Below are 269,334 nucleotides of genomic sequence, written 5' to 3'. Positions count from 1 at the left end.
AGTTTGGTATCATCTGCAAACTTTACTACGTCACTGCTTACCCCTTTCTCCAGATCATTTATGAATAAGTTGAAAAGGATTGGTCCCAGGACTGACCTTTGGGGTACTCCACTAGTTACCCCTCTCCAATCTGAAAATTTACCATTTATTCCTACCCTTTGTTTCCTGTCTTTTAACCAGTTCTCAATCCAAGAAAGGACCTTCCCTCTTATCCCATGGCCATGTAATTTACACAAGAGCCTTTGGTGAGGGACCTTGTCAAAGGCTTTCTGAAAATCCAAGTATACTATATCTACTGGATCCCCCTTGTCCGCATGTTTGTTAACCCCTTCAAAGAACTCTAACATTAGTAAGACAGGATTTCCCTTTACAGAAACCATGTTGACTTTTGTCCAACAAATTATGTTCTTCTACATGCTTCCCAATTTTATTCTTTACTATTGTTTCGACTAATTTGCCCAGTACTGAAGTTAGACTTACTGGTCTGTAATTGCCAGGATCGCCTCTAGAGCCCTTTTTAAATATTGGTGTCACGTTGGCTACCTTCCAGTCATTAGGTACGGAAGCCGATTTAAAGGATAGGTTACAAACCACAGATAATAGCTCAGCAATTTCCCATTTAAGTTCTTTTAGAACCCTTGGATGAATGCCATCCGGTCCCGGAGATTTGTTAACATTAAGTTTTTCTATTTGTTCCAAAACCTCCTCTAATGACACTTCAATCCGGGACAGTTCCTAAGATTCATCACCCACAAAGGATGGTGCAGATTCAGGAATCTCCCAAACGTCCTCAGCCGTGAAGACTGAAGCAAAGAAATCATTTAGTTTCTCTGCAATGGCTTTATCGTCCTTGATTGCTCCTTTTATAGCTCGATCATCTAGGGGACCCACAGGTTTTTTAGCAGGCTTCCTGCTTCTAATGTACTTAAAAAACATTTTATTTCTTTTTGAGTTTTTGGCTAGCTGTTCCTCAAAATCTTTTTTTGCTTTTCTCAGTACATGTTTACACTTGATTTGACAGTGTTTATGCTCCTTTCTATTTATCTCACTAGGATTGGACTTCCACTTCTTAAAAGATACCTTTTTGTCCCTCACTGCTTCTTTTACATGGTGGTTAAGCCACGGTGCCTCTTCTTTAGGTCTCTTGCTATGTTTTTTAATTTGGGGTATACATTTAAGTTGGGCCTCTATTATGGTGTCTTTAAAAAGTTTCCATGCAGCTTTCAGGGATTTGGCTCTAGTCTCTGTGCCTTTTAATTTCTGTTTAATTAACCTCCTCATTTTTCTGTAATTCCCCTTTTTGAAATTAAATGCCAGGGTGCTGGACTGCTGAGGTGTTCTTCCCACCACAGGAATGTTGAATGTTGTTATATTATGGTTACTATTCCCAAGTGGTCCTGTAACGGTTATATCCTGGACCTGATCCTGCACTCCACTGAGGACTAAATCGAGAATTGCCTCTCCCCTTGTGGGTTCCTGCACCAGCTGCTCCAAGAAGCAGTCATTTAAGCCATTGAGAAATTTTATCTCCGCTTCTCTTCCTGAGGTGACATGTATCCAGTCAATATGGGGGTAATTAAAATCCCCCATTATTATAGAGTTCTTTATTTTGGTAGCCTCTCTAATCTCCCTCAGCATTTCCTACTTTGAAGTAGGAATAAGAGATCCTCTGGAAAAGGGCTTTATTCCGGAGGATCGCGCCAGTCTAGATGCTTTTTTCCGGCTTTTCCCCAAGCCAGAAAAAAAGTGGCGGCCATGTTTATTTAAATCTCACGGGGGATATTTAAATCTCCCGCAGATTTCCCTATTCCCAAGTTCAAAATTAGCATGCCCCTTCTGAAGAAGGGACCAGTGTAGATGTAGCCATAGAGTTTAGAACCAGAAGTTACCATTAGGTATCTAGTCTAACCTCCTGGATGTCATAGGCCATTACATTTTACTCAGTTACCTACATGTTGAGCCCACTAACTTGTTTTGTTCAAAGCATGTCTTCCAGGTCTTATTAGTAGATATCAGAAAACTAACGCACACTTTCCATCATAGTTTTTTCTAGTGGTTAGTGGGATGTTATAGCAGGAATCCACTATAGACCACCTAACCAAGAAAAAAGCCCAACAAAAGCATCCAAAACGCAGGACTCAGTGATGATGGAAGCCGTCAACCATCCAGATTATCTGTTGTATAAACAGTACAGCAAGGCAAGTTCTTTGAATGTATTGGATACAATTTATTAAAGAAGATGGACAAAGCAATTTAGAGTACAGACACTTCTGGATTTGGCTCTGACAAACAAGGAGGATCTGAAGATGGAAGGCAGTGTGGGTGAAAGTGGTCATGAAACTATAGTTTGTGATTCTAAAGAATGGAAGAAGGGAAAATAACAATAAAAGAGTGGACGTTAAGAAGTCAAACTCTAGCAAACTCGAAGAACTGGTAGGTAAGATCTTGTGGAACCAAGACCAAAAAGAGCTCAGGAGATTTGGCAGTTCTTTTAAAGAATCACATTTAAGGGTAGAAGAGCAAATTATACCTATTTTCCCTACACTTTGAAAGTATGTAAGAGGCTATGCTAGCTTAACCAAGAGATCTTCAATGACCTGATGAAACAAACAACAGGTCTTACCAAGGTAGCCATGTTAAACTGTAACTAAAAATAATGAGCAGTCATTTTGACACCTTAAAGACTAACAAATATATTAGGTCATGAGCTTTCATGGGTAAAACCACTTCATCAAATGAGTTGGAGTGGAAAGTACAGAATCCAGGGTATATATAACAACTGTGACAGGGTCAGAACAGAAGGTTATAAAGAAGTAGAGGAGAGGAGATACATAGACCTCAGACTGAAGAGATCCCTGCTCCCAGAGTAACAGGGAGGGGCTGGTTTAGAACCAGCATAGGCAATCAGGCAGTGGAACACCTGGGGCTAACTGATCAGGCCTGCAGAGTGACACCTGGAGGTAATTAAGAAAACCAGTTCAGACTGGCTATAAAAGAAGCTTGCTGGCAGTTGTAGGGGAGGAAGGCAGAAACCACCGCTGGGAGTAGGAAGAAAGAAGATCGCAACTAGGAGGACAAACTAGAGAGAAGGAAGGTGTTGGGGAAGGTGTCAGGAAGTAATCCAGGGGCCTTGGAGCTGTCTTATATCAGGTGTTTGGGATTCACATAAGCAGCTACTATCAGAGGGTCCTGGGCTGCAACATGGAATAGAGGGTGGGCCCAAGTTGCCCCCAACACCTACCTCCCCATTTCAATTTGGGGAAAAGGTCTATGGAGTTTACAACTATGGTCTATGGAGTTTATTCTCTGTCTTACCATACGCTAGCCAATGATGAAAAGTAGTCAACAAACAGTAAATTAAAGCCCTGGATGTCATGCCTAAAATTGTGGGCTGTTATGAGCCTCTCAGGCAAGCAAATCCACCAGGAAGTGCTGGACCCACAGAGTTTTCATAGGAACGTTGTCATACAGCAAAAGCAGTTATTTGTCAATTGCAGGACAAGTGTTAATGATGCTAACAATCAGTCTGGATGTGTCCCATCCATACTATTTGATGTACAAATGCTAATCTCAAAGGTGGGGGAAATTGCTTTTGTAGTTCATTAACCAGTTAATATCTTTATTCAAGGCCATGTTCGATAGTGTCGAACTTGTAAATGAACTCCAGTTCAGCTGTCTCCCTTTGTAATTAGGTGATAAAATTCCTTTGTAGAAGATTGTTTACTTTTAAATCCACTGTTGAATGCCCTGGGAGATTAAAATGTTCCCCACAGGTTTATGTGTTACTATTACTGATGTCTGATTTGTGTCCATGTGTCACTCACCTAGGAATCTACCCTGCAATAACTCCCATTGCCAACTCTGTCCAAATATCTATATAAAGTAACAACATCACAGGACCTAACCACATAAGCCACAACATCAGTGGCTTGTACAACTGCACATCCATTAATACATGTCATCAAGTGCCAGCAATGCCCCTCTGTCATGTATATTGGCAAAACTGGAGAGTCTCTGCAACAAGGGATAAATGGATGCCAGAAGAGCACTAAAGACTTTTATCAAGCATACAGAATCCACAAAGAGAGAGGGCGCTCTGTTTACTTCCTTTCACCCAAGGTATCAGGCCTTAAATTATCCAAGCTAGTATCCCTGGCCAGATGGCAGAGAAGGCATCTGGCACACTTGTACTAGAAGGAATCAAGGCATATTTCACAAAGATCCTTGGTATCTCATAGGGGGAATCAGAATGTGCTTCTGCTGCAGAGATCTTTAGATAAGCAACATAGATTCCGTGAAGAGGGAGAAACAATAACAGGAAACATGGCAATGGCAGAGGCGCTTAATGAGTTGTATGTTTCAGTTTTCAGCAAGAAGGTGGATGATGACAGGATGCCTAACATAGTGAAAATGGGGGAGATTTAGAAGTTAAATTAAAAAAACAAGTTAAAATTTCTTAGAAAAGTTAGATGCCTGCAAGTCACCAGGGCCTGATGAAATGCATCCTAGAATTCTCAAGGAGCTGATAGAGGAGGTATCTGAGCCTTTAGCAATCATCTTTGAAAAATCATGGAAGTCGAGAGAGATTTCAGAAGACTGGAAAAGGGAAAATACCGTGCCCATCTATAAAAAGGGAAATAAGAACAACCCTGGAAACTACAGACCAGTCAGTTTAACTTCTGTGCCAGGGAAGACAATGGAGCAAGTAATTAAGGAATTCCTCGGCAAACATCTGGAAGATAAGGTGATAGGTAACCGCCAGCATGGATTTGTAAAGAACAAATCATGTCAAACCAATCTGGTAGCTTCCTTTGATAGGATATCAAGCCTTGTAGATAAAGGAGAAGCAGTAGATGTGGCATACCTAGACTTTAGTAAGGCATTTGACATAGTCTCGTATGACTTTCTTATCAATAAAACTAGGAAAATACAACCTAGATGGGGCTAAGATGGGTGCATAACTGGCTGGATAATCGTTCTCTGAGAGTAGTTATTAGCGGTTCACAATGAAAGGGCATAACAAGTGGGGTTCCACTGGGGTCTGTTTTTGGATCAGTTCTGTTCAGTATCTTCATTAACGATTTGCATGATGGCATAGAGAATATGATTATTAAGTTTGCAGATGATACCAAGCTGGTAGGGGTTGCATGTGCTTTGCAGGATAGGGTCAAAATTCAAAATGATCTGGACAAACTAGAGAAATTGACTTAAGTAAATAGGATTAAGTTTAATAATAGTTTGACACACACAGAATGGGAAGTAGTTATCTAGGAAGGAGTACTGCTGAAAGGGATTTAGGGGTCAGAGTGGACCACAAGTTAAACATGAGTTAAACATTGTGACATTGTTGCAAAAACACAAACATAATTCTGGGATGCATTAACAGGAGTGTTGTGAGCAAGACATGAGAAGTCATTCTTCCGCTCTACTCTGTGCTGATTAGGCCTAAGTTGGAGTATTCTGTCCAGATCTGGGCACCACATTTCAAGAAAGATGTGGAGAAATGGGAAAAGGTCCAGAGAAGAACAACAAAAATGGTTTAAGATCTAGAAAACATGAGCTATGAGGGAAGACTGAAAGAATTGGGCTGGTTTAATTTAGAAAAAAGGAGACTGAGAGGCGACATGATAGCAGTTTTCAAATATTTAAAAGGGTGTTGCTGAGAGAGGGAGAAAAATTGTTCTTCTTGGCCTTTGATAATAGGACAAGAAGCACTGGGCTTAGCAAGGGAGGTTTAGGTTGGACATTAGAAAAAAGTTCCTAACTGTCAGGGTGGTTAAATTGCCAAGGGAGGTTGTGAAATCTCCATTATTGGAGATATTTAAGAGCAAGTTGGATACACACCTGTCAGGGATCATCTAGACAGTGCTTGGTCCTGTTGTGAGGGCAGAGGACTGGACTCGATAACCTCTCAAGGTCCCTTCCAGTGCTATGATTCTATGAGAGATTTTTTTGAGACACCATGGAATGGACTTTCTACCTTCCAGAGAGGCTGTCTTCAGCAGGACAGTGCTGCATTTGTTGGTCCAGTGGTTCATTTTCTTTTCCTTGGTTCTGTTATCCTTCCCTACTCTTGTCTGCTGCTCACTCTTTCCTATACATAGCAGAATTATGGGAGATGCCGGGTTATAGAATATTTCTGATCCAATAATTTTCTTTCTGCCAGCAGTGTGTCTCCTACATTTCTACACTGCATGGGTAGTTCTCCAGCCAAGGGTTTTTTTTTTATTTTGATAGTTACTGTAATAGCAAGGTTTACTGTGTATGGATACTTGATTGCAATTGGTTACTAATTATTTTCTACAAAATTTTACACAGCTTGGAAATGAATCATCTGTCAGTAGGTGGAAGAAGGGTGCGGTTAGTGCAGCTGTGTAACAGCTTTGAAGTGCCTCTAGAAACTACAGGCAGTGGGGAATAGCCTATATATAGCAGAAATGTGGGAGACATTGCTAGCAGACAGGCAATTATTGGGTAAGGAGTTATCCTGTCCCTGACCTTTGAGAGCTTACAATCTAAAATACAGACAACCCCCTCCTGCACCTTCCAAAAAAACCAAACACCAGATACACTGGGAGACAAAGAAGAAAGTGTTAATTCAGCATGAGTGAGTTTTTCCTTTCCTTTGATAAAGTGTCCGGGTGATGTACATACTTGGCTAATGTGGTTCTCATGACAAGATCCTTTACAAATGACTGAATGAGGAAAGGCTGGGTAATCTCCTTTAAGGATATGCAAATGACATGTGTTTTCAATTAATCGAGTCTCTGTATACTTCACCCATCTTCATTTTAAATGGATTAAAAATAAATTTTCAATAAAACTGTTTAAGTCAAAAAAGTGAAAAGCTGCCCTTACCTCTTCCTCTGGGGCTGCAAGAGGAAGTTAAGTCCCAAAGATCTTTATATAGACTCTGAAATTTGAGTTCTTGATTTGAAGCTTAGTGCAGGGGAGGAATGAGTTGAATATGTATTCTGTTTTAGTTGCTTATACTGCACTCATTCCCATAATATCTGAATGCTTTCCAGTAGTGCGTTAAGCAACTGGACACATTTCTCATATGTTTCTCCTTTCATCCTCTCCCCAGGAAACCATGTGCACTGTTTTGGAAATATGTATGTGTACACTATTGTATTAATTTAGATGGAATAAGTGGGCCAAAGTTGTTAAAGTTACCCAGTCACTGTCTGTGACATTGGCAAACCAAGTGTCCGCTCATGCCAAGGTCCAAGTCTTATTGAATACTGACAATATATAGTTGAAAATCCAGTCTGCCTTACCTGAGGGTTAGTGTGTTTAAAATAGAAATTAGTGCAATAAGAATGTCTTCAATGTTTAAGCTTTATGAAATTCTTGTAGGATGCTGCATGTATTAATCCTACTTATCTCTGTATCCCATGCCTTGAGATAATACTTAAGTGTCAGCTGTATAACTAAAATGTTTGCTCTGAAACTCTGTAACTCACCAAACAAAGGAAACAATTACACATACTGCAAAATGCTGGATTTCTATAGAAGGCAGTGGCACCTGGCTATTTGGAAGGATTATTGAATCCAAATGGGCCATTATGGAACAAAGACTTTGTTCTGTCCAGCCACCCGTGGAAAGGTGACATGCAGAAGTTCTGATCCCATCTGCTTGAATTCTAGGGGAAGTGGTGATAAAAATCCCTGACCAGAAGGAATTAGGGCATTTTATGTTGTTTGGATGCTAAAGGGCAAATATATCTTAATATAAGCAAGAAATAGCCAAGTGTGGCATGTTAACCCCAAAAGACATAAAAGCTTACTTATAGAAGCTTTTATTACATTTCAAAGTTAAGAATGATTTTTATTTGTGTGTGTATGCTTACCTGCTTTTGTAAGTAACTTTCCTAATTCTTTTCCTAGTTGTTAAGCTTTGCCTTAGATTGCTTCAGGATCAGCTGATAACATGTCTTTGGAGTGAAATCTAAGGTGAAAATTGACCTGCAGTAAGTGACTGATTTTTGGGGGGGACTGGGAGTATTCTGAATATTTTGTACTGTAATCTGTTGTCTAAAGTGACTAAATATCAGAGAGTCTGGGTGGCAAAATAGATTGGAATGCACAAGGAGCCTGTTTGGAACTCCATGTTAAGCCTGTAGTGTCTGAGCAGTTTATATTTGTTACTATCTTGGTAAAGGAAGAAGGACTGCTAAGCAGAGAAGGGATCCACAACCTATCAAAGAAGAGGAAGAGAGTATTTGGATACAGAGTGGCTAACCTAGTGAGAAGTGCTTTAAACTAGGTTTGACGGGAGCAGATGACCCAAGCCCACAGGTAAGTGAAAAACATGGAGACCTGGGAAGGGGGCAGAAATTGTGGGGGGCAGGAAGCATGATCTCTAATAGCAGAGATAAAAGGTAGACACGTCAGAATGGGGCAGGGGGAGTACAAAATCAAATCAGTATCTTCGTTGTCTGTATAAAATGAAAGAAGTGTGGAGAATACTTGAAAAGCTAGTAAATAAACTATGACAGACTTGATGGTAAAATACACATTGGAATATTGGTATAGAAGGGTATGGCTTGCTCGGGAAAGGTAGGGAAAAAAGGAGGAGGTATTGCCTTATATATTAAAAATGTATATACTTGGACTGAGTTTGAGATGGACATAGGAGACAGACTTTTTGAGAATCTCTGAGTAATGTTAAAAGGGGTAAAAACAAGGGTGATGTCATGATGTGGGGTCTATTACAGGCCACCTAAACAGGAAGAAGATATGGATGAGGCTTTTTTGAAACAACTAACAAAATCCAAAGCATGGGACTTGGTGGTGATGGGGGACTTCAACTATCCAGATATCTGTTGGAAAAATAACACAGCAGGGCACAGATTATTCAACAAGTTCTTGGAATGTATTGAAGATCATTTTTATTTCGGAAGGTTGAGAAAGCTACTAGAGGGCAACTTCTAGATTTGATTTTAACAAATAGGGAGGAACAGGTTGAGAATTTGAAAGTGGAAGGCAGCTTGGGTGAAAATGATCATGAAATGATAGATCTCTAAGGAATGGTAGAGAGAAACTAATTAAGCTATTATCACATGAGAGATCTTGGAGTCATTGTGAACAGTTCTCTGAAAATATCCACTCAGTGTGCAGCAGCAGTCAAAAAAGCAAACAATGTTAGGAATAATTTTAAAAGGAACAGAGAATAAGACAGAGAATATCTTACTGCCTGTGTATAAATCCATGGTATGCCCACATCTTGAATACTGCGTACAGATGTGGTCACCTCATCCCAAAAAAGATATATTGGCATTGGAAATGGTTCAGAAAAGAGCAAGAAAAATTATGAGGGGTTTGGAATTGGTGCCATGTGAAGAGAGATTAAAAAGACTCAAACTTTATGTCTTAGAAAAGAGGAGACAAAAGTGGGATATGATAGAGTTCTATAAAATCATGGCAGGTATGGAGAAAGTGAATAAGGAAAAGTTATTTACGTGTTCCCATAATATAAGAACTAGTGGTCAGCACAGTCAACCTGTGGAACTCCTTACCAGAGGACGTTGTAAAGACCAGAACATTAACAGAGTTAAAAAAGAACTAGATAAATTCATGGAGGTTAGGTCCATCGATACTTATTAGCCAGGATGGGTAGGAATGATGTCCTTAGCCTCGGTCTGCCAGAGGCTGGAAATGGATGACAGGAGAGGGATCACTTGATGATTACCTGTTCTGTTCACTCCCTCCCAATCTGGTACTGGCCATTGTCAGAAAACAGGATACTGAGCTTGATGGACCTTTTGGTCTGATCAAGTATGGTCATTCTTACGTTCTTATAACAGCAAAATAAAGACAACAGATTTCAAGAACACAACTATAGTAAACTCAGGGAGCTGGTAGGCAAGGTCCCATTAGAAGCAAGATTAAGAGGAAAAACAATTGGAGAGTTGGCAGTTTTTCAAAGGGACATGGTAGCCCAGTAGGCACTGCCCAGTAGGCACTGCCCACCAGGGCTCTGCTAGGGGGTCCTCCCACGCTGGCTCACTACCCACTTGCTCAGTTCTTTGGGGAATTAGCTGTGCTTGGCTTTAACTATATGTTAGTTCACAGGCACAGATAGCAGTCAGTAACCAACAGTTCTCAGCCCCAGTCCTGGTTCAGGGCAGGGCAACAATAAACAGTTCTTAGGCCTGGCCCTGGTTGAGGGTGGGGCAGCAAATATGCAAACAGTTCACAGTAGCAGTCCTAATTGCTGCACCCACAATCAGGTTCCCCTGCTCAGGCGGGGGTCCAGCAGATGCGGTATCCGGGAGCAGCCTAGGGGAGAGACTGCCACCCAGAAGTGGGGTTCATAGTCATGCTGGAAGGATATAAAAAGTGGGGTTCTGCAGAGATCAGTTTTAGGACCAGTTCTGTTCCATATTTTCCAATGTTTTAGATGGTGGTATAGAGAGTATGCTTATAAAGTCTGCAGATGATACCAAACTGGGAGGGATTGCAAGTGCTTTGGAGGATAGTGTCATAATTCAGAATGATCTGGAGAAATGGTCTCAAGTAAATAGGATGAAGTTCACTAAGGACAAATGCAAAGTACTCCACTTAGGAAGGAACAATCAGTTTTGCACATACAGAACAGGAAGTGATTGTCTAGGAAGGAGTACTGCTGAAAGAGATTTAGGGGTCATTGTGGACTACAAGTTAAACATAAGTCAATAGTGTTTGGCACTATTGCAAAAAAAAAAAACAAAAACAATCATTCTAGGATGCATTAACAGGAGTGTTGTGAGCAAGACATGAGAAGTATTTCTTACCCTCTACTTTGCACTGATTAGGCATCAACTGGAGTACTGTGTCCAGTTCTGGGTATCACTTTTCGGGAAACATATGGAGAAATTGGAGAGGGTCCAGAGAAGAGCAATAAAAATGATTAAATATCAAGAAGACATGAGCTATGAGGGAAGACCGAAAAAACTGGGTTTGTTTAGTTTGGAAAAGAGAAAACTGAGAGGGAACATGATAGCAGCTTTTAAGGACCTAAAAGTGTGTTACGAGAAGGAAGGTCTGACAGGTTTTGTCCAGGCACGAGCCCGGGACCTCTCCACCGAGCAGGACCCTGGCCCAGCAAGCCCCCTGTATCGACTGTACGGACTCTAAGACTGGGTGCGAGCAACCGTCCGGACCCAACCTTAGGGTGGAAGGTGCTCAGCGAGCCCCCAATTCCTGGCTGCTAGTCCCGGGAGCCTCAGTTTACCTTCGCCCCTCTGTCAGCTTGTTGTTCGTGTTTCCTTTACTTCCCCTGCCTATTACTTGCCAGAGGCCTTTCCAGGGCGGCCTGAGGGCTAGGGGGACCTGGGTCTGCCCTCTCCACCGGGTCCCAGCCCGGGGCCCTAAGGGTTCAGGTGAACACCCTTACCCGGATGACGGGGTCCCACCCCGTAATGCGTCAGCCCACAGCCTCCAAAATGGCCCCGCCCCGGGCTGCTTCCTAGCCACCCTCTCGTTTGCCCCCTCCTCATCCGGGGTGCTGCCCCTTACCTTCTCCTGGAGGTTCTGCCGGTGTTCTCCCAGTCTCTCCCCTGGTGGGGGGGGTCGTCCGTTGCCACTGCGGAGGGAGGAACCGCCTCGGCTGCTTCCCCACTTCCTGGATCCCTTGGAGGCTGCTTTTGAGCCTCCTCAGGGAGGCTGCGTCCTTGGCCCCGCCCCCCCGCTCGGCATCCTGCCAGTGGGGCGCTCGGGTGGAGGCCCCGCCCCCGCGGTCCCGACAAGCGGCGTGCTCACCCGGGCCGTCTCCGTCGGCCCTGGCAGCCTGGCTCCTGTTCTCCCGGGACGGGCGGGACTGCCCTTCCGAGCTGGCTGCCCCTGACGCTGCCCTCCCCGGGCCGTTTGCCGGGGCAGGCGCTGCCCACCTGTCTGTGTTAGTGCAGGCCGCTGCCGGCCCGTCACAGGAGGAGAAAAATTGTTCACTTTAACCTCCGTTATGAAAAGAAGCAATAGGCTTAAACTACAGCAAGGGACGTTTAGATTGGAGATTGGGAAAAGCTTCCTACCTGTCAGGGTGGTTAAGCACTGGAATAAATTACCTAGGGAGTTTGTGGAATCTCCATTACTGGAGATAGTTAAGAGCAAGTTATACAGACATTTGAGAGTGATGATCCAAATGGCGTTTGGTCCTGCTGTGGTGGCAGGGGATTGGACTTGATGACCTCTTGAGATCCCTTCCAGTTGTAGTATTCTATGATTGTTTAAAAACCTAATTACAATAGAATCTCACAATTGCTATCACCAAGGAAAGGGAGGCTGTTCATAACTCTCCAGATCTGGTGTGGTTGGAGAAATACTTGAACCTGGAGGTCATCTGACCCAGGCTCTGCTCCATTATAGACTACTGCGATATGCCTGAAGGCTGAGTCACTGCAGGATCTGTGGGAAGAGTATGTCAGCGTAGCTGAGGTGTCTCCACATGCCTGAGGATTGCCTCATTGCAACTGTATTGGAGGGGCAGCCGAGGAACCAAACCTGGTTTGGCTGTAGGTTTGCCTCGTGCTGTACCATATTAATAAAGCTAACTGACATTGGTTATTTGGTCCCTGGTTCATTATTTCTTTATGAAATTTACTCAGAAGCAATTGATTATGCAAGTTATCAACAGTCTACCAGGAGTAAAAATGTGTTATCTTCCAAGCTGTGTAACTTTGAATAAACTTTCCTACTCTTCAGCTCTACATGAATATATGTATGATGTCCTGGAGAGTGTCCATGCCAGTGCAGAGCATGCATAAAAAAGAATGCCCCCAAGAGAATACTTGCCACTTCTTTAATGACTAGTTTTACAGAAAGGTAACCAGACTGTCATCTGCAAGCAGCTGAAAATATAGTCTCACTTCCCTCAGGGAGGCTTCTGCAGGACCATTGACCAGGAGGGCAGGGGACTGGACTTGATGACCTCTCGAGGTCCCTTCCAGTATTCTATGATTCCTAGTATTCTATGATTGGCAGGAGCCTCCCTGGTAGGTTTGGCCCTCCCCCAGCCTGTCCCTGCTGAGCTGGGTTTCTTCCTTTTTAACCCTTTCTTCAGCTGGAGCATGTTCTGCAGGGTTGGATGGGCAGTGCCTTTTAGCCCAGTGTGGGATTTCTATACCCCATCACTGGCACTAATTAGATTTATTTCAGATAGGACATTAATGGGGGAAATTTTATTCGTTCTGAACCATAGTCATATTATGTGAATTACTAGCTGTCAGAAACAAAATTTTAACTGTTGCAAAAGGTACTGATCTCTAAAGCTGAGAGATGCCCAGATCATTTTCACCTTCCAAGGCTTTTTACTGATAGAAACTACTATGAGAGCTGAAAATGGATAGTATTGTGTTACACAGAGTAAAGCTGAAGGTGAATTTCACCCATCAGTGTTTGTTTTCTGGAACCCAGAGGAAATGAAGGTGTTTGTTTAACAAAGAAAACTGGGGGCCAGCTGCTTTTTCTGAATCATTGCCTGAGGATGGATAACTGGAAATTGGTTGACTCACAATGATTTTCTTTCTTTCAATGTACATTTGCAATCAATTCTCTAAGTATTTGCAACTCAAAGATGCTGCTCTCTGATGAACCACTTGGTTTCGCAGGTTGTACTAGAGTTGTTGCTTATTTGTTGCATTAAGACAGTATTTCTGGTTCTGACCCTCGAGCCTGCTTTTGGTGCTCTCTAGTGATAGAGATGCAGCCATGTTAGTCTGGTGTAGCTGAAACAAAAGACAGAACTATGTATCACTTTAAAGACTAACTAGATGGTTTATTAGGTGATGAGCTTTCGTGGGCCAGACCCACTTCCTCAGATCAATATGTGGAAGAAAATTGGCACAACCATATATACCAAAGATGATACAATAAAAAAAAAAAGTGATCCACAAAAAGTTAGTCTTTAAAGTGATACATAGTTCTGTCTTTTGATGCTCTCTGTTACACAAAATAGCCATAACTCTGTCTTAAGCAGCCCTCTTAGGATCCATAACCATAAAGAAATCCTTGGTTAGTATTGAGTTAGTGCAGAAACTTCAATGCCGCCATTCCTCTTAGGCTATGGCTACATTATAGAGTTTACAGTAGCAGAGGTGCAGCTACGCCACTGTCAGATCTCTAATGTAATCATGCTAAGCCAGTGGGAGCATGAAAGATGTCGGTCCAATTTAAATAAATCTGTAAGCAACTGAAATCCGGGTTTTCTAACAGGAAATTTTGGGCAATCTTAATTATGGTTGGTGCTCTATGTCCTGCCTACACACAAATGAGAAGCGAAACACAAGGAAGTGAAACAATAACTAATTTAGAATCTGCATAACTTTTTATGTTTCTGTGCAGATGGAAGACATACACGGAAATAAGTTTCAGAGGGGTAGCCCAGTTAGTCTGTAGCAGGAAAAACTTAAAAAACAACAAATGGTCTGGTAGCACTTTAAAGACTAACAAAATATGTAGATGGCATCATGAGGTTTCATGGACACAGCCCATTTCTTCAGATGACTGGTCAAAGCTAAGGCTATATCTACACTACGAGCCTCTTCCGCAGGAGGAAATGCAAACTGAGCGCTCATTTGCATATGTCGCGCGCTAATTTACATTTCCTCCTCTGATTCCTTTTGCGCAAGAGGATTTTGTGCAAAAAAAGTGCTGTGTAGATGGCTGCTTTTTGTGCAAACCCCCCCCCCCCGTTTGCACAAGAGCCATTCCTCTTCATTTTTTGAGGAATAACGGCTCTTGCACAAAAGGGTTTTTTGCGCAAAAAGGAGCCGTCTACACAGCACTTTTTTGCGCAAAAACCTCTTGTGGAAAAGGGATCAGAGGAGGAAATGCAAATGAGAGCACAACATATGCAAATGAGCACTCCATTTGCATTTTCTCTTGTGGAAGAGGCTTATAGTGTAGACGTAGCGTAAGATTATGTAGTGTTTTTGGGCATCACGCCTGAATTTTTATCAGTCAGAATATTTATCTGAGTGATAAATATTAAGAAATGTGATCCACAAGTGCTTGACTGGTGTAAAGAAGGAAAGCATGGATGTTAGCTGGTGCATTCTGTGCAGCAGGAATCCTATCAGTGCAAGGCAATCTTTTGGAAAGTGAACTGTGCAACACACTATGAATTGGAGCCACTGTTCGCATCTTCCATCTATTGGTACTTGCTAGCAAACGTAAGAACCAAATGGATGGCCTCCTAACTTACACACCACATTTGCTGAGGAATATATATGCAGGATGGCAAGTTACTTGACCATAATTCCCAGTTCATCCTTATGAGCTACAGAGGTATCTTGCCTTATGTGATCACTAAGGAGAAAAGATTTGGTGAGCCATCACTTCTGCACCTCCCTCCCCCCATATAAATGTAGTAGAAATCAAGACTAGCTCATAAATGTAGATCTTAGAAGTTAGCTAATATTGTTAACCACAGATTATATAGACCAGCTCCAAATAAGAATAATTGCTTCTAAACAGTCACATGCATAGCCTTGTGTTGCTTTGATGAGCTCTCAGGAAGTCTGTTGGTGAACTGTACTAATATTCTGACCTCTCTTTCTAGAAGTTTGGTTTCCACTAAGCATATTAAAATAAGTGAAAGCTATTAAAATCCAGAAACATTTTTTTTCATGGTCAGTGATATGATTGTACTGTAATAGAACTGTAACTGAAGATCATCTTTTTTTATAAAGGCCAAACACTTATTTTTAAACAACCAATATATTAAGGGTATGTGTAAGATTCTACAAGAAGAGCGCAACTCCTCTGGAAATGAAAAATCCAGAAAAATACCTATCAAGTTCTGGCTGCACAGACGCATAGTTGTTAACAAGGAAGCAATAACCCTTCTTGTTTTTCCTTATAATAATCTACATACTTACATCTGATAGCATCTTCAATATCAAGGAGATAACTAGATATAAATATCTGCTAGTCTTATGTAACAAAGTTTCAAAGAAGTACTCAGCCCCTTCTTTCTGCCTACATATTGAAGTAGATTGACTCCTCTATACATGAAGCATTAGAAAACAATGATCATCTTGGAGAATACCGAATAGTTCATATACTTCGAGTGCCTATTAATAACTCTTCCCATATGGGAAAAATTATACTGTACCATGATGAAAATCACTAGAGGTAAGAGATACTAAATTTATCATTTAGAACTTCCTTTCACTGTAACACTTGTCAGCATGATGGACCAGTAGTTGTATTTACAATGCAATGCAGGAAATCGGGGTCTGAATGCCAAAAACAGTGTCTAGTTCTTCTTCGGGTAGTCCCCGTGGGTGCTCCACGTCTGGTGTCGGGCTGGTCCCAGCGCCGCGAATCGGAGCTTGCCATAGCTGTAGCCGACCGGGTCGCGCATGCGCGAGTAGCGTTCGCGCCTTTGAACAGCCGCGCGCGACCCGGTCTCCGCCAGTTCCTCTCATCCGCCCCTGGTCGCGGACGGGGCTCCAACTTGTCTTCTCCCTACCTCAGGGAAAATTAAAGAAATACTGTAAAATAACATTTAACAATAGAAGAGAACTAATTAACAACGGCGTAATTAACTTTAAAACCGGCGGCTCAAGCCGCGGCTCCGGTCACTTTCTCCGCGGCTCTAGCCCTACCGGCTTATTTGAAAAAAAAAAAAAAAAAAAGAAAAAGAAAAAGAAAGAGATATAGATAAACAAATAGTAATGGATACGTAGGGGTACACAAAATATACAAATAAGGAAACGGGAACAGAAATTCTGTCAGGGAGAGGAGCGCCAGGCAAGCCCTCTCAGCCGTTCAAAATGCCGGGCTCCCCCGGTTTCAAGAAATGCTCGGTGTGCAGGGACTCTATGCCACTCTCGGACGGCCACTCTGCCTGTGTTCGCTGTCTCGGGGAGGCACATATTCCCCAAAAGTGTGGGCACTGTGCCAAGCTCACTTCCAGAGCTCGTAAGGAGTGCGAAAGGCGCCTGAAGGAAATTTTATTTGATAAGGCATTGTTGCCTTCTGCTACGGCAGGATCCTCTGCCTCAGACCCCACTCTGGAGAAGCGGAGGGCTCCTTCCCCGAATTCACCTTCCCCGAGTAGGAAGAGAGCCTCTCCCGCAAAGTCCCTGCCAATAGCCCCACAACCGCGGGGCAGCGCAGGAGGAAAGCCGGGTGCCTCTGGTTCCAGGGCAGCCCGTGCACCGGCAGGAAAAAAGCCGCCCGGCACATCAAAGCTGCGGCCGCAGCCGGCACCGCAGGAGTCCCTTAAAGGGCCAGCTCCGTCGGCACCCACGCTCCCGGTGCCGACCACTCCAGCCTCCTCACGCAGCTCTCCTCGCAGGGAGCTGTCCTCAGCACCGTGCGCACCGGCGGTGCAGCCTATGGAAATGCCTGCCTCACGTTCTACTGAGCCTGTGACCCTGCAGCCCTCCTCTCAGGAGCAGCTCCCACCTCAGATCTCTATGGCACCATCCAAGCCAGGTGCTCAGGTGGTCTCGCTCTCACCCTCTCCGGAAGCATCTCCTCACCTTCCTTCTCAGGTTGATCATGCTCTGGGTAATAGGAAGCATTACAGTCGTAGTGTGTCTTCTCACCATCACCATAGGGACCGTAGTTGTTCGCATCACAGGCGCTCTAGGTCTCGGTCCCCTTCCAGACACTCCACGTACTCATCACAGCATTCGTACTATGACAGGCATGGCAGCGCTAGATCTTCTAAACACTCGTCACCTGCGCACTCTGCTCGGCATGGCTCACATTATCATAGCCGCTACTGTGACGAATTTTCACGCTGTAGTCAGTCACGATCTCGATGTAGGTCACCATGCTCCTGTCGCTCAATAAGTCCAGGTTCCACACATTCTAGACGCCAGGGACAGCCTTCCCGGAGATCTGTGAGGCCCCCACGATCTCCGACCCCTAGGTCGCAACTATCAGACCTGGAGGAGGGGCAACTTTCTGAGTCAGAACCAGACAAGTCTCCTAATGCTAATTCTTCAATATCTTCGGCTGTTAAAGCCATAACTCCGAACGAATCGTCACTCCCTGATGATCTAAAAGTGTTCCAGGATCTGTTTCGCCGGGTAGCACAATCGCAAGAGGTACAGATTACTGAGACCGAAGGGAAACAGCATAAGTTGTTCAAGAATTTGCATCCGAAACAACAGAGAAGGATCGCCCTACCAATAGATGAAGCCATTATGGAGGTGGCCGAGGATATCTGGCAAACGCCAACCTCAGTGCCACCTACTAATAAAAGAGTGGACAAAAAGTATTTCGTACCATCAAAAGGATTGGACTTTCTTTTCAACCACCCACAGCCTAATTTGTTGATCGTAGATGCTGTCCGCCATAAGGCAAAGACTTCGCATTTTAAAAATTCACTTCCGGATAATGACTCTAAGAAACTGGATTCTTCCTCAACCCTACTTCTTCGCATCGCTAACTATGCTGCGCTCCTCTCAAATCATAATTTTGATAACTATTCCAAGCTTCCTGAACTTATGCAACATCTTCCGGACAGTAAGAAACATCTTCTGAAAGCTGTAGTTCAAGAGGGATTCGCGGCGTGCAGAACATCCCTACAAATCGCTGTTGATGTAGCGGACACCGCGGCCCGGGCCATGGCTTCAGGCATTGCTATGCGTAGGGCCTCATGGCTACTGTCAGCGGGAGCTCCTAGGGAGTTGCAGACCAAGGTTGAGGACATGCCCTTCGATAAGCAAAAGCTATTTGCCTCCTCAACCGACGAAATTTTACACTCGGGGAAGGACTCACGTACTACCCTCAGAACTCTGGGGATGTACACGCCACCTTTCAGACAGAGGAGATATTATTCATTCCAAAGAAGGTATCCCTCGTATAGGCAACAGCAGCGTGTACCTGAGCAACCCAAATTTCGACAGCGCCCGCAGCGCAAACGACAACAACAACAAAATCGTCCATCAACCAGACCTGCTCCTGGCAGCAGGTTTGACTCGCATGCAGAGGACGCGAACATGCCTCCAGTGGTCAGTATACAGAAGCGTGTTTCCATCACATTCAACCACCGGCTGAAGCCCTACATACATCAATGGGCCAGCATTACATCGGACCGATGGGTCATAGAAGTAATAACAAAGGGCCTCTCCATCCCATTCAGTTCACTTCCCCCCCCACCCCCCCCACCTTAGCTCTGATTCGGAACCCGTCCCACGAGACCATTCTTCGGGAAGAAATCCTCCACCTTTTAAACATAGGTGCCATAGAGCGGGTCCCAAAGGAGTTTTGCGGGAAAGGGTTTTACTCCAGGTACTTCCTGGTCACCAAGAAATCAGGGGGGTGGAGGCCAATCCTCGACCTAAGAGGTCTAAATCGCTTCATCCGCAAACAGCGCTTCAAAATGACCACGCTGGTCAAGATCATGCCAGCACTAAACAAAGGAGACTGGTTCGCAGTCCTAGATCTACAGGACGCTTATTTCCACATTTCGATCCATGTGGCACACAGGCGATTTCTCCGCTTTGTGGTAGGAAACGATCACTTCCAGTTCAAAGTACTCCCGTTTGGCCTTATATCAGCACCGAGGGTGTTCTCCAAGACACTAGCGGTGGTAGCGGCCCATCTACGCAGAATAGGAGTCGCAATTTTTCCTTACCTGGACGATTGTCTGATCAAGGGGCGCACCCACGCAGAGACCTCCCACATGGTGAGGGTCACGCTAGCTCTGTTCAAATCCCTCGGCCTTGTGGTAAACATAGAAAAATCCCGACTGCAGCCGGCGCAGACCCTTACTTTCATAGGAGCGCGGCTAAACTCTCTCGAGGAAAGAGTACATTTGCCGGTAGAGCGCTTCCAGGTCATAAAGGACCTAGTGACAACGGTTTTGCAGTCTCCTATGCTACCAGTCCGTGTATACCTGCAGCTCCTCGGTCATATGGCGGCTACCACAATCATCGTGCGGCACGCAAGACTAAATTTGAGGTGCCTGCAACACTGGCTGGCCACTGTGTACAATCCTGCCAGGCACAGCGTTCACAAAACGGTGGTGATACCCGTGCAGGTCAAGCAGTCACTCCACTGGTGGACCGACCCCAGCAACATGCTAGTAGGGGTTCCGTTTCACGCTACACAACCAGCAAGAGAGATAACCACGGACGCGTCTCTCCTGGGTTGGGGCGCCCACATGGGTACCCAAAAGGCGCAAGGCCTCTGGTCCCCAGCCGAGATGTTGTTGCACATCAACCTCCTCGAGCTGCGGGCAATATTTCATGCATGCAGGCGGTTCAAACGGCACATAAAAGGCACAACCACAAGGATTCTCACAGACAACATCGTAGCGATGTACTATGTGAACAGACAAGGCGGTGCTCGCTCCAGATCCCTTTGTGCAGAGGCAGTTCGACTGTGGAAATGGTGCATTCGGAACAACATTTCTCTCGTCGCTGCATACTTACCTGGTGCACAAAACACTATCGCAGATGCACTAAGCAGACATTTTTATCAGGACCACAAGTGGGAAATTCGTATGGATGTCCTCAGGCCCCTTTTCCACAGCTGGGGTCAACCGGACATAGACCTCTTTGCCACAAGGACCAACGCGAAATGCAGAGCTTACTGCTCCAGAGCGGGAGTGGGCATACACTCTCTGGGAGATGCGTTTCTCCTTCACTGGGGAATGTCACGGTTATATGCATTCCCTCCTGTTGTGCTCATTCCCAGGGTGCTAGAGAAGGCCATAATGGACAGCGCACGAGTGCTGCTCATAGCCCCGGCTTGGCCCAGACAACCATGGTATTCGACCCTCCTGCAGCTCTCGACTCGGATACCTTACCGATTCCCTCATCTACCGGACCTGCTGTCGCAACAGAACGGCTCCCTTCTCCATCCGAGGCTGGACACCCTTCACCTAACAGCAAGGATGATAGATGGTTCAGCTCATCGGAGATGCGTTGTTCAGACCAAGTAAAGCGCATCTTGCTGTATAGCAGGAAAGAATCGACTAGAAAGACCTATCTTTCAAAATGGTCGAGATTCACTCATTGGTGCGCTCCTAAAGATCTCGACCCCTTTCTTTCACCACTGAATATCATATTGGACTATATTCTCCAGCTGCAGATGGATGGTTTATCTATATCATCACTTCGAGTTCATGCAGCGGCGATTGCGGCCTTCCACATGCCCATCGAGGGGAAGTCAGTTTTTTCCCATCCTATGGTGGCGAGATTCTTTAAAGGCCTAGTTAACCTCAATCCACCGGTTAGGCCCCCGCCTCCGGAGTGGAGTCTGGACTTGGTCCTCGATGTTCTAACAAAAACCCCGTTTGAGCCTCTAGCAACCGCTCTGCTGCACCACCTTACAATGAAAGTACTTTTTCTCCTTGCTATAACGTCGGCACGAAGGGTGAGTGAGCTCGCAGCACTGATGGCATCGCCCCCATATACGGTTTTTTCTAAGGAGGCGGTAACATTGAGATCACACCCAGCCTTCCTACCGAAGGTCTGTACTGAGTTCCACATCAATGAACCGATCGTTCTGACATGCTTCTATCCAAAACCTCACACGTCGAGACGGGACGCCCTCTTGCATACTCTGGACGTCCGCAGGGCTCTAGCCTACTATATAGATAGAACTCGTGCTTTTAGAAAAACGGACCGTCTGATGGTCTCCACCATGGGGCACTCTAAAGGTCAAGCCCTATCTGCCCAACGTATCTCGAAGATTATCGTGTCGTGTATCACTACCTGCTACAGCATGGTTAAGAAACCGCTTCTATCACACCCTAGAGCCCATTCGACACGGGCGATGGCTACATCAACAGCCTTCGTCAGAGGGGTACCTTTACGCGACATATGTCGTGCTGCTACATGGTCTTCCAACATGACGTTCGCAAGACATTATGCAATAGTACAGCGCTTGGCTTCCGATTCGGCCCTAGCCTCAGCAGTGTTGCCAAGCCACGATGCTAGTGATTCCGTAGCCCACGTTTAGTGGATTACTGCTCCGGAGTCACCAGACGTGGAGCACCCACGGGGACTACCCGAAGAAGAAGAAGAGGTTACTCACCTTCGGTGCAGTAACGATGGTTCTTCGAGGTGTGTCCCTGTGGGTGCTCCACGACCCGCCCTCCTCCCCGCTACGGAATCTTCTTTATTATCTTTTTCAGATGGCGGTGAGAGGAACTGGCGGAGACCGGGTCGCGCGCGGCTGTTCAAAGGCGCGAACGCTACTCGCGCATGCGCGACCCGGTCGGCTACAGCTATGGCAAGCTCCGATTCGCGGCGCCGGGACCAGCCCGACACCAGACGTGGAGCACCCACGGGGACACACCTCGAAGAACCATCGTTACTGCACCGAAGGTGAGTAACCTCTTCTTCCACAGCATGGCACAAGTAACTAGTGTTGATAGTGGTGGTAGAGATCTGTGCCTTTCTTAAAGAGAAAATCACTCCCATTTTCTAGACAAAAGGCATAGCAATGTTGCAGGATCCTGCCAGACAGAGAGAGAGAAAGAGGGACTCCTTCAAAAGGCCAGATGTGCCTGGTGAGTCATTTGGGTGGAGATTATAAGAAAAAGAGAGACCTATTCTCTAGTTAGCTTGAATTGATCCACTGAATGAGGCAAGTCACAGTAAGGAATACAGGTCAGTCCTTGAAGTGAGAGTGAATTTGTTCACCTCGTTTATAATGGTTTAAAATGAGCTAAAGCTTAACAACCTACATTATACAGTACAATACAGTCTTCCAACAGCCCAGCGCACAGAAGAAAACATGCATGCATCCCAGGTCAAAGCAGGGGCACCTGCTGGACTATGTAACTGCAGAGTCTGGAGACATTAGCCACAAACATGATTCCAGAACAGGAGTGGCACCTTTCAAAGAATGGATGATGTGCATACTTGTAATGCTTTATTGCCTGGCAGAGGCCAGCTTAGCATTCAGCAGGCACACTCACAGGCTCTGAAAGATGTGTGGTCTGCCTCAGAACCAAGATAAAAATCTATCACACTGCTATATTCACCTTGCTCCTATATGAAGAACTTGCATCTTTACTGCCTAAGATCTATCTGCAACATCAAGTAGCAGGACAGGCTCCCCAACACTGATGTTCTGGAGAGATGCCAAATTCTTGGCACTGAGAGCATGCTCATAGGGTTGAACATGTGGTCCTGTATATTGAAAATGGTGGTCAACTGCCAAGTGAACATGGAAATCCCCTTTTGAGGTTGACCATCTTTCACGTATAAAGATACCTGGAGGGCCAACTTCAAGACATGCCAGATAAACATTAAAAACCTGGGAACTTGAGCACTGGAGAGACCCAGACATAACTGCTTTTGAGGAATGGCACATGAGATCTTTGCAGGAGAAAATCCTTTCTCCTTTGAGTGGTCCCCGTGGGTGCACCATTCTGGGTGCTGGTGTGTCCTTGTGTTGGTGACCAGAGACTTTTCTAGCAGTTTCTTCTGTGCCGCGCACACTCCGCAGCACCCCCTTGTGTCATTGGAATCCGTTAGGTGCGTGCATGGCACGGCTCCTCAGTTCCTTCTCTACCGTCCTCGGCAGCAGATGGAGCCTCTCTTTTCTCTTTGACTTCTGTGAAAATAATAGATAAAAAGCCATGTTAATCCCTACAGTTAACTCATCATCCAAGTTCTTTCAATCCCATTCTTCATCCTAGTCAGAAGTTTGAAGAAAAAAAAAGTTTTTTGTTACAGCATGCCTCATGGCCTGTTCCCCTGGCTTTAAGAGGTGCAAGATGTGCCGTGATGCTATGCCTGTTTCTGACGGGCACTCCAAGTGCATAAAGTGTCTGGGGGAGTCACATTAGACACACAAGTGCCCCCACTATTCTAAACTCACGGCAAGAACACACCGTGATTGCGCTAATAGGCTTAAGACACTCCTCTACGAGAAGTCCCTTCGACCATCGTCAGAGGACTTGGCCGCGGCTCCAAAACTGGCCTTCCAAAGTAAGGGTATGGATAAGGCTTATCCCTCTACCCACTCTGACCTCACGACATCGAAAACTGGTCTTTCCCCAGCCAGTTCGCTACCCTCGGCACTGACTGCCGCATGGGTCAGCACTGAGGATAGGCCTAGCACATCTGGTACGGCACCATCCAAAATGTCAGCACCGCACAAGAAAGCCCACTCGGAGCTGAAACAGAGACCATCGGCACCGCCCACAACTACGGCACCAGATACACCTACGGCACCAGCCGCACCGGACGGACTGGCAGGCCAACATAAGGACCGCTTGACACCGAAGCACCATACCAAAACGGCACTGGTATCCGTGCCAAAAAAGCCCCACACTGACATGCCTCCATCAGATCGCTTGGCACCAGTGCCGCCTCCGGCACTGACTAAGCCACACGCCTCGGCACCAATGGAAAGACAAGAGCGTTACCGATCCCCAGTGCGAAGCCACACGTCAACGGCACCGATTTCACCAGGTTCTTCCATACAGTCGGTGCGGTCCTGTAGGTCATCAAATGTTTCTCGGTCTCCCAGCAAGGGGGCACGGAATCAAGGAGTAGGTTTTCTTCCCAACACTGCCCACAGACTTCCCTCTTGGCAACCTGGTACAATATGCAGACCCTCCTCCTCCATCACTGTGGTATGCACAACAGTATGCTTACCCACCACCACCATACACCACTCAGTAGCAGCCATGGGAACCACATCCCAAGAAGAGCCACCATCTTGCCCCTTCTACCATCTATAGACCACCACTGGCCTCGCCTCCTATCACTACTTCGGTGACTGAGCCAAATTCTCCAGCTCATTCCAAAATATAGGACTCTCTTCCAGAAGTGGAGGATAGATCCCCCTTACACAATTCCTTATCATCTCCTGATGAGGCAGTCACAACCTAAGCTCCTCCATTCAGCGACCACACGAGAAAATTCCAAGACCTTTTCAAAAGAGTAGCCTTGGCGCAGGAGCGAGACCTTCAAGAGGTGCAAGTAAAGCAATATCAACTTTTACGCACACTACAACCTCTCACTACTTCCGAATAGCAGTCCCCATGGACCCCATGGCTATTATGGACCCTGCGGATAACATCTGGCAAACTCCTGCATCCATTACCCCAACAAACAAAAGGGCTGACCACAAATACTTTATAGCCCCTAAGGACATGGTCTTTCTTTTCACTCATCCCCCTCCAAACTCATGAGTTGTGGACTCTGTTCGACATAAGGGAAGACAGCCTAACCTCAGGACCACTCCACAGGACAGAGACCATGAAAAAGTCGACATCATGGGCCACAAGGTCTACTCTTCCACCACCTTGCTCCTTAGAGCGGCAAATTACATGGTGATGTTAGCGGACTATAACCATGCCAACTACTCCAAACTGCAAGATCTGGTTCAACACCTTCCAGAACACAAGAGACCAACTTTATTCAATATCATGTAGGAGGGTCACACCATCTCCTGTACTGCCCTTCAGTCCACGATGGATATAGCAGACACTGCGGCTCGTATTACAGCATCCGCAGTTGTACTCCGAAGGATCTCGTGGCTTCAGGCATCAGGAGTCCCGAGAGACTTCCAGCAGGAAGTCAAAGACTTACCCTTCGACAAGACCAACCTCTTCACAGCCAAGACGGACAAGTGTTACATGTTATGAAGACTCCCGTACCACCCCCAGGACCCTGGGAATGTACACTCCCCCCTTTAAAAGAACAAGGTACTCAACTTACCAGAGGCCCAGAGAGCCCTTCGGACAACAGACCAGATATGACTTCCATCAGAAACAAAGACTCCAATGTCGCAGACCCCGACGACAACACCAACAACAGTCCTCCGCAACCCACCCACCTGCAACCAAACAACAGATTTGAAAAATGTCGAGATCCAGAAAGCCACTCCTCCAACACTTGCACCCAGTCTTTCTCAATTCAACCACCCTCTCCGGGCCTTTTTCCATCAATGGACCCAAATCACATCAGACAAATGGGTCCTGGAACTGATCCAATATGGTTATGCCATCCCTTTCACTTCCTTGCCTCCTACCCACCCTCCCACCCCATCCCTCTTCAAGGTCCCATCTCACGAAACCCTTCTCCAACAAGAGTTTCGCACCTTCTACAACTGGGTGTCATAGAACAAGTGCCACCAGAATTCCAAGGTGGAGGCTTCTATTCAACTTACTTCCTAATCCAGAAAAAAAGTGGAAGATGGTGACCTATATTGGATTTGAGGAGACTCAACAAGTACATTGCCTACCACTGTTTCAAGATGGTGACCTTAGCAACAATCATCCCCGCATTGGATCAAGGGGACTGGATTTCGGCTCTCAACCTCCAGGATGCCTACTTCCACATCACGATTAATCCTGCTCACAGATGTTTTTTACAGTTTACGGTGGGCACCCAACATTACCAGTACTGAGTGCTCCCCCTTTGGCCTCTCAACTACCCCCAGGGTGTTTTCCAAAACTCTGGCAGTCGTAATGGCCTCACTTCAGCGTCAAGGGGTCATGATATTCCCATATTTGGACGACTGTCTCATAAAAGATTTGTCCCTTCAGGAAACTAAAGCCATGACCGACACCACTATGTACCTTCTGGTCAACCTGGGCTTTTCTATAAACCTCGCAAAATCTATGTTACTTCCAACCCAATTGGAGTTTATAGGGGCCCTCATTGACACGGTAGCAGCAAAAGCTACTCTGCCCGAACACAGATTCAACAGTATTCGTGACCTTATCATGAGTGCGCAATCAGCTCCTACCCTGACGGTACGCGAATGCCTCAAAATCCTTGGACACATGGCCTCTACAACATATGTCATCAAGTTGGCCAGACTCCTCATGAGGGGCTGCAGTCATGGTTGGTCACAACCTACAAGCCTTCCAGGGACCAACTCTCCAAAATAGTGTCTATTCCACCATGCATCCTCAATTCCCTTCATTGGTGGACAATTCTTCAAAACATGCTAGACAGTGTACCATTCCAGCGTCCTCCCCCCATGCTCACAGTGATGACAGATGCCTCACTTATGGGTTGGAGAGCCCATTTAGGGAACATCACAGCCCAAGGCAAATGGTTCTTCATGGAACAAACCTTTCATATCAACCTCCTCGAATTACGAGCCATCAGATATGCATGCCAACACTTTGAACCGTATATAGCTCACAAGTCCATTACCATCATGACAGACAACACCACCTGCATGTACTACATCAACCAGCATGGGGGGGGGGGGGGCACGGTCCCCATCCCTTTGCATGGAAGACATCAAATTATGGAATTGGTGTCTGGCACATCAAGTCACCCCAATAGCTTCTTACCTTCCTGGGGTACTCAACGTCACAGCGGATGCCATTAGCTGTACATTCTACGATCAACACAAATGGGAGATAGACAGGCATGCTCTTGCTCCACTGTTCTCTCAGTGGAGCCAACCAGACATAGACCTTTTAGCCACAAAAAACAACAGGAAGTGCCACCTCTACTGCTCCAGAGCAGCCTTAGGGAAACACTCCCTCAGAGATGCCTTTTCCATCAGGTGGGACGCTCCTCTCCTCTATGCCTTCCCTTCCTTTCCCCTCCTACACAGAGTCCTCAACAAGATCAGGACAGACCAAGCTCGGGTCATATTAGTGGCTCCGGCGTGGCCCAGACAGACATGGTATCCTTACCTTCACAAGATGGCAATGATAGACCTGTATCCCTTGCCACTCCATCATGACCTCCTGTCACAGAATTATGGGAGGACTCTCCATCCAGAACTCTACAAGCTTCATCTCCATGCCTGACTCCAGGATGCTGAAAATACCTGTTCAGAGCCGGCGAAAGAGATACTGATCAACAGTAGAAGACAATCCACCAGGAAAACATACCTATATAAATGGAATAGATTTTCTCACTGGTTTAATCATTTGCACATAACACGTCCAGAGTCCACTCCCCTCCCTATTTTGTTGGATTACTTATTATCCCTGAAACAGTCAGGCCTCACTCTTAGCACCATCAAGGTCCATGCTGCTGCCATAGCAGCTTTTCATCATCCCTCTGATCTGGTTTCCTTTCTTGCTAATCCGATAACAAAACGGTTCCTGAAGGGCCTGCAAAACACTTTCCCACCCATCCGCCCTCCGGTCCCTGTCTGGGATCTGAACCACATTCTAAAAAGACTGACAAAGCCACCATTTGAGCCTCTAGCCACCTGTTGTTGGTCTCATCTTTCCATGAAGGTGTCCTTCCTGGTCGTGATAACCTCCAGTAGGAGGGTGAGCAAACTCGCTGCCTTGATGGCTAAACCCCCATACACAGTGTTCATGAAGGACACAGTGATACTCCGACCCCACCTGAAGTTCCTCCCCAAAGTCCCTTCTCCCTTCCACGTCAACGAACTCATACACTTACCTGCCTTTTTTCCTAAACCACATGCCGATCCAGTTCAGGACGCATGGCACACTCTCGATGTCCGTAGAGCACTGGCGTTTTATGTGGACCGAACCATACCCTGGCGAGTCTCCCCTAGGCTGTTCTTGTCCTACACTGAATGATCCAAAGGACAAGCAGTTTCATCTCGGAGGATTTTGAAATGGATCATCTCCTGTATTCGAACATGTTATACATTATATGACAAAGACTTACCTGAAACTATCACAGCTCATTCCACCAGAGCGATGTCTTCCACAACTGCCTTCCTTAGCAACGTTCCTCTTCAAGACATCTGCAACGCTGCCACCTGGTCATCTGACCACACATTCATGCAACATTACGCTCTCTTCTCTTCAACTGCATCTCGAATGGGGTGGTGGGACAAGCAGTACTATCCAGAGTGACTACCACACAGCTCCAAACCCACCTCTACGAGCCAACAACTGCTCTGTAGTCACCCAGAGTGGAGCACCCACGGGGACCACTCGAAGGAGAAGAAAGAGTTACTCACCTTGTGCAGTAACAGTGGTTCTTCAAGATGTGTCCCCGTGGGTGCTCCACTACCCTCCCTCCTTCCCCTGATTTGGAGCCTTATGCTCCAATGGGTAGAGAAGGAACGGAGGAGCTGCGCCGTGCACACGCCTAACAGATTCCAACAACACAAGGAGGCGCTATGGGGCGTGTGCGGTGTGGTGGAAACTGCTAGAAAAGTATCTGGTCGCCGGCGCAAGGACGCACAAGCACCCAGAGTGGAGCGCCCATGGGGACACATCTCGAAGAACCACCATTACTGCATAAGGTGAGTAACTCTTTCTTCCCCAACAATAACTAGACTTGCAAGATATGTGACTGGATCAGACTTCTTTCCATGTGAAAAACCATAGAAATAAACCCAAAATTCAAGTTGATGCTACCAGAACACTTATCCCATCACAGTGGTGGAAGATTTCATCCATCTACTCACCATGATTTAAAGAACAGCTTCCACCAGCTCTCTAGATATAACATAGGGAACTGATGAGCCCTGAAAGTATAAAATCTCTGTGCTAATAACTGGAAAATGAATTTGAAGTGGATAGGCCAGTGGGGTTAGCATGGGAGAGGACACGTGAGGAGGTTAGACAGCTGTCCTCTCGAGCTGGGGGGGGCGGGATGCATAGGACTTTTGTCAGCTTATCCAACAAGTACATCATCAGCACCAACATCTGATAAACAAATAAATAATATAAAATTGTTGTTCCTTAGGGAAAGGGCTTTAAGTATGGAACTGTAATGTTTTCTACGTGCAGTCATGTAAGACCGGCCTCCAGGGGTGCTTGAAACCTCCCCAGTTTTATATATGACTCCCTTGTACATCAGAGAGTATCTCAGGCTTTTTTCACAGGCTATCATACTGAAAAAGGTTTAAACAACATTTTTTCCTCAGATTTGTTGCTTTGACATTTCTACCCCCAGTTCATATTTGTAGTGTCTGTTTTGTCACCAGATGTACAATTGTACATATCCTGGATTTATATTAATCTAATTTCACCATATGTCACTCACTGTGCACATATTTCCATATACAAATTCCAATTCTTGAAAGCTTTTAAGTAGGAACCAAAATTCAATTCTTTTTATCATTAAATTTGCTGTTTTAAGACAGCATAAGTCTTTCACACATTTTTGAAAAACAACTTGTAGGCCTGAATAGACCAACCCAGTCCAATAGTCCATTTGGTATTATACTGTATTTTGTCAGTAAAAGTGCCTGATGACAACAAGCCTAAAAATGCTGTAATATATTTAATTTTGCAGTATTATTGGAAGAGATCACAACCTAATTCCGAGCCGGTGATCAGTTTGTGCATGGACCATGAGGCATGATGGCTCTCACTATTTTATCCTGCCAAGTGTAACCACAAAGCCTCCTCTTATTTTTAGGAATATTTAATTCTTTCTAGAATCTCTGCCAACCTACATTTTGCCTTAGTTATAGCCTCTAATTGTGTTATTTTCTACTCCTGTGTACATAATTTAACTTGCTGTGATGGCTCTAGCCAAATTCATTATTTGCCCTCAGTGATCTGCCAGGTCCTCATCTTGCATTCCCTAAAATCCTCTCTGTGATTGCCAGCAGTTTGGTTCCCTTTCGGTAAAGATTCCCTAAAGCCTCATCAGTTTAAACTTGACTTCTGTATGACAGCTTTGCATCCACAGCTTGAGACACTTAGATTAGCTAGGGGTAAATTAATCTATGGAATTGAAAAACTTTTTTCAGAAAAAGTTGCTGGACGGGCTCTAGTTCAGGGGTTCTCAAACTTCATTGAACTGCAACACCCTTCAAACCACAAAAATTACTACGTGTGTAAGCAGAGGCCAAACTACTGCTTGCTATCAGCCAGCTAAAAGGAGAGAGCTGCCCTGGAGGTGGGAATGCTCACTCAAATGGGTTAGCTCCGTAAGATATGTAAATACAGCTCGTGCCAAGATCGGGAAGGAATCCGAGGTGTGGTTATGTAAATCCAATTCAGCCAGGGCTGATGGAGGATCAGTTGTTAGAATGGAATGTGATGTATTATAACTAATTTGGGCTGTTGTGGAGGTCACAAATCATGCTGCCCTTAAATGCGGGAACTGTAAAATATGACACTAGTGCTTGCAGGAGAGACACCATCAGTGTAAGAGGTCTCAGATGAACAAGCCTCCCCATTCTAGAGTTGAGTGAAAGGGGTTGGAGGGAAAGGGCTTGACCCAGCTGGCATCATGCCTTCCAGGTGTGAGCTGTAAGACTGGTTCAACCTGCTTTTTCCCCCCTTGGTCTGAGGATAGACCTAAAGCAGACTGCATCAGGAGTCTTTTTGCTAGTCCAGTGGAAGCTGGAATCTCTTGCCAGCCTAGATGGTGGCTAAAGAGTTGAAATCACTAAGAGCTGAAGTCACTGGTTTGGCCTGGAGCCAGACCCATTGCAGCCAGCGGAGCGGCTGGTGGGAACAACCGGCGGGCGGCCGGTAGGAGCAGCGGCAGGCAGCCAGCAGAGCAACTGGCGGGAATGACCGGCGAGCGGCTGGTAGGCACAGTGGCTGGCGGAGCAAGTGGAGCACAGGAGCAGCTCAAAGTTGGCATGGCCTCAGGCTCAATGAGTGGAGTCATCAGGGTGATATGTCAGGGTCCACACTGACTGGACAAGAGCTGTAAGTGGGACATTTGAAGTGGGGTACAGAGGAAGTTTAAGTGAATGGAACCCTTACTTTGTTGGACTGGTGAGCCTGAGGGGCAAAGGACATTGCTCAATCCCTTTGAGCTCAGATGGTTACTCATGGGGGGTTATGAACTCTGCGGTATTTTCCCAAGATAATGCCATGTGACTTCTCTCTTTCTTTCATTAGAAGTTTATTTTCCACACTCAGACTCTGTGCTTGCGAGTGGGGAAGCATTGCCTCTCAGAGGTGCCCAGGGATGTGTGAATTTCCCAGGCTACTGGGTGGGGGCTCGAGCCTGTTCTGTGTGTGAGATGGACCCCTAGACATTGAACCTGGCCCTGGCTGCTGCTGGACCTACCCAGTAGAAGGGTTACACGTGGCCCTAGGAAGGGGGATTGAAGCCTGAGCTCCACTGCTTGGGTGGTGGGATGGGACAAAGCCCAAGTCCTAGGCAGGTAGCCTACAACCTGAGCCCTATCACCAAGGGTGGAAGCCCCAAAGCTTTGGCTTTGGCTCTGAGGTGGGGCTCAGGCTTTGACTCCTGGCCCCAGCAATTCTAAACCAGCCTCAGTTACTCTGTTAAAACAGGGTTGTGAGCTGTTTCGAGGTCCCAACCCACAGTTGAGAACAGCTGCTCTAGGTTCCATATACCCAACGCTGCTCTAAATGTGCGGTTCAGGATCTATCCTGTATTCGGCAATTCCTTATGTTGTTTGTATCCGTATGTGCCATGACTAAATTCTACTTGTCTCAGAATAAGATCCAACACTGATCTGTGTTAGTATTTGAAACCAACTGTGTTAGTGTTTGAAACTCTCTGCTACAGCTTGGCAAACGCAGTAAAGATGGACTGGACCTAACTGTCTTCCTCACAAGTACAGGCTTCTGTCTATGTGCATATTTCCTAATACCACCTGGTTACTAAAGATCTGTTCCGGCTACCAGTAAAGCCAGGAGAAAGATTTCCATTGCCTTCAGAAATAATTGTGGGGTTTTTTTTTGTCCTATTGATTGGCTGTTTACTTTCCCAACCCTTCACTGAGAACTAATCTAGTGTTGTTTTGTTTTCAACTCACACTTCAAGTAGCTCCTCACTTTTCTTTTTTTCCTCTAGTTCAGTCTTTCTACCGTAGTCATTTATATCAGGCTCATCACCATGGTACCAGAGTGTCAGAAATATTTCAGATCCTATTTTACTTAGTTCCTAACTCCCACTTAGAGCAACTTTCTTTTTAATATGAATCTCTGTTTTTGCCTCACTCCTATTGGTCTCTCAGTTTGAGTTTTGTTAACTATTAAAGCAGGATTGCTGTTGATGGTAAAATGGTACAGAATGCTGTTTACTTCCTCCTAACCTGCTTCATGAGTCTCTGTTAACAATCAACTGTTCTAAGTCCTCCTTTTTCATTTTCAGAGACAGGCCTTCCCAGGTTCTCTTTCTTGGACTACATTAACCACTGACACCAAGCTAAGTAGGGTGTATTGACGGGGAAAGGGCAGAATGGTGTTTTAAAAGGACGTTTGCTAATTGACTATTCCACTGATTTCATACAGGAACATTACTAGCTGTTCGCTTTCATCAGGGAGTGAGGGAAAAATGCACAGTTTGCTTAATTCCCGAGTGTGTTGCTGAGGAGCACAGGGGGTAGATGAACCTGGACCCGCCCCGGCCAGAGGACATGCACCCCTTCCCTTGCTGTGCCCCCTGGAGCTGCAGCAGCTATGGAGAGGTGCTTCTCATCTGGTTCCAAGCTGCTGCAATAAGAGAGGACTGTGGTAGTGCCCTCTCCACAGGTAAGACTGAATACTGAACTCCTCATCCTCAGCCCCATCCCAGAGCAATGATTCAAATGAAGAAAAACAAAAATTGAGTTAAGGACCCAAGCAATGCCAGGTAAATCTTCTAATTATATATAAAATAATAGCACTAACTGGGGAAAACAGCAATGTCACTTAATGAAATCTTTCTTGTTATATATTCAGAGTCAGTGAGTATGAACAGGAAAGTATTGTCTGCTAAGGGCACCCTGGGAAGGTAATTAATTTTTCCGCAAAGTTCCTGGGTGGGAGCTTGAGTTTGTGATGTTTGTTAATTTGAATCTGATAGAGAGGTTATACTGAGATTCTATAATAGTACACAGAGATATCAGACAAATTCTCTGAATCAAATTCAAGGATTGGTGTTGTATCTGCAGCCATAACAGCTTAGGCTCTGTATCATATGCGCAGTATATAGAGGTTGGACCTCCCTGTTCCAGCACCTTTGGGATGTGACTGGTCCCAGATAAGGGATTTTGCTAGACCAGGGGAGGTCATTTTTGGCCCCCGTGCTGCTGGCTCCCCCTGCAGCCCAGATGAGCTGCACATTGGCTCCTGGCTCCCCTGCAGCCCACCAGCTCTTGCTTCTCCCCACCCCTGCACAGCTCAGTTAAGTCATGTGATAGCTCCCACTTCCCCTCCCCCCACAGCTCAGCTCCCGCTCTTGCCCTCCAGCCCTTTCAGCCCAGCAGGGCTACACATCACCCTCTCTCTGCATCACGCTGGACTTCTGTCCCTCCTCCACCAGTGCACTGGGACACTCTGATCCTGGAACATCTGTGGTCCTTTCAGACTACAGATGTTCTGGACCAGAGAATTCCAGTTTATAGATGTGCAGCTGTAGTTAGAATTGGCCAGCATTTGGATGGGAGATTTTTTTAAAAACTCAAGCAGTATTCCCTCTTAGCTAATCGCTTAGGCAACTACCCTGGAGAGATTCAAATGCTACTCAGCTGACTAACAGAACCCCAAATGGTTCTTCTGGTGGGACACACGTGTTGTGGTAAATGTAATAAAATTTATTCTGGCATGGATGAAAAAATTAGAGGGCACACTGGTTCAGAGTGCTGATGGTAATTGTATTGGCAGTATTTGAACTGGACAAAATACTGAAATACTTATTCCTTTCCTCATATAGAGGCTTCCCCAAATTGTACAGGAGCCTCCTTCCATTTTTCTATTAGAAATGCCACAAATTTCAAAAAATGAATAAATTAAACTTTGACTAGCTCTTCTGAATCAGCTTAATTATGTATTAGAAACATAATTGTTGATCAACTAAAATTAAATGTATAGTTGTGTTTGGTGACTTTATTACAGATGAGATCCTACATCAGTAGCTCAGAGTTGATTTCCCTAAACTCTTGAAAGATTCACTGCAAGAAGTTGTGATTTATATTTATTACTATTTCCATTTATTTTATTCTTTGGATACAGTGAAACAGTCCTCCCCATAATTGTTCCCTGGCCACAGTTTGGAGGATTTTGGAAGCTACCTGCATGTTAGTTTGAAAAATTAAGGACTGTGTGTTTTGTTAGGTGCTTTTTGATTAGCTAAACTATAACTGATTCTTAATTACTCTGACCTTCATTTTGCCCTCATAAAGAAGCTGGCATATAAATAAAGATTTTTAACTAATTGTGATCTTACACCTCTGCAAATCAATAGTGATTCAGCTGAAATATATGGAATAATGTTGGTTTAAAGCTTGTGAAACTGCAATTAGAATCAGGCCCTTTGTCTTTTAATAGTGGGTGCATAATAGACACCAACATTTCTTTTAAACTGATAATCTTTTCTTTTAAACTGAAAATCTTGATGATCTTTCAATCACTTCCTAACTCATGCCAAGCTATGGCATTCTCCTATTCAGGTCAATATTGTGACATTCATTTATTCTTTAACCATAGGCGAGTTACTGTAGGTTATTGACTTAAAGAACCCATTTTTCCTGGGAAATGTCTTCCGTAAACGTGCTGATTCTCCTGAAGATGGCATGTTTGTTTGGTGGTTTTTAAAGATTTTGAAAACTAAGTTCCTACTTAAGTCACTTTTGACCCTTTTCTATCTGATTCTTTATGGTCTTGCATCACCTTATCAGATCAACTTTTTCCTTAAGTTTCCAGTAGATTTTAGGTCTTCTAATCTAGAATCAAGATTTATCTAAAGAAGTGGGTTTTGCCCACAAACACTCCTGTCTGTCTGTCTGTCTGTCTGTCTGTCTGTCTGTCTCTCTCTCTCTCTCTCTCTCTCTCTCTCTCTCTCTCTCTCTCTCTCTCTATATATATATATATATATAGTTTCTAAGATGCCTCAGGACTACTCATTTTTAATTTTTTGTTTTTGTTCCCTTAGGCTTTCTTTTATACTATTGAAATAGGACATTGGCAAACTAATACTTCCAGAATACAACCGATTAAATGCAATGAAGCCCTTACAAAATGTCTCTAAGGGTAAGTCTACACAGCAACATTATTTCAAAATAACTAGCATTATTTCTAAATAACTTAGTCCGCATCAACACAGTAGGCAGTTATATCGAAATAACATTGAAATACTGTCAAGCTGGAGGGCTTCTTAGTCTGACTCCTGTAACCCTCATTGTACGAGGAGTAAGGGAAGTCAGAGGAAGAGTGCTCTATTTTGAAATACGTGCTGTGTAGACGCTCCCAATTTCAAAATAATCTATTTTGAAATAAACTATGCAATTGAATTAGCTCAATTTGTAGATGCACCCTAACATTGACTCTCCTTTCTAACCCTCCTTTTAGAAGTTCTCATGCGTCTTTCAAAATGTCTGGGGATATTTGTATTGCAAGGTGATAAATGGCATTAGGTTGTATTGTTGGATTTGTCACAACTTAAAAGGATATTTTCATTCCAGAAGACTCTTAAGCTTTGTTCCAGTGTTGTAACATGTCATGTCAACCAGACGTTGGAAAGATTTAACAATCATACATTTTTATTCAAAGTGACAAGAAGTCCTGTGGCACCTTATAGACTAACAGATTTTTTGGAGCATAAGCTTTCGTGGGCAAAGACCCATTTCATCAGATGCATTTAGAGAACATTTCCAGAGGCAGGTATAAATATGCAGGCTAGAATAAGGCTACAGATAATGAGGTTAATTCAGTCAGGGAGGGTGAGGCCCACTTCTAGCAGCTGATATGGAGGTGTGAACACCAAGAGAGGAGAAACTGCTTTTGTAGTTGGCTAGCCATTCACAGTCTTTGTTTAATCCTAAACTGATGGTGTCAAATTTGCAGATGAACTGTAGCTCAGCAGTTTCTCTTTGTTAACTTTATTGCTATCTGTTTAAACCTGTAGTTTTCAACTTTTTTACGTTTGCGGATCCCTAAACATTTTAAGCTGAGGTGATGACCCTTTTGGAAGTCTTAGCTATAGTCTACAGACCCTCGGGGCCTGTGGGCCACAGGTTGTAAACTCTGAAAGAGTGTGTGTGTGTATGTGTGTGGTACACACTATTTTTGAACAAGGCTGTCTGTGTTAAGCACCATCACGGACACTATTCATTCCTTGGTTTTACAAGCCCAAGGTCCTTGCTGCATCTTGAACAAGATTAACAATAATACTCATCGAAAGGTTGGCAGTCTATTTTGATTGTTGCCAAGGATGCTGTTTTTCCCATTCACCAGAAATCTTTACCTCACTATAAATGAAATATACTTCATGAATCTTCTATTCTGAATGGCCAGCAATCTGTTGCTATGTTCACAAAGAAAGCTTTTATAAGGGCACTTTAATGTAACCTTCACAGAATTATAAAACCAATGCATCTTGATCTGAGGGTGTTGTTTATATACTCTGCAGCTTTATAAAAGTTAACAGCTGGCAGAATCCTTCACCTTACACATCTATAATAGCCAGGTAACAATCTCTGCCAATCATTTGATAGTTTTTGGATGGCAGTGGCCCCAATTTTATGTTTGTGCAAACTTGTCAGCATAACTCTTTCAGCCACATACTATTAATGTTTGAACAAATATTACCTTCTTGTTAGAATCTAGCTGTTACTGTCAGAAATCAGGACTCTTTCCTCAGCACTTTCCTTGATATGTTGTCATCTTTGGCCTCACTGTGCCTTAGTTTCCTCATCAATAAATGGAGAATAGTGATAGAAATGTAGCCGTGTTAGTCTGGTGTAGCTGAAACAAAATACAGGACTATGTAGCACTTTAAAGACTAACAAGATGGTTTATTAGATGATGAGCTTTCGTGGGCCAGACCCACTTCCTCAGATCAAATAGTGGAAGAAAATAGTCACAACCATATATACCAAAGGATACAATTAAAAAAATGAACACATATGAAAAGGACAAATCACATTTCAGAACAGAAGAGGGATGTGGGGCGGGGGGGGGGGAAGGTAAATGTCTGAGAGTTAATGGTATTAGAGGTGATAATTGGGGAAGCTATCTTTGTAATGAGTGAGGTAATTGGTGTCTTTGTTGAGCCCCCCGCGGTGAGTGTCGAATTTTAGCATGAATGACAGTTCAGAGGATTCCCTTTCAAGTGCAGATTTGAAAGTCTTCTGGAGCAGGATGCAGGTGATTAGGTCGTTGAGACAGTGTCCTTTCTGGTTGAAATGGCAAGAAACTGTTTTTTTTCTTTGTGATCCTGTCTGATATCTGTTTTGTGAGCATTGATCCTTTGGCGAAGTGTCTGAGACGTTTGTCCAATGTACATAGCAGACGGACACTTTCGGCACATGATAGCATAAATTATATTTCTGGATGCGCAGGAATATGTATTCCTGATCTTATAACTCACTTGGTTAGGCCCAATAATGGTATTAGCAGAGTGAATATGTGGACAAAGCTGGCAACAGGGTTTGTTGCAAGGGAAAGTACCAGGTTTGGTATTAGTGTGGTATGTCCTGTGGTGGTGGGTAAGAATCATCCTGAGGTTAGGTGGTTGTCTATAGGAGACTATGGGTCTGTCTCCCAGAGCTTCTTGGAGTTTAGTATCCTGTTCCAGTATAGGCTGTAATTTATTGATAATGTGTTGGACAGGTTTAAGTTGGGGGCTGTAGGTGATGACAAGTGGTGTCCTATTGTTGGTTTTCTTGGGTCTGTCTTGTAGTAGATGGTTTCTAGGTATTCGTTTGGCTCTTTCAATTTGCTTTTTTATTTCCCCGGGTGGGTAGTTGAGGTTTATAAATGCTTGGTAGAGATCCTGAAGTTTCTGGTCTCTGTCAGTGGGATTAGAGCAGATGCGGTTGTATCGAAGGGCTTGGCTATAGATGATGGATCATATGGTGTGTGCTGGATGGGAGCTGGCAGCATGTAGGTAACTGTATGAGTCAGTGGGTTTTCTGTAGAGGGTGGTGTCTAATTTTCCATTGTTGATTTGTACTGTGGTGTCCAGGAAATGGACCTCTTGTGTGGAATGGTCCAGGCTGAGCAATAAATGGAGATGCTTCTTTCCTACCTCACAGTGGTGTTACAAGGCTTAGTATGTTAATGTTGATAAATTGCTTTTAGAACCTCAGATGAAAGGCAAAAATATTCTTATCTAAATATAGCTCCAGTGTGTATGTGTGTTGGTAGGTGTTATCAGGTAAACACTTCAGGCTGACACTTGGTTACACAGAATATCCTGTGAAGTATTCTCTTATCATTTAAGGGAAATCTTTATCCCATATCTGATCTTTTCAATGTCAGAATGGTTTGTGTATTGATTGACACTTAGGGTGTGTCTAGACTACAGAGTTTTGTCGACAAAAGTGGACTTTTGTCGACAAAACTATACCTGCGTCTACACTACCGCTGAGTTCTGTTGACATAACGTCGACAGAACTCAGCAGTTTTGTCGCCGCTGGTAAACCTCATTTTACGAGGCATAACGCCTTCTGTCGACAGAGTTCTGTCGACAGAAGGTGTTATTGCCTGTAGGGTTGTGTCTAGACTACAGGGTTTTGTCGACAAAGCAGCTTGCTTTGTCGACAGAACTGAATGTAGTCTAGACGCTCTTTGTCGACAGAAGCTTGTAGTCTAGACGTACCCTTAATGGTGGTGGGGGCCCTAACCACACAACTCTGGGTTTATTTCAGAGACCCTCACTGCATGTAGGTCAGGAGTCAGGTATAAAAATGTGGTTTAGCTTATGCTGCCTCCTTCACATTAAGATTTATTTAATTAGAACTTCTCTCTTTTTTTCTCCACCTATATGTACAATAGCTACAGTGTACCATGGCTTCAAACTAGCAGCCAAATGGACATACATTCTTCTCCAAGACTGAAAAGCCTTCTTAGAACATTGAAAAAAGTTTAGAGAGAACAATAAAATCTGCATTTCAATTAGGTCAGACTTCCTCAGTTTCAGTTCTGTCCTATTCTGTGTCTCTTAACATCTTCTAACCAAACAGTAAGGACTATAAAGGGATAAAGAGAATTGAAGTTATAGTAATTAATTATGACTCATGGATATTATGATAAAGAAATAGCAATTCCAATTGTTTCTTCAGATTAGCTCTACCAATCTAGATTCCAGTATTTTCCCCCTGCTGCTGTGTGTATATAGCAGGAGGTCCCAGTACAATTCATGGAATCTTTATGCTGAGACACTCTCATTGAAATCTCTTTCCTTAGTTTTAATCCTAGATGTGTTTTGCCCAAGCCTAAAAGTGTGAAGGAAAAGAACTCCAACACTTCCCCAGTCAAAGTAATTTGGGAAGAAAATCCAGATTGGTTGGTATGCGGAAATCAAATGACCAGATACTGTCTCAAGAATGTGCAAAGCAGCTACATGATGTCAGGGATGAAAAAACAAGATACTGCTTCTATACAAATCCATGTTACGTCCACATTGTGAAACTGCATGCAGATGTGGTCCAATATATATTGGAATTGAAAAAGATCGTGAAATGGGCAACAAAAATGATTAGGTGTATGGAACAGCTTTTGTATGAGGAGAGATTAATAAGATTGAAACTTTTCAACTTGAAAAAGGGATGACAAAGGGGGGATATGACAGAGGTCTATAAAATCATTACTCATGTGGAAAAAGTAGATAAGGAAGTATCAGAGGAGTAGCCACGTTCGTCTGAATCTGCATAAACAAGAAGTCCTGTGGCACCTTATAGACTAACAGATTTATTAGAGCATAAGCTTTCGTGGGCAAAGACCCACTTTGTATTTGACGAAGTGGGTCTTTGCCCACGAAAGCTTATGCTCCAATAAATCTGTTAGTCTATAAGGTGCCACAGGACTTCTCATTGTTTATATAGATAAGGAAGTGTTATTTACTCCTTCCTGTAACACAAGAACTAGGAGTCACCAGGTGAAATGAATAGGTAGGAGGTTTAAAACAGAAGGAAGTATTTCTTTGTGCAATGCACAATCTATGGAATTCTTTGCCAGAGAATGTTGTGAAGGCCACAGATTATAAGAGAGTTAAAAGAAGAGCTAGATAAATTCATGGAGGATAGGTCCACCGGTGGCTATCAGCCAGGATGGACAGCGATGATGTCCCTAACTGCTAATTGCCAGAATCTGGGAATGGGCAAGAGAGGCTGGATCATACTGTAATTACCAGTTTTGTTCATTTCCTCCATTCCTTCACACCTGGCATTGACCACAGTTGGAAGACTGGATACTGGGCTAGATGGAACTTTGGTCTGACTCAGTATGGCTGCTCTTATGTTTTTTAAAATATTGGAAATATTATTCAAAGGGCTCTGCACACAATAGGATTCATCATACAATAGGATTCAAATAGCTTCTGTTCAGTTGGATTGGAAAAATTAATACTTAATTGAAAACATGTCAGGTACTTTATTCCTTTGCTTTACAGATTTCTACGTTAGTAAATCTTTTTCTATGCCATAAATGAGTCCTTATTCATATGAGGACATGGTATACACAATCATCCTATTAGGTTTCAGTAATGAGTAGTTTAATCCATTTTGTTATTGGTACTAATGTGAAAGTCTTGTTGTCTTTTCTCAGTTTTTGTTTGTGTGTGAAACAAAGCAGATGGAAAGGCTCAGATCTCTGAATAAAAAAATTCAATTTTCACATCTTGAGACTAAAGTAATTTTTCTAAAAATATAAGAACATAAGAACGGCCGTACTGGGTCAGACCAAAGGTCCATCTAGACCAGTATCCTGTCTTCTAACAGTGGCCAGTACCAGGTGCCCCAGAAGGGGTGGACTGAAGACAATGATCAAGCAACATGTCCTAACTCTGTTAGGGTATGTCTACACTAGCCCCCTAGTTTGAACTAGGGTGGCTAATGTAGGCATTCGAACGTGCAAATGAAGCCTGGGATTTAAATATCCCGGGCTTCATTTGCATGTTCCCGGGCAGGCACGCAGCAGTCAGAAGTTAATCCAAACTAAGTCCTTAGTTCGGATTAACTGTTACACCTCATTGCAGGAGGAGTTAACAGTTAATCCGAACTAAGGACTTAGTTCGGATTAATTTCTGACTGCCGTGTGTAGCCGCAGGCAGTCAGTTCGAACTAAGGGGATTTAAAAATGGTGCCCGCCCAGGAACATGCAAATGAAGCCCGAGATATTTAAATCAACCCCCCTCCCAAATTTATTTAAGTACAATGCAATATGAGGACCTGCTTGCATTATTAATATTTATCATTTGTATTGTGATGGCAACTAGGACCCCATTATACTAGGCACTGTGCAATCATAGAAAAGGCAAGCCGTACCCTAAAGAGCTTACCAGGTAATTGGGCCTGATCAGGATCATGCCTAAACTAAATGCTCTTCTTCGTTTTAAGCTAACTGTTTTTGGACCCCCTGTATGACCGAGCACAGCAGAAAGGTGAGAGGCGTTGCTTCAGTGAGAGGATCACTTGCTCCCTTTTTTCTGTTTGCCAACTTCTGCTCACCATGAGCATGTGAATAGTTCTACTGGCTTCAAAAGGTAGGCAGATTATTTTTTCTCAGTAGAATGTGTCTGTAACACTAAACTACTGAACCAATTAGTCTTTTCAGGGGAAAAAAACCATAAACTTGTTATGTGCATGTTTCTCACACTTACTGTTGCACAACTAGAAGCCCAAGCATTGTTTAAGCTGATATATTCTAAATATTTAGGAGTGTTGTGATGTCTAGGGTTTTTTTTTCTTTTTAAAAGAACAAACAAAACCAAACCTAGCAACCATTATTGAGACTTACCTGTATCACAGTCTGGAAGTTTCATGCCTGGTGGTTTCAAGCACTTCAGGTGCTTTCTTTGTACACATTTTGGACCATATTTTGCTAGGCACTGTAGGAAATGTGACCTCTGGTGCTTTGTGTAGCTCTCACTGTAAATGCCTGGGTCAGGGCAGTCTGCAAAAGGGAGTGCTGAAGTTGAACTCCACAACAGATCCTCCACACAGGTTAACAAGAAGCAAAAAAGAAATCACACAGGCATTTCGGTTCTCTGGCTCCCAGCAGGCAGGAGGTACTTGGGGGAGATCGGGGAGGGGGGGGAGACATGGAGTTAGGACAGAAGGGAGGAGCTTGGCTAATGGAGGGTGCTGAGCAGCCGCTCATTTTCTCTCTGTGGGTGCTTTAGCCCTGGAGCATCTATGGAGTTCTCTGTCCATAGGCAAGTCCCTACTTGGCTTGCTGGGTCATAAAGTGTAGCTCCTGATTTTTCAATGAGTTCATTGCACAACTAATGTCTCTTGTTGAGCCATCAAACAGGCTCAGTGATGAAGCCATTCTGGCTACTGGTGGGGAGGTAGACCCAGCATAAGTTTGGATATACATATCCCTACCAAATTCACTGTACATTTTGGTCAATTTCATGGTCATTGGATTTTTAAAAATGGTAAATTTCATAATTTCAGCTATTTAAATCCCAAACTGCTTGATGTTGTAGTGTAGGGGTCCTGATCTAAAAAGGCATTGTGTGTGGGAGGGCAGGGGGTTTGCAAGATTATTGTATGGGTACTGTTGTATTGCTACCCTTACTTCTGCTCAGCTGCTGGCAGCAGTATTGCCTTCAGAGATTGGCATTAGACTATGCAGTGATTCCTAAACTCTTCGGCATCACGCCCCCTTTTTGATTTTTGAGAAACCCTCACACCTCCCTCCGCAAAAAATAGCAGCAAAACTTGTTGAGGGGGGGAAAAAAAAGCAGGGGAGGAACTGACTGGGGCTGAGAAACAGTTGAGGCATCTTTAATTCCTGAGACCAGGGTTCCGGCGGACACCAGAGTCAGTAAAAACAGAAAATACTGGACATTTCACATGGTATTTTCTGAATTTTTTTTTACCGGACAAACCAGGTTCTTCCTGGGGGAGAGGGGAAGGCTGGGTCACCTCGCACCCCCCCCCCCGAATTTCTTCACGCCCCCCAATTTGGGAAGCTATTCATTAGAGAGTGGTTGAACAAAATGTCAAATTATCTAACAACATACTAGTCTGTCTGCAGAATCACAGCTGTGTGCTTCATAGAAATGTAATGTCCCATTAATAATATGGACAAAACTGATGATGAATAAGGCACTTTATGGCTGAAGAATGTATAAAATGAAAAACATACAGGGACATGTGGGTGAGATTGTATTTGTATTGGATTGGCAATCTGAAAAAACTATTCTATAAACAAATTTGCACTGATTAAAATACAAATGTAAACATTCACAATATATTATAAATCCAGCTGCGTTGGAGAGATGCTGACATTTTCACATTCTCCGTTTTTTTCTTTCAGGGTGGCAAGTTTTGACCCTTAGTTAGTTAATGATTTTTCAATTGTGAAAGATACTGAAACCACATTCAGTTAATTCACAAATCAATTTATTTAACTGGTTCATAGAATCTGGCTACAGATGGATTTTTTTCAGCAAAAGAACACAATGAAGAGATGTCAAAAAATGCCAAAATTCATCACTGCTGTGTATCTTTCTGCTTCAAAGCATTAAATCTTCCCACCCCAGGAAATATTTTAAACAGGGCACTTAAAGGATGTGGAATTATCAATCTTCTATGAAGTGTTCATAGAGGTGAAGGGAAGACTAACAATTTTCTTTTAGCATATTAAGATTGGAAGATCTTGTATCTAAAATGGTTAACAGCTGGGATGGACTATATAAAAGTCTTATTTTAGAAACATTGTCATGAACAGCTTTTAATGCTTCCACAAATAGACTCATATTGATTTATTCAAAGAGCAAAGAACAAATTCTATCAAACTGCTGCTAATCAAACCATAGTAGATTTCACTCTAATTGTGGGCTACAGATCAAATTCATTTAATAAAATCAGTTAAAATCTGTCATGTTATGTAGTGTACAGTAGTTAATCTCAGAAACTGATTTCTGATACTTCTTCCATGTTCTAGGCAAAAAACAATAAAATACAGCACTTCATCTCTTTCATTTAACCAAATGAAAACTCCAGACTCTAGCATAGGGACAGTTTGTCCCCTCTTCTGCAAGTAAAGGGGAATTCTGTTCTAGACAATCTTCCCTTGTTTTTTGGAAGGGGTTAATTCTGCCTTCCTCTGAACCACCCCCCACTCCTGGGAATCCCATGGAAACACCTTTGCTCCTAGTTCCAAAGCAGGAGCTTCTCTCAGTGATGCTACCTACTGCACCTCCTCCCTGTTTCCATATAGAAATCTTGTCTGGAGTTAGACAAGCAGCTTGGAGTTGTACCAAATCTCTTTGCCTCCCCTCTATAGCTGCTACCACTCAGCTGCAGGAGGGGACCCATCCAATAGCAGCAGGCCTTGTTCAGAAGCTATGCTGACAACGGGATCAATATGGGTGATCCTGAGGTGATAGGAAAAGAAATGTTAATGATCAGAACAAGGTTTATGTTGCAGAATGAAAAATATTTGTATCAACAGATTATTTACTTTTACTTTCCTGACTCATCAAAAAAGGATGGAGTCCAATCTAAAGTTAGTATGGAACAGATCCTCCTCCTCCTCCAAGAAACTCGAAGGGGAGAGAATGATAGGCAACAAATCCTATACAGTGCTCTCCCCCCACCCATCCTCTATTTACTCTCCTGGGTAGCACCCCTCGCAGAGTGAGTGTTTGGGAGGAGACTAGGAAGGTAGCATCGACAAGACCACAAAACTTTTTAGCTTCTAGGGATCAAAGCAAAAGAGGCCTTTAAGGCCATAGATACAGGAGCCATTCTCATGACTCTGCGCTGCTCCACTGGGTTTCTCTATTGATCCTGTTGTTAGCATAGCCTCTGACGAAGACCTGCTGCTACTGGATGGTTCGCTCCTGCAGTTGAGTGGTAGCAGCTGTAGAGGGGACCCAAAGGGATTCAGTACAACTCCAAGCTGCTTGTCTAACTCCAGACAAGATGTCTATATGGAAATAGGGAGGAGGTGCAGTAGATAGCATCACTCAGAGAAACTCCTGCTTTGCAGCTAAGAGCAAAGGAGTCTCCATGGTAAATCTTTTCTTAATAAAATAAGTATAATAGAAAGCAAAGCAAAGCAAAGCAAAGCAAATGGCGTAACCACAAATAAATAACCAGATTTACTAGTTAACATTAATTTAGGGGTGGACTCAAGCAGAAGCCATGCTCCACTATGGACACAGGATTTTGGTGGACCAAGGATGGATGGAGGGGCAACAAAGTGTTGGAGTCTATCACAGGCAATTGGGAACTGAAAGGAGAATTGGTACAGCCTGGGGGCATGGGTATCACCCCACAGCCCTTCCCTAGCCCAGTTCCTACCTGTTATCAACCAGTTGGCATTAGCTGCATCATCAGACATACTGCAATCTACCAGAACACAAAGGAGGAAGGATCTCCCAAGACCAGCTCAGTGGCACATCCAACTCATTTTGGTCATGCTGGAAAGACACAGATTGGGCTAATATTTGGTGTCCCCCATTAAGACTCAATCAGGAGCCAATTATTTGTCATAAGTTAGGTAGCCTTAGTAAACAGCCTACCCAGTCCGCATGTGATTGATGTGGTGTTAGCACCTGCTACACAAATAGGATATTTGCTGTTTTATCGTTTCCCTTATAACTTTGCATACAGCTTAAAATCTTGTTCATAGACTGAAATGATAGACCATGCATAGTTTCAGAACAGTAGGGTGGGGCATTTCAGAGCACCATAAAGTGTTCAAAATATTTTTAAAAATCAAACCAGTAAAACGAGGTAATCCCTCTAGCCAGATGACAGAACCCCTAAATCCACATTTTTTTCGCACACACGCTGTTCTATAGTGCTTAATGGGTGAGAAGAGTGTGCTGCTCTCTCACACATCCCCTCTGGCAGCACTTACTGTGCCTCCAGGTAGGAGGGGGTCTCCTCATTAGATAGATTATTATTATTATATTGGGGGAAAAGTTAATTCACATTAAACATGCAGTTTCTCTGATCAACTTACTTTCTTCAAACTTCACTACCTCTTTGTTCAGTTTTGAGTAGGTGTTAGTCAATTAGGAGATGCTGCACTGTAAGTCCTTGGTATTTATTTCTGTGTTAGATCTATTCTCTATATCCTATCACTCAATGTGAACGTATTTTAGAGCCCCATTAAGTTTCCTCTCACTGCACGGATGTACAGAAGCGCCTATGCAGTTTTTGTGAGCCTTTCAACTCCTGTGTTGAATTATCACTTTTTTTCAGGTACATTTTCTACTTTGATCAGTTGACAAAAAGCTGGAACAGATATCCAGAGGAAATGCACCTCACCAACCCTTTCACTCATTTCTACTGAGGAGCGGGGTTTGGTTGTGGTCAAGTTGCTGTGAGGATCATTGGTAGGTTGCTGATCAAACTTTAACACATCTTAATAAATCACATTGTCTTCTACAATATTTTTAGCAGGGCCAGTCTTACTATTTATGAAATCCCAAGCAGTAAACAAGCTCTGAAATACCTTCCCTATCATTTCCACTTGAGGAGGGGGTAGTGAGGTTCCTCCCTCATGGCCCTATGGGAACTAAAGGAGAAGTTTATACAATCTGTGAGTTGCTGATTTACTGCAAGTCTTCCAACAGCAGATCCCAATCACTTGCTGGGCAGAGCTGTAGCTAACTGACCCAAAGTTACAGATAGCTTATTGTCACAGTTTAAACTTAAATAATCTCACCAACCATATTGACTTTTTACTTAGCTGTGTAGCATAGATATTGGAGTATGAATTATTTGTCCTGCAATTCTGAAGTAGACCTTAAGGTATTTTTTCTTCCATAATTGTAATCACATATGTCTAACTTGTACTGCTATGATGGCTCTTTGGAACTAAGCTTGAAACTTCCAATATCCTGCTCAGAATTCTTGGTAATTTCAGCTCATAAAAAGTATCTTAGACTTCATATCTAGAAGATAACTTTTATGTTAAAAAACCAGTTTCCCTTCCATGTCCAAACAGGGTTTTTTCCCCAGATTATGAAAGGAGAATGAATTTTTGTATTTCACCTGCTCTTACTTGACTGAAGTTAGATGTCACTTCAAACACCCAATAGGAATCTGCATGCTGATTATATTGTTTTATAAATAGCTATGTATACCACTGTTTGTTTTTTCCCATTGAATAGAGTGCACTTGAGTTTCATAATCACATTTTAATGACCTGTGTCAACCAAACAAAGCCAGAAAAGTTTCAATATAGAACAAAAGAAGAAAACAAGATTTTTTTCTACTTCTTTTTATTTAGTTGGCTCTTTGTATTTTCTTCAGAAGCACCCAAAGAAAAAATGAAGAGAATAACTATGTCTCCAGAGAAGTGGGGGTGGGGTGGGAGGGAAGATACCCAGCCAAGAAGACATTGGCAAGTAAGAAAACTGGTTTCCAGGATGTTTCCACCGTTTTTGACTGTGTTACGGATGAGATTGATGTAGGTTTATTAAGCATACAAAAGAACTTGAAAAATAGAAATCTGACAAAGGCAACTGATGTCCTAGTGGTGGTTCCAATTGTCAAAGTCAGACAGGACTCACAGATTTGTCAGACCGCTCTGTTTATTAGCAAAGCCGCTCTACTAAATGCACCCAGAAAATGTGAGTGCCATACAAGGTTCAAACCCCTTGATTTATACAGTCAAAAGAAAGCCAAAATTAACAGGATTAAAAGAGGGGCAAAACTTCACATGATTAGTGTGAGGCTAGTCAAGTATCTTCATTTCCACATCAAGCACACAGCAATCTCCTGTCCATATCTCCTTGGTTATCGCAATTGCTTTCTCCCTAACACCTAATGTTCCTTTTCCTATTAACTCAGGCCCACCTGGCTAGCACTCTGATCTGCATATCTACAAACAACATTAACATACTTTTCTTCTTCCTGTTCAGAGACAAACAGTATTCCTTCAACTTATTCAATTATTACAGCATAATTCATCTTTCTCTTACAGTATAATTCTTTCTACTTTCACACCGTCACATTTCAAATGTGGAAAATCTTTCTACTCAGCAACTCAGAATGAACATACTAAATTTATATATTTAGCCAGAGTGGGGAAATCAACTAAGTCAGATGTTTGTTACAAGTGTCCATGACAGTACTCGTGTATAAAGTAACATGCACATTATATATTAGGCATAGGGCGACCAGATGGTCCATTATTAGGGGTGTTATTTTATAAAGGACCCTATTTCCTTCCTCCTCTGGAGGGCCCACACACAGGTAAATGATAACAGCCAGAGCCATCACCATCTATCTGAAATTCATTCTTTTGATCAAATTAGTAAATCTGTTCCACATAAGGACTCTGACTAAGCCAGTGTATAACACAGACTGGGCTAATCCAAGTGAAAGGCAGGCCCCATGCTAGCTAGGACATGTCATGTTTCTGGTAGCGTCTGCAAGTGGAGGCACTACTTTACAAAGCGTGGATGGGTTGGTGGTACTCCACCTGCTCTCTGATGGGAGTGAATGTCAGCTTGGTCAGCATAGTTGGCTCTATGGACACTGCGTCCAAAAGATTGCCTTCAGTCCAACTTCTCCACACTGACGTACACATATACCAAAATAAGAGGTAGTTTGTTCTCCAGGCCAGCTCAGTCCTTGATCTCTTTTAAAAGTGAATATTATAACTGCCTGGGAGGAAGGAGGAAGTTATATGTATTTTCTTTACTTCTGAGACATTTTATTGTATGATGGAATTTTTGTCCTAAACTCACTCTCTGATGACTATTCACTTCAATTTTCCTTTTTGAATTAGTTTTTTTTTTAGGAAATAAGTGTCTTTTCCATAACTCCACATTTTAGCATAAACTTGCAACATAAATTATTATAAAAATATGTATCATGGAGTAAACTAAAATTTAACATTAGTTTTCCTATTCACTCTTGTCAGGAAGATCAACAATGAGCATAGCCAGAAATCTGTGTGGTGATTCCTTTTTTTGTTTGCAATGATTAATGAAAAGATTACAGGGTGTTTTAGGAGAAGAATATAAACAGGACATTTAGACGATTCTTGATATTTCCTAAATAGTTCCCCTAGGAAGTGTTTTATTGTAGGTTTGCATTAGCATGACTTGCAGGAAAATTGGAATAGCTGCCATGACTACAACAAAGAACACAAAAGTCACTTCATTATGCTTTTATTTCTTCTTCTATCCACCTTCATGTTTTCCATCTTGTTTTTTTAAGTACCTTTGTGCTGCTTGCTTTAAGAGCAATTTTGATACTCAGCAATGAATATTATTAGTTATAAACTGAATTCCAATAAGGCCCACAATGTACTGATCACTGTCTCACAGAGTTTACAATCTAAGATGGAGTCATCAGATAGTCATTGCTGCACCTCACCTCCAAAGCCTGCACTGCTAGGTCCAGCCCCATTCAAGAAGGTTTATTCTTTTATAACAAAGATTAAAGTAAAAGAATAGTCTTAAGTCAATACTTGACCCCGGGCTTTAGTGTCACCCTTCCTGGGGTTTCTGGCATGCTAGCTCCTGGCAGTTTTCTAGCCTCAGCCAGGTCTGTTTCCCCTTTGGAACAGATGCCACAGGCTTGCTTTCAGGCACCCCTTGCTCCAGGGACTCACCTTTGCTCACCAGGGCTCAGCCTGTCTTTCATTCCCAGCATTGTCTATTAGTAACCGTTTATGGGCATAGTATAGTCCCACCCTCTGTAATTAGCTGGATTAGGCTCACCTGCTCTAGTCAAAGGAGGCTGGACTCAGTCTATCCCCAGAGACCATCTATGCTGTGATATAAGGCAAGCAATGAAAATTGAGGCGAGTGATATGCTCTTTGTGTCATATAAATATTTTATTTAATAAATACATCTCAGCCATACCAGACTGCTCCTCCGTTATCCTGATGAGATGGCCACTTTCTTATAGGTGTTTCAGAAGAGGTAGGTTTGGAATTGAGATTTGAAAGAAGGTAAAAAAGTAGTGGTTTTAGGGATTATGAAAACAGGCTTTTTTAGATATGAATATATGGAATAATGAATATTAACAGATGTATAATGTATGTATGTATTAATGGATGTATGATGCAACTTTTATCATGCTAAAACCTACCTGCTTGATAGAGAGCAAGTAGAGAAAATACATGAAACTATAGGGAGGGTAAGAAATCACAGGCTTCATGGATTCATGCCACTTAGGACTAATTCCTGCAACTAGAGGAAATGGAATAGAAAATCAATGAGCATATTCTTAGCATATATTTGTTTTTAAGAAGTTCCAGCCTCCTATCTTTTTAAGTATTGTTTTATCAATAATTTGATATAGGTGAAGTTTGGAGTGAGAGGGTGAGAGTCACTTGCATTGGATCAGGGACATGTAAAATACATTTCCATGCAAGTCTAAATCTGTTCACTTGTGATGGATTCCCACAAGAGAGAGGTCGTGACCTGTTTTCCCTTACGGTTCTCCCCAGGAGAAAACTGCTGTAAATTAGAGGAGACACTGCTCAGTAGATGTACTGAATCTCCCTGCCCGTTCAGTTCTTGCCTTCTCTTCTTGGGCTTCTAACAAGAATAAAAAATGTGCTAGTGGCTCTGTGACTATTAAGAACTAGACTACTGACTTAGATGCTGAACAGGCATCAGATAGTAAGGCACTGAACATCTGCTCTCATCTACTGTAGTGTATATTCTGTGACTTTTGGTGCATGTACACAGCACCCTAAACTCGAAATAAGATACGCAATTTGCGCTATGCTCTTTTGAGCCATCCCTTATCCCTTGTGCAATGAGGTTTACCAGGATGCCAAAATAGCGTACCCATTATTTTGAAAAAATATTTTGAAATAACAGGTGGTTTGTGTAGACGTGGTTAACTATTTCGGGATGCCAGAGGTATCCTGAAATAGCCATGCAGTTTAGATGTACCCCTAGAGCAGAATTTGACCTGCTCTTTTTTGCTGAACTTGCACAAGTGACCTTGAGGTGAAAAGCACTATATCCCATTACTAATTCTATGAGCCAATCAGTCTCCTTCAGTATAAACATTTTTAAAAGTTATTCTGAAAAGACATTGGCAGACAATTGTTATATTAAGAGTGACAGAGTTTTATGCTCCTACTCTATATCGATCCACAAACTGAAACAGCCCCGATGTTTTTTTTTCCCCTACCATCTCAGCCCTTATCTGGGGAGCTCTGACAGTTCAAAACATTTCCAGTAAATCCTCCGTCTTCCATCAACAACCAAAATCCAGGCCCCTCATTTTCCTTTTTCTCAATTATACTTCTTGTCAACTTGCATTACAGATGAATAACACAGAAACATAAAGACATGCCCTACGGAAGAAAACTTGCTTAGTTTTATAGGCTGAGCAAGCTTAATCATACATAATAATTACAATAGCAATTTGACAGTAGTAACTTTTAAAAAGAAAAAACAATGAGGAAAAATTATAACATTAAAAATAAAATTAAAATTTATTTTGAGAGGCAAATGTATGTATATTATGTCATTGAGTGTCAGAATCCTCTCAAGCTATTTCTTTCACTTTTTGGATACAGCCTGCCTACTTCCTAAACAGATTCCTAAATAATACAGTACCCAGGGATGAAGATAAGTCATATATCTGGCCTCCACAGTCAACCTTCAGTCTGACAGAATGAAGCAATATGTAATTCAAAGAGCTCACTTTTAAACATTTCAGTGCTGTAAGAGAACTAGAGAGTAATTTGGATAAAATAAGGTTATTGAACCCCATAAAACTATTTTATAATGTACTATGTATCGATTCCAAAACAATGATTCTCTTGGCAAAATAAAGCCCACAACATCATCTGATTGTCTTTCCCAGGTATATAAACAGTATCACTGTATCATATCTATATCAATTATCTAATATATAAAATATATCAAAATTACCATGTCATATGTCAAAGAATGATTCTACCTTCTTCATAATGGATTGTAATAAATGAAAATGGAATACATAAAGGATGATCTTCTGTTTTTCCTCTTACTATGAATTTGGAAGTACCAGCCAGTTAAATGTAAAATAATCCAGTTCAGAAACACTAAACATTTTTTTTTAACAAACATAATGGAGCAAATGATTTTGCCATTGACTTTCCTATTGTAGAGTCAGAAGGACCTTTTTTTAAACAATGAACCATGACTGCGTCTACACTAGCAAAATACCAGGGCAGTTTTTAGGATGGGTTCATGCCTTCAATTACCCAGAATTGCATCAATGTCTTACTGAGGCACACCATGATGTAGTTTATTATCAGTAGAATATCAATAATTAATTTAATGTTTCATTTTACAAGAAATTATACAGTTTTGCATGTATACTTTTCTACTCTGAAAACTAACAAAGAATAGATTATAAATATATCTTTGCTACTAGCTAGAATATACTCATTTGTTAGCTTTTTCTATTTTTTCTCTTTCGTTTAAGGGTCTCTGAACTATTTTATCTCTTTATCCTTCATCTACCTGTCCGCTGAAGTTGTGTCTTCTTTCTAGCTGTGGCCACCAGACATTTGCAAAATGATGGTAATAGAGCATCACATCAAATATAGAGCATACAGGATGTATGAGGAGGTTATACTGGGGGAAAGAGCAATCTCTGTATCCTCTCCCTACCCTTTAAAAAAAAGAGAGAGAGAGAAAACATTTACCTCTCTTAACTATCATTTTAGCCCAGACTGCCATGCATAACATTACACTCACTTTGTTGCCTGTTCTGTAGCTACACATTTTGCTTTTGTTTGGGCATTCTTTACTATACCCTTAAGCCCCAACTGCATCTGAATACATTCACAAAATGAATTTCAATACTTACCATCTACATAACATATGAATACAGCATAGACTTAAAAATAAAAAAGTCAAACTCCAAATGACCTTGATAAGTATGTATTCTCCAATTTTTGATTTTTGTTAAGAGAAATCTAGTGGATTCTATTTCCCATCAGATCGATTTTTTTTTCCAGTATATAGCTCTAGATATAAAGTTAAATGAAAAGTCTGCTGTTCTACTTCTGAAAACTACTTAGTTATGTAATATATTAAATGAGTTTTTCAAGGTGACCGTGGAAGATGTTACTTCATTCATCAAACCTCTTTCCTTTAAATCATACAACCCTTACAAAGAATCTGTCAGTTCTCTGTAACACTCGTAAGGCATATAAATATCACTTATTTTTCCCAGAGTTGTTTGTTTATTCCACTTTTCCCACAGGGTATCCACTGGAATCTGCCTAAATATTTCTTCAGATCTGGGAGGAGGAGAGGGTAATTTTCAGATTTGCCTTGAAATTCTTTCAGCTATAAGGAGTATCTTTCAGCTAGTTCATTAATTTTGTTCTTCGTTGCACAGATCTTGTTAAAACAGATGAAATAATCTGCAATTTGGCTTGTCTCAGATTGAACAAAAATTACTACTAATGAAATTTTATCCTGATACAGTGTGTTGTTTTCAGTTTAAATTTGTTGCCCTAGTTACCAAGTTCCTTCTGGTATATTCAGCATTAAAAGCCTACATTGTGATGTACACTTCATTTATGAGTTCAGTCTCTATTGACTCACATTGGAAAATTACTTGGTATTTAAATTTATGAAATTTGTATTATGATGTGCTGAAGTCTTTTGAGCAATTAAAGAATCAATTTGAGCTCTCTTCAAGGAATGTTTTTGGATATACACATTACACTTTTTGCTTAGCTGCAAACTGTAGGAATGAGTTATTTTTCTTGTTAGAAAGAGTATTGAATTCTTCAGAGTGATCTCTGAAATGTATTGCATGAAAACCCATGGCATAAGGAAAAATTCTCATTGACTTCAACCTTAGGGTCTATTTCACACTTACATGGAGCAGTATCTCACTATATGATTTAAAATAACAGTTTTATGAAGAACATTTAAAAATATTTTGTTTACACTGTGATTTCATCCTGATTATAAAGTCCAGTTCATATTAGGGATGTTAAGGACTAGTCGACTCTGAGTCCCGCGCTGATCTCAGGCTCCATGCGGGCACTTCCGCTTTGAAATGCAATATATTCTGTTTTAGCTCAGTGGGGCCTCTTGTGCATTTCAAAGCGGAAGCGCCTGCATAGAGCCCAGAGTCCTAAGTGACTGAGGATAGTTAAGTCTTCAGCAGACAAGATGAATGCTGGCACTTCAGGTTTAAACTTAGCCAGTGAATCTCTGCTGTTTTTTGGCATTGTCACAGAAACACACTGAAACCAGACCTGAAAAACTCTATCTCGTGCTCCCATTTGGAGCTTAGTACTGAACTTAAAAAGGGGTGGGAATACAAACATTTCCATGATACAAATTATAGTTTCCCTTTTCAGTACTAAGGTTAGCCTGGCCCCTCTCACTTTCTAATCATTAATAAAAACACAGTAGTAAAGTTGTAGCAGAAAGCTGTCATAGCAGCTTAACTGTTCCATTGATTTAATTGAGAATAAGCACAGGAATATGCATTAAGAGTAAAAGTTAAGGACCTATAGGGTCATGTTGTTATATTGTAACCTCCAAAGGCAAGGAACCTGTCCCCTCCCCCCCCCCCCAGCACTTACGCATTCTGTGGAGCTGTAGAAAGCCTACTGATAGGGATTTCAAATATTCTAAACTAAAGCACAATGCATGGATTGCAGAAACAGCATGATAACATCTAAGTTTGTTTGCAGTGATGGTGTAGCCATGTTGGTTCCAGGATACAAGAGAGACAGGATGAGTGAGGTAATATAGTTTACTATGCTAGCTTTGGTTGGTGTGAGAGAGAAGCTTTTTAGAGGTTCTTTTCCATGGAACTCAAAAACTTCTTTCTCTATCCAGTAGATATTGGTCCAGTAAAAGATTAATTCACCTGCCTGATATCTCTTATGTTTTTGGTTATTTGTTGTTTGATCTTTTACCTTGGTTTAAAAGTCCTAATAATGGAGATAAATGTGGTACACTCTGTAATGGCAATTGCTACTGTTACACATAGTCTTCATGTTCCTTTTTCTAGGGTGACTGCAAATATTTACTCTTTGGAAGATGTGCTGCATGGTTGTGGTAGTTGTTACGCAAATTTTTGTGCAGAAAGAATTGTGTGAGGAGCAGGAGAATTTGGTCTGTCTTAGTCCTGAATTACAGTCAATTCTTGAGGCAGAGTTGTTTCATGGGAACTGGCCATTGGTGTTGGACTGAAGTTGCTGAAGATGGGATTACCTGCATGGTATTTGGTTACCTCTGTTCTAGTACTCGTGTATATATGTGTGTTAGTCACACTCTGACTCTGCATTGCTGATTTTCCTCCACTGGGAAGCCAAACTATATTGCTCAGGACATCTGCTGACAGTTGACAAAGGAACAGCATTGTACCATGAAGAATGGACAATTAATTTACATGGCATATTTTTGCGCGTTGCCTTAAAGCTGTTTATTCATGAATTATTAGGCAATCACAAAAATGTAAATTAAATAATTAGTGGAAAAGAAGACTGGAACTTCTCAATTGACATTAGTAGTCAGATATGGTGAAGCTAAAAATTGGTTTATATATACAAAGGGGTATTAATTACAGAACAAAGGGTCTGAACATTTGAGTTTATCGGGTTATTTTTAAGGAGATGCAGTATATAATACATGCAGTGCATGGATTTGGAATCATGCTAAACTATCTGGTACCACAAAATATTAGCTGAATGTTATGACTCCATTACATGTAGGCTCAAAGCTGCTCACCTTCCTCACCTGAGAAGATCCACTGATGTCAGTGGAATGACTTGTGTAAGTAAAATCACCAGGCTTTGGTTCAATATTTTACTTCTGAGATAAAAATTAATAATGTTCTTATAATTTTTACCAAATAAAGAATTGTATCTGTTAACCAACAGTTGGAGATCATTTATCTATATTATTTTTTGCAACCATGGAATATGAGAAAAGGACAGAAACCACTCTAAATGTGCAATTTGATGTGATAAAAACTATATAAAGCCATGCATAAAATGACAGTATGTTCCACTCTCTTCTGTCATTTTAACAATAATTGATGTGATGATCATTTCATTAATCACAACTTTCTCCTCTTTCACTGTAGCATATCAATGAAGATATCATTGACCTGGGACCAAAATACTGTGCTCCCTCAGAATGAAACTCATAGTATATTTATATATTCATAGTATATATAATATACTCGTAGTATACTTCATTTTATTGCCTTTTATCCAGAAGAATCACAACTCATGTTATATGCTATGTATGAGCATCATTTCCTCATTCCTGGAATGCAACAACTTCTGGTTTGGAGTACAGCAGCTGTTTCACAGTGCCATCTATACTCTTAAAGCAGTTTAAGACAAAAAATAAAGACTTACTTCCCCAGTTGAAATTACAATGTAAATTTAGGCATGTTGAGTGTAATTATCTTAGCTGGAATTTAATCAAGCCACCATGGCAAATAACTCTGGGTATTGCAAAAAGTGACATGGATCTTTTAATGACTGCAAGGGTCAGGGACCCTGTCAGCATAATGGCTTTATGGCTAATCACAAGAACACACTACAACTTTATCCTTTGGAATGAAGTTATTGGAAGAGACATCCTTAAACCTAAGCAAGCAGACTGAAAAGTCTGTAAACAACTTGAAGGATCCAAATAGGAGTAGAAACTCCAAGAAGCAAGAATACTTAACTCAGCAGGCTAAAAACATTCCATCAAACACACATGAGAGTAAAAAATATTCAGATGCTCTATGGTTCAGTTCTGTCATTTAAAAAAACTGGTCTCTTCAAGAGTATTACACTTGTCCCTCCCTTCTCCTTCTCTCTCTCTCTCTCTCTTTTTTTTAAAGGCCCAATAAGTCAGGGTCCAATTCAGTCTACTTAAAATGGACTAATTTGTTCAGTAATGTAAGTGTAGGTGCTGGTGAAGTTGATTTATTTTGTGTCACACTTTCTGAAACCACATTTAGGAAACATTGGGAATTAAATTAGAGATGTGCAAAGTGACGTAAACTATGTTGGCAAGTCAATCCAAAATTATAAATTGGTGGAAATTATACCCAGCAAAGAGTGGTGTAGCAGAACAAGCTATCTTTTTAAAACTTTTTTACCAATTATTAGTAGTTCTTTGCCAACAAACCATGGGCCACATTCAGAAGTGTGTAAGAGTAAGTTACAGATCCAAAAGAAAATGGGTTTAAGGGTGGCAGTCAGTATAGCTTACATGCTGAAGAGACAAAATAAAGAGCACAATAAATTAGATGATAATGGCCCTACTTTAGCTTTCAAGAAGTTTTTAAAAGATACCAAAAAATGGGTATGTTTTCATAAGACTGATGACACCACAAAAATGAAGTGCATTTATTGTGAACAGTTATTCATATTTAATATAATACAACAGAAGTTTGGAACAGTGTAGCTTTCACTTAATATACACTGTCAATTTGATGAATTGCATCATATATTTCTTATTGTAATTCACTCTGATTGCTATGTAGACAATAAAGTGTCCAACTTTTCTAGTTTAGGAAAAAGGTATGAATACCTAGATCACAATTTTGTAGTAATTTAAACTATCAATTGGTCTAAAGATTTTGTGGTTAAAATAACTGCTGAATGGGTATAATTTTGGTACTATGGTTACTATGTACCTACAGTTCCTGGGTCTGAGAAACTATTATGATGTTCACATTCATACAAACGGGTTTGTGTATACAATGCATGAACCAGGCCTAATAATTATATCTTATATTAGGAATGATGGGGTATAACTGTAACATTTGGTCATGAAATGTGATAATGAACTGCGTTAGTTTTGGAAATCGTGAGTAAGTCTCAATCAGATATTTGAAAACATCACATTACATCCTACATACTTAACTTGTTGATGGCACCTATTAAACCCTACATTTTACTGTTTTGGCTATTACTTACACCAATAAAAATTATATTTTATCAACTTTCATGCAGTAGTTGAATATTGTGCTGAATTACAAAGATCTGAAATGGTGGGCCTAAATTAAAGGACACTATCAACTAAGGTCTCAATCCTGCAGAAAAGTGCACGTGAGTTTTTCCATGCATAGGTGTAGTTCCATTGAACTATGATCCTGGCACAACCATGACTGATTTCAGTGGAAGTTTGGGGAGGTGCAGGATTTGAAGCCCTTATTATATATCTAAAATGCCACAGTTTAAAAGGACACTGTCAACTTCAGTGGGATTACTTGCAAGTACAGGCAGTCCCCGGGTTACGTACAAGATAGGGACTGTAGGTTTGTTCTTAAGTTGAATCTGTATGCAAGTCAGAACTGGCGTCCAGATTCAGCCGCTGCTGAAACTGATCAGTTTCAACAGTGGCTGAATCTGGATGCCAGTTCTGACTTACATACAGATTCAACTTAAGAACCCCAGGCATCCCCAAGTCAGCTGCTGCTGAAACTGATCAGCGGCTGATTCCAGGAAGCCCGGGGCAGAGGCTTCCTGGAGTCAGCCACTGGTCATTTTCAGCAGCTGCTGACTTGGGGACATCTGGGGCAGAGCAGCTGGGGTGCTGCTGGGTTGGTCCCGTGGTGCCCAGAGCGGTGCTACGGGACCAACCGGCAGCGCCCCAGCTGCTGTACCACAGGCGTCCGGAGCAAAGCCGCGGAGCATGGGGGCAGCGGGACAGCCGAGACGCGCCGTGGCTATCCTGCTGCCCTCGGGCTCCGTGGCTTTGCTCTGCTTTGCTCCCCGTCCCCCTGGTCTGCAGACCAGGGGGACGGGGAGCAAAGCGGCGGAACACGTGGGCAGCGGGACAGCCCAGACATGCCGTGGCTATCCTGCTGCCCTCGGGCTCCGCGGCTTTGCTCTGCTCTGCTCCCCGTTCCCTTGGTCTGCAGACCAGGGGGAGGGGGAGCAGAGCAGAGCAAAGCGGCGGAATACGCTGCCAGCTGACAGCCTATAGGACTTCAATCTGACAGTTCCAGAACACCCCAAAGCTTCCTCTTAGGTCAGGTTTGATTGAATAAGGAATGTAGTATCAGGCCCAGTGAATGGAAATGGTTAAAGCGACTTGTGAACACTCAATTCTTTTAGTTGGTGGAAGTAGTCATATTATTAATACAGTTTCGATTGCTGTTATGTAAAAAAAAGTATCAGGAAAAACTAGTTCCTTTATATATGCTTTTTTAATAATTACATGCATCCACTTGCCCTGCTTACTAAAAAACCTATGCAGATAGTTTGAGCAATCTAGCTAAATATAAAATAAAATGTGCTTTTTTTCAAGATTGGGACCAGGCATCTTATTTCTGCAACAGTCTGTGTGGCATTGGGCCTGTGCATTTGTTCACTGAAAATAATCCTAAATCTAAACAGTAATTTGAGCTAAAGCTTTGAAGTGAAGTGGTTGTATAGGAGACTGGATTCTGATATAAAGCACACTATACACTGAGTCATTTATATTTGTTCAAAATGGGCAGCTGCAAAAGTATATTTGTAATTTCTAAAAGCCACATAAAAAAATGAAACTTGCTTGCAATAAAGATATTTGTAATGTTTTTAATTTCAGGTAATACTGTTTTTAAATGTCACTGATGTTTTTGTAAACCCTATTTAGTCTACATGTTTGTGTAATTCATGCTTTAATAATGATTTGTTTTGTTTCTTATGCTATTAAAATTTCTTCTAAAATACTAACAATTTGAAAAATTACAGCAGCTTCTGTATGCAGTTATTACAGTCATAACATAGCTATTATCCTATGGTGAAAAATCCTTTCAAAAGGAATTGTAGTTTAAAAATAAAAGCTTAAGGGACTGAATATTTTCCATGCACTTGCTAAAGTATTTCATTCTGTGGTGGTGCTGATACAGCCCTTTTAATCCCATGTAAAGGAAATGAGAGCGCAGCCATGGGCAAGTGCAAGCAGCACTAAGTATGAGGCAGTTTGCTTGATGGAGTTCAGATACAAATACAAGGAGGAAAATGTCACACTGCAGCACCCTGCCCCTTATTGTCACTCCCCACAGCGCTGTGGAAATCTCCCCCGTCCCCTCCCCCGGCTTTCCTATAATTCCCCCCCCCCGCCGCCAGATCGGCTGGATGGAGATAAACCCTCGGAGGCAGAGAGGGAGGAGGCAGATCCTCGTACACGCAGGGAGGGCTAGGGAGCTGCGGCGGCGACTTTGCTCTTTAAATTGGGCTCAAAGCCGATTACAGCTGATCTCCCACGTGACGTTTCCCTTTCTGGCTCCCGGCGGAGTTTGTTGGGGGATCCTCGCGGGCTCAGCGCGTCTCTGCCCGCAGCGGCTGCAGCTCGGGCTCCGCGCACAACTTTTTTGGCCGGGGGTAGGGAGGGGAAGGAGAGACTGTGCGTCTGCCGAGCCGCTCGGGATGCTTCAGCCGGCGCCTGTGGGTTAGCGCGGGGCGCCCCTCGCAGAGCCAGAGCAGCAGCACCAAGCCCGGGAGGACAGCACCAGCCTCGACCTTCTCCTCCCGCCCCAGGCTAGGAGGCAGCAGTCGCGGCAGGCGGGAGAGCAACCCCGGGACGCCGCCAGCGCGTCTGGCCCGAGGGGCCCCGCGCCGCACGTCCCGCGTCCTCGCAGAGCAGCCCCCAGCGAGCGGGCAGCGCGCCAAGGCCGGTAGCTGCCGTCGGCGCGGGCAGAGCCCATGAGGCACCCCCGCGGCTCGGCGGGGCTGTGAGCGCCCGGGCGGCGCGGAGGAAGAGGAGGAGGCCGGCCGGCTGCCCAGGCACCATGCAGAAGAGCGTGCGCTACAACGAGGGGCACGCCCTGTACCTGGCCCTGCTGGCCCGCAAGGAGGGCACCAAGCGCGGCTACCTGAGCAAGAAGACGGCGGAGACCAGCCGCTGGCACGAGAAGTGGTTCGCGCTCTACCAGAACGTGCTCTTCTACTTCGAGAGCGAGCAGAGCGCCCGGCCCGCCGGCATGTACATGCTGGAGGGCTGCAGCTGCGAGCGAGCGCCGGCCCCCAAGGGCGCCTCCGCCGGCAGCGCCAGGGACCCCGCGCTGGACAAGCAGGTACCGCCAGCCCGCTCTTCCCGGATACACCCCGCCCTCGCCAGCGGCTCATTCTCCCCGGGCTCACTACACGCACACCCCATTGGAAAGCCCCCTCCCCCAACAGCCTCCTCCTCGGCTTCACCGGGAACACCCGCCCGCCGGCATAATTAATCCCCCCCCCCCCCCGCCCATGGGTAGCTGAAACCCGTCTGAAGTAGCAGTGCAATTAGGAGTGAAAACGCGTCCGCCTTCTACTACACTGACGGGGGCTGCAAAAGGATAGTGTAAAAAACCCATAGAAACTGCCACAGCAGCTCCAACCCTCCGATACCCCACCCTGACTAGGGGATTTCAAGAAGCTCTTGCCTTGTGCCTTGAAACATGGGGTCTGTCTCTTCCAAACTTCTTGTTAATGGCCCTAAGGTCGTTCTGGATGTTCTCTTTGGCCATTTAAACTAGGACCCAGAGGGTTCCCCCGTCTTTGAGCTGGCCCCGCTTCCTAGTAGTTGCACTTACAGACTTTAAACAAGATGTCTGAGCCTTAACATCTCATGAGCTAATGACATGCCATTGTTGAGCATTTACAGCCCGGGCACCTCCGGGAGATAAGTTATGTACCAAATGGAGGCAGCCTGTACAGATAAACATTTCTGGGGCAAATGAGCCCAGAACATGTCTATGAGCCTTATAACGAAACAGATTCCATTTATTGAGCAATGGCAAAATCTGCAGTTCTTTGACCCACCCTGCTGTAAAACCTATTTTTAGAAGCTACTGAAAGAACCAAGAAAAATTAGTTGCTGGGTACATATAAATCCCAGGATAAAGGGGGTTGTAATGGGGTGTAAATCAGACCAAAATGAAGGCTGAACAAAATTTATAATGGAAACTAAATCAGGAAACTTTAGACCAGGCATGTCCAAAGTCCGGCCTGCGGGCCAATTGCTGCCCGTGTTCCGGTTTAATACAGCCCCTCAGGTAATTTGGCAATATCTATCTTTTATGGCCCCCAACGAATCCATATGTATTGAGATGAATACATTGTAAAATCTCAGTTAAAGTCAGTTGGTCTAAATCAGTTATAAATATATTTGGACACAACATGTATATTTGGTGTTATGTTCCTGTTCATATTTTTTGAACTTAAAAGTTGACAGACAATCTTTATTACCAATAATATGTAATGTACTTTACAATGTTCCTGACATATATTTCAGCTTCCTGGATTTTTTTTTTCCATCTGGCCTTCAGATATGAAAGGCAGAGTGATATAACACCTGTTTAGATTGGTCATCCATGTGACGAAATGAAAAGTATGCCGTTTGCAATAAACTTTGCATAAAATAGTTAATTTGCATTTAATTTTAATGGTTCAAAGAGTGTAAGGCAAAATGGTCGGCCCTCACGCATGTTCACTTCATCAAATATGGCCTTCTTTGAAAAAAGTTTGGACACCCCTGCTTTAGACTCAAGTACTGCATTTTCTTACTCATGCAATAAAACCAAGAGGCTTCCATGGGATTACTCATGGGTGTAGGACAGCTCACCTATGTATGGTAAGAGTTACAAAATCTGGTCCCTAAAGTGGATGCTTCTTGAGCAGTGGGGTGTTGGATTTTTGTTTTGTTTTTGTGTTTTTGGGATGTTGTTAAACATTACATACATTTTTCAAAACAATGAATAAAAGACACTGTACTTATGCTACATAATGATTGATCAGATATTCTACTTTAGGCCTCTATTTTAGCATAATGCATCTAATGTGAAACTTTGGTGTCCTTTTTTCACTGCTTTGCTGAAGTTTGTGCATTAAACTTTCATGTGGCTTGTGCTTATTCATCAAAGAAATCAAACAGGTGTCAAACTGGTTTGGAGAAGTTTGATTACTTCCAAAGAGGAGGGTCCCAGATGAACTGCAGGCATTTGTTATGAGCGAGAAATAAATGTTTTCAGTTTATAAAATCTTCTAGTCCATTACTTTAACTTTAGACTGATATATTAGGAGAGTTAATTCAGAAAGTTTCTTAGTCTCTTGCTGCCTTGTCTTAACTTTTCATTTATTTATAGTCCTTTTGGCATAGATATATTCATGCCTATCTAACTCTACCAACATTTACAGGTAAAAATATACCTAGTTATGCAGATTGGGATGACAACAGAACATTTGCTTGATTCTTTGACATGTAAGCTTGTCTGGGTGGATAATTGAAGTGTATGGGAATCCTCTGTTCAAATGAACATGTATATTTTTATTCCTTTATGCAATTCTTCTAGGATTCCCCACCCATATCTTTTCATGGGTTTATGGCCTTATGTCTCTATAACTAGTATATTTAAAGTGTAGTTAGTAAGAAAAAATGTGAAATACACTCTTGGGATGACTTATTTTACTGATAGAAACAAGGTGTTTTTTAAAAATGCATTTAGCTCTGCACAGTTATAGAAGAACAAGTTGGAGTTTATCCTGCTTTAAACATCAACTACATTTTGTCAGCAAAACTGTATATTGATGATTTGAGAGGGATAAAAAACACTGCGAGAATTTTCAGATCCCGGTTCGAGCTTACAGGGTTGGCAGTTGGAAAAATTCTCATTAACCTGCAAAAGAACAAACCCTATTATGGTGGTGTTCAAAATAATAATTATGAAGTCCGACAATATCCCTCTATTCACAGTGCTTCTTTAAAATAATTTTAACTCTTTCAAATGTGATAAGTATTTATACAGACACAAATGTGTATGTTCTAAGAGCTACAGTAAAGTTTTTCAGTGTGAAACAAAACAAAAATGTATTTTAAAAATATTAAACCAGTTTTCTTTTTCTTTCTTGAAACACCTACTTTGATGCACACGTCTCATTAGACGAAAACAATAATACAACTGAAAAATCTGAGCCCTCTGTTTTCATATAAAACAGGACTATAACTTTTTTGAAATAGATAATGAATGTTTAGCATTTAAACTTTCACTTCCGCCTGTATAATGCTAGCTTTTAAACCTGAGTTCATTTGAACCATGAGCAGATAAAATGTTGTATGGTGATTTCAAAAGAACTATTTCCAGTGAGAGCCGTTTTCTCCAGAAGAGGGAGAAGGAAGGTTTTAAAAAAAGTATCATCTCCTTCAAGACAAGGGAGCTTACCTTATGCACATAATTGACTTAGGAAACTTAGATGCTACAGTGATAGCTGCTATGTAGTATCCTAAACTAGACACTCAGAGGGGACTTTTTTTTTTAATCCACAATTCAATTATCACAGCTTGCACTTGTGCTTTGGTTTGTCTATTTAGATTTTCTCTTTCATGGTGATTTAGGAGTAAAACATATGGGTAACTGTAGTAGACCATGAGAGAGAGAAGTTGGAGTATGAGATGTTATCACAAAAACAGTGAGATAAATCAAAAGAATAAAAATTCTGGGTTGTTTGAAGAGGGGTTTAGTATGATATATATTTGGGTGCCTTTTTAAAAATTAACTATTTTGCTGCTGAAGAAAATATTTTTATTTAAATTATTTTACTGGGTATTCCATTAAAATAGGTGGAAAGTCTGTTCAGTCGCATGGGAAATAAGCATTTGCTGTGCATGCAGCACCTTATGTGGTGTGTAACAGCTGGCTGAATAATACATTTATTATAAATGTTTTATTCGGTCAATGAAATTTGAAGTCAATCAGTTTTGTCAATCAGTTCTACCTTTGTGGATTATAGAAGATGCATTTAAAAAGAAGAAATGTCTGTTTCATTTTTCTTTTAGTTATTTTGCATATCCTTTTGATTTAGAAATTGAATTGATAGTCTTGTTGATAGTATCATGTGTCAGAGAAGATCTTTGGAGTTAAGTTTTTACATTTCAGAAGGGAAAATACCCGTGTTGGTGAATTGCAGCCAGAAAATGTTTATGTGCAGATGTGTAAACACACACTCTCTGATCCCCATAAAACACAAGCAGCTTAAAGATTCCACATTTTAACCACTACTAGTGCTGTTAGGCACTTCCACCAATCTGTCACAGAGGATTATTACAGAAGGACAATATCTACTGAACAATTTATAGAGAATGCCAAATGCCTGCAGTTGAATGCTCCAATTTTTTATTACAAAGACCTGTATTAAAGACATGTGGCATTGTTTTAATAATTCTGATATGGTGTATATAATATTTATAGCTCTGCCTAAAAGTAGCAGTGGGGAGACTTAAAATAATTTATTTTGAAACAGGAGGAAAATATATTTTTTAAGTGTAGATCCTGATTCAATATTAAAGAAAATACATAATCCACAAATAAATGGCCATTCCCTTGTTTATAGATAGTTATTGACCTTTTATGGAGCTTTCAACTTTCCCCACCGTATTTTGAACTAAAAACTTTGAATAGCTTTTTGTTAAATAACTTCTGCACATGACTCATTGCCATCTTTTAAATCCCATTTTAAATTAATTTAAAATGTAATTTAAAACCTAATGATATAGAAATAGCTTAGTTTGAAAGCCACCATCTGAAAATATTACACATTCAAAAGTTTAAAGTCTGGTTCAAGCTGAAGTATTACTTCCCCATCCCTAATAGCTTATGGCTTGTGGTTCTAAGAAACAGGTGCAGTTGCTGGCATGCCAATTCTTCTCTGACCGCAGTTTTAAGAGAGAACATCTTCTTGTATTTCAGAGGGTCATTAAAGAAAAATGACTTTATATCTGTGGGTGATTAATTCCTTTACAGTTAAATGAAACACACAGTTCTTAAATGCCTCATTATAGAATAGAACTTGTGGTCCAGGGAACAAATTCAGTTTGAATAAAGAGGATTTATGGAAGTATGTATATACAAGTTGTTCTAAAAAGTCTATATGGGGCCAACACCTATATAATTTCAATTTGTTTTATAGCTGTGTAAGGATTAAGCTAAGCATTTTAAATGTTAAAACAAAATCTTAAATATTTTAAGTTTTTAGCTTTTCTAAATGGTTTAAGGAGAGAGAGGTGACTTTTTCCTTATACCTTGTCTGAGATAATCCTCTGCTCCTTAAAAAAATTAAATGTGGTACTAAATCTGTGTCCCCACAGATTAAGAAAATCCAATTATTTGAATTTTTACTGTTGTCTGTAGCTCAGTATTTACTTAGTTTTGCTGTGCTTGTTTTTACAAAGGGCAAAGAAATTATATGATGTATGAAACCTCTATATTTTAAATAGAGTTGTGGAAATAACGAAAAAGACACATGCCATCAGGCCATCCTTTTCCATGCTCATTTAATTTTTTTAAGTAATACAATATAAAATCATAGAACAATGCCCATAAAACAGTCATTCCTTATTCAGAAGAGATTATCATAATCAATTGAAAGTTCATATTTTCAGGTATAAATATTGTCCATGATTCTTAAGGTTTTTTTGCCTGCGTATGTCGAGGGTAGTTTCTTGGGACGGTCCAAAGCATAGTTTGGGTTGTGTTGCCCACATTCTAGAAATGTCCTGCTTTATTAAAAAAAAAGAATTAATTTGGCCTCTCTAACAATTTGTCATTGAAATTATAGTGATTAATTTGTGTAACGAATGTAGAGATTTTGTGGTGATGATATTGGAATAAAAATATTCTTGGATGGAAAATGAAATTTACAATTGTTAATGTATTTGCTTTGCCAAAGGAAGAGCTCTTATTTTTACCCCACCCAAAATCTCTCACTGATATTACTTTTATTGGGGTGAGTAGGGATTTTTACATGAAGAGTTTGCAGGATGGAGGTCCTTGATGTATTCCAGATGTCATGGTAGTGAGTGTCATCTAACAGTCTAGACTGTGCGCATTAGTTCACAAAATACATATATATTGCAAGTAGCAGCCTAAAATTAGTTGCTGACGCTGCCATCCATTTAATGCAAGTTACATTACAAGAAGTTGCCTATGGCTTGTCATGTAGAAGTGCAAAGTGAACGTACAGTATGCCACCTGGTCTTCATGTAACAGGCAGTATTAAAATAGAAAAATGTAACCCATGTGATCTCACTATTAACTGAACCAAGCAGGGAAGTGTAGACTGCATTTATTTTTAACTGAGACTATGTCTGTTTCATTCGAATTTTGAATATTTTTATAATATGAGAGAATGATTAGGAAAAGTCACAGCGGTAGCCACAAGTGTTAAATATAACTCATATGTTAAATTCTATCTTTAAAGGTTCATTTTCCACACTTTAAAATCAGTGCATCTGCTTTATATCATTAGAGATCAGACTACTTGCTAATATACAGTAGTAGTGGAGTTGTGTGTCCCCAAAATGAGTCTGTCTAATTTAGTTAGTGGGACTCATTAATTTTTAAATTGTTTATACCTTTTCAAAATTAATAGAATTCATATGTATAACAAGAAGTGCAAAATCAGAGGATACTGACCTCTGTCATGTGATGGGGATATTAACCTTTTATAACTTCAATTTGTTTTGAGTAAATAGGGCCAAGAATGTAAGACCAATCTGTTAGTGGCAACCCTGACCATAGAATCACAGAACTGGAAGGGACTTCAAGAGGTCAGCTTGTCCAGTCCCCTGCCCTCATAGCAGGACTAAATAATATTGAGAACATCCCTGACAGGTGTTTGTCAAACCTGCTCATGTCACACTCAGGAAAAAAGCTATAACAGAGCAAATGATACCACCACAATGTCTTGGTCTGGAAAGGAACACAGTAGAGTACTGGAGCAGAAGCCTGTAAGCATTTGCATGTTTTCCTCGAGGTAAAGTATGTTTCAGCAGAATTGGAAAGGCTGACATTTTCTATACTGCTGCATGAGGTAGGCCCAGGGCCTTTGGAGAGCTACACTATGTCTGAGGGGAACATGAAGAGAAAAGCAAACTACTGGACAATGTCATTCAAAAGTACTTTGAGCCCATACAGGACTGGAGTGCCAGTGTCAATTTGACACATTTGTATGTGCAGAGCCAATGACAAATGAGAAATACTAGTTAAAGAATGAAAATGCATAAAATTAAACCTCCATACTAAGGTATAAGGATAAACTACATGTGTCAAGAAATATCAGAAATCAGGTTATCTGCACTATATATAGAGCCAATAACAACATAAAGATGTTTACCACACAAAAATGGTGGTTGTGACAGTGTCCTTGAGCTTAAAAAGACCCACAAAGATTGTATAAAATGAACACAACAAAACATGTACTATGAGATTTTAGTCCCTAATTGCATCTATTTCTCAAACATAAGGTACATGTTGTAAGCTTTTTGTTTTGAACAGTTCTTCTACTGTACCATAAAAATACCATAAGCAAGTTCTTAGTTACTAACTCGTTAGACCCTACTAATTTTTTATCTGCCTTGACTGATCAATTTTTTACCAACTTCTTTGCCTTTTTGGCAGTTAGCCAAATATAAAACTTTGATCAGATCAATCCACTGATTGGTTTGGAATTTTCAGGGCAGTGGTGCAAATCTTTTTAAAACTGACAGTTCTGAATTCAAGAGTTGAGAGCGTGTTAGCATGGATGCACATGTGCGTGAGCTTGGAATCTTTTAGTAGCAGTGCTTGTCAGGACCATGCATGCACCCTGTGCCTCCTTATGCTCCTGTGGAAGGGCTAATTTGCCTGTTACTGTCAACGGCAACAAACTAGAACCAGAATTGTCTCTGACCCAATTGAGCTTTGTCTGAGCTTCAAAGCCTATTTTATGGGAAAAAAAAATGTACTTGTAAGTTTAATTCTCAATTTTAAATGCCAGTTGGATGTCCAAAAAATGCATGGTGAAGTTACACAACTATTAAAAATAGCAGACTCTAAGGTGGGGTAGCAGACTCTAAGGGAGCCCTGGATTTGGTCCCTGGCTTGCCTGGATCTGGCCCCCAAGGCTTGGGGCTCCTCCCCAGTATTGGGGAGCCCACACTGGCAGTCCAGTCCTGCAGCTCCTTTGTGTGTCCCCCTCCTCCCATGGGGTTGGAACACCAGAGCCAGCTCTGTGCTGTATGGTGGGGGGATCCCAAGCCTCGCAAGCTGGAGTCAAGTAAGCTGAGGCTGGATCCAACCTACAGGCTCTGTCTGGCAGAGGGAGGAAGCGGCTCTGCTTGCTGCCGCTCCCCCTGGCTGGGAAAATGGCAGTGCAACAAAGTACTGCCTGGAGGCTTTTTCCCCGTGTCTCTAATTGGCTGTAATCATGGCCAATAGAAGCAGCACAGGGCAATGCCTGGGAGTGGTGGGGGACAGGGAGCCATGTGCATCCCTGCTCCTTCTTCGTCCCTGCCCAGACTCTCTGTGTCAAGCCTGCTGTTGTATCCTGCCACTTGAGGGGCCTCGCACTCTAGCCTAGGCCCCCATATGTGCTAGAGTGCGATGAGAACGTGGGGAGTGTCTTTCTGCTGCTCAGTTGGGGGCTATGTCAGTGAGGAAGGGGTTGATTTTTTTTATTTTCACTTTCCTGTGTGGCCCCTGACTGACTTTTCTGTGGGATAGCAGCCCCTGACCCTCCCCTCCCCCCCAAAATTCCCACACTCATGCTCTAAGGGTATGTCTACACCGGGATAAAAGACCTCAAGCATGGCTTTGGTTGGCTTGCATCTGCTAATGGGGCTCGCAAGGCGCAGGCTGCAGGGCTAAAAATCACTGGAGAAGTTTGGGCTCAGGCTGGAGTCACCCTCATGGCATCCTGGAGCCTGAATGTCCACACACTTTTTTTCAGCCCCTGGGCTTGAGTCTTAGTTGATGTTGGCTAACTGTGGGATTTTTATCTTTGAGTACACATGCCCTAAACGAGAGGTCCCAAATTATGGGATGTGCCCTCCTAGGGGAGAGCAGAGGAACATTTTGTGTGGGTGTGCAGCAGGGCCTGAGCCAGTCTCAGTGGAGGTGAGGGGGGAGGGAAGGAAGGAAGAGAGCAATGCCTAGCTCTGCTCTGCCCCCAGACCAGTCCTAATCCCAGCCAAAGCTCTGCTCCAAGATGCAACTCCAGCAGCAGCTCCCATTCCAGTTGCAGCTTTATTCTACTCCATTCCCAGCAAAGCCCCAGCTGCAGCTCCACTCTGCCGCCTGCTGTGCCTGCAGCCCAGCTCTGCCTTCATTTCCTCTCTGTGCCCATTCCAGCTCCACATCTACCCCAGCTTCTCTCTCATCCATAGTGCTGCCACCAGCTCTGCCTTCAGTCCAAACTCCTTTGCTGAACAAGCTGTTCAGTAATGGGGGGAAGGAGGCCTGTGATATAGATTCAATCGCTGGTCCGAAGAAGGTGACAGGAAATGTTTGGATACCACTGCTCTAAGCTCAAAGGCTATGTCTAGACTGGCATGATTTTTCACAAATGCTTTTAACGGAAAACTTTTTCCCGTTAAAAGCATTTGCGGAAAAGAGCGTCTTACATGAGATCGTCAGTGTTCTTGCGGAAATTCAAGCGGCCAGTATAGACAGCTGGCAAGTTTTTCTGCAAAAGCAGCTGCTTTTGAGGAAAAACTTGCCAGTCTAGATGCAGCCCTTGAGTTTAAATCCTGTCCTGAATGTCTGACACACCTCAGAGATGCACATGGCAGAAAAATCATGGTTTTTTTTTATTGGTGCATCCCCAATAAATCATTGCCATTGTATGTTATGGTATTAGGGTTATTAGCTTCGAAGCATTTGAACCTTCAGGGATACAGTCAGGTAGTAAGAAGGGGGAATAATAAAGACTAACATGGCTACCCCTCTCATACTTGCCTTGAAACAGTAACTGAGGGAGGACAGATGGTACTGGAGTAAAGACATAGACACGTTGGAGGGATAAGGAACCTATAACTATTAGCATATATATACTTCAGAACCTGGAATAGAACCCAGGGTTTATGAGTCTCCATAAGAACGTAAGAATGGCCATACTGGGTCAGACCAAAGGTCCATCTAGCCCAGTATCCTGTCTGCTGCCAGTAGCCAGTGCCAGGTGCCTCAGAGGGGGTGGACTGAAGACAAAGATCAAGCGATTTGTCTCCTGCCATCCTTCTTCAGCCTTTGACAAACAGAGGCCAGGGGCACCATTCCTTATCCCCTGGCTAATAGCCTTTTATGGATCTAACCTCCATGAATTTATCTAGCTGTTTTTTAAACTCTGTTATAGTCCTAGCCTTCACAGCCTCCTCTGGCAAGGAGTTCCACAGGTTGACTGTGCACTGTATGAAGAAGAACTTTTTTTTATTAGTTTTAAAACTGCTCCCATTAATTTCATTTAGTGTCCTCTAGCTCTTATATTATGGGTACAAATAAAAACTTTTCTTTATTCCCCCTCTCCACAGCACTCATGATTTTATATGCCTGTATCATATCCCCCGTCAGTCTCCTCTTTTCTAAACTGAAAAGTCCCAGTCTTTTTAGCCTCTCCTCATCTGGGACCTGTTCCAAACCCCTAGTCATTTTAGTTGCCCTTTTCTGAACCCTTTCCAAAGCCAAAATATCTTTTTTGAGGTGAGGAGACTACATCTGTACGCAGTATTCAACATGTGGGTGGACGATAGTTTTATATAGGGGCAGTAAGATATTCTTTGTCTTATTTTCTATCCCCCTTTTAATAATGCCTAGCATCCTATTTGCTTTTTTGACTGCTGCTGCACACTGCATGGATGTTTTCAGAGAACTATCCACAATAATTCCAAGATCGCTTTTCTGATTAGTTGTAGCTAAATTAGCCCCCATCATGTTGTGTGTGTATATATAGTTGGGGTCATTTTTTTCAATGTGTATTACTTTACACTTATTCACATTAAATTTCATTTGCCATTTTGTTGCCCAATCACTCAGTTTGGTGAAATCTTTTTGAAGTTCTTCACAGTCTGTTTTCGTCTTGACTATCTTGAACAGTTTAGTATCGTCCGCAAACTTTGCCTCCTCACTGCTTACCCCTTTCTCTAGATCATTTATGAATAAGTTGAATAGGATTGGCTCTAGGACTGACCCTTGAGGAGCACCACTAGTTACCCCTCTCCATTCTGAAAATGTATCATTTATTCCTACCCTTCGTTTCCTGTCTTTTAACCAGTTCTCAATCCATGAAAGGATCTTCCCTCTCATCCCATGACAACCTAATTTACAGAAGAGCCTTTGGTGAGGGACCTTGTCAAAGGCTTTCTGGAAATCTAAGTATACTATATCTTCAATTTCACAATTTCACATTTGAGTTCTTTCAGAACCTTTGGGTGAATGCCATCTGGTCCTGGTGATTTGTTACTGTTAAGTTTTTCTATTTGTTCCAAAACCTCCTCTAATGACACTTCAATCTAGGACAGTTCCTCAGATTCATTACCCACAAAGACGGTGCAGGTTTGGGAATCTCCTCAACATCCTCAGCCGTGAAGACTGAAGCAAAGAAATCATTTAGTCTTTCTGCAACGGCTTTATTGTCCTTGATTGCTCCTTTTGTATCTTGATTGTTCAGGGGCTGTACTGGTTTTTTAGCAGGTTTCCTGCTTCTAATGTACTTAAAAACATTTTGCTATTATTTTTTGAGTTTTTGGCTAGCTGTTCCTCAAAATCTTTTTTGGCTTTTCTTATTACATTTTTACAATTAATTTGGCAGTGTTTACGTTCCTTTCTATTTACCTCATTAGGATTGGACTTCCACTTTTTATAAGATGCCTTTTTATTTCTCACTGCTTCTTTTACATGGTTGTTAAGCGACGGTGGCTCTTTTTTAGGTCTTTTACTATGTTTTTTAATTTGGGGTATACTTTTAAGTTGGGCATCCATATTTCTCTACTGTCAGCAAACTGGTATTCTTTATCTGCACTAATGGCTGTTCTGCATACACTGTGACAGCCTAATACTGCTATCTGTTAATTTGTTAGCTCAAATTTCTACAACTGTGCTAAAGTTCCAACTCTGTCAGTGACGTACCTGTTGTTATTATGGCTGCCATGTAATAAATTTCTGGGCTTTTTTTCTGTTTGCTTTGTGACACAGGCTGGGAGAGGCTGCACACAAATAAATACACTAAGGCCATATTTACATTATGAGATAAGGTCAAATTTATTAAGGTTGATTTCTTACTGGCTAATTTTGTAGAGTTGAAGGTGTATCTCCCCATTTTGCACAATAATTCAATGTAGTTCAAAGTAACGTATCCCCAGTAGGAAGACTGCCATCGACTTTGCAGTGTACTGTGTGTAGCTATCCCATGGTGCCTATGCCACCTTGCATCCCATGGTGCCTACGCCGCCTTGCATTCTGGGTTTATGCTACTTGTGCACACTGGGACCAAAATTGTGTTGTGGGTGGTTCTGGGTTCATGTCATCATTTTCCCATAATGTGCTCGTCTACTCCTCTCTTCTCCCCCCCGTCCTCCTTGCTTGAGGTCAACAGGAAACAGTCTTTCACACCCTTTTTGGCAATGGTTACCCATGCAAATGCCATAGCAGTGTGTCCTTCAGGAATCCCATTGTGCATCAAAGCACTTTGATGTTGATTTCTATCTTGGTGTGCCTAATGGTGGAATATGTCAAGAGTATATGCACAGCACTCCAGGAAGAGAATAGGGATGACACGTGGGATGCCATGGGCACGCAGTTTAGGCAAGCCTTTGTGCTGAGTGAATTGGAAACACAGTTGGCATTTGCTTCTCTGGAAACAATGGAATGCTGGTTCTGATGCCATCAGACAAACACAGACTGGGACTGCATAGTGCTGCAGGTATGGGACAATCAGCAGTGTCTGCAAAACTTCTGAATGTTCTAGTCCACTTTTGCGGAACTTTGCAAGTGACTTTCCTCTGTCCTGATGTGCAGGAGCCCCCGAATGAGACCCAGTCTGATAGTGTAGAAGTGAGTGGCAATTGCCGTCTGGAAACTTGCAACACCAGACAGCTACTGGTCAGATGGGCATCAATTTGGAGTGGGAAAATATACAGTGGGGGCTGCTGTTACACAAGGAGCCAATGCAATCAATACCTTTCTGCTATGGCGTGTAGTGACTAGAAAATGTTGATGGCATAGTGATTGGACTTGCTTTGATGGGGTTCACTAGCTGTGGTGGGACGATAGAGTGCAGATCCCCATCCTGGCCCCCAACCACCTTTCCGGGAGGGGGAGGGGGGGGGGAGGAGAGAGAGAGAGAGAGAGAGAGAGAGAGAACGCACACACACACACACACACACACACACGGCTCAACAAAGCATTGAATCTACTTGCCTGTGGCGAGTAGATTTCAGCCGGGCATCCCGTTTCTTTGTGGCATGTGCAGTGCGGGTCTTGCGCATGCGCAGTGTGGGGCTGGCAAGTGGCTTTTGCCACCGTCCGTCAAGCCCTGTGTATCTATCTATCACTAGGGGTACTTCTCGATGGTACTTCAGGCTCTGGTGGATCACAAGAACAGTTTCATCAACATCAACGTGGGATGGATGAAATGTGCATCTTTAGGAACTCCTGCTTCTTCAGAAAGCTACAAGCTGGAATTTTCTTTCCAGACACGAAAATCAGAGTCAGAGAGATAGAAATGCCAATAGTGATCCATGGCGACTCAGCTGACCCCTTGTTCCTGTGGCTCATGAAGCAGTACATGGGTAGCCTGCCAGTAAAGAGTAGTTCAACTACAGGCTGAGCAAGTTCAGAATGGTAGTTGAAAGTGCTTTTGGGCTTTTAAAGGGAAGGTTTAGGCATCTACTGACTAGGTTAGACGTCAGCGAATGCAACATTCTGTTTGTGGTGGCAGCCTGCTGTGTGCTCCATAATATTTGTAAGAGCAAGGGGGGAAGTTATCAGGCAGAATGGGGGCCTGAGGCAGAGTGCCTAGCCAGAGATTTTGAGCAGCCAGACACCAGGGCTATATGGAGAGCACAGCGCAGGGCAGTGCAAATCAGAGAAGCTTTGAAAGAAAGTTTTATGAATGGCCAGTTTTGAAAATCATGCATGTTGCTCTGAATGAGATGCCCCTCTATTCAGGGTGTTTGCCTGTAATCCCTACACCTTATCCCTGCTCCATCACGGCTATCAGGATGATATATATTGCCTTTTCCTGCCACTCCGCTGTCCTTTTCTGATGTTCTTCTCTCATCTCCTCGAACAGAGTATTCCTCCATCCCATTTGCTCCTTAAACATGTCTTCCCTCATCTATTTTCACCTTTGGATTTGTGTGAGGCAGCTGGTGGAGTCGGAGGAGCACACAGCAATCTCCCTGCTGTTCCTGCTGTAATGAAAAGTTACAAGGGCACATGTTACAGGAGATACATTGTGGAGCCTAAAACCTAATCTGTTAACATACAGCGAGGGTCTCTCTGAAGCCAACGGAGATGTATTCTGTGCAAGGCCAAAGTCGTGCTTTAAAGTGGCCGCTGTATGGCAGATACACAACAGAGTTCTCAAGGGAACATCTGGACTCTTGTGGTTTGGAGGCAGGCATGGTAAGGGACCTGCCAGGATATGACCCTGCAGGCGGGAGGGGGAACAGGGTACAGTTGTGCCAGCAGGATAGGGCGGCAGCTCACATGGCTTCCCTCCTCATGTCTGCCACACCTTGCTTGCCAGGAGAGTGCTGCAGGGGGAGGGGGAGAGAGAGAGAGTGTCAGAGCCTGAAGCCATGCTAGTAGCAGGAGTAACAGCTAATAGCTTCCCCTCCTTCGTGCAGACTGCCATGTGAGATATCAGTCTTCTTTAAATATCACAGAGTGTTAGGGAGCAGATGCTGACTGAATGTGGCCAGAAACCTAGATCTTATACTGCAGTGCTTTGTGCTTCAATGACACCAAACCATTTATTGGTGGCTTGGCATGGGAAGGTGTCCTACTGTGGAAGGTGAAATAAGGCTGGCCTTCCCAGAAATCTTATGAGAAGGATCAAAGAGTTCTTCTATGAGAGCTTCATGGAGATGCTCAGGGAGGATTTCTACTAGGGCTGTCAATTACTTTGTGTCAATGCCTGTGATTAACGCAGAGCACAATTAATGTGTTAATTTTTGTAACACATTAATTGCAGGAATTTCCGCCACGCTTCCCCTTTGGAACTCCCTGGTGGTGTTTCAAAGGGGCAGCACAGTAGGAGCCTGGGATCAGCTGGAGTCCCCAGCTGACCCTGGGCTCCGGGCAGCGCTGCCCCTTTGAAATGCTGCCTTTGCATTTCAAAGGGGCAGAACCTGGGGTCAATTGTGTGGCACTGCCCCTTTGAAGCACTGCCCTGGCATTTCTTACAGCGCAAAGTAGCCCGGGATCAGCTGGGGACTCCAGCTGATCCCGGGATCCCCCGGTGCTGCCCTTTTGAAACTCCACGGCAGCGTTTCCCAAGGGGAGCACTGCATGGAGCCGGGGTCAGCTGGGGACTCCAGCTGATCCTGGGCTTGTGCAGTACTGCCCCTTTGAAACGCCACCACTGTTTTTCAAAGGGGTAGCACGAATAGAGCCTGGAATCAGCTGGGGACTCCAGCTGATCCTGTGCTCCTGCAGTGCTGCCCCTGCGGCAGTGTTTCAGAGGGGCAGCTGTACTGAGCCTTGGGTCATCTGAGAACTCCAGCTGATTCCTGGCTTCCACAGTGCTGCCCCTTTGAAATGGCACCGCAGTGTTTCAAAGGGGGCTGCACATGCGATTAATCGTGATTAAATTTTTTATTTGTGATTAATTTTTTTAATCGCTTGACAGCCCTAATTCCTACTTCAACTCCATTCACATTAACAAGCTGTCTTGCGCCCCTTGTGCTGTGTAGCCACAGAGTGCACTTACACATTACATCCTATTGCCTTAACCCTCTTGTAGCAAGAAAAAAAAATTGTGAACTCACCAGAAGTGCCTTCTCCAGGATCAGTGCCTGGCTGTGAAACTTCCAAGGAGAAGGGAATTGTCTCCAAGGTTATAAAAAGTTCTTGACTCTCAGCTGGCTGACTGTTCTCTTTGTCTTCTCTCTTCATGTTCCTCCTCCTCCACCATGCTGTCCTCCACACTGCTGCCCTGATGAATGTCTTGGGAATTTTATTTGCATGATCACATGCTATTTTTTTCCTGCGGAAATTCTACCTTAGTCTGCACACAACATACAGTTCTCATTTAACAAGCAGATAGTCCAATTTTTGTTTTACCTTTATTGTTCAGTATGTGGACTCAGCTATTACTTAGTGCACATAATTCAAACCATTCTCTGAATAATTTCCTCATTTGTGTGTGTGTGTGGTACTCATCACTGTAGTATGAGTGAGTTACAAATATTAATAATTTTCACAATACTCCGATAAATAATACTTTAAATTCCATTTTACAGACGGGGTCTGAGGCATAGCAATACAAATGTCAGAAGTATCATCCCATTTTGGGTGCCCAATTTGAGAAGCATAGGGCCTGATTCTTCAGAGAATTTAGCATTTTGTAGGCTAAGGTACTAGCCTTGAATGTTGGAGATGGGACGGGGTTGGTCCTGCTTGGGGTAGGGGGTTGGAGTCAATGATCTCCTGAGGTCTCTTCCAACCCTATGATTTTATGATTTCAGTTCTCTACTCCATTATACACTTCTCGTGTGACCTGGGGCAGGTCACTCAGCCTGTTCGTGGCTAGTTCCCCAACTGTAAAATGGACCAAATTGTATTCCCCTACCTCACAGGGTGTTGTGAGGATGAATACATTAAAGAAGTGATTTGAGATCTTGTAGCGAAAAAAGTTCTATAAAAGAGTTCAGTATTATTATTAGGGATGTAACCATTTAAGGGTGATGCTTAATGGTGGCATAGTTGGGCCAAAGCAATCCCCTGCCTATAGCACATTAGGCCTGGCCCAGCCTTTGCAGCTCCCCCCCTGCCTGTGGCAGGCTCAACCCAGCCTGGCTAGAGCAAGCTGCAGTGCTCTGGCCATGCCTGCTACACCATGCTGAGGGTGGGGGCCACTCCAGCCTAGCTGGGCTGAAGCAGCCACCAGCCCACGGGATACCAGGTAAGTGTTTAATATTATTTATATTATTTTTAGCATTTTATTTGTTTACATCACAATTCATTTACCATTATGCATGTTCAGTAAATCGGTATCTCAGTTTAAATACCCAAAAAATGAGAAACACACAATTAGTAGCCCCATGTGAAAAACATAAGAGGCTAGCTTAGCTTGCCTAGTATTGCACAGGGACTCTGTAGCAGAGGCAGGGATAGACTCCTTTTCTCTAGGGTAGTGTCAGGGGAGCCAATAGCTGTGCAGGCCTTTGGGCAAGGTTTTGGGGGTGGCTCCATGCTCCTGGAATGGGCGGGGCCTCAAGCATACGGGGCTGGGCTGAGGGCAGGCAGCCCTCAGTGCCTCCCACCCAGTCCTCAGAACCACACAGAGTGCACTGTGCAGCACTGGTGGCTATTGAAAGGGACCAGGACTCTGGCCGCCGCTGCTGATGCAGCATAGTAGCTGTGGCGGCTGGGAACCCCAAGCCCCTTTGAATCACTGGGCCCCAGGGCAGTTTCCCTCTCTTATTTCTGCCCCTCCCCCCCATCAACAGGCCTGGGTAGTGTTCAACTGCTTTACCTGTGAGACTTCATTCACTACCCATCTTACAAGTTCAGCCAAGAAATGAGGCAGACGTCCTGCAGACAACAGCCGTATTTACTACACACAAACATCCCACTCTCCCTACCTCTAATATCATCAATTCACAGACACTTACCTTCCTTCCTCCCCCCCCCCCCGCATCCCCCTCCTGTTCTGCAATGTGATTTGTCCTTTTCATATTTGTTCATTTTTTTTAATTGTATCCTTTGGTATATATGGTTGTGACTACTTTCTTCCACTATTTGATCTGAGGAAGTGGGTCTGGCCCACGAAAGCTCATCATCTAATAAACCATCTTGTTAGTCTTTAAAGTGCTACATTGTCCTGCATTTTGCTTCAGCTACCCCAGACTAACACGGCTACATCTCTATCACTGATTCATGCTTAGTGCATTGTATGTGACAGGTGTCCTCTGGGAAAATAATATAATATAAAGGTGAATGAAATGAATATTAATAAAAGGGGCTGGATTAAATCTGTAGTTTATATATTTGTATAAAGAAGTTAACTTCTGAGTGCTTGACTGTGCAATTTTAGCATTCTTTTAATATAATGTTGTGTATGTAATTAAATGATATAACACAGTATGGTATTATAGTACAGTTAAAAGCTTCTTTTTGTTTACAATTCAAATTAGAAAACTCCTTAATATAAAAAGGAAAACAAATACTCAGATTTAAAACAAATATTTGTAAAAAATTAAGCCCTTAGGTACGACAGGTTACAGGTACTATAGGAATATATTAGCTTTTTGATGACTAATACTGTATATAGGAATATATAGGAATATATTAGTCATTTTGATGCCTGTTCCTTGTTGTAACTAGTGTGAGCTTACAGCTCCTAGTCCTAATTGTTTTTATATTTGTGCTGCCTTTTGCAGATGGAAGTTTCATAAGTGCATTACTTGATGGCCTTAGGGAAGAACTAGCAAGCTGGTGTCTAGTATTATGGTCCTAGAATGTGAAGCAAGCTGAAAAAGCTCTCTGATAGAGCAATCACAGATTTGCTACCGAGCTATGAAAACATGGATGAATAACATTTACTAATATTAAAGTGCTTTAAAAAGAAATGTGTTTTTTTCTGAATACTGTGCTATATTCTGCAGCTTAGTGGCAGATACCTTGGCTGTGTACCAGGAAGCTGAACATCATAAAGACATGTGTTTGAAAGAACATTTTCTTGATAACTAAAAAGAACCGTTAATGATTTTAAATGAAAATAATAGAAAATGCAATTTTCATATTGTGAAAATAATTTTGTCTTATTAAAGGCATGCAGTCAAATTCAACTTTAAAAAAAACCTTTACCTATCTTATAAATACCACCGTATATATTATATTATTTTTCTGCAGTCTGAAGGGGTTTGCTTTCATATTTGTGTGTATGTGTGACTCTCAGTATTTTAACAGATGATAGAACTATATGGCTATAATAGTTATAACTATAATGGCCATGCATCATTATTAGAGGAAGAATGGACAAGTGGATAAGGCTCTAGCTTGCATTGAGGAGACCTGGGTTTAGTTCCCTGCTGCACCATGGATTTTCTGTGGGACTTTGGCAAGTTACTGAGCCTTTCTGTGCTTCAGTTCCTCAGCTGTAAAAGAGGGATAATAGCACTCTCCAACCTCAGAAGCAGTGATGTGAGGATATTACACTAAAGAATGTGAAATGCTCCGAAACTATGGTGGTAGGGGAGCCATATAAGTACTTAAATTAGAACAGCACATATGTGTGGTTTTTTACACAACGGCTACATCTAGACTGGCCACATAAGACGGAAGAGGCATGCAAAACAGGCAAGTCAGAATAGGGAAATCCGCGGGGATTTAAAAATCCCCCGCGGGATCTAAATAAACATGTCCGCCGCTTTTTTTCCGGCTTGGGGAAAAGCCGGAAAAAAGCGTCTAGACTGGCGCAATCCTGCGGAATAAAGCCCTTTTCCGGTAGGAATAAGAGATCCTCCGGAAAAGGGCTTTATTCCGCAGGATCGCGCCAGTCTAGACGCTTTTTTCTGGCTTTTCCCCAAGCCGGAAAAAAAGCGGCGGACATGTTTATTTAGATCCCGCGGGGGATATTTAAATCCCCCGCGGATTTCCCTATTCTGATTGCCTGCTTTGCATGCCTCTTCCGTCTTATGTGGCCAGTCTAGATGTAGCCAACTAGTTCATGACATATCCCTATCCAAAGAAGGACCTGAGCCAAACAGATTGGATTGCTCTGCTGAAGTAAATTACTTCAGTGGGCTTTGAGTCAGGTCATATAGGGCTTATCCTGCAAATTCTTGCTGTTGGGTCTACTTGCTACTCAGAATAGTTCTTCTATCTTCAGCTGGACCACTCAAGTTGTAAGCAGTATTCCTGGTACTAAGTATTTGTAGGATTGGGCCCTCAATTAGATATGGCAAAGAAAGAGAGCATATTGGTGAAAGGAAAGATGAGATTTATACATAACATTCTGAGAGCTGTGATGCATGCAGTGTGTTAGGCCCTCCTCCCCCATTCCCTTTTTTAAATGGAAGTATTTCTGTTAAAGCAAGTTGGCACAGAAGTGAAGTTCAGCCTTGAGAGCTAGCAGGATTTTAAAGAATGATTTGAAAGGAGAGAGGGAGATTTCTTTATAGCACATAGATCTAGGGAGGTCATCCCAGGACACACAATGTGGCTCTGTGAGATATTAATGGGAGAAAGATACAATGGACACACACATGAAGGCAATTGGAGCTGATTGAGAACATTATGAGAGATTATGTTAAAGGAGTAGCAGTGACTTCTACTGTAGAAATCTGACTTTCTTGACAGAGAACAAGGAATGTAGTATTGGGCACCCAAGAGTGAAATGTTGCTATTCCTTCTAGAGAGAGACATAGTAGATAAAGTAGAATTAATGTCCTAATGTGTTTCTGATTCTTGCTGCTATTTTCTCCATTTATTTTTGCAGTTATACGAAAGTCTTCTTACTGCTGCCTATCCTAATTGATGTTTCTTCTCTTTTCTGAACAGTATTTTATAATCACATAAGGCAATCAAGTTTGATTTTGGTTTCTTTACAGGTTATATTACATTGTTTATGTTATAAGCTTTATTTTAGAAACCTTTGTGGTTGTACATAATCTGAGTTATATATCCAGTATATGTATCCAGTATAGTGAAGAAATAATTTTGTTGTGTATTATTGTACACTGTCTAGCATAACAGGGCCCTTATTCATGTCTGGGAGCTGTAGGTGTATCTTCAGCTCACATAGTAAAATAATAACATGTCAATTATGTTAATTCTGCCCCTCACCCCATGCTTCCTCGGCTCCACTATGGCCAACCCCTGCTACTTTTTCATTTATACTTTGTCTAAAATTTGATCCTCCTTCTCTATCCTGATGGCTGAATCAATCCAAACTCTTGTGGTCTCCAGCCATGACAGCTTCATTCTCTTTCTCTTCTCAGGTCTTTTTTATATTAACCTTGTCTTCCTTCAGTCTATCCAAAAACTGATGCTAAAATAATCTTTGTCTGTTGCATAATCTTTGTTACACTCATATACTTTTCCGTCATTTCACTGGATCTCCTTAGTGGTATGCTTTAAGTTCAAGTTCTCTTCCTTCCTCTGACACATCTGACCTTATCTCAGCTTTCTACTCAGCCCATGGTCATCAGTAGCTCCAACAATGATCCTTTGTCTACTAATAATGTAGTGGTGCCTTAGCATCTTCTTCCATTCTTCCATGCTACCTCTATGATTGAAATGTTTTGTAACAGCCAGTTTATTAAGCCTTCACCCAGGGCTGGCCCGAGCCCTTTCGGCGCCCTGGGACTGAGCGCGCGGCACTGCCCCCGGGCGCACGGCACATGCGTGCCCCCCTCCCCCCCCCGGGATCGCGGGCCTGCCTCAGGGCCGCATGGTGCATGCGCATGCCGGCCACAGCCGCTGGCACGCAGCCCAGGGCCTGCCCTCAGGGTGCACGATGCATGTGCGGCCCAGCCCGGCCTGGCCAGGGCTGCTGGTGCACGCACCAGTCCATGCAGGGCCCCACGGCCATGTGGGGAAGGGCGCTGCTGGTTGGTGCTGCAGGAGCCGGGCACGCGGCGCCTGATGGCAGCTGTATGGGATTCCGCACGCCCCTTACAGCTACCATCAGGCGCCCCCCATTGGTTGGCGCCCTGGGCAGCTGCCCGGCTTGCCCATGCCTCAGTCCGGCCCTCCCTTAACCCTCATCTCATTCAGATTGCTCCTGAAAATAGAGATGTTAAAATTAGATTAATTGGCTAATCAAATAGTCTATGTAATTTGCATCGACTAATCAATTAGTCATAAGGGCGTCTCCTCTTTTGACGAGTAGTAACAGTCCCAAGGCTGTTACTACACTTCAAAGGCGAAAGCACTGCGGGGAGCATGGGGCCAGTGGGGGACTCAAGCAGTCCCTCACTGGCCCCGTGCTCCCCGCAGTGTTTCAAAGCAGCAATCTCCAGCTGACCCCAGGCTGCATGCGGCTTTTCAAAGTAGCAGATCCTGGGCTCCCTGTGGCACTGCTGCTTTGAAACATCGCGTGCAGCTGGGCTACTTGGGATCTCCCCAGCTGGCCCCAGGCTGCACGTGCATTTCAAAGCAGCAGCACCATGTGGAGCCCAGGGTTTGGCGCAGGCTCCACGCGGTACTGCTACTTTGAAGCACCTCCACCTCTTAAACCCCCCCTCCCCACTGGGAAAGTGACTAGTCTACTGGTGTGTCGACTATCCGCATTTGCTTATCGGATAGTTGACTGGTCATTCACATCCCTATCTGAAAACATAATTCTGTAGCATTGCCCACAAGAAATGTTAAAACAAATGACATGTCTTCATTGTGTTTGAACCACATACATGCATGCATGCCCAACGTGTTATTGTATAAACACATTTGAATCCCTTGTGTCCTTTCTTACCCTTTCTACATTCCTTTATGCATTCTATCCAGCCAGTCTGCTTGTCAAATCCATCGTTTAGATTGTACACTTTTTTGAAATCAGGGAATTTCTTCTCTGTGTTCTCTATGAAAAGCCTACTTCTCTGAGTGCTAAATATAGTTAATTGACCCCACTTTGAGGTTGCTGTAAGCCTAGCAATACATCAAAATGTTTTAGATATTCTGTACACTGGTACAGCATCAATAACCTTGAATGCAAGTACATGACGTATACCAACCACTTCTTCTATATTAATCTGTAATACCTGGTGGATTCATTTTCAATAATGACTGAGAATTAAGTATTCTTGTGTGGGTTCTGCTGCCCAGAATTCAGTTATACTGTTTATTGACTCCTAATTTCTTCCTCACTGTTTCCTCTCACACTTCATATTTGCAGGCTTCTTTTCTTGCATCCTCCCACCCACCACCTGTTTCTTGATTCAGCTCCTCTTTATCCTTTGCCTTGGTTCCCTGGTCTTGCTGCTACTTGCTGGGTCCCCTATATGAGTTCTCCTGTGGAAGCTCTTTGATGTGCCAGGTCACTCCAGGGGGAGGGGAAGGAAGTAGGTACTCAGATATTATGGTGATATTGACATGTAAAAATATGATACACAGTGAATCTGCTGCTTGACAGATTAATTACAAGAATCATACTCAGCTGCTGAGTCCATTATTTTACTTCTCAGATGATTACAGATGAAGTAAAATGTCTAAATTGAACTATTAACACCTTAACTCAGGTCAGACAGGTTCTCAAAAATTTCCAAACTGTTTGAATTATTAGTGTTCTTACTGGAACATTTTTTTCATTGTCCTCATGGCATGTGAGGTCTTTATTAAGTAAGCATTGTTGCACAGGGAACTCTGCAACTGATTAATTTAATAATAATTTAGGCTCTGGTTTAATAAGATGTTAAGCATCCCTGAAACCAGAAGCGAGGTTTGCCTGATAATCTGCTGTATCTCTATCACCAGCGATTTTTCCCTCACCCTCGCTCGCATAAATAACACTCGAATTCCAATTTAGGGCCAAACCATATATTGTCAAAATTTGAAATAACACATGAAACCTTAACAGCAACAATAATTAATCCAACCCTAACCCCAGAAGAGAAAAGAAGATCGGAAAGTCCCTGATACAAATAGGGCTATATGTTACATAAGAAGATGGTAAACAGTGTTGCTGCTCGTGACCTTCTATTCCGTGGCTAATTGGAAGCCTTGGAGGAGGAACCACAAGGCGATCCCTCAAAGCAAACCCAGGCCTTCGGCACAGGACCATGAGGAAATAAGGACACGAGCTGCTCTTCTGTTGGCACAGAGGCAAATAACCCTTCAGTATATCTACTTGAACCACGGAATAATCCGGATGCTTTGACCGAAATCCAGGCTGCTACTATTCCCGTACCAAAACTGTAACTTGAGACTTCTCTACAAGCAGGTGGTAACATTGAAGACAGCAGCACTCTTGGTACAATCCAAGCAGCAACAGGCAATAAACAAGCAGCCCAAGCTCTCCTCCCAGGAGGACTTTTATTGACTATGAGGCGGGAAAATCAATTATATGCTGGGTGCATCAGTTTAGTGATGTGTGCAAAGATTCTAATGTGATGTGTTCATAAACTAGCAGGTCATGTGCATAACTTTTGGGCAGAGTGCACAAATTAGAGACAAGTGCAATCCTTTCATGCCGTGTGCACCCTTAGGTGTGCTAAGTGCAAAGCCTTTTGAGAGGGAAAGACCTGATTCTATCCCTTCCCTCAGATTCAAAATGGTACCCAACAGACTCCATTTTGAAGCACATGGATTATATACATCACTGACTACCCATATTATTTAATTAGATGTAACAGCATACAGGCAGTCCCCGGGTTACGTACATGATAGGGACTGTAGGTTTGTTCTTAAGTTGAATCTGTATGTAAGTCGGAACTGGCGTCCGGATTCAGCCGCTGCTGAAACTGATCAGTTTCAACAGCGGCTGAATCTGGATGCCAGTTCTGACTTACATACAGATTCAACTTAAGATCCCCAAGTCAGCTGCTGCTGAAATTGATCAGCGGCTGATTCCAGGAAGCCTGGGGCAGGGGCTTCCTGTAGTCAGCCACTGGTCAGTTTCAGCAGTGGCTGACTTGGGGACGCCTGGGGCAGAGCAGCTGGGGTGCTGCTGGGTTGGTCCAGTAGCGCCCAGAGCGGTGCTACGGGACCAACTGGCAGCGCCCCAGCTGCTGTACCACAGGTGTCCGGAGCAAATCCATGGAGCACAGGGGCAGCGGGACAGCCCAGACGCTACGTGGCTGTCCTGCTGCCCTCGGGCTCCATGGCTTTGCTCTGCTTTGCTCCCCGTCCCCCTGGTCTGCAGACCAAGGGGACGGGGAGCAAAGCGGCGGAACATGCGGGCAGCGGACAGCCCAGACGCGTCTGTGCTGTCCGCTGCCCGCGTGCTCCGCGGCTTGGCTCTGCTTTGCCCTGCTTTGCCCCCCCCCCCCGTCACCCTGGTCTGCAGACCAGGGGGAGGGGGGGGCGGCAAAGCAGAGCCAAGCCGTGGAGCGCGCTGCCAGCTGACAGCCCAGACGCCTCTGGGCTGTCAGCTGGCCGGGCGCTCCGCGGCTTGGCTCTGCTTTGCCCCCCCCGTCCCCCTGGTCTGCAGACCAGGGGGACGGGGGGGGGGGCAAAGCAGAGCAAAGCAGAGCCAAGCCGCGGAGCGCGTGGGCACCGGACAGCCCTGTCCGCTGCCCACGTGTTCCGCCACTTTGCTTCCTCTCCCTGGTCTGTTGGAGACCAGGGAGAGGAACGGCCCCGTTCGTAACTGCGGATCCGACATAAGTTGGATCCGCGTAACTCGGGGACTGCCTGTATTACTTAATATTGCATATTATTGATATGTCGAATAAATTTGTTATTTCTATTATCTAAGTTATGCTCTGGGACTGTCTAATTGTATAAACTCTGATTTCGGAGAGAAGTATGCATCCCATTTGACTTTGAACCTATCTTTAACTTTTAAAAATAACTTTGAATTTTAATTATGTTCTAATGTAAGCAATAATAGACTGATAGACTCAGCTGTGGATGTATACCCACATATAGTGTCCTGGGAACTGCTGTGTATATTGGTTCATTCTTTAAGGTCAGACCTGCAGACACACTCCCTGACTTCTGTGTAATGCGAGAAATTTCACCTTTACTTATGTATGATGTTTAAAATAGGAGACTCATCTAAAAACCAAAAAAGTAGAATTGTTGATACTGTAAACACCCAGCCTCTTATAAATTTCTCCTCATATCCTTTTATATTTCATGCCTTTGTGACAAGTCATGCATCTTTTGAAACTTGCTCTATGAAATTCATGTTTTTAATCTGAAGAAAATTCTCACTGGAGAATTTCAATGGGAGATTGGTGGGGGCGGGGAGGTGGAATTAATGGAAATGAACTCAGATTCGATAATGATGAGCTTGGTTTAAGAATTTAGATATATAAAGAGTGTAGAATCATGGTCCCATTAATGTCAATGGCAAAACTCATATTTACCCAGGGTATGTCTACACTACAGTGTTAATTCGAAATAAGTTATTTCGAAATAATGCGTCTACACACAAAATGCATTTCGAAATAGCATTTTGCTATTTCAAAATGGCGCGTCCACATTGAGTGGACTGTGAATCACATTTAAGGCTGGCCAGAACCAGTTCCGGCAGGGCACCAGGTCAGGACTTACCGTGTGCAGTTGCTGCCTGAGGCTATCTGAGGTCTGTGCTTAAAGGGACCCCCCCGGACAGCCAGTTCTCAGGTTTCCCTGTTTGCTTGTCTACTTTGATGAAGGACAGCAAAGCATTTTTGTCTCGGCATGCTTTGGTTGCCCTCACTTGGGACACCACAGCACTCTGCAACAGGGAGCCAGAGCTGCCCCTCGGCACACAGGTGCTTCTCTTGGATGCGTTGCTGCGAGCCTGGCTGCACTTTCTGCAGGCTGCCATCTGGGAGGTCCATCGGGCTGTCAGTATCCAGGAGGCCCTGCGGGAGAGCTTCCACCCTGAGGAGCACTAACAGTCTCCCTGGTGTGCCCCACTGGGGGCTTGTGCCTCATTCCTCCTTCACGTCCTTCCACTTACCCCCTCCAGCACCTCTTCCTGATGTAAAATAAAATACGCATTTTTTTCATAAACACGAACTATCTTTATTTAAAAAAAATGGGGGTGGGGGAGAATGAAACTCTGGTGAGACTGGGGAAAGGAGATGGGAGAACGGAGGAGAGAGGGTGGGATAGGAGAGGGTAAACCTGGGAGCAGGGAGCTGGAAGGGGAAAGCAAGGGGAAGAAGAGGGAGGGGAAGGTCAGGGCTCAGGGGTGGGGGTCTTGCCAGGCCAACTGTCTCCCAGCACTGCGGATGCAGGTGCCTCGGCGTCCCTGGGAGCATGGGGAGGGGGTTGAGGGTGTAGAGTAGGTGGAGGGAGAAGGAGTTGGAGGAGGAGCGGTATCTGGGGAGGCAGCTAGCACTGGAGTGGCAGGAGGCAGCATGATCTGCACCAGGGTCTGCAGGTGTTGGCAGACAGCATGGCCCTGGGCAAGCTGCTCGCGCCGGAGCTCCAGGTCTTCTTGCACCCAGTTCTGGAGGGTGCGGTGCAGGGCTCGCAGTGCCCCCAGGTGCTGCTGTCGGTACCCGTCCACTGCACGGGTGATCCTGTGGAGCTCTTGGGTGCGGGAGCATGTCCTGGGCTGGGTGGTGCACCCTGCATGCACAGCTGGTGCAGCTGTGGAGAAACAAGAGAAGTGGTCAGTTATCCCTGGGGACAGTGGGTGAAACCCACCCCCCCGTGCAAGGTGAGTCTGACTATTCCTTGCACCATCAGAGCCGATGTGCTTGCACACAGGCCATGTTCAGAATGTCCTGCTATCCCCAAGAGTGGGAGCTGCCCTGAGGCCGCACCCAGGCCCCTGTTCTGTGTATAGTGTGGGTGAGGTGGGGGGAGATGTCCCCTGCCTCTGTGTAGAATGGCCTTGTGGAGGGAGGGCGTCCTGCTGTGTCCCACCCCGGTGTCAGGAGCATGTCATGTCTCTTCACACATGTGTGTGGCTATCAGGCCTAGGCCCCTGTGTGGCAGCCAGCTGGGGCCACATGCCCAGGGGTGGCATGGCACATGCTCGCACGTGCACAGATTGCTGCGTGATCCGTGTTAAGCAAGGCCCACGTGCATAGTCCTTGGTCACCCTTCCCACCCCCCAATAAGGGGATTGTGATGGCACTCATGTTGTTGCCTCCCCGGATGACACTGGTGATGAGTCTGCTGGGACTGCTTGGGTGTCCTGGCTGCATGACACACTCCCTTTGGGCTCCTGCAGCTCCTGGTGCTCCTGCTCCATGCCCTGGTCAGGGCCCTCTGCTCCAGGATCGATGATCCCCAGAGTGACACAGACTGTCCCGCCCCCAGGATGCGATCCAGGGCGTCAAAATAGTGGCAGGTGTCTGCCCCTGTTTGGGAGCTGCCCCCTGTGTCCCTGGCATAGGCCTGCTGCAGCTCCTTTATTTTCATGCGCACCTGCTCCTGGGTGCGCATGTGGCCTGGCGGCCTTGCTGGCAGCCATCCGCCTAGACAGCTGTGTTCCTCCGTCTAGTGCGGAGATTGTGGACAGCGGAGGCCTCTCCCTAAACCTCAATCAGGTCCACAATCTCCGCACTAGACCAGGAAGGCGCCTGCCTTCTCTGACCCCTGGCAGGCTCCTGAGAGCTGGGGGACTGGGCCTGGGGAGCGGTGGAGGGCTGGCTGGCACTGACTGCCTGGCTCATGGTGGTGCCACTGGGTTAGGAGCAGCAACTGCTGGCTCTGTGCTGGCAGGCCTGGAGCTGGCCCGAGCACTGTGGCCAGAGTCTACCCCTTTAAGGGCTCCAGGGCAGGGAGAGAGGAGAGGAAGTTTTCCTGGTTATGCCGAGAGTGGCCACCAGTGCACCCTGGAAAGGGCTGGAGGCCTCCTATTTCAAATTAAGCATCTACCCAGCGCTTATTTCGAATTTGGCATTATTCCTCATAGAATGAGGTTTACCAAATTCGAAATAAGCACTCCGCTGTTTCGATTTAATTTCGAAATAGCGGTTTGGCTGTGTAGACACTAGTGAAGTTATTTCGAAATAACAGCTGTTATTTTGAAATAACTTTGCTGTGTAGACATACCCACAGGCTGTGTCTAGACTGGCCAGTTTTTCCGGAAAATCAGCCGCTTTTCCGGAAAAACTTGACAGCTGTCTACACTGGCCGCTTGAATTTCCTCAAAAGCACTGACTTCCTACTGTCTGAAATCAGTGCTCCTTGCGGAAATACTATTCTGCTCCTGTTCAGGCAAAAGTCCCTTTTATGCAAAGCTTCCGCGCAAAAGGGCCAGTGTAGACAGCTCAGATTTGTTTTCTGCAAAAAAGCCCCAATCGCGAAAATGGCGATCAGGGCTTTTTTGCAGAAAAGCGTGTCTAGATTGGCATGGACGCTTTTCCGCAAAAAGTGCTTTTGCGGAAAAGGGTCTGTGCCAATCTAGACGCTCTGTTCCAAAAATGCTTTTAATGGAAAACTTTTCCGTTAAAAGCATTTCTGGAAAATCATGCCAATCTAGATGCAGCCACAGAGTGTGTAATTTTGAGAGAGAGTGAGAAAAAGTGCTTTTGGTCCAAATGATGGCATTGATTGGCTGAAAAACTGCTGAGTGTTTTGGAAGTTTATTTTACTATGAGGCTTTGAGGCAAATTTAGGCTGAAGAAAAACTAAGTTATTTTAAGTAGCCTTATGTGGGTGATTTCTGCTGCCCTCTGAAATAAATTTGCCATTGGCTCTCAGTGTTGGCTACTGTATAACTTTTACTAGAAGAATACAGAGAATCAAAATAAAATTCAAATTCAAAATAATTAAGAGCTTTATGATGGTTAAATAGAAGGAAAACTCTCCTTTCAGAGATTTAAAGTATTTTTTAAAGCAGTTGCCAATATGATTTGAATTTGAAGTAGATGTAGTGAAAGCAGCTGATGACTTAGAGAATATAATAAGACTGCTGAAGAGAGAGCTGCTCTTAGACAATGAAAGTTAATGTGTACAGTTAATGTTTTTATGCTAGTGAGCTATATCATGCTACTATAAAAGGCTACAGCTTATTTTTACAGCATTTCTTCTCCTTAGCATGAATCCATAATTCAACAATTTATGTGTTGCCTTTTGCTGAGCAATGATGATCTGTGTATAAAATCAGAATTCTGTTAAATCTTGACATCACAATTCTTTGTGGAGCAAGGAGTGTAAAATAAATGTTGAATCTAATTTTGATTGTATATGTTATATAACTTTGGAGAGAGTGGGCAAAAGCATGAATATTCCTCTTTAACCTATTCAGTTTACAGGCAGTCCCCGAGTTACGACTTACGAATGGGGCTTTCTCGCCTCGGAGCTCGCAGGCAGCGGGACCGCCCAGAGCGCCCAGCGGGACCGACACCCCGCCACTAGCTGCGCCTTCCCCCCAGCAGACCAGGGACACGGGGAGCAAAGCCGCAGCGGCGGGGGGGTGCCGCGCCTCTGAGGCTTTTGCTCTGGCGCCGCTGCCACTTTGCTCCCGGTGCCTCTGGTCTGCTGGGGATCGTCTCCAGCAGACCAGGGACACCTGGAGCAAAGCCGGGAGGCAGAGGGGTACCGCGCCTCTGAGGCTTTGCCAGAGCAAAGCCTCAGAGGCGCGGCACCACCCCGCCGCTGCGGCTTTGCTCCCCATGTCCCTGGTCTGCTGGGGGGAGGGCGCAGCTAGTGGCCCCCCCCAGCATACCAGGGAGACGTGGAGCAAAGGCCCGGGCCTGTGGTAGAGCAGGTGGGGTGCTGCCGGTTGGTCCCGCAGCACCGCTCCTTGGCGCTACTGGACCAACCCGGCAGCACCCCAGCTGCTCTGCCCCAGGAGTCCTGATTCAGCCGCTGCTGATCAGTTTCAGCAGCGGCTGAATCAGGACACCTGGGACAGAGCAGCTGGGGTGCTGCTGGGTTGGTCCAGTAGCGCCGAGGAGCGGCGGCGCTACTGGACCAACCCAACAGCACCCCAGCTGCTTTGCCCCAGGCATCCCTAAGTCAGCCGCTGCTGAAACTGACCAGTGGCTGACTACAGGAAGCCCCTGCCCCGGGCTTCCTGGAATCAGCTGCTTATCAGTTTCAGCAGCAGCTGACTTGGGGATGCCTGGGGTTCTTAAGTTGAATCTGTATGTAAGTCGGAACTGGCGTCCAGATTCAGCCGCTGCTGAAACTGATCAGTTTCAGCAGAGGCTGAATCTGGACGCCAGTTCCGACTTACATACAGATTCAACTTAAGAACAAACCTACAGTCCCTATCTTGTACGTAACCTGGGGGCTGCCTGTATTTATTTTAAAATAGTAGAGCGGTGATAGTAGAGTGGTTTTATTTACTACACATACACAGTCTTCCTTGAGTTCCACCCACACCGTTAGTCTTTAAGAATGATTTATATGGGAGATTTGCTCTGGTTTCAGCAAGTGGTGAAGTTTTTACAGGATTCAAAACTAAAGCATAGACAGGAGAAGTTAAGAATGTCTAAGTTCCACTATCCCATTCCTTTTTAACAGTACATTGATTAACATAAAAACTGGGAAGTTCTGTGAAAAGTAGTGGAAAGAAAGGGCAGTCTTCCACAATAGAAATACTTACTGTCATTTCATTAGAGTAGATGTTTTAGGAGGAATGTATTGTGAATCAGTTGGCTTACACATGTTTTCTTAATATTTAATATTTGGAGTGGGACTGGAGAGTTGACCTGCTTTTCAGTCCATATGCTTTACACTCTGGGATAGTCAGCTAGCCGTCTCCAGTTAGTTTCTGTAAGTTTTTTTTTTTTTTTCTTCTAATCAATTCAAGGCTATTTTTACATGACCCAGAACAGGAAGGATATGGATTGGGTGGAGTGCTATGGGAAATTTTGTCACTTGATGGAAGAAATATTTGAGTGAGTATGGGAGCTTCCAAAGCAATCTTAATGACATGCAGTCAAAGGTAATTAAATATATATATATTTAATTTTCACTGTATCTTAAGACAATTAAGGAGTAAATAAATGCATCTGGGGCAAAGTTCTGCAGTCATTATTCAGCAACAACTGAAAGACACTGCTGGCCCCTAAAGTTCAAATCCTGCATTTAGTTTAAAGTATTTATCATATGATACTGATGGCTTAAAATGTTGAAGACTATTTTAGTTTTCTAGTTATATATTTTTTGGGAAAAAACAAGCACCTGATTACTTCAGTTCCATTAAAAACACAGAAAATAATTTTTACCACATCTACTATATATTTAAGAGAGTTTATCTGTCTGTGTGTTCAAGAACTCCTTTTAAACTATAAGAGCTAGGACCCCCAAATTTGGTATATAGTTTCCTCTTAACATAACTTAAAGCAAGGTCAGGGATTGGTTGTGCCAGGAAAATGGGTTATGTCTCATAAAACCATACAGAAAAGAGACAGAATCACTAACACCTTGCGCAAGCCCTTGCATCTCCACCCTGTCTGGGATTGCTCTGGCTCTGAGCCTCCCGCCCTTCCATCCTCAGGTGCCCTTTAGGTTCCCCTCCTCCCCAATTTGTATGGGGACATTGCTGGCTGAACCTGGACCTACCTCAGCTGGGGGACATTCACCCCACCCATGTCCGCTGGAGCTGCAGTGGTCATGGAGAGGCGCTTCCCACTAGGCCCCAAGCTGCTGAGAGAGAGCTGGGATTGTCCTCTCTTCCTGGGGCAGCCTGCATACTGACCCTCTCATCCCTAGCCCCACCTCAGATATAAATGAAGAAAAACAAAAATTACTTAAGTTAAGGACCCAAGCAATGCCAGGTATATCTTTTAGTGGGGAAATAAGAATTGACAAGAAAGGAGTAAACCACTGCCAACCTAATAGTATGGAAAATAACAAATTAAGTTTAAAACTATTTGGCAGTTGTCAGCATCCTTTCTAATTCCTGTCGTTGGTTTCATAAAACCTCACACAGGAGTACTTTACAAGAATAACATGATTTCTTGAAACTGTCAAATAAAGGGGGGAATTTAGAGGGAAATTCTTTAATTTAGACATACCCAGAAAAACTATTGTCACCATGCATGGACATATCTGTTTTCATCAGTTTGTTTTATAAACTTTATTTAATGGCCAGGGTCTTGTATTCCAAAGTCACAAATTGAGTCAGGCAGTATCTTTTATTGGACCAACTTTCGGTCATATCCTCAGGTCATAACCACAGATCATTCATGTAAGCTCAAAATCTTGTGTCTCTCACAAACAGAAGTTGGTCCAATAAAAGATATTAAATCAACCACCTTGTTTCTCTAAAGTCACAATTGCGAGTTATAGTTGTAAGATAACTTCTTCATTAGTCTTTTTTACAGAGGCAGTTGAGGACCATAGCAGCCACTCTCTCTGCTTCTCCTTTATTTTTTTCTTGTTAGTTTAGATCTGTGTGACATCTGTGACAAAGATCCTAACAGAAGAATTGAGAAAATCCGCAGTAAGCAACTTAATTAGGAGTAAGTCAGTTCTGATATTGATCTATTAAAACACATCTTCTTTATACTGTATTATCAAAGAGAATATTGTATCAGAGAACCTAGTATTGTGTGTTCCTCAGAACTGAAAGAGATCAAGATTATAAATCTCAAATTCTCCCACACCTGTCAGTACAAATTAGAAGGATGGAGTGAAATGTATTGCTGTTCATCAGGATTAGTACATTTAACATGGTATTAGATGCCTAGGTAAACTTAGGATTTAATTACTTTCCGTGAGTATCTCTAATAAATAATTGAAAGAACCCGATTAGAAACTGCAGGCATTATTTTTCTGGGGGGAGAACCAAAACCTGGAAAGATTCTTGTGATTTAGGTGGAGATAGGAATCCTCATATGAAGTTTCATAGCTCTATAGTTCATAGAAGGCAGAGTAAGATTCTGAGGAAACTCCAGATTGAATGAAAGTAGAACAATATTATATCACCCTTATCATAATGGACACAAATAGCAAAAGTCTTTTTGCTCTTGTAAAAGCAAAACACAAAGTATTTGGTCAAACTTGCATTATGGAAATGTTGATTTTTAAAAAAATTCTGAATGTTGTAGATTTAATTACAAATACTTTCCTTTAAAATCTAAAACAATTTTGAAAATTAATTCAGTTACTGCCTGCTGTGTTCAGAACTCTTAAAATGATAAGGACAACATCATCATAACCTAAAGCAGCTCCTTCTTGCCACCTCAACAGTGCAGGACCAGTTTCATTCTCTAGCTCCCTCACTGCACTACCAGGTGTTTTTCTGCACAGTAATAGTATTCCCTCTTTATTGTATTAGGTGTCCATTAGATGAGGAGAGCCATTATTTGATGTCCAGTTACACCATTTAAAAAAAGTAAGTTTCATAACAGTTACAGTCTTTTAAATGTATAGTTAGTTAGTTGGTAGCATTATAATAGAACTACTTCTAGCAAAGCCATTCAGCTGTCCCAGTCTGTTATGCTACTGAATCTGAAATAAAAGGAGCAAATAACAGTAAGTTGTTATTTTTAAGATTATGATATCAAAAGTATTGTAAAAAAAACCAAACCAAAATTGCTTTGAAAATTGGTGTTCTAGTCACACACCTACACTCAGATGTGGAAATTAATGCCTGGCACTTTGCCTGAGATGACACTCTGACAGTTGTGATACGTTATACAATTGATAATTAAGATACTCTTAGATGAAGAACACTGAACAATATATAACAGATTTTCATTATGTCCTTCTAGTTTTGGTACTGATATGGATGTCACTTGCTTTAAAATAAATATGAATTTAAAGAATTAAAGTTAGCTTAAATTTGGTTAAGGAAATATATATGTGTTTGTAAATAGAGGCTCTGACCAGCAAGTAGAAAGAAGGCCTTGAAAATGAGTTCTAAGGCTAGAAGGAGTGAAGTAGGGGGGGATTTCTAGTTCAAAGAACAATTAATAAGATAAAGGAATGCATTTAAAAAGAAGCCCCTTGACCAAAAGGGTGACTGCAGATGGCTTTAAATGAGGGAAGGAAGAGTCTGTCCTAAAAAGAACCAAGATAACCTTTGTAATCAAAACTAGTGTTCAAGCCTGTATGAACCCGGGTGTAATGGAAAACCTGTTGGTCAGGAAGAAGTGGGGAAAGAGAAAAGATGTTGGGGGGGAAAAAGGAAGTTGTAAATTTTATCTGGAATACAACTGGAAATAAGGATAACCTGTGTCAGATTGGGTTTTAGTTGAATTTTGTGTGTGACAGTAACATCACCTGATTGTTAAAGGCTATAACACGTAAACTTTTAAGGGGATAATTGCTAAAACCTACCTTAATACACTGGTTCTAACTAATATGGCTTTATGCACCCCTGGAGTTAGCCCATTTGTAAGCATCTTAACCATGTGCTTATACATATTTTGTTACTGTTTGAGTGGAATGTCTGCTTATTTTTAGGCTGTTAAACATGTCCAGACCAGTTGGATAAAATGCCATTTGGTCTTTGGATTTAATAAAGAAATTTATGATTAAATTGGTGTCTGATGGTTTCCCATATTGATAATGTTAAATATTATTATTATTATTATTATTATTAGCATAATTGACAAATTACAGTTATGTAATACACCTGCCAATTATACAATATGATTGTTTTAATCTGATCTTAGTGAGCCAGGTACCCACATTTGCAAAAAAGAACCATAAGTTGTCAACTTTTGTAGCAGTGTTAACAGCAATAAATCATTTTATATTTTTGTAATTGTTACTAATGTGTGACATCATTTACTTACAGTGATGCCATATGATATATTTTTATTGCAAGATAATATCTGAGCATTAGACCAATAATATAAAAGAGATTTTCAGATGATGTGATTTTTTTTTCAGATATAGTGAATTCTGGTTAACATAAGCAAAAACAACACAGAGGCCACGTCTACACTGGCACCCTTTTCCGGAAATGCTTAAAACGGAACAGTTTTCCGTTATAAGTATTTCCGAAAAAAGCGCGTCTACATTGGCAGGATGCTTTTCCGGAAAAGCACTTTTTCCGGAAAAGTGTCCGTGCCAATGTAGACGCGCTTTTCTGCAAAAAAGCCCCGATCGTCATTTTTGCGATCAGGGCTTTTTTGCTGAAAAGAAATCTGTGCTGTCTACACTGGCCCATTTCCGGAACAGTTTTCTGGAAAAGGACTTTTGCCTGAACGGGAGCAGCATAGTTTTTTCCAGAAAAGCACTGATGATTTTACAGTAGATCGTCAGTGCTTTTCCGGAAATTCAAGGGGCCAGTGTAGTCAGCTGGCAAGTTATTCCGGAAAAGCGGCTGATTTTCGGGAATAAGTGGCCAGTGTAGACACAGCCAGAGTGTTTAGTTTGGCCCTATGGTATTGGGCACTAAGACAGAATATGGAGCCTTTAGGCAAGAAAGGTAATGTTGTGGTTTAAGCATTAGAGGGGAATTTGGGAGGCCTGGGTTTAGTTCCCTGTCTACGTGTGTGACCTTGGATTAGTCACTTCTCCCAGTTCTTCATCTTCGTCTGCCTCCATAGTGGCAGCATACCTAAGGAGGAAAGGTATCCACATATGTTCATATCAAGTGTTTTTTGAAGGAAGGAAGGCTGAAAGAATTGGGTTTGTTTAGTTTAGAAAAGAGAAGATTGAGGGGGACATGATAGCTGTTTTCAGGTATCTAAAAGGGTGTCATAAGGAGGAGGGAGAAAACTTGTTCATCTTGGCCTTTGAGGATAGAACAAGAAGCAATGGGCTTAAACTGCAGCAAGGGAGGTTTAGGTTGGACATTAGGGAAAAGTTCCTAACTGTCAGGGTGGTCAAACACTGGAATAAATTTCCCAGGGAGGTTGTGGAATCTCCATCTCTGGAGATATTTAAGAGTAGGTTAGATAAATGTTTATCGGGGATGGTCCAGACAGTATTTGGTCCTCCCATAAGGGCAGGGGACATGACTCGATGACTTCTCGAGGTCCCTTTCAGTCCTAATAGTCTATGATTCTATGATTATGCAGGGTTCTGTTTAAACCACCGTGTCTTAACCATATCCTGTCTTTTCCTTTGCTCTCAGTCCACATACTCCTTCCCTTCTGTCCACTATGCTTTACTGTTACTAACTTCTCAATGATCATAGAAGCTTTAGTCATATTTCTAAGCACAGATTAGTGCTTTGCCTCTTCATATCTCTTTTGACAGTGCTTAACAAGCCAGATAGATCAAGTCCACAGTGCCTAAGGAGTCGAGTTGTTAATTGATTTAACAATTTAAACAACTCAAAATTAGTTTGGGGCATATATTGTATATGCTGCACCCATGCTTTTCACAAAATGAATTTAAAATGGAATAAACATTCATCCTGACCTATTTGTGATTGTACGGAAGTGGTGCTTTTGTAATAAACCTAAAAAGGAAAAATAGTAGATTTATGCAGCATGATTGTTCAGACTTGGAAACTGTTGAGATGGCCAAATAATAAGTGATGCCAGCAATAATCTAGAGTTAGAATGGAATTCATAGAAAAGGATAATTTGCTTTGCAGATCAGTGATCGATTATGAGAGATGAAAAATTTATCCCTTTTGGGACAAGATGAAAATCAATGATTGAGACAGATATACGGAACAAAGGCCTAGATCGTCAAAAGTATTTAGGTTCTTAATTTCTATTGAAGTCAGGAGCTTAAACACCTTTGAAGATCTGGACCAAAGTTTATTTTTCATTTGGATTAACTACAGAACAAAGACAATATCTATTTTCATTTTTGTTTCTCGTATGATTTTATAGAAATGGCTTTATATTTTTAATTTTTTCCTGCTTATTTTATACATTTGGGATAACATCAGATCCTCACTTCCCTCTCTTTGGCAGAGGTCCTTGTGAGATCTTTAAAAGATCTGAATAGTGATATTACATAGCAAGCATGAGTGGCACGTGAACGACAGGCTGGGGGAGGCTAGCTCCTAGCCCAGTGCCTTCTACCCGAGGACCCATCCCTTCTACGCCCTTGCTCCTCTGCCAGATCCCAGAGGCCCCTCATCGCAGCTACCAGCCCCTGCCCCAGGTTAGTCCTTCTAGCCTCAAAGCACTGGGAAGCGGCATGGCCTCATCCTGAACTGGGGCATCGGTGCAGGGAGTCTGGAGGCGATCACTGCCACATGCAGAATGGGTGGGAAGGAGGGATTCTGGGAGCAAAAAGGGGAGGTGGGGCGCTCATGACCAGTGTTTCTTTTAATTTTTTCCTTCCCATGCATGGAATGTATTTTGCTATGTGCAACAATATGGAGCTGATGAGTGACACATCACCTTCATATTGGTGCACGTAACAAAATTCAGGTGGTGGGATGGGGCAAAGGCATTCTGAGTGCGGGAACGTGCTCAGCCTTGAGGCACAAAATTGTGTTGTAGGCAGGAGCGGCCCAAGGCTGGCTGCGGCAGCTGGCACCCCAGGCAAAAGGCGCGATTGGCGTCCCCACCTGCACAGTTGTCAATGGCCGTGATGTAATTATAGGGCACCACGGAGCCCCATGACGTCATCATCGGGTGCCTGGGCTGGCGGCGCCCTAGGCAACTGCCTAGTTTGCCTAGGCTTACGGGCCGCCCCTGGTTGTGTGAGGGCTCTGTCTGGCGTTGCAGGCTCTGGGGTGGAGCTGAGGATGATGGGCTCAGGGCTGGAACAGAGGGTTGGGGTACAAGGGCTCCACCTAAAGATGCAGGATCTGGGGTGGGGCTGGAGCTGAGGTGCTCAGAGCTGGGACAGATGGTTGGAGTGTAAAGGCTATGTATGCCTGGGGGTGTGGGCTCTGGCGTAGGGATGTAAAATCCCATTTAATCAGTGAAAAGGTTACCAGTTTGTTTAACTGGTTAACCACTTAAATGGGGGTGGGGTGGGCTGGGATGAAGTGGCCCCCCACGATGGGTGAGGGCTGTTCCAGCTGAGCTGGAGCTCCCCACAACCATGGTGTGGTGGGCTTGGTCAGGCTGGAGCAGCCAGTTAACCAGTGAACCACTGACCACCCTACTCTGGAGTGGGGCTGGGGCAGAGGGTGGGGTGCAGGAGTATGAGGGGGAGTCCTCAGGGATGGGCCATAGCAGGTGAGCTCAGGGCTGGGGATCTTGGGGGCTAGGCTGCTGCAGCAGGTGTGTGTGGGGGATTCTAGGCTGCCCCCGTCATGTCAGGTGAGGGTCTGGGCTGCCCCAATTGCCCCTCCCAACCATGGCAGTGGGAGGTCCAAGACTGGACCACAGCAAGGGAACTCTGGGGCTGGGCCATAGTTGCCTTTGAGCTGGGGGAAATGCCTGGTTCAGGCTGTCTGTCCAATGCTGACAGGCCGGAGGCTAGGTTGTGGGTGCGGTGGCCCTCCCCTCCTGTGGGTTCCTTGAGCACCTGTGCAGTGCTAGTTTACAGGGAACTATGTCCATGACTTGCTGTTTGAGGAGGCACAGCAGCCTATGGTACCAATTGCTCATGATAGCAAGATAACCAGAACTGCAGCTATCTCTTTCCATAACCAAGAAAATAACAGATGTTAATTCTTTTTCCAGTTCCTTTTGAGCTGCTAGAATTAGGCATGAGATTGCAGAGGTGGTATAGGAACAGCAACTCTGTGGCATGCTTCACTTAAACATGCATAAAACCTTCCAAAAATATACTTTGAGACGGGGGCGATAGGGAGTTTGAGGAGTATGTTGTAAAGCTCGAGCAGAGAGAGCAGCCACCTCACATGTCATTCACCCTTTTATGTCTGAAAAATTTCCAGTTGTGTAATAATCTGTCCTGGAATTAGTACGGCTCCAGGAAGGATTAACACCCCTCCATGCCTTTCACCTTCAGCAAGGGTCATGGTGCACAGGTTGGAGCAGTATTCCTCTGCAGCATTCCAGTCCTGTGAAGCACTAGGGGAGGGTCACTTTTTGCTCTGGACCCCTCAGATCTGTGGGATTCTGTTTTGGTTCCTTGCCTGTGACTAGTAGTCAGATTCAGACCACGCATAGAGTTAAACAGGAGAAACCACCACATGCGCTGACTTTGTAGTTGCGCTGACTTTGTAGTTGGAGCACCCATGGGGAAAAAATATTGGGTGCTCAGCACTCCCTAGCAGCTCCACAGATCAGCTCTTCTCCTTCCCCCTCACCACCTCCTGCCTACCAGTGATCTGCTGTTCAGCAGCAGGCAGGTGGTCTGGGGACAGGAGGGGAGGGAAGGGTCAGAAGCAAGGGTGGGAATAGGTGGAGGAGGAGCATGAAAAGTGGACAGAGTAGGGGCAGGGAAAGGTGGGGTAGAAAAAGTGGGGGGGCTTGAGGGCAGGGGTGGAGTGGGGGCAGGGCCTGGAGCACAATGGGGGTCAAGCACTTCCCAGGACTTCAGGAAGTAAGTGCCTTTGTGAAATGAATGCAGTTGCCTCAGATTTACTCCAGTGTTAGTGAGAACAGAATCTGGTTCTCAGGCTCCAAAAGTTTTATAGGACATATGTCCTTTGACTTTGTCCCCCCTCCCTTTTCTCCACAACCTCATCCCTCCCATGCATAAAGCTGGAAATTCCTCTCCCCCTTCCCGAGAGCTTCCTCTTCCCTTTCCACAGAGTTTATCTCATAGATTTTTTTTTTCCTGCTGGAGAGACAATTAGATGGTTAGGTTAAGATGTAAAATACAGGGCCTAAAACTGAGCTTCAGAGGTGAAATCCTATTCCAACTGAAGTCAGTGAGAGTTTTGCCTTTAATGCCCCTCCAAGATTATTGCACCCCTAGCCTTATTTTTCGTGATTCAGCACTGGCTGTTCCAACTGACTTCAGTGATAATTACTGGCTGATCAAGAGTTGAAGATCAGGCTACATTTTTAGGCATCTATTTTGAAAATCTTCTGCAATGTTCCTTGTGTTTCTACATACATTAGACTTTCTAGATCACTTATTAATTTTATTTCTAGATTTCTTTCAGTGTGTCCTATCTTTTGTTTTTGAGGAATCTTGAATTACAAACAGCGTTCTGGTTATAGTGACCTCTGCTTTGCATAAAGAGGAACTGTGTCTATGGAACACTGGATTTCAAACTCATATTGAACCATGCAAACTCAAGTTTTATTGTCACTGATACTTTGCAAATACTTTAACTTACTGACGTTAAATGGTTGCTTCACTATATATTTTAGGTCTTCACTGCTTCTATATATAGGTAGTGTTTTTCAGCAGTTGTTTTAAATTGTCACTTACAGCTTTAAAATGATAATCTAGTATAAATATGATAGGCATTGCTCTCGGTCTCAATGACAAGGGATATGGGATAGGTCTCAATTACAAGAAATATCTCAGTGACTACTGGAAATGAGTAAAAGTTATAAAGCAAATATTTTGAGTAGCTAAAGAGCTATGACATTGCTTGCTTGTATTATATACAAATTGAACCTCTCTAGTCCATTGCCTTTGGGACCTGACCAGTGCTGAACAAGAGAATGTACCAAACCACAGGAGCTCAATATTGCCTAGCAGCATTACCACCACTTTCACTGCTTACTGGGCTCTTAGAAGACATTTAGGGGTAAATAAGAGCTAAATAATTGCACAGAATCCTGAGTCAGGACTGGTGACTGTAAACAATCTTTATGGGACTTCAGGAAACATGGTTGCTTTGCCCCTTCACATACACACACACCCCACTCTCCCAGCTCTGCTGCTTCTCTATGTAATACTCCTAGCCCTGTGCAGAGAACTAGTACGTGATCAGCTCACCAACAGCCTGGCTGGCAGGTTCCTTCTGCTCTCTTTCTTCCCACCACCCTCCCCACCTCTAACTGGGCTAGTGCCCAAGGAAAGCTCAAGACCTTCAGGCGCAGGGTGCTGGCTAGAAGTCAAAGCCTCACACAGCACTGGCATGGAGAAGCCTCACCACCCTTCATCTAAGCTCTGGAGTTGCAAGGGGAATTAACTTCCAGCCTTTTCATGTCCTTCCCCTGCAGGCTCCACAGCAGCCCCCAAAGCACCCCCTTCGCCTACCTCCAGGGATTGTGGGGCTGTTTTGTCTCCAAGCACCCTCTCTTAGTCACCTGGGCTTGCTGAAGCCCCTACAATCAAGTTCTTTGGGCTCTAGTATACAACCACAATGCATCCTCAGGGATTAATCCCCTGCCTGCATGCACTATAGCCAGCATACAGGAGACCATATGTCACTGGCCAACAGCTGCCTTCAACACTGTTTCTCTTTCCCCATGATGAGGAGGAAGAGAAGAGCTCTGCCAACACATGGGCCAGGTAACCTCATCTCACCTTCCTTCTTCCCTGTGGCGGAAGCAGCTTCTGTGTCTTCCCTCTTGCACGGTGCTGAAAGGGTGCTGCTGGCCACATTCTAGTGTGAACCCTGGCAAAAATCTGGGGCATGTGGAGAGCATGTGGCACTTCTTGCTTCCTCCCCGCTCTGTTGCTCTGTGAAAACACAGCATCAGGTACCAGGAGAGGTGGGGGCATCCCAGAGGCACATCCAGTAATAGAAAGTGGAGAGCACCAGGTAAAGAGGGTTGCTCAGTCGGTCACCCTCCCAGTGTGAGAGACAGGTATGGGTGTGCGTCACCCTTCCCCATGTGCCTCCTAAAGCCTTAAAAATAAGAAGGTAAATAAGCATAATCCAACTATGCATCATTTATTTTGTAATAGGTACAGTCAGCAATGTTAATTTTAATGTTTGTACTGCATAGTTGTGATTTATTGTTGTTGAACTCACTTGAGTATGAGTAATTTTACCAGGTGTCTTGTTTTGTGCAGAGGGAAATATGGTCATCCTCTGGATGAGCATCTCCCATGGCCTGTTGGGAGTTAAGTGTACATAGATGGACCATTCAACTTGAATAGTCCCTACACAATGTTACCACATGAGCAAAGACATTTGAAATGTAGGTACATAGGTAATATTCATAATTTCAGTTTTCAAAATGATACATGCTTACAAATAGAATAATCATATTCAGAAAACCATAACTCTTCTATTGCCACCTTTCTTAACACACTTTGTACAAGATTTGTTGCAATTATATAACTGTTGTAGCAACAGTGATTTACCTGGTCTTGTTTTAATTATATAATGTCACATACACTCTCATCAGTCCTCCCTATTTCTCACTGGGGTAGAGTGGAAGGGATTGTGTAGCAGACTATGCTGGCATCTTGCCAGTGAGTGTTTGTATGGGTAAGAAAGTAGAACTAGATATAAAATCCAACAGCTGCTGGAGTCTTGGAGCATTTGTAACATGTTGTTTCTCTGTGAAGCTGCATGGTATCTTTGATTACTTCCTGTAACCATTTTGAGAGTCATTAAGTAACAAATCAGTGAATGAGAAAGGAATAAAATTTTAATATAAAACAAACTTGACAGTTTCAGCAGCACATGGTCTCATAAGGTTTTTTCCCAACCTCTGCTTCCAGGGCACATCTCCAAATTCCCCACTCACAACACTGTCCCTTGTAAAGGAATGTCTCCAAATCATAGTAATTCATAAACATATCTCTATACTTTCCCATACACTAGGGTTGCCAGGTGTCTGGATTTCAAGTGGAACCTCAGGTTGAAAAGGGACCATGGCAGCTCTGGTCTGCACTGCTGATAGAGCCATTAAAAGTCTGATTGGTGCTGGCAGGCTCCCTGTTTAGCTCTGCATGGCTCCTGGAAGTGGTGGCTCCTAGGTGGAGAGATAGTCAGGGAAGCTCTGTGTGCTGCTCCCATGAGGGATGTGAATGTTTAACCAGTTAACCGGTGAGGATTGGAGCAGCTCCCCATTCATGGCAGGGAGACATTCCAGCCCAGCTGCAGCAGGTGGGATGGGGTGCTCCAGTACTGCTGGGCTAGTGGAGCCTCCACTATTCACCCCTTTTAATTAGTTAACCAGTTAACTAATTAAACAGGATTTTATATCCCTATTTGAGACCCAGTCAAACCCCCGTTCAGACAAGCCCAAGGACAGAAATCGTTGAAAAAAGCGGGGGGGGGGGGGGGGGGGATGGATGGGGACTTTTTTTCTTTTTACTCTATTTGTGGGTCCTGAAAATATTCCTTTCCTACACTCCTCTTTTTCCCTTTCAATATGACAGCTGAACCTGCACAGATAGAGAACAAAGGGTCTGCTTCTTAAGGTAGCCAGCTTATTTTTAGAAAAACATGCTGGCAGCAAAATAAGAGAATACTGTGAGTATTTAAAACATATAGGCATAAAACCATTTCTTGGTGCATGCTTTTGGCAGAAAAGCCAGGTAGAAATTCTACTGTCATACATCACGGGATTACAAACTTTAAGGCAAATATACTGAAACCAAGCCTCTGGTCCTTTGTCACCCTCCAGACTGAAATATTATCAATAACCACCATTAAGTTTAGCAATATTTATTGTACTACCCTAAAACTTTCACACCCACTTGTCCACCCCGTATGGCTATCGTACCCCCTATTCCTGGATAGATGACCCTCCAGACCTTCTGAAAGATTGACACTGGACAGGAGAAAAATGAAATGGACAAAGGGGGACATGCTTTCTGATTTTCTCTACAGATCTGAGGCTGATGCACAAGGAGCTAGAAATTGAAGAGCATGAATGCTAGAGGAAAGGCCAAATGACTTAAATGTGCATGGTAGGGGTGACAACTTTCTAATCACACAAAACTAAACATTCTTGCCCGACCCTCTGCCCTGCCCCTTATCCAAGATCCTGTCCAACCCTTTTCCAAGGCACCACTCCCCACTCACACCATCTCCCTTCTTTCGGTCACTCATTTCCCCCACCCTCACTCACTCATTTTCACCAGGCAGGGACAGGAAGTGGGGGCTTTGGCTGGGGGCCATGCTATAGGATGAGACAGAAATGAGGATTTAGAGTGAGAGAGAAGGTTCTGAGATGGGCAGGGGGAAGGGGTGTAGGCTTAGGGGTGGGGCCAAGGATGAGGGGTTTAAGGTGCGGGATGGAGCTCCAGGCTGGAGGATAAAGCCAAGGAGTTCTGAGTATGGGAAGAAACTCAGGGCTGAGGTAGGTGTACAGGTTCTAGACTGGGGGGGTTGGGTTCTGGGGAGGGGCCAGAATTGAAGGTGGGAGGGATCTTTGAGGTGGGGCAGTGAGGGTATGTGGGCTCCAGGAGGGAATTTGTATGCCAAAGGGAGCTCAGAGCTGTGGCAGGGAGTTGAAGTTGGGGAGAGGATGCAGGGAGTGGATCTGGGAAGTGCTTATTTCAGGAATTCCCTAGAAGTAGCAACATCTCCCTCTGCTCCTAGTCAGAGTCCCAGGCAGGCGGTTCTGCATGGTGTGCACTTTTTCTGCCTGCAGGATCCACCCTTGTAGCTCCCACTGGCTGTGGTTTCCAGTCAATGGGACCTGTGGAGCCAGTACATGGAGTGGGAGGTAGGGATGTAAAATTCCATTTAATTGGTTAACTGGTTAAATGTAATGTTTAACCAGTTAACCGATGAAACAGGGGGAGGGACTGTAGCGCCCTTGTCTGTGGTGGGCCCCAAGGGGCTGCAGTAGCCTTCCACCCATGGTGGGAAAGGATCTGCTCCAGCTCCCACCGATTAACCGAAACCAGTAAGCATCACCCTGAATGGTGGGTTAATTAAGGGTGATGCTTACCTGTTAACCGGTTAACCTTTCACATCCCTAGCAGGGATGTTAGTGTATAGTTGAGTAAACAATTAACCGATAAACCTGGGTTTAACGATTAATCCTATTGACTACACGCACTCCCGCCCCCTTGCTGCCTCTGTATCAGGGGCAGTAAGCAGGGGAAGAGGGGAAGGAGGCAGGAGCTGGTGCCCTGGGGAGCTGGTTTTTAAGATGTCTTCCGACGAGCACCTGATCTCACGGAGTTGCCTTGCTCCCGCCCCTGTGAATTGGTTCTACCTGCCACCTCACATTGCTGCTTCTGATACAGAGGCAGCAGCGCAGGGTAGGAGGGGCTCCCTGTGAGTGGAGCCGAGCGCTCAATGCTGCCATCCCTGCCCCTGGGGACATAGGCTATTGAATTAATCAATATCTAACATCCCTAGTGCCTAGAAAATGAGAAATAATACTTATTCATTTTCTCCACATCTTTTATGTTTTAGAGACCTCTATTATGTCCCCATGGTTGGTTTTTTTTAGAAGCTGAACAGTCCCAATCTTTTTAATCTCTTCTCTCATGGAAGTTATTCCATACCCCCTTTTTTCTCTTATCTGTATTTTTTACAATTCAAATATATTTTCTTTGTTATAAGGGCAATCAGAACTGCATGCAGTATTCAAGGTGTGGGCGTACCATTGATTTATATAGTAGCATTCTAGTATTTTCTGTTTTATTATCCATCCCTTTTCTAATGGTTCAAATCATTGTTAGCTGTTTCAACTGCTGCTGCACACTGAATGGATGTGTTCAGATAACTATTTACAGCGACTCCCAAGATCTTTCTCAAGGCACAGCAGCTAACTTAGACCCCATCATTTTGTATGCATAGTTGGGATTATACTTTTCCAAAGTGAGGTACTTTGCATTAATCAACACTGAATTACTGAATTTCAGCTGTTTTTTTTTTTTTTGCTCAGTCACCCAGTTTTGTGACATCTTCTCGTAGTGCTTCCCATTATGATTTGGCCTTAACTATCTTAAGCAATTAAGTATCATCTGCAAATCTTGCCAGTTCAGCCTTTACCCCCTTATCCAGATCATTGACAAATTTGTTGAACTCCAGCAATACACAGCAATGAAGAGCTCATTGAGAAGGACATAGCACACATAGATAGCAGGTTTAAAACAAACATAAGGAAGTATTTGTTCATATAGTGCACAGTTCTTGGGAACTTGTTGCCAGGGAATGTTGTGAAGTCCAAAAGTGTAACTGGATTTTAAAAAGAGGTATATAAGAAGTTTATGGAGGCTAGGTCCATCAGTGGCTATTAGCCAAGAAGGTTAAGGAGGAAACTCTATAGTCTAGAGCTTGTGACAGCCAGAGGATAGGACTGGACAGCAGGAATGGATCACTCAGTAATTGTCCTCTTCAGTTCATTCCTTTTGAAGCATTTGGCACTGATTGTTGTCCAAAGACAGAATATTGGGCTAGCTGCACCATTGATCTGACCAGATATGGTCGTTCTTGTGTGCTTAATTTGACACCTTTGCCATTATTCTAAGCTTCAGTGTGTTATGGAGTACCCATAGCTCATTACACTAGCTCCCAAAGTGGAGTATGGAATCTGGGATAACATGAATTCTGTGATAGCAAGTTTTGGGGCAGAAATTTCCCTTGTCATTTTTAAAGCAAAGTGGTGGTAGCGGTACCTGTGGAAGCTATGCCCCGTTGCTTTCTCCAGTTCTTAGATGTGCTCTTTTCAATAGCCCATCAGTTACTACCGTAAAATTGCGAGTATATGTGCACCTTTTTTCCTGTTTTTTAAGGGTTAAAACCGGGGTGGGCATTATACATCGGAGGTAATTTGTACAATATTTTTACCTCCCCCTCCCAGCCAGACTCCAGGACAAGACACGGTGCGCGGGCAGCTGAACAGGCCCTTCCCCTGCAGGTGCGAGCTCAGCTGCCCTGCCCACCAGCTCCTCACCTTGTCTGGGAGCCTGGCTGACCTTGCGCCTGCTGTGGGGGCCCCCTGCTCAGCTGCCGGCGCAGCACGCTGAGCTCGCAACTGCTGCAAGGGCCCCTGGCCAGCTGAGCTCGTGCAGGCTGGCCAGGGGGCCCCCATGGCAGGCACGAGCTCTGCGTGGCTGGCCGGCATCTGGGCAGAGGGCCCCCGCAGCAGGCGCGAGGTCAGCCAACTCCCAGACAAGGTGAGGAGCCGGTGGGTGGGCCAGCTGGGCGGCGGGAGGGGAGCCCACGGCAGGCACGAGCTCAGTGCGGTGCACGAGCAGCTGGGTGGGGAACAGGTTTCAAACTCCGCCACCGGCTCCCCGGTGCTGCGCGCGCTTTTCCCTAGCGAGCCTGGAGGTGGATATACAGTAAAATCGCGAATATAATGGGGGTGCGCATTATAGATAAGAGCTCAGTTTATCCCAGAATTCTAACGTTTAAAAGGTAAGTGCACATTATACTTGAGATTTTACGGTATCTTTCATCTTCCCCATAACTCCTTCAGCATTAGTAGAGGCATGAACGAGCTGAGAGCAGGGCATAAGTGAGAGATCACTGGCAATGAGGAGTACCCAGAAAGACTCTGTGTGCCTCCCAATTCTGAGAGACAAAATGGACCATTCATTATAACATGACATATTTATGTAGTCATTCCTCATGACTGTTTATTATAGGGCAGCCCTGACTGAAACATACTTACAGTCAGTTCCTCTGACCAGAGTGGGGGCAAGGAGGCAACTGCCTTGGGGCCCAGTGACTCAAAAGGGCCTGGGGCTCCTGACTGCCACTACAAGCCCTTTAAATCACCACTGGAGCGCTGTGCAGCACACTCTGGGCAGCTGTGTGTGTTTGTGTGGGAGAGATGCCACAGTATGGGCAGTGCTGCCCCCACTCCTGTCCCTTCAACCAGAGGCCTCTGCTTACAGTATATTCCCCAGTTGGTCTTGACAGCTCCCAGGGGAAGAATTAAGACCACAGAGTAGAGCTGGTGCATGGTTTATCTCTAAGTTGCATCATTCTCAACAGTTTAAATGTGTGTTCAGAATTGTGGAAGGATATGAGACACTGCTGTTGAACCACAACTCTATTACCAAAAGTTTTGGGCAAGGAATAAATAAAATAAGATAATTTTGATTTTTAAAAATGCTTTATTAATACTCTGCATATTATAGAGAACCCTGAATATCAAGGTTTATTTAATACAGTTTAACTAATTAGAAAATAGATTATGGGTATTGACTGTTATTTCTGATTGCTTCCGTTATAGGAATTGTAAGGTTTGACGAGTAGTGGCAGAATGACAAATAGAAACAGAATGTTTAAAACTTATTTTTACGATAGGAATCTATGCTTTTTGTAAAATTGTAAAGAAGTTTCTATTCTGTTATCAGAAGATATCAGTAATTGACGAATCACGTAAAATGAAATGTTATCATGTCTTTTAGTAAATGCATGATTTTTATGATGGTGATTTGAAGTATTCTACAGTGCATAATTCTGAAGTCTTTCAGTATTGTATATATGACAGCTGACATGATCTAAAAGATCTTCATAAACAGTGGAAAAGGAAGACATCTTCAGTTAAACTTATTGCAGTCTAGTAAAATGTTGAAAACTGGATGTTAGCTAGACTTTTGCTTTTGTTAGTACTTAGTAGTATCTTGGATAATCACAATGCAATAACTTTGGAGAATTTATGTTGTTTTTGTAGTCTGAAAAGAATTCCATTTTCTCAAAAACTGGGCAGTTTGTCCATTTTTATGGTTATGGTCAACTTACCAATTTTATAATGTTTCTCAATTCTCAGTTTTCAGTTCTCCTTCCTGGTGTATTACGGGATATGGCACATTTCCCAGTGTGAATCCCTGTTTCTGAATGCAATTTTTTGCCTGTTACAATATGTATAGAAATTGACTCCATACATTTTAATACAGAAAAGCTGCAGAGAATCTTTATACCAAACCAGATGGTGGCAGTGAATGTTCTGATGTTGCAATTATACCTCGGGGGGAAATGATGGGTTCAGTGAAAGGTTTGCCTTGTGGGTTCATGCATCTTCGCTGTTGCTCATCAAAGATGAAGAGTTTTGATTATTAGTTTTTGTCACTCTTAAACAAATCAGGGGCATTTACTGGTAACGGCTATAAAACAGGTAAAACAGTCTGCAAAGACGTCACAAAAATACAAATCCTTCTAAATCCATTTTTTATTTCTGTGCAACTTATAATACAAATATTTATTTTATATACGTACTAGAAGACTTACCTGGTATTGCTCAGGGCCATGGTCATGGGGGCCATGCAGGCTTCTCACTGGCTTCTCCCTGGGCCAACCTGGGATGGGATAGGAAGCAAAAGGCCTGCCTACTAGCTTTGTGGGCAGCTGCTTAGGGCTGCTCCCCAGAGAAAGCCTGAGACACTAGGGGCCATGCTGCTGGCCTGTTGCTGTTCCCCAGGCCTGGGGCACTTGCTGCCCCCTGGGGTCATTTGCAAGTGTAACTGTCCCTTTCTGTTTGATGTGAAACAATCACATTCCGTGCACATCCCGTTGTCCTGTCTCAACCAAACCCTGATCTTGCTTCAAGTTATGATAAGAGGAAACTGCATACCAAATTTGGTGGTCAAAGATCTTAGCATTTAGAAGGATTTCTTGAACAAACATACTGATGGACGGACACATAGGTGCACAAACTCTCTAAAATTATATAGTAGAAGGCATATGCATTGTCATAACCTGGTCAGGATGGGCATCGATCTGTTATTATATTAAACTTCAGAGTCCCATGTGCCTGTACATCTCCTAGGTCTGTAGCTCTAAGGCACACTCCCAAGTACCGGCTGCAAGACTGACAACACTCTTTGGCAGCAAGATCTCACAGTCTGTCCAACAAAACCTGGATACCAGTGCCTCATACCAGGGCACCACAATGGGGGAGGGACCATGGGATCATGCCCCCACTTCTTACCACCTCTAAAGGTAAGAGATGAGGGGAAGGGACAGTGTCCTAGGGAGAAGAGGCAGTGTGGGAGCAAGATCTTGGGGAAGAGGTGCTGTGGATGAGTGGAGCTACAGGTCTACCACTGGTGCCTCTGCTCACTGTTGGGAAGCTTCTGCCACCCCTACCTCAGACCTCCTAATCCCCAATTGCTTAGACTCCTTTCTCCCAGAGTCCACCTAGCTGTGGGAGCTCTGGTTTTCTAGTTAAAGGCTTTGGTAATAATATGCCAGTAAAGCTAAAACTACTAGCTTAGCAAAGGAATTTATTTCCACGTTACTCTTAAAGAAAAACAAGAGAGTTACAGATCTATATAAAACAAATTAAAAAAAAAAACCTTGTAAATGCAACTTCCCGCAGTCTGATTTTCCTACTCCCAAGAGCCTCAGGCTTTTTCTGAGTTCTTAGCCATGTAGCCCTTCCAGCCTTGTAGTTTTGATTGTCTTGTTTCTGAATAGCTTTCCTTACTGAGAGAGCATTCATCTTTTAAAACAGCATCTTTCACCTTTAGGCCAATTAATTTCTGCTGGTGAATTTCTAGGCTCCAACTTTGGCTTCTGAGTGGACAGTCATTCAAAATGGTCCTGCACACCCACTGTTTCATTAGGAGCATGACATGCCATTTAATGTTGATGGCACCCTAATTGCTCTCTCACAGCTTCCCAGACATAGGCTTGGATACTCTATAGCTTTCAATGAAACAGCTATGTTGACATAGCCGGGTCACCATAGGCGTGCGCAGCACATTTCATTAGGGTGTGCACCCAGGGAATTTTTTTTAAGGCGAACATTTATTGAATACTCAATCATAAAGGACATTATTTTTATTCATCAAACAAACTAAAGAAACTAAAACTTAACTAAACTTAATTTTTTTTAAATTAACAACTAAACTTTACTTAAAAAAATACAAACTTAAAATGAGACACAAAATACCAAATTTTTGCTTCAGTGATAACCAGGTGTATACAAAGATACAGTCAATTTTCATGATATTTATCTTTAACCAGATATTGAGCTAACCCAAATTGACCAAAACAGATTAAGGTTTATTCATTTTCCTGTCCTAGAGACGTTGCTTACCAGGTGTTATGGACTTAAATTCCTCAATCAGAATCATTGTAATAAACTGACAAAGCCAATTCTTGTTCAGTGTACAAAATCATGAGTGAGTCGAGGCACTGTTGGGACATTGTACTTCTTCGTTTGTTTTTTACATGTGCTAGTATTGAAAAGCCTCTTTCACATGAACAGCTTGTAACAGGTAAGACTGCGAAGCATTGAATAGATTTGTAAAAGGCCTGGAGCATGGAAGACCGATCCTATTCCTTTAACCAATCAAGCCACTCTCTGGTGGTGTTCGTAGTTCTACCTTTAGGAACAGATCCATCATAACCCTGAAGCAATCCGACTTCAGCTTCCAACTCATCCAAGGACACTTTAAATTTATTGGCAATGATTTTCATATCATCCCTGCCAATGTCTAAGCTCAGCAGTTTTCCCATTGCAATCACAATTTTACAAGTCTCCTGTTCAAATCGCTGGTCAATGCCGGTAATCATTGAGTCTAGGAGTGGGTAAAATGAAGTTATTCTCTCCTGCTCCTCTTTTGTATCAAAGTGATGCTGGGACTCAAACGCATCATCAATACGGGTGGACGTTTTTCTCTTCTTAACTGGGGGGATCGATATATCATTATCTACGCACATTTTCACACTGTCATTGAAAATAGATTGAAAATATTCTGGGCCACTTCTCATCACAGCCAAAGAGTTACGCAAGCTTTTCACCCCTGTCATTGTAGTAAGTAAGTTGAGACCTGGAGTTTGAAGAGCCTTACTCACTTTTACCACCATCTGGAGAATAGGGTGCATCATGTGAAGGGCAAAGATGAACTTGAATGAATTTAGTTCATGGATAAGACCCCTGGCTTTTATTTTAGCATCAGCAAGGTGAGTTGTTTCGATAATCTCTTGTAAAGCTTGTAAAATGATGGAGTAGTTTTGTTTTACAGCAGCCACTGCTTCTGCTCTGCATGCCCATCTTGTGTTTGATAGTGACTTCAAAGTCTTAAACTGGGATCATACTTCTTGTGAAATCTTCTCCATTACTCCATTTCTCACAGGACTCCCCTCCATGAAGGCATAAAGAGTCTGAATAACACCAAAAACATCAAAGACAGTTCTGTTTTGTTTACTTGAAGTGTATGCATCTACTGGGACGAGGTTCAAACAATGCACATAGAAGTGTACATAGAGTATTGCACTGTTTCTTTCTTTACATTTCATTTGAACTCCCGCAGTTCATAGTAGATGCACCATCAAAACAGACAAACATCACTGATGACCAGTCAATTTTAAGAATGCCAAGGACGTCATTTAACTGGTCAAAAATAGACTGAGCATCAACTGTTAATAGTCTCTGAACAGACACAAAATGTTCAACTGGATTATGTTTTTCATTGTCAAAATACTGTTCATGGTGTCCTGAGTCAGTAGTGTTGTCAGCAATTATTGAGACCATTTCTCCATTTAGTGAAGACACAATCTTTTGTTGCACAACGTTGTACAAGGCCACAATTAAATCATTTTGGATGCGATTACTCAGGTAGCATTTCGAGGAGATTGTTGCACGTGCTTTGCCATTACGGGATCATATTTGTGGAGCATATTGACAGGTTTATTTCTAAATCTTTTCTCAGAACTGTCAGCTTATTCATTGTGACCGTCTTCCACCTTTCACCAAACACAGAACAATGTCAATCAATCATTCCATTACACTTCGGTTATGGCACCGTTTCTTCTTCTTGTTTAGATAGATAAGCCTGCTTGCCCTCATCCAACAATACATCAATAGGTTTCCCCTCATTAAAACATGACCATGAAGAACAGCTCAACACATGAGATTTTGACAGCTGATGGTTTTTAAAACATTTGTTAGCTCTATACCAGTTTCTGAATCCCTTATCAATAAATGCTGGATCAGTGTGACCTTTGTTTGATGCATCATTAGAGGAGAAGAAACGGCAGTAAAAGCAAAATGCTGCGTCCTTTGATGAGCTATATTCTAACCACCTATACTTTTCATATCAATCAGACTGAAAACTTCTTTGTTTATTCTCTATTTTACTTCTAGGAAACATGCTTAATCTAGGCTGATAAGGACCTTTAGGTAATTGAGACCGGTGTTCTAATCTATTTTTTGGAATATCACAGACCAGGTATTTCGGTAGAGTACACGCGACAAAGATTACAAACACTGTAGACACTGTGCTGGGCACACCTGATGCGGCCACTTATATAGGTCAAAGAATTTTCTAGAATAGTAGTCGGAGGGGGAGGGGAGGACCAATGGTAATGCGGTGCCACAGTAGTGGGGACGCATGCTGCAAGCAAACGCGGGCTTTCTATACGTTTCTACAACATCTATATTACTCAATTCGCCGCTTATTGCATAATACGACAATCCATATTTTAAAACTAAAAGAGCATATCATGCGATTAAATTAAAAGGCAAAGCCACTTTTTTTTTTTGAGACATTAGGGTGTGCCTGGGCACACCCGGTACACCCCGTATGCACGCCTACGCGTGTCACTAAAAGTCAGGCAGGGTTAACGCTGTTTGTTGGTACTTGTGCCCACCAAATACTTTCTCCTCCTGCAAGTGGGGTTTGCATTGCTGACAGGAGAGTGCTCCTGCTAACCATGAGCCATTTACACTGCTACTTGCAGAGATAAATTTTTTCTCTTTGGGAGAAGAGGGGATTTAAGTACCTGTGACCACAAAAAGTTGTTCAGTTGGCAGTGTAGACAAAGCCATAGTCTCTCCACTAGTAATCAAGTTCCTACTAGAAAATGAATGCTTAAATTCACATTCAGGGTTACATTCAAAATGAAAGTTGAAATGTACATGGCAATTACAAAACCAAAATGGGATTAATAAATTGACAGACATACCCCAGTCTGTGACAGTAATATGAGTATTACAGTATATTTATTTATATGAGGTACACACAAATTCATAGTAAACTATAGATGCACAATTTCTTTTTGTGCTTACTGAGGAACAAATTCTAGTGAAGTTTGGAAGGGCTTTAGCTAAGTAAAAATGGAGTTTAAAAACTGGACAAATATATCATTTTGGTTCAAAGACCAAAACAAAACCCCAGTGCCAGCTAATGAAAACAGGTTAGTTTTGGGGGAGGAAGGGAATAGACTTCCCAGCCTCCTGGGCAAGGTGTGGGGGCCTTGGAAAGGACATAGCCTCAGGTGGAAGGTGCGGTGCTGGGGAGTGCACCACTTCTCTCCTCCCTCCACCAAGGAGTGGCTCAGCAGCTGGTTGATCTGAGCCCATTTGAATTGCTGGGACCCAGAGCAACTGCCCCTTTTGCCCTCCCTCGTTGGCAGACATGCAGGATATACAACACAGCTATCCTCATCAGTGGACAAGAGCATTTCACAGATGGTATGCTGTTAAATCTTCCCCAATGACATCAGACCTATGAATTATTGCTGACCTATATCTAATGCACTGTGTTTTTTTTTTGTTTCTATTGGCAACTGAAATTCAAGATGACATTTTAAAAAATGGGCACTTTAGTTGCACCTGAAAAATGTTGATGCACACAGTAATTGCACATGCAAATTCTTATTTGTGTGCCGTTATCTCTGCATGTGTGTAAGCCATAGTTCCCTTGCTGGCTGCAATTTCCCATCTTAATTTGTCAGTATAATTATTAAATATAATATATAACACTTGAAGCAAGATTGTGACATGTTTATGACAGTATATAGGGAAATAAGGTGAATTAAATCCCTTTATGACTTGCCACACTGCTGCTCTACACAGTGGAAGAAGAGCAAGCAATATATGTAGCTTCTCCCACTCCCACTTGCACAGCTAGGCAGAGAGGAACTGGGAGTGGGTGGAGTCTCAGTTTTGGCAATATTATATACATAGGAACATCAGAGTTGTCTTATCAGATTGGATCAGACCCAGGATCTGTCTAGTCTAGTATCCTTTCTTTGTCAGTGGCCACCACCAGATACTTCAGAGGAAAATGCAATAAACTTCATAGTAGGCAGTTTTGGAATCTGTCTGCCACGAAACTCTAATCCCAACCACTAACAGTTGGAAACTGACTTAAGACCTGAAGCAGTGAGGTTTTCTATCCCTTCTATTAATTGCTATAGTTCCTCTGGCTATTCTTGTCATCCATACAAATATCTAGTCCCCCTTTGAATCTTGCAAAGTTCAGCTCCTTCAGAGAAAGAAACCTTGCAGTAAGCAATTATGTGATAATTTGTTCAAGGGAAATGTTCTGTCTGTCCACCGTTAGAAGTTGGTTTATGCTCTGAGTATGAGGGTTTAAGTTCCTTCAAAAGCACTTATTTTCTTTAAAAAACAAAACTTGTTATATTGTCCAATCCTCCTTTGAATCCTGCCAAATTCTGCCTGCAGAGAGGACTGATTGTCTCCTCTTGGAAATACTATATGAAGTTGTTTAAAAGACCCCTTATCTTTCCTCTTTTTCAAACCATGACAGCTTCTGATCTAGAAGTGTAAGTAATATGTCAGTCTTGTTTTGCGTGCCCTGAAAAATAAGTCAACTTGAAACGCAGTCTGTTTATTTTCCTGATTTTTTTCTGTAAATAGAAAAGAATATACAGAAGAGATATGGTTTGAATTTGGGATTGGGTGCCAGGAATGATTGAGTTCTAAATCTTTCTCTGGTACTGACTTTGTGTCACCTCATCCCAGGAACCATTCTGTTAAAGTAAAGCTGAGTTGCACCTCCTTCCACCAGTACTAAATTTAGATCCGTGCCCAATCCTTTTGGGTAAAATGGGCATCATAATCCTTATCCATAGATCTGTTTCAAGACTAGTTACTGTTTAACTGCTTTCAAAATAACAAGTGCTGAATATTCAGGTCTTTAAAGTATTACCTGCTAGATAGTCAGAAGACTAACCTCAGTTTAGAAGTATACATTTTCTAATGATTGTACAATGCCAGAGCTCTGGGGGATCCTTTTTATAAATTAATATTACATCTCTTAATCAGTGTCCCTGCTAAGATTTTCCATCCATGAGCAGTTTTGTCTTGTGCACCAATATTGAGGCAATGTGCTCTTGTTCGGATGTGTGCCAGTGTGGCACCCATCAGTCATACTGCTCCCCAATGTAAGCGGGGGAATGATCCCGCTATTGTGGGGAACTTTCCTGGCTTCTATACACCCCGGTGAAATGAACCAGCGAAAGGATCTGAGTCCCTGCTCCCACTTCCTTTACCCCATGGCTCCCTGATCCTGAGGGCTCCCCCTTCACTCTCCGGAGTAGCAGAGCCCTTGAAACCCCAACAAGGCAGGGCCCAGGTTTCCTGGGGCTTAATCCCTGACCTTGTAGTCACTAGGGGCAGGAGTTAGGGTGTCCCCACTCCGAGGTGCTCTCTTTACACTGCAGGCCTTCTTGGCCCGGTGATCACTTCATAAGGTTCAAAGCAAATACAATTTATTAAGCAACAACTTATTAAAGAGAAAAGAATAAGACAAAATGAGAATGGTTAAATGAGAACACACAGCCCTGCTCTGTAGCACAGGGACATCAAAACAGCAGTCTGCAGGGTGTAAGGACAGTCCACAGTCTCTTTCTTAGAGGCCCTGGATATGCTGCAGGGGGGGGCTACAGGCTGGACACGCTAGCTCTGGTAGTGACCACACAATCTCAAGCTCGAAGTGGCCAGACTCCTCTCCCAGTCCAGAGCCTTTCCCCACACTTTGCTGGTCCCAGGTGCTCACCACATCCAGCTGCAGGCTGTGCTGCTTGGCCAGTTCCAGCTCCTTGTGTTGCTTCTCTGTTCCTTTTGGCTCTGAGCACTGCCAGTCTGCTGCTCAACACAGGCTCTGCACTCCCTGTGCTGTGTATGCCTGGCTCTGCTGCTGCAAAAACTGCCCCTCAGCACAGCTTGCACTCCTCTTAGCAGTGTCTCAGCTCTCTGTTCCTTTTGCAGGACTCCTTCATACAGCTTGCACTGCTCTTTTCAGCTCTCTGTCTTTGCAGGACCTCTTCTGCACACAGCTTGTTTGTTCAGAGCGAGAGCCAGAACAATCCCAGCTCACAGGGAGGACGGGGCCTGGCCTCACCCCTTCCTCACTGGCCTGTCCAACTTGTCAATCAGGCTGAGCTGGAGTGTTGGCTGCTTTCCATTGTCTCTGGGGTCAATCAGTCTCATGAACTCTTCCCCTTCAGATACTGTGAGCTGGCAAACCAAAAACTCCCACAGAGTTTTAGTAAGGGGTAACAGTCCCCTTACACCAAGAAACTTTCCCACCCCACAGACCTCAGCCCACTCCTCCTTGCTGGGACCCTAAGTTGTGTTCCCAGGCAGCACCCCCCCCCCCACCTCATGGGGAGGTGAGACCTGCCACCCTGTGTGCAGGGCAGGGATTACCCCAGGCTGCTCCTCAACGGGCTGGCTGCAAGTCCCAGCCTGGGGCAGAGGGAAGATGCTGCCAGTGCTCAAGGTTGGCAGTGAGTAGGGTTGGGAAGCGACACGCGGAGAGCTGGGCGGGGGGCGGGCGGAGAATCAGCAGGGGGCTGAACGGTGTGGGGGGTTCTGAGAACAAAACGGCAGTAAGGGGGGAAGAGGAGTACGGGGAGGAGCAGAGGTGCAGGGGGCCCCAGCTCCAGGAGCAGCCACACAACAGTTTTTCCCTGGCCTCAGGAGCAGCCATACCACAGTCTTTCCCTGGCCCCAGGAGCAGCAAAGCAGCCACCACATGGGGAAGAGCTGAAGCTGGGACCAAGGCTGTTTGGTGGCTGCTCAGCTGCTCATAAGAATGTCCATATTGGGTCAGACCAATGGTCTCTGTTTGCCGACAGTGGCCAATACCAGATGTCCCAGAGGGAGGGAACACAACAGGTAATCCTCACATGATCCTTGTGGGGGAAATCTAGCTCCCCTGGGGTACAGAGCCCCCAGAAGGGTCCGAGACTGGAGGTCAAAGCAATGAGGCAGGAGAGAAACCTAGAAGGAAAACTTTATTATGCATGCATGCAGGCTGACAGCAGAGCAATAGCAGTCAGCCCCGAGAGACAGGTTCAGGGATCCTTTATACAGTATGCTCAGACAGTTTAGTTGTTGATTGTTTTCCTTTAACATATCAAAGTCTCAGCAGAAGTACTCTGAGATATTTCTGTTCACACCAGGAGTGCTAGAAGTAAGTTTTACAGAACAAAGCCACATCAGAACTTGAGTGGAAAAGTCTACAAGGCAAACTGTGACAAAGATAAGGGTTTACATGACAAATTGTGACAGACTAGGAGTATTCATGAACTTGAGATAGGCATTGTAAGGGTCTTGATTAGAGTTAATTTGATTTCACTCTGATACAGGGAGAGAGGTCTGGAAAACTTTTAACCCTTACAGCAGATTTCTTTTAGAGGGTTTTGATTTCTGCACAGTCCCCAAAGGTCCGTCTAGCCCAGTATCCTGTCTGCCTACAGTGGCCAGTGCCAGGTGTCCCAGAGGGGATGGGCCGAAGACAATGATCAAGCAATTTGTCTCCTGCCATCCATCTCCAGCCTTTGACAAACAGAGGCCAGGGACACCATTCCTTACCCGTGGCTAATACTTTGTATGGACCTAACCTCCATTAATGTATCTAACTCTTTTAAAAACTCTGTTATAGTTCTAACCTTCACAGCCTCCTCTGGCAAGGAGTTCCACAGGTTGACTGTGCTCTGTGTGAAGAAGAACTTTCTTTTATTAGTTTTAAACCTGCTACCCATTAATTTCATTTGGTGTCCTCTAGTTCTTATATTATGGAACAAGTAAAGAACTTTTCTTTATTCACCCTTTCCACACCACTCATGATTTTATAGACCTCTATCATATCCCCCCCGTCAGTCCCCTCTTTTCTAAACTGAAAAGGCCCAATCTCTTTAGCCTCTCCTCATATGGGACCCGTTCCAAACCCCTAATCATTTTAGTTGCCCTTTTCTGAACCTTTTCTAATGCCAAAATATCTTTTTTTTTTTTTTTTTTGAGGTGAGGAGACCGCATCTGTATGCACTTTTCAAGATGTGGGTGTACTATAGTTTTATCTAGGGGCAGTAAGATATTCTTTGTCTTATTTTCTATTCCTTTTTAATAATTCCTAGCATCCTATTTGCTTTTTTGACTGCTGCTGCACACTGCATGGATGTTTTCAGAGCACTATCAACGATAACGCTTAAGATCTCTTTCCTGATTAGTTGTAGCTAAATTAACCCCCATCATATTGTGTATATATAGTTGGGGTTATTTTTTCCAATGCACATTACTTTACACTCATCCACATTAAATTTCATTTGCCATTTTGTTGCCCAATCACTCAGTTTGATGAGATCTTTTGGAAGTTCTTCACAGTCTGCTTTCGTTTTGACTATCTTGAACAGTTTAGTATTGTTTGCAAACTTTTCCACCTCACTGCTTACCCATTACCCCTTAGTAAGGCATGATTTCCTTTACAGAAACTATGTTGACTTCCCCCAACAAATTATGTTCATCTTTGTGTCTGACAAGTTTATTCTTTACTGTAATTTCAACTAATTTGCCTGGTACTGACATTAGACTTACCTGCCTTTTATTGCCAGGATCACCTCTAAAGCCCTTTTTAAATATTGACATCATGTTAGCTATCTTCCAGTCATTAGGTACAGAGCTGATTTAAAGGATAGGTTACAAACCATCATTAGTAGTTTCACAATTTCACATTTCAGTTCTTTCAGAACTCTTGGGTGAATGCCATCTGGTGCCAGTGACTTGTTACTGTTAAGTTTATCAGTTTGTTCCAAAACCTCCTCTAATGACACCTCAATCTGGTACAATTCCTCAGATTTGTCACCCTATGAAGAATGGCTCGGGTTTGGGAATCTCCTCAATATCCGTAGCCGTGAACACTGAAGCAAAGAATTCATTTAGTTTTCTCCGCAATGCCTTTATCAGCTTTGGGCATGCCTAGACTTGCTTTCACTTTCAAAAGAGTATATGCAAATTTGCACAGATCACATTTTCAAAAGAGGAACTTTCGAAAATGAAAGTAGTCTGGATGTGGGTTTTTTTCTGAAAAGAACCCTTTTTCGAAAAAACCACATAAACCTCCTTTTTTTTAGGAAGAGCGTTTTTTTTTTTTTTCAAAAAATCCACATCCAGACTACTTTAATTTTCGAAAGATCCTCTTTGGAAAATGCAATTGGAAGAAGATATGCAAATTTGTGCTGAATTTGCATATCCTCTTTCAAAAGTGAAAGCAAGTCTCCACGTGTCCTTTGAGTGCTCCTTTAGCATCTTGATTCTCCAACGGCCCAACTGGTTGTTTAGCCTGCTTCTGATGTACTTAAAAAACATTTTGCTATTACTTTCTGAGTTTTTGGCTAGGTGTTCTTCAAACTCCTTTTTGGATTATTATGTTTTTATACTTACCTTGACAAAGTTTATGCTCCTTTCTCTTCTCCTCACTAGGATTTGACTTCCACTTTTTAAAAGATGTATTTTTATCTGTGTCTGCTTCCTTTTACTTGGCTGTTAAGTAAACAGCACTTTTTTTGGTTGTCTTACTGTGTTTTTTAATTTGGGGTATACATTTAAGTTGGGCCTCTATTATGATGTCTTTGAAAAGTTTCCATGCAACTTGCAGAGATTTTACTTTTGTCATGATTCCTTTTAATTTCTATTTAACTATCTTCCTCAGTTTTGTGTAGTTCCTCTTTCTGAAATTAATTGCTACAGTGGTGGGCTACTGAAGTGTTTTTCCCACCATAGAGATGTTACTACGGTCACTATTTCCAAGCGGTGCAGTTATATTTACCTCTTGAATTAGATCCTGCACTCCACTTAGGACTAAATCAAGAATAGCCTCTCCCCTTATGGGTCCCAGAGCCAACTGCTCCAAGAAGCAGTCATTTAAAGTATCAAGAAATTTTATTTCTGCATCCTGTTTGGAGTGACGTGTACCCAGTCAATATGGCTTTGAAGTAGGAATAAGATCCTCCGGAAAAGGGCGCTTTTTCCGGAGGATCGGGGCCAGTGTAGACGCTCTTTTCCGGCTTTTCTAAAAGCCGGAAAAAAGCGGCGGACATTTTTATTTAAATGCCGCGGGGGATATTTAAATCCCCCGCGCATTTCCCTATTGCGATTTCAAAAATTACCATGCCCCTTCCGGAAAAGGGGCCAATGTAGACGTAGCCTATGGGAATAGTTGAAATCTCTCACTATTTTTGAATTTTCTATTTTGGTAGCCTCTCTAATCTCCCTTAGTATTTCATAGTCACTATCACTGTCCTGATCAGATAGTAGATAATATATCCCTACAGCTATATTCTTATTATTGGAGCATGGAATTACCATCTATAGAGATTCTTTGTAACTTTTTGGCTCATTTAAGAGTTTTCCTTCATGTGATTCTATATATTTTTTTTCATGTATAGGGCCACTCCCCCACCAGCACGACCTGTTTGTCCTTCCAATTTATTTTGTACCCTGGTATGACTGTGTCCCATTGATTATCCTCATTCCACCATGTTTCCGTGATGCCTATTATATCGATATCCTCAATTAAAACTAGGCACTCTAGTTCACCCATTTTATTATTTAGACTTCTAGCATTTGTGTATAAGCACTTTAATAATTTGTCACTATTTATCTGTCTGCCATTCCTTGATGTGTTAGACTCTTTTTCATTGGATTGTGTGTCATCTGATCTGACATACTTCCATCCTTTCCTCCAAACTAGAACATAGAGCATCTCTATTAATAGCCCCTCTCCTAAGAGATGTCTCTGTCCAATCCATGTGCTCCTCCACACCTGTCGGCTTTCCCCCAGCCTTTAGTTTAAAAATTGCTCTATACCCTTTTTAAAGTTAAGTGCCAGCAGTCTAGTTCCTGTATAGGCTCCCCCTATTCCAAAAGTTTCCCGAGTTCCTAATAAAATTAAACCCCTCCTCTCTATGACAGGGGCCACATGGCAGGTGGCTGCCCCATGTGCCTTTTCCATAGCACCCACATTTGGCAAAATGTGGCTCTACTGAAGACTGTCTTAGTTTTCCCTTCACTCAGGGCTCTTTGAGTCAACACCAAAAATGCACTTATTGGCTCAAATGTATTAAACATCTTTCAAAATAGAACTCTTATTTACAGAGTCTTCATCCAGTTTCAGCAGGGTACAACCTCTCCTCCTCGAGAGTCTGTCTTCCTGCTTTTCTACTACAGTAGACTTCTGATAATCCGGCACCTTTGGGATCTAGGTGTTGCTGGATTATCGGGTATGCCGGATCTGGGAGGTACTCTGGCGGGGGGCTGTGACAGGTCTGCTGGGACCGCACTGAAGGAGGAATAACGGTAGTTCGAATTAGGAGCTTTAATTTGAAGTACCTAGTCCATGCTGCGCGTAGCCGCGAGCAGGTAGTTCGAACTAAGGGCATTTAAAAATTGTGCCCGCCCAGGAACATGCAAATGAAGCCTGGGATATTTAAATCCCAGGCTTCATTGCAAGTTCGAATGCCTACATTAGCCACCCTAGTTTGAACTAGGGTGGCAGTGCAGACATACCCTACTGCAGTCTGGAGGGTGCGGAGCTCGCTCCCTTCCTGGAAACTCTCGGCGGCGGCGTGGGGCTGAGCACAGCTGGAACGGAGCAAGTTCAGGGACTTAGCTCTTGCCCCCTCTCCTCCGCTGCCGCTTGCAGGCCAGTGACTCGGTTTCCCCAGCTGGCCTGTTGCCGGCGGCTGCACGGGGCTTCCCCCACTTTCCTGCAAAACAGCAGAGGGTTCGCCCCTCGCCGCACCGTTCCCCGCCCACCCCCACCCCCTGGCCAGACGCAGTGCAGGTCCCGGCAGACCTGTCACAGGGGTATAATCCCCTTCCCCTCTTCTCCCCTTTCCTTTCCCAGCCGCGAGTGCCATGGGGCTCACAGCAGCTCCAATTGTCTGGCTGGCCGGAGCACTTCCAGGTTCCAGTTGGTGCTGGACTATCGGGAGTTACAGACCACTGGATGCCAGACAATGGAGTTTTAAGGTACTTCTTGCCCGGAGGCTTGCCTTCTTCATAAACATTTCTTCCTGGTGCTCTCCACAACTAATGAGTCAGGACCCTGCAGGATCTTTTTTATTCCTTGCAGTGTCAGAAGGCACTTTCCAGCAACCGCCTTCAATTGTGCATTGGACTCCACTCTCTTTGGAAAAGGCCAATCATGCTGTGACAGCGAGTTTGTACAATGGGAAGCCACAGGGCTCGCCAAGTGGTGGCAAGTCCCACTTGCCAGCCGCGTGGTTTCACACCATTCTGTGTTCTGTGCATGCGCAGATCGCTCTGTGCCGGCTCTTCCAGGTTGTAATCTACTCGCCACGGGTGAGTAGATTACATTATTTGTCGAGCCCTGGGAAGCCATACCTCAGTACATTACACTTGACTACTTTTTGTCATATAGCATACATAAACTTCTTCATTCCCGCATAATCCTTAGTTTTTTCATACTGATATTGCAAATTTGAACCTGTCTTCTTTCAGTGAGTGTTAATTACTAGCCTATCAGTTCTTCAAAAAGAATATAATATTATGGAGGAAACTGCTTTTACAGGGAAACTCAGCAGAATCCTAGATTAATCAGTTACAGCTGATGGTTCATACAATGTCATTTTTAATCAATTTCCTAATCTTGTGCCAATAATTTCTAATAACCAAGCATGCCCAGCATCAATCCCACTGTTTAGCTCAGTTTCTTCATCTTCCTTTCCAGTTTAAAAAGAAACTAAAATTAGGGGAGTTTGGTACCAGTGAAAGAAATAATATAATAGTTCTGTGTAACACTTTCTGAAATAGAGAATGATGAGCTTTCTTCAACTTGATGATACTGTTCTCTCTGACTTACTTTTGAATAGTGTGCTGGTATCAAGATGAGTTCTCTTTTTTTCCTCTTTTCCTGATATACTTTTTAAAAAATAACTTTTCTACAAGAGGTGTGTATGTTAAAATCAAGGTTTATCATCCTTGTAAATCCATCAATTTGAATACTGAAAGGACAGCTTAAAAAGGAATGACTGAATCTTTTGATATATGTGTAAAATAAAGATTAAATAAAAATTGTGTAACCTTCTACAAGTCTTCATTAAATACTTTCCGGAGAAACAATAATACAAATAATCTAACTAACCCAGATGCCTAATCCTAAAAATATAAATGCCGCTGTGTTAAACTAACAGATGAAAATGGTGGTAGTTGATGTAAATTTGTCCACAAGATAATAAATATTTACTTTTAATAACTGTAATGACATGTTCTCTGAAATATAGGTTTTATTACTACAGTCTAAATCTAAATGATGAGGAATTTGAACTGCTAATTAGAGGGCTGAGCAACACTAATATTATTATTTATATATCAGCAACCACACAAACATCATAATGTTAAAAACCCAGGAAAGTGTTATGGCTACTGTCTTCTTTTCTAGATTGTTTGTAACAAATGCTTTTGGTAAATAAGTTACATTTATAAAAATGCTTGAAGTCCAAGAATTACTTCAGGATTCTTTTGTAATCTATGTTATGGTATTTTTGTTTATCTGTGTTGAGGGATGTGTACTTGTATATGCCAGTTTGTGTGCAAAGTATCCATCTACAGTAGAATATATGACTTACCAATGGTTTTGGTGAGGAATATATATGCCCACAACTTTCTAAAAAAGCAGGTGAATCTTTTATCATTTCCAAAAATCTGCCAGCCATGCCCACCAAGAGCTCAGTCTTGCTCCAGTTAAAGTCAATGGGAATTTAACGTTCACTTCAGAAGGAACTGAATCAAATCTCTAATCTGGAATTTTCTCAGTCTGAGTAGGCAATCATTACCATAGTAACAAAATGCTTTCTATAATATCCAAATCCCAAGACAAAATTTCCATTGAAATCGCTACAAGTTTTGTTTGAGTGAAGGCTAGTTTATCTGACTTTATATAAGAAAATATACAGAGGGCTGTGAAATCAACTCTCCTCTCTACCTCCTACTTCAATTACACCTAGAGAGTATATTAAAATGTATATAGAAGTATATATTTATTTTTGCTTTATTTGATTTTTCCATCTTTATGAAACATGGTAAAAACTAAAAAGACATAAAGACATACTGGTCAGAGTGATTTAAAAATACATGTATATCTCACAGCCTAGTAATTCTGTATACAATATGAAATAAATAGTTAAACCTTTATGTTGTTAGTGGAATTGTTTTCTGGCCTTTTAAAGATTATTTTTAACTACGTTGTGTCATAAAAAAGATTCTTATCTAATGGTCTTTTAAGTGGGTCCTTCCACAACTCATTCAATGTTTCTTAACCTACATGGTACTCGCATTTAAGTGGTAAGCATGGTTTTATAGGATTGTCCTTTAAATGATTTATTGACCTTTTTCAGAGAATGATGTATCTCTGAAAATTCAATAGCTATGAGCCTTGACTTTCATTGTGCAGTCCATTGAATGTGAATGTTTTACTTTAGCTTGTTTCTATGTTGGTTTACTTGCCTGTTGCTAATTTCTGTGCGCAAAGTCTTCTCTATGAAACATCATTTATATAGGATTTAGGAATTTAAAGTTTAATCTGAAAGGAGTAGCTTCCTTTATATCTATCTATCTATCTATCTATCTATCTATCTATCTATCTATCTATCTATCTATCTATGGTCAGATGGCATGTTCATTAAAATGATGTTCATTAAAATGAAATCAAATATAGCAGTATGTGCACTAGCATAAAGTCAATTGAATGTAATAAGTATATATAGTCTTCTTCATAGGGTCTACTTTGTAGTATACTCATTGCTCATAAGAAGCGGCATCTACCGACTCATAATTAATACATCTTATTTTAATAATATCAATATTTTTCTTCAAATGAATAATTTTAAGAGTGAAAGTATTTCATAGACAACCTTTCCTTCCAATTTGCAATTAGAAATTAGATTTAAACATTGGCTTGACAAATTCTTTCTAAATGTGATTTTAGATATTGTCTGTCTATATATTTTTGATTGTCTCTTCATCTTGCTTCATTTCTTGATCTTTCTGTTATAAAACAACCTTTAACTCTGAAAATGTACTTCATATTTGAAATTGCACTTTCCTCAAATGGGTTCTTGTAGTGTCACTGCAGCTAAGCTATGAACTTGGCACACAAAGTAAAAATGTATGTTGACATCACTGCAGGGTTACTATTTGTAACAATGGCTGGTGGAGCAACAGGAAGCTGAGTTAGATATCTCTGCTGATTAGAATGACCTTGGAGTTCACAGTTAAGACTCCAAAAACTAACAGATGCAGATGTAGGTATGTTTAGTTAGAAGAACATTTTCTCTTCTCATACTTTGCACCTACCTGAGAAGAATCATTTTGTAACAGCTAATTGCTCAGTGCCCTGTCCTGTAGTCCTTCATTTACAATTCCCATCGACTTCACTAAGAGTTTGGGTTGGAAAGGAATGCAAGACAGTGAATCCTTAGTGTGGTATCTTTTAAGGTATGATTTTGAATATATAGAAATTACTAGGTTTTTTTTTTTCTGGTCCTACTAAAATGCCATCTCTGCTTGTACCTATTACTCCACTAGCTATTCTAATGTTAATAAGAAAACTCCTAAGATTCTGCTTCCTATGAAACACACTCAGGGCCTACTTTGACTTGCTTTACTCATAAGAGAAGTGCTATCAAAGTAAATGGCTCTTCTTGTGTGAATAGGACTTCATTACAAAGATGGAACATCCCTCAATAGAATTTTAAATCACTTCAGTCCTATGAGTGAAAACTAGAGGGCAGGGGAGATGGGGGCACGGCGGTTACTGAAAGGGAAAACAGGATTCTTTTTTTGTTCTGTCAGAACACTGAAGGCATAAACTACACTTTGTGTCCCTTGCGTATTATACATGTAGAGAAACTTTGAAGGTTTATTTGATAGTACTTGGTTTGAAAATTGTTTTCAACTGCCATTCATACTCACAGGAGTGGTCTTTCCTGAAGTAGCATTTGAGAAAAATAAAATAAATTGACCTAAGGTAAAAAAAAAAATTGCAAAGTATGATCTACAAACATGCCATCCTTTAGCTACTTTACTGTACCCAAGTATTGCAGCTGCTAAAAAAATTGCAGCTTCTTCTATTTGGAAGCTTTTGAATAATGAATTATCCTAAGTATCATAAAAGATGCTATACCAATCAATACACAAGAAAGAAAATTAAGAATATAGACTAAACTTTCATCAGTTTAAAATGATCTCTTAGCAGTGTGTAATATTTTGGGCTTTGTTAGACTTTACAATATTATATTCTATGTTATGCCTGTGTTTTACTTAGCGGCATTTTTAAAACAACTTTTTTCCTTCTTAAAATTTGCAGTACTTCTTTACTGTTATATTTGGCCATGAAGGGCAGAAGCCATTGGAGCTCCGTTGTGAAGAAGAAAGTGATGGAGATGAATGGGTAGAAGCTATCCACCAAGCTAGGTATGGAACCTGCCCCTTAATTTATTCTAAATTCCACTTTTTGTTTTTAAGAAGATGGCAGAGATTTTAAATCTAAATACCCTCTCTCAAAAAAAGAAGGTAATTTAATTTAGGCATAAAAATGGGGAGAGTAAATTATAATTACATAATAAATATATTTTAATAAATAAAATCCCTGTCCTAAAATTTAAATCCAAAACACTTTCCAGTGTGCAAAAAATGGAAGCCTTGTAGACCTGACTATATTACAACTTTCTATCCACCTTCCCTCAGAAAGGGCCTGGGTGAGAGAGATGAGGATTGCAGCTTAATATGAAGGTCAGCTTTCACATTGACAAGAAGAAGATGGACTCTAAAGTGCAAAATAAAATTATTGAAAACTGATACCTTAATAGTTATTATTTGTAATTCTTGTATCTCTTTTTGATTCTACTAATAATATCTAGGATGTTTCCTAATTGATTTCCCCACAAATACAATATACTGATCCATATATTAAATTTAATTATTGGGGTATGGTATTATTAATCTGACAATAATTAAATGTAGAAAATAAACACTGTAGAGGGGAGTGTCCATATTTTAAATCCTTTTCATAATCCAGAAAAAATGTGTTTTTTTTATGATAGCCCTCCAATTAATTTCAGTCTGAGCTTGTTTTCCATGTCAGCAATATAATAGTCATCATCAGAATTGACCCTTCCAGTATGTGACTCATTATAATTAATTGAATTGACAATTAGTATATATACAAAAAGAATAAAGTCAGAAATATGCATATTTTTCTTTTTAAGTCAAAATAAACTAAGAAAATTATTCTTTATTAAAGATTGTTGCAAAATAAGAAGTTTAAAAATTAAAAATATATTTAGTCAGAATAGCTTGGTATTGCCCTTTCTATATAAACCCTTGATGAAAGAGCAGAAGGAAGTTAGGCTATGTCTACACCGTGGAGCTATTTTGAGATACTGAAATATAGCTATTCCGTGTCTATTCAAGCAGCCTGTTATTTCAAAATAGATTTTGAAATAACCGGTGCCTTATTCCAATGTCCCTATAACCCTCATTCCACAACAGTTAAGGGACATTTCGGAACAGTGCTTTATTTCAAAATTAACTCAAAATAAGTTACTCAATTTGCATAGCTCAAATTGCGTAGCTTATTCGAGGTCAGGGTGCTGCATAGACACACGGTGTTCAGCATTTTGAGTGAGTTTTAGACAGAAATAAATTCTTCAAATATAAAAGCACATACTAAAGATTTGGTGCTCACTTGTGCAGTCTGACGATGTGCTGGCAAAATGCTTAAGCAAGTCCTTTACTTTAAACATATGAGTGCTCTCAGACTTCAGTGGGACTATTCATGTATTGAAAGCCAACCACACATCTAAAGATATACCTGTGTTGGCATAGTCATGTACAGACAGCCTGCTACACCAACAGTAGGACATTTCTGTTGCTGGAAGAATACCATATCCCTAAGCACAGGTGGTAATGTCAAAGGTAGCACTCTTCTGTTGGCTTAGCTATATCTACACTAGGGTTTTTGTAATGATAGTTATGTTGGCCAGATGTATGGGTTTTTCTCCACATTCTGACTGATATAACTATGCCGATTTATCTTTCAAGTGTACACCAAGCCTAAGTACTTTGCTAGATCAAGGCCGTAGTGTACAACATCTTACAGAATCCAGCTTTCTGCACATCCCTATTTAAGTGAGGTTGAATCACATAAAAAAACAGTCATGTGAAGAGCTTGTGTAGGAAGAACTCATTTGAAAACATGACACCATAACCATTTTTTTTTAATCCAGAAAATGAGTGTGGTAATGCCTGTAACGGTTCTCCTCACAACATACGGTTTGGCTTAAAGATGAAATCTCTTGACAGAAAGTAATATGGAGCAGGAATAAACTACAACAAAGGAGTTAAAGAAAAAACAATCATGGCATAATTTCTGGATTAGTTTTTAAAAATACTCTGTTGATCTCTCAAACTTTTTAAAGAATAAAATATTAAAAATAATTTGGTTTTGGTTTTTAACTACCATAAATATGGGAGAAAATCCTCTGATGAGTAAGGGCATGTTGCCAGAGTGATAGGTATAGATGGATAAAAATAGTTCTGGAATGAATTTGAAATACCGATAAGCAGAATATGAAAACAAAGATTAAATGAAAAAAATGTATAAAGTTCCTGGGCTAGTCCTGAATATAAAGAGCTCATATAAATGACTCTGAGATTACCTCTCTCTGTGATTGGGCTAACAGAAACCTGCAGTCATGATGATACTGAATTTTACACTATGTAAAAATACAGAATATTAAAATATAATTACACATTCAAGGTTTGGCTGCTTTATGATTAAACAATAAATGATATATTAAGCAAAAGGAACAGAATATTATAAGGTTTTTTTTATTAATCACACAAGTTAGGTTTAATTTGTCAATATTATGCAAAAAGATACACAAGTCAGTATTTGTCTTATTTACTAATTAACATTTTTCTCCCTAGTTATTCAGACATTCTGATTGAGAGGGAGGTCTTAATGCAGAAGTACATTCATCTAGTTCAAATTGTAGAGACAGAAAAGATTGCAGCCAATCAGCTTAGACATCAGCTTGAAGATCAAGACACAGAAATTGAAAGACTTAAATCTGAGGTATTTGCAAAAGTTAACATTACTAGAGTGTCGGTGAATTGGTATATTTTGATTACTTTGTTACCTCTGTTGCATAATGTCCATATTCCTTGCAATCTATGTTGATCAGTGAGGAAATACTCTATAGGCTCAATAAAAACACTGGGGCAGAATTTTCTTTTTAAAGCTAATTACTTAGTGATTATTTAGCGTATTCAGCGTCTTTATATTCTCAAGGTGACAGAGTCTGGAAGAAGTACTCAGCCTCTGGAGGAGGAAGCACATCCTCATGCTATTTATGTACCCTGTGGCTTCATCAGGCACACCACTGTTCATTTCCAGAGAGAGCTGTTTCCTCCTCACACAGAAGAACATAATGCAACTGAAAGAGGCTCCTAGAAGTTCCTTGAGAGAGAACAAAGTCCTATATATTAGATATTGTAACTGAACATTTCTAAAATATTGAAGAAAACATTTATGTTTTTATTGTTTTTGTCAGATTGTAGCTCTCAATAAAACTAAGGAACGAATGAGGCCTTATCAAGGCAACCAGGAAGATGAGGATCCAGATATAAAAAAAATTAAAAAGGTAAGTTGTCATGTATCCTGCTTGAAAAGGAAAGATAGAGAAACATGTATCTGTGTGTATTTTATTATCTGATTAGTTTTGTTTTAATTGTTTCTTTGTGTGCTGCACCCAAATGTGGACCTGAGCATTCCACCTATCTGTATCTGGACTAGCTTAGTCTCAGCAGCTTTTTAACATTTCAGTGGTAAGAAAGCAGAATATCCAGTTGCAAATATACTTCATTTTATTTGCTATGTATATGTTTATATTTGTCACAAACTAGTTAAATAGATCTAATATTGTTATAACTATGAAGTGGTTAGGAACATTTGGACTATCCTGGGCTATTTCCTTGTTGGTGAAGAAATATGTGACTATGTTAGTCACCATGGGTATGTCTACACTACAGCACTATTGGAATTAACTTAATTCAAAATAGTTAATTGGAAATAAGCTAATTCGAAATAACGCATCTATACACAAACTATTTTGAAATAGCGTTTTGCTGTTTTGAAATAGCGCATCCACACTGAGTGGACCCTGAACTGAAGTTAAGGCTGGCCAGAACCAGGGCCGGCAGGGCATCAGGTTGGGACTTAGTGTGTGGGGCTGCTGCCTGAGGCAAACTGAGCTCCGTGCTTAAAGGGACCCTACACCCACCCTGGACAGACAGTTCTCCTGAGCTTCCCCTCTCCCTTCTTCCCCTTGCTTCCCCCTTCCAGCTCCCTCCTCCCAGGTTTCCCCTTCTCCTCTCCCACCCTCTCTCTTCCCCTCTCCCACCTCCTTCTCCCAGCTCCCCAGAGGTCCATCCTCCCCTCCCCCCCAGTTTGGTTCAATAAACCCAGTTTCTGTTTTTGAACATACGTTTCTTTTATTTGACATCAGGAAGGGGGGGCTAGGGTTGGGTAAGTGGAAGGACGTGAGGGAGGAATGGGGCACGAGCCCCCAGTGGGGAGGACCAGGGAGGCTCTGAGGGATGGACGCTCTCCCTTGGGGCCTCCTGGATCCTGACAGCCCCCCGATGGACACCCGGATTTCAGCCTGCAGCAAGTGCAGCCGGTCTGATGGCAACGACACCACGAGATACACAGGCGTGCCCAGGGGCAGCTCTGGCTCCATGTGGCTTAGTGCTGTGGTGTCCCGAGTGCGGGCACTCAGGGCACTCCAAGACAGGACTACTTTTCTGTCCCTCATTGAGGTAGACAAGCAAGCAGGAAGGCACCTGCCTTCTCCAGCCCCTGTCAGGTTCCTGGGAGCTGGCAGATTGCTCCTGGGGAGTGGTGGAGGGCTGGCTGCCAGTGGCTTGCTGGCTCATGTTTTGGGGCCACTGGGTCAGGGGCCCTGGTGCCCACTGCTGGGTCTGGGCTGGCAGGTTTGGAGCTGGCACAGGCACTGTGGCCAGGGTCTACCCCTTTAATGGCTCCGGGGCTGAGGGAGAGGAGAGTAAGCTTTCCTGGTTGTGCCCAGAGTGGCTGCTAGGGCTCTCTGGGAAGGGCTGGAGGCCCCCTATTTCGAATTAAGTGTCTACACAGCACTTAATTCGAAATAGCTATTTTGAATTTGGCATTACTCCTTGTAGAATGAGGTTTACCAAATTTGAAATAAGGGCTCCACTATTTCGAATTTATTTCGAAATAGCGGTTTGCCTGTGTAGATGCTATTAAAGTTAATTAGAAATAACTGCTGTTATTTCGAATTAACTTTGTAGTGTAGACATACCCCATTTGTGCAGTTTTTGAAGAAGGTTGCTAGATAGTAAAAATAGAGCAGTTTATATCTCGTTACTGCATGTAATACACTTTAGAAATGTAGAAAACAGTAGACTTTCAGCATGGTCTTTTTGATTTGTAATATCTTCAGAACGCTGTAGACAAGCATTCAAAAGGGCCTACACCCAGGCTTTATTTGGACCTTGCAAAGTTAGCACATGCAACAAGTGCAGGAGGAATTTTTAGTATCATTACTTATGCATGCAGGTATCTGTGCTCCAGAAATTTCCTTTGGGAGTTGCATATGCAAAATTTTACAGATAACCACACAAATGTTAAGTTATATTTTGAAAATGTGTGTTTCATGTTCTTACCGTACCCTATTTAATGATATATCTATTGTGGTGTGACTCTGTACTCGCGTTTTCACTCAGCCTGTCTGAAGGAGGAGGCCTGGAGTCATTTTTTGTGTCTATGCCATATCTGGGTTTCTCTTGCTAAATCAACAGGCCTTTGTACTTAAGACTAGCTAGGTTTCCTTATAGAGAGCCTACTGCTTTTCTATAGTAAGGTCATACAGTTGTTCAGTAAATATATGTCTTGAGAGATGTGTTACATTTGGTTTATATTTAAATGCATTTATTGAAACTAACATGTTCCCATGTGAGGTTTTAGATTTCCTTTAGAAGAAGGAGTAACTGCATATTAGGGTAAGGACAGGAACTAAATGGCCAGAATTATATTTTCTCTTGCTAACTCAAATCCACTTTTAGCTTGGGTTTTTGCTGCGTTGAGTGATGATTTCCATGTCTCACAGAAACAAAACACTGTATTTTTCTCTGGTAGTAGTGTAGGCAGGCTAGGTCTGTAGTAGCAGGCTTTAGTTATTTATATAACTTGCTAGAGTTATACCAGAGTTGCAAGATCAAAAACTGCCCCTTGTTCTCTTCCATGGGAAGCTTCAGTACCAGTTAGGCAAATAACAAGATGAAAACTGACCAAAGAGAGATTGAAACAGCAGAAAACAAGGGGGAAAATGGTGGGTGGGAATAACATATACAAGGATAATGGTACCAGGGCTTATTTTCAAAGGTACTAGTTCAGGGTGGGCAAGAGGTAATTGGCAGGCCACATCCGGCCCACCAAGCTACCAGATCTAGCCTATGGCCACTTCACCAGCACCCTTACTACACATTAGCTGCCATTTTAAAAGCTGGCTCTCCATGCATGCTGGTGAGGGATTGGGAGTCTTCACGCGTTGTCCCACCCCCAAAACGTGCTACGAAATTTTGCTGGAGGCAGGGACAGCGAGCAAAGTCTCCTCCCTCATTCCCCTCTCCTTGTGCTGGATTAGAGCCGTGTGGAGCAGCCAGCCCAGCAGACAGGAATGGAGCCTTTCTCAGGTTTCTGCAGGGCTGCTGGCTGGGAGCTGCCTAGATAAGTGGATAAGTGCCTCCCAGCAAGAGCCTGCCTTCAGGCACCCCATCTCCTCTCTCCTCCCATTTCTCCGGTCACCCCTCAAGCCCTCTGTATCCCCTTTCCCTACCTCATCCAGGTCACAACTCCCTCCCAGATCCTACACTTCCTCCTATACCCCTCCCCAGGCCAGAATCCTCTCCTGTACCTCCTGGCCCCTGGACCCCAAACTCCTGCCCCTGATCATAACCCCCTCCTTCACACAAACTCCCTCTTTGATCCAAAACCCTCTCCTGCACCCCAGTTCTCTATCCCAAACTTCCCTCTACACACCACCCACTGTCCCAGACCCCTCACACCCTCCATAGAAGTGTGACACTTGATCACTTACTAAAATCTTGGCATGGTCTCCCATTAAAAATTATTGCCCACTGCTGTACTAGTATATATGTGCTATATTTCTCCAGTCTACTTTCTATTTCCAAATTTTACTGAACAGCTATAGATGTTTTTTCTAATAAATGGATCTCTTTAAAATGTACATGCATGGCATCACAGCTCTCCCATGCTTTGTGAAAATTGGCTTATGAATATGAGCATGCATAACTAAAAGATGCTTTATGTGAAGTACATCCTATGATATGTCATTTTAAAAGTTCTAATCTGTTGAATCTGTATATCCTATTTGTGTGCATGTCTCTTTCTTGTCTGTGAAGTTAGAAATATTAAGGAAGAACCTGTTTTATTAGTCTGGGTATTCTAGTAAAAGCCATTATTTATACTTTAGGAATTTAATGGCTGGGTGATCAAGTCAATGACCAGGGAATGGCTTTGTTTTCCCTCATCTGGAATACCGGTCATGGATAGCACCCCAGAGAACACAATCCTAAAGAGGACCAAAACCACAAATAAATCTGTCTTACTCTGTATAAAAGTTATGCACAGAGAAAGCTTGATTTATTTGGGGTTTTTGTCTTCTTTTGGGGGATGTGTTCTTGGGTGCTGTCAGTGACTTTATAACTGAGCCCTCCCAGAGCTGAGCTAATTCAAAGTCTGTGTTGCTTTGCTGGGGGGCTATTACTCCAACTCTGTGCCTTGGCTGGTGGAGACCAAAGCTTCTGGTCCAACCGGAGAGGGAGATGGGGCACCCCAGAGGAAGTTTGTGGGCTAAGTGGCATGACCAGCAAAGTGGGAGTTAATCCCACAGGAACGCCTGTGATCCAGCCTGTCACACATGGCAATTATAGAGCAATAAATGATTAGAAAATGCTAGGCCTTGAAATTAACAACGGAGTATGCATAGCATATTCGCATATTTCAAAATGAAGATAAATGTAATACAAACATCTCTTACCATGATGAAAAACTGTCTTAATGTCTTTGTTTTATGGTAACTTTTTGAAAGTGCTTCTCATTACTCTTCTTGTTCTTCTGTGTTTGATCAATTTTAGGTTCAGAGCTTTATGCGAGGCTGGTTATGCAGAAGAAAATGGAAGACAATTGTCCAAGATTATATTTGTTCTCCACATGCGGAAAGCATGAGAAAGAGAAACCAGATAGTTTTTAACATGGTTGAGGCTGAATCTGAATATGTGCATCAACTTTACGTTCTTGTAAACTGCTTCCTCAGGCCCTTAAGAATGGCTGCAAGTTCAAAGAAACCACCTATTAATCACGATGATGTTAGTAGCATTTTTCTCAACAGGTATTTGATTTTTGTCCACTTCTCACTGTGCATCAATTTTACAGTAGTAAAGTTGGAGGACATTTTGTTTTGACTTTTACCCTGTGCAACTGTAACCGCCACCGGGTGGATTTGAACCTGGGGCTTCTGGAGCTGAGCATAGGAGCCTCTACCCTCTGAGCTAAAAGCCAGCTGGCTCTCAGCTCATGCTGTAGAGGTCTCTTGATCTTAACTGTTGCTGTGGTCTAGGTACTACTTGCATTGCTCAGTAACCACACTATGACTGTGTCTACACTGGTGCAGTCTTGCGCCAAAGGGGCTGCTCTTGCGCAAACTTGCTGCCTGTCTACACTGGCCGTGTGTTCTTGTGCAAGTAAACTGATGCTCTGCTGTATGAAATCAGGGCTTCTTGCACAAGAACTATGATGCTCCCGCTCAGGAATAAGCCCTTTTGCGCAAACTGTTCTTGGGCAAGAGGCCAGTGTAGACAGGCAATATGAATTTCTTGCGCAAGAAAGTCCTATGGTTAAAATGGCCATCAGAGCTTTCTTGCGCAAGAGAGTGTCTACAGTGGCATGGATGCTCTTGCGCAAAAGCACATGCCCAGTGTAGACGCTCTCTTGCACAACTACTTTAACGCAAGAACTCTTGCGCTAAAGAGTTTTTGCACAAGATCATGCCAGTAGCCTAGGTTTGTGGGTTACACAACCTCATTTAAATAAACACTATTGTCTGGGTTGTAAGTTAGAGTATGATCTGTTTCCCCCTGTTTTAAATTATACCTGTTTGACCTCTCTGCAGACCCACATTCTGCTTTTTCCTCTGCTGCAATAGGGAAAGCACAACTTCACAATGCAGTTCCTGTGCACTGGGGAAAAAACTTTTTCTTCCTTTCTTCCTCTATGTCTGTGTCTCAGACAAGACAGGGCTTAATGAACTCAGATGGTCCTGGTACATCTTAAGGATGAGATGCTGAATTTTGTTATTTTATTTTGTCCTGCCTAAAGAACCTCTTTCTCACTTGTCTGTCCCTCCAGATCAACTTTCCCTGCAAGTCAGAATTATTATTTGTGCCAAATAGCTTGATACTATAGCACACAGATAATATAATGGCAAGTGAATGAAAAATGGACAACTGGTCAGACTGAATGAGGAGTGGGGTTAGGTGTATGCTTCTCATTATAAACACAATTTTGGAGGCTTGTAAGGCATTTATTGGAGAGAATGAGAATGCCCCAACCATTTCAAACTTGGAGTTGTACAGTCAATGCTTACTGCATAGTATTCCAACTATTGTTTAGTTAGTAACTTAGCTTTCTGGCTTTGTTAATTCAGAGAACCAAGTGTCGTTCTGGGGCCTTTGAAACATGCATGGGCCATACTGTTTGATCTTTCATGCTGATTTCCTTGTTCTGCGTGTTTCCTTCCTAATGTCTGCAAGTCAAACAGCTGAACTCAGAGAAGGAAATCATAATTATGAGCAGTTTTGTTTATGTGCCCTGTGAGATTTCTTTTCAAGATCCAAATGCACTATTGCATAAATAACTCCAGTAAGTTATATTGGCATTAATCTCACAAGATGTTCAATTTTAAAGCCCACACTGAAATAAAAAACAGTAAGGTACGCTGGTGCAATGCAAGCCTGAAAAACTAGAATAAAGCTGAATATGTTTCTGTGTCTTACTGCTGTGTTTAAGTTAACATAATGCTTTGTCCAAAATACTGCTGCATTAGGTACACATGCTTAATAAAGTATGTGGAAGTTGTGATTTAATAAGCAATTTTAATCAAATAGCTAAACATTTGGAATACATATCCATGTAATCTGCTATAAGTGTTTTATAAAGATGTTACTATACATAAAAAAAGTTGAATTTTTAGTTGTTAAAGACTAAAAATGAAAGCAACATATTGATGCAAATGTTGATTTCCATAATATTGTGAGTGCACAAAGTGCAAAATATACTAATAGGAAATTATTTTTGTAGTGAAATTAGAAAATAAGGTTTGAATTTTCTTATTCTTTCAATACTTCCTTTTCAGTGAAACTATAATGTTTCTTCATGAAATATTTCATCAAGGATTAAAAGCAAGGATAAGTAATTGGCCCACTTTAATTTTAGGTAAGTTACTATTATCTGTAATCAGACTGAGATTTTCATGTCACTTTTTACCATTGGGTGACTTTTAAAAATTAGATTATCCCTTTTATATACTGCACATTTACATAACTAATGATATACACATATTTGTATATGGTTATTATGGATGGAGGAAAATTGTCAATTTATCAGTATTTTTGTGGGGAATAACAGGCCACCTCAGAGGCATGAGGGCTCCTTTTGAGGTCAGTCTATTGGAGGACTTCCTTGGGATCAGCCTCTGCCTAAAGACTTGTCTCACCTCAGCACAGTACCTGAACTTTCCATTGTCATTTGGTAGCTACTGTATAATCAGGATGGTTATGCTTTTTCAAGAGAGGGACAAAATTTATGTGACTCTCCAGTAATAATGAAAATGGAGCTGATCATAATGCCACCTCTGTAGAGCCAACTCTTTTGTGTGTGTGTAAGATATGGATATCCAGAAAAAAGGGTTATCTTGATCTTTTTTTTTCTAGCCGACTTATTTGATATTTTGCTGCCAATGCTGAACATTTATCAAGAATTTGTTCGGAATCATCAATACAGTCTTCAAGTACTTGCAAACTGTAAGCAAAACAGAGATTTTGACAAACTCTTGAAGCAATATGAAGCCAACCCAGCTTGTGAGGGGCGAATGCTGGAAACATTCCTTACTTACCCTATGTTTCAGGTAGTCACTCTACATGTTTGTGATTGTTCATTTGTAAAATTAATTTTCATAATTTAGTGTTGCAATAATTAATATCAGTTGAAGGTAACTAATTGCTTCATAACAATTGAATGAAAATGAATTTAGTCATTTGTTTATCTCATTATTATTCTGATATTGTTTGCATGTGGAATCATAGTCTCAAAACTGCACTGGTTCCAGAAAGAGGAATGTGGGGGGAGGAATTGTGCCTAAATAAAAACAAAGAAGCAGATCCTCTAACTTGATGTGCTCCAACAGCATGAAGCAGTCTATAGGGAGCCACACTCCAGCTGCTGCAATTTAGAGCAGCCGCAAGTCTTGTATAATCTGAGTTAATGGTGGGACCAGGTAGATAATCAAGGAGCAGATTTTAACTCCCTGACAAACCCCTCTGCTCTTCAGAGATCAACTTCTGCTAAGTCTGGTGAAGAATCTTTCCTAATAATTTGAAAAAGTGTATTGTACTTCTGATAACATGTCATGGTTTAATTGGATGAATTATTTTCATTTGTTTGCAAGGTTTTATAGATTATCACCCTAGTTGCTTTGCAGCAAATACATTTGGCATAATTATTTACTTAATTATTAAAATTCTTTCTTCATTTATGTAATTTTTGCAAATGAAAGTGTTCCTGATATAAAAATGGGGTTGGAGAATGAGCTGGCTTCTCAACTCATCTAAGTGTTTCCTCCAGATAAATGCTGAATATAAAAATACTACAAATTGTCTGGTAGCACTTTATAGATTAACAAAACATGTAGATGTATCATGAGCTTTCGTGGGTACAGCCCACTTCTTCAGATGACCAGAGTTTTGAATTTAGGATGTGCAGACCCAAAATGAATGGGGAGGGGGGAGAGAAGGAAAATACTGATATTTGTATAAACAATACTATTTAATAGCCATATCTGAGTGAAGGGTTTACTTTCATTAGCACCTGTAGAGATCCAAAAAGGGGATGGTATCTTAATTACTGATTTCTTATTGATGTTATTATCTTAATCATTGATTACCTTATTCATATATGTTATGCAGATTCGCAACCCCTTTGGCTAGGATTTTTAACCGATGTGAAAGGAAGGTAAAAGTGACTAGGAATTTTGAGTGCCTCCATTTTTGAAACACTTTAAATTGGTTTCATTTTCAGCTGCCATTCTCCAGTCACCCATCTCTGAGGGCAGCTCTGCCACCAGCATCAGTGCAGAAGTGAGGATGGCCTGGTATGGTATTGCCATATTCACTTCTGCTCTGCTGGTGGAGGTGGGTTTGACCCTGTCCCAGAAGCAGCCTGTGCTCAGGAAATGGAAGTCCTGTCCTTTCATCGCCTGGCTAAGCCTAGCAGCTGGAGCCCTCCAACCAGGGCTCCCCATCCTTGTGCTCAGAAATTAAAGGGGCTTAGAGCTGGCCATGTGTTTATGGGGGATTGACCACAGCACCCCCATCCTGAGCCTGGCACCGTGGCTAGTTGCCCACATGAAAGGCCATTCATGCTCTCCTCTCAGAAATAACAACCTCCTATACCATGCCACTCTTACCTCTGTAATGCTGGTGATATTAGCTTGGCCTTCGGTGCTTGGTACCCAGTCAGTACACTACTCTCTAACGCTGAAGGCAGCACAGACACAAAAGTGGCAATGCTGTAACCTCCCAATAGCCCTATTTCTATGTATTTCACAGTTGTGAATTCAGTAAGACCCTAAACATTATTAATAGAACTGGTAACCTCAGGGAATCTTAATTTCTTCAAACTGAAAAAATCATACCTGACATAAGACAGCTACACTAGAACATTTGTAAAGGCACTCAGACAATTGGAAACTAATAAAAAATAGACTTGACCAATTTGTGATATTTTTTGAGGATTTTTCTTGTACTTAGCAGCCCATCTTGAATTTGTAGCAAAAATTCTAACTGAGCAGGGACATGGATATTGTCAGTGAGTAAATAATCTGCTAGAAATTTAGAGATCAGTTGGTATTATTGCTTATAATAAAAATGTTGATACTGTATTTCATTTGTTTAAGATTCCTAGATATATTATAACTCTTCATGAACTCTTGGCTCATACACCCCATGAACACGTGGAAAGAAAGAGCCTTGAATTTGCTAAATCTAAACTAGAAGAACTTTCAAGGTAAGATTCTGTCCCTTGTATATAGTAAGCTTGAAAGGAAAGTTCTGAAATATAGAAACAATTATTTAATACTTTTACATTTTTTATGTTAAAATTTGACTCTTTTTTACCAAGGCAAAGCTAAATAACGATTGGTGTTTGTGGGCTTTGCAGAGGTTCAAAAGTGTGTGGATGTGTTCACAAAAAATTTGGATGCTCAGAGGATGGTGATTTACAATTCAATAAAGCATCACTGTTCAGCAGTGCATTTAAACACGCAGTCCTGAACTGGAACCTTAATGTGTAGAGAAGAGATATAGAGAGAGGCATAGGAGGAGGAAACAAGGTATCACATCTGGTATTGTTAGAATAAGTAAAGGCTGCAAGATGGCCCATGAGAGCAGATCTAATTAGAGCAGAGTTATGGAAGACCTTGAAATCATGGACAAACAATCTAAATTGAATAGATAAAGAGGGCCAATCGCCTGCCTCCAGTAGGATGGTGTCCAAATCTGCTGTGCAAAAAAGATGGCTTTAGCAGCTTCAGAAAGTTCAGATAGCTGGCATTAATGAGACTTGGCCAACACGCAAGTCATTCAAAACTTTGGTGAGAGCAGTTTCAGAAGTAGTAAAAGTAGAGTACTTAGACTGGAATGAAATCATGAATGAATAGGAGGTTGAAGCAAGGATTATAAACCTTGTTTTTCTTTTTAACAGCTATTTTTATTACTACCTTGTGTTGACCAGCAGGTTGTATTAAAAACTGACGTATAATAGTTCTTCTGGAGAATTCTTGGGGAGGCTAACTATTTTTACATTTACTTTGATAGCAATATATATGAATACTGCAAAATACTTTTCACGGGATTAAAAATCCTCTTTTTTTCATTGTGCCTGACAGGGTGATGCATGATGAAGTGAGTGACACAGAAAATATCCGGAAAAATTTAGCCATAGAACGAATGATAGTAGAAGGCTGTGATATATTATTAGATACCAGCCAAACATTTATACGTCAAGGTAAGGCTTTTTTTAAAATATGTCTGTGTGTACATGTATTGTAACGAGAAATGTAATTCTACTGTTTTTTTATAATGTTGGCATCATTGGGAAGATGACACTGCTGGTGCCCAACATCACAAGGCTGATGTCCACATACGATAAGTGACAGGTTGCCCCTATGACAAATAGCTTTGGGTTACAGTTGAGCCCCACTTCTGTGCTGTTTTTTTCAGGGGCCATGAAAAACAGCAGCACAATAATAGTAAAGCACCCATGGGAAAGTAGCGTACATACAGACTGGACTATCATCTTCAATGGACCAGAAATTATCTACAGCTCCACGGAGAACAGGTCCGTCTGGCCAATTGATGTTGCAATCTCAGATGATGCCAACATTCAGACAAAAACACAAGAGAAGCTAGAAGTACTTGAAGCTTTGTCAAATGGTGGAGAGATTGTGAAGAATGAAAACAGCTGTCTGTTGTTCCCATTTTTCATTTGTGCTTCAGGAACAGGTCAAAATGCTATAATTTAACTACTTGGTAACCTTTGCTACCAGATGGATATTTCACTGACAAGCGGCTGAAATCAGATATTAGAGCATGACAACATTGTATATGTATTTGAATTCATGAGGTATTAGAGCATGACAACATTATATATGTATTTGTGTTCACGAGAAAAAAGCATTTTGTTTCAAGAACTCTAGTAAAAGCTCAGCATAAGTGGCAGAAACATTCCTGCAAAAAGAAACTGTGAAGATCAGCATACTGCATAAGATTCAAATTCACTAGTATGTAGTAGTTTGTAACACGAGAGAGAGTAAAACACTGCAACCTTTGTATTAATAGTTTTTAAAAGAGTTTCCTTTGAAGTTCATAATTAGTAGTGATGGACTTAATGATAAAAGTCCACATCATTGTAATGAAAAGAAAACTTTAATATGGCACCTTTTACTGAAAAAAATTACATTTTATTTTTCAGAAGAGTGGATCTTATGTTAAGCCAATAATATTAAAAGAAACTAGAGAAAAACTGATAAATGAAACTTATTTGTTAAATAAGGAAATATTTGTAAGTGGCTATCTCTGAATCATTAGCACCAAACAAGCAGATATTTATGCTGACCTAGAAATCTGTAGTATAGGATTTATAGCTTTTCATGTGCATAAACTTCTTAGTAGTCGAAAAAATGATATTCAGGGAGGCTTAAGAATACAATTTAAGTGCATTTAACATTAAGATCAGTGGCCTGAAATATGGACTCATATTAAATGTGTTAGAACTAAAATGGTCAGCTATGAAAAAGCTTATAAGACCTTTGAATGTTGGGGGGGGGGGGTGAGTGTGTGTGAGTGAGCGCGTGCACGTCTTCACACACATTTAGTAAAATTCTGGAAATCTAATGTTTAAAGTCTTTATAATATGTGGCCTTACCAAGAAGATGGGAACAATAGCATCAAGGGATAATAACATCAAGATTCTTACTACCACATTCACTCTGAAATCTGTGTATGTTTTGGAAGGATTTTTCATGATTAGATTTCAATGTTTGGCATAATTGAGTATGCTGTTGTTCCCAGGATATTAGAGACCAGGTTGGGTAAAGTAAAATCTTTTATTGGATCAACTTCTGTTGGTGAGAAAGAAAAGCTCCAAGTCTGTCAGAAGAAGAGCTCTCTGTAAGCTCAAAAGCTTGCCTTTCTTACCAATAGAAGCTAATTAAATAAAAGGTCCTGTCTCGCCATCCCTGTTGCTCTAAAATACCATGTATGTAAATTTAGCAAAGTATTTGCAAGAAAATTATTCAACAAAATATATTGGACAAGAAGTTATATCTTTCGTTATATCTAGTGCCAAAAACAGTTGCAAGACACAAACTTCCTTGACCGACACTAGTCTGAGTATTGTGTAAATTAATTATACTGTATAAACTATGTTCTATTTTAGTGTACTTGCAATATTTTGGTGTATTTATTTGAATTATTTCATCTGTTTCATTGATAATTGCTTGTTTTGTTTGTATGCCTAGAAATTTGTCAATAAAAAGTAAGTATAATAAAACTACCATGTGAAGAAGTCTTAGTATATTTATTTTCACGTGCCTTTAAAAATTTAATAGAACCTATCTTTTTTTTAAAGTAAACCAATGAAACTTATCAAAAGACTAGTTTCAGATCTCAGATCTGAAAATCTATATTGTTGTGTATCTTGTAAAATCATCCACTGTGCCTCATATTGCATGGTAGAAGAGATCAGAAATTAATTGTCGAAACAAAAACAACCCCTTCCCATTTCTTTGATTTTCTGCTGTCCATGTCACAAAGTTGGCCTGTAACCATTGACACTAATTGGGTCTTTGTTGACAGAGAGACCATGGACTGAATGGGTCTGGAGAATAAGCTAGCTTCTAAACCTGTAGAAGTGTTTCCTCGAGGTCAATGCAGAATACATTGGTAGGCAAGCATGAGGGAAACTTACATGGATTCTGCTGGTATAATACAGTATGTGTTCTCTGACCTCTACTGGTTCTAACCTGGCACCTTTTCTTGCATTCCCTTTGTCTCCCATTTTTTCTATCTTCTTTGATCTATGTGGGTCTACAAGTATTACCCGCACCTGTGAATAACGCGTGGGTTTCCTTGATTGAGTAAAAAAAGTCTTGTATACCCCGCGCACATATATAGCCTGTGGGAGATGATCCACGGGTAATGTTAATACAAAGCACTTGTAATCAAGTGTTAATGAGCCACAGGTGATAATGCCGAGCACTAAGTAGGCTACAACCCTTATCGCTGGTATATAACCCCTTTGAACCACACTGCTTTTCCATTCATTTATTCCTTCAGTGGTTTTAACTTGTATTTTAAACTTTTAAAACTTTTTAAATCTTTTAAACATGCCTAAGTGCAAATCCTACACAGCCAATTTTAAGTTGTGTGTAGTGGCATTTGCAAAGGACAATGGAAACCGAGCCACAGGGAGAAAATACTCTGTGAACCACCTAACTTTGGCTATGGATTTTATGGATGTTTTTGAAGACAGTGACTATGATGAGAGTTTTGATGGTTTTGAGAACTCAGATGGTGAGGAGTATGCTGCTGGCGCTGATTCTAGAAATCAGAGTGAATGAAAATGTGGAGACAGCTTTTTTAAAATTGTTTTTATTCTTTTACTTGCACAGCAAACTAATGCATTTTAATGTATTTTAATGAATTTTAATATTACTGCCTCTATTATTAAATTAAAATATGCTGCTTTTCTCAAGTAAGCGTCAGTCTTGTCTTCCTTTCAGTAAAAAAAAAAACCTGTATTACACACGCACAAGTATAGCCCACAGGAGGTGGGGGGAATATGTAAAACTTTGCATAACCTGTGGGTTATATTCACTAAAGTATGGTAATGACATTCTGATTGAAATTGTGGGTAGGTATGGGAGGCTGAAAAACTAGTTTCTCTTCCTTTGCTTTCCTCTTCCTCTTCCTCTTCCTTGCTATTATAACTATTATTTGCCATAGACTTGAGTACCTATTGGGACCCAATATGCATTATTTCAGCACCCATTATTTGCCATGCAGAGCTTAGGCTCTTTGTTTGAGAGCCAATCACCATCCCAACTGTCTAGAATCTTCCAGAGCAGGAGAAAGCAGAATTGCATTCGTAAATCAGGAAACAGTATGAAGACATAACATCTCTTTTAAAAAAGAAAAATATGACTTCATCTTTCCTGATTTGCGGCTATGTTATTAAAATGAATAGTTTGGCAATATCAAACAACTTTCAAGTATTTCTGGTAAAAATACTCAAGATTGATCTGAAATTCTATTGAAGCATGAATTAATTTAGGATAATGAGTATTCCAAAAGTAGCCTGTCTTATTACAATAGGGAGATGTCCCAATATATGTTTTTGGGTTTTTCCCCCCTTGAAAGGAAATCTTTGGTGGGATGTGTGGAAAGCAGATGCCTAGCTCCTTTTGTTAATAGTTCACCAAATAGAAAACCCCAAAAGAAATGTACAATGGCCTCTTTGCAGGATGAGAGCAACAGAGTATGTGCTGGTAAACTGACTCAACATGTGATTGATATTAGGCTGTTTATTTAATCCAGCAAAGTAAGTTAACACAGTGTTTTAATTCATGTGACATATTACCTGTTCATTATGTTGGTTTCTTAAGCAATACTATTTCATATTACTATAGGAACACAACTTGGCATTAACACATGCTTTTCCACCCATCATGACATTATTCAATACTGTACTATTCAAATTATTTAACCGTATCATCAGAAAAAAAAAGTATTTCTAACCCCCTTGGTGAATATTAATACTTCTTTAAACAAAGTGATAACACAAAAAGTAACAAGTGGTCTGGTAGCACCATTATAGACTAGCAAAACATGTAGGTAGTATCATGAGCTTTTGTGGGCACAGCCCACTTCTTCAGCTGTCCGGAGTTTTGAGTTTAGGGAGTGCAGACCCAAAATAAATAGGGGAGAAGGAAGAGGGGAGGAAGGAAAAAAAATGGAAGGGGGTGGGAAACAAGAAGCAGAGAGTATGAAATTATCAAAGGGAAAACCAAATTGGTAGAACTGGTAACCTATAAACACCTAAAGATAGGATAGTTAAAAGAAGCAGATAAAGATAATAGGATAGTAATTAGAGAGGAAGGGTACTAACTCAAGACTCTACACAGGCAAAGAGCTGTTGGAACCTTCATTGAATGTTAGGCTGATAATGACCCAGTCATCCATTATCTCGATTAAGGAGGCCATCAGAGTGAGAATTGAATTTGTGGATGAATTGTAATTCTGACACATCTCTGTGTATTTGGCTAGAAGAATTGGTTTGTGACAAGACAGCCACTTGAAGATCTTTTAAAGAGTGATTTGGTAGATTGAAGTGTTCCCCAACAGGTTTCTGTAGGTTTGATTTATATATATCTGATTTGTGTCCATTGATTCTTTCCCATAGGGACTGTCCAGTTTGTCCAATATATATAGCAGTGGGGCATTGCTGGCATTTGATGGCATAGATCAAATTACTGAATGTGCAGTTAAATGATCTTCTTTCTGATTTTATAGTTTATGTTGTTGGCTCCAGTGATGAATTTGCTTGTATAGATATGTGGGCAGAGTTGGCACCGCAGCTGATTTCAGGGCTGGGTTCCTGGATGCTTATGATGTGGTTGTGTGGCATGGTTACCGGAAAGAATTCGTTTCAGATTAGGGGGTTGTCTGTAAGCGAGAATAGGCTTTCCCCCCAAGGCCTCTGAGAGTAAATACAAAAATTGTTAACCATAATGTAGTTGCTTCTTCCCCAGGGAGAATACGGATAAGATGGATACTACTATTAAATTTTAATTTGAATTTCAAGACCTAAAAAACAAATAAACCATGATGGAAGTTCTGGGATGGAAAATTGTTTCAGAATTTTTAAAGTTCAAGTGAGGCCTTGCATTGTATTTTGGAAGGTGATAGTGGGAGATGTCAGTGAGTAAGTGTCACAATTCAATATACAAAGCTAGTGATTTTAATAGCTTTTCAGCTCGACAGGCAGTTTTGTCTGAAAAAAAAAAAAACCATAACATTTTTACTCACAGTTCTAGGTGAATTGGCAAAATGTTCCATGAATCAAAAAAATGTTCTGCAAAACTTCAGAAAGTTGAAATTATTCAATTCTTTTTGCAGTGATGAGAATTTTGCTCCTCTAGTTTAAACATAAAATGGGCATTAGTCAATGGAGTTCTGTTCTAATTGTCGTTACCAGTATTTATTTGACTCTGCTTGTTTATAGAAGCTTTTTTATATATTATGTCTAAAGTTAATTTAAAATGTATTTTTGGAGAAGGTAAGTGTTCAGCTAAATTTTATGTAAACTAGACATTGCTTTCTCAATAAAAAATTTGATATCCATTTATATGTTGTTTATTAATTTAGCATTTTATACATGAAGATTGAACAGGAAGATTTTCCTTCCAGTGTAATGTAACAAATTTTAAGCTAACATTCATTAACTAAGGAGATAAGCTTTTCAAAGTTCCTTTCAGAAAATGTGTATATACTTTGGATTAGATACTGCTCTCAGATATACATAGGAAATGCTCATTTGCCCCATAACAAAATATATGACCCCATAAAGATCACAAATGGTGGTATAAGTTGGGTATCTGGTGAAAGTTGGTCAGAAAATAGATTAAAGATGGTGTTAGCATCATAATAATGTAATTTTCATCAACGTGGAATTATGTGGTGATCCAATTCAGATATTGGTGTAAAAGTACATTCTCCATTGAATTCAGTGACATTTGTTTCTGCATACAGTAAGCTTTGGTTTGGCTGGAGAAGGCTGAGAATTGTGCAGAGTAAACTAACAGAGAAGAAGCCAGCCTTATTTACGTTCTTCTGTGATTTGTTTTTTCAGCTGTAAGCATAGATGTGTGAGGAGGCATGTGAGGTCACTGCTCCTCTAGAAGGGTCATATGCCCCCTAGATTTTAATTGCTGAAGCTAGGTGCCCTCATTCTGCCTTCCCATCCCCTTCTACAGCAGTCACTAGTCACCTTTGACTGTAACCTAACCCTCCCTCCTTCCATCTCCTAGATGTGTAAATTACTCTGCAGAGCTATTAAATGCCAAAATTAGTGCAAATTGTGCTGCATTGCCACCTAATCTCCATTATCTGACCAAGTGACACATGATATATAACTTAAACTACCCATGAAATTTTCCAAGAATTCTCCCTTACAGGAGCACAAGCATGACTGCAAGCTATATTTGGCTGAATGTGGCCCTCATGCGAGTAAAGAAAAATTGGGTTGCAATTATTGTTTGTGTAAAGATATACAACTTTCCTGAATTTGGTCTAGAGGGTGAAAACCGATCTAGAGGGTTAAAAAAATAACTGGTATCTGTTCTAAGAGCAAAGTATCTGCACTCCTATGGGAGTTAATAAGTTGCATAAATGCTTTTTGTATATAGTACAGAATAGATTATCTGTTGCGTTAACTCTGGGTGCATCGTTTATTCAATAGTTTTATAATTACAGCATATTCTTCACTTTTGTAATCACCAGGTTCTCTTATTCAAGTCCCTTCAGTTGAGAGGGGGAAACTTAGTAAAGTTCGCCTGGGATCATTGTCTCTGAAAAAAGAAGGAGAAAGACAATGCTTCTTATTTACAAAACATTTTTTAATTTGTACAAGAAGTTCAGGAGGAAAACTTCATCTGCTTAAGGTACAGAATTTACATAACTACCTCATTTACGAGCCAGGTGGTTAAAATATAGAAAATTGCGGGCTATCAATATTTTAACAGTCTATGATATTTCAGTATCTCATGGTTATTATGGTTTTAATGTAAAAGATAGTCATATGCTGCAGTAAACAGAAGTGAGATGCACAGTAATTTACTGAAATACTGTCTCATCATTTTGCACGTAGAAAATAATAGGGATTTCAGTTTGAAATGTAAGTTAGTCTTTCTAAAAGACATTCAATTAAAACTATAACTGGCCAGTGAAATGTAACAAGGTGACATTTATTGCAGGAAAGCTTTAGATAATTGCATATGCATATAGAATTAATAAACTCAACCAATTCTTTTCACCCTAAAAGGAACAGATGCTGATTAGCTGCATGTCCTTCTCTTTGCCACTGAATTCCAGTTATACATCACAGTATGCATAAGGATGTATATAAAATATAGGAGTATAAACTTACATGTTCCATGACCTTAGTGTCGCCCACTTGTGCAAAAATTTTGAGAACAGAGGGATGATTTCTGGCTTCTAGTTCAAGAGACTCTCATGTGAAACTGACATTGAAAACAGGCATTACAGGCATTGTAGCTTAGTTGCATCATGAAAGCATGGTGAAGCTTCTAATAGTCTAGTGTATTTCAGGTTTCCAAGCACATACATTAACTTTCCACCAACTGGTCCCTGCAGAAAGCTTCCCAGGGAAATGTAGACTGCCTCCTCTCACATTCATATTTTTTCCAGGTAGATTTGTGTGACCTGGAATCCATCCCAAACATACTCAAATCACAAGTTTCACCCTAAGGGTACATCTAGATTACATCCCTCTTTCAACAGAGGGATGTAAAATTAGGCACTTCGAAATTGCAAGTAAAGCCGGGATTTGAATTTCCCGCATTTCATTTGCATAATCATGGAATGGCGCTCTTATGATAAAGCGCTATTGCAAAAGTAAGACCGCAGTCTAGGATCTTTTGAAAAAGCTTTCCCTTTTCAAAAGAACCATGTCTAAACTATGGTTTTACTTTCAAAAGAGCGCTTTTTCAAAAGAGCGCCATTCCGTAATTATGCAAATGAAATGCGTGAAGTTCAAATCCAGGCTTCATTTGCAATTTCGAAGTGCCTAATTTACATCCCTCCATTGAAAGAGGGATGTAATCTAGACACAGCCTAAATGTGCGAGTGAGGAAACATTAAAAACAAATCAAAACATAAGAATGGCCATACTGTGGCAGGCCAATACCCCTTCAATCCAGAGTTCTGTCTTCTTACAATGGCCAATACCAGATGTTTCAAGGGGAATGAACCAAATGGGCAATCATCAAATAATTTAACTCCTGTTTTACAGTCCCAATATTTCACCATCAGAGGGTCAGGGACAGTCATATCATGGGGTCGCATCTCTGACCATCTTGGCCTAATAGTCTCCATGAACTTAACTAATTCTTTTTTGAACCAGTTATGACTTTTGGCCTATACATCTCCTGGCAACAAATTCCATACGTTGGCTGTGAGTTATATGAAGAAAGACTTCCTTTTGTTTGTTTTAAATTTGATACTATTAATTTCAATGTGTGAGCCCCATCTCTTATGTTGTGTGAAGAATGTTCACTATTCACTTACTCCATCCCATTCATGATTTTATACATCTTGCCTCTAAGTCATTTGTCTTTCATGCTGAATAGTTGTTGTTTTGTAACCTCTCCTTATCTGGAAGCTGTTTGATATCCTCAATAATTTTTTGGCCCTTTTCTGTACATTTATATTAAGGTATTTTCTGTCTTCTTATATAATCCTTTCCTGAAGGTTTCTAACATTCTTTTAGCTTTTTTGACTGAACATTGACTTTGACATTGACTGGATGTTTTCAATGAACTATCGATAATGACTTCAATGTCTCTTTCTAAAATGGTGACATTTAATTGAGACACCATCATTTTATATGTATACTTAGGATTATGTTTTCCAATACGCATTACTTTGCATTTATCAACATTGAATTTCATCTGCCATTTTGATGCTTGGTCACCCAATTTTGTGAGATCCTTTCCTAATTCTTCGCAGTTTGCTTTGGACTTAACTATCTCCAGTAATTTGGTATCATCTGCAGAGTTTGCCATGTCACTGTACATCCCTTTTTCCAGATCATTTATGGATATGTTGAACAGCACTGGCCCAGAACAAATACCTGGGAAACACTATTTACCTCTCTCTATTGTAAAAGCGGACCTTTATTCCTATTCTTTTTTACTATTTTTTTTACAGATCCACGAGAGTACCTACCCGCTTATCCCATGACTGCTTAGTTTGCGTAAGAGCCATTAGTGTGGGACTTTGTCAAAAAGTCCAAGTACATGGTATCAACTGAGTCACCCTTGCCCACATGTTTGTTGATCCTCTCAAAGAATTCTAATAGATTGGCGAGACATGACTTCCCTTTGCAAAAGCCATGTTGACTCTTCTCCAACTTGTCACGTTAAGCTGAGTCTGATCTTTTTTTTTTAGTATAATTTCAATCAATCTGCCTGGTGCTGAACTTTGGCTTACTAGCCTCTAATTGTCAGGATCTGGTGCCTTTTTAAAAAAATGGCATCACATCAGCTACCCACCAATCACCTGGTATAGTCTGCTAAACAACCAGTGGGAGCCTTGGACAATCGAGATACTAAAGGAGCACTCAAAGATGATAAAGTCATTGTGGAGAAGCTAAATGAATTATTTAATTAGTCCCATAATAAGGTTTCATTAGGGGAACCTAAAGTAAGTTGTCATGGGACAAGAGGGAAGGTCCTCTCATGGTTTGATAACTGGTTAAAAGGAAAGAAAGGGTAGGAATAAATGATCAGGTCTCAGAATGGAGAGAGGTAACTAGTGGGGTCCCCCAGACATCTGTCCTGGGACCAATACTATTCAACTTATTTATAAATGATCAAGAGAAAGGGGTAAACAGTGAGGTGGAAAAATTTGCAGATGATACCAAACTGCTCAAGAGAGTTAAGACCAAAGCAGACTATGAAGAGCTTCAAAAAGATCTCACCAAACTAAGTGATCGGGCAACAAAATGGCAAATTACATTTATCAACATTAAATTTCAAGTAATGCACACTGGAAAAATAATCCCAATTATACATACAATATGATGGGGATTAATTTAGCTACAACTACTCGAGAGCAATCTTGGAGTCATTGTGGATAGTTCTCTGAAAACATCCACTCAGTGTACAGCTGCAGTCAAAAAAACAAATAATGTTAGGAATAATTAAAGATGGGATAGAGAATAAGACAGAAAATATCTCATTTCTGCTATATAAAACCATGGTATACTGCGTACAGATGTGGTCACCTCATCTCAAAAAAGATGTATTAGCATTGGAAAAGGTTCAGAAAAGGGGAACAAAAATGATTAGGGGTTTGAAATGGGTTCCCATATGAAGATAGATTTAAATGACTTGGCCTTTTCATGTTAGAGAAGAGGAAACTAAGGGGGGATGTCATAGAGGTCCATAAAATCATGACTGGGGTGGAAAACATGAATAAGGAAAAGTTATTTACTTATTTCCATAATATAAGAACTTATTATTTCCATAATATAAGAACATTTGGGGTCACCAAATGAAATTAATAGGCAGCAGGTTTAAAACAAACAAAAGGAAGTTTTTTTTCACTCAGTGCATAGTCAACCTCTGAAACTCCTTGTCAGGGATGTGGTGAGGGCTAGGAATTCAAAAAAAGAGCTAGATAGATTTATGGAGGATAGGTCCATCAATGGTTATTAGCCAGGATGGATAGAAAGGGTGTCCCTAGCCTCTGTTTGTCTGGATCTGGATGAGAGGAGAGGGCTCACATGAGGATTACCAGTTGTGTTCTCTCCCAATGGGGCATCTGGTATTGGCCACTGTCGGCAGACAGGATACTGGACTAGATGGACTGTTGGTCTGACCCAGTATGGCCATTCTTATGTACTTAGAAGGTAATTTAATTGATAGGTTGCATACCACAGTTAGTAGTTCAGTAATTTTATATCTGAGTTCCTTTTAGGACTCTTGGTGAATGCCATCTGGTCTTGGTTAGTTATTACTGTTTGATTTATCAATTTGGTCTAAAACATCCTCTACTGACAATTCAGATTTGTCAGCTAAAAGAATGGCTCAGGTTTAGGAATCTCCCTCACATCTGCTATAATGAATACTGATTCCAAGAATTAATTTAGCTTCTCTCCAACAGCCTTGTCTTTCTTGAGTGCTCCTTTATCTCCTGGATTACCCAGTGACTCCATTGATTGTTTGACAGCTTCCTTGTTTTTGTGTGTGTGAAAAAAAATTACCATTAGTTTTTGGTCTTTTGCTGGGTTGTTCTTCAAATTCTTTTTTGGCCTGCCTACCCTTGGCTTTCCAGAGTTTATGCTCCTTTCTATTTTCCTCATTTGGATTTGACTTCCAATTTTTAAACGATGTCTTTTTGTCTTTAGCGGCTCTTTGACTTCTTTGTTTAGATATGGTGGAAATTTTTTGGTCCTCTTACTGTTTTTTTTAAATTTGGGGCAGAAATTTAGCTTGAGCATCTATTATGGCATTTTGAAAAAGTTTCCATCCTGCTTGTAGCCATTTCACTCTTGTCCTTTTACTCTGTTTCACTACCTTCCTCATTTTTGAGTAGTTCCCCTTTTGGAAATTAAACACTTGGTGGCAGTGGTTTTGTTTGGTACTCTGTTAAAAGTAATTATATTATGGATAACTATTACTGAGTGATTCAGTTATATTCACCTCTTAGATCAGATCCTATATACCAGTTGGGAGTACACCAAGAATTGCTTCTCCCCCTGTGGACTCCAAGAAGCTATCGTTAATGGTGTCTACAAATTTTATTTCTGCATTCTGTGTCTGAAGTGGTCTATACCCAGTCAATATGTGGATTGCTGAAATCCCCCACTATTGCCCAATATATTTGAAAATGTAGGAAACATCCAAAATATTTAAATAAATGGAATTCTATTATTGTTTAACAGTACAATTAATTGGCATTAATATTTTTAATTGCTCAGTTAATTGCATTTAAGTTTTTAATTGCTTCACAGCCCTAATTCTTACTATTGTAATCTGATTTTTTTGAGCAGGGAATTTCTATCCTTAGCAATTCTATGGAACTGTTTGATTAATTTAAGATTCTTATTGTAGTTGACTCTGTGCTTTTTTTCATGTATTTGCCATTACTCCTCCAGCACGACCTAATGTGTTATTCCTACGTATTTGGTACTTTGGTGTTACTGTGTTCCTTTGATTACTATAATTCCATCAAGTTTCCGGGATGCCTGTTAAATCAATATCCTCATTTAATACCAGGCACTAAAGGGCAACCTATTAGCATCTAGAATTCTAGTATTTGTATACAAATAAAATGTATCAAAATGTAATTGTCTGCCTTCCTGTGATGTAATAGAATGGGGGACTCATTTTCATCTGACTATTTCTCTTCAATCCCTACTTGTACTTTATCAGCTTCTATCTTGTGTTCTTTACTGTGCTCTTCCTTGCTTTTCATTTCCCCCAGCCTTTTAAAAAAAGACTACTCCCCAATCTTTGTAAGTTTACGTGTCAGTTACCTGGTTTTCTTTTGGTTTAGATGGAGCTCATTTTTCTTGGATAGGCTCCTCCTTTCCCAAAACATTATCCACTTCCTAATAAACCCTTCTCTGAACACCATCATCTCATCCACACTTTGAGATCCTGCAATTCTGCTCCTCTAACTGGCCCTGCAAAAGCATTTCAGAGCATGCTATCATGGAGGTTCTGGACTGTAATCTCTGACCTAGCAGCCTAAATTTGGCTTCTAGAACCACCACCTCCTACTTTTCCCTATGCCATTGGTACCTACGTATACCCTAGCTCCTCCCAAGCACAGCACAGTGCTGGATGTCTGGGATGTCTCAAGAGATCTGGAATCTTTGCACTTGACAGGCAATTTACCATGTAGTTTTCCTAGTCATCACAAACCCAGATTTCTATATTTCCAATGATTGAATCCCCCATTACAATTGCCTGTCTCTTCCTAATTCCCTCCCCTGGAGTGAGAGACTTAATGAGAGGGTATCATGATACCATCTGGAAAGAAGGTCTTAACTATGGGATTGCTTCTCCTTAAACCAGTCTGATGTTGTTCTTCAAGACTTTCATCATCTTCAACGTCAAGGCTGCAAGATTGGGGATGGGATTGCTCTACTATGTCTCGGAAAGTCCCATCTGTGTTCCTCTCTTCCTTAGCACTTTTAGTTCAAATACTCTGGCCTCTAGAGTCCAGAAATACATGACACTTGTCTCTTCTTTATAGGGTCACTGAATTTGATATTTTAAATTGATTTCAATAAGGGTCTTTTATGCAGGCCCAAGAGCAGTAACACCAAACTTGCTGCTTCTGTGCCCTCCTCTCTCACTATGTTTGTGTACATTTTTCTTGTTTTTGTATGGTTCAGCTTTACTGGAGCTGTTCCTGATGAACAGTGTGATAGAGCACCGGGGAAGAGTGTATATGTAGCTCCCCCGCCCCCAAACCCGCTTTCCCAGATCAGTGCATGACAGGGACCATCAAAAAATACTGTCTGAACAATCTTGGTGTGATGCAGAGTATAAGCAAATGGAAACCAGAGACGTATTTTTTCTCTAATCTTTTTCAGTTATTGTCAATTTTGGGCTACCTGCAATGGCAGCAGGTTCAAAAATTTCAGATGAAAATGTGATTTTTTTCCAAATCAAGAGTGTCTCTTTTAAACAGGTGAAAAGATAATTTTTCGTCCAGCTCCTGAAGAGGGAGGAAGAATGAGCTCTGCTTTTTCTGGCAGACTTGTAAGACTTTATTGGCAAAATAAGAGGAATTTATTTAAATCCATACTTTAGGAGCTTGTTGCAACCCTTTTGGGGTCACCAGAAAGCCAACTAATTGACGAAAATGTCAAAACTGTTAGCTCCTAACAGAGAAACAAAGGAGGGATATTAGAGGATGAAAGGTCAGATGCCAAGAAGCTCCAGCTGACTTCATGGCATCATTCCCCTGCTCACAGCATGCCCAGTCTCATTTCAGGCAGAGAGTCTCATTTTTTTCTGGTAGGTATAATAGAAATGCTGGAGTCTGTATAACGTTCAGCATGTGTTAGGTATTCTTATACATTGTTTCCATATTTGAATCCAAGGTGCTGAATTCCAAAGTCCTTTCTCAGCCAAAACTCATAGCGAACACAAGTTTGTAAATGGACCTCTCTAATTGAAATTGTTAAGATTGGAGACCGTGTCAAATACCTATGTAAACTAGTGCCAAACTTTCCTAGCCTTTGTTTAGTAGAGGTGTCAACTAATTTACAGAGCTGGATTAATTTAAAGAAAAATCATTTCTTGCAGCAACATACTTTACCGTATTGAACATCTTAAGAAGTCTTTATTTAAATTGTATGGGATACAATTAAGCTATTATGGAGTGTGTTGGGTTTAGTCAGAGGCAAAGCACCATATTTAAATAAGTATCTTCACATTGGGGGGAAATTTTGCATTGATTTGCACACAGTGGGGAAACCTTTTGATGGGGTCCAGGAAATGTAAACTGGAGCAAACTATACCTCTGAGGGTATCTCTACACTACGAGATAAGGTTGAATTAAGATATGCAACTTCAGCTATGTTAATTGCGTAGCTGAAGTCGAAGTATCTTAACTTGACTTTTGGCGTTCCCCACACTGCATGAAATCGAAGGGAGAACACTCTCCCTTTGACTTCCCTTTACTTCTCGTGGAAGCAGGATTATCGGGATCGACCAGAGTTCCCCTCTCAGTTTGAATTAGCATGTCTTGACTAGACAACTAATTTGAACACTGGAAGGTCTACAGCAGCAGTTTCCATTTTCTCTGTAGTATAGGCATACCTTGAATGTTTGTTCAAATTAGTCAGAAATGTTGCAAGAACAAGATTTCTCAGATTTCTAGTATTTTGTGCTTTCGGTAGGCCAGAAGTAATGAAATCCACCTCTTCAGAAAAAATGAAATAATCACAGCAGAAACCACTAAGGGAGAAGTCACATGAATAGTACAGTAGTATTGAGTGTAAACTAAACTTAGTGAAACCTTGGAAAACATCCTCCATTCACCTGATTTAGAATTTTTGGGTATGAGTCCAGATGCTTTAATTATATCACCCAGTGGATCTAATTGTGATGGATGAATTCGGGACAGGAAAAGGCAACACGTTTTTGTAAAAGTGAATAAGTTATTGATTTATTTGAATTTGGAAAAATGCACTATAAATTATACTTTCATTCACCCTCTGGGTTCTAATAGTGTTCTATCTTCTTGAAAAAATTGTGCTCTTAAATTAAAGGGTCTTTCTAAAATTAAATTCTAACAAAGCTTAAAAATAACTTTAATGAGAAGGGTAACCCCCCAAGTTACTGAAAAATTTTCTTTGTTTCCATAGACAGGAGGTGTTCTCTCTTTAATAGAGTGTACGCTGATTGAGGAACCAGATGTGAGTGATGATGATTGTAAGTTGCTTTAAATTGTTTATAGTAATTATAACGTCAAAGCAGTTTTTTTAAAGTGCTACCCTTTCTTTATTTGACAGTATAGCAAATGATATATTTTACTTTTTCATGAAGTCTGAGAAGTAGTGTTAAAAACTACATGTAAAAACTCTGTTTAAAAATATGCATTTTGTTCTTGCTGATAAGATTTCAAGTAAATAGATGAACCAGTGTAACAAATTATTTTCTGTTTTTTTGTGAGGAAATTTAGACTTGAAGATCTTAAATAAACAAAATCCTGTCTTGAAAAAGAAGTTAGAGATAATTTGTTTTCTTGAAGACTGGGGAGAGATGAAATAGTTGGTTGAGCTGGTTGAAAATTTTGTTCTGGATCCTGTAAATCGTAACTCCGATCTTGTTCAAATTAAGTAACAAAATGTATTACTTTGCTTTTTTAAAATTGTTTGGTTCCAATCCCATAGATTTTGAAATTTGAGCATGAGAATAGTTTCATTAAGTTTAATGATTTTTCTCATGTGTTTAAATTATAAAACACATGGAGACATGTTTGTAAGATTAGGGCCTTACTCAGTCATTTGGAAACCTTAAATTCCAAACTGAAACTTTATGGTGATTACTAAACCGTTATTCCTGATATTTGTACTTCACATCAAGTCCCATTCATTAGTACTCATGTATTCATTTTTCCCAAACTTTGCTTGTACTTGATATATGTGAAGATGTGGTCATTGCTTTGGAGGATAATGGTGGTTGTTTGGCAGAGGGAGGTTTAAAATACTTCTAAGTGTAAATGTAAACAGTACATTTGTTTACATACAACTTTTAAATCACAACTGCTTTTTTCTTTCTCCCCCTCACCCTGAATTATGAAGCAAAAGGTTCTGGGCAAGTTTTTGGTCACCTTGATTTCAAGATTGTGGTTGAACCTACCGATGCTCCTCCTTATACTGTTGTACTATTAGCACCTACACGACAGGAAAAAGCTGCATGGACAAGTGATATAAGTCAGGTAACTTATGCTTTTCCTTTTTTTTTTTTTTTTTTTTGGTTTAGTTTTGTTTTTGTTTCTTACTGATAACATTTGTTGCTCTTTGTTTCAAATTAATCTCGAGCTTTTGCTCTTTTTCCAGGGTTTACTTTTTAGATTTAATACATAAGAATCCAAGTGTTTGCCTATTTTTACAGAGAGTTTACACTTTGCTTTATAAGGATTAATAAGTGTAAGGCCGAAAGTTGTTTTGCAAGAGATGTGATAAGGATTATGGAGTAGGTAAATGAATAACCCATATAACATGATTATCACTCATTTTTATCGTTAATATGTAATGAATGCATTTCTCTCTTGATTTCAAAAGAAGAGTCAGACCTGTTAATTTGAGATTCTGCTAATTGCTATCTGCAATATAAATAAAAAATCATTTATTTGTGGTTCTTGAATCTGGAGGAAAATGCCTCCATTCTATTTGCATCTCATACTATGAACATGTTTTATATTTCATAGACTAAGAGAATAAGGTTAATTTGTTTATTTACCCCACATTGATAAGAAAAAAGATGAATGGATATGATACATAAATAAGGAATATGATAGTTTGCAGGTAATTCACTTTTTTGTAAATGAGTGAAGATGAAATATCATTAACATAGTTTAATGGTGTGAGTATCATTTAAAAAGAGCATTATTTTAAAATCTAGGAAAGTTATTAAACAGAGGATTGCTAGAAATCTTTTTGGGGAAGAGGTTGAATACATAGTAAAAGAGTTTGCACTTCCTTGTACCATATCTGAATGTACCCATAGGATTTATCTTGGATAATGCTTATAAAATATGAGGTAACAATATGAGCTAGTGCCATAGTTGTGGTTTAGAGCTCTCTCAGACTTCTGTTTAATTATAAAGAATAATTGATTATTCTTTATTGATTAGCAAACACCATAAAGGCAAGTTTCAGTTTGGAATTTGATGTTCTCCAAGAGCAATTTTTGTAGTAAGTGAATCTGATGAATTTGTTTGAAATTAGTTTAAAAAAAACCCTCTTTGAATCATTTTGGACTGGATAAACAGTTTTGGAGAAATACAATTGGGATGGTAGATAAAATTTGGAAAAAACACCCAAGTGACTTAGGAGCCTATGTCTTACTGAAAACTATTTAAACTTCTAAATGTGTAAGTCACTTACCTGCTTTTGAAAATATTATTCAGAATTCTTATACTGGATGAGTAACGATAAAGTAAAAATATATAGCTATAATAATGACCTTTTTTTTAAAGTTCAAGAGCCAAATGTTTAAAACTATAAATTTCAAGACCCTTTCAATGGTAGCTTCATATATCAGCAATAAAGACCTCATGTGAAAAATCACCTGTGAGTCCATCTGTCTATTTGCGTGTCTCCAAATTCATTTGTTCAAGAACTCCTCCTAAACTGTAAGAGTTAGGGCCATCAAATTTGGTATGCAGCTTCCTCTTATCATAATGCAAGGCCAGGGTTTGGTTGTGCCAGGAAAATGGGAAGTCCCTGGAATGAGACTGTTTTCCATAACATGGAAAGGGAAGGGGCAGAGAGGAGAGACTTAATGCTCCCAGTGGCCAATGGGGGTAGCAAATGCAGGGGAGAGCTATAACGTAGAGTGACCACTCGAGGCAGCTGCACCACCAAGAAAGTGGGCAGCTCAGGTGGGAGTTCACCATCTTGCATGCCACCACACTGGACCCCCTGCCTCTAACCCTTTCTCCTCCCATCTCAGGCCCTTGGCTGCAGCACTGGGGGGCAGTGGAGGGAGAAAGTCCTGCCAGATGGGAGAGCAAGAAAGGCCCTACCAAATGGGGAGGGGGCCCTAGGGCAAGAGAAAAGGCCACCACTGACTGGGGGGGGAGAGGACTAGAGGGAGAGAAAAGGCCACTGCCGGCTGTGGGGCGAGAAAAGACCCCTGTCGACCAGGGATGCTGTGGGGAGAGAGATGGCCTCTGGTTGGGGAGGAGGACTATGGAGAGAGAGAAGGCCCCTGCCATCTTGCAGGGAGGGGAGAGGCTGGAGAGGGAGAGAAGGCCCTGCTGGCTGGAGGAGTAAATCCCACTGGATGGGACCCCGCACCCGGAGCCCCTCCTCAACCCTCCACCATGACTCCTGCATCTCCCACAACCCCAGCCACTTACTCTGCGCACACACACACCCATCTCCACGGCTGACTCCTGCACCCTCCGCACTGCTAGTCCCCTACTTTGAAGGACTGGGTAATGCTGGATAAGTATTTTAGTAATAGATAAAGGAGGTAAGTGAGAATGCCACCAAACTCCCACTAAGTTACAAGTTTTAGGATGAAAATTGAATAGTAAAAATTACCAGATCAGAATGGTAGGGCTTCTTGCCCAGTGTTTTGTCCCTGACAGGGCTCAAGACCAGCTGTATAGAAACGCTGTAATGAACAATTGGCTAAACTATCCATCAGTGACTTTTCCTCTTAACACACTAATACTAGCACTCTGAAGGACGACATAAGTGCTATATTAATGGAAAAGGTAAACAATAAGAATCTTATTATTTCATACACGTTCCATTAACTAGGTGTGCAAAAATGTGCAGAGTTCAACGCACAAATGAGCAATTTTATACTGAGTTGCCATTAGTGTACATGATTAATCTAAACTTACAAAACAACAAATAGTTTAGTAGCACATTAAAGACTAACAAAACATGTAGATCGTATCATGAGCTTTTGTGGGCACAACCCACTTCTTCAGATGACCAGAGTGTTAGAAATTCAGAACCAAGAATAAATAAGGGCAGGAGGGAGGGAGGAGGGAAGAAGAAAAAAAATCGGAGGGCGGGGAGACAGTGGATAGATAAGTTTCAAAGGGATAGCGAGCCAGTCTGTAACAGGAAAAACTTTAAAAAACAACCAGTAGTCTTTTAGCACCTTAAAGACTAAATAGTTAAAAGAGGCTGATAAGAACCTTTAGTTTGCACTACACAGACATCAAGAACCATTGGCACCTTCATTGTTTAGTTGGTTGATAATGTACAAGCCATCCGATATAGCGATTTAGACTATTAGCATGAGAATTAAACTTGTGAATGAAGTGGAGTTCCAATCCTTCTCTGTGTATTTGGCTTGTGGAATTGGTCTGAAACAAAACAGCAACTTGGCGATCCATTAATGAGTGTCCAAGAAGGTTAAAGTGTTCCCCAACAGGTTTTTGTGTGTTGCCTTTTAAGATATCTGATTTGTGTCCATTAATCTTTCCCATGGGGACTGTCCAGGTTGTCTAATATATATTGCAGTGGGGCATTGCTGGCATTTGATGGCATAGATCACATTACTGGATGTGCAGTTAAATGAGCCTCTGATTTGGTGGCTGATGTGGTTGGGTCCAGTGATGAAATCACTTGTATTGATGTGTGGGCAGAGTTGGCACTGTGTTGATTGCAGGGGTGGGTTCCTGGATACTTATGGTGTAGCTGTGTGGCATGGTTACTGGAAAGCATTTGTTTCAGGTTAGGGGGTTGTCTATAAGTGAGAATAGGCCTTTCACCCAAGGCCTCTGAGAGTGAAGGGTCATTTTCCAAGATAGGTTGTAGATTGTGGATAATGTGTTGGAGGGTTTTAAGTTGTGGACTGTAGGTAATGACAAATGGAATTCTGTTGTTTTCCTTTTGGGTCTGTCTTGAAGTAGTTCATGTCAAGGTACTTTTTTGACTGTCAATCTGTTTTTTCACTTCTGCAGGTGGGTATTTCAGTTTTAAGAATGCTCTACATAGCTCCTATAGGTGTTTCTCTGTCTATGGGATCGGAGCAAATCCGGTTGTATCTTAGGGTTTGGCTATATATAATAGATTGAGAAATGTGTCTGGGATGGAAGCTGGAGGCATGAAGGTAAGTGTAGTAGTTGGTAGGTTTCCGGTATAGGGTGGTGGAAATTTGTCCCATCATTTAATTGTACTGTAGTGTCAAGGAAGTGGATTTCTCATGTGGACTGATCCAGGCTAAGGTTGATGGTGGGGTGGAAGTTGTTGAAATTCTTGTGAAATTCTTCAAGGGTCTCTTTCCTGTGGGTCCATATGATGAAGATGTCATCGATATAGCGTAAGTAAAGTAAAAGTTTTAGGGGAGGATAGCTGAGGAAACGTCGTTCAAGGTCAGCCATAAAGGTGTTGGCATATTGTGGTGCCATGCAGGTGCCCATGGCTGTGCCGCTGACTTAGAGGTACAAATTGTCTCTGAATCGGAAGTAGTTGTGAGTGAGGACAAAGTCGCAGAGCTCTGTGATCAGGTGCTGTTATCGGGGATGGTGTTCCTGAGGGCCTGTAATCTGTCCTCATGTGGAATGTTGCTGTAAAGGGCTTCTACGTCCATAGAGGCCAGGATGGTATTTTCAGGTAGATTACTGATGTTTTGAAGTTTCCTCAGGAAGTCAGTGGTGTTGCGGAGGGGGCTAGGAGGGCTGGTAACATAGGGTCTGAGGAGGGAATCAATATAGCCAGATAATCCTGTTGTAAGTGTGCCAGTGCTTGAAATGATGGGCTGTCCGGGATTTCCAGGTTTGTGTATCTTGGGTAGCAAATAGAAAACTCCTGGTCAGGGATTTGGAGGAGGAGGTGTTAGTGTAAATTTGTTCCTGAGCAGCATTAGGGAGCTTGATGAGCAGTTGTTTCAGGGTTTTTTGGTATTCTTTAGTGGGATCTCAGGAGAGAGGCTTGCAGAATATGGTATTGGTGAGTTGTCTGGTTGCCTCCTGTTCATCTGTTCTGTTCATGATGACTACAGGGCCCCCTTTGTCAGCCTCTTTGATTATGATGTTAGAATTGTTTTTGAGGCTGTGTATAGCATTGTGTTCTGCATGACTGAGGTTATATGTTGTTGTTTGCTGACAGTGTCAGCGCGAGTACATTTGTGGAAGCAGTTGGTATGCAAATCAAGACTCTCATTACGACCATTAGTAGGGGTCCACATAGAAGCCTTCCTCTTGTAGGATTGGCAGGGGGAGCAGCAAGGTCAGTGTGTTGTACATTGGTGTGTTGGAAATATTCCTTCAGGTGGAGGCAGTGAAAATAGGATTCCAGGCGAAAATAGGATTAGTCTAGATGTGTATATAATCAAGGGTACTGCAATTATAAATAAGGTGTGCAAATGTACGCACACAACTTTAAATTTAGACCCTGAATTTTACTTTTCACTTAGTGATTGGTTGACCTTCCAATAGCAACAAATAAAGAAAATCAAAACATATTGGCTGTGTATAGACTGGCCAGTTTTTCCGGAAAATCAGCCACTTTTCCGGAAAAACTTGCCAGCTGTCTACACTGGCCGCTTGAATTTCCTGACTTCCTACTGTAAGAAATCAGTGCTTCTTGCAGAAATACTATTCTGCTCCCGTTCAGGCAAAAGTCCCTTTTGCACAAAGCTTTTGTGCAAAAGGGCCAGTGTAGACACTCAGATTTGTTTTATGCAAAAAAGCCCCGATTGCAAAAATGGCGATCGGGGCTTTTTTGCGGAAAAGCGCGTCTAGATTGGCATGGATGCTTTTCCGCAAAAAGTGCTTTTGCGGAAAAGCATCCGTGCCAATCTAGACACTCTGTTCCGAAAATGCTTTTAACGGAAAACTTTTCCGTTAAAAGCATTTCCGGAAAATCATGCCAATCTAGACACAGCCATTTAGAAAGAAGAGCAAGAATGAGGAAATGAGTAATAGGCAAATGCCATTTCTGTGATTGTTACATAGTTATTTACTATACTGTTGCCATGGAAAATTTATTGAGCAAAAAATTAGCGATGATATTTGTCTTAGAAATCACAGAATCAGGTATCAAAATTCATTTCTTCCACATCAACAATAGGTCCTGATTCTTTGCATCATCAAATAACTTTCATATACAATTTTTGTGGTAACAACTTTTATCCATCTGCTTTCACCTTTTGGTATCTGTGTTTTCTTTAAAGAATTTATTTTAAGGCTTTTTAAATTTATTTATAACATTGCCCTCCCCTGTCCTGTTTGGGAAGAGTCTGGGAAGTAAACTCAGGTTATTAAGACTTTGAACCAGCGACAATTGTAATATTGAAAATATTGTTGTACCCACTTTGTGGAAGTAATGAGATCAATTAATTTCTTTATGGTCTATCTTTTGTTGTGTGAAAGAGCTTATTTAACTGAGGGTCTCTTCCAACTTCTGTGTCCTCGGGAAGAGAAAGAGTTTTAATACAGCTTATCCTTCCCTACTGTGCTTTCATGCTGAAGTTAACATTTGTAGATTTTTCTCTACATTTTTGTCTCTCTCAGAAGAATATCCAAACACATCTGGAAAATTGTTGCTAAAAGGCAAAGTCAAAGAATATGACAACTGTAACTATACATAATCATCACTGCCACGCTTTATATAACAAGTGTCCTTCAATAATAATAATAATAATTAGTATGTACTAAGTCTGTGACAAATAAGGAGTGAAATGAAATGGAGCTTCCTGATTCTAGGGATAGAAAACAGAAAGTTCTATTTTGGAATGGATTTAGGCTTTGATGGAAATTTGCTGGTGATACAGGTTGAATCTACCTGGTCTGGCATGCTCAGGACCTAACTGGTCCTGAACGAGGGATTTTGCCAGACCATGAGAAGTCATTTCTGGCCCTCCAGTCTGGCTCCTCCTGGTGGCTGCTGGCTTTCCCCTCTGCCAGCAGCCCACAGTCATGCTGGGCTCCTGACCCGCCATCCCCACTGCGGCAGCCTGCAGCCCTGCTGCCTAGGCTTCCAGAATGACCACGGCTAACCATGGCCCCACTGTCTGGACTCCCAACCCCATCACATCTGGCTGCAGCCCTTATATCGGCTATGCTGCACTCCTGGCCGCACAAGCTCTGCCGCAGCAGCCTGTGGTCCCATTATTACAGCTCCCAGCCCCACCGTGGCTAACTGTTTCCCTGCCACCAAGGCTCATAGACCACTGCACTGCTGGAGTCCACTGGTACTCTGGGCACTGTGCCATGTCTCAACCAGACTCCCATGGCAGGGCTCCCAGCCGCTGGTCCTCCTGCAGCCAGCCTGGCTGGGCTTCTGCCCCTCTCCATCCCCCCACAGGGATCCTATCTCTGGCCTTCCAAGGGGACTCCCTGGTCCAGCAACATCCTTAGAGAGTTTCAATCTGTACTAGAACTTGCAGAAGGTCAATCACCTGTTACAACAATATAGAATTGGCAGTTTTTAAAAAGGTTGATAGCACGCTTTAATCCCGTTCTGAACTATCTTATATTAGTTACTTCAGGTATCACAGCATAGAACCTACAGTTCTCTAAAATGAAAGGCAAAATCATGTTTTCTTTGCTTACCCGGTACATGAGCAGTCCCATTGTCTGAAATCAAGTGACTAAAACTAGCAGAATTTAACAATCTTTAACATTTTCTATTAAACTCTTTAACATCTTCATAAAGAGATGAATTCAGCTTTTACCCCAGAATAAATGTGTATTAATTGTACTAACTGGTGAAACTAGGACAAAATTCAGTTCCAAATTTGTAGTATGAGTTATATTACTATAATGGGGAAAAAACATCACTTCCAAACTTGTACCTATTCTTCTTAGTTTAAGGGTATGTCTACACTAGCCCCTTAGTTCGAACTAGGGTGGCTAATGTAGGCATTCGAACTTGCAGATGAAGCCCGGGATTTAAATTTTGCCCTCTCTCTCTCAGCTCTCATCCACCTCCTACCTCTCTCTTCATCTCTCTCTTTCTCTTCTCCCCCTCCCGCCTCTCACTCTGTGTTTCTCTTCTCCTTCTCCTGCTGCGTCTCTCTCACTCTCTCTCTGTCCTCCACCTCCTCCGTTCTCTTCTCTGTCTCCTCTGCGTCCGCTCTGCTTTCCTCCTTTTGAATCCGGCGCCCTTTCCTGACGTCAGAGACGCACGCTCGTCCAGGCCCCGCCCCCTGGCTGTTCCCTCTGGGTGGCGCTGTTGCCTCCTGCCGTGGCGCTTCGCTGACTTCTGCGCCGCTCAGCCGGGCCGCAAACAGTTGCTTGCACCACTTGCTTCCACGTGGCAGCGCGGCTGAGCGGCGCGGAAGACAGCTGAGCGCCACGGCGGGAGGGAATAGCGCCGCCCAGAGGGAACAGCCAGCGTTTCAGCATTACAGAGTCACAGACATTGGGCTACTATATATATGATGATGCCCTGGCCCCTGCTGCCTCCCCAGACTTCCCCCATTACCTCTCCTGCCTCTTTCCCCATCTTTGCCCTGAGCTCCCTTCTGTGACCTTGCACCCCAAACCAGCCCTGCTCCTTGCCTCTTGACCATGGCACCTTGGGTGGGTGCACATATCCGCCACCTGTAAAGCTGTCTCTGACCTTAAGCCACATTTGTGTCCTCCTGCTCCTGTGTTGCATAATTTAGACAGCCGTGGAGTCTAAATTACACCAGCCTCTCTGGACTACTCTTTGAGTTGCAGCAGTGCACAGAACTTCTCCAGCACTATGTGCTGTGACTTCATCCCACTTGTACCATTCCTGCCCCCAGCCTCAATCCCAGGACACTCTTGGTGCTAGGGCTTGCAAAGGAGTCTTTAGAAGGCTGCCATAACAGATGTCTTTTTCAGTGCCAGCACTGGGGAAATACTCCAATAGCTGGAACTGGGTCTTTTAGAGCAGTGTTTCTCAACCAGTGGTACAAGTACCCTTAGGGCAGTGGTCTCCAACCTTTTTACACCCAAGATCACTTTTTAAGTCTCAGAACAGGTGAAGATCTACCGCCCCGCCCCTTCCTTGAAGCCCCACCTACATTACATGAGGAAATCTAATGTAAATGTACTGCGCAGGTGCGCAGTTCAGAGAGGGCTCAGGAGTTACTCTTAGAGCCCCTGAGATCTACCGGTAGATCGCGATCTACTGGTTGGTGACCACAGCCTTAGGGGTACTCAAGAGAAGTATGGGGGGTACATCAACACAACTGAAATTTGGAGAAAACTGATTTTTTTTATTTAAATTTTTCCGTGCTTTATTATTTTTGTACTTTTTACACCCAAAACTTTCATCACCCACCCAGATATGATTAAATTGTTTAAACAAATGTGTTGCAATGATAGAACAAAATTTGTGTGACTGAAAACTGTAGATACTGGGGATACTTTTTTTTAAAAATAGGGGTACTTTATAAAAAAAAGATTGAGAAACACTGTTTTAGAGCCTATTTACATCAGTCTGAGCAGAAAGGGTCCAAAGCAGGGCTGAGGCTTTTGCCAAGCATGTCTATATATCTTTCTAATCTCCTTGCAATATACCTATTGTGTATATCGATCTTAAAAATACCATAGGGTATGTTGAAGATGTTTTAATCAAAGATGTTTATTGAATCATAGCATATGTCATTTACAACTTAAAACAGTTTTAGCATATCAAGAAATGAGTAGACCTGTATATCAGTTTGTGTACATTAGTGTGGATCCACTGACTTTAATGTTTCAGTGCTGCAAAGTGAACTTGTAAGGGCAGACTGGAGAATTCTGTCCATTGTGTTTTCATTTTCAATGTTGTTAGCTTTATTTATTTAAAAAAAATCTATTTTAGCTACCTGTTCACGCCCTCTGAGCACAATATTTTAGGATTACAACAATGAAGGAAAATGTGAAACTATGTTCTTTTTATATTCTTTTGATGTTAATGATTCTTGAATTTCATTTTCACAGTGTGTTGACAATATAAGATGCAATGGTTTAATGACCATAGTGTTTGAAGAAAACTCTAAAGTCACTGTGCCACATATGATCAAGTGAGTGCAAGTTTTTTTTACATGGGAATAATGAAATATTTTTTAATTATTGAAAGCTTAATATGATGGACAGATTGAAATTTTGGAATATAACAATTTTGTACATTTTTGTTAATCCTACATCCAAGTTATTTACTTGTGCCCATAATATAAGAAGTAGGGAGTACCAAATAAAATTAATGAGTAGCCTGCTTAAAACAAACAAAAGGAAGTATTTCTTCTCATAATGCACAGTCAACCTGTGGAACTTCTCACCAGAGGATTTTGTGAAGGTTTTAATGAGGTTCTAAAAAGAACTAGATAAATTCATGGAGGACAGGTCAATCAATGCTTATTAGCCAGGATGGGTGGGAATGGCATCTCTAGCCTCTATTTGTCAAAGGCTGGGAATGAGTGACAGAAGAGGGATCATTTGATGACTATCTGAGGCACTTGGTGCTGGCCACTGTCGGAAGACACGACACTAGGCTAGAAGGACCTTGATCTAAGCCAGTATTGCTGTTCTCGTGTTCTCTTTTCATCAGGTAATTTTCCTAGAAATGTCACTTTTATTTGTTGGCAGCAATTTTCAGTACTTGATTTCAAACTCATAGCATAGGAATACTTCGGAGTTCCCTTACTGTTCTATGTGTACATTATCGACCTTTATCCAATAGAAATGTTAAGAAATAGAACAGAATATTAGTACCCTTTTGTGACTTTGCCACAAGGTCATTTCTCCTTCTGGACCTACACAGTACCAAGAGATCACTTGGCAGCACCTTAAATAAATGTTGCTCTTCCTTTCTGCACCTTGATGTATTCAAATAAAAGCATGTGAAATTTTCTCTCTGGTACATACCTAGAGGTTAAATCTGATGATTTTTTTTTACTATCTAGAAATAATGGACTTTTCTTATTTTGATTTTGTTAATGATTCTGCAATGCAAACATTACTACTACCTATTAAGCATAGACAGAGTGCACAGCACTTTCTGAAACATAGAGACATATTCCCACTCCCAAAAAAACGCACATTCTCAACAAGCCTGCTAGGGTAGTAATAATATACTTGAGGTCAGCATCATGTTTCAGAGATTTTTTTTTCCCCTTTCTATTTGACTTTGCAAATTTTTTGACATTTAAAAGTGTGTTATTGTTTCAGATGTCTGCACTTGCTAAACCAAACGATTTGTGTGCCACTTCAATAAGGGCATCATTTAACAAAGAAAACTGTGTTCTCCTTCGAGTGGTCCCCGTGGGTGCTCCACTGTGGGTGCTGGTGCATCCTTGCGCCAGTGACCGGAGACTTTTCTAGCCATTTCTGCCTTGCCGCGGCGCCTTCTAGTGTCGTTGGAATTGAAGGGCGCCTGTGTGCGCGGCTCCTCAGTTCCTTCTCTACCGTCCTCGGCAGCAGACGGCGCCCTCTGTTCTCCTTACTTCTCTCTAAAAATAGTAAAATACCTCGTTTTATTCCCTAGTTACCTCATCATCCAAATTTTTAGCCCTATTTGCCTCCCCTGTCTAGTTATTTAAAAAAAAATGTCTTGTTGTGGCTTGCCGCTTTCCCCCAACCCCTCATGCCCGGCTCGCCGGGCTTCAAACTCTGCGAGTCATGTCAAGATGCCATGCCTGCTTCCGACGGGCACTCCAACTGTATTAAGTGCCTTGGGGAGGCGCACCAGACTCAGAAGTGCCTGCACTGCTCCAAACTAACGGCGAGGGCGCACCGAGACCGAGCCAGTAGACTAAAGACTCTCTTATACGAGAAGTCCCTCCGTCCCTCCTCAGAGGGAGCACTGAGGATAGGCCGGGAACCTCCAGCGTGGCACAGCTTAAGACGCTGGCATCGCACAAAAGAGCTCATTCAGAGCCAAGGCAAAAATCAGCGGCACCGACTGCAATGGCCGTCCTCGGCACCAATGGCGCCATCGAAAGAGTGCACAGCACCGAAGCGTGCGAATACGGCACCGTACTCGGCACCGAAAAAGGCCCGTGCCGACAAACCACCTTTGAGTGCTCCAGTGCCGGAACAAGCCTCAGCACCGTCAACCCCCCCGTTGGCGGTGCCGCTACCACTGAAACCGCATCACCCCGCACCATCTCAGAGGCGTGAGCCGTACCGATCCCCGGTGCGGAGCCACACCTCTTCGGCACCGCCGTCCCCAGGTTCCTCTATCCACTTGGTGAGATCTAGGCACTCCTTGGCCGCTTCTCACTCAGTCGGTGACATCGGCACCGAACCAAGGAGTAGGTTCTCATCACAACACTCTAACCCGGCACATAGACCTCCATCCTGGCAGCTGGCTGCATCCATGGTATGCGCAACAGTATGCTTACCCATCCCCGCCATATGCCACTCAATGGCAACCCTGGGAGCCACGTCCAAAGAAGAGTCACCACCGACCCTCTTCTACTATTTCCAGGCCACCTCCTCCCTTGCCTCCTGCCACTGTATCTGCCACTGAGCTGAATTCTCCAGCCCCCTCAGACGCACACGACTCTCTCTCTGAAGGCGAGACCAGATCTCCTCTACAGAATTCCTCCTCATCCCCAGACGAAGTGGTCACTACCGAAGCCCCACCATTGGGAGATGACACAAAAGAATTTCAGGAATTGTTTAAAAGAGTCGCTATAGCTCAGGAAAGAGATCTCCAAGAGGTGCAGGTCAAACAATATCGCCTTCTTCGTACGCTTCAGCCGCCAACCGCCTCTAGAATTGCTATCCCCATGGATGAGGCTATTATGGACTCGGCCAACAATATCTGGCAGACCCCAGCATCCGTCACTCCAACAAATAAGAGAGCAGACCGTAAATACTTTATCGCTCCAAAAAATATGGACTTCCTTTTTACCCACCCACCTCCGAACTCCCTAGTAGTGGACTCGGTACGTCACAAGGGTAAACAGTCTAATCTAAGAACCACCCCACAGGAGAGAGGCCACAAGAAAGTGGACATTATGGGCCGAAAGGTTTACTCTTCATCCACATTACTCCTCAGGGCTGCAAACTATACTGCCATGCTTGTGGACTATGGCCACACTAATTATTCCAAGCTCCAGGATCTCCTCCAACACCTTCTGGAGCATAAACGGTCAACCCTGCTCAATATTATGCAGGAGGGCCACACCATCTCCTGCACAGCCTTACAGTCCACTATGGATGTGGCAGACACCGCAGCTCGAATTATGGCCTCGGCGATAGTGCTCCACAGAATTTCCTGGTTACAAGCATCTGGGGTACCTAGGAAATCTACAACAAAAGGTTGAGGACTTACCCTTTGATCGAACCAACCTTTTCGCAGCTAAGACCGATGAGGTGTTGCATTCTATGAAGGACTCTCGTACTACTCTCAGGATCCTTGGAATGTATATTCCTCCATTCAAGAAAACTAGGTACCAGCCTTACCAACACCCGAGAGAGCCGTTCAGGTAACAACCCAAGTACGATTTCTGCAACCAAAGATCTCAGCGCCGTAGACCACAGCGACAACAACAGCACGTCGCACCCCATCCACCATCGAGCAAGTAGCAGGTTTGAAGGTCAGGTCGAGAGCCAGGAAGCCAATCCACTGACACTTCCAACAGGTACCCTTCAGTTCCACCACCCCCTCCAGGCCTTTTTCCACCAATGGTCCCTCATCACTTCAGAAAAATGGGTCTTGGATCTGATTCAATCTGGTTACATTATCCCCTTTACCTCCCTTCCTCCCAAGCACCCTCCTACCCCGTCCCTCTTCAGAGACCCTTCTCACGAAACCGTCCTCCTGTAGGTTTCACATCTTCTTCAACTGGGCGCTGTAGAACACATACCACCACAATTCCGGGGCTGGGGTTTCTACTCAACCTACTTCCTAACCCAGAAGACGATGGGAGGGTGGCGACCCATCTTAGACCTCAGGCGCCTCAACAAATACATCGCATTCCACCGTTTCAAGATGGTCACCTATCAACTATCATTCCTGCGCTAGATCAACATGATTGGCTTTCGGCTCTTGACCTTCAAGACACCTATTTCCACATTACAATTCATCCTGCTCACAGACGCTTCTTACGGTTTACGGTAGGCACCCAACACTACCAATACAGGGTGCTCCCGTTGGCCTGTCCACGGCCCTCAGGGTGTTCTCCAAAATCCTGGCGGTCGTAATGGCCTCTCTTTGACACCAAGGCATCATAATATTCCCGTATTTGGACGATTGCTTCATAAAAGGTGCATCCTTTGACGAGACGAAGGCCATGACAGATACCACAATAGCCCCTCTACTCACTTAAATTACGCAAAATCCACTCTACGCCCAACGCAGAGGCTGGAATTCATAGCTGCCCTCATCGACACAGTCACAGCAAGGGCTACTCTTCCCGAGCACAGGTTTGCAATGATATGTGACCTTATCCGAGCAGTACAAGCTGTGCCGACTGTCACAGTCCGCCTCTGCCTCAAAATCCTCGGGCACATGGCCTCCACGACCTATGTCATCAGCCTGGCCAGATTCCACATGAGACATCTCCAGTCCTTGTTCACGACGGTTTACAGGCCTTCCAGAGACCAACTTTTGAAGTCCATTGCCAGTCCACCACGCCTGATCAACTCTCTGCTCTGGTGGACAATTCCTCAAAACATGCTACACGGCGTTCCTTTCCAACACCCACCTTTCACTCTCACAGTTATAACAGATGCCTCACTCATGGGATGGGGAGCCCACTTAGGACACATCACAGCCCAAGGCAAATGGTCATTTATGGAGCAGACTTTCCATATCAACCTCCTCGAGTTACAGGTGGTCAGATATGCATGCCAGTATTTCGCTCAGTACATAGCTCACAAGTCCATTACCATCATGATGGACAATACCACCTGCATGTACTACATCAACCGTCAGGGTGGCACACGATCCCTTTCCCTGTGTTTGGAAGCTATCAAGCTCTGGAACTGGTGCCTATCACACGGGGTCACCCCTTCGGTTGTTTACCTTCCCGGGATACTCAGCGTCACAGCAGACGCTCTAAGCTGTATGTTTATGGACCAGCACGAATGGGAAATCAACAGTCGCATCCTCACTCTGCTCTTCCTTCATTGGGGCCAACTGGAGGACCTCTTCGCCACAAAGAACAACTGAAAATCCCACCTCTACTGCTCCAGAAGAGCCCTGGGGAAACGTTCCCTCGGTGATGCCTTTTCCATCACATGGGATGCCTCTTTTCTGTATGCCTTTCCCCCCTTCCCGCTCCTGCTCAAAGTCCTCAAAAAGATCAGAACGGATCAGGTGCTAGTCATTCTAGTAGCACCTGCGTGGCCCAGTCAAACGTGGTATCCTTACCTCCTCAGAATGGCGGTGACGGACCCGTATCCCTTTCCTCTCCACCATGACCTCCTCTCGCAGAACCACGGTCAGACTCTTCATCCAGATGTTCTCAAGCGCCATCTCCATGCCTGGCTCCTTCATGGCTTCAGGATGCCGAGACTGCCTGCTCAGAACAAGTGAAGGACATTCTAATTAATAGTAGAAGACGTTCCACCAGGAAAACCTACCTGTACAAATGGACTTGATTCGCTCACTGGTATGCTAAAACCCATGCAAGCCCGCCACACCTCACACCTTTACCTACCTTACTGGACTACTTACTATCCCTAAAACAGTCCAGCCTAGCACTTAGCAGTATCAAGGTCCACGCCGCCGCCATAGTGGCCTTTCACCATTCCATGGATGGCACTTCTTTTCTCGCTGACCCACTGACTAAATGCTTCTTTAAGGGACTGCAGAATACCTTTCCTCCTGTCCATCCACCAGTCCCCATTTGGGACTTAAACCACGTTCTAAAGAGCCTGACAAAACCGCCATTCAACCCGATATCCACTTGCTCCTGGTCTCATTTGTCTATGAAAGTAGCCTTCCTCATTGCCATTACCTCTAGCAGGAGGGTGAGTGATCTTGCGGCCTTGATGTCCGACCCTCCATACACTGTATTTATGAAGGACAGGGTGATACTCCGACCACACCCTAAATTTCTCCCTAAAGTACCCTCCCCCTTCCACGTGAATGAACCCGTACACTTACCTGCCTTCTTTCTGAAGCCTCATGCTGACCCAATCCAGACTGCATGGCACACTCTTGACGTCTGACGAGCTCTGGCGTTCTACGTTGATCGCACGAAGCCGTGGTGAGCCTCACCTAGACTCTTTATCTCTTATTCTGAAAGATCTAAGGGGCAAGCAGTCTCATTTCAAAGAATTTCTAAATGGATTACATCCTGCATTCGAACTTGTTACACCCTATATGGCAAGCACTTACCTGGAACTATCACAGCTCATTCCACCAGGGCGGTAGCTGCCACGACTGCCTTCCTTTGTAACGTTCCACTGCAAGACATTTGCAACGCTGCTACCTGGTCATCTGACCACTCTTTTGCGCAACACTATGCTCTTTCCTCTTCCATAGCATCCTCCATGGCAGTGGGACAGGCTGTGTTATCCAAAGTTACTACTACACGGCTCCAAACCCACCTCCGTGAGCCAACAACTGCTGTGTAGTCACCCACAGTGGAGCACCCACGGGGACCACTAGAAGGAGAAGAAGAAGTTACTCACCTTGTGCAGTAATGGTGGTTCTTCGAGATGTGTCCCTGTGGGTGCTCCACTACCCTCCCTCCTTCCCTTGCTTGGAGCCTTATACTCTAGTGGGTAGAGAAGGAATGGAGGAGCTGCGCGTGCAGGCGCCCTTCAATTCCAACGACACTATAGGGCACCACGGCGCATGCGTGGCGTGGCAGAAATGGCTAGAAAAGTCTCCGGTTGCTGGTGCGAGGACGCACCAGCACCCACAGTGGAGCACCCACGGGGACACATCTCGAAGAACCACCATTACTGCACAAGGTGAGTAACTTCTTCTTTTCCACTTAATATAAGGAAGACACAGGGCGGAATACGTTGGCTGTGGGTCTTAAGAAACCAAAAGTGCTGCAGAAAAGATCAGCCAGTGTTAAAGGAACACTCAGCTTAGTCTACTCCTTCCTCTAGAAAATTGATTTTTTTATAAAAATTGAACAAAAGACAATTTTGCAAAATTTAATGTTACAAAAAGCTTTCAAGATGCAAGATAAAATTTAATTAAAGCATTTTGTAGCTTAAATATTTTCCTATAATGTTAGAAACCCAGAAAATGCAGTGTAGGTGACTTGAATATGTGGTGATGTGTACATTAGAAATTACATACTTACTGAACAGTAAAGAATCTACTCTCTTGAAATTTGTTCTTATAATTTATTGTGTAGATCTGATGCTCGTCTTCATAGAAATGACATTGATATCTGCTTCAGCAAAACATTAAATTCCTGCAAAGTGCCCCAAATTCGTTATGCAACTGTGGAACGTCTCTTGGAGAGATTAACAGACTTGCGCTTTCTAAGTATTGATTTTCTTAATACTTTCCTACACACTTACCGCATATTTACTACTGCAACAGTAGTACTGGAGAAACTCTCAGACATATACAAGAGGCCTTTCACCTCCATTCCAGTAAGGTAAATTCTGTTTCTTCCTCTTCTGTCATGAGATTGTTGTTAAAATGGTCCTTTTTCAATATGTAAATAGTCAGAGGTGTAAGGGCAGATTGGGGAAATGGAACTTTTTTTGTTGTTATAATGCATGATGCTTTAAATAAATATATTTTAGTTTATGCGCTGGCCTTTGGGAGTAAATAAAATAAATACGTTGTTCACACAGAGCACATTTGTTGATATTTTTCATTTCTGATTGTACTCACTAATATTAGTTTTGCTTTTGTTGTGTCTTATTCATAGGTCTTTGGAATTATTTTTTGCCACCAGTCAAAACAATAGAGAACACCTTGCTGATGGGAAGTCACCACATCTTTGTCGCAAATTCTCATCTCCTCCCCCACTGTCACTATCTAGAACTTCTTCACCTGTCAGAATCAGAAAACTTTCATTGACTAATTCACCACTGAACTCAAGAATAGGGGCTTTAGATCTCTCTACTTCTTCTGTTGCCAGCAGTCCTACCTCAACTTACAGCCCTGCAACATCACCACCACCCACTGCTAGCAAAGTACCACTGGACCTCAGCAAGGGCCCCTCCTCCCCGGAACAAAGTCCTGGATCCATAGAAGAGAATTTAGAGAATCCTCGCATTGATCTGTGTAATAAGCTAAGAAGAAGCATTAGAAGAGGTATTATATAACTGTAGTATACTAAGTATTACATTGCAAATATAGTAGTCACCAATATAAATTCAACATTTAGCACATGACTGAAATCCATTATCTGGGCCATAGTAAATGTTTCCTATGGCTTAGCAAAACAATTGCTTTTTGACCATTGGAAACATTTTTTCAGCAATCAAGTGCTTATATCCTTATTTTTGTTATAGTACATGTTTTGTTTAAATTCCCAGTGCTCTGCTGCTTTTGCATCTGGTTTCACCCATGAGATTAACAGTGTGGCACAATGGAACACACCAATGATAGACCTTCAAAGCACAGGGAGAAGGGTAAACGGGATCGAGGGGAAGGACTTCAATTATTCTATATGTCTAAAGGAACAGAAATTACTTAATGAAACCTCTCCTTATACCTTCTTGAAGTAAATGTTATGTGATGTGATATGACTTGTAAAGTATTCACTTAAAAAGGAGGGGTTCTGAACAATGTAAAGAACTCATCTGTTTAGATCAAGTCTGCTTAATAAGGTTAGCTCTACTTTGAGTGCTTGTGCATGTATATTTGCCATTGCAGATGTAGGCATAAAAATGGGCATGGCCACTGCCTATAATTTCTTTTTACTGCCTCCAGTGAGAGTTGAAGCTTTGCATAGGTCTTGAACTTCTGCTAGCTAGCTTTAAGAAAGACAGTTTCTTTTATTCTATATAGTTATAGTTCATTTTAATGTTAGTTTTAGTAAACTTTGAGAGAGATGGGTTAGAAAAGGTGATACTTTTTATTGGACCAACGTTCTGTTAGAGAAAGACAAGCTTTCAATCTGCACAGTTCGTCATGTCTGGCAAAAGAAATCCTAGAATCTGATCTGAGTACAAATCGTGACAGTTAAACATAAAGGGTAACACATGGTGTAGGAGATCACTTGAAATGGAGTGAGCAATACAGGTTAGATCAGTGAGGGCCTACCTAGGCTAATGAGTATGCCACATGAGTGACCTTTCTTGATCTCAGTGGGCTACAAGATTGCCATAACCAATACAATCTTCCTAGAGAGGGTAATTTTGGTAGAATTTGCACGGTGTGCCCATTTAACCGTAGCAGTGCTTTGATTGGATACAGAGGGAGTGCATGGCTTTCACAATGTTGTGTGCAATCAGTACACACCTAACTTTGTGTTTCCTTGCTTTAAGTGAGTGTCACTTTTGTAATACCAGTAGGAAAAAAGCTGTGTGGATGAAAACCAGCAGACTCTGGCAACCCTGTGCATGGGCAATGATAAACAAAATGTCTCATAAGCCAACACAGAACCCTGATGGGCTGCCTGCAGGCTGCCCACCACTGGGTTAAATTTATTACCAAAAGTAGTTTGAAGTGGACCACTAAAGATTAGCAGGCAGGTGAATGTTACAGATGATTTTAATGAGCCAAGACCTCAAGAAATATCTAGATGGAGATGTAAGTCTTCTAGGCATTGCTTATCAGCATCATCCACAGCAGGTTGTCACTGTAGCATCCTGGGTGTCAGGCTGCCGTGTCTCTTCAGGGGCCCTTCAGAAACTCACAAGTCACAAAGCAAGCCAATTACTTAGGCTCCCAATTACTTAGTCCACAGGTTACCTAGTTCCCCCCCACCCCGGTCCAATACAAAGTCTTGCATGCATTTGTGTTTTATTTTGCAATCATCACCCCAGTTTGAGTTGGGCACAGCCCCCAACCCCCAGCAGGCTGGAGGGTCTCTCCCAGGCAGTGGGGCTGACAGCCACCATGGGCCCTGGGTCAAGGTGTGTGTGTGGAGCCAGCTTGGGGTGGGGCCTTGGGAGGAAGCCACAGCCAACCCTCAGCATTGCCTGGACTATGGCACTCTTCTCCCCCTCTCCCCCTGATTTAGAGCTACATGGAGCAGCATTCTGGCTGAAGTTCAAAGGGACATGGGATTCCAGCCACTGCTAATGTGGCAGCAGCAGTGGCTGGAGCCCTGATCCCCTTTGAATCACAGGCCTTGGGGAAACTGCTCCTTCCTCCCTCCCCCCACCCCGCTCCGCTCCGCGTGCCAGCTCCCAGGTAGGGTGACTAGATATCCCAGTTGGATAGGGACAGTCACAATATTTGGGACTTTATTTTATATAGGCACCTACTATTCCACACACCTGATTTTTCACACTCTCTCTCTAGTCACTCTACTCTCAGGCAATGTCCCCTTTTATTTTTTCCATCCATGTGCAGGATAAATTTTGTTATGTGCACTGAAGCATGTGTGGACGTGCCACCACAAGTAGAAACACATGTTTTTCAACTGTGGGTGCTCTGCTAATCAGCTGGGCAGCATTTGAATATCTCCTGGGTGGCCACTCAAGTGCTCAGATTACAGGGAACACTGCTCTCAGGCCTTCCCTGTCTGGAGGGCTTTCTACTGCATCATGTACTTTTCCCCATCTGACTCAGGGCCCTGCAGGAGTCATCTTGTCCCCTGTATCTGCAGACTTAGCTGCAGTTCCCATCTTTTGGCCTCTTCTCTGCTGCTTGCTTTCTGCTCTTTTTATCTTGGGATCACTTGATTCAACTCAGATGTGTTTCATTCTGTACTGATGGCTGGCTTCGCTTCAAGCTATCCAGCCCATGAGGCAAATCACCCCATTACAGAGGAATTCCCCAGCCCATAGGTTCTGAGAGTGCTATAAAGGCAACATATTAACATATAGAAATGGAGAAACTATCACATAACATTAAATTGCTGTTTTTGCAGTGCTTGCAACACCTACAGATTTGGGAGTTAAACAACTGAATGACTTGCACATGTAGATTTTGGAGGAAACTGTATCTAGCACTCTTTTCTCACCTGAGAGTCACTTTGTCATAGTTCAGTATGGTGTAAGGCAGTGTTTCTCAAACTGTGCTCTGCAGAGCCCCAGGGCTCTGAGAGACATCTCCAGGGGCTCTGCGAGGTTGTCAAACTGGAAACATTGATAGGTACAGCACATACAATCAGTGGACTGCTGGGGCTCCGCATAAATTTTTACACAAGTAAAGGGCTCCGGAGCCCCAAAAGTTTGAAAACCGCTAGTGTAAGGAAAAAGGATCAACTTAAAAAAACACCCTTGGTATGATGACAATGGCAGGAATACAGAGTTCTAACCTGTTATTTCCTTAAAGTAAGTTTTCAGGGTAAAAAGGAGTCCGTTAACACAGTTAACTGGGATCAAGTGGCTTCATTACTCATCTTCTACTAAGATCCCAAAAAGTAGACTTAATCTAAATCCAATTTGGCTGAACAAATTCAATTTCTAAGTCAATGCTGGGTTTTTTTTTATATATTTTTGAATATGGCCCATTTGTCATGTAAAAAGAAATGTTCTCCACTTTCCAAATGCTTATTCTGCAAATCTGCCTAGTGGTGGAGACAATTTCACTTAAGCACTGTACTGTAAGTTTTAATGTTGTAACAGTAGCAGGTTTTCAAGTCTAATGTAGAATGCAATAGAGAAACGTGTGTGTTATTTTTTAGTTTTAATTTGGGCACATGTCCTTCTGCCAGCTTACTATTATGGACATTAATTTACTCAATGGAATAATGAGTTCTGCAGTGCTGTTCAGTTCTGATTTAGCAGGCAGTTTTGTGATAAAATCATTAGTGATTTTCTCAGGAGATGTGAATTCTATAATATAAACTGTCCATATCATACTTTTGTTCCCCAGATAGTGTGCTAAGGAGATGCAAAAGCATGATAGGGCTATTTTTAAAAACATTTTAGCACTTGAGGGTTTTCATTAAGTTTTTATTGATGGGCTTTGTTGCAGTTATGTCATTGGTACCTGTGAAGTTGCCTGATATTTTCCCTGTCCTTTATCTCTAGCCAGAGGAATATTGCTGCTGAACTTTATGAAAGAAGTAGCACTGTCAGTTTACCAAAGAGTATCGTAAAGCAAAACAAAAAATATTTGCATAATGTACTTTTTATTTAATGGACCTAATCTTAATACCATCATTGAAACAACATTTATGGTGACTTCACAGAAAGAAGCATCAGGCTCTACCTGCATATTATAATAATTATGTTATATCTTTATACATTTGATCCATTATAACCTTGCTATCCTCTGTGTTTTTCTTAAACTGCAAGTGAGTGCCAAGACATTAACTTCTTCCGTATTTCTTAGGGATCCACATTCCAGCTATCTCTCAGAAATCAGCCACTTTCTATAAAAACTGTACACTTAGAAAAGACCCTTTTTGACTGCAAAATTGAGGGAAATAGCTTCATATCTTAAAATTGTTTCAATGTTTAGGTCTCTTGATAATTGAAAATAATGTTTACACATTTAATGGGCTTTAAATTATGAAAATAATGGCAACCCCAATCCTAACAGAGAGGGCTCTGTACTAATATTCATGCTGTTTTAAAGCAGCAGTTCTAGAGTCTGTATCAGTGGATAGGACAATTCCTGAAAGTACCTCGACAGTTGAGACACCTGAGTTTTCCCCTTGTCGATCTCCCTCAACTCCACGACATCTCCGCTACCGTCAGGCTGGAGGTAAGAAACGTTGCCTTGGAAGGAAACTGTTATGTATTTCCAATTCTTTTTTAATCTCCTGCAAAGATTATTTTCTTAATAATGTGGTTCATTTGTGTTTCTGCTCATTTCTCAGATGTAAAAAAGCCAGCAAAATGTGAGTAACAGTACTCTAGTTAACTGGCATATTAATAACAAGAGACTGTACAGCTTTCTGGGAGCTAAGAAGTGCTGAAGTGATCTATAATATCTGGAACAGGCTATATCTTAGTACAGGAATAATACTGATTCAGTCCTATTCTTATATGAATTCTAAAGACTTTGACAGTTTTTAGGAGCTATTATGGGGGTACATTTTGGGTACCATATGTGATGATTAGATGCCTATCTCCCATTATTGTTAATGGGAAATGACTGTCTGTTCCTCCATGTGTGGCACTGAACATCTACAGATGGTCTCAGATTACTCATTCCAGTATGTGAGTAAATTGCTCAACTGAAGATGAAAGGCAAGAAGAGGTGGATCATCTAATAGCTCTCACATGGCTCTTTTGAATTGTTAACAGAACTACTTGCTGTGTCCATAAGTATTTAGAATGTTGCTCTTTCTTGAAATCTAGATTGTAAGACAACTATTTCCTGTTTGTTATGACCTCCCACCTCAATCCAATCCACCCCATAACCACTAATAATATATGAAAACATTTTATAGTAATTTTAAGCCAACGTTAAACATTATTTACTGGCATAGTTTATGGTTGTGTGTCTCAATTTTTGGTTTGAAAACTCTGGAAATACAAAGCAAAACCATTTGAATGGAAATAGAGGAGATGATCAAAAAACTTCATGCAAAGTGATACCAATAAATTTTTGCAAAGCTCTGCTAATTTTAGTTAACCAGGAAAGAATCTTGTATCTTGTTCAAAATATACCCATGTAGAATTGACACCATTCCAGAGTTCAGTTTTGGGGGTGTCACCCACATTAGCAGTCTCATCACTTGTTTATTCCTTTAATATCAATTTTTACTTTGCTTGGGCTGGCTGTTAAAAATTATGTGATTAGGAAGTAAATTAACCATACCCATTATTACTTTGGCACCATTTTTTAAGCTGTTCAATCATAACTTTCATTTGGTTTGAATAATTTTTTTATTCACATTGGCATCATTTTACACTTTGATAAACAGCATTATTTATTGTTGTGATCTGGTGATAAAATTAAATGACAAATATATTTTTTATATTTTTGTATCTATTACAGAATTTCTTTTCAGTGAGAACATATAAAATATGCACATAAGTAGGCATATTTATGTAAAGAATTGTATATTCAGTATTTACTTGGTGTGCTGAAGTATTGGACAATATGAACATTGATATACTTTTGAGTTGTTGACCTGTATTTGTCTGTTCCCTTACAGCACAGACTGCAGATAACTGCCACTGTTCTGTTTCTCCTGCTTCTGCCTTTGCTATTGCTACAGCTGCAGCAGGGCATGGGAGTCCACCAGGTGAGAATAATTTAGTGCAAGAAAAACATAGCTAGGTCTCAACAGGTAAAGCTGTCCTACAGGCATGTTCACTCTAATTTTAAGTAGTTACTGGTTTGTTCCTTTTATTCCCCGGGTACAGGCAGTCCCCGGGTTACATACAAGATAGGGTCTATAGGTTTGTACTTAAGTTGAATTTGTACTTAAGTCGGAACTGGCGTCCAGATTCAGCTGCTCCTGAAACTGACCAGCGGCTGACTACAGGAAGCCCGAGGCAGAGTTTCTCTGCCCCGGGCTTCCTGGAATCAGCTGCTGATCAGTTTAAACAGCAGCTGAATCTGGACGCCTGGGACAGAGCAGCTGGGGCGCTGCCGGGTAGGTCTCCGCAGCGCCGCACCTCAGCGCTGCGGGGACCAACCCGGCAGCACCCCAGGTGCTCTACCCCAGGCGTCCTGATTCAGTTGCTGCTGAAACTGATCAGCAACGGCTGAATCAGGACTCCTGGGGCAGAGCAGCTGGGGTGCTGCCGGGTTGGTCCAGTAGCGCCGAGGAGTGGTGCTGCGGGACCAACCGGCAGCGCCCCAGCTGCTCTGTCCCAGGCGTCCAGATTCAGCTGCTGTTTAAACTGATCAGCAGCTGATTCCAGGAAGCCCGGGGCAGAGAAACTCTGCCTCGGGCTTCCTGTAGTCAGCCGCTGGTCAGTTTCAGGAGCAGCTGAATCTGGACGCCAGTTCCGACTTAAGTACAAATTCAACTAGCTGCGCCCCTCCCCCCCCAGCAGATCATGGAGACGTGGGCAGTGGGACTGAGATGCACCGCAGTGCCGCCGCCTGGGTCCTCCACATCTTTGCTCCGCGTCTCCCTGGTCTGCAGACCAGGGCCACGCAGAGCAAAGATGCGGAGGACCCGGGCGGCGGCACCGCGGCGCGTCTGGGCGCTCCCACTGCCCACGTCCTCTGCGGCTTTGCTCTGCGTCTCCCTGGTCTGCTGGGGGGCTCCCCCCAGCAGACCAGGGAGACGCGGAGCAGCTTTTCTTGCCCTGGAGAATGCGGGCGGCGGGACCTCAGCGCGTCTGGGCGGTCCCGCCGCCCGCGTCCTCGGGGCGAGAAAAGCCCCGTTCGTAAGTACGGCTCCGACATAAGTCGGATCCGCATAACTCGGGGACTGCCTGTATTTGATTCCCTGGAATAATCAGGCTTCCATTCTGAATGGATATTTCATTGGGAGCTGTAGATGATCAGGACGTACTAGATATACTTGACAGTATTGAAGAAGGAGGATGAAACAGGTCTCATTTTCTATCTTTTTGTGTAGTATTTATGTGCTATGTAATTGACAGACTGTAAGTAAGTCTGTAAATTCTGCGAGAAAAGCTCTGTGGTCTAGTGATTAGATGAAATATTGTAATTCAGGACTCTTAGGTTCCATTCCTAAATTCATTATTGCCTTACTTTGTGGCCTTGGGCACATTTCTTAACTTTTCTGAACTAAATTTCATACTGCATAATGTATGTGTAAATCCAGAGTAGCCCCATTGAAATCAATGTAGTTACTCTAGATGTATGCTAGTCTAACCAAGAGTGAGTATGTCTCAGTGTTGTGGTTTATCTAGCTGTAAAGTACTAGCTGCTTCCTTTGCAGAGTGCTAACATATTCTGTTTGTAAACCACTTTGAAATCCTGGGCTTAAAAGCAATAATATTGTTTCCACTGATTGCAATACACTTTAGATCAGGTACTAATGTGCAAACTAAGATGGTTTGTTTGATCAGAGTTATTTGTTCAAAGTCTTCTCACATTGAAAAGAGAATACACTTCTCATTCAATTAATTTCTGTGATGAATATTGACTGGCTTCTCTACATTATAACTGTTTAATCTCCTTCTATGATTTTTGAAAACCGTAAACTGGCCATATTCAGTTTCATGATCATTATGAGCCTTGACACACAGAGATGCTGCTGGACATCAGCATGTTCTTTGGAAATACACGTGTTCTCTACCTCTCTGTACCAATTCCTACATTTCTGCTAGACAAAGTAATATACTTTAAAAAAATTAATCCCCAAAATTGTTCTCAAAATACAAAGATATCCCACTAAAACAATTATAAATAAATCTCACTTGTACAGCCAATTGACTAGGTTTCTTAGTTTAGCGTCTGTATTATAAAAGAAAAATATAAGAAAGTAAAATGTAAACCATACAATAAAATGTGTATGCTTATCTCAGCCAATATTGTTCATATGTAGATTTTTTATATTCTTGTTAGCTTCATTGTTCCCTGTTCAAAGTCCTCCTCAAAGCCCCAATATTTTCATGATGCTAAATGCTACAAGGGAGGATGTGGACAAATTGGAAAGAGTCCAGAAGAGAGCAACAAAAATGATAAAAGGTTTAGAAAACTGGACCTGTAAGGAAAGGTTGAAAAAAAACTGGACATATTCAGACTCGAGACCTAATAAGTCTTCCAATATGTTAAGAGCTGTTCTACAGAGAATGTTGATTAATGATTCTCCATGTCCACTGAATGTAGAAAAAGATGGGCTTACTTTTTAGTGAGAAAGATTTAGATTAGTTACAGGAAAAACTTCTAATTAGTAGGGCATATAAGCTCTAGAATAAGCTACAAAGAGTGGTGGTGGTGTCCCCATCTCTCAGGCATTTAAAAACAATTTGGACAAATGCCTGCCAGAGATGGTCCAGTCTTACTTGGTCCTACCACAATACAGGGAGCAAGACTCAATAACTTCCCTTGCAGCTCTGTTTTTCTGATTCTTCCCCCCTTGGTGTGTATTCATTCTGACACATTGTCGGGTGGGCAGCCTGCCTCCAGGGCATAGTTCGGACTTCTCTGGTCTAGTTTCAAAGTACGCAGCCCCTATATTAAGGGAACTACGGCCCGCGGGCCTAGTCTGGAAATATGCAGGCCCTGAGGCCTAGTCCTTTAGGCAAACCCCTTCTCGCCGGGGGTCAGTGAAGGGGGCGGTCCTTTCCCACAACGCGCCGAGCCCTCCGGGGCCTTTCCAGCTCCCTGCCCTGAGTCACTTCCTACTCCCTTCCCCTGGTCGGCAGCGGTCCCACCTGTGGGCATTAGCCAGGTGTCTGTAGCAGCACCTTCCGGCTCGGCGTCTGGGGTCACAGTGGCAGGTCCGGTGCCTGGGTCCCATGTGGCTGGCTGGCGGCTCCGACGTTGGGGCCGAGCCCGGCGAGGGCCTTGCGGCGGAAGGCCTGGCGACTCCCTCTCTGGCTGATGGGTCGGCAGCTCTGGAGGTTGGGCCCTCGCTCCTGCTCCGTCGGCTGTCCACCCCGACTGAAGAGGACTGCAGTCCTTTATACCTGGGGCCTCCTGGGAGGATGCCCAGTAGGGTGGCATGGGCGCGGCCCTCTCCACCCCCTGAGCCAGGTGGTTTCCTGGGTATGGAGTGCGGGGCGGGGCCGACCAATCACACACATCCTTTAATTATATGATCATATAATATTTTTTCCACAGGATTTCTGCCTCATTTAGTACACGGGTTGGACAATGCTCTATAAATGAGTCAGGATTGTGTTGTAGTGAATGAGGCTGTTGTGTGTACGATTCCATCTTCAATGAATGAGAAAAAAGGGAGTATTCTTCTTCAAACAATTTAGGTGCTGGTATCCTTAAACCAAAATCAAACCCAATAAAAACAGCAATGAAAAGTTCTATGTACCTGAAATATGAGTCATTACTGCTTCCTTTTTAATATAGTGCCTACAGCTGTTAGAGGGTGCCACAGTCAATGGGAGCTTGCATTTGCAGAATTGTATTCATACTGCAAAACATTTTGCTCCTTTTGTTTGGTATTATTGAACCACAATGCAGCAAAATTATGGGGTTTTCACTCACGAAGCAAAAAGGCAACAAAGGTGGTAACGTCTTTCTTTTTTACTTGTTCCTGTAGTTCAGGAAAGATTCCTTTGGTTTTGACTTTGATCACATGTGGCGCACTAGCATTATGGTGGTTCAGTATTTTAGAACTTTCTGCCTAACTTCAGTGCCAGGCAAATATCTTGAAAATTTAATAAAAGGATCAGAATAAACAGTTTTCGCAGTGGAGCAAGGTAAATAGCGCTGTTCAACATATTCATAAATGATTTGGGAAAAAGGGTAAACTGTGAGGAAGCAAAATTTGGAGATGATACAGAATTATTTAAGATAGTTGAGTCAAAAGCAGGCTGCAAAAAGTTACAAAGGAATCTTACAAAACTGGGTGGTTGAGCAACAAAATGACAGATGCAATGTTGATACATGCAAAGTAATTCACATTGGAAAATGTAATCCCAACTATACATACAAAATGATGGGATCTAAATTAGCCACTGCCATTCCAGAAGAACATCTTGGAGTCATTGTAAATAGTTCTCTGAAAATATCTGCTCAGTGTACAACAGCAGTAAAAACTAACAGAATGTTAGGAGCTACTAGGAAAGGAATAGATAAAAAAAATACAGAAAATAACATAATATCACTATATAAATTCATGGGATACCCAGACCTCAAATACTTCATGCACTTTCTGCTCATCCAGTCTCAAAAAAATGCATTCAAATTGGAAAAAATACAGAAATGAGTAGGAGAAAGGAACAGTTTTGATATGAGGAAAGATTAAAAAGACTGGAAAATAGGCAACTTGTTATGATAGAATGATACGTATAATATCATGAATGGGATGGAGAAAGTTAATAAAGAAGTTTTAATTGCTCCTTCACATAACACAAACACTGGAGTCACCCAATGAAATTAATAGGCATCAGGTTTAGAATAAACATAAGGAAATAGTTCTTCATATAACACACGTTCAACTTGTGGAACTCCTTCCAAGGGTGAATGTGAAGGCTAAAAGTGTAACTGGGTTAAAAAAAGAATTAGCTAAATTCATGGAGAAGAGGTCTATCAATAATTATTAGCCAAAATGGTCAGGAATGCAACCACATGATCTGGGTGTTGCTAAACTTTTGACTGCTAGAAGCTAGGACTGGATGAAAGGGGATAGATTACTCCATAAATTGTCCTTTTCTGTTCACTCCCTCTAAAACATCTGGCACCAGCCGCTGAATTGCAATAATTGCTCTTACCTACTATGGCCATTTTCATGATCTTGTGTTTTATCACTGTTTTATGCTAACTTTATTTCTCTTATCAGCGGGGTAGCTGTGTTAGTCTGGATCTACAAAAGCGATGAGGAGTCCCTATGGTACCTTATAGACTAACAGATTTATTAGGGCATAAGCTTTCATGGGCAAAGACCATCTGACGAAGTGGGTCTTTGCCCATGAAAACTTATGCTCCAATAAATGTTAGTCTATAAGGTGCCACAGGACTCCTCGTCGTTTTATTTCTCTTGTTTATATCTCTTAATTCCTTATAATTTGTGTTGATTTTACTGCTGTTGATTGTGTCTTATTTTTAGGATAGATACCATTGTTACAACAGTAATAATTATTCCACTGTTTAGTCTTTAAATCTCAGTATATGTTAATCCTTTGTTTGTTTGTTTCCTTATGTTCAAGGAAATAGACACATTTCTTTATTATTTATACTGTGCAATAGATGTTCCTGGCACCATAAAGATAAATAAAAATATAGGCCTAATTATACTATACATAAGGTGCTCACAATATATAATAGACATTATCCTTTAAGAGATGCCTATTAAGGTGAGGGAAAGGAGTATGCAGGTACAAGGCTTACAACAATAAAAGAGCATGACACATGTTTAATTGTTAATTTGAGTTCTTAAAAAAATATTTGATATATTGAAATTGGGGGAAGAACTGGGAATATCAAACTAAATAGTTTGATGAGGAGTTTAGGGGAAGAGAATGAAGTTCCAAGGCACCAGGGTTAAGGAATTTGTTCTAAACTTGGGGGAAGTATGGGAAAATCAGCGTTGCATGATACGGATGATAAATATCAGTTAATTAAATAGTTGATTAACCTTATGAATTCTTATCAGCTAGTCAACAATTCTGTAATCCCCAGGGACAGGACTGGCAGCCAGTACATTCCGATCCCACTCCTGAGGAGCCCCCTGCTACTCCGTGCTGCTACCTCTGTATCAGAGGCAGCAGCTTGGGGTGCCAGGCAGGAGCTAGTCCATAAGGGGAGCCAGTTTAAAAACTAGCTCCCCTTGCAGACTGGCTGATATAGAGGCAGCAGTGCAGGGTGGCAGCAGCCCCTGTCTGGAGAGGCGAGGTCTGAGCTCCCGGACCCGGCACAAGCCAAAAGTGAGCCAGGCTGCCTGCCTGCCTGGTTCCTAATCACTTAAAATGCAGAGCTGCAGCAGGGATAGGTCCCAGACCTGTCACAAGCCATGACTGAGTTGGGCTGCTGGCCAGCCAGCTAAAATATTTACTGGCGGTGAGGGGAAGAAAGGGGAAGAAGAAACGTGTGTGGTGAAAAGTAGAGAGGAGATTGAATAAGAGCTCATCTACACTTAACATGCTACTGCAGCTGCGCTGTTGCGACACTTCCTATGCCAAAGAAAGGGAGTCTCTTGTAGGTGTAGGTAATACACCTCTCATAGAAGCAATAGTTAGATAGATGGAAGAATTCTTTCTTTGACCAAATACTGTCTTAGGCTAACTTAACAGCACTGCCCAGGGCTGTGGATTTTTCATATCCCTGATCAACGTTGTGAAACCAATCTAATTGTTCAGTGTAGACCAGGCTTAAGACACCAAACTGCAAGACAAGGTGACTGGAAGGATAATGAAGTAGTGAACAATGATAATGAGTCCTTTTTTCCCCTACTTCTTTTCTCTTTTTTCATTTTTAGAAGGCAATGTGGTTTGGAGGAGTGAACACATGGGTGGGACTCAGAGGGTCCTACATTCTAGTCCTGGATCTGCCACCATGGGTAGGTCATTGCATCTTTCTGTGTTTCCCTAGCTGTAAAATGAAAATAATAATACGGGTATTTACTCATTTATGATCACAAGGATTAATTAGTTAATGTCTGTACAAGTGCCCAGAGAAGGCAAAGTACTGTACAAATGCTTAGTAGTAGTATTTGTGTGTATGAAGTATTATTATTCGAGTGTTAATATGTGTGGGGATTTCAGAATTTTCCTTTTTTTTCCTTTCCTTTTTGCCTCAGCTTATTATTTTATATACTATTTTTCTCTATTGCACATTGATCTTTAAATTTTTCTTTGATACAGTAAGAATATCACACAATTATTTTTAAAGAAGTAAGATACATTTGAGTGTATGTTAGCAGATGTACACTCTGTATGGCAATATACCTTTTGATGCAGTTAACATCTAGGTTCCCTATAGAACACTAGAAGATATTCACAATAGAATTAAAATCTTTAATAATGTTAATGTAGCTGATGCATATATAGCCAATTAAGCAGGTAAGCTGCTCTGCTGTGACAAGGATTTATTTTAAACAACATGACAGAGAAAAACAATTAACATTAATAGTGGAGTCTTTTATCTTCAAATCATTTCTACCTAACATAGGTAATAGAGACCGTGTTCTGACAAAACATAAATTTTGGGCCAAAATCGTTCTGTCTTCTCCCCACTATATTTTTTGCATTTTTCTGCATAGCTGATTTCAGTGGCTTCAATAGAAATATTAGGAATATTTTGAGACATGCACTCATTCCTACTTGAAGGAAACAAGACGAACTAGAAATTATACTAGTACATTGTTTTGGGATTTTGAGCCTTAGCAAGTTTGGATACATTCAAATATACTGAATGTAAAATGAGCTGAACATATATGCTTATCTCAGCCAAATTGGTTCACGTGTAGGTTAAGCATATTCTTGTTAGTTTCATTTTCCCACTTCCAAAGTTTTCCAAGTTGTATAGGCCAGTGGGTCTCAAACTTTAGCAACTCATGGCCCTCCATTTTGATTTCAAATTTTGGGATCCCTTCCCTGCTCCTTTTCAAAGGTCCAGTTCTACCCCCAGGTTGCCCCTTCCTCCCTCCTTCTGTTGCTCTGTCTCTCCCCCAACCCCCACTCTCTGCCACCGGGCAGACGCAAGGGGCTGGCATGCTGGAGTGATGTGAGGGCTGCAGCTGGGTGCTGGGCTCTGGGGTGTGGCCAGCAATGAAGAGCAGGTGGCTCTGGGCTGAGACAGGGTGTTAGGATGCGGGGAGGTAAGGGCTCTGGGAGGGAGTTTGGGTGCAAGATGGAACTGCAGGATGAGGTAGAGGGGTGGGGCACAAAAGGAGGTTCAGAGTCCTGGTAATGCTTACCATGTCTCCCACACGCTGCCGTCAGGTTCTTTCAGTCCCTAGGTGCATGGGTGGCCAGGGAGGCTCCATGTGTTTCCCTCACGCCTAGCGGCACTGCCCTCTGCAGCTCACATTGGTTGTAGTTCCCAATAAATGAAGCCAGCACTTGAGTGGGCATAGTGCACAGAGCCTGCCTGATCACCCCTGCAACTACAGGCCACCACAGGGAACTGGTGGGCACTGAGAGTTGCATGGATATAGGGCAGGTAGGTAACTGTGGGGTCCAGAAAGCACTGGAGAGAGTGAAGGAAGGAAGGGGAAGAGTTGCTCAGTCAGGAGTTCCCTCCAGGGTCTGTGCAGTTCAGTTTAAAAAATGCTGACTTGGGCCATTATTTTCAAGATGCTAAATGCTACATGGCTGTCTTTCTTCCTTCTAACACTCATATTTGCTGTCAAAAACATACAATTATTTCACAAGAAGAAGGTGACATATTGTGAGAGCCTTGACAGCATGGGCTACCAACCAGAATACAAGCCATTCAGGGCTCATCTAGACTACAGGGAATGGTCGAAAGAAGATACGCAAATTCTGCAGGAAATTGCACTTTCAAAAGCGGAGCTTTCGTCAAAAACCTCTTTTTTGGAGGAAGAGCGGCTTTTTGATGAAGAGGACGGTTCACCGAAAAAGCCTTGTCTTAATTAATTTAACTTTCAAAAGCTCCACTTTCAAAAGTGCGATCGGAAGAAAATATGCAAATTCCCGTGGAATTTGCATATTCTCTTTCAACCATTCCACGTAGTCTAGATACACCCTCAGGGTCCATGGTTGCTAGTCCAAACTGAAACCTATTCCACCATGTGTATGCTATTATTATTATTACCTTTCTAGCTAGTTTAAAGTTGCACAGGTATCCTACCTGTGCTATAATCACACATTCCCTTGCAGAGTAGACATTCCCAAAAAGACACTGGGTTCTGGGTTACCTAGGGAGTGGTGGAATCTTCATCCCTACTAGTTTTAAGTCTCAGCTTGACAAAGCCCTGGCTAGGATGATTTAATTAGGATTGGTTCTGCTTTGGGCAGAGACTGGACTCGATGACCTCCTGAGGTCTCTTCCAGCCCCAGGATTCTATGATTCTGGGACAGAATTATGACTTTGTCCTAGCACTTTGCCATAAGTCTGTTATAACCTGTATTAAGGTCTCTAGAAATTTTCCCCTACAAATCTAACTTATTTGTACTGCTGAGTACTGTTGGTTCAATAACTGCAATTTGAATCTGAATTGCCCTTGGTTTTGGTTTTGAAAAATGAAATCATGTCAGCTCATCTCTTCTTTATTGCAGTGTTCTGCCTTCCACTTTTTCTGCTGCTTACATGAACTAAATACAAACACAGTCATTATCTTTAGCCAGTATGAAAATTTTTCTTCTGAGCAAATACAAAAGCCACTCTGTTAATCAGCTAGCTCAAGCTGGTAGGAGCTAAATGCAGTCAATTCACTTTGAGGTGGATTATGATATTTCAGAATGTACAATGAAATATCCACCTGCACTTCACTCTGAGACAGATCAACTGAAAACTGGGGGCTGTTCAGTTTTCATTTTTATCAACACACCTAACAAAATCTAAATGTTTTGTATCTTATTGTCCAGTGGTGTCAAATGTAGTCTGTGAAAGAGGCCTAATTCCATTTTGAATTATCGACGAGGAGTCCTGTGGCACCTTATAGACTAACTGAAGTGTAGGAGCATAAGCTTTCGTGGGCAAAGACCCACTTCGTCAGATGCATGTGGAAGCGAAGTGGGTCTTTGCCCACGAAAGCTTATGCTCCTACACTTCAGTTAGTCTATAAGGTGCCACAGGACTCCTCGTCGCTTTTGCAGATTCAGACTAACACGGCTACCCCTCTGATTTTGAATTATGTTCTTTGACACTGGCTTACAAAATTAGGGCCATATACTACCCTCCATCCATAGCAAATTTCTTATTGATAACAGAGAGTGAGGCTAGAATATGGCCCTTAAACACCAGAATATGTAATAATTAAACTTTTAGGCTAGTAGAATTGGTTTTATATTAGAATCACTCAGTGGGAGCAGAATGTAATGCTAGATATTTTAGGACTCTTTTTGTATCTCTCTTTTTATTTATGAGTGGGGGAGGTTTACATCTGAAAGGTCTTGTTTCAGGTGGCTGGAAGCATATCAAGAAAATTTAACACGAGTTTTGGCTTGTTCACACTTAACTCTTTTTGTAACCTTTTCTTCAGCAATAAAACCTAGAAATTTACTTTGAAATTGTATGTCTGTAGAAATGAAATCTCTCAGAAGGAGAGATCCATTTTCTGAGGTGGATGTTTGACACTGCAGTTACAATTAGTCTTGTTTGATGCACTTTACAGTTGTTGGCAAACTTATTTGTCTAAAAGTAATAATTCACAATTCACTTAGATTTACATATTGTTCCACGAGATAACATTTAGGTTTTTCCATTCTGGTAAACTAATTAAGCACAAACTAATTAAGATTAACCATATTATTAAATGTGTACGATTAGCATAATAAAGTTTAACATAATTTTTGAGTGTTATTAAAGCTCTTTCAGGTTGTGACTGGCATTATTATTCTACGATCAATGAAACCACTAGCTAGCTCCCTAATGTGATAATATTTTTGTCTTATTTTGTTTGTTCTGGCATAATCTCTAATTTTAGCAATTGAGTGACACAGCTTTTGCTAACTGATCCAAAAGAGAGCCTCTGAACAGAGTAATTTGTGTATAAAATGAGTGTATCTAGAGGGGACATGTTAGCTTTATATATTGCTGCCAGATGCATTCAACCTGTTAAAATTCAAGTGCATCTAGAGATGTGCATACAGACTTCTGAAGATGCATGTCTAAACTATGGGGTTTTTTTTAAATTCCCATGGAATTTGAATATCTTCTTCTGATCTTACTATCGAAAGAGGAATTCTTTCAATCTCACTTTCAAAAGAAGATCTTTCAAAGATGAAAGTAGTCTGGATGCATTTTTTTTTTTTTTGAAAAAACCCTTTTTCAAAAAAACAGTGTAAACCTCCTTTTTTATGGAAGAGCAGGGGTTTTTTTTCCGAAAAAGAGGGTTTTTTCCCCCCCAAAAAATGCATCCAGACTACTTTCATCTTTGAAAGATCCACTTTTGAAAGTGAGATTGAAAGAAGAATTCCCTGGGAATTTGCATATCCTCTTTAGAAAATTCTACCTAGTCTAGACATAGTCCAATAGACTGCATTGATTTCTCAGTTGTAGAGCCTGTATTGCATCAAATTCCATAGTTTCTTTGATCATTTGCAGTATTTCACAAAATCTGAGCACACTTCACTGTGTGCCAACAGGGTACTTTTTTCAACTATACCTGCTATAGATAGATGAAAAATATAATTTCCCTACAGTGAGGGAAATTTTAAGAAGTAAAACATTTCCTTGCTACCAAGCAATAGTGACAGTGTGACACAGTGCCACCAGATTGTATCACATATGGGTCCTACATACGTCATTGGGGAAATTAGTAAACTGGCTGATGTAAATTATGAATATTATTTTTATATTGTGAGAGAAGAGACAGCAAATGATTTGCAAACTCTTCCAAATCTTGTGAGGAAATTATTATTCTGTATGGTTGGGGCTTGGTATGGGTGGTCTACAGTGGTCAAATGTTCACATGATACATGTGTTATAGTGTATAACACTACAACTTAAGTGTTATAGTGAATAAATTAGCATTCTAATCATGTCCACGTTTACATGAAAATATTGCTCTATAGAGACAAAGAGAATCTTTGTTCATATAAACAAGTGGGGTTTTATTTTTCTAGTATTGTGCAAAAATATTCATAGCCAAACTGAAACCAGAAAATATTGGTCTTTTTCCAGTTAGTCTTTGGTATACTGGCGTAAATGTAATGACAGTCAATTTACACTTAAAAATTGCTTCTCCTGAACTGGGAGTCCTTTCTGCTTAGCAGAAGAGCTGTGTGAAACCTTTATCTTTTGTAAATCATGGCCTCAAAAAGAAACAAAAATCCCGTGTTGCTTATATGTATACTATGGGATTGCTACTCATGAGTAAGTGTCATGATTATGTCATGCAGGCCATTTATAATGAGTGGGAAGGTGCTCTTAACTTTAACCTTATTTTGTTCATGTTGTAGGTTTTCAAGAGATTCCCAGTCCAATTGTTCAGATTCAGCTGGTTTGGATAAATATCCAGATCTGATTGCTGAACCTTTTTGATTTCACCATCTTGATTCACAACTTCCTAGTGGAGCTGGGTGAAAAATATGTGTTGAATAATTTAACAGCTAATATTGTCTTCTGTTAAAGAATTTATGACAAATGATCAGTTATATATTATTCACCTACTTGTGCTGCCTAATGAATTTATGGGGTGGGGATAATGAGGGTTTGCACATTTACAACTTCAAAAGTCGGGGAATGCAAATGTTAAGATTCTAATAGCAATGACCAGTCAACTGCAGTGAATATTCTGTGTTTTTATGGTATTCTAGAATCCCAGTAGTGATACCACAGTTAAAGTTAGAACTTCTTTTGCATTATACATTGGATTTTGACAACCCGCCCTCAATCTCTGTCCCCCTGAAATGTGCCTGTGTTGTCTTTTTCCAAAGGATAATTTTACTGGAAAATCAGGAGTGAAATGAAAATAGAGATAAACATTAATTTGTTTGAATCTGTCTTCTAATCCAGCATCCATGAACATTATGCCTTTCCCCTTGACATTCACCTACTGTGTGATGAATTTGAATAAGCTTCTATTTTTTGTTCCTGAATCAGGAACAGTTTGAATTTAACAAAAGTGTTGCTTAGCAATTCTAGATATCTCAATGGCTAAATGAACCTCCCTGCGCAGCTTCTGTAAAGTAGTAACTTTGAATTAAAATTATAATTATAATTGGAAGAGAACATTGAAGTTCACCTTTGTAATAAATAACACATTTTGCTGTCATACCAGTAGCCCCACTACATGTGTGAATCCTAGTTTGAACTCAAAAACATCACGGTATTATGCAACACATCAGTCAGTTTGAGAAATTAGAAACCTAGCTCTTTTATAGCTGAGGAAAATATGCCTGAATGCTCTTTGGAGCATAAGCAAGGATTGTTTGGATGTACTTATAATCTCCATGAGTGGCACCCATGATTAGAGAGTTGCAGTTTCTGGCAAATTGCCATTGCTCCCCTCATATAGGCAGTTGGCTTTTCCCTGAAGACATCCTGTATGTATAAGGAAAAAGTGAGTGCTTTCTGAGCTTCTTCAATAGTTTCCTCAGACTTGTCTTGTGCAGAGAGAGGTGAGCCGTGATGAGCTTTGTGAAGCAGGGAGAAGAAAGAATTTTTCTGTTCTCAACTTGAGATAAAATGACGCCTCTCTAATTCATGTTTATTTATATTATCGTAAAGCTGCTTGTTTTATGGGCTGATAATAAAAACATTTCTTGCAGCCTCCCAATTGGTCCATTCTCTTAGCTTCCTGTACCCATAAGATTTTTCTTGCTGCTTGTTTTGTAGACAGATGTACTTTATTTAGTGGACTCAACAGTTGTTATTTTAAGTAGTTACAGAAAAGAAGATTCCCCATTTGCCAGGAAGAACCTGTTAACATTCATTATACTTTATGATTGCTGAGGAATGACAGGACAGTATGGCTTAACGACATGCTTAAGAACATGCATTTGATAGTAATAACTTAGACAATGACAGCTGATTAGTTTAAAATCAGAAGCTGGCAAGCCATTGAAATGCAGGGGTACATCAGCAAGAGAAAAATGTTAGATGATCCCCTAAGACTTAGAGAATTAACAGGAGCATATGCAAACATACTTGGCAGACAGTACTACTTCAAGGAAAGTGTCAACTACTTGACATGCTATCACCTTTGTGATTATTCACATAGCATAGTTCAAACATAATTTTAAATAATTGTTGTAGTAAATAAAATGTATACAAGATATGCTGTAGTTATCACAGATGTGGTTGTTTAATTATTTCCTATTATTCTCTTATTGAAAATACTCATATACTACAATCCTTACACACACAGATGATAAATTTATGTCAAAATCATTTCTGCACATACAGAGATAGAGGCTCCAGGTCTGTATATCTGAGTCAAAGTCCATATTCCTGGTCTGAGGAAATACTTTCCTCAACATTTTGGAAGTTAAAATCTTAGTATTTCAAAATGTAAACTTTTTGAAGTGCTTTTTAAGAACATATTGAGGGAATTCAATTTATCCTCTGTTTTGTATGGGTTGGGGGCAGAGCCGGCCCAAGGTATGGGCAAGCCAGGCGACCGCCTGGGACACTGCGCGAGGCTGCTGGGCCGGGCGGGGGCAGCACCGCGCATGCTCCGTGCACCCGGGGTGGTGCCACACATGCGCTGGGCACCTGGTGGCAGGGGGCATCACGTGCCTGGGGGTGGGGCCGTGCATGCGTCGCACTCCCGGGGGCGGCGCTGTGCTCCCGGGGCCCGGGGTGCACGAATGGCTCAGGCTGGCCCTGGTTGGGGTAATCTCCGTAATCAAACTCACCTCCATAATACTGCATGCAATTTCAGTTTTATGAAGAAATAAATAAAAGAGCTTTGTGAAAGGCTTGAAGATAATCGAATTGTCAGGATACTAAATCAAATATGTCCAGGGTTGTATTATCTTTTTTTCTCCTCTACATAGCACAAAAATTCCTTCTTACTATTTAGTAGAGCTGTAAAAGAATTATGTCAGTACATATTTATTGTTAGGGCAATTTTGGACCTACGGTCAAGATGTTCAGCACTTTTGAAATGCAAGACACTTTTATTTTAGTGCCTATATATGGATTTAAGGAAACTTATTTAAAATACCAGATTGGAAAATTTTGACCTGAGTCTTTATTGAAAATAGGTATAATGGAATAAATTCCTAATTCGATAATTTCTTTCCCTGGAGAATTATGGTTCCCCTTTGAGGAGTGTCCCTGTAGGTGCTCCACCTCAGATGTCTGGGGCCCCGCTGTGTTTCTAGCTGGAGAATTTAGTAGCAGTGCCCTGGGTAGGCTGGGCACATGGGGCAGCTGGCATGTGCCAGTGCATCTACTCCACATGCGCAGTCAACCATCCCTTCTTAAGAGCCACTGATATATCTTGTTCACTTGTTGCCTTTCTTTGTAGGCACCTGAGTACCCATAGTTGCCCAAGTTTCTGCTGGTAGACATCTGCAAAGCTATCTAAATCTTGTTAGTGCCCGGCAAGCTGCTGAGAACCATCCCTTATACATACACTTTGGTTAGATTCTCAAAATAGGCACTCTTTGTTGGCCCTGAACCAATGGAGTTGCTCTGTGAGTATCTACCCTTCAGAAAAGACAGTATGGCGAGCAAGTTGAGCATTTTAAGGGCTGGCTGGATGGTGTGTATGTGTCCTACGATATCTCATAGGCAGGGGCTAGGACACTCATATGGGTAACCTGTGTATGAGTCCCTGCTCTGCTTGATTTAGAGTGTGGACTTGCACATGAGTTCTCCATAAGAGTGGCTCGGCCATCAGTCTGTTGAGTATTCTGGAGTGTTTGTCTTTCAGTTTTTCTTGTTGTAGCTCTTCTGTGTAGTATAATAAATATTCATGAGGAGGGGAAGGAAATATGAGAATTTGACTCTTCAGTGTGTTGTTTGTGTCACTGATGTGGTGTGTAAGAGCTGTATGTTCAAATCCCTGCTCCAATAAATATTTATTTATACAAAATTGAGCAGTTTCAACAGGAAAGATTGGGAGATCTCAAGGACACAGTAACCTATAGCCCACTGGCTAGCGCAGCCAGCTGCAATGTGAATGACCCGTCTTCAAGTCCCTGCTACAAATCAAGCAGACCGTGGAAGTGCCCTAATCCACTGAAGTCACTCCACAGCAGTAGCTCCTATCCCCTGGGGCTGGGCCTGGCTTCCTACTCCCAGCATTGCAAACTGGAGCATGGTGTCCCACTCAGGTCCAGCTGCCCCTCCATTAGCAGTTTACTAAACTGCATCCATTTAATTGGCTACCCCTGGAGATAGATGTTGCAATGCCTAAACCTCCTTTATGGTGTTAGCTCTTAGTTTACAGCCAGATTGGTTTCCAAATGACCCAGACTGCTTAGCCTTTGCATTATATTCCACACAGAGTATTTTTCCTAACTACAGAGATTTAAAACAAGGGTTTTTCAGAGTAGTCAATTAATGTCCATTGTCTTATAATTTTGCAGTATTTTGCAAAAAAGTAAAATAGAGCTATAGTGACAATGTATGTGTTACTACTACTGTTCATCAGCTGGCTTGCGTGAACCCTATGGGATTTACCTTACTAATACTATAATCCCTTGATTTGATTTACTAGTAGTTTGTATTTGCATGGAGGCTTTTGGCAAAAGAGTCATATGTATACTTGAAATTATTTCTGACATGGGAGGATAAATATAAATGTTTCAACAATACCAAAAAGGATTCTATATATCCTGAGGATCTATAGTAAAATTAAAAGACAGAAAGACATGGAGTAGTCTTTATTTTTTTCTTGCTTTTTGGCAGTCACTCATCAGAACAATTCTATTGAGGAATCTGGCTATGTGCTAAATATATAAACAAAAAGACTCATGTGATGGATGTTAAATGTGTTTTATTCCCAATGGTCCCAAGCTCGGGACCAAGAATTGATAATCCCTACTTTCAAGTCTCACAAAGCTTGAATTAACTGTCACATTATGATACAGAGTACAATGTATTTGACAATTACTAAAGAGGAATGATTCTATTATAGATTAGACATGGTGGTCCATATTCCCTAAATTAAGTTCTTCATCTTTATACTCTCTTTCTCTCTTAGCTAATATGACCGGTTCTCTTTTCCAGCACTGGAAGACTTCAGCTAGTTTGTAGTACCTTGATATTATAGTCAAAGAAATGAAAGAGAAAGAGAAATTATTAGCAACTCAGATTTGTTACAAGTGGCAATTAATGGTTGCTCTCTAACAGTCTCCTATGGAAATGTGCTAAGGCCAATTATTGCTGTAAAATTATATAACAGATAAAAACACAAATCTTTAACTTGTCAAATGTGCTCTTAAATGTGTGCTGAAGCAAACGATTCATAATTATACTTTTATTGATGAATAGAAGTAAAAACTGCTATCCAGACTGAGAGATTCCTAAGCCAGAAGGGGCAACTGGGATCATCTAGTCTGACCTTATTCATAGCATAGGCCATAGAACTTTCATATCTTTGAGAAAAGCATCTAGCCTTAATTTAAAAATCGCCACTGATGAAGTATCCACTAAGACCCTGGGTAATTTTTCCAACAGTGAATTACCTTCATTGTTAAAATTGTATGCTTTATTGTCTGTCTGAATTTGCCTAGCTTCACTGGATCTTATATCTTTGGCTGCTAGATTAAATACCTACTGTCACTGCACCTGTATCTCCATGATCCAACAAGTGTCCCCACTTTAGCTGTTGTCTCCCAGCCATCACCTTTCTTGAGAGAGATGTTGCCTGAAGCAGTCCTATTGTATTAAGAGGCCATATTTGTAGTAACAAAATATGTTTCTGTCAGACACTGGGAAAAATTGTTCCTTGGAAATGGATCTCACTGAAGAGCTGCAAGCAAGACCGCTGATAGAAATACTAGTTCTGGAGCCTCTCTGTAAGGTGTTGTATGGTGAGACTGCAGCTTGGCCTCTGTGGAGCTTGCGAAAGTTCAGCCTGAATATCAGGAAAAGGTTAGCTAAGGAAACAAGTGAAAAGTGCAGGAGAATATTCTGCTTGGGGCATAGCAAAAGAATGGAAACATGGACAAATATAGCTGAGAATATTGAATAGAATAGGAGGAAAAGCTATGCTGCATGCTCCATGCATCACCTCCCCAATGGATGATAGCCTTCACCTGCTGGGAAATGGTGTGGCCAGCTGCAGAGGAACAGAGATAGGAAGCAGCTGCTCCCTTAAAAATCAAAGCATTAATTTCTGCAGTATTTTCTGCTGCCAAAAGCAATGTAAGACTCAGCTTTGAATCTTCTTCCTTTGTTGGCTAAGTCATAGTATGGGACAACTGATGGAAACAAAACTGTTGAAGCAGTTGGTTACCGGGGAGAATATTCTGAGAGAAACAGGTCATCTCTGTCGATTATCTGAGTTCCATCAGGCAATGGCTGTAGTTACCTGTGGATTTTTTGGTGTCCCTCGTAGCAAAGAGAGAATAGATGCTTCTTTAGTAGATGGAGCTCATAGACCTGAATTCCCTTTCACTGGCATGTGTGTGGAACAAAGAGGAGATGCAGTTTGCACCCCTTGCACCGGCCTATCTTGTGTGCTGTGTCAGCTGACTCCAGGCCTCTGACCTCAGGTGCCACAGAGCTTAAAGGTAGCCTATGCTTCTGACTTCCTGTTTCTGGAAGACTTTCTGCTGAACAGACCCATAGCCTCAGCTATGCTGCTGCACTTGGTGTAAAATCAGCAGTCACTTTGTGGAAATAAGGGCATATGCTCATAATTAAAGTTTATATCAAAATGCATGCACACAAGAGAGCAGAGTCAAAGATTCACAGGCCACCTCAACCTTGGCATTTCCTGAATTCTCTGCTTCATTTTGCACCCTTAAAGTTTTTAAATCTGTTTCATTTAACATATGAATTGCTAATAGCTAAAAGAGATCTGTTACTTTGCCCCCTGTAATCATCTTCATATTTGTTTCTCTGTTGTTTGGGAAATTATATCACATTATTACTTTTATTGCAGTTATCAACTGTAGAAATTTTTGAATATGGCAGCAACCAAAAACTAATCAATCCTATATTAAGCAGCATATATAATGAACCTTACAGATGAAGATTTAACTGGTTTATTTTCTTTTGAAGTAGTACTTCCAGTTTGTTCCATAGAACTTGTATAGTAATTTTAGTACTACTGATGGTACAGAATCTGACCTTGTTGAGTACTGAGTCACTCCTGTGAGGTGCTGTGCATCTGCAGCTCCCACTGAATGTTTGGGGAATGGAAAACCTTCAGCACCTATAGATGTTCAGTACATGGTTGACTTGAGCCTATAGCCTAAAGTGCTATTTCTCAAAGTGGGCCACAGGCCTGCTTTGGAAAAGCTGCTAGCAGGCTGCTCGGCTTTGTTTATCTAAAGCAGCTCCCATTCACCGTTTCCAGCCACAAGAATTCACAGGATGCAAAGTGGAGTAGCCCGCTAGCAGCTTTCCCAAAGCAGGCCCACAGCCCATTGGGGAACACAAGCCTAAAGCAATGGGGCTAGATCACTTCTTCCCATAGATAAATACACATGACGTGACCAGAAAGAAGAAATTAATTTTGTATAGCACAGGTAGTATGTGTGTAAATACTACCATACAGTGACGGGTGCTTTAAAAATGCTGCTGAAAAATGGATCTCAGGAAATAATAGCTATTTTTAATAGGTGAGATGGTGTATACAAAAATATTTAAAAGATATTCAATATATTGAGAGCAGTAACATTGTTAAGAGAATTCAGATTTAGTCTAATCTACTCATCTGTTTCCTTGTGATGATCAGTCTGCATTGTAGTGGTTACAATAATCATAATGTTTTGATATGTGGACAGTAGCCAATCTACAAAAAGCAAAAGCACTAAGAAAGAAACACATTCCTGTGAGATTGTTAAGCATTGTTGATTTGTCTTACAGTTGGGGGAAATGAGATTAAATTACTTGGCCACTCACCAGAGGACTGGACAATGCAGAATGTGTTCCTGAGTACGCTAGTGCATTCTGCTGGCATTCACTCCCCACATTACACCCCCACAGCACAAAAAAACACACCTTGAACTCTATGCTGCCAGCTGGAGCTCAGCAGCAAGGGCAAGCACTTTTCTGATCTGCAAATGCAGGAGAGGAAGATATGCCCGCCTTCAGGCAACCTGTCTGCCCGTGAAGACAAAGATAGCTCGAGCTATCCTCCCAATTGAAGCTATAGTCACCTCCTTCCAAACAGTAATAGTGACTATTGAATCCTCCTTGCAGGTGCTATCAGGCCCAAATTATCAAGAAATTTTGAGAAACTTGTAAAAATGAAATTAGAACCATCCTTCCTGCCTCTAGCAGAAGACAACAGTCAGTGACAAGTATTCTCTCTGAGTCTTGGAAGAGGGGGGCAGATTAACACAACTTAACTTAAGGAAAACCAAAGTAAACTACATACACTGAAAAATCAGATCTGAGACAAAATTTTCCTCTTAAACATGCACATCACAATTCAGCCGTTCTTTCTGTACTCTCAGTGGGAGCTCCTCATGTGTAGGACCACAGGGTCAAAGCTAAATACAATTAAAGCTCAACATTTTAAACGCCAGAGCTGTGAACTGACCAGTTATCCATACACCTCATTTGGAACCAGAAGTTCACAACTGGGCAGCAGCGGAGACCAATAATAAACAAACAAATAAATAAAAATACAGTAGTGTGTCAAACACAAACTACTAAAAAATAAAGAGAAAGCAACAGCATTTTGCTTCTGAATATTTAAGTTTCAAAGATCTATTAAGTAAATGTTCAGTTGCAGATTTCTGAAAGAACAGCTATAAATATTTGTTCAGAATTACAAATATTTCAGAGTCACAAACAACCTCCATTCCTGGAGCATTCATAATTCTGAGATTCCGCTTTACTGCCATCAGTTCATTGGATGGAATTTTACTCCTCAGTTGTGCAATAAACTAACGACTTTAAAATTTGATGAAAACGCTGGGGTGAGGAAAGAGAAGGCTGTGGAGTTTGCACAAAAGTAGAGATTTTTGAAGGGTTTTCATTTTTTCTTTCTTTTTTTCCCATTATTTTGCAGAAAAGTAGAAGTAGGAATGATTTTTGTAGACTTAATGTATCATTTTTGTGACTTTTAGTGCTGCAGTAGTGGCTAATTGAACAATTTATAATACATATGCCTAATTGCTTCTTCAAGAGGTTAACTGTGAAAGGAATAGATATTTAGCAGAGAAATGTTACCTAGGTTACCCTTTATTGGCTAAAACCACTGAGATTTTATGTGCTGTTCTGTTTATGGATAATTAAACTCTTGAAAATGTTTTAATATGAAATTTCCTTTGATGTTCCTTAAATATCAGCCACGGTACAATAATTCAGTAAAACAAATTTAGGTTTGAAGTCTAATCTTTAGTATAAAATACAGGACCTAGCTGTCTTTTTTCAATGCACTTTTCTGGAACTATAACAGATGATTGGTTTTGGTTTGACTTTAAAAGCAAACAAAAGCAGAGCAAAATATGCATTCAGTACTTTTCACACAACATATAGAAGTTTTGGTCTGCCATTTGTTTTTACAACAGTTTAGGGGGATTTAGAGTCTGCTTTTATTTGAATAGATTTATTATTTTTTTTAAAGTGCTTGTTATACAGGAGAAATCATCTAGAATGGTCATAGGACTCAGTTGTGAGGGACATCAAAAGCAATGTAATCAAAGACTGAACCTAACAGGTAACCTACAGTTACAATTAGGATGGATAATGTGAACTTCCTAAATAAAAAAAATCCAAAATCATTGAATACTTTGAGTACTTGAAGCATACAAATTTTATATTCACTAGCATATATAGTATATTATAATCAACCCTACTAGAGAACTGCAGAAAGAAATAGTAACAGAAATCTAGGTAGTCTAGGCATGCTTCTAAAAATATGTGTTCTTAAGCAAATACAGTAGGAAACAAACATAAAAAGCTATAGGGATATGACAGTTGACAAACTAACTTTGAAATCAAGGAAGTCAAATTTAGGGCATGTCTACACTCACCACGCCAGAGATTGGCATTCTGGCATTTGACTTAGCAGGTCTTGTATAGACCTATAAATTGAACACATATGGCACCTCCAGCTGGCGCCTATACTCCTCGCAGTCGTGAGGAGTAAGGGAAGCTGATGGAAGCATTTGCTCCCCTCAGCCTTCCATTGTGTGGATACCACCAAGCTCAGCTTAAGGTAAACTGACTCCAGCTATATATTCTACATAGCTGGAATTGTGTACCTTAAGCCAACCTTCCAGGTCTAGTGCAGACCTGGTGACAATGTGCAAGCATGTCTCCTCTTACTCTCCTCCCACTTGTTCATCACACCGATTTTTAAAGAATGCTACGGAGGGCTTTCTTTATTGACTGATACAGCCTGAACAGTACTGTCATGTTTTTATGAAGGGACATTTCTTTGGCAGACTTTTCTCTCCTTTACATTTTTGTCATTTCGTTCCCTATTTTCTTCTTTAACTTCCATTTTCAAAACCAGATTCATCTTTCTTTCAGTCTGTCTTCCTGTCTCATTTTCTCTAGCCCATGCCACGCTCTCTCTCTCTCTCTCGCCTGCCCTTCTCCCCGCCATTTCTTATCTTTTCACCTGACTCAGGCAGACAACCTCTCAGCTTATTACTGAGAACTAAGCACAATAGGAAACTATTTAGCTACAGTAGGGAGGAATTATCTCATGTGAATCCTGCAGCAACATTTCTACAGCCCAAATGATATTTGACGTATTCTGCATCTGTCCATTTTCTTCCATTACATGGAAATGTCTTGTATGCTTTCACTTTACCAGAAATATTAACAATACATATTGAGGATTTAAAGGTTCACTTTAGTTTCATGTGTAATTATGGTTATTTTTTCCTACAGGATTTAACAACTCTGAACGAATGTGTGACAAAGAGTTCATAATACGCAGAGCAGCCACTAACCGTGTCCTCAATGTCCTGCGTCACTGGGTCTCCAAACATTCTCAGGTATTTTTCATTTCCACTTTTACATTTGAATTCCACCATGAGCTCTCCTCCTGTGACTTGCAAATGGAAAAGCTCATGGTCATTTCTTCAGTCCAGACATATAATTAGTATCACTTCAACTCTGGCTAGAAAATGCTTCTGAGCAGTTCTGCTGTATATATAGCAGTAGTCAAACTGAAGTTACACTGCGTGAGAAGATGGTGTCATAAAGATAACATAGACGTTTTATGCATTAAAATATATTGTTGCATACATGAAGAATCCTTCATACTGTTCTTACACAGGTATAAAAGTATTCACCTTGTACATTTTTGCAAGGCTGCATTACTATAGTAGAGCATGTTGAAATAGTGGGAAAAACACTAGAAGAAATCTGTATAACAGCTATATTTATTATAATAATAAAAACTACCAGTTATTTAAAAAATATAGGCCTTACCATATCCATTGTACCATTTAATTTGATATCTTGCCTGATAGTGTTTAAAGCTTTATGGCACTTGATGCTTCAGAGGAAGGCAGATAACATCCCCATAATACTTTATACAACAATGTCTGACTGGGTTAAAGTGAATATTGTTTACTGTTTCCTGACCCCTGTGTCCTGAAGATTCTTGTCTATTTTATTTATTTCAGACAGTGCCTTAATAATGAACAAATCTGGTTTTATCTTTTAGATAATCAGTGTACATGCAGTAAACAGTTCTGGTTCAAATACACTTATTGAAGTTATTGAAATTATTTGTACATGAACATAGTTGTGTATTTGCATATCTAACAGATGCAGAGATGGACCCTGATCCAACAGTGTGCTCAGACAAATTCCTGCACAATACACTACATGATCAGGTCATGGTAAAACTGTACTGAATGAAAAAACTACATGATTAACTAACAGAATTTCATACACAGCACTCTCCTTTTGGCCACACGAAACAAATGTTGTAGAACTTTATAAGAATTCAATTAAAAACAGTTAAACAATAGAGAAGGAGATCTATATAGAAATGCATGAAGCATTTTTAAAGCCACAAATAAATAGTATAGGTAGCCAGTGACTATTAGGTACTATTTTGTCGGCATTGATGAAGAACACTTATTCTGCAGTTTATTTACGGAACAACTGACCAGCACTCTCCTGTATCAAAGTCCATTTCTTTTTTTCCCAGGACAAAACTTTAATTTAAAGTGAAAGGTTGATAGAGAACATACCATTTAAAAAGCATTAGTTAAAAAGTAAGCAGGTTACTGGTAACCTAATAGGATTTAACCCAAGTTAAAAAGAATGGATGGAAAAATGTGTGTTGGGATTAGAAGGAAGGGAGCTGATTGAAGAATTCAGGCAGCCCTGAAGTCAAGGGACTTGGTAGAACTCCTTGTTTCTGCAAGGCACAGTGACCAGTGGGGAAACAGGAGGCCTTAAGCTCAGCAATTTATCTTTAGATTATAAATTCTTTGGAGACAAGAACCATCTGTTCCTATGTGTTTGTATAGCAACACAAAAGATCTCAGGCAGAATCAGGGCCCTGCTGGGTGCTCCTATAGTGATAAATAAATGGCAATAATAATAATAATCAATGACAGATGAAAAGTATGGAAAATGGAAACCAAGACAGTTAAACTAAGGTAAAGTTAATAAGCAATTAAAAAATATCTTAGAATGAGAAGTGTTGGGCAATCATAGTTATGGGTGGTGCTATTAGCCCCACCTATAATTCTCTATCCTTTTGTTGTATTATTTTTATATATAGGGTTTATGGAATTTTTGAATATTAATCAATTCTAATCCTTCAACAGCTCCTTCTCTTTATTTTCCCTGGCTATCACTCAAAAAAATCAGATAAAATAAAATCTTGCTATACACCGCAAGCATGGTGGGACAGTTAGAATTTTCAGAAATAAACTGACTGTTTGGCCAGGCTGGTGGATGCACCAGGTTCTCATTGGTTACTTGTTAGATTAAAACCATTTGAGGACTAAATGGCTGGGTTCAGTTGGGAATTTTAAGTGTCTATTATTATTTTACTGTGTATCATGACAATACACGGGGGCCTCAGTCCCATTGTGCTAGACGAGGAACAAATGATATAACAAAAAGAGACATTCTCTGCCCCAGAGAACCTGAAACTCATGCTACTATCTAAACAATTAGTAGCACCAATGGGATCCTAGTGTATACAAGGCTCCAACAGATCTCACCACTATGTTAATTAAAAGCTTGGTAAATTAACCTAGCAGTAAAAATGATGAAAGTTGACCGAACCTACACTAGCTTCCCTACCAGTATAGTGGAATCAACGGTTACATTAGTGAGATCATTATACGCTGATTCCAGAGCATAGGCAGCCACTAAACACAGACAGTTTACACAGGGATAAAAAATGTGAGGCTGGCAAAGGTCAGCTGTGGTGGGCTCAAGGGGTTCAGGCTCCATGCCTAACACATTGCTATGTAGATATTCAGGCTTGGGATAGGGCCTGAGTTCTGGGATCCTGCAATTTTCAGGTGTGCAGCCTGAGCCACAGAAGTCTGAGTCAGCTGACCAGTGCCAGCTGTGGCAGTTTTATCCCTGTGTAAACATACTCTATGAGCAAAAATTGTCAACTCCTGAACTCTTTCTTTGCTCTTTAATTTAAGCTACATTAAAAAAAAAAAACTTCGGATGCAAGTGTTTAGGCTGTCTTTCAGCCTTGAGACAATATAATATCACAAGCTTCATCAACTTAGTCATAAGCCATTTGTAATAAGGATTTGTCTTGGATGGTTTAACAGCTCCTTAACAAATATATATATGATCAGGGTGTGCTAAAAAGAGACTGCTATCTACTACACATGCCCATTGTTTGAAATCTCTGCCCTTCATTAAAATGACAAAGAGATTGCTTTTTTTTAATTAAGAGGTTATGTGTTAAGATAAATGTTGTGGCTTATTATTCTTAACATCAAAATCTATATTGTTTTGCATTTTGAGTTTACTGTGAAAAATAAATGACAGTTGTGAAGGCTGATATATAAGTACGATTGTTTCCATTTTTTAGATAGAGAATATAAACTACAAAGGTTAAATGACTTTTTCAAGGCCACACACAGACTCAGTGACAGAGTTATAATTAGAACAGAAAATGGCTCTTAGTCGTTTGCTTATTCCAGGAGAACTCACTATTTTAAATGCTATTAGGCAGTCTACTAGTACCTCTTATCGAGATCAGTGTTCTTTATAAATTATATAGACAGATCCAGAATAACACAAGTTGAGAGCTTTGCTGTATGGAAACAAGAAAAAATCTTCAAAATCTTGCTTTTCCTGTTAAGTATCGATATTTCTGACTTCCCAAGTTCTGCCTTTGTGATTTTAAAGAAATACAAATAGAATATATTGACACACATAGCCAACTCTTTCAGATCCCAGACTTGGAGTAATTCAAGAAAATAAAAAAAGACAGATTTTTATAACTCTCCCTGGTACAATATATCCAGTCAGACTGGTAGCAATCAACACATAACTTGGAGGATGTAGGAATAATCTCCAAACAGATGTGTAAAAAGTCCTTATTACGTAACGTTAAGTAGCAATTAATGATGCTAAAATAGGTAAGCTAATTATTACTTGTATTGTGGCAGCACCTAGACATGCCAACTAAGACTGGAGCACCTTTGTTCTAGGTGCTATACATCGCCATTGTAAGGAAGTCTCTGTACTGAAGAGCTTACAGTGTAGACAAGTCAGAAAAGGGGTGATTGAAAGGAAGTATTATTACCTTCATTTTACACCTGGCTACGTGTACACTGGCCCCTAATTCCGAAAAGTCATGCAAAGCAGGTAAGTCAGAATAGGGAAATCCGCGGGGGATTTAAATATCCCCCGCGGATTTAAATAAACATGTCCGCCGCTTTTTTCCCGGCTTGGGGAAAAGCCGGAAAAAAGCGTCTAGACTGGCGCGATCCTCCGGAATAAAGCCCTTTTCCTACTTGAAAGTAGAACTAAGAGATCCTCCGGAAAAGGGCTTTATTCCGGAGGATCGCGCCAGTCTAGATGCTTTTTTCCGGCTTTTCCCCAAGCCGGAAAAAAAGCGGCGGACATGTTTATTTAAATCCGCGGGGGATATTTAAATCCCCCGCGGATTTCCCTATTCTGACTTACCTGCTTTGCATGACTTTTCCGGAATTAGGGGCCAGTGTAGATGTAGCCCTGCGGAATTAAGATACAGAGAGAGTAGATGTTTGCACAGTGCCTAACACAGCAGGTTCCTAGTTGGAGACTTTGAGATCTATTGCAATGCAAATAAATGTTAATAGACTTGCCCAAGGCAACACAAGGAGTCTGTATCAAAGCCAGGAACTGTATTTTTAAAGTGGAAACTATAGCTGGCATCCCTAGTACTTCATTGCCTTTTTTTCCCTCAGGAATATAGTTTGATTTTTCAACTCTTCTAATCCAATGTTCCAATGCAGTAGATTCTTGAAAGTGTCAGGCCTTTGGCACAGGATGGGTATTGCACACTGCAGCAGCTCAGCTCTGTGTATTGTTTCTGCATTGTTTACTTAAGTGACTAGGGAGAGGGAAAATGTAGCAGAAATGTTTGATTAATTTGTGCCAAAAAGTAATAATATGGAATAAGGATTGCTGGGGAAAGGCAAAAAAGAGTCATAGTCTAGCTAAGGAAGCATTAGAAGTTGGCAACAATGATTGGTAGCCCTGACACAGCCATGGCTCACAACCTTAATTTGTAATAACAGCATATCCCATAAGCCAGAGACTGTTTGGACACCGCTGCTTCAGATAGATTCAGTAAAGGCTTATAAAATTGCCAAAGTGACAAAAACATGTAAGCATTAAGATACTGTGAAATCTAGAGCTCCACCAAGAACAACTAAATCAAATGATAAAGGTGCTTACCTCAGACATGACCACTTGAAACATTATTTTCATTGTTAGTAAATGATGGATTTTATTCTCTTAAAGAGGGGCCATAATCCAAATGTTCTGACATTTACCGTAAAGATGATAGTTTAGTTTGTTTTGGTGACTAACTAGATTGGATTTTACCTACTCCTGCCATGTGCACTCTACAACAAAATACACAGCAGCTCCCCTGTCAGAGTGGTCCTGTAGCACCTTAGAAATTAACATTATATAGATAAATATCAGAGGGGTAGTCTGAATCTGCAAGAACAAAGAGAAGTCCCGTAGCACCTTATAGACTAACAGATATATTGGAGCATAAGCTTTTGTGGGCATCTAACAAAGTGGGTCTTTGCCCACGAAAGCTTATGCTCCAATAAATCTGCTAGTCTATAAGGTGCCACAGGACTTCTCATTATTATGTAGATAGTATCATGAGCTTTCGTGGGCAGGAGTACCACTCTGAGCATGCTCCTCTCTTGTTGCCTTTTTGAAACACCCACTTGCCATTTATACACATATACTCATGAAGATGAGACATCCCTTATGTCTGTCCCCAAAATGTACCCAACACTCCAATAAGCACTGCTTCCCTGTGAAATACTAAGTGCTGCCACTAATTATTAAAACAGTTCCTATTTAGCTTAACTATGTTTCCAGGAAGACAAAAACTGTCCGGTCTTAAGCAAAGTTAGCCTCTATGAGAAGAAAAAATTCCTTCCTGGCCTCAAAACAACTCTGATGCTCCCAACACAGGGTAGTAGGGTGGAACTACTGAAACAGAGTGAGAGGTATCTCCAGAAAACCCAGACTATTGTTTAACTCAGTGGAAGAGGAGGGCAAGACACTAATCAGCTTTCTCTCCATCAGTGAGAGAGACTGGAAGGAAGGGGCCACTTCTGCATCCCTGGAGTATATGTTGTCCTCCACTGTTCAACAGGGGCTCTCCCAGTCATTACCTGGTCCCATCAAGTTTCCCATCCATTGAGATGGGAGGTGTCATTAGAAGGCTGAAATAACAATCTCATTGTTTCTCTTCCCCTCTTGTCTCCTTCCTATGCTGTAGGAGAACTAGTTTGTTTAGTTCATGGATATGTGCATGTGTGTGCACATGTATGAATGTATCACCCCATCACACATGTGCACACAGACACACGCAAACACAGAAAGGAAAGGAATTAGGGTAATCCCTGCTAAGGACAAGCACTAAGGGTATGTCTACACTACCCTCCTAGTTCGAACTAGGAGGGTAATGTAGGCATACCGCACTTGCAAATGAAGCCCGGGATTTGAATTTCCCGGGCTTCATTTGCATAAACTGGGCGCCGCCGTTTTTAAATCCCTGCTCGTTCGAACCCCGTGCCGCGCGGCTACACGCGGCACGAACTAGGTAGTTCGGACTAGGCTTCCTAGTCCGAACTACCGTTACTCCTCGTGGAATGAGGAGTAACGGTAGTTCAGACTAGGAAGCCTAGTCCGAACTACCTAGTTCGTGCCGCGTGTAGCCGCGCGGCACGGGGTTCGAACGAGCAGGGATTTAAAAACGGCGGCGCCCAGTTTATGCAAATGAAGCCCGGGAAATTCAAATCCCGGGCTTCATTTGCAAGTGCGGTATGCCTACATTACCCTCCTAGTTCGAACTAGGAGGGTAGTGTCGACATACCCTAAGAGAGTGATCTTTCACAGATGGTTTTCACAGTCATCAGAGCAGTTGAGTGGGGAACCACCTCATATAGCCTGGTTATAACATCCGCCCCACAGGCAAGAGATACTGACGTCCTGTGTCAGGCATTGCAGGGGTGACACTTTTCCTCCTGCATAACACAAACCTCTTTTGCTAGAAGTCTGTGAGCCCATTTTGAATTAAGTACAAGTAACCTGGAAAATATATTATTTTGTGCAAATAAGGACAAGCAAGAAAAGGCTTTCTTTTTTTAGGAGATGGCAGAACAGCACTCCAGAAGGAGTGCTCAGTGTTGCAGTGTATAAATAACTCTGAATGTACTACAATAGCTCTGTGTCTGTGCTGTGAGTGGGGTGCCAGTAACCCTTTCTTCTTTATATATGAATGGCTCCTTAAAATGATATTAATTAGAATGATTTATATTGCCATAATACCCAAAGTATGCTAGAAATAGAAGAAATAGAAAGTATTCTAGAAATAGAAATAGAAGAGTTTAAAGTTCCTGCCCAGAAGTATTTATAACTTAAATAAACAATACAGAAAGAGAAAGATAGACAAATGTACAATAAAATGTCTGAGGTGATGTTAGACACACATCTGGATCATTACTTTGTTGTCCCTAACTATAACCATCCCATCCCTTCTTGCCCTCCTCTGTCCAAGAATTTGTTCCCATTGTGGAATGCATTCCACCCACAACATAGATTCAATGTTAGCAGGAGTCAGAGAAGAGAAAGCAACTGAGGGCCCCTTGCGAAAAGAGCTCACATTCCTCCCCTGTTCCCTGCCATCACTTGCAGCTACTGGATGGGCATTGGGTGTTCTTTTTTTCTGCTGCGTTATGATGTGATTTAGTTTGATCAAGTACTTTGTAAACAACTAACCTGTATCAAAACTAATATCATGTATGTTATAAAAAACCCTTTTTTACTCTACTATCTAAACATGGTCAGTATCATTTAATCTAAAATGTAATCTTGTCTGCAGAATTCCTGAAAGCAGAGTCACTGTAAAATAAGCAGTTAGGGTTGTTCAGTGAGAATGTGCATTAATAAAGCAGTTGTGTTGTTTTGAAACTGAGGAATTAAATAATGACTAGGAAAAGATTCTTTATTATGTTAAAAACTGCAGCGATACATTGTCACAACTGCACTTGAAGTCTCAGAGAATGTATAATGATAATATAACTGCCACGTTTTGGAAGAGGAATAAGCTAACTACTGTCTTCTATTGATAACAAAATGTAGATAAAAGTTTGGCAAAAACATTCAAACGAATAATGTAATGTTTTATTTTAGCCAAACTGAGCAGGAGAATTAAATCTTTGAAGGCCATTAATTTTTGAATGAAAGGTAAATGATTTTGATTTTTAGCTCTTTAAAAACAATTCATAATGTTCTTTTCATTCTCTCTCCCTTACTGCCTTGTTTTCCTTCTTCTTTCCCTTCTGTCTGTCCTGAACCATTTCCTGTAAGTGAATGAAGCTCTTCTGCTAAAATAACTGCAACATGTTTATGTTTACACTTTACTTGCAAACAGACCTGAAAGGAACAGTGGTAGGATTCTACCATTTTAAGTAATTAAAAGACAAATTATGGAACAGTTACTGTTGGGATGAGAGCCTTGCTGGTTTGTGAAGAAGGGAGGGGGCTTGTATAAACAAACAAGGGAGGGAAAATGAAGCAAAGAGGATGAAGTCTATAGATGTTGTTAATACCCTAATAAACAGTTCCATAGCCTCATTTTCTTTGTTTTATGGTGCTATTTGTTCTTTCATCTAAACATTGTAAGATATAAATAGCAGTTTTTTCTGTCTTTGCTGAAGGGGGAGAGGCGCTGAAGCAGTGCCCTTGTTTCTGGTAATGCTGGGAAAACTCTGAGGGTATGTCTACACAGCAGAGTTATTTCGAAATAAATTTCCTAGCGTCCTATAAATTCAAAATAGAGGAGAGCTTATTTTGAATTTGGTAAACCTCATCCTATGAGGAATAATGCCAAATTCGAAATAGCTATTTTGAAATAACTGCTGTGTAGACCCTTATTTTAAAATAGGGTGCCTCCAGCCTTCCCAGGGTGCCTTGGTGGCCACTCCAGCCTCAACCAAGAATACTCCTCTCCCTCCCACCCTCCCCGGAGCCCTTAAAGGGGTAGACTCTGGCCACAGTGCCTGTGCCAGCTCCAAGCCTGCCAGCCCAGAGCCAGCAGTCACTGCCCCTGACCCAGTGGCCTCAAACATGAGCCAGCAAGCCACTGGCAGCCAGCCCTCCACTGCTCCCCAGGAGCAGTCTGCCAGCTCCCAGGAGCATGCCAAGTCCTGGAGAAGGCGGATGGCTTCCTGGTCCAGGGCAGAGACCATGGACCTTATTCAGGTTTTGGGGGGGGGGGGGACTGCCCCCAACATCCGTGGTCTCCGCACTAGATGGAGGAACGTGGCCGTTTATGGCAGGATAGCTGCCAGCCTGGCCACCAAAGGCCACATGCGACCCCAGGAAAATCAAGTGGGTCCAGCGAGACCCCCACCCCCTGAGCTTTCCCTCTACCTTCTTCCCCTTGCTTCCCCCTTCCAGCTCCCTCCTCCCAGGTTTCCCCCTCCCCTCTCCTACCCTCTCTGCTCTCCTCTCACGCCTCCTTTCCCCAGTCTCACCAGAGTTTCATCCCTCCCCCAGTTTTGTTAAATAAAGACAGTTTGTGTTAATGAAAATACGTGTATTTTATTTTACATCAGAAAGGGGGGCTAGAGGATGTAAGTGGAAGGATGTGATGGAGAAATGAGGCACAAGCCCGCAGTGGGGCAGATCAGGGAGTCTCTTCGTGCTCCTCAGAGTGAAAGCTGTCCCGCAGGGCCTCCTGGATACTGACAGCCCCCCCGATGGACCTCCCGGATGGCGGCCTGCAGAAAGTGCTGCCAGGCTGACAGCAACGCATCCAAAAGAAGCACCAGAGTGCCCAGGGGCAGCTCTGGCTCCATGTTACAGAGTGCTGTGGTGTCCCAAAAGAGGGCAACCAGAGCACACAGGGACAAAATGCTTTGCTGTCTCTCATTGATGTAGACAAGCAAGCAGGGAAACCTGAGAACTGGCTGTCCGGGGGGGAGGGTCACTTTAAGCACAGGCCTCAGATCGCCTCAGGCAGCAGCCACACAAAGTAAATCCTGACCTGATGCCCTGCCGGACCTGGTTCCGGATGGCCTTAAATGTGATTCAGCATCCATTCAGTGTGGACGCGCTATTTCGAAATAGCAAAGTGCTATTTTGAAATGCACTTTGTGTGTAGACGCGTTATTTCGAAATAAGCTATTCTGAATTAACTATTTCGAAATAGCTTATTTCGAAATAACGCTGTAGTGTAGACATAGCCTGAGTCAGCCAGATGATGTGTGGACTTTACCTAAGGGTTCCTTATCCGTTTTAACCTGTTCCTCACCACTGTTCAAAGATGGAGCTAAATAGGCACTATTAGTAGCCATTGTTATTTTAAGTGCTTACATATGAGCTGAAATCACTTGTATACTGGGACAGCATTTCTGTCCAGCATGCTGTCAGCTGAATATCACTAAAAACTAGCAATCACTAAGGATGCATCCACACTGCACTGTAACTCAAAGTAAGATACACAGTTTGACCTATGTAAATTGCGTATCTTATTTCACAATAGCTTATTTTGTCATTTGGCACTGTCTACACAGCGCCAAATTTTGAAATAAAGCACTATTCTGAAACGTCCCTTACTCCTCATAGAATGAGGTTTACAAGGGCATCAGAATAGCAAATCTGAAATAACGGGTTTGCTGTGAAGATGTGGGTTAGCTATTTTGGGATACTCTGATATCTTGAAATAGTGTTGCAGTGTAGACGTACCCTAAGACAGTGTTTCTCAACTTTTTTTTTATAAAGTACCCCTTTTAAAAAAAATAAGTACCTCCAGTATCTACCGTTTTCAGACACACAATTTTTTTTTCTACCATCGCAACACATTTGTTTAAACAACTTAACCGTAGCTGGGTGGGCATGAAATTTTTTGGGTGTTAAAAAGTACAAAAATAATAAAGCGCTGAAAAACTTAAAACAAAAATTCAGTTTGCTCCAAATTTCAGTTGTGTTGACGTACCCACCAGACTTCTCTCGAGTACTCCTAAGGGTACTCATACCACTGGTTGAGAAAAATTGGCCTAAGAGACTGACCTGCAGAGGTCACAGCAGAGAAGCAGGTGGCAGCAAGCAGTCAGCCAATGGGACTGGTAAACAAGCGGATAGCAGGGTAGCCAGTGCAGAGGAACCGCAGCTGGTGAGGCGGCCAGCCAGAGCAAGTGCTGAGGTGGTGGAACAAACAAGTTTCCTTCTTCCCTGGGTGGGAGGTGAATTCACTCAGATGCACCTCTGAACCTCAGTGACCAAGGACAACCACTGTGACTGGGGTATGGTAAGGAAGCAGAGAGGGGCACATAAAAGGAACTTTTGGTTGAAAAACTCAAGAATGTGAGGCAGAAGACACTGCCCCATACATTCTGGGTATGGTGTCCTGCTTACAATTTATGATTATGAATCCTGCTTGTGGCATTTCCCCTAATTAATGTCAGTTGACTTTCCTCCTTTATTTAAAGTTCCTTTTCTACACTCAAACTGTACTTGAGAATGGGGAAGCATTGCCTGTCAGAGGTGCCTTGGGTGATGTGTGATTTTCCCACGTTACTGAGTTGAGGGCTCAAGCCAGCTCTGTGTTGTATTGTTGAAAAGGAACCCCTAGATATTGAACCCAGCCCTGGTTGCTACTGGCTTCACCTGGCAGAAGGGTTACACTAGAGTTAGGGTCCTGTGAAATTCATGGTCCATTATGGCCAATTTCACAGCCATAGATTTGAAAACTGGTAAATGTCATATTTCCAGCTGTTGAAACCTGAAATTTCATGGTGTTGTAACCTTGGGGTCCTGACCCAAAAGAAGATGGGGTGTCATAAACCTGTTGTAAGGGGGTCATGGGATTGCCACCCTCACTTCTGAGCTGCCTTCAGAACTGGACTCTGAAGGCAGCAACCACAGAGTTTCCTGCAGCCACAGGAGGTTCCAAGAAGTAGAGTTGGGTCTGGTCTGGTACCCCTTTCCCACCACTAGAGCAATTTGAAGGGAGAGATAGGTCCAGCCTTCCCTTGCCCCGTTGGAGGTAGCAAGCCCCCTTTTATGGGGCCCTCCCAGTAGCACAAGGAAGATACTATCCAACTCTACATGTCTTCAGCTGCAAGAACCTCAGGTGGCTGCCCAGTCTGACAATGACCAACAACAGGGGAAGGCACCTGGAGGTGGATCTGGTCTGGTCTTCCCCTCCTACTGTCAGAGCAGTTTGCAGGGGAGGGACAAGTCCTATTTTTCCCCTGCCCAGTTGGAGGCAGGAAGTCCCCCTTGATGGAACAAGGAGATTTCACAGGCAAGGGCATATTTCATGGTCTGTACCTGTTTTTCATGGCTGTGAAATTGGTAGGGCCCTAACTAAAGTCTCTGATACCACTTAGTGATGATTATGAAAATCAGACGCTTGTGGCCAAAATACAAGGAACTGAATAATTGAAATGTTCACAGGTATGTATCAGTAATTATAGAGCAAACTTACCCTTTGTTTGAGACCATTCTATTTCAGAACTGTACAAGATATAATATTAATATGTACCTTCAACCCGTTTGTCAATGTTTGAAAGCATAAAGTAAGGTATAGTATGCCTGACAGAACTATAGACACACAAGGTGGTTGAAGTAATATCTTTATTGGACTGGCTTCTGTTGGTGAAAGAGACAAGCTTTCGAGCTACTTGCAGCTCGTTCTCAGCACCTTTGGCCCATAACAATGTAAAAAATGTTCAGGTTGCATGGTTCTCTCTCTGTCTTACACACACACCCTCCCTACAATGGAAGTTGCAACCTAAAAAAGGGGGGGGGGAGGGATCCACAGAATTTTTTGTTAAAACAGAGGAACCATTAAATAAACATTCCAATGAATTATTGGTCATGTATAGGGAGAATTGTGTTTGCATAATTACATACTGTATAGAGCATATATATTTGTATAAAATGTTAACATACTTGATTGTTGCTTTACTCAAGCAAAAGGTTGTAGAAGTGTAAGGGTTTGATCTTCCATGACTCTTCAGGGAATGTGAGTTACCCTCAGAATGCTAGCCAAGCATATAGTCAGTCAAACTAATTAAACATACACTGCTCTCACAACTGCTGGAGTCTGACAGGTTCTTCTTCAGTGAGTTCTTTTTGTGGTACAGTTAACCATTCTAACTCACAGAACTTAAAAGCAAAAATGTCACATTTCTTATTCGTTCTGAAAACTTTCTGACAATATCTACTGGCTAGAATCTTCTTTCAAGGTTTCAGTGTACTATGAGGCTATCAAGTGCGTAGACATTAAAAAGTTTGTATGATGTGCCATGAAAATTTAGTCATTTTATTAACACAGCTTGTACTTTTAAACAAATTATAATACATTAGGGGCACAGAGTAAAATTGATGTTAAAGAAGCAGGACTGGCACTTTCCCAAAAAGGTAATACTTGCTTTACACTTGAAGCTAGAACAGGGGTGAGCAAGATATGGCTCACAGGCCAAATCTGGCCCTCCAAGCCACTGGATCTGGCTCGCAGGCTGTCCAACGTGGCCACGGGCCACATGATCTGGCCCACAGGCTGCCCCACCGGGACCCTTACACACAGAGTAGCCAGCCACTTCAGAGCAGCCTCACACCACTTTAGCAATTGGCTGCTCCCTGTGGCTCTATGCTCCAGGCACTGGGGGGAAGAGGAGGCTTCATTGAAACCAGCCAATGGAAGCTGAGAGATTTTGCTAGATGTGGGGGCAGTACACAGATCTTCTCCCTCCCCTTGGCACCTGGACCAGAGATCCACAGGGAGCAGCCAACCATTTTGAGCAGCCTGGGTCTGGCAGACAGGAAGCCTGCCTTAGGGTTCTGCAGGGCTGCTGGCCAGGAGCCGCCTAGGTAAGCACCTCCTGGACATAACCTGCTTCTGACACCCATCCCCTCTCCCCCCAACTCCCTGTCCCAGATAACACCTCCCTCTCCCCGACCCAGATTACCATCCAAACCCTCTATACCTTCCTCCTCCTCTCCTTCTCCAGGTCACAACTCCCTCTCAGACAATGCAACCCCTCCTATTTCCCTCCTCCAGGCCAGAATCCTCTTCTGCATCCATATCCCCCCCCTCCTGGAGCCTGCACCCCAAGCATCTGCTCCAGATCACACTCCCTCCTTTACCCAAACGCCTTCTCAGACCCCATACTTCTCCTGCATCTCAGTTCTCTTCTCCAAGCTCCCTTCTGCACCCAGCCTCCATCCCAGACCCTGTACACTCTCCATAAACATGTGCCGTGCTTGACCATTTACCAAAATCTTGGAGTGGTTCCTCATCAAAAATTATTGCCCACCCCTGAAGTAGAGCAAAGACAAAGTGATCCTCCTTTACCTTTTTTAGAAGTAAGCCTAGGAGCAGTCAGAGTTACATTTTCGTTTATAGGTTTCAGAGGTAGCTATGTTAGTCTGTTTCAACAAAAACAGCAAGGAGTCCAGTGGTACCTTAAAGACAAATTCATTAGGGCATAAATGAAGTGAGTTGGATCTCATGAAAGCTTATTTCCCTCTATAGCTAATTATTATTTCTGTTACCTCTCCCTTCCCCATCTATGATTGTTTTAGTTCAAGTTAACTTATCAGGATTCACCCCATCAGAGGAATTATGATCAAAATATGTTTTTTAACATTTGCTTTTACAGTGGACAATGACAATTTATTTTAGTACATCACATCACAAGTGCCAAAATATCCATCTAATAATTTTCCTACTTCACTTGAAAATATTGGTGGATCTCTGCAGACTACCTGATTCTGCTCCTTGATATTTCATGCAGCTGATGGTGACCAGGATTTTCTGATTTGCACTTCTCTCAAGCATGACCAGCCATGGCCTCAGACTCACCCTGGGAGCACCAGTCTTTCAGGGCCTGTGCTCTTCTACTATTTTAAGCTGTCTCCTGCACGGGGGCCTGAGGGAAGGAAGTCTCTCCATATATTTTCTCCGCTCCCCTGTGTGCACCCACGCAGAGCCAGCCACAGACTGACTAGTTTTAAATGCAAGAGTCTAATCTGGTACTTTTAACACTTTGCTTTGCTTTACTTTGCTTTCCTCCCTACTCTGTTAAAACTCACTCTCCAGCTTCCTCCCAAAAGCTCTCCCCATTTCTCTGAAATTGTTTCTCCATGCTCCTTTCCTGTGTATCAGTCTCTAGCTGTCCACTTACTCCACCATTATTTCAGCATTTCCATCACTCTATACATTTTCCCTCACCTTGATGCCCTCACAAAATCTCTCCCCTTCAGAGGTAGGTAACGTTGGGGTGGGTATGATGAAGGGTCACTGCCCCCAAGTGCCCAGAGAGTGGGGCAAGAGGTCAACAGCTGACATTGAAAGCCATCCCACCTATTGGATTGTTTGTTTAGCCTCCCCAAGTCCTGCATTTTCGGGGGCCCAGGGAGGGCTGGGGGACTAGCAGGAGATGTGGAGGACTAGCAGCAGGGGTTGGGCCAAACCCCTGCACTCACTGGTGGCAGAAAATGGAGAGACCTGCCCTAGACTGCTCTGCTTCCTCAGCTCCCAGCTGTGTAGTTGGGGGAGGAGTCCTGGGGGATGAGGTGGAACTGCTCCTCGCGCTCACTGGTGGTAGGAAGCAGAGTGACACAGCTGGGAGCTAAGGGGAGCAGAACAACCTAGGGCTGGGTCACTCCACTTCCTGACTCTGCTGGTGAGTTTGAGGGTGGGGGGTAGCAGGTGTGACCCCTGTCACTGGTGGTTGCTAGCCCCCCATGTCACATAGTTTGGGGGAAGAGGTGGAATGGGGGGGTAATACAGGAATGGGGGAGTGGAAAAGGGGCAGGGGCTTAGGTGAAGGGGTGCAGTTGGGTTAGAGCAGGGCTGGAAAGAAGTGGGGCCTAAGGTAGGACAGCCTTCGTCTAGGCCCCCCCACCCTGCTAGGAATGGTCTTCCCCTAGGCTAGAGGTGACACAGGGAAGAATCACATGTGTGTGGTGGGGGGGAGTTTCATGTGGCCAGTGCCCCAATTGTGCCCTTCCCCAGCAATTGCCTCTGTTCTCCTTGTTTTTCCTTCTTCCATTTTCAGATCTCTCTCCACTTTTTCTTTCCCTGCTCTCTCTCTCCTCCTCCATCTCCTGGATTTGTGTCCTGTTCCCTCTCCAATGGTTCCTGCACTATAGGACCCTCACTCTAAAGCCTCTTACCTGCCCAGAAGGTGAGGTGAAATGAAATATTTAACTCAATGTGTCTTCATGCTTGTAGCCAGTTTTGGTATTAGCTGAATCAGGGAACGTCCGGGGGGCTAGTTCAATGGTGTTATGCAGTGACACTGCCAGATCTTTGGAGTCAGCTGAAAGGGGAATTAGTTCATAGAATCATAGAACTGGAAGAGACCTCAGAAGGTCATCAAGTCCAGCCCCCTGCTCTAGGCAGGACCAATTCCAACTAAATCAACCCGGCCAGGGCTTTGTCAAGCCGAGACTTAAACACCTCTAGGGATGGAGACTCCACTACTTCCCTAGGTAACCCATTCCAGTGCTTCACCACCCTCCTAGTGAAATAGTTTTTCCTAATATCCAACCTGGACCTCTCCCACCACAACTTGAGACCATTGCTCCTTGTTCTGCCATCTGTCACTACTGAGAACAGCCTCTCTCCATCCTCTTTGGAACCTCCCTTCAGGAAGTTGAAGGCTGCTATCAAATCTCCCCTCACTCTTCGCTTCAGTAGACTAAACAGACCCAAGTCCCTCAGCCTCTCCTCATAAGTCATATGCTTCAGCCCCCTAATCATTTTGGTTGCCCTCCGCTGGACCCTTTCCAATGCGTCCACATCCTTTTTGTAGTGGGGGGGCCCAGAACTGGACACAATACTCCAGATGCGGCCTCACCAAAGCCGAATAAAGGGGAATGATGACATCTCTGGATCTGCTGGCAATGCTCCTCTTAATGCAACCTAATATGCCATTAGCCTTCTTGGCTACAAGGGCACACTGTTGACTCATATCTAGCTTCTCATCCACTGTAACCCGCAGGTCCTTTTCTGCAGAACTACTACTTAACCGGTTGGTCCCCAGCTTGTAACTATGCTTGGGATTCTTCCGTCCCAAGTACAGGATCTACACTTGTCCTTGTTGAACCTCATCAGATTTCTTGTGGCCCAATCCTCCAATTTGTCTAAGTCATTCTGTACCCTATCTCTGCCCTTAAGCGTATCTACCTCTCCCCTCAGCTTAGTGTCATCCGCAAACTTGCTGAGGGTGCAATCCATCCCCTCATCCAGATCATTAATAAAGATATTGAACAAAACCGGTCCTAGAACCGAACCTTGGGGCACTCCGCTAGAAACCGACCACCATCCTGACATCGAGCCATTGATCACTACCCGCTGGGCCCGGCCTTCTAGCCATCTTTCTATCCATCTTACCGTCCATTTATCCAATCCACAATCCTTTAACTTGCTGGCAAGAATATTGTGGGAGACCGTATCAAAAGCCTTGCTAAAGTCAAGGTATATAACATCCACTGACTTCCCCAGAAGTTGGCTTCTTTTCTTCCCTCACTCAAAAATGATATTCTGTTTTCTCAGGGCAGTTGTCTAGAATTGTCCCTAGGTGTGAATTGAATATAGACCCCGACAAATCTCTGATGTGTAGCACATCCTTAGGGGCCAGCCTTACTTGTCAAAACCTTCTAGAGATATTTCTCCATTTCTCTGCCTCTTCCAAGCATAATACTATGTAACAGAACATCAGAATAAAGTAAGAGACTAATTAAATGATTTCAAATGTATTAATTAAAGGCTGTCATGGGGGAGTTGTGTTACACTGATCCTGACAACTCATACCCCTTCTGCTCTTCACATAGCAATCACAGGACCCTGATGCCAACCTACCAAGTGGTTTCTTTGAAGTTGCCTGAGAATTACATAGAAAGTTGACTCCATTTATAAGAGCTAAAGCAATGTGCGATCATTTGTGTATAAAGTATTTAGGGTTATGCTGAAGTCAGATAATCTGATTTTGCAAATGGTTTCCCTATAGATATTCTTAAAGAGTTCTCTTTGGATGGTATCTGTGTTTTACCTGCCTCCTGTTGCCCTCATCATTGTAGTGTTCAAATGCATTACTGGGCAGTTATATTTCCATGCTGAGGTTGTGTTTTACTCTATAGGTTTCAGAGAGGTAGCTGTGTTAGTCTCTTTCAGCAAAAACAACGAGTCCAGTGGCACCTTTAAAGGATTTTGTGGAGTCTTTTGCTCCCTGTTTATAGGATACTGTCCTTGAGGTATTTTAAAAGAAGACTGTTTCCACACATATGTGTAGAGGTTACATAAGAGAAATGACTCTGTTTCTTCTATGGCCCTCCTATTTTTGCATCCTGGTCAGAATTAGAGTATTTGCTTTGCATCTTTACTATGTGATCAGACCTATGTCTTCCTAATGCACACATCACCATACTCTCTAAGCGGTATTTTTCTTACTTCACACCTTTTACTCAATCAGGCTCCATCCTTCTAGCTAGTGGTTATAAACCCATCAACTACTCTGCCCCTTATCACAGATGGATTACTTGAGTGACATGAGACATTTCCTCTCCTCTCAAGACAAGCATTCAGCCTGTACAGTGCTCCCACCTCCTGCTAGCAGGGGGAGCAATCATTCAACTTCTAGAATTGAGCTTTGGACTCTGATTTCATATATGACAGAGCATCACTAATAGGTTGTCTCTGTCTGGTCTGCTGTGGTCATTCCAGTAAGCATTTTACCTATGTAACCTGTGCTTGCACTGTGACAGCTAAATGGGGTATGCTTCTTACTGCAGTCTGAAAATACCTACTCTGTCTCTTGTACATTTGGAAACTGTTGTTAATGTTAGTGATCTGTGAACACTGCTCATGACTAGCTAAGAATTGTGCACATGCTATTATTTGTTACCCTGTCTCCTACACTCCACAGCTCTCTCTGACTTGATTGTCTCATCCAGGTGCATATCTTTTAGATTATCAGGACAGGAACTGACATGCTCTGTATGTCTGTACAGTGTCTAGGAAAATGAGGCCCCAGCCTTGTTGGCTTATTGGTGCTACTGCAATATAAATTTAAAAGAAATAAGGAGATACTTTTATTTTTTTCAACAATTCTCAAAGTTGGCCACACACACAAAAAAACCCATGATGTTGAAATTGTGGTACTGACTTTGAGTTAGTTAACTTGTGTGCTCAAACTATGTGAACATTTGTATTAAAAACATATAGATACCTTGGAACAGTTTGAAAGATTAAATCATTGTAAAATTTGGCTTTGGATAATTCAGAACTTCAATGAACAACTAATTTTTAATTAAACACATTCCATTTTTGATAATAAAGTGGTAGTGAAAAGCCTAAACTGATGCTGTGTGCTAATGTATTCTGATTTCTCACATGTATAGCAATTTAAATGAAGTCTATATACCAGCAAACAATCCAAATGCAAACTAATCTCCCTATCAACAGAAATAGAAAATACTAGATAAAATCCATGTTGTGACATATCACATATACATTCAGTCTATTAGCAGGTAACACAGCAAGTAAATTGAGAAGATTTGTTGGAAATTTAGCAATTAGTGACTAATGCTTCACAGAAATATTACTGGCATTTTTACTATTCACCTCTCTCAATACATTTCAAATGTATCAAGTTATCTACATAGCCTTTATACTGTGCTCATCACCATGGCACCTGCGTATCTAATTAGATCATTTATATACAAAACTAGCCAAATAGAAAGAGGCAAGCCTTCTGTTTCTGTTTTGAATTGTACCTTTGTTTTACTGCTTCAAATTTTTAAACTGCAGTCAGTAATGCTATCAGAGGACAAATACTGAAAAACAAGACGATGGGGAAACATAAGGTAAAAATTCATGAAATCAATATATATGGGAAAGAAGACTGCTGAACATAAATTACATCAAATATCTTTAGTACAAAAAAGGAAAAAGCTTGTTTTCTGAATAACAGCAATCTTCCTGCTTCTTACGTTTAAATTTCTTTAATTATATACCAGATAGCTGCATGTCAGTTGCTTCTGAGATACCTGCATAAATGGCTGGGGGCAGAGGCAAATAAAATTCTTGAGCCAGAGGGGGGGGAAACGGGAGCCAGAATATCACAGATCAGACATAGAATTGTTTTTATTTAGTATTTTAACATAGACAGTGAGTCTAGAGCTATAAAAGTTATACAGCTGCCAGCCTGATCTAGGGTCCATGAAACTCTTTCCATTGATCACAATGGATCTGGCCCGTAAAGAGTGTCTGTGCCCCAAAGAGTTTACAGTTTAAAAGATACCTTACACAAATAGCCCGTTGTAAGACAAGCAGCATTTGTGCTGCCACCTACCTTCAGGGATTATGCTAGGGATGGCAACTTTAAATTGTGGAGTGTGACGCAGGAGTTCTACCAGCAGTTTCTGCTCCAAGGAAGACAGTGCCATCCCCTAGCCACACTGACTTCTCCTCAGTCAGTGTTATCCATGGACCTAACCATGTCAGTTATATGATCAAAAACACATATTCCTGTTCATCCAGAAATATAATCTATGCCATCATGTGCCAACAGTGTCCTTCTGCTATGTATATTGGACAGACTTCTCAGACACTTCACCAAAGAATTTATGTCCACGAATCAGACATCAGACATCTTCACAAGGAAAAACCAGTTGCTTTTCATTTCAACCTACCTGGACATAATCTTAACGACCTTACTATCAAAGAGACTTTAACACCAGATTACAGAGGGAAACTTCAGAACTTTCTTTCATGCTTAAATTTGACATGTTACTAATGGGCCTTAACAAAGATGCTAATTATCTTAACTATTACAAAGATAGCTTCCCCACTTATCACCCCGACTAACCATTCATTGACTCATAAATAGCTATTCCCTCCCTCCCTCCCTCTCACCCCACCTTCTATACTAAATCTGATTTGTCTGTTTAATAATGTGTTCACTTTTTTCATTGTATTCCTTTGGTATATATGGTCATGCCAATTCTCTTCTAGAATATGATCTGAGGAAGTAGGTCTGGCCCACGAAAGCTCATGACCTATTAAACCATCTTGTTAGTCTTTAAAGTGCTACATAGTTTTTCCTTTTGTTTTTGCAAGATCAGACTAACACGGCTACCTCTCTATTACTATCCACTCTAGAGACAGTGCTGGCTGGCTGCAGGCCACCCTAATGAAATGGCTGGGATTTGTAATTGCCTTGCAATGCCAGAAACCCCTTTTAGGTGAACTTGCCCACTGGTCAGGTGCCTGTAGAAGCCAGTGAAGTCCACAGTAAGAAAGGGTGGGTGATCATTATGGACTTCACCATCAGCAGGTTTTTCCAGCTATCTCAGGAGTGCCACCTGGTGGAAATTTCTATTGATCCATATTGTAATTTGTGGTCGTTTCTGTGTAATGCTGATTCCATAAGTGGGTGACTACCAAAGGAGCTTCACATTCCCAACATTCCTAAGGAGATGCCTTCCATGGTGCAGGTGGATAACAGGAGGGTGTGCATAGGAGCAAAAGAGCTCTGAAAAAGTGCCATCTATGCCTCATCTTAACTTTGCTGCTGTTGGCTGTGCTTCTGTTTCTGTTCCCATGGAAACAGGTGGTGATTTGCCACAAACATGATAAGAGGACTGCGGGTAATACTGTATAATATACATAAAATATATAAATGAAGCTTTGGGGGTTAGCTCCCGTTTCCAAATGTTTGAATTTAGCTCAAATGTAAATGTTTGGAAGAACTCCTCTCCTCCATTAGGCCAAAACTCACCTGCAAATCCTCTCTGAAAATGCATTTATTTCACGAATCTTTCTAGCACTGACTATCCACAGAGGGTGTTTCTACTTATTCTGTGCTTAAATGCCATCACTGACAACTTTTAAATCAAGATTGGAGGCTTGGCTAAAAGATATTGTCTAGAAATTATTTTGGAGCAGTTCTATGGGCCTGTGTTATTCAAGACGTCTGCCTAGATGATCACAGTAGTCCCTTCTGGTCTTAGAAGCTATGAGTTTATGGATCTACTAGAGCTTTCACAGAATTATGCCCCCAAAGATAAAGGAGCAGTTCTCCTTCGAGTGGTGTCCTTGTGGATGCTTCACTCAGGTGTCGGTGTGTCCTCACATCAGCAATTGGAGATGTTTTCCCTTGCAGTATCTTCTTGCGTCTAGCAAGTGCAGTTGTCGTTTTATGCTGTTTTGTCCACTAGCTGTGCATGTGGAACGAGTCCCTCAGTTCCTTTTCTACCATCCTCAGCAGAAGAGAGAATCTCTTACCAGTGCATCTTCTTCTGAAAGAAATAGAATTGTTCTTAATTATTTTGGTTCTTTGACGACTTTTAGTCATCTTTAGTTAATTTTTTCTTAGACCAAACCATTCCAAAAAACTGCCCCAAAAAGTTTTTCTTTTCACCCTGTCACCTCTACTTCTTCAAAATACGGGGCTCCTCCAGATTCAAAATGTGACTTACAGGGAATCCATACCCATTTCGGATGGGCATGCCTCCTGCATAAAGTGTCTGGGCGAAGGCCATGTGGCACAGAAATACCAACACTGCCAAAGCATGACTGCGAGGGCCAGAAGAGATAGGGGGATAAGGCTAAAGAGCTTGCTATGGGAAAAGTCTCACCAACCACCAGATCCAAAAAAATCGTCATCAGCAGACCCCTTGACTCTGAGGAAAAGAGCCTATTCACCTCTGCCCCGGGACTTTCGTAAGTCTAGGGTGCCACTGGCACTGTTACTACCGGCAGTACTGACAGCATCCTGCACTGCCCATTTGCCGGTTCCATCCACCTCTGGGACCGCTGAGAAGCGTAAGGCAAAGAGAGTGGAGTTGGAGCTGAACCGTAAATCAAGCTCCTCCGCACCAACTAGCACAGGCTCTCACCCAGCACCAATGACCAAGTTGTATATGCCACCTCCCTGGCACCAATGGAGACTGTGACACTGACTCATGCTGCTCCTTTGCAGTTTACTTAGACACCTAAACAAATGCCGGCACCGGAGACCACAACAAGCAAGACCCATAAGAGGTCTGAATCCTGGCTCCGGACAGCACAGATTAAGGCAGTGCCGCCATCGGAACAGACTGATGTCTCACCACCGCACTCCCTATGCTTATGGTGAATAGCCCACATTGGCACTGATCTGTATTTTTCACCCATGCCATCCTACCCTGGTACCGGTCCGGCACTGGGCATGGGAGTAGGTTCTCATCCCAACATTCCTCTCCCACATTTTCATTTGCATCGTGGTGTTCAGCCAAGCAGAGGTCCTCCCAACATTGACTTCAGTACCCTTGGTTTAATCACCCATGGCCATACACACCTTGATCCTACCAGCCACAGTGGCCCCCATGGGACCCGTGGTCTCAATGCAGGATTCAATGCCATGCACAGCTACCACATCACCAGCATCCACAAGATACTGCACCCTTGATTCCAGCTTGTACAACAACTCATTTGCCACTGACTCAGCTACCACTGTCACCTTCAGCAATGACACAGACAGACCCTATGGAAGAGAACAAGGACTTACCTATGGTTCCGCAGTCATCCTTATCCCCTGATGAGATAGTCTTCCCTTTCTCCTTTCCACAGCATTTCTGAAACATTTCCAGGAATTGTTCAAAAGGGTTGCAAACTTGCAAGACAGTGTGTTGCAGGAAGTGCAAGAAAAACAGCACAATCTGCTGCAGATACTGCAACCTGCTTCTTCCTTTAAAATTGCCCTACTCATCGACAAGGCCATAATGGAGTCCTCTAAAACCATGTGGCAAACACCAGCCTCTATCTCCCCTACCAAGGAAAGAATAGATAGAAAATATTTCATACAGGCTAAGTGGATAGACTTCCTCTTTATTCACCCTGACCAAATTAATTGGTTGTGGATGCAGTCCACCATCAGTCCAAGCAACCACAATTTAGATCTATTCCACAAGACAAGGCACATCAGAGGCTGGACCTGTTCAGATGTACCCCCAGTGACCTTGCAGTTCTGGATCTCAAATGACTATACAGCCCTCCTTGCGAACTATGATTACGCAAACTACTCAAGGAGCTTATGAATGATCTCCCAGAGCAAAAAAAAAAAAAAAAAAGGCTTCAGCTCCAATCCATCATTCAGGATGGCCAGTCTATCACCCGAACTGCCCTACAGGTCTCAATGGACATGGCAGATACAGCTGCCAGAGTGACAACCTCAGCCATCATGATGCGCCATATCATTCCTGGCTACAATCCTCAAGAATTCAATGTGAGCTGCAGACCAGAGTAGAGGACCTTCCCTTTGATAGAACTCATCTGTTTAAAGGCAAGACAGATGAAGTCCTCTATTCGATGAAGGATTCTCACCAACCCTTCGCACATTGGACATGTATACTCCACCCAACAAAAGGAGGTGATACATGCCTTATCAGGCGCCACGAGACAACCCCTTCCACAGACAGCAACAAAGATCTTTCAAGCAAAGACCCAAGCGGCAATCGATCAGAAGGAGAGGCCAACATACCCGATCCACCAACACAGTCATCCCATCTCTTTGGTCACTGGCTGAGGCCCTTCTACCACCAGTGGGGCCCTCATCACCATAGACCAATGGGTCCTCAAGATTGTAAGATCACGTTGTATTATCCCTTTACTATCTATGCCCCCTACACTTCTCCCGTCCCCTTTCCTCTTCAGAGACCCCTCTCAGGAGTATCTATTACAAGCAGAGATACAAAACCTTCTCTGCTAGGGGCCATAGAAAAAGTTCCCCCACAATTTCACAGGAGAGGATTTAGCTTAAATTATTTCCTTGCACAAAAGAAGAAAGGAGATTGGAAGCCCATCTTAGATCTCAGAAAACTGAACAAATTCATCCGCAATCAGAAATTCAAGATGGTGATATTGGAGACTATCATACCAGCATTGGATGAAGGAGATTGGTTCTCAGCCCTTGACTTTCAAGATGTCTATTTCCACATATCCACCCATCCTTCTCACAGGAGGTTCCTCAGATTCATGGTAGGAAATAATCATTATCAGTACCATGTACTGGGTCAACTGCACCACACATTTTCCAAGACATTTGTTGTGGTAATTGCGTTCTTGAAATATTAAGGGGTCTTCCTATTTCCCTATTTAAATGACTGTCTAATCAAAGGTACTTCTCATCAATAAACGTTAATTATGACAAACATCACTTGGGATGTCTTCTCTAACCTTGGACTTCTAATAAATCTACAAAAATCTACTCTAGAACCTACCCAGATGATGGAATTCATCAGGACATCACTGGATTCCATCAGAGCCAGAGCCACCCTCCCGGTCCACCGGTTCCACATGCTACACAACCTCATTAAAGCAGAATTATACACCCTCTTCACGAACGTCTGGGCATGCTTTCAAACTCTAAGGCACATGGCAGCCACCACATATGTAATACAGTTTGCAAGACTTCACATGCGTTGCTTACAGGGATGGCTAGCAACAGTATACATCCCAAATCAACACAGTCTAAGCAAACAGGTAACACTTTCCCCATTAGTACTTACCTCTTTACAATAATGGATATGCCCACACAATCTTCTCAATGGAGTACCATTTCAATAGCACAATCTATCTTGGGTGATAACCTCCTACACATCCCTCACAGGCTGGGGTGCTCATTGTGGTCACCATACAGTCCAGGGCAGGTGGTCACATCACAAGATGTGCCGGCATATCAACATACTGGAATTCAGAGCCTGTCTCCATTTCCTTCTGATAATTTGCAGCAATACCATTTGTGTCCTCACAGACAACACACCCTGCATGTTCTATGTCAACTGATGTGAGGGGGTGCTCAATTACAATTATGTGCTGAGGTGATCAGATTTTGGAACTGGTGCATAACAAATGATATAATGCCAGTGGCAATGTACCTATCGGGCCATCAGAACATCGTGACAGACATTTTTCAGAGTAACATGAATGGGACTTCAACCCCATGATCCTCTACTGCATATTCCAGCCGTGGAGATTCCCAGCAATAGATCTCTTTGCAACCAGAACCAACCACAAAAGCCCATGCTTCTGCTCCAGGGTGGGTCAAGGCAGGAACTCTCTGGGAGATGCAATTCTCCATGGACAACTCCACTTCTATGCACCTTCCCTCCAATTCCCCTGGTTCGCAGAGTAATTCACAAAATACACTCAGATCATGCAAGGATAATTCTGATTGCCCCATCCTGGCCCAGACAACCTTGGTTCCCTTACCTACAGAACCTCTTGAGCCATGGACCAATACCTTCCCACTCTTTCCCAACCTTTTATCCCAACACCCGGGATGGCTCTGCCACTCCAATCCCCAAACACTCAGACTGACTCCATGGTTCCAACATGAAGAACTTACCTGCTCTGAGAGGGTGAAGCAGGTCCTATTGAATAGCTGTTGCCCTTCTGTGTGATACGCTTACCAGAACAAATGGCAACGATTCCAGGAATGGTGCCTACAGTGTCTATTACAACCTACCACCACTTCTATACCTCCCGTCCTTGAATAACTCATGGACCTTAGTGAGGTAGGGCTCATCTTCTGCTCTATAAAAGTTTACCTAGCAGCCATCGCAGTGGATGACACTTCCATGTTTGCTCACCCCATCTCAAAACACTTTCTTTCCGGCCTGTGCAAGAAGCATCCCAATTTACAGCCACCAGTACCAAATGGGACCTACCACTTGTCCAGAATACCCTGACAAGACCTCCCTTTGAACCTCTAGCAACCTCCTCTTTCCACCATTTGGCTATGAATGTAGCATTTTTAGTTGCGATCACATCAGCCAGACTAGTAGGAGAGATTGCAGCCCTGATGATGGATCTGCCTTACATGGTGTTCTCCAAGGACAAGATTACTTTATGTCCACATCTGAAATTTCTACTAAAAGTGGTCTTCCCCTTTCATATCAATGAATTCATATCTTTTCTCACATTCTATCTGAAGCCTCATAACTCCATTAGGGAATCGATCTTGCACACACTGGATGTACATCAAGCTGTGGCATTTTACTTGGACAGAAAAAGACAATTTTGAATATTGAATAGACTTTTTATATCTATCTCTGGTCCCTCTAGAGGAATAGCCATCTCCGCTCAGCAGATATCAAAATGGATATCTGCTTGTATACACTTCTGCTTCATGCTCCAAAATAAGCTCTTCAGGATCACTGTTCATTCCACATGAGCAGTGGCAACATCTACCTTCTTTCTTCCTACGTGCCTCTTGTTGACATCTGCAAGCCAGCTACCTGGTCTTCCTATCATACCTTTGTGCAGCACGATGCATTGTAACAGGGACCAATTACATCTACCTCCGTGGGCGCTGCTGTCTTTGCCACCTCTCAGACATGACTCTAAAGCCCACTTCCACCTAATGCAGGTACTGCTCTTCAGTCACCTGAGTGGAGCACCCACAGGGACAGCACTCAAAGGGGAAGACATTACCTTGTGCAGTGATGATTGTTTTTCAAGATATGTGTCACTGTGGGTGCTCTACTACCCTCCCTTTCTCCTCTCTACTTTTGAGTCCATTAATGGATTTCTCATTTGAAAAGGAATGGAGGGACTCACACCGTGCGTGTAGCTAAGGGACAAAACAGCATGAGATGGCAACTGAGCATGTGCAGTATGGGAAGGCACTGCTAGGGTAAAAATCTCCAATAGCCAGTGTGAGGATGCATCAACACCCGAGTGGGGCACCCACAGGGATACAAGTCTTGAAGAACCATTGTTATTGCACAAGGTGAGTAACCTCTTCTTCCTCAGCTGATGTAAATTATCATAATTCCATTGATTTAACTGGAACTGTGACAACTTGCACTGCCTAGGCGCTGCCCCAAAGATGACCTGGAGGTTTGCTGGCAGTAATATGGCTGTCACCTCCTGCCTTGTTATGAGCTCATCTAAGGGTACATCTACACTGCATGGCTATTTTGGGATACCGCAGGTATCCCAAAATAGCTACCCTGCTTCTACAAAAGCCACCCATTATTTTGAAATATTTTTCAAAATAATGGACACGCCATATCACCATCCCAGTAAACCTTGTTGCACGAGGGTTAAAGATGGCTCAAAATAGCATGTTATTTCAAAATTTGGCACTGTGTAGAAGCGCCAAATTTCAAAATAGCTTATTTTGTTTTAAATCTATTTTGAAATAGCTTATTTCAAAATAGATTTAAAAAAAGATACGCAATTTGCATAGCACAAATTGCATATCTTATTTCATGTTTAGGGTGCACCCTTAGAGATACATAATCTTTCTACTATGGGAAAATTATGTCTTATGCCATTAGCTATTAAGAAGGGTTCAAATAGTTTTTCTTTATCCAGGGCCACTGCTCTGAAAATATTTGCAGAATAATGAATAAATTCCAAATCTGTTTTTGTTTGTTCGTTTATGACATTTTCAAACTAGCAACATTAATTAAATGAACAAGATTAAGTTCCTATGGCAATAGTAATACCTGGCATTTACCAGTAAAGATCTCTACATAACTCTATTCTTTAAACTTTCTCAAATGTAAGCAAAAAGAAAAGCAAAAGTAACAGATCATATTTTTGAGTTATTCATTCTAAATCATTAAAACAATATAATCATTTTAATTCATAGGATTTTGAACTAAACAATGAGATGAAAATGAATGTTCTTAATTTGCTGGAAGAAGTTTTGAGAGACCCAGATCTACTACCACAAGAAAGAAAAGCTACTGCGAACATACTGAGGTAAAGAGGTGTAAATAAAATTAATTTAATTGTAAACTATATTGTAAGAAACAAAAAAATCAGTCGGTGACGTTATTTTTGAAAGATCACGAAGTGCTTAACAATTGAAATAAAAACCATATGCAGGGATAACTTTACATCTCTCAGCGAAGTGCAACCACCTCTAAAATGTGGCAACAATTTAACAGTGTATAGCAACATAGCACAGGAATCAAGTAGTATTTTAACAAGTAGAAACTGCAAGAGGATTCAGTTGACTTAAGGTGTGCATAAGGTAATTATCCTATTTGGTGAAAACTGCTGTGTTATTTTTGTTAATGACAACAAGCAGTCTGGACATCAGATTTATAGTTCATCCAGAAATATACCCCTCCAACAGCACATAACAATCACCAGGTTTGGCATTGGTTTCATATTCACTTAGTGGGGAGGATGCTACCTACTGTAAATAATCAACCCCACTTCTTAAAGTCTCTATATGTCTTTTTGAGGTCTCCCATTTAAGTGCTGAGCAGCCCAACCTGCTTGGTTTGTGAGAACTAATGTAATATGAACTAATGTAATATGAGATCTAATGTAATATGAAAGACTTAATTTAAAAGATTTTATACTTTATGGGGGAGTGCCGGCTCTTCGTGGAACCTTTGCTTTCGCTTCACAGATCCCCAGGGTTCCCCGGAGCACCAGTTGGGAAACACTGGGTTATAGGAATAAATGATTGATTGATTAATTGCCATAAAATAAAAGAGCTAAGACTTTCTGCAGAGCTAAAGTTATTTAGGGATAAAAAATGTGTGAAATTACAAAGATGGAATGTATTGTAATGTCAAAAGAAGGACAACTGGCTTTGTATATGTATTAATGTGTAATTTCAAGTAATCAGTGTGGTGGGAACAATATACATTCTATAAGAAAGTTGCTGATAGATATGTACATTTTTGTGAAATTCATAAGGAAGGATTCAGAGTAGAAAATTGGAAAAAGATTACATGAGAAACAGAACAATCAAGGACATGCCTCAGCAGCTTCTTAGAGTTATTGAAAATATATATACTGCCAGTAGAGGTAAAATAAATATTTGCCTGAGTTCTCTGAGAACACAGGACAAATTTCCACATCAGATATTTTTGTGAAAAGGAACACGTCGGACAATGAATGGGAAGTTAACGTTGTGAATTAAAAGTGATTGAAGGGTAAAAACAGGGTCTTAAGAAATAGGCCTTTTAAGATGAGAATTTGTTACTGCATGTTAGTAAGGACTCAGTTCATTTTTCACATAAGTAAAAAACCATAAACCCCTTGTACAATATATTGCATAAGTAACATGTAGTATTACTGAAAATAAGAATTGCACAAGTGTTAATTATTCTTTCTTAGCTGAAACAGCAAGCAATGAAAATCTGAAGCATAGGCAAGAAGGATATAACTGATTGTAGTACAATATGTTTTAATAATGCATCTGTGAGCAAAGAATACAAAGGATACCCAGATGCCGAAGAAAAGATATGACGTTTCTTTGAAATCATTAAAGATCTCAGCCATATATAGGCCTGAGGGAGAATAGAATGAATTGCTGTTGACAGAGAGATAAACTTTACATTGAATACATGTACATCTATCAAGTTGATGCATAAAACATTAGTAGGTTCATCCAAAAAGTACAGTGGCAAAGTCTTTGTTTAAACTATTTGTGAGCGAATTTCTCCATTTCCAAAGTTATTCTATTCTCCTTTAGATTGCATTTATTTATCTATGTGCTTTTCTGTGATGCCTATTAATGCACCTTCTGTGTGAGCATCTCACATCAATTAATTAATAAAGCTGGTCAAAACATTCATTAAACATTTTTGATGAAAAATGGTTTTGACCATAATGAATGTTCATGAAAAGTTTTTGTTTTAGTAAACATGTTCCAGTTTTCCAACAAAAAACATGAAAGCCCAAAAAATGTAGTTTTCAAAAACTGAAATCTTTTGGCATGTAATAGGTAAAAAGGAATCAGGAGAGACAGAAAAGGGAGAGAAAGGGATAGTAAGACCAAAACCAAAAATGTTTTGTGGAAAAATTCCACTAAAAATTTAACAAAACAAAAATTCTTCATTTTATTCAATTTTGCAAAAAATGTAATCCATTCATTGACCATCTCTATTTATTTATTTATTTATCCTCACAGCAGCCTCTTGAGCTAGGAAACTATTATCCATTTTGCAAGTGGGGAACCAAGACATTGATTAAGTAACTTTACCAAGGTCATATAAGGCATCTGTCAGAGCTAGGAAGAGATTCATATTTCCTGAGTACCAGTTCATTCCCATAGCTGTAGAGCCAGCATCCCTCTCCTTTCTCTACCTGTAGTCTACCTGTAGTCTATCTTTACCTGGTCCTATCAGATCTTTCAAACTAAAAACCCTAGCAGAGTTTCAAGTAGTCTTAATGTTTAGTATATGTCATTATTTCCTCTGGCCAGGTCTACACTAGGGTTGTATAACTGTTTAAATGGTTAACCAATAAGCCTGGGCTTATCGATTACTGTTAATGGTTATAGCTTTCTGTATCAGTGGCAACACCACAGGGCATCAGCCAGATCCCCAGGAGTGGGTCTGGGAACTGGTACACACTGTAAGCCTGCTTAAAAGTCAGCTTCTGTTGCACACTGGCTCCTGCGGAGTCTGCTGCTGCCCCATGCTGCAGGTGCATGTAACTGCTGAGATTTTCATTGGTTACACAATTACCCACTTTTTAACATCCCTAGCCTACACTAAAAGGGAAAGTCAACTTAAGCTATGCAACTCCAGTTATGTTAATTATGTAGCTGGAGTCCAAGTGTCTTAAATCGTGTTTTGGCACCATCCAACTGTGGCAGCTTCAATCTTCTCTATAGTGTAGACAAGCCCTCTGAGAGCATACAAATGACCCACTGTGGTTTCAAAGGATACTGTGTGCTGTGCATTCTTCCAAATAAAGTGTGAAATTGAGGTCCTGAGTAATAGTGGTTATTAAAAATCCTGTGTTACTTTTCAGAAGGATGTAGGGATATTAACTACTTGTCCTGGCACACTATATGGGGTGTTTATATATTCCTTCAGTAGTTTTAAAAGAATAAGATGTTCTTAAGCTTCCTCTATAAAACAGTTGTATTGTGTTGCTGAATAGTTGCTGAACGGTGCATTCTATAAGTGACTTTGTTCCTGTCTACAGCCTAAATACGTGCTTATTATATATATACATAGAACATACACATATATAAAACTTTGGGAACTTTCAGGATGAAAATGGTTACATACATTTCAGATGATCATGTTCATAATTTAAATTGGTGTTCCATTTGTGAGAGGATCAGATCAGAGGGATACAAAAGAGTGCTAGAAGGAAAGTATGTTAGCCCTAGATCAGGGCCTGCTTTAAAAAGCGCGGGGCCTGATTCTGGGGGCGGGGCCCCGCATGCGCCATGTGCCCGGGACCCTGTGCATGCATCACGTGCCTGGGGGCAGGAGGGGAGAACTGCGCATGCGTCGCACGCACGGAGCGGGGCTCCATTCCGGCGAATCAGCCTAAAACCAGCCTTGCCCTAGATTAAGTAGGTTTCTGTTCCCTGGGTAAACTCGCAGTGGCCTAGAACCCGCAGGAACTTTCCAGAAGCAGCCTGGACAATAAGGCCAGTTAGAACACAATTAGGAGTCTTCCCAAGCCAAGGGAGTCAGGCTCCTCAGCCCACCTGAGGACAATCAAGAACCAGTTCAGATTGGTTCAAAAGGGCTCCTCTTCTCTTAATTCAGAGGAGCCAACATTTTGAGAGTGAGAGGAGTCTGGGTGAGAGCTGGAAGCTGCAAGTCAGGCAGAGTGCATTGGAGGAGCATGATAAGCTGCTCAGGTACCAGAGAAAAGGTACTGGGAGGGATCGTTTGGGGAAGTGGCCCAGGGAAGTAGTTGTCAGATGGACGGGATGCCTTAGAGTCCCTGAGCTGGAACCTGGAGTAGTGGGTGGGCCCGGGTTCCCCCCTAGCCCTCCCCACACTACTACAGAGTCTGTCCCTTGATAGGGAGACCAGGACTATAGACGGGTCTCATCCCCATTTTATGGACTAGCCTGTGATGAGTATGGCTCTGTTGGCTGTGAACCCTGCCTCTAGTGATAAGAAAGAGGCTGTGTGGTGGGACACAGCAAGCCTCTGAGACTGAACACTATCTGCCAGAAGCACAGGACCATGGGCACAGCCATAGTTCAGCCACACATTGCAATCTATAGAATGTCAGGATGAAAATAAAAGATTCTGTCACCTAAAATGTAGCAGTCCCATAAAATCTTGCATTGCAATACTTTGAAATGTGTTCAGCTACAAATGAGATGTGTATTTATTAGACATATATGGTGTATTTTGGTAACAATCAATAGATTAAGCATTTTTAAAACTTAAATACCCACCTGAGGAAATGAGGAAACAGATTGACAGAGCCAGAGAAGTACCCTGTCAACTACTTCAAGACAGGCTCAACAATGAAAATAACAGAAAACCACTGGTCATCACCTACAGCCTCCAACTTAAACCCCTCCTGAGCATCATTGACAATCTACAACCTATCGGGGAAAATCACCCCCCCCCACTCTCGCAGACCTTGGGAGACAGGCCAACAGACAGCCCCCCAACCTTAAGAAAATACTTACCAGCAGCCACATATCACACTCATCTAGAAAACTACCCCTGAAACAAATTCCATTGCCAACTCTGTCCACATTTCTATACAAGTGATACCACTGCAGGACCTAACCACATAAGCTACAACAGCAGGAGCTTATACAGCTTCACATCCACTGATGTGATATATGCCATCAAGTGCCAGCAATGCCCCTCTGCTATGTCTGTTGACCAAACCAGACAGTCTCTGTGACAAAGGATTAATGGACACAAATCAGACATCAGGAGTGGTAACCCACACAAACTTGTGGGGAAACATTTTAACCTCCCTGGACATTCAATAATGGATTTAAAAGTAGCCATTCTTCTGCAAAGGAATTTTATCAACCAATTACAGAGGGAGACTGCTGAACCGAAATTCATTTACAAATTCGACACTTTCAACTTGGGCTTGAATAATTATATTAACTAGTTAACGCACTAAAAGGCAATTTCCCATGCCTTTGAAATTTACATTTACAAATCAAAGCTATAAATGGGACACATCCAGCCTGACTCAATTAGCATAATTAACACTGGTCCTACAATTGACAGATAACTGCTTTTGCTGTTATATATACTCCGGATTCTGTACTTTCCACTCCAACTCATCTGATGAAGTGAGTTTTACCCAATGAAAGCTCATGATATAATATATTTGTTAGTCTCTAAGGTGCCACAGGATAATTCATTGTTTTTAAGGTTAAGAGAAAGTCACTCTTAAAATTTTGTACTTCTGAATAGCCTCAGCAATTCCATGAAACCAAGAGTATTCTAGCAGTTCTCATTTTGCTCAAAAATCTTTCAGACAGGATAAAATATGTCATATATCTTAACTTCAGAGGGATGAAGTCTGACTCCTAATTTTACCTGAAGAAAATGGATTTCTAGCTCTTAGGAGCAATTTCTAAGACTCAGAAAAGTACTGCAGTTACGTGCAGAGTAACATTCTCTAAAATTCTATGTGGTAACTGAGAAGAGAAAATAAAAGCTGACAATCTAATCAGAGATGTTTCCTTTTCTGAAGACTTGTTTGCCTGGCTGTTGTCATCTGCTAGTGAAACAAATGTGATCATTCTATCACTTGTCCACAAGCCTAAATTTAAAATCAAGTTATTTGTGTGCTCCAAAACTTGAGCAAGTGCCTATCCCTAAAGAGTGCACATGTAAAAGTTCAAGAGTTCTGTTTCAGACTATAAGATTGTAGGCATGCACTTTTTTGTCCTACTTCCATTCTGCACTGGCAAGAACCTATGAGTTTGAATATTATCAGGATTGCATCTGACTCTGGAAATAGCCTGTGCAATGAACCAAAGCTCAAAACCCTCTGAAAAACTTTCTATGGAGAATTGGCACAGGGACACCAGAATCAAGACCACCCTAAAAAGTGCTACATGGACAACATCAAAAACAGCATACACTTTAATGCAGTACAACCAGCTGATCTTGAGAAGGTTGTGTCAAATAGATCAGCATTTACACACAACGCTTAGATTTTAAAGCCTGTGAAGGGACAGAAATAATTGACTATTCGCTGCAAGGGAAAAGTGTCATACTATTTCTGTAGCTACCAAGACACTCAACAGTGACTTTGTCTGCCTACATCTACTCATGAGCATTCATGTCACGCTTTGGAATTCAGAGTCACTCTAGAATCCACAAATAGAGAGCACAAAAATGTCATTATCAAATAGATACAATGTGAGAGACACCTCTCTTTGAAAATCAGGCTCTAACTAATAATTCCTTCTATTTGGAAATGGTTAAGAGGGAATTTATTTCAGAAGCAGATTTTATTGAAATATCATGGTCAGCTCCAGGAAAGACAAAATAAGGAAATTAAGTGATAAAGAAGGTCTTGATACTTATTTATAAATTGGTCCATGCAAACTCAAGATATCAAGCAAAATGGTTTGTATTTCTTGCATAATGAATTCTTGGTTAAGCAGACTGATAACTCTGCAGAGCAAAGAAGCTTTTAAAAAAAGTATTATTTCTGAAAGTCAAACAGGCCCTACTGAAATGTGTTCTGGTGGAATAGGGCTTGAGATCTGATCTGCCTTTGGTAATAAACTTGGAGTCTGGACAGAACTTCATTGACTCCAAAGCATGAACAGATTGCAGACACTGAACCGGGGAGTTGTAAACTATGGGCTGAATCTTTACGACAGTGAACAATATTAGTTGATACATAGCCCATCTGGAAAAAAAATCATTGTTTAAAATAACATTTCCTTCCTCTCATAAATAGCAAAAAAATATTAAGACCTAGGGAAACAGAGTTACAGTTTTGACTGGACGACCAGCATTCTTTCACTGTGTGATGTCTTCAGACAATAAATCTCAGCCACCTATCTAATCCTACCCCTTTTAAGTTAAAATTTTAAAATTTTATGTACAGCTAAGAGAATGAAAAGATAGCCAATTTATGACAACACAGGCTTTTTTTTTTTTTGTTTTTTTAAAGTTAAATCCAGGTGGCTGTTACCAGTATTTGAAGCGTTTGGGCAAGAAGTTAAGAATTGTTTAAATGTGAGAGACATGTCTAAACTTAAAAGGTAAATTTAAGAAGGAGAAAAATTATTCTTTTTCATCTAACACCTTCATTTTCTAGTGAGGTGGAGTGATCTAAATCACCAAGAAAAAATAATTATTTTAAATCAAGTTTTCCACTGATACTGTTTCACATATTTCTTAAACAATGGTGCAAATCCGGTTACTAAAACATGTTCATTTACAACTCAGTACAGCATTATACAACATCTATGAGTGTATGCTTTGTGGGATTTTTTTAGATAACTTTATTTTTCTTAGTTTAGGAAATAATACATAATTCTCATTACCTGTGTCAAGCTGCAAATGCAGTAGCAGTATATTAGGAATGTAAGGAACTAAATCATAGACACAAAGGCTACCTCAGACTGCATCCCTCTGTCGGTAGAGGGATGCAAATAAAGCACTTCAAAAGTGCAAATGAGCCCGGGATCAAGAAATAATCCCCGGGAGTACAGGATCTATCAAAAAAGCTCCCTGCTGTCGGCAGAACCGCAGCTACACAGCACTTTCACTTTCAAAATGGCGTGTGGTTGGCACAGCGCCAGAACGTGAATATGCAAATGAAGCCTGGGATATTTAAATCCTGGGCTCATTTGCACTTTTGAAGTGCTTTATTTGCATCCCTCTGCCAGAGGTATGTAGTCTGGAGGTAGCCAAACACAATAGCTCTTATATTTTATTAAACTATATCTTACATTTTACAGCTGACAGCTATCTTTAATTTTTTTTTAATGTTCAAATTTTATTAATTCTACTGGACAAGTCCTCAAAAAACTAAATGTATGGTGTCCTTAAAACTTCTACAGCCAGCTTTCCTGTTCCTCACTCCCGTTATTGATTCATAGACTGAAACAGAAATATGAGTTTTCCTGCTTTTTCAATTCCCTGTCCATTTCTTAGATTTGTATGAATGATACCAAATGATGACAATATTCTCTCCGTGCCTGCAGAGGAAGCTCCTGCTGTGAAAAGTTGGCTTAGCAACTCAGAAACTCTGTGGCAAGGTGCCTGGTTAATAATTCTCACCAATTCAGGGGAATGGCTTTGTTTACAACATCATCAGTAAACATGTACTGATTATATGGTTTCACTCTGGCCCTGAAATTTATTGTGACTGGCATAACTGAAGAGTGATTTTGAGATGCTTGTGCTACAGCAGCAGTATCTTCAGTAGTTAGACACCTACCTTTATATGTGGGATTAAGAATGTTCACAAAAAACCAAGATGGAATTAATGTTTGATCCATTTGCTTCTTTATTACCCGCAATTTAACTTTCTGGTGAGAGATTTATTTCAAGTGCCTTCCAATTTTTGACAGCAATGCAGCATCAATTTCTCTAAAGCATGTTTAAAGCTATGGATAATATGTATTGAGCATATCCTCTACATTCCTCTTTACTCCAATGTTAGATACTCTGGTTGAGAAACTGCCATCTATTTTATCACAATTTTCTTTGCAAAGTTTTATGAGAATAGGCTAATTCTTAATAATGTGTTTAAAACAATCAGCCACAGAATTCCATTGAATATTTTGAGGGAGAATTAGTTTAGATCCTCCTGCTGTCTTCAGTGAAGCTGTTATAGAAGTTGTGGAGGCAGGAAAAGGGGAATAAGGGAATTTGTGTGCAGCCATCTTAGTCTTGTTAGCAAGAGTAAGGCTAATTCTGACTCTTGACAACGCAAGAGCTATAATAAGATGCTGCCTTCGCCTCTCACCTCCATACAGAGATAAGCAGGGCTCGACAATTAGTGTAATCTACTCGCTCATGGCGAGTAGATTACAAGCTGGCACAGCCGCACAGTGCAGTAAGCGCATGCGCAGCGTGCTGAATCGCATGGCTGGCGAGCGGGGCTTGCTGCCGCTTGGCGAGCCCTGGAGATAAGGATAGAATGCTGACTCTGGCAGGGACCTTGAGATAAGGAGCATCCGGGTGGAATTAAAATAAATGTTAGCCATTGGTGTTTGTAATGGGAAGGAGGCTAATTGTTTATTGTTATTATATCTAATGGACAGTATATAAACTGCTTCATGATTGCTTGTATTTGAAGATCTGCCCGTAAAGGGGGGGGCTCCCCCCCCCATCCGAATTAGTTTTTCCCTTGCTGGAGCTTGTAATAAAACTGCCCCTGACTACTTGTTGCTTACGAACGCAGAGTGAGGACAATGTTTTCTTCCACAAAGTATTGTGTCTTTTATTCCTGGAGAAGATGCACTTAAGTCTTTGGTTAAAAGATGCATTAAATGGGTACTGCAGCCATATGTTATTAAGCAGCATACTTCTGTTTCTTCTTCTGAGTATCTTCTCAACTTTGCCACATTTGCAGTATTGTCTGTGACAAAACTGCGCACTCACAATTGAATTATTATTCATAGTTTGTTACAGCTTTCACTGCCACTTTTAAATATTTTGTTGTGTGGCATTTCCCAATATATCTTTTGCTTCCGAAAGATAAGTAACCCCATGTTCAGTTGCTACAAAGGCACGTGTTACTGGATCATTCTGCACATTGCTCCATCCTTCAAGGCTTAAACTGGCAAACTTCCCCACAATATTTCTTGCACACTGTTTGAATTCCTTCTCATACATTGTATCTAACAATATCCCACCAATGTCTGCTCTATCAGAAGGAGTGTAGTCTGGTCATAAGGACTCAACGATATCAACACAAGTATTAATTTAACAATGTGAAAAGGAGAATTTGTGGCATAAAAGGACCGAGTAATCTTTTCATCTATGGTGTCTTGTTAGTATTTGCTGGTCCTTACACAAATCCATATATGCTAGCGGTATTGATGAATGAAATCTTTTGCTTTCTACCAACACTGTATTGTACAAAATATGTTGAGTTGCATCACTGCTGTTAAAAGTACCAGCAGATGATCCTGAAGTTGTTACATATATATAGCCTAAGGCTCTTACTGTTAAATGGATACCTGAAACAAAATTCAAAAATTATTTTTATAGTCGTTCTTCTTGTTCTATTATTCAGTTAATAATTTACATATTTTTAGCAAGGATGCAGGTCTGATTCCAAGGTAACAAAAAAGCTAAAACTGACTGACTATGCTTATAGTGCACTTAATTTTGAATAGTGATAGAAATGTAGCCATGTTAATCTAGTGTAACTGAAACAAAAAACATGACTATGTAGCACTTTTCGTGGGCCCACGAAGCTCATCACCTAATAAACCATCTTGTTAGTCTTTAAAGTGCTACATAGTCCTATTTAATTTTAAAGTAAGCCCCATTGAACATAATGGTACTTCTTGCTTATACCACCTGCTTTAATAGAATCAGTTGTATTCATCCTTATGAATCTGTATCCTGTCAATGTATGGTGTGCATGAGGAAGTGTGAATGAGAAACTGCCAATCATGTGGCCATAAGGAAGGATCCTTCAAAGTTCATAAATTGATGTTATGGACAGCCAGGTGGGGGGCATTCTCCTCAGAATAGGTGTAACAGCATGCCAAGCTCGGGACCACACCGGAAGCAGTAGAGCCCTCCTGCAGATCTGAAGTGACTCTGGAGACTCTCGTTGCCTCGCAGCTGATCTCTGGGGAGCTGTAATCTGACCAGCCCCAGTCATCTGTGAATTTGGAACTAACTCTCACCGCACTTGCAGCCTACCTCCAAACTGCCAGCATGAATGTTGTATGTGTGTGACTATTGCTGTACAATTAAGAATCTGTACCAATAATAAAGCCTCAGTGTTGCTCTAGTTCACCCTTTGTCTGCACTTATTCCTTGGCTGATTCCAAGGGCAGGTAACATGTATTATGTAATAAGAAAATGACACTTAGTGGCAACTGGCAACTCCAGATTTTCTTTTACTGCAGCTTTCTGTACTGTATACTTGGGTGCTAGATTCTAAACCTAGTTAACTAATGAAACGAGTCATAAGGATTAGCTAAGCTAAACTTTTTTTTCTAGCAACATCCAACATAGCAAACAGCTTGGGAATTTACTTGTTAAATCACAGTTATAGTAAAAGGCATAGACGGAATCTAAAAGAATGATGCATTGCAAAGTGAATTATTTAATTTGTTAATTTAATTTGTTGATCCGTTTTGTTTTTCAGACATATCCAAATCATCATCCACATCATTTTCTACCATTAAGTAGTTTTCCTTATGATGTTTCATTCTTGTAATTAGGCCCTACGTCATCTTCTTGCCCTGCTTATACTAGACACATTTTCCTTTTTCATCTCGGGAATTAATTTCTTCAAAATATTCCCAGATAGGGTGTCTTGTATGCCCAGAAGCTATAACATTTTTTCTGTGGCAAAAGTGTAGGGGAATATAGGTAGCTCTGTGTGTGCTAAATGTCTTCCCTTTTTCTTTACAGTCTATTCCACTGTTCCTTTCTATGCTGCCTACATCCTTTCCTATATATTGTCTTTCTGTTTTGAAGACAATGTATTAATTAACTTCTCTGCCATGCTTTGCCCAGCTCCACCACCATATACGTAGAGAACACAAACAGTCCTATCAAGCCTGTGTCTTTCTTTGCCTGTGTTGCTTTTGATTTCTGAGAAACAGAAATTTGAAAGCCCACTTTCAAGAAGCAAGAGTTGATAGGCTGGAGAGAGCCTCTAATTAATTTTTGAGACTGTCAGTGTAGGAATAGGTAGCATGTTTGTGATGAGATGTAATTGTCACTGTTATTTTTAAATGAGAAATTTAGTATTTTATTGATTATTTTAAAAATTCTGATTTAAATAAAAAACTTTTTTTATTTTTATTTTTTAAAACAATCATTGTTGTTTAGCCACCTGGTTTTCTAAAGACAAACCTTGATGGAGCATTCCATTTAGTATTCAATAAAAGTTAAGGTGCGTCTCAGGTATATTTTTGATGCTGGACCTTAATTTATCTTTCTCTCCTATCTCTACTCACCTATCTCTACTCGCTCCTCAGCTGCCAGGAAGCTATCCAGGGTGTAGAAATGTATTAGAAGAAACAGGCCAATCATCACCATTCAGCATTTTAGATGTGTCCTGGATCTGAGGGCAAAGTTTATCTTCCATTTAAATTTCCCAGCTGAAAGACTTCTGGGGCGTATCTAGACTACGCTAGACTTTCGAAAGAGGATATGCAAATCCCCTGCTATGACTAGCAAGGCACAGCCTCTCAGCAGTATTCTACCTCTTTATGCAAAGCGCACTAATGCCAGCACTGTTTTTTTGCAAGGGCTGGTGTGAATGTAATTGAAGCTGCTATTGTGCCTTCAGGACAAATAGTCTTAATCAAGCCAATACAGGAAAGGACACCATATTGCCTAAGAGCTAGGACTGAAGCACAAATAAAAAAAGGGACTTTTTTTGCTAAGAACAAGAGGTTGGAGAAAATGCATCAAAATATCTTAAAAATAAGTTAGAGGAATATATGCATAAAATCTTAATTCTGAAACATGAGAGAGCTTCAGGAGCTGAAATGGTGGTGCAAGGACAAATATTTAGAGCCATTTAATGGCATGAACTCCACTGAAAATGTTTCATTGGATCAAAGAAATGTAGACCAGTTTTTTCCGTATCCAAGACTCAAAGTAATCCCCTTCTAAACCATTAAACACACTGTGATGGGCAGGGTTTTGTGCCATATGGGGGTGGTCTGCTCCATCACTCTATCGTCTGGATTCCCCTTTGTGGACAAGGCAAGAGAACAATCAGTCAACAGGCTTCACCTTTTTCTTAATTTAGAACATAATTTAGACAACTTTCTCAGCAAGCAGTGACTCGGTTCCCTTGCTGATCTCCACAGATGTTTGGCAAGTAGGCCAGGTCCCCAGGCTTTGTCACCAGGGATACTGCAGGTAACTCTGCAGGAGTTAGCAGTGTACTCCCTTCTGCATCTATCTACTCCTCTGATTGGCCTGGACTGCCTCCTTTTATCTGATTTCTCTACTTGGAACATGTACAGCAGGGAACAGCGGATGTGGCCTCGTAGGCCAACAATGATTGGCCCGTCACTGGTTGCTCAGTGTGGAGTTGGTGTATCCTGTCACACATAGCCCTCTTGCTTGGATGATAAATGATAACAATAAACCATAAGCATATAGTGCACATGTACCTCCAAAGAAGAGCCCTCACATAGAAAAGAAAATATTTCAGGCAATGCAGGGCTACAGAAGTGATCAAATGCACATCTTCTGTATCAACAAGCTGAGTATTTTAGTCAAGTCTGCACTGCACATAAAGGCCTTATCCTTCCAAGGTTAGTATACTCTGAGAAGTGATGGGAGCTGAGGATGTACAGTACTACTCAGCGCTCTACAAGATCAAGCACAAAGTTAGCTGCTTAGCAATTAAGAGGCCTGTTGATCTACAACAGCGTTGCTCAAGGAATGACCAAAACCAGAGTGTTTCTGTGGTCCACAGGCTCAGCTAGTGGGCCGATCCAATTTATTTATTTACCAGCTATGCAGCCACAAAGCCTCGCGGCTCCCATTGGCTCTGGTTCACCATTTACAGCCAAGGGGATCCATGGGAAACAGTGGCCACATTGCTTCCGGCAGTTCCCCTGGGCTGCAAACGGTGAACTGGAGCCAATGAGAGCTGCAAGGCTCCATAGCTGCAGAGCCAGTAAGAAAACAAACCAGAGTGGCCTGTTAGCAGCATTCTCAGAGTGAATTTGTGGACCACGTTGAGAGACGCTGCTCTACAAGAAACACAATGGTGTTCTTGGAGGAAGGTATTGAGAATTATTCTAAAGAACAAAGTAAGATTTAGATTTTGGATGGCATAGCTGTTAGACATGGCAGTGTTCCTCTTCCTCCAAAAAAGGGGGGCATTTTGTGAGGATTTGATGGGCCCAAAGTGCAGGTTATGATTCAGGAAAGGAGCATTCTTGAGAGTTATATCATGTTTTGTTTTCATCATGTATCCACATTCAGTTTTAACTTAATCCATCTCCTATCTGGCGAACTAAAAGGAAACAACAGCTTACCACAGAAGAACCTAGTGTACTAAGCACTATCACTTCCTTCCCACCCACATAGTACACATTCCAGCCTTTACAATCATATCTAAAATCCACAAACATTATCATTCTGTTCTTTTAACTCTTTCCCCATCTCAAGATGAAAAAGCTGTTCCTATGACGTTTCTAATATGGCCACCTGCTGATATTTATTACATTAAGTACCTGTTAAATTTCAAGTTATTTACAATTTTAATGACATATTACATTTGCACTATACATTCAGGACGGGTTATTATTATTTGTATTACAGTAACTGGTAGAGCCCACAGCCAAGATTGAGATCCCATTGATCTAGATGCTGTATATAGTAAGAGAGAGCCCTGGCGTAAAAAATCAGTGGTCATAATATAAATGACAAATAATGAGAAAATAGAATATTTGAATTATACCCCAGATTTTTCAGTGATGAAAAATGATTACTCTTAATGGCAGTGATATTAAAAATGAAGGAGAGGTCAGGAGGACTCAAATTTTGGGTAATGAGATGTAGTTTTTCACTTTTATGCATTTCTAATTCAGCTAACGAGATTAGTGATCCTTCATAAAATCGCAGGCTGGTGTTCAATATAAGACTGTTTTTGTGGACCTAATCCAATTCCCAGGAAAGAGCTTTTGCAATTGGCCTCCTCTTTGACATTTCTTCTGTGTAGAAGACAAGGACCAAAGGGACATGGAAACTAAAAAATATTACCACAATTACAGATGGTCCCTCAACTAAGATTTTAGATATATTAGTGGGAAAGTGTGGTGGTGATTGTACTGCTGCCATCCGTGCTGTAACTGTTCTTGGGAGAAAGAGGATTAAATTCTCCAGGGCAAGCAATGTAGCATTTTCACATGCACTGCTGGTCTGACATTATTCCACAGCTGTTTTCTAAAAACCAAAAATAAACGGTTAGGAACAAGATTTTTTTAAATGGGATAATCCCATAATTGTATCTTTTGCATTTATTTTAGATTGTGGTCAATGAACTGTGCTAAAATATTCCCATAACCATAGATAATTTTCTTTATGTAGGATGTTCTGCCACTTAATTTTTCAGGGCTCTTTCTCAGGATGATCAAGATGATACACACTTAAAAATAGAGGATATAATTCAAATGGTGAGTTCATTTTAAGGTTTATGCATCAAATAATTTATAGGATTATGTAATCTGTATAAATCACTGCTATCTTACTGCCATATTTCTACCAAGTTACTGATCCTTTATATCTGTACTTGAGATATCTTACATAAATTTGAACGTTTAAAAGTGAAGAGACAATAAGTGTTTAAATCACATAGCAAAGGAGATATTATCAGCATTTCCAGACTTGCTTGTGTATTGGTGATTGCTTACATTCATGGAGTCAGATTCTGTATTGGCCCAAAATGGTGGTGACATGCACATATATGAGGCAATGAAAAACTGAAGCAAGATGCAGCTCTTATGCCGGAAGTGGGCAATAATTTGTAATGGGGGGCCACTCCAAGATTTTGGAAAGTGGTTGAGGGCTGCACTCTTCCATGATATTCATGGAGGAGGTACGGGATCTGGGATGGAGGTTGGGTGCAGAAGGAAGCTTAGTGCAAGGAATTGGGGTGCAAAAGGACGTGTTGGGTCTGGGAAGGAGTTTGGGTGAAGGAGGCAGTTGTGACCTTGGGCACTGGACTGGAGTGCAGGGGTTTCTGTTGTGACCTACGGCAGGGGATTGGAGTGCATGGTCTGGGAGCGGTTATGGGTTCAGGAGGAGGGCAGAGGGTTTAGCATAAGTGGAGGAAGGTGCGGGGGGGGGGATCAAAGGTTGGGGGGAGAGGGGCTGGGGTACCAGAAGCAGGCACTGGATGGGAGACTTACCTGGGTGACTTCTGGCCAGCAGCCCAGCAGGGTTCTCGAACATCTTCCCTACCTGCTTGCCACCTCTCCCTCCACAGGCTGCAGGACTGTATGCGTTGATGACTAAGAACCTGAGGGGAGACGGTGAGGGTGCTTCTACAAACAGACAGTTCCCATTGGCGAGAAATTGGCCAATGGGTTTGTGCTGGGGGAAGGAGCAGCACGTAAAGCACAACTCCCTCCTCCTCCAGCTCACAGCTGAGAGAGAGAAATGGCTACAGCAGCTGCTTTTCTGAGCGGTTTGGGAGGGGTGCAGGGCAAGCAGAGAGTTGCCTGGTGTTCCCTGCTGAGTCCGTGGGCCGGATCTGGTGGTTTGGAGGGCTTGATTCGGTCCCCGGGCCATGTTTTGCCCAGCCCTGCCTTATGCCTTCTCATCACAGGCTGCCTCAGGTGTGTGTTTTTATCACTACAATCTCTGTGTCAGGCGTGTTGTCACCTCACCTCACCCCCGCCCCTTCTCAACCACAACCATTATCTGCCCACAGCCTATTTTTATTTACCCTGTATGTTCACTGATGCAAACTTGATGCACATGGAAAACAGAGTAAGTGTAGACTCCATAGATTAAACTCCACAATGTTAGGGTACGTCTAGACTACATGTCTCTGTCGCCAGAGGCATGTAGATTAGGCTACCAGACATAGTAAAATGAAGCGGCGATTTAAATAATCACTGCTTCATTTAAATTTACATGGCTGCTGCACTGAGCCGACAAACAGCTGATCAGCTGTTTGTCGGCTCAGCGCGATAGTCTGGACGCGCGGGTGTCGACATCAAAGGTATTTGTCGACCACCCAGGTATGCCTCCTGGGATGAGGTTTACCTGGGTGGTCGACAAATACCTTTGATGTCGACACCCGCGCATCCAGACTATCGCACTGAGCTGACAAACAGCTGATCAGCTGTTTGTCGGCTCAGCGCGATAGCCATGTAAATTTAAATGAAGCGGCGATTATTTAAATCGCCGCTTCATTTTCCTATGTCTGGTAGCCTAATCTACATGCCTCTGGTGACAGAGGCATATAGTCTAGACGTACCCTTAGTGTGTTTTTCTGCTCTATTGCATTTCTTGATAAGCTAGAAATTGTGCAGGAGTTTTTGTTTTAAAATGAAGCTAGTTAATATCTTGTGTTTTGGAAACAAATTTTCTGTAAACAGCAATCATTGACTGTTCATGTACTTTTTATTTTTGCAGTCAGAATGTCCAAAACCAGAGTGCTTTGAAACATTGTCAGCCATGGAGCTTGCAGAGCAAATAACTCTCTTAGATCACATAGTTTTCAGAAGCATACCATATGAGTAAGTGTTCTGCCAAAAATGATCAAAGTAAATATTCTGTAATAGTCTTTCTGACTAGGAGTTTTAGGCACTACACCGATTAAAAGGTTTGTATACATAATTGATTAGTATCCTTAGGCTGCGTTTGTTGTCACTTAGGATTTCTGATAGTCCACTTATATTATGATAGTCTGAGTTCAAGTACACTAAGAGCAGTAGCATCGCTATCTCTGTGATATGTGTGCTGTATGAGCACCATGCAGTAAATGTCCTATGGAGTTACATATTGCTATTCCATCTTTCTTTGAGTCTTTAATCTTGCATTAATTTGTCACTGTTCACTGATATTTGAAAGCCCTTGGAAAATTAAAAACAAGCCTACAGTCTCGGGCTTCGGACTAGTGAAGGCTGAGCATAGTGGAGATGTGAACGGCCTCCGGGGAGGTGAGTGTCAACTCCATACAGCAATCTGATCTTGTCAGCTCCTGGTGCTGTATTAGCATCAGTTTCAAATAGCATCATGATGCTGAACTGGTAGTACAGGAAACACAGAAAACTGAAAGCACGCTAAATGTCCTTTGAAATGTTTACAGCCTTACAATGTACTAGTAATGGCACAGTGAAAAGCTACAATTACATTGAAAAATTATATTAAGTGTCCAGTAGAACTAGATGTAGTTGAAATCTGTTTGGGATTCAGTTTTCATGTTTTTGTACTGCATTTATAGATGACATTTTTTCTTTTGTTGATTTTTTAACACTGATTTTCAGAGAATTTCTTGGGCAAGGCTGGATGAAATTGGATAAAAATGAAAGAACTCCATATATTATGAAAACCAGTCAACATTTTAATGATGTAAGTAACAACAAAAATGGAGAATATCTTTTAGGAACCCCATTGACATGGTATATGAACTCTGAAATAAAAGCATCTGTCTCTACATTGTGATATAATCTCTGATATAGTATTGACGGAATGTAACCGCTTCTTTGTGAGTAACCTTCTAAACCAAGAAATTGTGTAAAGAAGTGCTAGTCAGCAATTCAATAGTAATTTGATGGATTAGAACCTTTAGAACTATGCTGAAATCTTCCACTGTTTACAGAAGAAATTAAGTTCTTTCTTCAAAGGATGAAACTCTAACAATACCAGTTAACTATCGTGTTCTGTTCTATTGCTTAGTTTCACCCATATGCTTACCCTTGGCTTATATTCTTGATATGTTGCTAAGAGCCATCACCAGTAGCAACATTGCTGCTGGCTCTGAGACATTATTCACTGATTGTTTTGCTGCATTTGTTACCCTCCCCTTAGTTCACTGTTCTTCTTGTTCTCTGGCAGTGTTTTCAACATAACATTTTCTCAGCCTTATTAATTAAGAGCTACAATCTCTGCCACCTCATTTAATTTTCTCTCCTATTTTTTAAATAATATTGTTCACAAAAGCTTACATATAAATGTTTTAGGATTTTTGGCTTTTCATTTGGTCAGATGAGTAACCTTGTTGCCTCGCAAATTATGAACTATGCTGATGTTGGTTCCCGTGCTAACTCAATTGAGAAGTGGGTAGCGGTGGCAGATATTTGCCGATGTATGCACAACTACAATGGCGTGTTAGAAATTACATCAGCCTTGAACAGAAGTGCAATCTACAGACTGAAGAAAACCTGGGCCAAAGTTTCTAAACAGGTGAGCAAGACATTTCTACAAATATGTTGTTGATGCATTACCTGGATAATAAAAGAGGTCTACGTAACTACATTCTAAACAGATTTATTTAAAATTAAAGAGCAATCTGATTTTCTGCTAAGATTTTCAGCAGACATTGTTATTTAATTTCCAGGGTTTGTATATTTCACTTGTTTTCAATTCCTGTATCATTAATTAAATATTTTAAACACTAACTAACTTTATCACAAGTTGCATGTGCATATATCTGAATGCAAAATTTGACCCAAAATATTGATTAATTCAGATATGTACATTTAGTTATACATTCATTTGGAATAAGGACAACATTGTGGTGGGATTAAAAAAATGCTGCCCAGTATCATAAAATAATTTTTGTTTCTCTCTTGACATTCTCAAATGTAGCCCTAGTTCCATGTGCTGTTGTACGTGGCAAATAGCTTTCATTGCCTAAAAAAATGAGAATTAGACACTTAAATATCTTTTGAGGATCTAGGCCCAATTGATCTAGAATGTACTTTAACAATTCATGAAAGTTGCTCCTGCAGACTTAAAATGAGGAGATAAGTGTCTCTCTGGTTATGTCTACAGTGTGACAAAAGACCAACGGTACAGCCAGAGCTGATCTGTGTCAGCTGACTTATGTTTGTGCAGCTCAAACTGCAGGAATGTAAAATTGCAGTGTAGATACTTGGTTTCATTGGACCAAGAGTCTAGGACACCTCTCCTTCCCCCACTCATAGGGTCCCAGGCCCAAATGTCTAGACTGTACTTTTATAGCCCCTCTGCTTGAGTCCTACAAAGCCAAGTCAGGTGACCCAGGCCAGTGTAGATAAGCCTTGTTTTGCACATTCAGACTTTGGCCTCTCTGCTGAGACTTCCAGAAAGGATTTGTCTATACCAGGGGTTCCCAAACTTTGACACACGGACCAGTAAATCCATTCACAAGCTTTTGGAGAACTGGTAACATTTGCATATTTGCATATTCATTAAGCAAATGATGAATATTCAAATAAGTTGTTTCTGGTCCTCCCAAAGCCCCCAGTGCCAGCGTTAGCAAAGCTTTTGATACAGTCACCCACAATATTCTTGCCAGCAAGTGAAGGGAATATGGATTGGATAAATGGACTGTAAGATGGATAGAAAGCTGGCTAGATCAGGGTTTCCCAAACTTTTTACTTTAGTTGGAACCCTTTTTTCTTTCAGTACTGTTTTTTGCAGCCCCAAAATATAAAGGCATATAAAAAAAAGAATGAAAAATGAATAAATTTTCAGTGTTTCTCCTGGCTACATCCTCCACCCAGCCTGGGCCAGGGCTTGGGGGACCCGGCGCCACATGAGCACTCCAGGAGGCGGGAGCAGGAGCAGATTGGGGGTAGGGTATCTGGTTAGGAGGGAGGGTGCAAGGAAGGGTAGGGTTGCTAGGTGTCCAGTTTTATACCGGACAGTCTGGTACTTGAATGTTTTGTCTGGGAAAGAAATTGAGAAATTACCAGACATACAAAATGCCTGGTATTTTCTAATTAGGTAAGTTCGATTATAATTAGGTGTATCAGTCCTTAGCTGTGAACTGCCTGGCTGGTAGATATGCTCACGCTGCCTGAGTGTGTCTACCTGCCAGGCAGTTCGCAACTACTCAAAGGAGGATATGTGTGTGTGTGGGGGGGGGGGGGGGGGCAAAATGGAATCCCTGGCCAGACACACTCATCTGCCAGGGTCTGCAGGGTCTGCTTGTGCCCAGGTCAGTCCCGCTCCCCCCCCTTCTCCTCCCAATCTCCCCCGTCCAGCCCTGCTTCCAGTGGCCGGTTTCCCCCGTCCCTCACCAATCTCCCCCAGTCAGCCCCACTCCCCCAACGACCTCCCCGACCAGCCCCGCTGCTCCCGTCCAGCCCTGCTTCCAGAAGCTGGTTCTCCCATCCTCCTCCTCCTCCTGATCTTCCCCAGCCAGCCCTCCCGCCCTCCAGCCAGCCCTGGTTCCGCTGCCTGCCCTCCCCGATCTCCGCAGGACAGCCCTGCTACCTCCAGCCCTGCTACCCCCAACCCTGCTTCTGCTGCTCGCCTCCCCCCCCATCTCCCTGGGACAGCCCCCTCTGCCCTCCAGCCCTGCTTTCACCGCCTGCCCACCCGCCTGCCCAGATCTCCACGGGACAGCCCCGCTGCACCCAGCCCTGCTTCCCATCGGCTGGTTTCCCCCCCTCTCCTCCCAGCCCGCCTGGCTCTGCTCCCCTCCCAGCAGCCACGCTGAGGCCTGGTATTTCGGCCCGGTATTTTGGCCCATAGTTTGGGAAATGCTGGTCTACACTGAAGTATGAATCCCGTAGTTTGAACTCAGGCTCAACTTTTACCCCTGTGCATTACGCACAAATTACGCTACCCAAGGTCCCAGGAGCAATTGACCTAGAGATGTCTGAAACATAGAACTTTTTCATTTTTCACTTTAGGAGTGTTAAAGCACACCTGTGACATACTTCTCTTCTGCTAACTCAAGAGTGTGCAAAATGTTCCTGCCCACACTATCTGACCTGATTCAGCTGCGAGAGGGCAGGGATATACCCACTGCATGTCCTCTTCTGGGTTTTTCCACTTTAATCTTTGCAAAGGGCCTCTCTTGGAGGCTGTTTAGGGCAGTGTTTCTTAAACTTTTTAAGACCGAGGCGCACCAAACAATAATTTTTTTTTATGAGGAACACCAAGGTCAGGGGGGAAGGGTTGGGGGAAAGTTATTGAGCCTTTAAGGGTGGCGATTTTGAATTCTGTTGTTCTCCGTGGAACACCTCGCGGCACACAGGTGTGCCACGGAACACAGTTTAAGAAACACTGGTTTAGGGGATATGCAGAATCAGTGCATTTTGGCCATTTTCCAATTGGAACCATCTTCTTTTCTTTAAACAAACAAAAAAAGCCCACACAAACCAGTTTAAAAGCTTAAGACTAACAAAATGTTTCCATGTTAGTTTTTTTTTAACTGTAGTGCTAATTTTTAAAAAATAAATAAACATTCCCTTATACTGCAGAAGTGCTGGTAACCCAAACATTATATTAATGTCATGTTCGTGCAGGAGAACAAGAAACTGAAATAATCTGTAACTGCTTAGGGTTTTCAATTGATTACAAATTCTAAGTCAGGAACAAATGTGGCTAGCCTCTCTTCATTTTCCATTCTATAGCAAGTCTCTAGATAGTGATAAATAATGAAAAATGAATTATTTGATAAACTAAACTAAGGTGTTATAAATAATTGGTAATTAAGCTTACAGTGTTCTTTTAAAACAATACTAACATCTCAGCTGAATGTGAGTTCAGCTTCTATCAGTTAGCTGTAGGTAAACACATTGTCAGAGTTAAATAACATTTTGAAAATTCACTTTTCTGTGATTTCCCTAAAAGCATTTTCCAGCCTTTTTTGCAGAAACATAATTTGGTGATTGCTAATCATTTTATAATCCAAATCTGCAAAAAATTATGCACATGCTTAATTTTAAGATTAAGTAGTCCTGAAGTCATCTTGCCCCTTTGTTGTGCTACCTTCTTGTTTTTCTCTTTTCTGACTTCAACTTTTTTATTCACCCACATACTAGCTACTGGCTTGTCCTTTGTAGTTCAGAGTGCATCGGGGCACTGAACAGCCTCGATTCATGCTGATTTCAATGGAAGTTGAAGACATGCAGCATCACATAGGATTGGGCCCCAAATAACCTCTTATGTGAAGTGCAACTGAGTGTGTTTTCTTGAATATTAGTTTCACGATCCTGTTCTTTTTTAACTTGCTAGGCAAAAATCATTTTTGTATGTGGTACATTTCTCAAGCCACTGTGGATAAAATTTTCAAACCCCTAATTCCCATTTAGTCACTCAGGAGCCTAAATTTAATGAAGTCAGTGGAAGTTTGCTCCTAATTTTTTTAAGTCTTGTTTTCAGATACACTATTTTCATAAGTGCTTTTTGCAATTTTACCCCTTTACCATCAGTTTTCACACAGGTTGACACTTGTAATTTATTCTGTTTGTAGGCAAAAGCTCTCATGGACAAACTTCAGAAGACTGTATCATCTGAGGGAAGATTTAAAAACCTTAGAGAAACACTCAAAAAGTATGTTTTCTTAAATAATAAATTAGCAATATAATTATATTTTGTTAAGAATATTGGATAGCGCTTATTCAAGAGTTGGCTTTGAGTTTATCTTTTATAATGAAAATTGTATTGGACAATATTTTTACTGAATAACCTCTCTAAAGCTGGCTTCATTCTATATGAGCATCATTGTTTTGCTGAATATACTGTAATTTGGAACCTCTTATAATATGTAATATGGTTCTTCTGGGGAATTACCAAAGCAAATTAAACTAGTAATTCGTAAAAAATGATCACTATTGGGGACTTTTCTGATACTGATGAACTTTTTTCAATAAGTGTAACACCAGCTTTATAAATAAAATGTTTTACTCTTCTGATAATGTTTATTTGACATTAATAGTCCCAGGGTTCAATATGAGTGGCTCCAAAGAGCTCTCAATACAGATTTGTTATCTCCAAATGTGAGCACAGACACCAAGAGCTCTATCTGGACAAGGGATCTCCCAGACTGATTGACAGTAACTGTGTTAAATCATCTTGAGGGTGTGTCTAGACTACAGGGTTTTTTCGAAAAAAGTAGCTTTTTTTCAAAAAAACTTCACCTGCATCTAGACTGCAGCCATGTTCTTTCTAAAGTAAATCGAAAGAATGTGGCAGTTTTTTCTATCACGATAAATCTCATTTCATGAGGAATAACAAAAAACTACTGAATGCAAACTGTGCTTTTTCAAAAGAGAATGTCTAGACTCTCTTTCGAAAAAGTGTCTCGCTTTTTCAAAAAATCTGCTTGTAGTCTACATGTTCTCTTTCAAAAGAGGCTTGTAGTCTAGACATAGCCTGAGAGAGTGCTACTGTTCTTACCTACTATATATCTGAGAGAGTTTGTACGTTTGCTCCAGAACGCCTCCTAAACAGTTAGAGCTAGGACCACCAAATTCAGTACACAGCTTCCTCTTATCATAACTTAAAGCAACATAAAGGTTTGGTTGTGTCAGGAAAATGGGATGTGCCTGGAATGAGATTGCTTCTCATAAAACCAAACAGAAAAGAGACAGAATTGTCAAATCAAGCACAGTTCTGGAAATTGACATAACTAACCGAATGTTGTAAGAGGTCTCAGAGTGGGCTCAGAGAAGGCAGGGGCTCAGGGCAAAGGGGCAAAGTTCCACCTCTGTCCACTGCAGCAGCTCTGTTCTGGGCCAGTAGAGGGCTACACTGCCCCCTCCTCCCCCAGCCATGGCTGCTCCGTGCTAGGGGTGGGGGAGAGGGTGCTTTTCCCCCATCCCCACCCCCACCTGTGTTTACTCCATGCCGGGCCCAAAGGAGGGAATGCCTCCCTCCAGCCATGGCACCCAAGCCATATTTGCTGCTGCCAGGGGACAAGTGGTCCTTCATGGCCCCAACCGAACCTGGACCTGCCTCAGCAGGGGGACATGCATGCCTCCCTCGTCTGTGCCCATTGGAGCTATAGTGGCCATAGAGAAGCACTTCTCATCTGGCCCCAAGCTACTGCAGTGTGAGAGGGAGTACAATATAGAGAGTATAATATAACCTTTGTCCTCTTGAAATCAGCAGGAAGTTGGACTGAGGTGAAAACATCTCTAGAAAAGTTCCCTAGCTGCACTATCCTTTCTGTAGGTCACCCCCTCAGAGTGGAATATGCATCTGTTCCCTAAAGGAATTTCCAACGTTAGGAAATCTAAGTGTTTTCAACTGCATAACTAGGGTTGCCAGATGTCCAGTATTGACCCGTACAGTCTGGTATTTTCACCTCCTGTCCCGTAAAAAAATGCAGAAAATACCAGACACCTAAAATGTCCGATATTTTCAGATTTTTTTTCCCGTCCAGGAGGCAAAAATACTGGACTGTCCAGGTCAATACCGGACACCTGGCAACCCTACACACAGTCAGCAACTGGGCGAAGCCTGCCTGTCTCCTCCCCACTTACCTGGTTCTGCAGGGGTGCTGTCTGGTCCGGAGCAGGGCGAGAAGATGGCCGCTGGCTTCCGGCAGCCTGTTAGGAGAGGCAGAGCCCAGCCCCTGTTTTTAAAGGGACTATGCTGGGTTTATTTTATTTTATTTTTTTGCTTAATAACTCTAGGGGTCCTTTTTTTTCCTCAACAGTTTTGGTCCCCCCACCCTTTTTTTTTTTCAACAGAATTTTTTTTCCTAGTGTTTTTTTTTGGGATGGGGTGTTTGGTATTTTTGGTTAAACCATCTGGCAAGCCTATGCATAACATATTAAATGTTTACCAAACCAGCATGGTAAAGATCCTAAGGCTTTTTAGTATAAGCAATATTTTAGTATAAACAGTATTTTAGTATAAGTAATACATTGCATGAACTATACAATATATGCAATGCATTGCTTATACCAGTGGTTCTTAACCTGGGGTACACGCACCCCCTGGGGGTGCGAGATGCCCTTTCTGGGGGTGCAAAACATGCCAGATTTTTATGATATATCTTAGGTTTAAAACTGACCTACTTCAACGATTTTTAATAAGGGGTGGGAGAACATATTTTGAGAACCAAAGGGCTGCAGGCAGCAGTAAGGTTAAGAACCATTGGCTTATACTAAAATACAGTACCTCAGAACAGTAGAGATGACTTGAAAGCATGTTTCAATGCATTTTCAGTAGTGCATTGGCTTTATTTCTGAAATTTTCTTTCAGCTATATGTGCAACATATTTGAGGGTGCATATCCAATGCCTTTCCCCTTTCTGCATGGTAGTGTTATTGTGGCTTTTACTAAATGTTATCCTTGTTTCTCTCATAATTGACAGTTTGACATTTGATACACCTGGCCAAATTTGTCTTTAGTAGAAGTGTGTGCAACTCAGGGGAAACCAGAGCATCTGCTCCTTTACATTAACCTATGAATTTGTTTGGCCCAACTTGTAGAAGTATTTTTAGAAATTAAAAAACCCCTTAGACATTTGTGTAATGTATAAAAAACAGTGTATAAATTGAATCCTAGTAGAAAATAATTTAATTTCTCATCCTGCAGTTGTAATCCTCCTGCAGTTCCCTATCTTGGAATGTACTTGACAGACCTAGCATTTATTGAAGAAGGAACACCAAACTTCACTGAAGAAGGACTTGTCAATTTTTCCAAAATGAGAATGGTAATTTTTATTTCCATACATGTTTCCATTGCACATTTTTAAGTTCACAAATTTAACATTGATTTACTTAGAACTTTTTTGAATTCAAATGGCAAGATTACACAATATATATGCACAATATGAGGTCAATAGAAGTTTGAAAACAATCTTTTTGCAAATGAATCAAGGGATAGTGTTTTCTCACCACCTACTGGCAAGTCAAGGAATATTGCAGTTTAGCTTTCAGTTTGGTCAGCTAAAGTTGCAAGAAGAAAAAGCATTTGGTTTAGGCTTCCAGGGATTAATAAATTATGTTTTAAAAAAAAGTTGCCAACCTGGTACCATAATTCATCAAACAGCACCTCTCAAAAGAGGTCTTTTTAGAGCATGGTTGGGACTACTGCTCCTCAAGGGAGTGAAAAAGGCTATTAAAAGATGGATTCTCTCTGCCTTCCAAATTGTGTTATTGTTCAGAGCTCCTCAGAGACTTGCATTGGAGAAATATTGACACCAGCTGCTCTGCTAACTGTAGTTTAATGCCATGTTTGTGACTTTACATTGTAGAGGTCACCTGAGGGAAACATGAGGAGAGTATCAGGGTAAAGAAAGAAGGGGCGAGGTGATCCACCTGAGACTATTTAGTAGTGGAAATGGCTGATGTGGGAAGGCAAAAAGCCCTCTCAAAGCCACAAGTGCAAAGCCCTTACCTCCAGAATATTTTGGACCAAATTCATTCCTGATGTAGCTTTACTGAATCCAAAATGTTCAAGTTAAAGCACAGACAATAAGCAAAACATTTTATCATATAAATTTATTCCATTGATAGATATCACATATTATCCGGGAGATACGCCAATTCCAGCAGACCTCCTATCGTATAGAACATCAACAAAAGGTATAGTAAGTAATATGTGATGCTGATCAGAGGTAGGGCAACAGTTATGTCATGGAGGTCATGGAAGTCATGAAATCCAGGACTTCCATTGACCTCAGAGATATTTTCTGCCTCAGGACTGGAGCTTCCAGCCAGCCTGTTTCTGCACTTCCCAACCCCCACCTGGTGCAGGAACCATGCAAATGCCCAGTCCTGTTGGGCAACTGGGGGACTCCTCACAGCTGGCCTACCGTGGCAGGCATCCAGCAGATCCCGCAGCTGCCCAGCCATGCCAGCTGGCTGGGGGACCTTGCAGCAGCCCAACCCCATGGTCAGGGGACCCCAGCAGCCATGGGTGCTGAACCCACTAACCCTTTTGTCAGAGATATTTTTAGTGAGAGTCAGGAACAGACCATGGTTTCCATTAATATTTTTTCTTGTCTGTGAACCATCCATGACTTTTACTAAAATTATCCATGATAAAAACTCAGCCTTAATCATATGTGCTATGAGGGAGGTTGTTCCTGCTATCAACAAAAAGATACACAGATGGGCTCCCCGTACAGTAACAGTAGGAGGCAAACTGAAATTTGTCCTGACACTTTAAGTTACCATAAGCTGCTAGAGTAACATTATCATCTCAGGCTTTGTTCATGAAAGCATTTCTTGCCTCCTCCACCTCTGCAAGAAGTGTAGCTCCTCTGGCAGTGGAGTCAGTACAGTTCTGCAGTATGAGAGGGACAGGACTCAGTGTGCCCCTTTCCATACCCCGCTTCCACAGAGGATACCAGCACACAGGAAGTACATGATGTGTTTGACCATCTGATACTACTACATAGATCTCTGTAATTTTAGGGGAAGATTCCCCTCGCTCCCATATTTCCCTGGTTCCCAGAATGGCCACATGGGTTAGACACAAGAGTGAAGATTTGCCTTTTATTGAGAGAGAGGTTTTTTTAAACATCTTGAATACTTTGTACCACATATAATTAACTATTCTGCTTCACCAAGAAAACAGAACATAAGAGATGATTGCAACATTTGTCTGAAATGGACTGAAGCTGCTAACTAGCTGTTAGGGGGATGTAGAAGATGGAGAAATTGCATTAAAGATATATAGACATTTCAGTTTCAGAAATATACATTGCAGTTGTTTTCTGTATTCCAGGTCACTCATTACTTACTTGACAAGACCCTCATCATAGATGAGGATACTCTATATGAGTTATCCCTAAAGATTGAACCGAGACTCCCTGCCTGAAGAATGAGCTTCGTCCCAGAGTTGACAAGAGTTTTAGTGTAATGAACAGAATTATGCATGCCATGCCCTACAGATCATAAAGGGAAAGACTGAGAATATTGCAAACTCGCTTTTTCAATGAAGGAGACAGAGCCGCACAGAAATTCCCTCTTAGACAAGGAAACTCAGCAACTGGAGGTGAAAGACAAAATACTTCAGACTTGAGGGTTAAGTGATTGTTACTTTGCAAAGATAATATTTTGCCAAATGGACTGTGCATCTAATAGAAAACAGAAGCCTTTCATGAGAATAGCTACCATTGCAGCCATCCTAACGGAGCAGAGAAAGAGACAAATTTAAACGTAGGTACTCTATTTCATTAGATTAGGATAAATGGGCAAATACAGATGGCATTGATCAGCCACAGATTGCTTATCAAATGTGTATCTATTGAGGCGTTCATGGGATTAATCTGCTTTCATTATACCGTATTCATTGCAAACAATAGGATCTGAGAATAATTTACTTACCTTCGGTGATAGCAAGATAATATTTAAGATCTTTAGCTACAGCTGTTCAAAGGTTTTGTTATAAATTAGACATTTTCATTTATAGAATATTAAAGTCTTAAAATATTTTATCTGCCTTTTCTAAGGAGGAAAGTTTTACATGCTACAAATTAATTAATTTACCTTTGTAAATATTGTTTTCATCGGTACATGATGAGGAAGGAGTTTTACTACGTGGAATGTAATAAACAGTGTTAATAGTTGCAGGCCATGGGTGCATTATCTGGAATATCTGAATTTAGGAGCTGTATTTGGAATTCCTTTTCCCAGATTTGTGAACATATCATGAATGAGATACTTGGTTATTTTGCACATTGTCTCCTGAGAAAGGCACTCTGATTGTCTGTATGGCATCTCTGACAGTTCAGTGACTATAAAGCACCTACTGTACACATGGGGGAAAGGAATGCTAACCTGTTTTGGCAATGTATAATGTTGAGAAATGAAGCGAGCAGGACTAACATGAAATGGGTTGTTTAAAAGCATCTGAGTGTCTGCTAGAGAAAATATGCCATTTGTAACTGTTTTTAAAACCCATGCTACTGAGTGATTCTGGGTAGAATCAATTTTCTGCAAATATATGGCTCTTCATACTGTTTCCTGTTAAAGAGTGACCTATTGTAGCTGCATGGAGGATGAGCTCAAAATGCATGATATGCAGTATGTCATAACACAGGTCTTAACATGGTTGAATATCTAGGCTGGAGATGTGTTCTGACTTTTCCAGGGATTCTCAGCCAGTTGACAAAATAGGGCAATATCATTTATTTACCTCCCTTAAATCCTCTCAGGGAGATAGCTGTTGACCTGAGCCTAATTGATCTGACATTTCTTACCACCATTGTAAAGTTTCTGAATGTTAACCATGAAAATGGATCTGCCAGGCTTTTGGATTTTGTCTTTATTTGCACTTTAATTACATTGTTAGCTAAGCCAAGAGCTACACAATAAATTCCATTTGTTGTAAATGTAAACACTTGCAGTTATAAATATACATTAGTACATGTGAATTTTATTATGCTTCCTGCACAGAAACACCATCTTTGTAAATAACTGCATGATTAAACATCAAAGAAATAGTGGTAAATTCCTCATTAAAGAAAAGGAAAAAGAAGCTTCCAGAATTATTTTTAAATAGTTCTGATTAATGAATGCTGTAGAAGTCAGCATGGAAAGAGTTATGATAGATGCTTTTTATCTTTTTCAAAAAGTTGCTTGTTTTTTTCAGAAGTGATTGATGAGAAGCTGATTGCATCCTGATGCATGATAAACAAGAAGCATGGGTTATTTGGATCATAAAGCCAACCTACATGTTTTCTTGTATTCATAATACAAAATGAATGACCATAAGTCAATTGCATAAAATACCTGAAGGTCACACAGTGGAAAACAGAAGCAGTCAAACTGGTTTTAAAAGCAAAAACATTAAACAACTGTAAGTGTTCTCCTAATAGATCTTTGTGGCACACCCTGTTGGCTACTACAGGCAGTCCCCGAGTTACACGGATCCGACTTATGTCGGATCCGCAGTTACGAACGGGGTTTTTCTCGCCCCGGAGGACTGGAGCAGCGGACGCCCAGATGCGCCGCGGTCCCGCCGCCCGCGTCCTCCGGGGCAAGAAAAGCTGCTCTGCATCTCCCTGGTCTGCTGGGGGGAAGTGCCGCGGCGCGTCTGGGCTGTCCCGCTGCCCGCGTGCTCTGCGGCTTTGCTCCCCGTCTGCTGGTCTCCAGCAGACCAGGGAGACGCGGAGCAAAACCGCGGAGGACCCGGGCGGCGGGACCGTGGTGTCTCGGTCCACCGCCCGCGTCTCCCTGGTCTGCTGGGGGGAGGCCCCCCCAGCAGACCAGGCTTTTCTCCGGACGCCTGTGGTAGAGCAGCTGGGGCGCTGCCGGTTGGTCCCGCAGCGCCGCTCTGGGTGCTACTGGACCAACCCGGCAGCACCCCAGCTGCTCTGCCCCAGGCGTCCTGATTCAGCCACTGCTGGTCAGTTTCAGCAGCAGCTGGCTTGGGGACGCCTGGGGTTCTTAAGTTGAATCTGTATGTAAGTCGGAACTGGCGTCCAGATTCAGCCTTTTGAAACTGATCAGTGGCTGATTCCAGGAAGCTCGGGGCAGAGCAACTCTGCCTCGGGCTTCCTGTAGTCAGCCGCTGGTCAGTTTCAGCAGCGGCTGAATCTGAACGCCAGTTCCGACTTACATACAGATTCAACCTAAGAACAAACCTACAGTCCCTATCTTGTACGTAACCCGGGGACTGCCTGTACTTCATTTTTCTGAATACCATTTTGACAGATCTGCTTTGTAGATCTGGGAAGCCTTCACCAGTCATACTCCAGGGATGCAGACAGAGTTCTTCTGCATGTCTGCCTTGTTGCATCACTTTTCACCTAGACCATGTGCATCTAGACTAAGCTTGTCTTCATGTTGCTACAAATATCGGAATAACTTATATATTACCAATATGTACTACTTTACAGTTTCAAAATATTCATCAACTAATTAATCCTCACAACACCACTTTGAGAGCAGGCAATAAGTGGCTGTCTCCCAAATTTAGATGGAAAAACTAATATACAGAGATAAGGATGCTGAGCACCCATAATGCCACTTGAAATCAATAGCTGATGTGGTTGTTCAGCATCTCTGAAACATTAGGGCTGTGAATGTTTAACGAGTTAACTAGTGGGGGCAGGCTTGGCCATAGCAGTTCCTGCCTGCAGGGAGGGAGGGGGAAGAAACACCAGCCCAGGGACAGGTGGGGGTGGGGGACTGCTCGAGTTGGGCTGAAACATCTCACCCCACACCTGCCTCCCCTTTAATCTGTTAACCAGTTAACCAATTAAATGGGATTTTACATTCCTAATCCTAAGCGATTTGTCTAAAGTTAGTGGGTTAGTGGTAGAGCTGGAATTAGAATCTCTGAGGTTTTTGGATCCTAGTCCTGTGCTCACACCACCAGAAAATGATGCCCACTTATATAAATCTAGATGGCTTGCTAATGGAACATATTTCCCAAAATACCATGGGTACCTACTATACAGAGAGGTATATGCAGGTAAATTAACAACTATAACTAGAGACTACATTCTTGTCCCCAAATATGTGGGTTTTGGGCAAGGGTGCTGCACAAGGGCTATGGGATATTATCCTTCCCTTAAGAAGAACCAAATTGGTGGTGGGCAACATGTGGCCCACAGGCTGCATTTGACCCATAGGGGTTCTATATGTGATCCTTGAGACATTTTGTTTACCACTGCCCACAGACAGGGTTGCCAGATTCTGCTGTTTTCCATCCACCTGGATTTTTCCTGCTGGTATTACTGAAGTGACACACACATAAAGCAAGGGCATGTGAAGAGAGGTGTGTCACATTGTGAGAGCTGTGCACTCCATCTGCATCCAGTCAAAACACCGCTACAGTTTAGTCGGCACACCCGGCAAATTCTAGGTAGGCAAGCACAGTTAGCAGAGTTACCCTATCCTGCGAGACTGTCTTTGTTATGACACTTGTGGCCCACGGAGATAACGAAGGCCCATTCATGTGGTACACTCTCTAGCCTACGTAGGCCATCACTAAACCAAAAGCATATAGCAGCTATGAGCCACTCTACTGTTGCTGTGGTCTCTGACACACTGATGGTCAGAAGTCCCCAATGTGCTTCCTATGTGGGCAGTGCTTCTATCTAATTTACAGATTCACTGGCCTTGCATTCAGCTTCTCTGTAAGGCCTCCCACTGCAGTGCCCCATAATGCACAAGGAACATGGAGTTGCCCTGTGTGGCTTCTCTCAGCTCTCACTTCAAATGCTGAATGAAGTGGTGGTTCTTCTGCAGGTTTGGCCCTGTACCACAGGGAAGAATTAGAGGCCATGCTTTTCTCCTGTATTTATTTGCAAGCCTCATGGGTCAAACCTGCTCACATCATTCACAAATAATCCTCCTGACTTCAGTGGTGCTGCCTGCACTGAGGACAGATTTAGCCCCTCATTTGCAACTATGGAAAATGTACCTCTCTCACCCCCAGAGTTAATCAAACATAAAATCTTTACTCTGTTCCAAGATGAAATGGTTTATCCTGTATGGGCCATGGGTGTGTAACCCTTTTCTTTGGGGACAAGGATATAAATAATAACTGTGAAATACCAAATATTTTCTGCAGGTATATTATGGAGTCTTGGAACAGAGTAGATGCATTCCTCTGGCACTAGGCCAGTCAGTCCAGCTGCTCCAAGGTTATGTAAGGGAGAGGAAAGAGTCCAAAGCCTTCCCTTCTGCTCTTGATACCCTGTGCAGTGGTTGGATACAATCATAGCCCCTACACTCCTGCTACAGGACTGCTCCTTCCTATCCTTTCCTACACATGAGATACCCCAAAGGGGAAGGGCAGGAGATAGAGCTGGCTGGACATACAGGGAATGGTCTAATTCGTGCTCTGAAGGAGTACACTCCCCAGAAGATCTGGGAGAATTCTGCCTCAACTCTCCCTGGCCTGGTGCTCTCTGTGCAGGCCAGTGCCTGCATGCATGACTTAGACTGACACTGAGCATGAAGGAGAATTAAATAAACCTGTGTAGTTTACAGCCAATTCGTATATTATCTATTCTTTTAGCAGTTGCAATAACTCATTAAGTATGTAAACTTGTGATGACTAATACTCCTGGGGCTGATGAAATTGTTTCCATTATTGAAAAACAAAACAACCCTCCATCTTCTAGCTTTATTTCTGTAGTCCTTGAAATCTGTAGTTATTTTATAGGTTAAAATGAAGCGCATTAATTGTTTATTTGAAGTATTTATTAACTTTTATTGTGTCTATTTTGATTTCAATAGATTTATAATGCTGAGTTCATATTTTCCTAAATAATCATATTTATTTGATTTTTTCCCTTAAATTTTATTTGAATGAAGCTTTAATGTTTCTACCTTTTATTCTCTTTGGTTATATGATAAATACATAAATGGTTTAAAGTTGCTTAATAAAGACATTTCTAAATATTCATCATTTCTATTAATTAAGGCCAAAATCCTGCAGTCAAAGTTTGT

General features: G+C 41.9%; 1 protein-coding gene and 1 long non-coding RNA gene across 4 annotated transcripts; one reads left to right on the top strand and one right to left on the bottom strand.

The window, feature by feature from the left end:
- Nucleotides 1–22,299: 22,299 nt before the first annotated feature.
- Nucleotides 22,300–28,797, bottom strand: LOC112546000 (uncharacterized). The gene is made up of 3 exons (XR_012904500.1): nt 27,581–28,797; nt 25,638–25,755; nt 22,300–23,520 (listed from the first exon to the last, which is right to left on the bottom strand). It is a non-coding gene; the product is annotated as an uncharacterized LOC112546000 (long non-coding RNA).
- Nucleotides 28,798–60,811: 32,014 nt separating this feature from the next.
- RASGRF2 (Ras protein specific guanine nucleotide releasing factor 2) lies at nt 60,812–265,862 on the top strand. 3 transcript variants are annotated; one of them, XM_075932211.1, is made up of 28 exons: nt 60,812–61,693; nt 129,086–129,192; nt 131,710–131,857; nt 132,336–132,425; nt 136,981–137,234; nt 139,257–139,336; nt 139,834–140,027; nt 142,074–142,183; nt 143,064–143,182; nt 150,238–150,398; nt 158,870–158,936; nt 159,809–159,945; nt 169,603–169,685; nt 176,937–177,185; nt 177,465–177,853; nt 182,243–182,371; nt 183,774–183,863; nt 190,647–190,727; nt 206,783–206,889; nt 235,249–235,361; nt 250,623–250,683; nt 252,653–252,756; nt 253,507–253,591; nt 254,228–254,425; nt 258,435–258,514; nt 261,512–261,629; nt 262,435–262,503; nt 263,651–265,862. In XM_075932211.1, the coding sequence occupies exons 1-28, from the start codon at nt 61,409–61,411 to the stop codon at nt 263,741–263,743; spliced, it is 3,801 nt and encodes a 1,266-aa protein (XP_075788326.1). In that variant the 5' UTR covers nt 60,812–61,408; the 3' UTR covers nt 263,744–265,862. The 3 variants fall into 3 exon arrangements, with proteins under 3 accessions (XP_075788326.1, XP_075788328.1, XP_075788327.1); XM_075932213.1 differs by lacking the exon at nt 190,647–190,727 and having other exon boundaries at nt 182,246–182,371; XM_075932212.1 differs by lacking the exon at nt 190,647–190,727.
- Nucleotides 265,863–269,334: the final 3,472 nt, after the last annotated feature.

The sequence above is a fragment of the Pelodiscus sinensis genome, chromosome 6 (assembly GCF_049634645.1).
Source record: "Pelodiscus sinensis isolate JC-2024 chromosome 6, ASM4963464v1, whole genome shotgun sequence".
Lineage (NCBI taxonomy): Eukaryota > Metazoa > Chordata > Testudines > Trionychidae > Pelodiscus > Pelodiscus sinensis.
The sequence above is the reverse complement of the archived record's forward strand: the minus strand, read 5'-3'. Positions and strand labels throughout refer to the sequence as shown.

Coding starts and splice junctions, on each gene's coding strand:
- RASGRF2 (XM_075932211.1), top strand. CDS start 61,409: ATGCAGAAGAGCGTGCGCTACAACGAGGGGCACGCCCTGTACCTGGCC. Junction 132,426..136,980: donor ATATAAAAAAAATTAAAAAG/GTAAGTTGTCAT, acceptor GATCAATTTTAG/GTTCAGAGCTTTATGCGAGG. Junction 254,426..258,434: donor GGGCCAAAGTTTCTAAACAG/GTGAGCAAGACA, acceptor TTCTGTTTGTAG/GCAAAAGCTCTCATGGACAA.